Below are 288358 nucleotides of genomic sequence, written 5' to 3'. Positions count from 1 at the left end.
AGCAAATGCAAGTGCTAGGCATTCCTCTTCCACTCGGGGAATGACTGTGGAACGATTCCTTAGGAGGGATATTTTGAGCCCATCGGTGTTTTGGAGACAGACAGTCCTATTACCCTCATTTCCCTTTGTTCCTTTCTAAAACCTCTTTGTACTCATCGTCCTGTTCTTTTCTCCCGGGACCACTTCCTGCCAGAACTCCGCCGATGCTAACACGCTGTGATGTTAGTTTTTCTGAAAAGACCAGAGGGGGCAGAAATGAATATGTAGCCTTGAAAACCCATATTAATCATCACCTACTTTTTCTTTCTGGGGGCTTTGTGCCCTTGGGCTCCCCCCCTGCACCCGTAAATCAAGCAGGCAATAAATGCCACAACGTCCCACGGCTGTGTTTCTCTACTGTGCGGATTTTAAATTTGTGCAATATTTGGGTGGTGTGGCATGAAGTGTATATATCCGTGCTGCGAAAGGAACTAAAGTTAATTTTTTTTAAACGTTCACTGAGGTAGTCTGCTTGGTTCAATGCATAATAACAGGCTCGCCTACCACAAAAGTCCGAATCACCTTCGAACATGATTGGAATTATGCAAGTTGATTATAATCAGTCTCGTTATACAAGGGAGTCTAATTCTATTATAAGACACCACAGTTTACAGTCTTAATGCCATTCAGCCCTGAACAATAACAAAGGAAACAAATGTTCACCCCACCTCAGTTAAGGAAAATCAAAATGGTATTTGGATGTCGGGTGTATTTTAAATATTTCCGTCCCTTCTCCTACCTTCCCAAGAGACAGTCTTCTCCTAGCCATGGATTTCTTCGTTCATTCGTTCAATCATATTTATTGAGCACTGACTGTGTGCAGAACACTTTACTAAGCACTTGGAAAGTACAATTCAGCAATAAAAAGAGACAATGGGCTCACAGTCCGGGCTTACAGTCTAGAAGCAGCATGGTATTGTGGATAGAGCATGCGTCTGGGAGTCAGAAGGTCATGGGTTCTAATCTGGCTCTGCCACATCTGCCACATGACCTTGAACAAGTCACTTCACTTCTCTGTGCCTCAGTTACCTCATCTATAAAATGGGGGTTGAGACTGTGAGCCCCACATGGGACAGGGAATGTGTCCAACCCAATTTGCTTGTATCCACCCCAGTGTTTGTTCAGTGCCTGGCACATAGTAAGCACTTAACAAATACCATAATTCTTGAAACAATTTGGGTTTAGTTTGTCACTGTTTTTTCTTGAAGGAATGCTAGGAGTGGCAAAGCCTCTCCCACACTGGAGCTGGGTATTATGTTTATGAACAATAGAGTACTCTGAACATTCCATGTAAACCTCTGATTTTCACCAGTGACATTTATATGCCTCCGGACAGAATTACAGTGGGGGAAATGTGATTTTGCAAATTGCTAGGACTTGGTGGTTTGCATGGCTCCTGTGTCTAACAGCAGGTCAGGGGGACAATCAGATTTTTATTACTCACCTGTAAATACAAAGATGGCATTTTGTCCTTGCATGTTTAGGAAGCTATTTGAGCTGCTATCATTAAGTCCTGACCCATAAACTGCTATAGTAGAGTTTCAAATGACGGATCATTTCAGCTGGAAGCAAGCCGCTAAAAGCCCTCATATTTGCTAAAAGAAAACACCATGAAGACAACAGTGGCAAGGTGGTATAGGGGATAGAACTGGGGCCCGGAAGTCAAACGACCAGGGTTTCAATCCCCTCTCCACCCTTTGTGTGCTGTGTGACTTTGGGCACTTCACTTCTCTGAGCCTCAGCTACCTTAGCTGTAAAATGGGGATTAAGACCGTGAGCACTTTGCGGGACAGGGACTGTGTCCAACCTGACTATTTTGTATCTACTCCAGCCTTTAGTAAAGTACCTGGTACATAGCAAGTGCTTAACAAATACCATTAAAAAAACCCAAAAACACATTTTCTGGTAGAAACTGTTTCAGGAGAGGTGGGGTATGTTGCAATGGTCAGTTCCAATGGCACTAGTGCCAATCTGGCAAGCAGGAGTTAGTGACCAGATAATACCATCAATCAGTTCCCAAAATAACTGCCTGATTTTTGTGATGTGGACTGCATGGAGCCTTATGAGTAATAATAATGATATTTTTGTTTGGTATTTGTTAGGTGCTTACTATGTGCCAGGCACTGTACTGAATGCTGGAGTAGTACAACATAATCAGGTTGGACACAGTCCATGGCCCACCTGGGCCTCCCAGTCTTAATCCCCATTTTACAGGTGAGGTAATGGAGGCACAGAGAAGTGAAGTGACCTGCCCAAGTTCACACAGTAGGCAAATGTTGGAGGCAGGATTAGAACCCAGGTCCTCTGGGTCCTAGGCCCATGCTCTTTCCACTAGGCCATGTTGCTCCTTAGATGTATAAAATCACACAGTTCTATGGCAGAGCCATTCATTTGAATGACAGATTTGCCTTGCCCTGATTATAGTTATGTGGGGACTTTCTGAAAGATTGATTTATGAGTAGAAAAACAATTAACTTCCAAACCATGATCAAAATTGAGATTTAAAGAGGATAATGCGAGTCAAAAATGCTGAGTTCTAATCCCGGCCTTAATTTAACCACTTGCTGTGATCCCATGAAAATCGATTTGTTCAGGGTGTCTCAATTTTCCTAGCCGAGCATCTGAGATGTATAAATAAAACATACTTTATACACTAGTTAGGCGTCTGAGATATTTGCAAAAGCCTAGTCATTTTGATGTCTGCCCTTTTGCTGATCCGTTAACTGAAAGTGTTCTTTAAGGCGCTCTATATTTACATACATAAGTGCTTATGTGTATGATTTGTACACCACTTCAGAAGATAATGCAATAGAGGGAGCATGGTCTAATGGAAAGAACGCAGGACTGGAAGTCAAGGAAACTGGCTTCGAGTCCCAGGTCTGCCCCTGATTTACTGAGTGACCTTGGGCAAGTCATTTAACCCCCATGGGCCTTGGTTTCCTTACCTGTGGAATGGGCATGACGTAGATTGTGAGGCCCCTACCGGATAGGAATTGGGTGTCCAACCTCATAAACTTGCACCTAGCCAGTGCTTAGCCCAAAGTAGGAACTTAATAAATACCGTTATTGTTATTAACAATAATGATAATGAGAAATATCTATGCATGGAGTGTCTGAAAAAACAGATGTGAGCACATAATAATAATTATTATAATTATGGTACTTGTTAAGCACTTACTATGTGCCAGGCACTGTTCTAAGCACCAGGGTAAATACAAGGTAGTCAGGTTGTCCCACATGGGGCTCACAGTCTTAATCCCCATTTTACAGATGAAGTAGCTGAGGCCCAGAGCAGTCAAGTGTCTTGCCCAAGGTCATACAGCAGACAAGTGACAGAGCCAGGATTAGAACCCATGTTCTTCTGATTCCCAGGTCCTTGCTCTAACCACTACACCATACTGCTTCTCTGTATAATGCTAGATCTCTGCTGTGCTGATCAATCAATCTATCAAACTGTCAGTGGTATTTTTTTTTGGTATTTGTTAAGTACTTACTATGAGCCAGGCATTTTACTAAGCTCTGGGGTAGATATGAGATAATCAGGTTGAACACAGTCCAGTCCCACATGAGGCTCATATTCTCACTCTCCATTTTACAGATGAGGTAATTGAGGCTCAGAGAAGTTAAGTGACTTGCCCAAGGTCATACGGCAGAAAAATGGCAGAGTGGGGATCAGAACCAGCTCCTCCTGACTCCCAGGACCGTGCTCTATCCACTAGGCCAGGCTGCTTCTCAATTACCTTAGTTTTCTATATCACTTTTATTCCCAAAGTGCTCTCACAGTAATTAATTTCAGCCCTCACAACAACCCCGTGAGATAGGGAGAAAAGGCAGGTATTGTCATCCCCGTTTTACCCATGGGGAAGCTGAGGTACAGAGAAGTTAAGCGATTCACCCACTGTCACCCGGTTTCTTGCTAGAGTCGTTCTTTTCAGCATTTAAATGGACGTGTTTGCTTCTAGGACCAACTGGAGCCGATCGGTTGGTAGGAAATAATCCCTCCACGCTCTCTTCCTGCCTTCTACGGTTTGAAAGGAGACTCCTCCACCGATATTGCGGTTCCATGGCCCTAATCCACCTCTCCCAAGTCGGAGAATGTAGCTCACCATTTGTGAAGAAACTACCCCAGCCTCGCGGGGTGGCTTCAGGGCTGTTTGGGTACAGACAGAGGGGCTAGAGATCCACAGGGGCAGGGGGGAGAGGGGACAGATCAGTGGAAACACGACGCTGCTGAATTGAATAATTGTGGCCACAAGCTCTTTCCTAGTATGCCTCCAGAATGAGAATTCTCAAAGAGGCATCTTTGCTGAAGGGCAGTAGGGAGGGTCTCTTTTTATGTGAGGAAGAGGAAAAACACCAGTCTCTCCCTGTCTGGACAGAATGGTACTGTCCCGGACTGAATGGTCCCCACGGGCAGGCTCTTCATGGTGGAGGATCCCAAGATGTGAAAGGGAGAGGGAGGAAAACAAAGGAAAAGCTGTGGAGTCCGCATGGTGATTAGCATACATCAGATGGGCTTTCCTAAGCAACTCCTGCTCTGTGTAGAGGAATAACACATATTTATACTTTATATGGGTCCACCTCCTCATACATGTTTGTTAGAGAGGTGAGTAAAAAAAGAGGAACAGCAGCATGTATCCGAATCCCCTATAGAGTTTCAAGTAATCCGCAAAAGCAAGCAGCAAGGGTCAGACACAAAGTTCTCTTTAATTTCGAAAAAGTCTTTCTCATTTTGTCAACCCTCGCACCTAACAATTCAAGAACAGAACATGCAGAAGTGCCAAGTTCCAAAATCCCCACGGAAGAGACGATCTGGTTTCTGTCCTGTCGTTTCCTGCCGAGAAGATGCCTGGTTGTTGGCTTTCGAAATTGCTGCTTGCTAAACTCACAGAATATTTGGACCTCGATTACCAACAACTTGCTCAGCATTGATCCTCATTCTACAGACTGGTTGTGGCTTGCTTCATCGGACTAAGCTAAGGCTTTAGGGGTTTTCGGGCTTAGTCAGTTAGGAACAGTGTGGCCTAGTGGATAGAACCCAGGCCTGGGAGTCCGCAGGAGCTGGATTCTTATCCCAAATCTGCCACTCGTCTGCCATGTGACTTTGGGAAAGTCACTTAACTTCTCTGTTTCCTCACCTGTAAAATGGGGATTAAGACTGTGAGCCCCATGAGTGACAGGGACTGTGTCCGAAACGATATGCTTGTACCCACCTCAGTGCTTAGTGCAGTGCCTGGGACATAGTAAGGACTTAATGAGTACCACAGTCATTATTATTATTATCTTTTCCATGCTCACAGTCAGGAAGGGAATTTCACTCACAAGGGAAGTAGGAGAGTTTCCTCAGCACTGCTTGGGATGGACAGGGGACAGAGCCAGATGGAGAGAGTAGCCTTGAGCTTTCCAGAGGCAGCTGATTCATTCATTCCATCAATTGTATTTATTGAGCGCTTAGTATGTGCAAAGTACTGTACTAAGAGCTTGGGAGCGTATAATATAACAATAATGTGGTATGCTGTCTGCCTTCTCTCCCCACTTGACATCCCTGTAAAATCTGTGAGGGGGCAGAGGGGATGGGTGATGGTTCTGGAAGGTGGGGAAAGGGAGCCAGGTGAGCTACACTCTCACCATCCGACTGATTGGGGCTCACACCCCCACCATGATTTAGTGGATTTCTAGTGTACAGATTCCTGAGGACTTTTCCCTCCCCATACACCTGCCCTGATTTCCCTTAGGATCAGGGGACGGGAGCCAGTCTTTATTTTTATGGCTGATAATGTGGGATCGAAAAATATTCCAGGAAAAATAAAGCATCGGATGACAAATCTTTAGAGCGGAGAGAAAGCGGAAACAAAACAGTAAATATAGCAAACCTCCCTAAATAGTAGAGATACCTGTCCACACAAATCTTCAGAATGGGCCATTTTGGGGAAATTGGTTCGCCAAAATGCTGGCTTGGCGTGGACAGGCCTCCAGGGTTATAGGATCCTTAAAAATGGGCGTCTTTGAATTTTGATACAAAACTGTACAACATTTACATTTTAAAAGCTCTTACCCAGTTAAAGGAAATATCTCCTGTCAGGTTTCGATTATGGCTGAAACAGCAAATCAGTGTGGCCTAGTGAAATTAACTGTGGTATTCGTTAAACACTTACTCTGTGTCAGGTACTGCCCTAAACGCTGGGGTGGATACAACCAAATTGGATTGGACGCAGTCCTTATCCCACATGGGGCTCACAGTATTAAGCCCCATCTCACAGATGAGTTAACTGAGGCACAGAGAGGTGTAGTGATTTACCCAAGGTCCCACAGCAGACAAGTGGTGGAGCAGGGATTTCTGACACCCTGGCTCATTCTCTGTCCATTAGGCCAGGATGCTGGACTGACTTAGGACCACTTAAGCCTTCTGTGCCTCAGTTTCCACATTTATAAACTGGGATTCCAACACCTGTTATCCCTCCTCTTAGCTGTGAGCCCCATGTGAGACAGGGACTGTGTCCAACCTGAAGATTGTGAATCTATTCCAGGTCTTAGTACAGTCCTTGGCAAATAGTAAACTCTGGACAAATACTCCATAGATTATGAAACATCCACAATAAAAAATAATTTCCCGTGTAGTTAGACAAGGCAGCTTTAAGAGAAGTCTCCAGTTCCTGCTTCACAACATCCAGTGCTAATCCCCAAGCCAAATCACACCAAGCAGCAGTGTGGTCTAGTGGATAGAACATGTGCCTGGGAGCCAGAAGGACCAGGGTCTTTCTACCGGCTCTGCCACTTGTCTGCTGTGTGGCCTTGGACAATATTTTTTTTAATTTGGGTTTAGAAAATAATGAATATTGAATTTGTAAATGTTTTCAGGTTATTGGATATGTTACAAGACAATTAATAGGGTTTCATGATTGTATTTCTGATGAAGACACAAAGGCTACATTGTTCTTTTTCCCCTTACAAACATTCCAGGACTCTATCTTGTGCCGCCAACATCATTCAGATAACCAATTATTAAATATTAAATGTGGTTCTCTCATTTAAAGAGAACCCGAGGCCCCTTCCTCTCACCTGCCATTATTTCTTCTCCTAAGATCTCCCCCTCTGACTGCTATTTTTCTTTCCTAATTCAACTTCACAAATAGGACTTGGATTTGGAAAGCCATTTGGTGATTTCAGGTGAATTAAGAGGGGAATTTCTTTAGTGGGAAACTGCGTTTTTCTTTAAAGTTGGTAGGGAATCTGCATCCCATTAGCTAGGATAACACTGCCGACTGGGGCACAGGATGAAGGAAATCTTTAGAGATCTGGCTTCAATATATTTTCTCAGTGGGTTGCTCACCCTATTGTCACCCCATTCTGTTTCTTTTCTCCCAGAAAATGGTTTTGATGAGTTTCAATGAACGGTTGCCTAAAGCACACAGAGAGCTCTGCAGATTTAACTTTATCTTTGTTCCAGCCACAAAAGGGCCATTTGCTCACCTGAACTTAAAGACGGAGTGAGTATCATATGGATGCATCCCAGATCAAGGCTAAAGAAATCTACCTTTCTGGGGTTTTTTTTCCCCTCCCTTTTTTGTTTTCACAAAGGGGAGAATCAATAGGATGATTGGCAGGTAATCAGGTGTTACAATTCTTCAACCTCCCTCTCCCTCATGCTAGGTGTAATTCCATCTCTTTGCATCTGTTCTGAAATTTCCTCTTGTTAATAATGGCTTTCTTTTGCCGCCCAGTCCTAGCCCACCCAACCTTCACCCAGATCTTTGTAGTGGGATTGTTTCTTCAGTGAGTCAGATTACTAAATAGTGAAAACCAAATTGCCTGGTAATAATATTAATAAGAAGAATTATGGTAGTTGTGAAGAGCTTTGCTAAGAGGGGTTAAAGAGCTGAGAAGCAGCAGGGTCTAGCTGATAAAGTATGGGCCTGGGAATCAGGGGACCTGGGTTTTAATTCCTACTCTGCCATCTGTCTGTTAGAGAAGCAGTGTGGCTCAGTGGAAAAGAGCCCGGGCTTTGGAGTCAGAGGTCATGGGTTCAAATCCTGGCTCTGCCAATTGTCAGCTGTGTGACTTTGGGCAAGTCACTTCACTTCTCTGTGCCTCAGTTCCCTCATCTGTAAAACGGGGATTAAGACTGTGAGCCCCCCGTGGGACAACCTGATCATTTTGTAACCTCCCCAGCGCTTAGAACAGTGCTTTGCACATAGTAAGTGCTTAATAAATGCCATCATTATTATTGTTATTATTATTATCTGTCTGCTGTGTGACCTTGGCAAATGACTTCACTTCTCTGGGCCTCAGTGATCTCATCTGTAAAATGGGGATTAAGACTGTGAGCCCCCCGTGGGACGTGGACCGTATCCATCTTGATTAAATTGTATCTACCCCAGTGCTTAGTATAGTGCCTAGCGCCTAGTAAGCAATGAACAAATACCATTAAACAAAACCCAAAACAAAAGAACTGCAAGTCCCGTAAGGGGGCATGAACACAAATGCAGTTAGGTAAATGGAATGGAGCTCTTGATTGGGTAAAATAAATAGGCTGAAGCTGTTGATTGGGTTAGATAAATAGGATGAAGCTGTTGATTGGGTAAAATAAATACCCAAGCTATTGACTGGACAATTAAAGAAACAACCAACTATTAAGACCTAAATTAAGACTATTAAGACCTAAATCCTCAGAGCACTGTGTTTCTATGTCTCTGTTGGAACTCGAGCAAGAAGAAGCAGAGATATTTCATTCAATCAAGGTTATTGATTAAGAATCCCATTCTCTGCCGAAAGGGAGCTTACAGTCTAGAGGGGGAGACAGACGTTAGTATATATGGTAATATAAATGATAATCCCTGTGGGCAGGGATCACACCTACCAATTCTATCATATCATGCTCTCTTAGTATAGTGCTCTGCATACAGTAAGCACTCAGTAGAGTCCATTGATTGATTTAAGAAGGCGAAATGAAAGAAGCTGGGCCTTTGTGTTGGTCACTGGCTTCTTGTTTCTCCACTCGGAGGTAGTTGCTTCTGTGATAGTAGTGTTTCCTCAAGCTATAAAATATTCTAACCAAGCACAGCTAAAGTGGCCAGAAATGCAAACAACATCAGCAATGCCAGAAAGGCAGCTCTTCCTGACTGTAGTTTCTTTCCTGCTCAGCTGTCTTGGGTTCTAATCCCAGCTCCACCACTTGTCTCCTGTGTGGCCATGGGCAAGTCACTTCACTTCTCTGTGCCTCAGTCACCTATTCTGTAAACTGGAGATTGAGACTGAGCTCCACTTGGATAGGGACTGGGTCCAACCCGATTTGCTTGTCTACACCCCAGCGCTTAGTTCAGTGCCTGGACATAGTAAGTGCTTAGTAGTTACCACAATTATCATTATTAGCTGTGAGCCTGGGGTTTGCCCCTGCCTGGATAGGATCCCCAGGGCCAGAAAGAACAGACAGGTGGTTCAAGGTAAACACATTGTTTACAAGCAGTAGGCGGAAGTCGATGTCAGATGTCACCGTTGACTCTTGGGTTGCTGTTAAGTTCAAAGTCTATAGAGCTGAGAGCACTGCAAAGGCTGTTTGTGGAAAAACAGGAAGTCACGTGCTCGATATCAGCATTGACCACTGCGAGACAAGTCCCCCTGGATCAATATCCAACGGGTTAGAGTGGGACAAGTTCCAATCTTCACCGGAAAAAAAGCAACCCAATAACAGCAGGAGGATTTGAAATCGGATAGAAGCCCCAAAGAATCTTCCTCATTTTCCTGTGCTTGTGAGTGGAGGATAAAGGAGCTCAAGGGCCCACAAATGGCAAGTTGCTTTTGCTCTAAGCTGCTTGGATTATTTTGGCCTAAATAAATGGATGGTTTCCATGGAGATGGACAAATTCATTTGTTCATTCAATCGTTTATTGAGTGCTTCGTGTCTGCAGAGCACTGTACTAAGCACTTGGAAGACTACAATGCAATAAACAGACACTTCCTGTGGACAAATCAGCTAATGACTCCAATAAACTTTTTTTTACAGTATCTGTTAAGCACTTACTATGTGCCATATACTGTTCTAAGCACTGGGGTAGGTACAAATTGGTTAGGTCTTCCCAGACTGAGCCCCCTCCTTCCTCTCCCCCTCCTCCCCCTTCCCATCCCCCCCGCCTTACCTCCTTCCCTTCCCCACAGCACCTGTATATATGTATATATGTTTGTACGTATTTATTACTCTATTTTACTTGTACATATTTATTCTATTTATTTTATTTTGTTAATATGTTTTGTTCTGTTGTCTGTCTCCCCCTTCTAGACTGTGAGCCCGCTGTTGGGTAGGGACCGTCTCTATATGTTGCTAACTTGTACTTCCCAAGCGCTTAGTACAGTGCTCTGCACACAGTAAGCGCTCAGTAAATACAATTGAATGAATGAATGAATGGTCTGACACAGTCCCTGCTCCGCATGGGGCTCACAGTCTAAGTAGGAGGGAGAACAGGTATCCCCATTTTACAGTTGAGGAAACTGAGGCATAGAGAAGTTAAGTGACTTGCCCATGGTCACACAGCCAGCAATTGTCAGAGCTGGGATTGGAACCCAGGTCCCTCTGGGTCCCAGAACCATGCTGTTTACACTAGGCCATGCTGCCTTTTCCTGATCTTTGGACAATCTTAAAAGAAGAGACCTTTTTTTTCTTTTTAATTGTTTACTACCAAAGATTTCTGTCATCATTCTCCCCGTTGCTGTGATATCTCAAACACGCATGAACATTGCTTTCAAATAGAAATTCACTTTGACCTGTCGCTGCTACTCTCTTTCCTATCAACGTGACCCCTGATAATGAGACGCGTAGTAGTTTAGCTCTACCTTCCCTCTTCTATAAATCTCTAGCCATCCTGTGGGCTTGAAGACAACTCTACTGGCAGTGAGAATCAAACTTCTTGTGCAATCGGGGCTGACAAGACCAATGAGTAAGTGACACTCTGTCGCATTTTCACATTAAGATAGATCTTAGTTCTAGTTGTGAGTTTATGCCCAGACCCGTCTGTGTTTTCAAACCTGCTTCCTGGGATCCTCATCTTCACAAAGTCTTTGTTTTATGTTCCCCTCTTCCAATAGCTCTCCCCGAAGCTGGTCTGTCTTCTGCGAGGGTTTTCCCTACTGTTCTCCAGTATAGTCCTTCAAGGGCCCACATCAGAGATAGTGTGGCTAGTGGAAAGAGCAAGGGACTGACAGTTAGAAGATCTGGGTTAGAATCCAGGGTCCAGCAGTTGTCTACTGTGAGACCGTTGACAAGTCACTTAATCTCTCTGGGCCTCAGTGCACCCATCTGTCAAATGTGGATCAAATTTCCCATTCCCAGCTCCTTCTGGGACTGTGAGCCCCATGGGGGACAGGAACTGTGTCTGATTTGGTTATCTGAAATTTCCATCCCAGTGTTTGGTATATCGTAAGTGTTTAATAAAGACATTATTATTAATTATTATTATCATAAAGTGTGAAATCAGATCTAGAGACTTTATGTACACGGGGCCAAACTCAAATGAGTTTCCCCAAAGTTTGTATTCATTCATTCAATCGTATTTAGCGCTTATTGTGCACAGAGCACTGTACTAAGCACTTGGGAAAGGACAGTACAACAATAAAGACTGACAGTCCCTGCTCACAACAAGCTCACAGTCTAGGGGGTGGTGGGGGAGACAGACATCAATCCATCACACATCAATAGCAGCGTGGCTCAGTGGAAAGAGCCTGGGCTCTGGAGTCAGAGGTCATGGGCTCAAATCCCAGCTCCGCCAGTTGTCAGCTGTGTGACTTAGGGCAAGTCACTTAACTTCTCAGTTACCTCATCTGTAAAATGGGGATTAAGACTGTGAGCCCCCCGTGGGACAACCTGATCACCTTGTAACCTCCCCAGTGCTTTGCACATAGTAAGAGCTTAATCAATGCCATTATTATAATAGGAGCCATGGGCTTCTTCATGAAGCAAAGGGAGATAGAGGAGGGTATGTATGATGGATTTAGGATGGCTCTGGGCCATGGGATTTAAGATTTTGGAAGTGGGCTCTCCTACTTGCCTCTTGATCGGTCCCGCAGACCAACACTTAAATCCAGGGCCCCTGTTCATGGCACACCACAGCTGGCTCTATCTATTCAGCCCGACTCCATCACACACACAAAGGCCGGGCCAACCCAAGAGTTTGGGACCGGAGAGTTTGGCCTTCTGGAAAATGAATACTTCAACATGTGGTTCCTATGTGAAACAGGGACTGTAAACAATCTGATCAACTTGAATCTACCCCAGCGCTTAGAACAGTGCTTGATACGTAGGTAGAGGTGAACAAATGTCATTAAAAAATGATTTATTCAGGCAGTAATCAGGGACTGGGCTTTGTGGAAGGGAAGGTAGGAAGGAGTGGAGAGACTTGGACCTGGTCATTAGAAGGAAGAGCTTCCCCCAAGTGGCTGGAGGTGAACCACCATCACTGTCATCAAACTTTTCCGCTTTCCCTTTTCACTCACTCACCAATATTTATTAATAATAATAATAATGATGGCATTCATTAAGTGCTTACTATGTGCAAAGCACTGTTCAAAGCACTGGGGAGGTCACAAGGTGATCAGGTTGTCCCATGGGAGGCTCACAGTCAATCTCCATTTTACAGATGAGGGAACTGAGGCACAGAGAAGTTAAGTGACTTGCCCAAAGTCACACAGCTGACAATTGGCAGAGACGGGATTTGAACCCACCACTGACTCCAAAACCCAGGCTCTTTGGGTGTTTTCTGTATGCAGAGCTCTGTACTAAGCACTTGGAAGACTGCAGTATAATGAGCTTACAATCTAGTGAGGTAGCATGCAATTCTACTTTTTTATGGTATGAAGTGCTTACTATGTGCCAGGTATGCTACTAGGCATTGGTGTACATAACAAGCTAATTCATTCATTCAGTCATATTTATTGAGCGCTTACTGTGTGCAGAGCATTGTACTAAGCGCTTAATCAGCTTGGACACCGTCCATGTCCCACATGGGGCTCACAGTCTTAATCTCCGTTGTACAGATGTGGTAACTGAGGCCCAGAGAAGTTAAGTGATTTATCCAAGGTCACACAGCAGATAGGTGGAGCGGGGATTAGAATCCAGGTCCTTCTGATTCCTAGGCCTGGGCTCTATCCATTAGGCTATGCTGCCTCAAAGTCCCAGGTCTGTACTCTTGCTGCTAGTCTATGCTTGCCCCTGAGCTGTCCCTTTATACCCTGCTTATCAGTTTGTGTAATTCTGCGAGAATTATCAAAGAACAAACATTCCCACTTAGTTGACCCTATGCCTACCCACCCTGTAGGCCAGCTTGCTTGGTGGGGTCAAAATGTAGCCATGCCCAGACCCCTAACCTTAACCCCTTGATGCCTAGTCATTCCCTTGATAGCCAGTGTATGCTTAACAATAATTTTAGTATTTGTTAAGCGCTTACTATGTGCCAAGCACTGTTCTAAAGTTCAAAGTGCCTAGTAAAATGGCCTCAAGTCTGACCAACCTGATTGTATCATGGGTAGTGAAAAGAGCAAAGACCTATTTTGTGCTTAGTTCAGTGTTTGGCACGTAGTAAGTGCTTCACAAATACCACTATTATTATTTATTATTACCTGTTGGTCTTCTCAGACATACCCACGCATATTGATACAGCCTTCGATCACTAGTGTCATTTGAGAAAGCTGTTTGAGTGTCTTGAATCTGATGATCAGGAGTTTCTGCTTGATGTGGAGAATGGATTGGCAACCATCGGGGGCACCCGAGGATTGGGGAGATCTGGACAGAATGATTATTTTAGAGAAATGATCCGGGCAGCAGAGTGAAGTATGGACTGGAGGCAGGGGAGGTTAGTGATAGGGATGTCAGGCTGATGCATAATCCAGCCGGGCTACAACGAACGTTTGAACCAGCGTGGTGGCACTTGGGATTGAGAGGAAGAATCAAATTCAGGAGATGAGGCAGGGGTTGAGGGAGTTTGGCTTCAGGTCCTGAGGCTGACTCCTGGGCCCAGTGAACCTGAGAACTCTTATCTGAGTTCTCCACTTTGCTCAGTTCAGACGCCCACAACCTCAGAACAAAATCACCCAGATCCTTTCTATATTTGTATCACAGGGAGTAGATACTTGATAAACCTTCAGCAAGCCAATGGTTATGGAAAGACCTGTCAGTCTTCGTGTGTGCGTGCTAGTGTCCAAAGAAAGGAGCCCCCAGACCATAAAGTTTTCTAGACTGTGAGCCCACTGTTGGGTAGGGACCGTCTCTATATGTTGCCAACTTGTACTTCCCAAGCACTTAGTACAGTGCTCTGCACACAGTAAGCACTCAATAAATACGATTGATTGATTGATTTATAAACCTCCTCTCCTCTGACAAGGTGGTTGAGGCTCTCTTGTTCTCTGGACACTTCCTTCAGGGAGCTCCAGGCAGGCTGCAGTACTAACAAGCAGACGAAATAGAGAATTAGAAAGGTGTGACCAGGACCTATCTAGTAAATATTAGAAAGGCACAGCCAGACCTACCAGCCACCATAGTCAATGAGTTCCACTACCTCTCAGGAGGCCTTCCTGATTTTATATCTATTCCAGGACAAGTCTCTCCCTCTGCTCCCCCTGGCAGGGCAGACTAAGACCTCCAGGACCTCCGTCAGTCAAGTAGCCTGGCAGCTGGCACAGCCCAGTAGTGCAGAAAGAAAGAGTTCTTTGGGAGCAGAAACCTCAAAATGATCAGACAACAAAGAAGTAAAAGCCCAGACAGTTGCCAGGGACAGGAAACCATAGACTAAACTACACACAAAGGGGTAATCTTTGCCCTTGCCCATTATGGACGATTTCAGCCACATCCTTACCCAAAGGTGAATGTCATCCTCAGTGGCAACTTCTTTGAGCTCAAAGGGCAACTCTATATAGTATCTTTATATACTGCATAGTTTTGTATGTATATAATATGGTCTATATGGTATAAATACCTTTCAGGTGACTTATCCCATCAGTCTGAGAAGGCAGGAATATTGTCCATTCTGCAAAGTTCCACACTTTCTTATTTAAAAGTAGCTCTGGTTTTCAGTGCCAAAGTCTGGATCGCTTGTTCCCCTACCCACAATCCTCTCTACAGTCACAGACAGCATGAAGAGAAGCGCCCTGTAAACCAGACACAAATAATCCAACCGTCTTTTCTTGGAAACTCAAATAATCAACCAAATGAGGAATTCAGAACAGTTTCTTCATGGATCTTCAGTTTGTCATGGAGCTTTGCATACCGTTGCCAACAAACTCAGCCCGTCCATGCGGGCTTTTTTGATTTGTTTTATATTTCTCTGCGTTTCACCTCCTTGTGGGCAGCGAACATATCTACCAAACCTGTTATATTGTACTTTCCCAAGTGCATAGCACAGTGCTTGCGCACAGTAAGGGCTCAATATATATGACTGATTGATTTCAAACAGTAAAATCCCAGCTCCGCCAACTGTCAGCTGTGTGACTTTGGGCAAGTCACTTAACTTCTCTGTGCCTCAGTTATCTCATCTATAAAATGGGGATTAAGACTCCCCTCCATCCCTGAAGGATGGAAGTGCCATCAACAGTGATGGGAAAGTCAGGGAGAGGGAAGGGTTTGGGAGGGAAGATAAGGAGTTCAGTTGCTGTTCTCCTACAAAAACCCAGCCCACACGCTTCACTCCTCAAATGCCAATCTATTCACTGTTCCTCAAGCTCATCTATGTCACCACCAACCTCTCATCATGTCCTGCCTCTGGCCTGGAATGTCCTTCCTCTTCATAGCTGACAGACTCTCCCCGCCTTCAAAGCCTAATTGAAGGCACATTTCCTCCAAGAGGCCTTCCCTGACTAAGCCATCATTTCTTCTCCCACTCCCTTCTTCTTTGCCCTTGCTCTTAGATTTGCTCCCTTTATTCACCCCTCCCTCAGCCCCACAGTACTTATGTACATATCCGTGATTTATTTGTTGATATTCATATCTGTCTCTGCCTCTATCCTGTAACCCTCTTGTGGGCAGGAAACATATCTGTTATGCTGTGTAGTGCTAGATTGTTGTTCTGTACACAGTAAGTGCTCAATAAATATGATTGATTGATTAATTTTTTAGCAGAGTTATTAGACACATTCCCAGCCCACAATAATCTTAAAGTCTAGAGGGCAGGGATTGTGTCTACTAACTTTGTTTCTCCCAAGTACTTAGTACAGTGCTCTCCCACAGTAAGCACTGAATGAATACCATTCAGTCATTCAGTCAATCAATCAATGGTATTTATCAAGTGCTTATTGTGTGCAGAGGACCATACCAAGCACTTGGGAGGGCACAATATCATAAAGTTGGTAGACATGATCCCTTCCCACAAGGAGCTTACAGTCTGAAGGGGGAGACAGACATTAAAATAAATTACAAATAGGTAAAATGTGAGAGAAGAAGGATATGTGTATGCTGAGGGATTGATTAATGGATTAATTAATAATTGTGGCACTTGTTAAGTGCTTATTCTGTGCCAAGCACTATAGGAAGTGCTGAGATAGATAAAACAGACATAGTCCCTGTCCTACACAGGGCTTACAATCTAAGTGGGAGGAAGAAAAGCATTTTGCACATGAGGGAACTAAGGCACAGAGAAGTGAAGTGATTTGCCCAACGTCACACCTCAGGCAAGTGACAGAGATGGAATTAAATTGATTCATTCATTTTACTTCTGGGTATTTTCTAGATGAAAACTGTCTTGAGCCCATTTTGCTCTTTCTAGAAACCCAAATACACTGTAAACTCTGTGTGGGCAGGAAGTGTGTCTGTTATACTGAACTCTCCCAGGCTCTTAATACACAGTAAGTGCTCAACAAATAAGACTGACTTACTGACTAACCCTATCACCAACCATGAGCCCATCCAATGAAGGGTTGTCTAATATATTTCCACGTTCGCTTTAACCACACATGCAGTTCTAAAAGACAAAGATGATGAAGAATAAAGAACCTGGACAGAGAATATTCCACAATCCATGACAGAAAACCAGTCACCTGACTGGGTCACTTTAAAAATTCCTAGGAGAAAGTGGACTTCTGGTCCTTTAAATTTCAGTGAGTGGAATCACTCCAGTAAAACACTTAATCATGCTAAGTGGTTCCTCTGTAATTGCTTCCTTAAAGGCATCTGTTCGCACTCTGACCATATTGAAAATGAAATCCAGGAACTCCCAGCTCCCAGCTTCTGCAGAACAACAACCGGTGCCCAGACCTTGACTCTTGGCCTCCTCCGCCCTCCGCCCCCTCTCACCGCCACCAGTTTTCCGTTTCTCTCAGAGTCTAAAAGAGTCTACCCAAGGAAGGACCAGAGCCCGCTGCTGCTCCTCGCTGTCTGTTACATGGCTAGAAGCCAAACTTTTCTTCCAGGAATTGGGCCTTTTTCTTTGTTCCTGGCTCCATCTCCTTTCTCTGAATATCTCCCAAGCGAGGGAGGGGCGTTGGACTCAAATGGGTTCCAAGAAGGCAGTGGCATTATGCTTTCTCTAGGTCTAATTTTTAACGACAACCTGAAAGCATAAGCAAAGGCCAGCATCTCCAATCCCACCCGCGCCCCACCGCGATCTAGCCTGAGACTCCAACAGCCGCTCCTGTGACAGGAAGATTGAGACCATTTGATCGATCAAGCAATCCGCTGTATTTATTGAGCGCTTACTGTGTGCAGAACACTGTACTAAGTGCTTGGGAGATGCTTAAAACCCAGTTGACAATGCCACTCATAACTTTAAATAGTAGTAGCAGTAGAGAAGCAATATTGATAGTATTAGAGAAGCAGCATGGCCTAATAAGTAGAGCACAGACCTGGGAGACATGGACCTGAGTTCTAATCCAGGCTCTGCCACTTGTCAGCTCTGTGACCTTGAATAAGGTCTGTGCCCCACAGTTACCATGTAACAGAACTGTGCCTCAGTTACCTCATCTGTAAAATGGGGATTCAGACTGTGAGCCCCATTTGGGACAGGGACTGTGTCCATCCAGATTAGCATGTATCTAGTTCAGCGCTTACTACAGTAAGTACAGGTACCACAGTGATAATAAGTAGTATTAGTCATAGTAGTAGTGATGATTAGCAGTTTAATGGTACTTTTAAGTGCTTACTATGTGCCAGGCACTGTACTAAGCACTGGGGTAGATACAAGATCATCAGATTGGTCACTATCTTCATCCCACACATTCTAAATTGGAGAGAGGAGGCTTTAATCCCCATTTTACAGATGAGGCAGTTGAGGCACAGACAAATGAAATGATTTGCCCAAGGTCACAAAACAGATGAGAGGCAGAGCCGGGAGCAGAACCCAGGTCATCTAACTCCCAGGCCCGTACTCTTTCCACTAGGGCATGCTGATTCTCCAAGGGCCCTTATGAAATGCTAGGATGAAATAAAAGAAAATCAATTCACTTCTGGCTCGCATCCCACAAGGAGTTCAGGATATGATAGTCTAAATGAAGGAAGGAGGTTGGATAAATAGAACAGCAATATATCATGCCAACAGAAGGAAGAGAGGTCAAAATTCAACCCTGAAAGCATCACATGACAAAAACAAAACAGTATAATAGCGTTGTAATTTATTTTAATATCTCTCTCCCCCACTAGACTTTAAGAACCTAGAGGGCAGGGATGGTATCTATTTTATTGTATCTTCCCCAGGGCTTAGTACAGTGTTCTTCATGGAGTAAGTAATAACAACTGTGGTATTTGTGAAGTGCATACTATGTGACAAGCACTGGTCTAAATAGATCCAAGCTAATCGAGTTGGACATAGTCCCTGTCCCACAGGGGGCTCACAGTCTTAACCCCATTTTACAGATGAGTTAATTGAGGCCCAAAGATTGTGTTGAGATGGATTAGCTTGTATCTACCCCAGCACTTTGTGCAGTGCCTGTCCATCATAAACACATAACAGATACCATTAAAAAAAAAAGATCAGAAATAGTCCCTATCCCTTATGGAGTAGACAGAAGAACATATATGTGACCCTCCACCCATTTTACAGATGAGGAAACCAAGGCACAGAGACATCAAGTGACTTGCCCAAGGTCACCCAGTAGGCAAGTGATAGAGCTGGGATAAGAACCCAGGTCTCCCATCTCCCAGCCTAGTGCTCTTTACCTTAGGCCATGCTGCTTTAGAGATGGCAGCAAGAACAGTGAGGTCCATTGCACTGGAGCTATAAAAAAAAAAAATAGATTTAGAAATGAGGGGGGAACCAGGGAAATAGGGAGGTGAATTTTGGATGCAGGAACAGGAATGCCTAAAATCCCTAACCAGGGGAACCGTGTAGGGGATTACATAGGTGATTCATATATGGGGGTGTCCAGGGTAGTTTTAAAGTCTTTAGCAGGAAAAAGGCTGTGTACACATTTTTGAGGTAACATGGAGCCAAGCATATGACTTCAGAGCTTCCTGACCTTTGCCGTTCGTTTTGTAGACAGGCACATGTGTTTCACTGCTGTTGCTTTGACTATGCAGGTCTCAGGCAAGCCTTGGGGATCCATTCTTTCCCCAGCCCTTTTATATAAATGAATCCAGTGTCACAATAGAAAATTAATAAAACTCCTAATTTGACAAAACTGACACAGGCAGCCCCAGGTAGTCTTTTTAACATTCTGCCGGTTTAGGAAGTCCACTGTCACTGTCAGCTGGCTTTCGAATGGAGGCCAGAGTGCATGCTTGCCTGTGGCTACTGAGTCGGCAAAGTAGCAAGGGTTAGAATCTCTTGATACATGCTCCCTCTACATCAACAATTCCTCTTTTGCTTTTCTTTTTTCAAGCTTGAGATGTGTTTGGAGGTTTCCAGTAGTGGTTCTTCTTCTGAACAGATAGGCCAAAACAAACCACAAATTGTGTTTTACTAAGCTTGGATTCTGAGTTCTTGGTTCACTTTTTTCTTATGGTATTTGTTAAGTGCTTACTATGTGCCAGGCACTGTTCTAAACGCTGGGGTAGATACAAGCTAATCAGGTTGGACACAGTCCATATCTCATATGGGGCTCCCTGTCTTAAACCCCATTTTACAAGGTGAGGGAACTGAGGCTCGGAAAAGTGAAATGACTTGCCTAAGGTCACACAGCAGACAAGTGGCGGAGCAGGATTAGAACCCAGGTCTTTATGATGCCTGGGCCCGGGCTTCATCCGGTAGGCCACAATGACTGCAATTTATCATTAGTACCTTATGTCTGGTCTCCACATCCAAATCAATTTGGACAATTAACCAATCCCCTGGGAATTGGGAGTGGCATAAACATCCATTGTGCCATTTCAGACTTAAAAAATACACCAAAAAACAAAAACCTGAACAAGAAGTGGGTTTGTTTTCACCTGAATTATGTGAATAATTCCAACAGGATAGGAAATGCAGCAGTGTTTTCATTATCAACCAAACTGGCAGTAGTCTTAGAATCTAAAATGACGGACAGAATTAGGAGTCAAAAGGATATTTTAAAGTTGTGAATTGATAAAAAGTAAAGTTGTAATAAAGAGACTGGAAAAAATTGGATTTCTCTCTCTTTGGCAGTTTGGTGCCTTTTAGGTTATGTAGAGTAAATATTGCATATTTTCTCAGTTATCTATTATATATTGCTGTAGAAAGAGATGGAACTTCCTGACTTCCCTATAGATTAACAGTCTACCCAGTGCCAGTTAGTAAGTCATATTTCACAGGATTAATGTAATCAGAGGGTACAAAATTTAATCAGGGGCTACAATATTTCATGCCCATGAGGCCATTACTTTGAAATATTGTTATTTTAAGTACAGGAAAAGACCAAACTTTCACAGTATTTTAAACCAAGACCATTGAATTGTGCAGACTACAACTCAAGTCAATCAAGTCAACAGCTGGCTAAGATTTTTCAAAAATCGCAATACTAATTCCGATAAGGCTAATATCTATTTGGAAATCAGATCAGCAAGGGGACAAATTCATTTTATCTTTTGTTTCTTTGCTTCCACACCAGATAGGAGCCTCTTCCTGGCCTATATACACACATAAATGAATAAGAAGTGGAGTCATTTAGAGAAAGGTTAGTGGGTAGGATTTTCACTCTAAAATACTGTGTGTGAAATGACCTTTGAGGAATGTTAAATACATAATCAACCCAATTCCTCTCTTTTCCCCACTCCACACTCTGTAAAACACAATGAAACCAGGTTAATCCATTCCTGCGTGAGAATGGGAGGGGGGGGATGTGAACTCATGAAGATGAATCTGAGTTCTGATAAGACAACCATAAAAGCTGGTTGAACCTTATTTGTGCAGTAGGACATTTTAGGAGCAGACCATAAAGACCTGATTTATTGGATTACACTCTGGGGAAACCCCTTTATGAAAGGAGATAATTGGAGAAGAATGAGTGGGGGAAAGTAGCCCCAACTTGAACCAGCCAAGAATTACCTTTGGGACATTTTTAAAGTCCATGGAAAAATCACACACCAGTCACTTAAACTGCCTCAGACTTGAGTTCCACCTTTCTTTTTTTTCTTTCTTTTTTTACTGGTATTTGTTAAGTGCTTACTATGCACCACACCCTGTACTGAGCGCTAGGGTAAGTACAGGATTATCAGTTTGGACACAGTCCATGTCCCACATGGGGCTCACAATCTTCATCCCTATTTTATAGATGATGTAACTGAAGCCCAGAGAAGTGAAGTGACTTGCCCAAGGTCACAGAGCAGACAAGTAGAGGAGTCACGATTAGAAACCAGGTCCTTCTAACTCAGAGGCCCATGCTCTATCCATTAGGCCACACTGCTTCCTAAGAAACCTGCAATTTATTGGGCCAGTTCAGTTCTCCTAGGGCCAGGACCCAGTGCTTCTCTAAACCATCATCATCATTTGTGGAGTATCTATAGTATGTTAAACACATACTCAGCCGTTGGCAAAGTCAAACAGAAACAAAATATACGTCCCCTGCCTTTAAGGAGCCTATAACCTAATCAAGAAGACAGAGAAGCAAAAATTACTTATAATAGGAGAAGACAGATTGGCAAAGATATTAGCAACATGGCCTACTGGATAAAGCGCAGTCCTGGGAGTGAGAAAGACACAGGTTCTAATGCCGGCTCCGCCACATGTCTGCTGTGTGACCTTGGGTGAGTCACTTCACTTCTCTGGGCCTCAGTTACCTCATCTGTAAAATGGGGATTAAAAGCATGAGCCTCATGTGGGATAGGGACTCTCCAACCTGATAAACTTGTATCTATCCCAGAGCTCAGAATAGTGCTTGGCAAATAGTAAGTGCTTAACAAGTACCATTATTACTATTATTGTTATTATCATTGTTATTATTGTTATCATTAAACTGACACCTGAGGCCTTGATGTTGGAGGGATGGTTCTCTGGAGGTGTGTGCCTAACTAAATTGTGATAGTCCTTAGAGGTGGGAAGGAATGGCAGAACTTTGCATATATTGGATATTGGGAACGTGTCTCCCAACTTCATTATATACCATCCTCTCCCAAGCACTGAGCAGAATGTTCTGCACACAGTAAACACTCAATAAACACGATCGACTGATTGACTGATTTTCCCCTCTAATCATTGTTGGGAAGGCAGTAAAATAATAACTCTTATGCCTGTTCCCCCTAAAGATCTTGGCATGCCTTGAATGAGGTAACGTAAAATCAAGAAGTGGAGTTCTGTTGTGAACATCGGCCCTTATTTACATCCTGGGATTCTCCATAGTAGTAATAGTATTCATTTATTATTTACTAAGTGCAGAGAACTGTACTAAGCAGTGGGAAAGAATACACAGGGTATTTGGGTGGGAATTTAGTCCTGACTAAACGTCAAGGAGCTCACAGTTTATGAATATAAGTACTGTGTCTGTTGCTTTGCCAAATTCTTTCCTTGGGCAAATACATATCTGAGCACTCAGTTTAATAAGACAAGTTTTAGGTGGATGGATTCCAAGACTAATAATAAGAGTGGTACTTGCTAAGTGCTTAGTATGTGCCAAGCACAGTACTAAGTGTTGGAGTAGATACAGCCCCACCAAATCAGACATTGCCTCTGTTCTACATGGGGCTTACAGTCTAAAGGGGTGGCAGAACAGGCAATTAATCTTCACTTTACAGATGAAGAAACTGAATTATGGAAAAGTTAAGTGATTTTACCCAAGGTCACACAGCGGGCAAGGAGTGGAGATGGAAAGCGAAAAGTGGCAAGGCCTAAAGGAGAGAGGTTGGGCTTGAGAGTCAGAAGGACCTGGGTTCTAATCCTGGCTCCGCCACCTCTCTACCATGTGACCTTGGGTTGGTTACTTCACTTTTCTGTTCCTCAGTTCCCTCATCTGTAAAATGGGGAAGAAGACCTTTGCCCCATGTGGAACATTGACTGTGTCCAACCAGATTAGCTTGAATCTACTCCAGTGCTTAGAACAGAGCCTGGCATATAGTAAGCATTTAACAAATGCCATAAAAAACCCAGGTGTCCCGACTCCCAGGGCTATGCTTTATCCACTCCACACTATCCACTGTTTCTTTAAAAGAATTTAAACTTGATTTAAAGGCAAGATTGAAGAGGGACATACCTAAGATACGGTTTGTTCTGGCTAACTTAAATGGGCTTCCCTGTTCTTCCTCCCTCTTCTGTTCCTTCTCTGCTCTCCATCTCTTATCCTGGAGAAATAGATGTGTCTGACCTGTTGATTTGTATCAACCCCAGTGCTTAGAACAGTGCTTGACCCATAGTAAGTGCTTAACAAATGCTATTATTATTATTAGTAGTAGTCTTTATGGACCATTCCCATAACCTGAAAATGAGAAAATTGAATCAGAAATTGAACAGAAAACTGCACCTTCTTATAATCAAACATCCTCTTGAGGCTGTCTGAAAATGTATTCAAGTGTGAATTTTCTCTTCGTGCATAGAGCTGTCTTTAAGTGGCTGCTGGTCTTCATATCATTAATTTCCTGCTCTGAAAACCAAAATGTCCTTTAATTATCCAGCTGTACAAGCCCATATAATGGCACTAAATTTTGCTTAAGTATGGCCTGCTGCCAAAGCAGAAGCCAAAATATATAATTATGCAGGCATTAATGCTCTAAAGCGGGTGGAATCAGAGGTACACAGTGATTGGGACATTCTCCAAAGGGTAACCCTGCCTGGGTAATGTAGCAGAAATTCGTATCTAAAAGTGTGCCCTCCTGTGCCCTTTTGTCAGCATGCCAATCGTATTAGCCCTATTATCCATTTGCAAATAATGTAGTCTTCCACCTTGCAATCATTGCCAAAAGAGACAGCCTTCAGTGTTTCGGGAGCAAATGTCTCCCCACCAAAAGGAAACTGAAGAGGAATTAGATGACGGCAATCCCAGCTGACCCCCGTGCCAGAAAATATTCCATTTTGTTCATTTGCATTAATAAACGATGGGCTCTCCGTGACCAAAGTCTGCCTCGTGACAGACTCCAGCAGGGCTTTTCAGACAGGACAAGAAAAGCTCTTCGGGTGATTCAGTGACTTTACCCTTAAAGGAGCATGGCCTAGTGGATAGAGCACAGACTTGGGAGTCAGAAGGACCGGGCTTCTAATCCTGGCTCTGCCACTTGCCTGCTGTGTGACCTTGGGCTCAGCACTTCACTTCTCTGGGCCTCGGTTCCCTCATCTGTAAAATGAAGATGAAGACTCTGAGCTTCATGTGGGATATGGACTGTATCAATCAATCAATCATATTTATTGAGCGCTTACTGTGTGCAGAGCACTGTACTAAGTGCTTGGGAAGTACAAGTTGGAAACATATAGAGACAGTCCCTACCCAACAGTGGGCTCACAGTCTAGAAGGGGGAGACAGAGAACAAAACAAAACATATTAACAAAATAAAATAAATAGGATATGTACAAGTAAAATAAACTGATTAGCTCATGGCTACCCCAGAATTAAATACAGTGCCTGGTACGGTACACAGTAAGCATGTAACAAATACCATTGAAAAAATGAAAGGTGGGGATTTTTTTTCTTCTAAGCAGACTTATCCATCTTTTGTTTTAGCCCCTATCACCAAACAAGCTCTGTGACTCCCTTGTAGGGTGAAGTGATCAGGACTTTACTTAATGAATGCATTCTGCTCTCTAAAAGTGAGGCTACTTTTTGTGTGACAAGTAACGCTCTGTAGTCGTCCCCTCCTAGGAAACAGTACAATACTTTTGACAGCCCAAGAGGATCAAACCCTAATTACTATTAATGAGATTCATTATAATATAGGGTCTCGGCAGCGAATTTCTAATTTTCTTCTATCAGTATTCCTCTCAATGTTGGGCAGAAGGAGGCAGCTGTTCCTGAAAGTGCATGAATCTGCATTTATATTAGCTGATATAGGCAATGTATTTCTTAAGGGACTTATCCTTTAGGGGGAAAAAGAATCAATCTTGGACAGCAAGGGAGGAGATGGAGTGTTTGAAGTGTCATGCCTGTTTTTGCGTTCCACATGGAAATGATTTGAAGGCACTGTGTCAGAGACATTTTGTGAATTTTTTCGCAACTTTCCTTGTTTCTTGAGGTGGATTGGGAAAAAAAAAACAAAAATAAAGAAACGATTTTCATTTTAACTGCAGTTATGCTAGTTTCCTGGAGATCACTGCTTTGGTGTAGAAAGAACATGTCATTCTGGCTAAAGAAAGAAACTCCAAGAAAGATCCCAGAAATGGTGCCACGGAAGCAGCTGCAGTGACTGTGTAGCTATCAATAATAATAGCTGCGGTATTAGTTAAATGCTTACTGTGAATGTGCCATGCACTGTATTAAGTGCTGGGGTGAATACAAACAAATCAGGTTGGACACAGTCCCTGTCCCACATGGGGCTCAAAGACTTAATCCCCATTTTATAGATGAAGTAACTGAGGCCCAGAGAAGTGACTTGTCCAAGGTCACGCAGCAGACAAGTGGCAGGGCTGGAATTAGAACCCAGGTCCTTTTGACTCCTAGGCCTTTGTTCTCTCCAGTATGCCATGCTACTTCTCAATCAGTAGTGTTTTTTGAATGCCTACTGTGTGCAGAGTTTTGTATTAAACATTTGGGAGTGTGTAATAGGGTTAGTAAACCACATTCCCTGTGCCCATGATGCCAAAGAGGTGACAGAGAAGGAGGAGAAGGAGGTAGAAACAGAGGAGGAAGGTAAAGAAGCAGGAAGAGGGGATGAAGGAAGACAAAGGGGAGGAGAAAGAACAGGAGATAAGGAGGATGAGAAAACCAAGTGAAATAGAGAATAAGAGGAAGTGAAAGTGAAGGCAGAAGAAAACTAGAAGGAAGGAGAGTAGTAGGAATTAGAAGGGGGATCCATTAAGTTTCGAGTAAGAATATAAATGTGCTCAGTGTTCTCTTCAAAAAAGGCATCACTCTTAGATTTTTACTGCCTGATAGTCTCCCTGGAGATTCTTGGGACTTGTTCATTTGGACACAGTCTAAAACAGTCCTTCAGAGAACAGAGTTGACCTCATTTTATCATGTGTGGCTCATGCACTGTGACTGGGCTTCCCCTTATGGTATTGACAGGTAGGTTGGAATTATTTGAATCTGCTTAATGAAGCCATTGCATGTCATTTACTTTCACAAGCACGTAAGCATCTCATAGTGAAAATGTCCTCGATCCCCCAAGTGTCTCATTGCCTTGCTCTAGGAGAGATTTGAACAAATAGACCTGTTCAGATTTGGGCCTGTCTAGGGAGACATCATAATCATAACCCATGACAATCAGATTGATTCGGATGGAACGGTAAGAGAATCTTTCAGAGGCAGGCGAGGGCTGACCTTTGGAGAAGGTATTTTGAATGATTTTCCTCCTTCCTCTTTGGATGGTGGAATCAGGTCTGGAAATGGGAAAACCTGAGCAAATGAATAACATTCCCTTTCTGTAGTTTCCTCCCTCAATTGGGAAAGGGGCAATGTGGCGTGTTTGAAAAATCTTGGGAGCAAAAGGCTACTTTTTTTAGTGAATTGGATTCCCGGACTAGAAACCCACGGTTGGAACTGGAAATAAAATGCATTCTCTGTAATCGAGAGGATTATGACTTGGCTTGAGAGCAAAGCAAACTTAGCAGAGCCTTAAATTTCACAGGTGCATTAATGGTTCAAGCACGAGGATTTGTTCTTTGGGTGTTTGGTTACATTGTCTCACGTTCTCCAAACAAGAACTCAGCATCTTTATGCTTCCAGTGAGATGCTTAACTTTGGCCGTCACCCAGAAATCTCGCTCACCTCTTGGCTGTGTCTGGCCGAACATTTTAATTGGACAATAAACATGTTCAGACCAGTTGGAAGTGGCTAAGCCATGTAAATGTGGCCTCTCTCACTCCTAACTATAGTATTTGTTAAATGTTTACTATGTGCCAGGCATTGTCCTAAGCACTGGGGTAGATACAAGATAATCAGATTGGGTACTGTCCCTATTCCAGCTGGGTCTCACTTGCTCAACATCTATTATATTTATAAGCAATATTATTAGTTCCTTCCCCCAGATACTTGGTCTTGGGGCACTTTGATTAGATTGAGGCTCACCTGTTTTTTATGGTAGGAGATACCCTCATCATCAAGTTTCTAGGCTTTGGTTGGAGTCATAATATTACCACCTCAACAACCCCATATAAATATGACCCGTGGAACCCCTGCTCCAGTGAGGGCAAACTCCCTTTCACTTGCACCGAACCTAGTTTCTGCTCCTCCTCGCCATCACTGAGAAGCACCGTGGCCTAGTAGATAGAGCCTGAGAGTCAGTAGGACCTGATTCGAATGCCAGATCTGCCTCCACTGTGTGACCTTGGGCAGGTCACTTCACTTCTCTGGGCCTCAGTTCTCTCATCTGTAAAATGGGGATTAAGACTGTGAGCCCCATGAGGGACATGGACTGTGTCCAACCTGATTAGCTTAGTTTAATATAGGGCCTGGCACATAAGTAAACACTGTAAAAATGAAAGAAAATAAAGTCACCAAAACCTGGATTTCACCAACGGACACTGTCTCCCCCACCATTTTCTCCTGACAGGGCCTCCTCTTCTCCCGGTTTTCTAGGCACCCCCTTCCCATCCCCGAGGAGGCCGACTCCTCCAGCTCCACAGCTACTTTCATATCATCCCACGCTGTCCAACGCTCACCCCTTTGAACCCCACACTGTCACTTCTACCACCACCATGCCCCAAACCCCTCTCCAACCTTATGAGCAGTTTGGATGGCCTTCTTGTCTTCCTTCTCTCCTTTTTCCCTCCACTGATCGTCACGGGACTTCAACATCCATGAGGAAATTTCCAGTGATACTCCAGTCACCATCTTCCTCTCAACTGCCTCAGAGTACAGAGTACATAACTAATAGTTGTAGTAGTAGAGTCATAGTAGTAGCAGTAATAGTAGCAGTAGTAGTAGTTAATATTAATAGTAGAAATAGTAATAGTAGAAATAGTTGGGGTAATAGTAGTAGATTGTAATATTTATTGAGCACTCTCTTCAGAAGCACTGAGCAAGCAACATATTCTCTGCTCGCAAGGAGCTTATACTGTAATAGGGGAACCAACTAGAGAAATTTTTAGCAACAGAATAATCAGAAAAAATAAGTGTACTGTTGAGGAAACATATCGCTAAGTGCTGAGGTTAATTATAAGTAGGAGAAGAAGCTAGAGATGGCTGAGCGGTTTATATGACTTGGGAGGCCAGCTGTGAATCTGGGAAGACATGTTGGAGGAGGTGGGATTTCAGGGGGATTTTGGGTAGGGGGAGGGTGGTAGCCTAGTAGATTTTGATAGGTCGGATGGTCTTTATCACTTCACCTGCCAACAGTGAGATCAAGGCAGCAGCAATGAGCAATGAGTTCTAATGAGTTAAATCCTCATTAGAAACACATGAAACAGTAAACAAACCCCCCCCAGTTCTAGAGGTGGAAATGTATTCAAGCGCTATACCTGCCACCAGACTTGAGTTTTTGAATTTTGCCGCCTCAGGGAAAATAGAAAATCACTTTGCCTCCAGCCCAAAGACACATTTACCCGACAGAGTTACAGAACATTTTACTCTCCCATCTGTTCTCAGCCCAGATGGCTGTTGACTCCTGTCTTTAAGTCATTTCTCCTTTCACTGATAAGTCCATTCCATAGGTGAAAAGCCCTTGATCTCCAGATGAAAAAGAAAAGGAAAAGTAATAAAGAGCTTAAAAGTCCCTGTTTTATAATGAGAACAACTTCACCAAAAACAACTAAGATCACTGCCACAGGGCTTTGGAAGAACCAAACTTTGATTATCCAGATTCTATATTGTGTCCAACCTGATTACCTTGTATATACCCCAGCACCTAATACAGTTCCTAGGACAAAGTAAGCACTTAACAAATACCATAAAAAAAAGCTCTTAGCACAGTGCTCTTGTTGCAGTAAGCACTCAATAAATACACCTGATTGCAAGAGTAGCTCCTCCCACAAATGCTGCCCATCACACTGGTTTTGTCTGCTATCAATTGGCAGAGCAGGATTGAAACCCAGATCCTCTGACTGCCAGGCCAAGGCTCTTTCCACGCTGCTTCTCAGTGATTTGTCACTTAACTGATCAATCAGTCATTCAGTCATGTTTATTGAGCTCTTACTGTGTGCAGAACACTGGCCTAAGTGTTTGGGACAGTACAGTAGAACATATCCACATGTTCCCTGCCCCCAGGGAGCTTACAATCTAGAAGTTTGGTTGAGTTTGAAGGAGGGAAGTGTTCCCTTCTTATTATCAATGCTGTTCCCGAAGTTTCCTTCTTTTCTCCCCTCACGCCTCCGTGTGAGGCTTCTTGCCAGGAGCTTCGATCCAAATGTGTAGGCAGGCGGTTCCTCAATTTTCCTCTGTACATCTGATCCTTCCCTGGAAATCCCTAAACCTCTCCAGCTGGGATAGTTGGGTGAAATGACTGCATTTGCCACTTTCAAGTCTCCTTTATTATGGGGGGTAGGTTCTTGTTGCTATAGGAACTTCTGGCCTCTTTTATGATTGCTCGATTGATTGCCGAACCCGTGACAATGACACCAATATCAGGTTGCCAGTACAGGTATCACCAAAATCCTTCCTGAGTAATGGACACCCAGTTCTCCAGAACAGAGTGTGACTTGGATGACCCTTCTGGTGCAGGTGACTGTAGATGTTATAAAACAACGGGCTCTGTTTTCCTGGAAAGTTCCTGTTGGTTCCCTTTCCAGCCACAACTACTCTCCCATAGTCTGAGTGTTGGAAAAAGAAAATCCAGCCTGAAAATAGTGACGTTCAGGTCTCGCTATGTGCCAATCACTCCATCGGCTTTATAAGCACTCAATCACCATGCCCCCTCCTACCTCACTTCGCTACTCTCCTACAACCCAGCCCACAGACTTCACCCCTCTAATTCCAACCTTCTCACTGTGTCTCATCTGTCTCGCTGCTGACCTCACACCACGTCCTGCCACTCGTCTGGAATGCCCTCCCTCGTATCTGACAGACACTTACTCTCCCCATCTTCAAAACCTTAATGAAGGCACATCTCCTGCAAGAGGCCTTCCCTGACTAAGCTGTCCTTTTCTCCCACTCCCTTCTGTGTCATCCTGACTTGCTCGCTTTATTCATCCCTCCTCCCAGCCCCACAGCATTTATGTACATGTCTGTACTTTCATTTACTTATATTAATGTCAGTCTCCCACTCTAGACTGTAAGCTTGTTGTGGGTAGGGAATGTATATGTTACATTATACCCCCCAAGTGCTTAGCACAGTGCTCTGCACACAGTAATTGTCAATAGATACAACTGACTGACTGACTTACTGGATAGATATGAGATAATCAGATAACCAAAGGACTAACTTTTCAAGTAGGAGATAGGGCAGGTATCGAATCCCCATTTTGCAGATGAGGGAACTGAGGCACAGAGACTTTAAGTGACTTGTCCGAGGTCCCACGGCAGACAAGTGGCAGAGCCAGGATTAGAACCCAAGTGCTTTGGCTCCCAGGCCTGTGCTCTTTCCACTAGGCCACATGGCTTCTCTAAATGAACGCTGTGCTCTTGGATGGACAGAGTCATTGAGAAACCTCTTCTTCATTTTCCATCTGCTTCTTTGGGAAGGAGTCTTTAGTGTTTGCTGCTGCTTCTGCAAAGGGAAGCAGCATGGCCTAGTGGATAGAACACGGGCTGGGTGTCAGAAGGACCTGGGTTCTAATTTAATCCCCCATCTGCCACCTGTCTGCTCTGTGACCTTGGACAAGTCACTTCACTTCTCTGCACCTCAGGTACTTAATCTGTAAAATGGAGATTAAGACTGTCAGCCCTAAATGGGACAGGGGCTGTGTCCAACCTGATTAAACTGTATCTATCCCAGCACCTGGCACATGGTAAGCACTTAACAAATACCATTTAAAAAAGAAAAATGGGCCCCTCTCCTCACACCAGGTGGCTGAACTGACTCCACTCGGAAACGACAGGTGGGACCGGAGGGGAGGAGAGAGGTGGAGGTGGAGTTTGGGTGGATAATCCAGCTAATCTCCCAGCCGCCCAACTCCCTCCTCTCTTAGCTGGGTCAGATGAGACCCTATGTGGCCCCAAAACAAATGGCTTTTTGTTTTTCACCCTGCTGGGATCAGAATATGATGGCCAGGATCTCCCAGCAGACCGCCGCCCCTGCATTTTATACCTCAGAGGCTGGATCTAGTCTACCCTTGAAATCCAATATCCCCAACTAGTATCGATTTCCCAAATGCAACTTGGAAAACATCCTTCTTAATTAAACACAATCCCTCCCCAACCCCATCAAGATGCCAGTTCATCTGATTGTTTACATCGCTGGAGACCAGATGGAACGTTTAGTCGTTTTTAGGGGGGACCCTGAAAGAAGATAGATCATTTCGAAACCCAACAAATGTCACACACCCATTTGTATATCATATCAACCGGAGAGATTATGAGATGATCCAAGGTAGTGATTTCTCATTCTTCTAGATAATAAGACAGACTCTGAAAATGGGAAAGGAGCATCTCTAATGGGCTCCAGACATCCTGAACTACTTGCTTTCTGGGAATGTTTTTTAGAATGTGGATGAGACTTTTAATACAGATGCATCTAACAACATCCCCTATTTAAACGGCATTATTCTCCCTCCTATTTTAACTGTGAGCACCATGCGGGACCTGATTATATTGTATCTACTCCAGCACTTAGTTCAGTCAGACAATCCTATTTATTGAGCACTTACTGTGTGCGGAGCACTATACTAAGCCCTTGGGAGAGTAGGATATAACAACAGACATATTCCCTAGCAACAACAAGCTTACAGTCCAAAAGGGGAGACAGACATTAATATAAATAAATTACAGATTACAGTTCAGTAAGAACTTCACAAATACCACAATTATTATTACCTTGGAGCCCTGGTAAGCTGATCAAGGATGGAAGTTTACCATGGGTGAAGAGTGCAGTGGATTGAGGATTGCACTGGTTAGTGGCTAACATTTCTATAACCCAACCCACTAAATATGAAGCCTCTCAAAATCCTCCAGAATCTGTTAGCCTTTTTTTCCCCAGGAAATGTCCAGGATTTACTCTTCCATCTAGAGTTTCTGAGTAATTGTGGAACACTCCAGGGAAAAGCACTATGATTCTGAGCCATGAATGCAATAGTATGCATCAATCAATCTGTCAATTGATCAATCAAAGGAATTGATTGTTTGTTGTATAGAGTACTGAGAAGCAGCTTGGCGTAGTGGATAAAGCACGGGCCTAGGAGTTTGAAGGTCATGGGTTCTAAACCCGGCTCTGCTGCTCGTCTACCGTGTGGCCTTGAGCAAGTCACTTCACTTCTCTGTGCCTCAGTTGAGATTGAGATTGTGAGTCCCATGTGGGACAGGGACTATGTCTAACTGTATTTGCTTGTATCCACTTCAGCGCTTAGTACAGTGCCTGGAACCTAGAAAGCGCTTAACAAATGACATGATGATGATGATGATGATAATTATTAAACATTGGGAGAGAATACCCAATGGAAATTTGACATGATCTATTCTTATTATTAAGAGGTCTGGCAGATAGATTTAGAAGGTTTAACAATAATAAAGATCACTAGTATATTTATTAAGGACACGTTCTGGGCCCATCACTTTATTAAGTGCTGAGGTAGATACAAGATAATCAGGTCAGGCAAAGTACCTGTCTCACGTGGGGCTCACAGTCTTACAGGCAGGGAGGACAAGTATTTAACCTTATTTTACAAAAGAGGAAACTGAGGCCCAGATAAATTAAGCGCATCTCCTCCAAGAGGCCTTCCCTGACTAAGCCCTCATTTCCTCTTCTCTCACTCCCTTCTGGATCACCCTTGCTCTTGAATTTGCACCCTTTATTTTCACCTCCTTCAGCCCCACATTACTTGGGTACATATCCCTAATTTATTTATTTATATTAATGTCTGTTGGCCCCTTTAGACTTTAAGCCCTTTGTGGTCAGGGAATGCGTTTACCAACTCTTGTTATATTGTGCTCTCCTAAGCTTTTAGTGCAGTGTCCTGCACACAGTAAATACTCGACAGATACCATAGATTGGTTGATTTTCCCATGTTTTCCAGAGAGTACATTCTAGGCATTCCTGATGATAGTCCAAAAGAAACCTTCCCCTGGGAAGCATCTCTCCCTACCCAGGTTATATGGGCAGGGAACGTGTCTACCAACTCGAACGTCAGTACTGTCCCAAGTGCTTAGTGCAGTCCTCTGCCCACAGTAATCACTTAAAAATATGTTATTATTACTACTAAGGACAAGGGAAGGGACAAAGAAAAGAGAAGGGGAAAATAAAAACCAATGAAATACATTTTCACTGAGCTCCTTAAAAATAACACTCTAATTAATTAGCAGTTATGCAACCAATTACCATCGGTAATTTGTCTAATTCATTAGGAAAATAAACTTGAGCCTTGTGAGACTGGGAAGGCATTATTGTTTCTAAAGAAGGGAACAGTGCTAATCAAAGCTAATTTCTATCAACTGGGACTGAATTACAGAATAGATTTTTTCGAGGAGCTTCGGAGACCAAGAAAGGGATTAGCTCTCTCATGCTGGGTATTGGGAAGAAGTGGAAAGAACACGGGCTTTGGAGTCAGAGTTCATGGGTTTGATTCCCGGCTCCACCACTTGACAGCTGTGTGACTTTGGGCAAGTCACAACTTCTCTGTGCCTCAGTGACCTCATCTGTAAAATGGGGATTAAGATTATGAGGCCCCCCCCCGCCCCCCGTGGGACAACCCGATCACCTTGTAACCTCCCCAGTGCTTATAACAGTGCTTTGCACATAGTAAGCACTTAATAAATGCCATTATTATTACTATTATTAACTGTGCAGTGTGCTTGGTGGTGCAGAAGATAGAGCTTGGGCCTGAGAATCAGAAGATCATGGGTTCGATTCCCGGCTCTGCCACTTGTCAGCTTTGTGACCTTGGGCAAGCCACTTAACTTCTCTGTGCCTCAGTTACCTCATCTGGAAAATGGGGATGAAGACTGTGAGCCCCACGTGGGATAACCTGATTACCTTGTATCTAATCCCAGTGTTTAGAACAGTGCTTGGCACATAGTAAGCACTTAACAAGTACCATAATAATAATTCTGAATCCGATCTAGGCTTGTTCTAGAAAATATCTCTCCGATCTTCTTATGCTGGGTTCCCAATGCAACTCCTTCTTGAGTCTCTGTCTAAACAACAGAGTAGAGGGAATTCAGGCTAGTAATAATAATAATAGCATTTATTAAGCACTTACTATGTGCAAAGCACCGTTCTAAGTGCTGGAGAGGTTACAAGGTGATCAGGTTGTCCCACAGGGGGCTCACAGTCTTAATCCCCATTTTACAGATGAGGTAATTGAGGCCCAGAGAAGTTAAGTGACTTGCCCAAAGTCACATAGCTGACAATTGGTGGAGCTGGAATTTGAACCCACAACCTCTGACTCCAAAGGCTGGGCTCTTTCCACTTAGCCACGCTGCTTCTCTGTAGTAGCTAGAGACTCAGACCGAGGTGACAGTTGGAAGGTTAAAGATTCTCTTAACCCTCTTGAGTGAGTGAGCAGACTCAATATTTACCTCCCAGGGAAGTTGTGCTATTTGCTTTTTTCTTTCAGAGACATCTCCCACTGAGTAAAACTCACCATGGTTAAGATAAATGTTAGCACTTTAATAATCAACTGCTGGAGCTGGGATAAAATGAGAATCAACTATATTCTGGCCAATAAAACCTCATTTAACAAGGCATTTCAGGAATTGTCAGTGTTTAATGCCTAGCATTATGTATTTCTAAAATGTTTAAATAAAACTTGCCCATAATTAAGGTAGTCAGACCATAAAACCCCTTCTTTTTTTTTCCAATTGTATTTTTTTGGGTGCTTACTATGTGTCAGGGACTGTCAACTAAGCACTGGGGTAGGTACAGGCTAAGCAGGTCGGACACAGTCCATTTCCCACATGAGGTTTACCGTCCTAAGAACTATTTTACAGATAAGGGCAGAGAGCAGTTAAGTGACTAGCCCAAGGTCATACAGCAGACAAGTGGCAGAGCCGGAATTAGAACCCAGGTCCTTCTGATTCCCAGGCCTGTGCTCTATCCACTAAGCCATGCTCCTTCCGTGTTTCCACTATCCAGAACGAGTGAAATTTCTTTTATCAGTTTCTGAAGATAGAGCTGGCTTTTCAGAAGGAAGGCAAATACAATGCACACTGTAAGCGGTCAATAAATAATGACAAATTGGTTGACTGATGGTGTGATTTGGCTTACTGCAGGACAGATGAAGCCATCTTACAAAAGTCTTTGAAAGACTAATTGCAAAAGTCAATTTAAAATCAATAAACAAACATGGCCTGGGGGATAGAGCCCAGGACTGAAAGTCAAGAGACTTGGATTCTAATCTTGCCTCCGCCACTTGCCTGCTGTGTGACCTTGAGAAAGTCCTTTAACTTATCTGTGCCTCAGTTTCCATTGAAATGGGGATTTCAACCCCTGTTCTTCCTCCCCTAAGACTGTAAGCCCTGGGGAATGTGTCTGTTTACTGTTGGATTGTACTCTCCCAAGTGCTTAGTACAGTGCTTCACACGCAGTAAGCGCCCAATAAATGTGATTGAATGAATGAATGAAGAGGGACTGTACCCAACCTGATTATCCTGCTTCTCTGCCAGTGCTCAGCAAAGTCCTTGGTATATAGTAAACTCTTAACAAACACCACAGTTATCATGATTTTTGTAAACATTCTCTCAATGTAATGCTTGTTCTCTAAGCATTATTTATTTTTCATTTCCCCTCCTTGGTTCTGATTCCCTGGAAAAGAGGTAGGGGAAATACTACAGCCAGAAGGTGTTGAGTTCTCAGTGGAGAGCAAGGCACGGATCTGTGAAATAGCTTAGAAAGTGCTATTAAACCAAGATCAGGTTTGCGATGCTTGGAAAAATAAGGATGGATACATGTGATTGACTATCCTATTGTATGTTTCTCCAGAATCCAGACTGCATTTTGTCACCTCTGTTTCAGTTTGGCTACTACGCTCTATTGCCTTCGCTATTCCTCTGTGCTTGTAATATTAAACAACACACACTCTAAACATAACTAGAAATGTTATTAAAGTAATTTACTTTTAATAGCAAGTAAATGGATGCAATACTTGTAGTACTCTCATTTTGGAAAATATTATAAACACTTATTATGAGTCTAACAGACCATGCCTTAAATTTTGATTGGTGGAAAATCAGTCATTAACTCAGCAAAAATTACTAATTTTCCAGCACAGCTGCTCAGACCTACTGTGGTCACCAGCATTTGAAAAAAAAAAGATTATTGCCATTGTAAACCATTGATTATAGTTTATTCTAAAAATAATTACCTTTAATCAATTATCATACCTAGCAAGTGATTTCTTGGGAAAGATTATCTAATTACTATTAAATATGTGAGGACAGATGGCATATTGAATTCACTGTTTATTATGGCTTTTACAAGCGCAGATGTCTTTGTACAATCTGGAAAACTAATGGACAGGTGATCTTTTTTCATGGAATTGCACCCTGAATGTGTCAAATGATTCAGCTGGTTTTGCTAATGCCGTAACAGTTTTTATATGTAGAATACTAAGGACCAGGATTTTTCCACCTCAGTGGAGGAAAAATGGTAAGTGACTGTCTGCAAATAGAGCTTTACCACTGATAAAATGGTGCACATTTGAACTCTGTTTTGGAAACAGTGTTTGTCTGAGCAAAGTATTTCCTTCATTAGCAGACAAGACATGTTTCCTTCTGATGATGAGCTAGACAGGAAAGATACTGATGACAATTTGCAAATGTGTCCTTAATATCCCACAAGCCTCGAATTGCTATAGTACGATTCTTTAACAAATAGAAAGGGAGGAATATGCAGTCAGATAAGCAGGACACTGCTTAGTAGAACAACCCGCTTTAGACCATAAGCTCGTTACAGGCATGGAACATGTCTGCTACTTCTGTTGTACTCCCCCAAGCTCTTAATGCTCTGCTGTGTGACCTTGGGCATGTCACTTCACTTCAGTGCCTCAGTTTCCTTATTTGTAAAACGGAGATTAAGACTGTGAGCCCCCTGTGGGACAGGGACTGTGTCCAACTTGATTAGCTTGTCTCTACCCCAGCAGTTAGTATAGTGCCTGGCACATAATAAGTGCTTAACAAATACCATAAAAAAATTCACTACCGCGGGTGTCTTTGAATACTAAAGATAACTACCTAGAGATGCCTTCTGTTACTGACTTGAGAATACTTTTGAAAAAAGGCCTAATCTTTTGTAGGATTCTTATTTTTGTCCCCTAGAGTCCCATTTATCAGCATTTCATAAATAGGTTTCAGGGCATTTTGATGCAACATATTCTTTAAAAAAAAATTGAGTGAAATAAAATCTCACATACCACCAATTTTTAACATATGCAATAAAGGAATTTGGAGGTGAGGTGGACCCATTTGTCTTAGGGAACAGACGTACTTAATAATAATAATAATAATAATGGCATTTATTAAGCACTTACTATGTGCAAAGCACTGTTCTAAGCACTGGGGAGGTTACAAGGTGATCAGGTTGTCCCACGGGGGCTCACAGTCTTAATCCCCATTTTCCAGATGAGGTAACTGAGGCCCAGAGAAGTTAAGTGACTTGCCCAAAGTCACACAGCTGACAATTGGCAGAGCCGGTATTTGAACCCCTGACCTCTGACTCCAAAGCCCGTGCTCTTTCCACTGAGTGTGTTTAATTTCTCAAAAGTTGGTTGATAAAGAATTAGTTCCCGTCCTCCCAAGACCATAAGATCCTTGAGGACGGGAGCAGACCAACTCGATTAATAAACTGTGGTATTTGTTAAATACTTACTTTGCACCAAGCACTGTATTAAGTATTCAGTTGGATACAAGATAATCAGGTCCCACAAAAGCCTGGGTGGAAGGGAGAACATTTATTAAATCCCCATTTTGCAGATGAGGGAACCGAGGAAACAGAGAAGTTAACTGACTTGCCCAAGGTCACACTGCAAGGTAAGTGGTGGAGCCAGGATTAGAATTTAGGTTCTCCAACTCCCAGACCAATGCTGTATTGTTTTGTGCTCCTTCAGATGTTTAGACAGTGTGGCTCAGTGGAAAGAGCACGGACTTTGGAGTCGGAGGTCATGGGTTCAAATTCTCACTCCGCCACTTGTCAGCTGTGTGACTTTGGGCAAGTCACTTCACTTCCCTGGGCCTCAGTTCCCTCATCTGTAAAACGGGGTTGAAGACTGAGCCCCACGTGGGACAACCTGATTACCGTGTATCCCCCCCAGCGCTTAGAACAGTGCTTTGCACATAGTAAGCGCTTAATAAAATGCCATTATCATTATTATTAGACCAGTGCTCTGCACATGAGCGGCACTCAAAAAAATAAAAATGATTGGCTGACTGATTGATGCCTCAAGTGATACACCCTCTGTCTTCATATCCTACAGACAATTACCCTCTCCACTTTTAAAGCCTTATTGAAGGCACATCTCCTCCAGGAGGCCTTCCCTGACAGAGCCCTCACCTCCTCTTTTCCCTCTCCCCTCTGCATCACCCTGATTTGCTCCCTTTATTCATCCTTCCCTCAGCCCCACAGCATTTAGGTATATATCCATAATTTATGTATTTATATTAATGCCTGTGTCCCCCTCTAGACTGTGAGCTCGCTGTGGGCAGGGAATGTGTCTACTAAGCGCTTAGTACAGAGCTCTGCACACAGTAAGCACTCAATAACTATGATTGATTGATAAGCCTATAATGTATACAACTGAACAACTGAACATTACCTTTTCCATTGGATGTCGGACCAGGCCGTATTGCACACTGAATATTTCTCAGGGGCAGGCTATTAATTTAAATAATCCACATTTGGAACTCAGATTCCCCGGTACAACCCCTCATTTGCTTTCCCCAGGTGGACGGAATCCCTGGAGGACTGGCCGGAAAGTAGAAATACCTGTTTGGTCACTACCTTCCTTTCCCACCTCAGGTCTAATTCCATTCTCAAATGCAAGCACACAAACGCAATTCAGGCTTATCTCCGGTTGTAAGATGAATGCACATATGATTAGGTGGCATTCATTGCCACTGTTAGTAGTCTTGGGGCTTCAAACTCCACAGCATCTGAGTCACGAGGTTTGAGTGACATCATTTCAGCCGGCTAGGCTTTCGCAAGTTTGAAGGGTCAGTTTTAGCAACCAAGTTCTTGTATATTTCAGAGGCTGTACAGAATTCCTCAATCACCCCTACAGACCTTATGACTCTCACTTTCCAATGAGGAAGTCATTCTGTATTAATTTTTTAAAAATAATTAAGGTGTAATTAATTATGGCATCCATCAAGTGCTTACTATTTGCTAAGCATTGGAGAGGATAAAAGGTTATGTGATCAGACAGTCTCTCTCCCAGCTGAGGCTTGTGGCTTAGTGGATAGAGCACGGGCTTGGGAGTCTGAAGGACCTGTGTTCTAATTCTGGCTCCGCCACTTATCTGCTCTGTGACCTTGGGTAAACCACTTAACTTCTCTGTGCTTCAGTTCCCTCATCTGGAAAATGGGGATTGAGACTGTGAGCCCCACGTGGGACAGGGCTCACCCAATTCGCCTGTACCCACACCAGCATTTAGAACAGAGCTTGGCACATAGTAAGCACTTAACAAATACCACAACTATTATTATCCCCATTTTGCAGATGTTGAAACTGAGGTCCAGAGAGTTTAAATGCCTGCCCAATCTGGGATTAAGCAAAACAGGGGAAAGCAGGGGAATCAACATTTAAATATTCCTTTTTCAATGGTATTTGTTAAGCACTGACTATGTGTCTAGCACTTTTCTAAACTCTGGGGTAGATACAAGTTAATCAGGTAGGCCTTAGTCCTTGTCCCACGTGGGGCTCAGTCTAAGTAGGAGGGGGAACAGGGATTTTTGTTATGGAGTCACCTCCTACTGAGCTGAGGCCAGTGGTGGGGAATTGGGTAGGTAGAATGAAAAGACAATTTGGTTTCTGTAAGAGGAAATCATCCCTCATTAATCCAATGGAGGTCTTTGAAGTGGTCCATGAGGATTTGCATAGAGATTTAGGTTTTCAAAAGGTCTAATGCAAGGTTCCACTCCAGAGATTAAAAAAAAAACAACAAACGAAAAACTGAGTTTTCGTGGAATGGGGGGAATGCTAAATCATGGGTAGAGAGAACTGGCTGGAAGATAAGAAACAAATGGCCATCTTTACAGCCTCTGAGATCTATAAGAACTGGGTTGGTGAAATTGACAGTTACAATTTGCCAACACCTACCCAGCTGGCATTTACCAGCACTCCAGTGCTGGGGAGTTTGAATCCCCAAAGCTGGTAACAATGGAAATGAATGCCACCTCATATGTGCATTCATCTTATGACCGGCAATAAGCCGGAATTGCGTTTGCGTGCTTGCATCTGAGCTTGGAATTAGTCCTGAGATGGGAAAGAGGCACTTTCCTATGGAAAAGTGTATTTAGTATTATCCACTTGCCTCCTGTACGACCTCACGTCACTTCTCTGTTCCTTAACATCCTCATCTATAAAATGGAGATGGTATTTATTGAATACTTACTGTATGCAAAGCACTGTACTCAACGCCTGGGTGAGTACAGTAGAACAATAAACAGACACATTCCCTGCCTCAAACCTTACATCTCCTTCTTAGACTGTGAGCCCCACCTGGGACAGGGACTGTGTCTGACCTGACTATTTTGTATCTACCCCAGTGCTTAGTAGAGTTCTTGGAATACAGTAAGTGCTTAACAAATACCACAATTAATATTTTTATTATTACTATTATTTAGCCTCTTCATCGTGCGAATGTCACTGTTTATTGTGGTATTGTACTTTCCCAAGCACTTAGTACAGTACACACAGTAAGTGCTTAATAAATATGATTGAATGAATTAACGGTACACAGAAGGGAGTGTTCAGAAATCTCCAGGTTTAAGGGAGGCCTTCAGGCTTTCAGGTTGCAGTCTTGCAGATGGGAATGAACTTTGGGACCACCACACAAAAGCTTAGAAAGAACAGAGAGGGGTGGCTGAGAAACAGCAGATGACCTTTAATGCTGAAAGAGGAGGAGCACCATAGGGGCAGGGATCATGTCCACCTACTCTATTATGTTCTCCCGAGTGCTCGCTACAGTGCTCTGCACTTTGTAAGTGCTCAATAAATACCATTGATTGACCGAGTTAGGATTAGGTGAGGGTTAGAGAAGGAGAGAAGAAAGAAGGGAAGGAAAAGAGAGAAGCTCTCTCCACTAGGCCACACTGGGGAGGAGTGAGAGGTCACAGAGAGGGGGTGATGGAGGCTTCCATGCTTACAGGTCAAAAGGGTCAACTGAGGCATTGGGCTTTAGCCTTTTGGGAATGTGCTCATTGTTCTTCTCCTTTGTGAAATCAGGAAACTGCCTGATTTTCTCCAGGAGAGATATTTGCATCCCTATGTGTCACTGCATGACTCTCTCTCTCTCTCCTTATTGCTATCCCCTTTCCATACCCACTCAAAGAGAAGACACACTAGCTCATCCGATGGAGCTGGACAATGTGAATTCCCTAATTTCCATTTAACCCCTCCAACCTCTACTCTACCTCCCACTGTGCTGGCAGGTCTTTGTAGGCCTTGTGTCCCAAAATTCTAATGGTGGGAAGAGCCAAACATGAATATATTCTATCAGAGTCAGTCAACACACTGTCAGTGGTGTTCAGTGGACGGGCCAGCCAGGATCTCTCACATTATTTCCATCATTTTCCTCTTCTGAAGCCATACATTATTAATAATAATAGTGGTATTTGTTAAGTGCTTACTATGTCTCAAACTCTGGGGTGAATAAAAGATAGTCAGGTCAGGTTCAGTCCCTGTCCCACCTGGGATTCATAATCTAAGGGGGAGGGAGAAGAGGTATTTAATTTTTATTTTAGAAGGTGAGACGCCAAGAAGTTTCCCCAATGGTACATAGGAGGTATGTGGCCAAGCAGAGATTAAAATCCAGGTCTCCACACTCATTCATTCAGTCAGTCGTATTTATTGAGTGCTTACTGTGTGCAGAGCACTGTACTAAGCGCTTGGAAAGTACAATACGGCAACAGAGACAATCCCTACCCAACAACGGGCTCACAGTCTAGAAGAGGGGAGACAGACAACAAAACAAGTAGACAGACTTGGTACATAGTAAGCCCTTAACAGATACCATCATTATTATTTTCCCGAGGTCATGCTGCTTCTCAAGATGGGAGAGAAATAATGGAGATATTTTAGTACTTGAGAATTTTATAAAAATAATCCTCCATTTAAAAAGGGATTCTTTGGGGAGGATGAAAGGTTGAGTAACAGGTCAAAGCTCAAATCTGGAACATGGAAAGAGGAAGAAAAACTGTTTGACCATCATAGCTCCTTAAAGGATGTTTTTCCTCCTCTCCCAGCTTGAAATTACTTATACTTCTCCCTCAGTGTGCAGCTTCTGCTTACAATAGTAAGAGTAGGAGCAGTGTGGCCTAGTGGATGGAGCACGAGCTGGGAGTCTGAAGGACCTGGATTCTAATCCCAGCTCCACCACTTGTCTGTCTGCTATGTGACCTTGGACAAGTCACTTAACTTCTCTGAGCCTCAGTTCCCTCATATGTAAAATGGGGATTAAGCCTGTGAGCCCAATATGGGACCTGGACTGTGTCCAACCTGATTAACGTTTATCTACCCCGGTGCATGGAACAGTGCTTTGTCACATAGTAAGCACTTAAAAATACCATTTATAAAAAGATAGTATTTAATAATAGTAATAATAATTGTGATATTTCTTAAGTGCTCACTATGTGCCAAGCACTGTTCTAAGCACTGGGGTAGATAGAAGGGTAATGAGGTTGTCCCACATGGGGCTCACAACCTTAACCCCCGTTTTACAGATGAGGGAAATGAGGCACAGAGAAGTTAAGTGACTTACCCAAGGTCACACAGCAGACAAGTGGCAGAGCCCAGATTTAAGCTCCAAGCATTGTACTAAGCTCTGGGGTAGATACAAGACAATCAAGTCCCACAGGGAGCTCACAATCTAAACAGGAGGAAGAACAGGTATTGAATCCCCATTTTGCAGATGAGGGAAGGGAGGCCCAGAGATGTTAAGTGACTTGCCTAAGGTCACACAGCAGAGAAGTGGAGGAGCATGGATTAGAACCCAGGTCCTCTCACTCCCAGGGCCATGCTCTTTCCACTAGTCTGCACTGCTTCTCAATGGCTTCCTCTTCCAGGAATGTGACAGGCAACTGGGATTTGTGGGCAGGGAATGTGTTTGTTTATTGTTGTATTGTACTCCCCTAAGCGCTTAGTACAGTGCTCTTCACAGTGTAAGCACTCAATAAATACTGTTGAATGAATGGATGAATGAATAAATGAATTTGTTTTAGGCGGTGACTATCTTTTCAAAGAGGCCCGTCAGCCCACTTAAGGAAGTCAGATAGCAGCAGCAAATGCCAACAGATTCAAACCTGGAAATTTATAATAATAATAATTGCATTTGTTAAGCGCTTACTATGTGCGAAGCACCGTTGTAAGCGCTGGGGGGATACAAGGTGATCAGGTTGACCCACGTGGGGCTCACAGTCTTAATCCCCATTTTACAGATGAGGTAACTGAGGCACAGAGAAGTTAAGTGACTTGCCCAAAGTCACACAGCTGACAAGTGGCAGAGCCGGGATTAGAACCCATGACCTCTGACTCCCAAGCCTGGGCTCTTTCCACTGAGCCACGCTGCTTATCCCTGAAAGACTATCTGGAAATTAAGTGGGGGAATGTGGAGTCCCATCAAATGCTTGTACATATATATATACATCTATACATTATATATTATAAATCATTTATTTCTATTAATGTTCATCTCCCCCTCTAGACTGTGAGCTCATTGTGGGCAGGGAACGTGTCTACCAACTCTGTTGTACTCTCCCATGCGCTTAGTACAGCGCTCTGCACACTGTAAATGCTCAATAAATACTATTCATGGTGATGATCCTTGTGATTCCATCCTCCCCATCCAAACGATTCCATAAAGACTCCCAATCACTCCTTTTTATAATAGTGATTGTGGTACTTGTTAAGCACTTACTATGTGCCAAGCACTGAACTAAGCACTAGGATAGATACAATTTAACAAGGTCAGACACAGTCCCTTTCCCACATAGTGCTCACAGTTTAAAAGGAGGGAGAACAGGGATTGAATCCCTATTTTATAGATGAGAAAACTTTGTATTCCATTCTCTGCTTCTTGCTTTTCACTGAGTTAAGGTGAGAAGACTCCTGTTTAGAAGTTTCTGAGGGTTTTTTGTGGGTTTTTTTCCCCATCCTGAGGGTAACTTGTTTGTTCCTTTCGAGGAGGGAGACAGTCTGCAGTCTCTTCAGAAACTTTCCAAGCATCATATTCATTCATTCATTCAATCGTATTTATTGAGCGCTTACTGTGTGCAGAGCACTGTACTAAGCGCTTGGGAAGTACAAGTTGGCAACATATAGAGACGGTCCCTACCCAACAACAGGCTCACAGTCTAGAAGGGGGAGACAGACAACAAAACAAAACATGTGGACAGGTATCAAGTCATCAGAGTAAATAGAAGTAAAGCTAGATGCACATCATTAACAAAATAAATAGAATAGTAAATATGTGAAGTAAAATAAATAGAGTAAGAAATCTGTACAAACATATATACAGTTGCTGTGGGGAGGGGAAGGAGGTAGGGCGTGGGGGGGGGAGAAGGAGAGGAAAAAGGGGGCTCAGTCTGGGATATATTCATGTCTCCTGTCTTTGGCTTCTGCACTGGGGAGTTCTTTGTAACTCTGGAACGGCTTCCATAAAGGGATTATTGTAAAAATTCTAATTTGTGTTTTTCTCTTTTCTAGGAACTATTGTTTTTGGCAAAGAGAGGTGAGTTAAGATTTTGTTTTTCAAAATACCCTATTGTTGGTTCTCCAAACTGCCCTGTTCCATGTTTCTAAAACATTTTAATAGCCATGAGCACACCCTGTTGTGGCTTATTCCTTCAGGGCCAAATTCCTCCATTAGAATCAATGGGAGGCTATTCACCCCTCCTGAGGCAGAAAGTAGCCAATTCAACTGTTCCATTAACCCACTGGGGCCAGAAAGCTGTTTGGAAGAGAGTGTTAGCCCAACACAAAGGCTAGCTAAGTGATAATGACTTCTCAGTCAACTCACAAATGCCATTTTGTAAGCAATGAGGAATAGGGCCTGTTGAAATGAAGATGTAATGGTTCTTTGTACTTCCTTAATTGCCTTTCACCCAGTTCCTTATTACGGACCCCAATGAGTTGACTCATTAATTCCCAGAACTCACTGGGAAGCGGCTGGAGCCTTATTTGTCTCCATTTCACAGAGAAGGGTGCGGCGAAGGTCAAAGGGAATTGAGCAGCGGAGCCCATCCCCAATTCTGGGCTCAGTCAGACTGGGTAGACGGAACATGGGAAACCAAGATATTCGACTAAGCCAATGGATGAGCCCAGCAAATGAAGGTGCTTTCATTTGTCCTATAATAATAATAATGTCGGTATTTGTTAAGCGCTCACTATGTGCAAAGCACTGTTCTAAGCGCTGGGGAGGCTACAAGGTGATCAGGTTGTCCCACGGGGGCTCACAATTTTAATCCCCATTTTACAGATGAGGTAACTGAGACACAGAGAAGTTAAGTGACTTGCCCAAAGTCACACAGCTGACAGTTGGCAGAGCTGGGATTTGAACCCATGACCTCTGACTCCGAAGCCCAGGCTCTTTCCACTGAGCCACAGTAGGTTCTGTGTTGCACACTGATATATTTCTAACCGGGCACCACATCCTGAAGAAGACATTTAACGTCTCCACATGTCTCCAGGCCGAAGAGGGACAACGCTGATTATTTTCTATTAATCAATGTATTGATTGAGTGCTTACTATGTGTAGAGCACTGGATTAATTTGCCTGGGAGAGTACAGATACAACAGAGTTAGTAAATACTTTCCCTGCCCATAATGAGCTCACAGTCTAGAAGGGGCAACAGACATTAATATGAATTAATTATTCATAATATATAATTTAAAGATATGTGCTGTGGGGTTGGGGTTGGGGAGAAAATCAAATGTCCAAAGATCACAGATGGAGGTGTATAAATATGTTTGGTTATTTACGCATTGAAAATGTTTTGAGCTTTTCAGTCACCATAACCAGAAGCAGCGTGACCTAGTGAGAAGCACTGTGGCCTAGTGGATTGAGTCCAGGGCCTCTATCCAGACTATTCAGAAGGACCTGGGTTCTAATCTCACCAATACTCGTCTGCTGTGTGACCTTAGGCAAGTCACTTAACTGCTCTGGGCCTCAGTTACTTAAAATGGGGATTAAGACTGTGAGCCCTTTTGGGGACAGAGATTGGATCCAACCTGATTATCTTGAGTCTATCCCAGTGCTAATTACAGTGCCAGGCATGTAGTCACCACTTAACAAAACTCAACAAACCACTTAAATTCACAGTATTGATCAAATGAGATTGCTATTGGGACTGTATTAAGCCTGGTCATATTTTCCCCTCCATCCTCCCCCTAGTAAGAAATAGCCTAGGCTGTAAACTCGCTGTGGGCAGGGAACATGTCTACCAACTCTGTTCTACTGTACTCTCCTGAGCGTTTAGCACAGTTCTCTGCACAGAGTATGTGCTCAGTAAATATCATCGATCGATTGTAACTGAGGGACAACTGAGTGTCTGCCTTGTTTTTTGACCTCTACATTGGGAGGAGAGAGGGAGAAGAAGTTGGGCAGAGGTAGAGATGAGGCAAGCAGCAACAAGGTAATAGTAGTAATAATAATCATTCAGTGGTATTTAGTGAGAGTTTACTGTGGGCAGAGCACTGTATTTAGCGCTTGACAGAGAACAGTGTAACAGCTGGTAGACGTGTTCCCTGCCCATGAGAGCCTACAGTCTAGAGAATTGATGATTCACTCATGTGTGCCTCTGGCTGAACCGAATCTCAGAATTCAAAAAATGATCATTAAGAATACATACTATTTTCTAAATTTAACAATGGTGGCTCAGAATGTCATTTCTTTCAACAAAATTTCTAAAACACATGAAAGACATCGACTTCACTCACCGAAGAAGTGTATCTATTCTAATAAATGAATCTGTTGTACAAATGAACATAAAATGGAATGATGTCAGAATGTCATTTCTGTATAATTGCATTCATGGAGTGTTTGGTCACATGGACTCTCCTAGAATGAGTTTATACAAGATAATGGGTTTTTTCCAATGCATCACTTAGCCCCCTTCTCTTCCTCATAAAAAAACATTAACATATTAGCGGCTGACTATACCTAACCCTAGCCGAAGGGACTGAGTAATGACCTTGTTGTATAAACAAGTCTTTTATTTACTGGATGAACAAATGCTATGCTGCTTGTAGCATGCTTGCTGCTTGTACAAGCAGTCAGTCAGTCATTTATTGAGCGTCAACTTTGTGCTGAGCACTGTACATAGTGCTTGGAAGAGTACAATATAACAATATAACAGACACATTCCCTGCCCACAACGAGATAACCATCTGAAAGAGGAGGTTTAGTCTAGATTCAAGAGGTTTTTGTGTGCTTGTGGGCAGCCAATGTGTCTGTTACATTGTTATATTGTAGTCTCCCAAGTGCTTAGTTGCAGTGCTCAGCACACAGTTGACGCTCAGTAAATATCACTGATTGATTGGCGCTCTCTACCAAATGTAGACTGGTAGAATGTGACCTCTACCCAGTCAGCCCACTGCAGAACCATTCCTGCTTGCAAATGTGAATTTGGCCTCTGGCAAATAATTTTCATAATGCCTGCCAGCACCCCAAAATGATATCCTCAGAGATGGCCCCATTTCTCTGGGTGAATGAGAGGCGAGGGGAGAGACCTAATCCCCATGATTCGAGCCACAATTTCTAACTTTCTCCTTCAGTTTGGCCAGTATTTGGGTGCCGAAATAGTTCTTGCTTCTAGAGCTATTTGCAACTGAAAAGGTCAAAGGCTATTTATTCCGTGAGCACCTCTGAGAGCTAGCAGGATAATATCAACTTTTGGAGGTGGGAAAACAGCTCCGAAAGGCACCGAGCTCTCCCAGAGTCACCCAGCATGTCGGTGGCAGAGCTAGGATTAGGGAGCTTTCCTTGTTATAGGTGGAGATCAACTGGCCACTGTGCTCACGGAGTGAAAACCAAAGGTCCCCAATCACCTAGGGCCCTGGGGGTAACTGGTGAAGAAAGGAAGTATTATCAGACTTTCACAGTTCACCACTCCCTAAGCTTGTTGCAAATTTCTGCTGAGAAGCTTGGGGTAGCACATTTTCAGGGAAACCTTATAATAAATCCAGTATCACCTCAACTTCCTTAACACTGAGTCATCTTCAACAGTCAGCAAAACGGTAACAATCGTGGCATTTGTTATGCATTTAAGGAGCCTAGCACTGGAATAGATACAAGATAATTGGGTAAAACACAGCCTCTGGCCCACAGGGGGCTCTTAGGTTAAGTGCAGGTATTGAATTCCCATTTTACAGGTGAGGAAACTGAGGCACAGGGAAGTTAAGTGTCTTGCCTGAGATCGCACAGTAGACTGTGAGCCCGTTGTTGGGTAGGGACCGTCTCTCTCTCTCTATATATATACCAAGCGCTTAGTACAGTTCTCCGTACACGTTAAGCTTTCAATAAATACGATTGAAGGAATGAATGAATTGAACCTCCCTCCTTAGACTGAGGGTCCCATGTGAGACAGTCGTTCAGTCATATTTATTGAGTGCTTACTATGTGCTGAGCACTGTACTAAGTGCTTGGGAGAGGACAGTAGAACAATCAACAGACACATTCCCTGCCCACAATGAGTTTACTTCCCCCACTTTACATCTGACAGAACAACACTCTCCCCATCTTCAAATCCATACTAAAATCACATCTCCTCCAGGACGCCTTCCCTGACTAAGCTCTCACCCACCCCCACCCCCCAACCTATTTTCCCTCCTTACTGCCTCACCCGGGTACTTAGTCCCACCCTTAAGCACTTAGCTCTCCTCCCCCATCCCAACCCCACAGCAGTTCAATCAATCGTATTTATTGAGCGCTTACTGTGTGCAGAGCACTGTACATATCCTTACACCTGGCTGCTTCCCTTACCAGGAATTTATTTTACTGTCTCTCCTGATGGCTTGTAAGGTGCTTGAGAGCAGATATTATATCTACTTTTCTCCCAAGCACTCAGTACAGTGCTCTGCACACAGTAAGGCCTCAGAAAATGCCATCAATCGATTTTTTCTTCAGTTTTCTTTCTCCCTCTCCTCTGGCAAAAGCACGCAGGGGGAACTGAAGACGTTTTTGACTGTCAGGGGTTTTCGGATTTGTTCTGCTTATTTTGAATCCAAAGTTTCCAGGAAAACAGCAACTGTGTTCTCTTGCACTATGCTCATAATTAAAGGGATTCAATAATAATAATAATAATAATGGCATTTGTTAAGCACTTACTATATACAAAGCACTGTTCTAAGTGCTTGGGGGATACAAGGTGATCAGGTTGTCCCACGTGGGGCTCACAGTCTTAATCCCCATTTTACAGATGAGGGAACTGAGGCACAGAGAAGTCAAGTGATTTGCCCCAAATCACACAGCTGACAGTTGGCGGAGCCGGGATTAGAACCCATGACCTCTGACTCCCAAGCCCGGGCTCTTTCCACTGAGCCACGCTGCTTCTCTAATAATAATAATGGCATTTGTTAAGCACTTAATATGTGCCAAACACTGTTCTAAGCGCTGGGGAGATACAAGTTAATTAGGTTGTCCCACGTGGGGCTCACAGTCTTAATCCCCATTTTCTAGATGAGGTAACTGAGGCACGGAGAAGTTAAGTGATTTGCCCAAAGTCACACAGCTGACAAATGGCGGAGTGAGGATTAGAACTCATGACCTCTGACTCCCAAGTGTGTGCTCTTTCCATCACAGCCCCCACCTCCCCCAACCTCCTCCTTTCGATTGGAGGAACAAAGTGCGATGATGAAAATATTTCCCAACATTTACCCGGTGAAGCTATTTTTTTTTTCCTCTTTTTGTTTGTTTTCAAAATGGCGTTAAAACGGCCTAGTGCATTGTCCTGGAACATACAGTCCTTGACTGTACTGTACGAGTCTGCTTCCGAAACGGAAGTGGGGGTTTTTATCTGGGTCACATGTGGGAATGGAAATTTTGGGCTCGGCACGTGGCCGGCGGATGATATTTAGGTTCAGTCTTGTTAAGAAAAACATCCAGTCATTTATCTCATTCCCAGGAACAGAATATCCCCATGTACATGTGGTTCTGGATGCCTGCCAGGTTATTAATAGCCACGGTGACGAGGCTGTTCATGAAATTGCTTCCTAGTTGAAGGGAACCAATTGTTAGATGGTGCGGGTTGGGAGGTGAAGCCTACCTCAGTTACGAAGGGGCTTCAGCTTCATTTTGCCCTCAGCACTTTCTCTCCTTTTGTTTTGGCAGCAGTCATTCTGAAAAGAAGCAGCATGGCCTAGTGAAAGGAACACAGGCCTGAGAGTCAGAGGACCTGGATTCTAATCTCGGCTCTGTCACTTGTCTGCTGTGTGAACCTTGGGCCAGTTGCTTCACTTCTCTGGGCCTTAGTTTCCTCACCTGTAAAATGGGGATTAAATCCTACTCCCTCCTAATCAGACTGTGAGCCTCAAGTGAGATAGGGTCTTTGACTGTCCTGATTATCTTACATCCACCGCAGCAGCGTGGCTCAGTGGAAAGAGCCCGGGCTTGGGAGCCAGAGGGCGTGGGTTCTAATCCCAGATCCGCCACTTGTCTGCTGGGTGACTTTGGGCAAGTCACTTCGCTTCTCTGGGCCTCAGTTGCCTCAACTGTAAAATGGGGATTAAGACTGTGAGCCCCACGTGGGGCAACCTGATTACCTTGTATCTCCCCTAGTGCTTAGAACAGTGCTTGGCACATAGTAAGCACTTAACAAATGCCATCATTAGTATTAGAGTGTTTGGCACATAACACTGAACAAATACCATGATAATAATTGTGATGACTCTTAGGAGGAAGGGACAGAGGTGGAATGAACATTGATAAATGAGACGGGACCAGTGAAATAATGCAGGCTGAGATTTTGGAGCAAAGATAATCCACATCTATGGGGAGAAATACAACCACACTCGTTCAGTTTGAAGGCATACGACTTCAGCTGTACTAAGTGGTTTGATAGCATTTGCGCTTTCTGTTTTGTTCAGCGTGATTCCCAAGTATTTACAGCCAGTGCTCATTCTCTCCCCACAGATGTTTTCTCATTTCAATGGCTTGGCCAACCCCTGCTTCTAACATCGTTTCTACTGGGAATGGAGAATCTAACAATTATTCTCATTTTACTGTTGGAGAAGTGTCAGGTCTTTGAATAACGGTTTTAATGAAGATCGAACCTATTCAAAAACACGAGGGTTTGAAAATTTGTCTCCCTTTCAAACAAGGATTGGTTTTGGCATGTGCCGAGCCAGTCACTAATCAGGGTATTGCAGATCAGTGAGGAAAGGGTTCTTGTTCACCAGGTTGGAGGGGAAATGAAACAAAACTGTGTTTTGTCTTGCATTCGCATTGTATTTCCTTCAATTAACCCTGAAGGACCGAGTTCCATTAGAGATGAATTCAGTCTGGCCTTTTGTTTGGGCTGCTGAAAGGATCACATTGCAGATATTGTTCCTGGGTTTGAGAAAATATACCAAGTAGTTTTCTCCCCAATCATTGTATACCGATAAATAACCATTATCAGTTAGCTAGCTGGCACCTATAAAATATTTTCCCATTTCCCCCTTTTCCCACTTCTCCCAATTTTCCCCATATCTGTCCCCCCTTCCCATCTTCTCACTCCAGTCTGTAAATGCTTTAAAAGGGTGGGCAGAAACCTTGCCTATGCCTCTATTAAACTTACAGTATTTATCAGGCATTACCGTGTCCTTGGCTACGTACTAAGTTTTATGATATGGGGACAAGCAAAAGTTAATGAAAGGATTCATTCTCTGTCCTTAAGAAAAGTAAAACCCAAGACACATATCAAAGAAGAGAGGATAAACACCACTAAATAGCCTTATTAAATAGCCTTTAACAATGCCTAACCTTTTATCTACATGGTGGCTAATCAGGAGAACTGAAGTTAAGCATTAATCTACCTTATAAGACACCTTCAGGAATAAAGGTGAAAATTAATGCATATGTACCATGAGGGTGAGTGAACACCCAGATACTCAAGGTGATGGGGAAGTGCCTAAGTGGAACTTGTCGGGGAAACGGAGACTAGAGATCAGTCAGGGAAGGCCTTCTGGAAGTGGTGTGATTTCAGTAGAGCTTTGAAGATAGGAGAGCAGTAGTCTGGGAGGTATTCAACTACAGGAAATTCCAAGCAGTGGAGAGGGTAAGTGCCAGAGGTTGGCAGTGGGAGAGGCAAGACCAGGCCATAAATAAAAGGAAATGAAGTATAGTAGAAGAGGAGGTAGGCTAAATAGCGGGGAGAGATCTGACCGGGTGCTTTTAAGGCCTATGGTAAGGCGTTTCTGTTGATGCAGAATTGGATGGGCAACGCTTGGAGGTTTTTGAGGAGAGGAGAAATCTATTCAGAATGATGTTTTAGAAAAAAAACAATCTGGGCAGCAGAGTGGAGTGTGGACTGGAGGGGGTAAGGATTGGAGGCAGGAAGATTGGTGAGGAGGCTGAGGCGGTAATTACACAAATAATAATAATAATGATGGCATTTGTTTAAGTGCTTGCTATGTGCAAAGTACTGTTCTAAGCACTGGGGGGGATACAAGGTGATCAGGTTGTCCCACATGGGGCTCACAGTCTTAATCCCCATTTTACAGAAGAGGGAACTGAGGCACAGAGAAGTTAAGTGACTTGCCCGAAGTCACACAGCTGAGAAGTGGCAGAGCCGGGATTAGAACCCATGACCTCTGAGTCCCAAGCCCATGCTCTTTCCACTGAGCCACACTGCTTCCCTGTCAGAAGGCCCAAATCAGGGGGAATGGGACTGGTGGGATGATAAAATCATCCTCTGACATCATTACTGGTACGATATTGGGTTTTTTTTACTTCATGGAAAGAGTTTTAATGAAAAGACCTAGATCCTAAGTGGAATTTGATTTTATTTCATTCCTCTGACTACTTGGATACCCCTCCCCTACTCTGACCCAATTTTAAAATAATATCATCTGCCCCCACCTAGTAGATAGCGCACGGACCTTGGACTCAGAAGGACCTGGGTTCTAATCCTAGCTCCACCACATCTGCCATGGGACCTTGGGCAAGTCACTTAACTGCTCTGGGCCTCAGTCACCTCATCTGTAAAATGGGGATTAAGACTGTGAGCCCTATGGGGGACATGGACTGTGTCCAAACTGATAACCTGATAAACCGAGAAGCAGCTTGGCTCAGTGGAAAGAGCCCGGGCTTGGGAGTCAGAGGTCATGGGTTCAAATCCCGGCTCCACCAATTGTCAGCTGTGTGACTTTGGGCAAGTCACTTCACTTCTCTGGGCCTCAGTTCCCTCATCTGTAAAATGGGATGAAGAGTGTGAGCCCCAGGTGGGACAACCCGATCACCTTGTATCCTCCCCAGCACTTAGTAAGTGCTTAACAAACCACCATCATTATTTGTTATTTATTTGTAACCTTGTATCTACCCCAACGCTTAGAAAAATGCCTGGCACTTAATAATAATAATAATAATAATAATAATGGCATTTATTAAGCGCTTACTATGTGCAAAGCACTGTTCTAAGGGCTTAGTAAGCAGAGCGGTATAGTGGTTAGAGCACAGGCTTGGGAGTCAGAAGGACCTGGGTTTTAGTTCCAGCTCCACCACTTGTTTTCTGTGGACCTCATTCATTCAATCGTATTTATTGAGCGCTTACTGTGTGCGGAGCCCTGTACTAAGCGCTTATGTGTAAGTCAATCAATCAATCAATCGTATTTATTGAGCGCTTACTGTGTGCAGAGCACTGTGCTAAGCGCTTGGGAAGTACAAGTTGGCAACATATAGAGACAGTCCCTACCCAACAGTGGGCTCACAGTCTAGAAAGTCATTTCACTACTCTGTACCTCAGTTATCCCTCCTGTAAAATGAGGATTAAGACTGCAAGCCCCATATGGGACAAGGACTGTGTCCAACCTGACAATTTTGTATCTACCCCAGGGCTTAGTTCAGCACCTGGCACATTGTAAGTGCTTAACAAATACCATTAAAAAAATGGCAACTCAAAGACCCTCCTTTAAAACTGTTAACAATCCCTGTAACTTGAAGCAAAGTTAGAGGGAGCAGAGAGAATCATATACCCCGAGGTCACTGGAGGGTTTAAATGACATGAAACACAAAGTGAATCAATCAATCAATCCACGTATTCAATGAGCGCTTACTGTGAATGGTTTTTCACTTTAATATCCTGACCTAAATCATTTAAGGGATTTATTCCTTTCTCTCCAAAATAAAAAAAAAATCAGGGTTTGACCTCAGGAAGAGAGACGAAATATGTTTTCATGTCTCTGGGATCATCTAGTAAACTCAAACTGAGTGATCTCAGTTTGATGCAAGAAATGAGACCTAAATATATGAAAGTCAAAACGATCCAAGAATTCGGAGAAAATGGATAAGAAGATGCAGAGCTTGGTGGCCGGATCTAATGAGTTAGGCTTTGTAGATTCATCTTTAAAATTTCACAAAGCCTTTCGGATTCCTAGCCAGCCTTCCTGAAATCTGAACAATGGTAGCTTCCGGGGGTTTGCCATACTTATGCAGAAGGAAAACTTCAAAGGTCCCTCCTTCTATTTGATAAAGAGGACCTTGTCCACTCTTGGCTAGCTAATAGAAATCTCCATAATACAAATGAAAGTCCTGCAGTGGAAGGGACTCAGCCCAGGTGTTGGTTTTTTGGTTTGTTTTTTTTTTAATCTGAAAGCCATGAACCTTATGGGAAAAAAGGGAAAGCTGCTTTCTGGTAGTTGAGAGCAATTCAGTTAACAGGGACACCGCTCATCGCTTGGTGATAAATAGAATACTTAGCTGGCTTTTGAAAATGTATTTCCTGGGGTTTCCAAAGGCAGATATAAACTGGAACCACAAATTGCACTAAAGCAGCGTGGCTCAGTGGAAAGAGCCCGGGCTTGGGAGTCAGAGCTTAATCAATGCCATTATTATTATTGTTATTATTATTATTATTAATGCCATTGCCAGCAACCACGCAGATGCAATGGTTACTTGGAGATGTTTTTTTCCTCGAAAAATCTCAGTGAATAATTTTCTGAGTTTTCAAAAACTGTTTCCTGCTGTTGACTTGATGCCCATGTCACGAATTTTGGACCCGATGAAGAAATGAGCCATTTGCAAAATGCATTTTCCTCCCCTCCACCCTTTTTTTTTTTTTGGTTGTACATAAAACAGTTGAGGAAGAATAAGGACCGGATAAACTTGTGACTGAAAAGGTCACGTGAGCCATGAGAATGTCAGCAATAGGACTTTTCTTGGGGTTAACCTGACCCTTGAAAATGCTGAAGTCACAATAGCCGTTTTGTCCAAAGGGCTTTAGCGTCCAGGAATCAAGGTTTAAATGGCTGACGCTTTGCCCACCGAGAGGAGATTTATTTATAAGGCCTGAACGTAGCTCAACAGAACTCACGGTTCACAGTTTGGAATATGAACAACTGTGTACCACTGTATATTTTTCCAGCTTGCTAATCACATTTTCATTCCCTATAAAAATTTATTAGAGTCTTCAGGCCCTCCTGGAGATTTTTTTTTTTTAAAAGCAATATGACACGGCGGAACAGAATTATGGGGTAATCACTCATAACGACTGTGTTGTTAGGACTGGGACCAAAGTGCAAGATATTCTGGGTGAAATATTGCATCATAAGTCATGCTTGGAGCCTGAAAGCAATTAGAAGAGCATTTTAGAGCATTTCATAAACATTTGTGAAGGGGGAATTCAGCACAGGCTGTATTTGTTGTAAACACTGAGGAGAATCCATGTGGATAGGACGAGTGAGATTTCGCTTACTGGGATATAAATACACTCTCCCACCTTCAAAATTCTCGTAAAATCACATCTCCAAGAGACCTTCCCTAACTAAGCTGTTCTTACTTTTATTGGTAACTTGGCTGTGTACCATTTATGTACTTTGATGCTCACCCCAGTCCCAAAATATTTATGTATACATCCTATACTCTACTATTTCCCCTAACTGTAATTTATTTATTAATGGTATTTGTTAAATGCATACTATATGCCAGGCACTGTACTAAGCGCTGGGTTAGATACAAGCCAATCAGATTGGACACAGTCCATGTCCCACTTGGGCCTCTGAGTCTTAATCCCCATTTACAGATGAGGTCACTGAGGCACAGAGGAATTAAGCCACTGCCCCAAGGTCCCAAAGCAGATATGTGGCAGAGTCAGGATTAGAACCCAGGTCCTTCTGACTCCCAGGCACGTTCTCTATCTACTAGGCCACGCTGCTTCTCTGTCACCCCTTTAGACTGTAAAATTCTGTGCAGGGATTGTGTCTACCACTTCGATTGCATTGCACTTTCCCAAGCTCTTAGCACAGTGCTTTGCACACAGTAAGAACTCAGTAAATACAGTTGATTGATTGATTGAATGACTGATTGAACTACCCAAGGGCTGATAGCTCTAGAGAGGAAGAACCTAAATCTAAAGGGAAAATGGAACCTCATTTTGACTCCAAACACTTCCTGGCCATACTGACCTGTGCAGGGTAGCTTTTAGATTATTCCAGTTTGGACCCATGGATGTGGGGAAATTCATCATTATATCAATCAATCAATCAATCGTATTTATTGAGTGCTTACTGTGTGCAGAGCACTGTACTAAGTGCTTGGGAAGTACAAGCTGGCAACATATAGAAACAGTCCCTACCCAACAGTGGGCTCACAGTCTAGAAGGGGGAGACAGAGAACAAAACCAAACATACTAACAAAATAAATAGAATAGATAGGTACAAGTAAAATAAATAAATAAATAAATAGAGTAATAAATATGTACAAACATATATACATATATACAGGTGCTGTGGGGAAGGGAAGGAGGTAAGATGGGGGGGCTTCAATTTACCATCAACATCAGGCAGAAGAAGGAGTCTTGAATCCTGAATCATCATCAATTGTATTTATTGAGCGCTTACTATGTGCAGAGCACTATACTAAGCACTTCAAGACTGTACTAAGTCTTGAATCCTGAATCTAACCCAACTTTCCTCATGACAGCATTCCAAACTGACTGACAAGAGCCATTTCAATGTTTTCTAGCCCCCGGCCTCCCCTCAATCAGTCAGCCAGTCAGTGGTATGTACTGAGCGCTAAACTTGAGCAGTGTGTTAGAGAAGCAGTGTGGCTCAGTGGAAAGAGCCCGGGCTTGGGAGTCAGAGGTCATGGGTTCTAATCTTGGCTTCGCCGCTTGTCTGCTGTGTGACCTTGGGCAAGTCACTTAACTTCTCTGAGCCTCCGTTACCTCATCCGTAAAATGGGGATTAAGACTGTGAGCCCCACGTGGAACAACGTGATCACCTTATATCCCCCCAGCGCTTAGAACAGTGCTTTGCACATAGTAAGCACTCAACAAATGTCATTATTATTATTATTATTACTAAGCACTCGGGAAAGTACAATACAATAATCTGTGGGATTTACAGTCTCCACCACCAGTCTGGCTGGCAGCCGGGAACTAATAACAATAATAATAATTGCGATATTTGTTAAGCGCTTATTATGTGCCAAGCAAGATAATCAAAGCAGGGCACAGGGCCTGTCCCACGTGAGACTCACAGCCTAAGAGGGAAGGAGAACAGGTTTTTCATCCCCATTTTCCAGTCAAAGAGAGTCACAGAGAAGTTAAGTGACTTGACCACAGCATACAAGTGGCAGATCAGGATTAGAACTCAGAACCTCTGACTTTCTACCAGGCCATGCTGAAGGGGTATCACAGCTTTCCCAGCACCTGGGACAGCAACTCTGCCTGGGCTTTGGAGTCAGAGGTCATGGGTTCAAATCCCGGCTCCGCCACTTGTCAGCTGTGTGACTTTGGGCAAGTCACTTCACTTCTCTGGGCCTCTGTTACCTCATCTGGAAAATGGGGATTAAGACTGTGAGCCCCGCGTGGGACAACCTCATCACCTTGTATCCCCGCCCCCCCCCCAGCGCTTAGAACAGTACTTTGCACATAGTAAGCGCTTAACAAATACCATCATTATTATTATTATTACTCTCCCACCAACCCCTGGCTCTGTCCCCGCCCCCAAAAAAACCAAGATCCCAGTCACTTCGGGTGATTCATCTCACCCAGTTCTTTAAGACACTCCATGTTGCAATGAAAGAGATAGAATCAAGCTAATGTGTCAGATATGATTAGTTTGGTGAAGGTGCAGGAATATTCTGGGAAATTTTTCTAACCTGAATTTTGGCTTGTCTTGGGCAGCCGAGACTGAAATCCTCTCTTTCCATTTTAAAGGATTCATTTCCTCCTAAAAGATTAAAAGACATCAAAGAATGGGTGATTTTTTTTAAGTCAGTCAATAATATTTACTGAGCACTTACTGTGTGTAGAGCACTGTAGTGAGCGCTTGGGAGAGGACAACATAACAAAATAACAGGTACATTACCTGGACACAGCAGCTTACAGTCATCTTAGAATAAAAAAGAAGAAAAACACTTCAGAACAATTTTGGGGAAATAAAGCTTGATTTCTATCAATTCTTTGCCAGTGATCATAGAACCTAGGTGACCCTCTGCTTCACCTTTGGTCATTACAGATTTCAGGAGCGACCGGAGGCAAGAGACGTATTTGAACCGGAGCCGATTCATCTTTGCCACCCAGTCCATCGGCATGAACCAGAGGACGGGGCCAGATCCTGGATTTGGGCAATGTTAAGCGGGATGGATTTGGTCCACAGGCCCAAACTGGCTCACCCCAATAGGTTGGTCAAGTTTATGGAAGGATTAAAGAAGTTTCTAGAATGACTGGCTGTTTCACTATTCAGCTACGAATGTGCCCAGAGCCCTTGACTAAATCTGTTATTGGCTAAAAAGATCCATCACAGGCTATTTATTTTCAATCCCTGAAAAACTGCCATGCGCCATTCTGAGAAGAAATGAACTCTTATCCATGGAAGCACAACCAGCCAGGTACAGCTGAAGAATATATTTAATTTATATTTACGAGCCCTGGTCTAGCAGAGTTTTGATGACAATGATATTTGTTCAGTGCTTACTGTGTGCCAAGCACTGTACTAAGTGCTGGAGTAAATACAAGAACTATTGTAACTTATTCATTCATTCATTCAATTGTATTTATTGAATGCTTACTGTGTGCAGAGCACTGTACTAAGCGCTTGGGAAGTACAAGTCGGCAACATATAGAGACGATCCCTACTCGACAACGGGCTCACAGTCTAGAAGGGGGAGACAGACAACAAAACAAAACACGTGGACAGGTGTCAAGTTATCATAATGAAGAGAAATAAAGCTAGATGCACATCATTAACAAAATAAATAGAATAGTAAACATGTACAAATAAAATACAGTAATGACCCCATGAACTCTCCGTGACCCCATTTGTGTCCTCGGATGACTCCACTTTCAATTTTGAAATTGAGAAAATTTTCAAAAAGCAGTTTAATGTTTCATTTCACCTCAAATGACCCGATGAACTGTCCGTGACCCCACTCGTGTCCTCATATGACCCCATGAACTCCTGTGACCTTATTTGTGTCCTCAGATAACCCCACTTTCAATTTTGAAATTGAGAAAATTTTCAAAAAGCAGTTTAATGTCACATTTGACCTCAAATGACCCAATGAACTCTCTGTGACCCCGCTCGTGTCCTCAGATGACCCCATGAACTCTTCATGACCCCATTTGTGTCCTCAGATGACCCCCCACTTTCAATTTTGAAATTGAGAAAAATTTCAAAAAGCAGTTTAACGTCGCATTTGACCTCAAATGACCCAATGAACTCTCTGTGACCCCGCTCGTGTCCTCAGATGACCCCATGAACTCTCCATGACCCCATTTGTGTCCTCAGATGACCCCCACTTTCAATTTTGAAATTGAGAAAAATTTCAAAATTCAGTTTAACGTCGCATTTGACCTCAAATGACCCAATGAACTCTCCGTGACCCCACTCGTGTCCTCAGATGACCCCATGAACTCTTCATGACCCCATTTGTGTCCTCAGATGACCCCCACTTTCAATTTTGAAATTGAGAAAAATTTCAAAAAGCAGTTTAATGTCGCATTTGACCTCAAATGACCCAATGAACTCTCCGTGACCCCGCTCGTGTCCTCAGATGACCCCATGAACTCTCTGTGACCCCATTTGTGTCCTCAGATGACCCCTTTCAATTTTGAAATTGAGAAAAATTTCAAAAAGCAGTTTAATGTCACATTTGACCTCAAATGACCCAATGAACTCTCCGTGACCCCGCTCGTGTCCTCAGATGACCCCATGAACTCTCCGTGACCCCATTTGTGTCCTCAGATGACCCCACTTTCAATTTTGAAATTGAGAAAAATTTCAAAAAGCAGTTTAATGTCACATTTGACCTCAAATGACCCAATGAACTCTCCGTGACCCCGCTTGTGTCCTCAGATGACCCCCATGAACTCCCTGTGACCCCATTTGTGTCCTCAGATGACCCCACTTTCAATTTTGAAATTGAGAAAAATTTCAAAATTCAGTTTAATGTCGCATTTGACCTCAAATGACCCAATGAACTCTCCGTGACCCCGCTCGTGTCCTCAGATGACCCATGAACTCTCTGTGACCCCATTTGTGTCCTCAGATGACCCCACTTTCAATTTTGAAATTGAGAAAAATTTCAAAAAGCAGTTTAATGTCACATTTGACCTCAAATGACCCAATGAACTCTCCGTGACCCCGATCGTGTCCTCAGATGACCCCATGAACTCTCCGTGACCCCATTTGTGTCCTCAGATGACCCCACTTTCAATTTTGAAATTGAGAAAAATTTCAAAAAGCAGTTTAATGTCACATTTGACCTCAAATGACCCAATGAACTCTCCGTGACCCCGCTCGTGTCCTCAGATGACTCCATGAACTCTCCGTGACCCCATTTGTGTCCTCAGATGACCCCACTTTCAATTTTGAAATTGAGAAAAATTTCAAAAAGCAGTTTAATGTCACATTTGACCTCAAATGACCCAATGAACTCTCCGTGACCCCGCTCGTGTCCTCAGATGACCCCATGAACTCTCTGTGACCCCATTTGTGTCCTCAGATGACCCCACTTTCAATTTTGAAATTGAGAAAAATTTCAAAATTCAGTTTAATGTCGCATTTGACCTCAAATGACCCAATGAACTCTCCGTGACCCCACTCGTGTCCTCAGATGACCCCATGAACTCTCCATGACCCCATTTGTGTCCTCAGATGACCCCACTTTCACTTATGAATTCAGGAAAATTTTCAGAAAGCAGCTGCGCCCCTCCTCTTCCTCGGCCAGGGCCGGGTGCCCGCTCAGATGCCCGCTGGGAGGGACGGGCGGCCCCGACCCCCACCCCAAATGCCCATTCCCTACGTGCTGTAGGGCTTCAGGCCTCAGTTTCCCCACCTGGGCGTGGCGGGGGTCGCCCGGCTGAGCTCCCAGATGGGATCCCCCATCCCACAACCAGCTTCCTTGTAATTTCATTATTATTTATTTTACCAATGATTATAGTGTCTGCTCCCCCACTGGATTGTAAACTCCTTGAGGAAAGGCATCATGCCCACCTCTACTGAACTCTATTAGGAAAGTGCTCTGTGCACAGTAAATGATCAATAAATGTGATTGGTTAGTTGATCAAGCATTACTCTCACGTTGGGTTTTTTTTTTCAGTAATTATACATCTTTCCTCCATTTCACGCCGGATTGGAACTCCCCTCCGCAAATACGTACTTCTCCATTTTACAGATGAGGGAACTGAGGCACAGAGAAGTGACCGAACTTGCCCAAAGTCACACAGCTGACAACTGGCGGAGTTGGCATTTGAACCCATGACCCCTGACTCTTTCCACTGAGCCACACTGCTTCTCTACCAAATGCCCCAGTTATTATTATTACTATTATTAGGACTTATGTCAGGAAGTGGGGCTTAATCAGTGGCCCTTTCCGTGGACCCCACCTATCTTCCCCCTACATGGCTACCTTCACACCTGCCTCATGATTCAACGACACTGCAGAATCCACCCTTCCCTTTCTTCCACTTCTGCATCCATCCTGGGAAGAGAGATTAGTTGGGGAATAAATAACTGTCTGGGGAAAGATGGCAGGAGAGAGTAGGGGCAGAGGCAAAGAAAGAAACGCTGAGATTTCCCTTTCTAAGCCACCTCCACCCCATCTGGCCCACTGGAACTGTTCTTCCCCTCTAGACTGTAAGTTTGTTGTGGGTTGGGAATATGTCTATTATGATACTGTATTCTCCCAAATGCTTAGTACATTGCTGTGCACACAGTAAGAGCTCAATAAGTACAACTGAATGAATGAATGTTGTGCACTGTAAAAACCCGAGAGGCTGCCTGGCTGGGCCACGATTTCCCTCTGCTAGAAAGCAGCGTCTAACTGGGCCACGTCCCCTCTAGCTCTTGGAGTGAGAATAGTCAAGAGCGGTCGGATTAATCAGAACCGAAGAAAATAATAGCAAGAGAAGTGTCGTACCTTTTATTGGCACAGTAATATTTCCAAGGCTGGTGTAGCTAACAAGTTCCAAATAGGAAATTATCGTTCTCTGAATGCTGCTCTTCGGACCCTCACGGCAGCCAATCAGGACACGTTGATAGGTCAAGGCCATTTAATTCCAGGAGATCTGATGAGCTACAAGAAGTGAATTATGCCTCATCTCCTGCATCTGGGGACATAATCATCTTTGTGATCCACCCACCTTCGAGAAACCTTATTGCTCATACCAGTTTATCTCCATGGTACTTTTCGTATTTCTTACTATATGTACCCTTTCACTGCCATTGACCTTTTACATAACCGGCTAGGAAATTTAAGCCACATTTATCACCTAGTGGAGTGCATCCTTATCTCCGGGGAATCTACAAGGAAGTAAGACTTGAGATGATATTTAAAGGATTCACAGTCCACATATTCAGAAATATAGGATATAGAAAAGAAATGATGGCTCCTAATGGAAGAATAAATTATATAAGACGTCGGGCAACATCCAAAAGAGGCGGATGCTGACAAAGTGGCCCAAAATCAGGTTGAGAGCTCTGAAATTAAAACAACAACACAGTGTTGAGATAGATTGTTAGGTATCGTGAATCAAAGCCTGGAGCAGGGAGAGAGGGATACCAGAACAGAAAATCTTCTCGGTATTTGAAGAAAGAACAGCACCACTGATTGCATAAAGTTATAAAATCTAGTAATAAACATGTCAATAATGATCCAAGGAAACACAAGGCACCTACAGAGAAATAGAATAATGGATGGTATAAACGTATTATAATAAAACCATTCCAGAAAACAATAAACATATTGTGGAACTCTAGAAAACGACTGTACAGTGAGCTTGGGAAATCCATCCTGATTTCTCTACCCTGCCCTCGCTCCCACTTCCATTCACCCAATCGTATTTACTGAGCACTTACTGTGTGCAAAGCACTGTACTAAGGGCTTCCACCTCTCCCCTCAGCTTGTAATCAGGGTTTCCGGATCACTTCTCCCTGTGGATGCAGAGTGAAGAGCGACTTTGTCTGCCGGCCCCAGGGAAGTAATCTGGCAGGTTGCCAACTTGTACTTCCCAAGCGCTTAGTACAGTGCTCTGCACACAGTAAGCGCTCAATAAATACGATTGATGATGACGATGATGGTCATTGTTGAGCACTTACAATGTGTCTAGCACCATTCTAAGCGCTGGGTTGATACAAGCTAAGTAGGTCGGAGACGGTCCCGGTCCCCCATGGGGCTCACAGTCTTCATCCCCATTTTACAGATGAGAGAACTGAGGCTCAGAGAAGTGACTCACCCAAGGTCACAGAGCAGACAAGTGGCAGAGCCCAGATTAGAACCCAAACCCGCGCTCTACCCACTAGGCCAAGCTGCTTCTCAGCTGTGCGCTCTTGAAGAGCCTGACTAGAAAAGAGCAGAGAGGACGGGCACAAAAACAAAGTGATAGAACAAGCAACCACACACAAACTGAGTGACTCTACTGAACTCCATTTTTCTCCTGTGCTTTTGAGCGGGAAGGTTTGGGACGGAAATACCAGCAAGGTCCAGAGGGGCGACTTGGCCAGGTCTCCAGCTGGACACGGTCCCGGGACGCTAGGCTCTCTAGAGTCTGCGGACGGGGGTCTCCTCATATTGTCGTGTCCCATAACCCGGAAGGCATCCGGTGGCAGGAGGGGTCATCTTCTTTCTTCAGCAGCGCTGGTTTTTTGCACGGAGGAGGGGGCGGGGCGGGGCGGGGGAGGAGGTGCTGCCAATCCCTGCTTTCCTCACACAGTTTCCGCCTCCAATCTAGAAGTTCCTGCAAGGCGACACTCTCATTCTCTGAGAGCCTCAGCTGGTGGATGACCTGCAGGAGGAAAGGGAGAGGCCAAAGACGTGAACGGACAGGACGTTTGGTGGCCCCTGGTACCTGAGGGGCTTCGGTCAACCAGTTAATCCGTGGTATTTATTCCATAGTCCCCCCTTTGAAGTGTGGACGTGCCATTCGTTCAAGATGACGGAGTTGGATTTCATTTCACCACCAAGCCTGGTTTGCTTTTGTCTGTGTTTGGTTTCGTCTCCCCCTTTTAGACTGTGAGCCCACTGTTGGGTAGGGACTGTCTCTGTATGTTGCCAATTTGTACTTCCCAAGCGCTTAGTACAGTGCTCTGCACACAGCAAGCGCTCAATAAATACGACTGATGATGATGATAGTTTTCAAAAAATGAGCGCGGAACGGATTAGAGAACTTGCAAAACATTTCTGAAAATAGGGCGTTATTTTTCTGTTGGTACATCTAGATGAATATTCATTTCCTTTCTTATACATAATGTATGTTCTTTTGAAAGCACGTTTCGGTTTACAAATCCCATGAAAGATGATGATCCCTTCCTCAGAAAGGTACGCCGTCAAACTATTTAGAAGCAGAAATTAGCCTCAAGAAAATTCCATTCAACCATTGGGCCATATAACAGGATTAAGAGGTAGAAAAAGCACGTAAGAGGGAAATGAGGGAAAGAACCTTTGAGAACTATAGTCCTCTGAAGGAGGTAAAAATAGAAAACCTGGCAGGCAAGTTTGCACGTGTGTGAAGTTAGAGCAAAGAAGCTGAACTATACACTCTGTGAGAGGAGTAAATGAAAGAACACATTTGGCATCTGAATTTTATGGTATTTGTTAAGCACCTACTAGGCGTCAACCACTGGGGTAGATACAGGTTGATGAGGCTGGAAAAAGCCCTTGTTCCAAACGGGGCCTCCAGTCTACATAAGAGGAAGAACAGATATCAAATTCCCATTTTTCAGTTGAGGAAACTGAGGCGCAGAGACGATAAGTGACTTGCACACAGTAACACAGCAGGCAAGTGGTGGAGGTGGGATTAGAACCCAGATCTTCTGGCTCCAAGGCCACCCTGCTTCCCTATCTGCTGAATGGCTTTTTGCAGTTCAGTAAGTGGTAAGATTCAAAGATGTATGTGCAAGGACAACCGAATACAATTTGGTGACTGCAGGAACAGCTGACAAATGTGTCCTATTTATAGCTGTTACGGGAAGACCCCATTTTCTTACCGTGTCACAACTTGTGCGTGCTGTAGTTAAGATTGTTTGAGCATTTCCAACACCTCCCCTCACATTCAGTTTATAGCAGATATAAAGATTTAACCTAGGTGCCTTCTGCAGCACAATAATCTCCTTAAAGGCCTCCTCTTCCATAAAAACATTTGAGGTCATTTAAGTTTAATGAGCATATAAATACGACTAGCAAATCCCTGACCCCACAAATGTGTGTTCCATAAAGATTTTATACGCCATTACATACCATGCCATGGACATCCATATGCATCTGCACATACTCCCCAATAAGTATAAATGTATTCTTCGTTTTAGCCCAGCGCACTGCACACAGTAAGTGCTCAATAAATAACATTGATCGTTTTAAACAGGATAATCCTCTGAACTCAATCTGCGGTTCAAAATTTGCAGCCTTGGGGCCAGGGGATTCTTTGGTTCTTCTACCACCTTCACATCCGACAGACCACCACCCTCCTCATCTTCAAAGTCCTTCTGAAATTACGTCTCTTCCAGGAAGCCTTCCCCGACTAACCTTTCATCTACCCACCTTCTGAATCACCTATGCTTTTGAGGCTGAAGCCCCTTAAACACTCAGGTAAATCACCCCTAGCCCCAAGCTGGTAACACTTTAGTATATATCCTTATTCTTGGTTGCTTTGCCCAATTTTTTTTTAACGTCTGTCTCCCCCGCAACTAGTTTGTTGCCTGCTCAAGGGAAAGGATCACATCTTCTAACTCAATCGTACTCTCCCAAGTGGGTCTGAACAGAGCAGGTGCACAATACATACTATTGACTGATTCCAATATGCAAAGGCATGGCAGCTTGTCCCAACTGTTGAGAAATCCACTGCAAAAATCAGAGTCATCATAAATGATAAAGAGCCTGAACGTTGTTGCATGCTTGCTGAGACCTAAAAGCCTGGAGGGGAAACCCTACTTAAACATCTGCAAGAGCTCTTCCTCGATGGATGGAAAACTGGGAAAATGCCAAAGGATCGCAAAGACGCCTCCAATAGCCTCCATCTTCCGGAAGAAATGTTAAAAATCAGACTCAGGCAATAACTGAGGCATCTCATTTCTCTCCATTACTAGCAAGGTCCTAGCTCCTTCCTCAAATGTCGGTCAGTTAATCGTATTTACTGAGTGCTTCCAGTGTGCCGAGCACTGTACTAAGCACAGTGCAATAAAACAATAGACATATTCCCTGCCTACAATGAGCTTATGGTCTAGAGGGAGAGTTCCAGTGGTCTGATTCCATTTGTCAGGATTCCTTTTTAAAGCGGCTAGCCTGCGAAATACATTGAGCCCATCGTTATCGAAGACAAAAACACTACACCGGTCATGTTTTAGAAAAATCAGGATTGTGAAAAAGGTCAGTGAGGTTCATTGCTTCATTCATTGTATATGAATGTGCTAATTCACATGTCATTCAGATGGTTGCTGTTTCAACTTGACCAGGAGTTCAAAACTAAGGGAATCTCACCAATCTGTATTGTTTCCTAAAGAAAATTGCCTTTCCTGACCCATGGAAGTGTGACTAAGCTTGCCTTTGATGAACTGTTTCCCCTTCAGGTCATTCTCTCTTAGGATAAATATAATCTTAGCTAAATTATTCATATGTGAAATTGTGTTGTTGGTCATTTGTCATTATTGATTTTTCTATTGACCACTCACCCAAAGGTGAAAAGAGGCATTTAATGATGTTTGTGGAAATTAAAAGAAGCAAGCACTTCTGCTCTATTGAACAATACCATCTCAGGATCCAGATATGCAAATACCATCACTGGATGAAGGAAAGAAGATTCACTAATGAAAATCATGAAAATGAGCTATAGAAATCTGAAAACAAATCACACTTAGATGACCAATCCCTACTGCCCCATACAATGTCATCCAGTAGCTTGAGTTTCAAAAGGGACACTGAACTCACTTTATTGTAAGCAAATACAATTTCTCTTATCATCCCTCATGCTTCTTTTGGTATTTTGTGGGTAAACTGTTAAGGACTTTATGTGGTTGATTCTCCAGCAACATTTTATAGATTTAATAAAGCCAAAATTTTACAGGACATCTCGTGGGAGACAAACTCAGAGGTAGAAAATCCTCCACTTTTAGAGAATTCTACAACAAAGATATAAAGTATAATTAATCCAACCACCAGAAATAGAACAGGTCAATGATCTGAAAGGCATTAGAGAAATGTAAAAGAAATCTGGATGTGGAAAAGTAAGAATCTGAATCAAAACCAAAAACACCATTGACAAAATTGGTGGTGTGAGCTTCCATTTAGTTGCGTTCTTTTAATTTTTAAGGGAAGCAGACTGGCCTAGTGGAAAGAGCCCAGGCCTGGGAGTGAGAGGACCTGGGTCCTAAAGCAGGCTCCATCACTTATCTGATGTTTGATTTGGGGTAAGTCACTTCACTTGTCTGTACCTCAGTTCCTCATCTGGATATTCAATACCTGTTGTCCCTCCTAATTAGACTGTGAGCTCCATGTGGGACTTGATTATCTTATTACCCCAGCGCTTGACACACTGCTTGGCATGTACACCCTTAACATATATCACAATTATTATTATTACTTCCCTCTCAATCAAGGATACGGTCTACCTCTTTCTTCAAACACAAAATTCACTTGCAGGTCTCTCAATCCTCATCTCCCCACTGAATTCTCCCTTCTTTCTGTGTCATCTATTCACTCAAGACTGTACCCACCCAAGCATTTTGATAATTATCTTACCTCCATCCCCATAACATGTATGTACACATCCTTGGTCTCTGTTGCCCTTCTACCTGTAATTTATTTCAATGTTTTCCTCCCTGCTAGAATGCAATCTCTACAAGGGCAGGGAAAATGTCTCCCAGTGCTACTGTACTCTCCCAAATGTACAGTGCTTTGTGCACAGTAAGCGTTCAATAAATACTACTGATTGACTGATTGATTTCTTCCCCTAATAGACAAAGTTAACTACAAACACCTTAGAATGGAAACTGATTTCTTCCATGGTATCATTTAAACGTTTTTTTTTTTTCTCTTCCAGGTAAGTACAAATTTAAAATGGTTTAAACAAGTGGGGGAACGGGTGATGAGAATCAATTTAAACATTCCAAACGCACTGAATCAGTACAACATTGTATGTTTAATGAAGTAACTCTTACTGACCACTTAAAACCAGTCACGGGTCACAGCCAGAAGTAGAGATCAATTATGAAAAAATCATTTATGCTTCTAAATTATAATTAAAAACACTTTATCAGAAAATCTCTATTAGGTGCAAATCATCCCAAGGAATCCCAAGGAACTGGAGCTGGGATTAGAACCCAAGTCCTCTGCTCTCTCCACTAAGGGACACTGCTTTTCCAATTCCTGAGGCTCTGGACTGTAAACTCATTGAGGGCAGGGAATGTGTCTACCCATCTATGTTACAGTGTACTCTCCCAAGCACTTACTGAAGTACTCTGCACATAGTTAGCGCTCAATAAATATCATTCCTTGATTGATGAGTCACAGCGACTTTGTTCCCACAGTTTGGCCTCATTTCCTTCCCATGCAGGAAACCACTCCTGCTAACTGGTTTGTCAGATTTTGGAGGCAGTATGTTGAGCTTATCCAAATCCTTATAGAACAGAAATACAAGACACAGACACAGCTTACTGCTGATCTCGTTCAATACTTTCCATCAACACCTTGCTCAGGTTTAACAACATTTCAGGATGATTCAGATATTTATCCTCTCAGTTCAATACTCCTTTCTGCCTGGTTCTACTTTGACCTAAGCCTCCATCTTCAATGTTAGTGAAAAAATGCAGCCTAGCATCAGTGCCTAAATTCACCCAAACTGCCTTAAGATTTGGGGCTTTAATGTCTTTCTGCATTGAAAATACCACAGTGCATTTTATGATCTAATAATTGTGGTATTTGTTAAGAGATTACTATGTCCCAGGCGCTGTATTAATCACTGGGGTAGATACAAGATAATCGGGTTGGACACAATCTAGACTGTAAGCTCATGGTGGGCAGGGAACAGGTCTCCCAACTCTGTTGTATTCTTTCAAGCACCTAGTACAGTGCCCTGCACACACTAAGTGCTCAATAAATACAACTGATCCATTGACTGCTACCCTGGAAATAATACCCTGCATATTGTGCCCTGTAATTGTACAGAAAATAAGCAAAAGTATCAGGCTATTTGTGCAAGTAGAGATTCAGATTTGAGTTCACTGTTTATCAGCATATCACGTGAGCTTTCAATGCTATTTCTTCACACAGTGGTTTGAGTGTTTCCACTGGCTTGGATCTGTAGAACAGGATCAAAGGTAGGTGTCCCAGCCCCTGAAGTAGCCTTCATCTATAACTGTCACAAATATAGTTCTTCACGGCTCTGCGGCAAGATGCTTAATGCCAGCAACTGACTCTGAAATGCCTGGGGTAATTAAAAAGTAGGATTTCCACTCTACTTCCCAGCTTCTCAAAAGTGAGGAATGTGTCTCCTTGTGTGAACTTTCACACTTTTGCAGGGAGCAAAGTTAACAAGCATCTCCTTTCCCTGAGCAGGCTGGGCAAAGGATTTGGGATTACTGCTACAGGGAGACTTTTGGATGTGAAACCAAGCCCTTGCCGGATTAGGGCTCTGCTTCAATGCATCATCTCTCACGAAAATCCACCTACTCCCTCTCCCTTATGTATCGCCTATGCACTTGGATTTGTAATAATAATAATGATGGCATTTGTTAAGCACTTACTATGTGCAAAGCACTGTTCTAAGCACTGGGGAGGTTACAAGGTGATCAGGTTGTCCCACGGGGGGCTCACAGTTTTAATCCCCATTTTACAGATGAGGTAACTGAGGCACAGAGAAGTTAAGTGACTTGCCCAAGGTTGCACAGCTGACACTTAGTGGAGCTGGGATTTGAACTCATGACCTCTGACTCCAAAGCCCGTGCTCTTTCCACTGAGCCACACTGCTTCTCCTGTATCCTTGAAGCCTTAGACATTCACCCCACCCTCAGCCCCACAGTTTATCCATAATTTATTTTAATGTCTACGTCCCCTTCTAGACCGTAAACTCCTTGAGGGCGGGAATCTTCCCTAATGATTCTATTGTACTGTACTCTCCCCAGCTCTTGGTACAGTGCTCTGCACAAAGTAAAATACCACTGATCGACTGCTAGGTTGATTAGTTCATGTCCTTTGACACCCAGGCCTGTGGGCCAAGCAGCTTCTCAATTAGTTAGGTTCTGTTTCAGAACCAGCCCAGCATGGCAACTAAGCCCTGCATGTGAGTAGAAATTACACTATTGGTTACTCCTTGCTGCCCTGCTTCCTTTCCCTCCACTATCCTCAAGCCATTTCTTGAGTTCTCCGTGCACTTCAATAATAATGATGGCATTTATTAAGCGCTTACTATATGCCAAGCACTGTTCTAAGTGCTGGGGGGTTACAAGGTGATCAGGTTGTCCCACAGGGGGCTCACAGTATTAATCCCCATTTTACAGTTGAGGTAACTGAGGCACAGAGAAGTTAAGTGACTTGCCCAAAGTCACACAGCTGACAATTGGCAGACCTGGGATTTGAACCCATGACCTCTGACTCCAAAGCCCGGGCTCTTTCCACTGAGCCACACTGCTTCTCCCTCCACCCGTCACCAAGCCCTCTTCTGTCCCCATCCCATATTATTATTGTTTTGAGTACACAAAGGACTCCCACGGTCCCTGCTCAAGCTCAAGTCATATGTCATCAGCCACTGCCATTCCCTGACTGGAACCTTTCCTACTTTTTCCATCCCAGAAAAGCGGAGTTTAAAGTCACCCACTTGAAAGTGGTGGAAAGTTGTAGGCCTGGGTGCTTATTTTCTCTATTTTGGGTAAACTCAGAACAGAATCGGTGTGGGATAGAAGGGGTAGACTGAGTTAACTTAAGCTCTCTGCTTCTTCCAATCAGTCCCTCCTAAGGAAGTAAGGAATCCAGCCTGCCAGGCACTGATTACGAAGTGGTGCGGAGAGGTGGGGTGATGGGAGGGAAGGGTGGTGAGGGAATTGACTTTCCTGAAGCGATTGGTCAAAATATTGGGTAGGGATTAGGGATCCCGGGTACTGTCATCCATTAGTGCACTCTGCATCTCTGGATTTTATGCACTGTGGTCTTATAATATCGGGGAATTTCCTTTTCTCCAGAAATTAAACATTACTTTCCCGGGTTTTGTCATCAATTAGTGCACTATGCATCTCTGGATTTGATTCATTCATTTAGACTTATTTATTGAGCGCTTACTATGTGCAGAGCACTGTACTAAGCACTTGGGAAGTACAAGTTGGCAACATATAGAGACGGTCCCTACCCAACAACGAGCTCACAGTCTAGAAGGGGTTCACAGTCTTCTAGAAGGGTGTTTCCTTTTCTCCAGAAATTAAACACTACTTCCTTAAAAGACTATCATTTGTCCTATGATGAAATGAGGTCCTTTTTTCAGTTTAAAGCAGTAGCTCTCGTAGGCAAAACCAGTGAAAACTTTAACCAAACACCATATAAAGCAAAATAACCGATTCTATCTGTTTGCATCCTTCCAAGAAATTGTAGGATTTTGAATGAAGATGCCAGTTGATCAGGTTAATGTAGCAGCTAATGTGTTCTGTCACTCCAATCACCTGAATGACCTCTGTGTTTATTTTAATGCTTATGTCATAATATATCTTCCATGAATCCCAGATTGGGTGGGAGTCCATTGGGAAGAAAGTATCAACCCCTTTGCATAACGTTGCCTTAAAGATAATTTCATTGGCCAGTTATTTCAAGTGGGGCAAACTGTATTCTGCCATAAGCAAAATACCCTGTACATTGAGAGAATTCTGTCTGAAATTAGCAGAAATTTAGGGTCTTAGAAATCCGACAAAGCAAGAACCATCACGGGGTTCTGTACTGTTCCTGGATAGTGATTCTCATTGTTCCAGGATTAGCAGGTTTCATTTAGGAAGCTCTCAGAAATACAATTTCAATATCTGGTGGGAGATCATTTCATTTTCATGTTAGCAGTTCACAGCTGACCTTCTTTAAGATAATTACCTGGCTGGGGTGCTTCCCTGCGTGTCTCTGAATAGATGAACTTGCTATATTGCTCTTCGCCAATCTTGAATATGTATCTTCCTCTGGAACACCTAATGAGGACAATACCGTCAGTAATGGGGCAGTCTTCTCAAAGAAGGAAAACCTCTCATCACCCGTGCAGTTGGATATCATTTGTACGATCTGACAACTGTCAGTCTCAGCTCCGACTCTGACACCCTTTTATTGAGAGATCTCAGAGCTTTGTGAGCTCCCTATTTTCCCACTAAATTGTAAAGTCTGTAAAGGCACTTTGTAGACTGTCTTTGTAGACTGTGTCTGCCCATATTCATTACTTCTGCTCAGTCATAAATGAGTCAATAAAAACTCAGAATCCCATCCATTAAATGGGAAGACTGCATTCATTTTCATTATCAATGACGTTTTTTGAGCACCTGCTAGATTCAGGGTCCTTTACCGAACTGGGCAGTTGAGAACAAGTGATAGAAAAGAAAAGCCATGGTCCCAACCCTTGAGAAGCTTACAATCTAGTGGAAATTTACAATCCCACTTGTGGGCAGGGAATGTGTCTGCCAACTCTGTTGCACTGTACTCTCCCGAATACTTAGTACAGTGTTCACACACAGTCAGTGCTCAGTAAAAACCACTGACTGATCGATTGCCCTCTCCTACCTTACCTCACTGATCACCTACTGCAGCTCAGCTTACACACTTTACTCCTCTAACGCCAACATAATCACTGTACCTTGATCTCGTCTATCTTGCCGCTGACTCCTTTCCCACGTCCTTCCTCTGAAAGCCTTATTAAGGTCACATCTCTTCCAAGAGGCCTTCCCTGACTAAGCCCTCTATTCCCGCCTTCCTCCCCATTCCACAGGACCTTGCATTTATATCTGTATAGTACTCTCTCCCGAGAGCTTAATACAGTGCTCTGCACACTTTAAACACTCAATAAATATGATTGATTGATCAGTTGATAACCTTTTGGGCATTTGGTATTCATCCCACCCTCAGCCCCCCAGCACTTATGAACATATCCACAATTTGTTGGTTGATTTCCAATGAGAAAACAGGACAAAAGACACAGTGTTCTTTCCCAAGACTCTGATGTTATTTATGACACGATGAGGTTATTTAATTACTCTTCTATCACTTAGTGATGTTTGGAACACAAAGTAGAAATAAAAGTCTACATACGACCCTATGCCACGAATCTCTGTTTCAATGTCATAATTTTCCAGGACTAAGCTGCTCTTTCCTCCAAACGTGTCTTGTCTTGATATCTAGCTATTTGCCTCATCGATCATACAGACCTGCATGAAAGATCAAGTGTAGTCATCTCAGCTCTGAGAGTTTCCCTTCAGGGCTAAAAATCCATCAATCAATCAAGTGCTAGTTGCTTGGGAGAGTAACAATAATAATAATAATAATTATGCTATTTGTTACACGCTTACTGTGTGTCAAGCACTGTTCTAAGCACTGGGGTAGATACAAGGTAAGCAGGTTGTCCCAAGTGGGGCTCACAGTCTTAATCCCCATTTTACAGATGAGGGAACTGATGCCCAGAGAAGTTAAGTGACCTGCCTAAAGTCACACAGCAGACAAGTGGCAGAGCCGGGATTAGAAGCCATGACCTCTGACTCCCAAACCTGGGCTCTTTCCACTAAACCACGCTACAATATGCCAGAGTCAGTAGACACACTTCCCGTCCACAACGAGCTCACAGTTTCGACCCTAAATGGCAGGCTACTGGCTTATTAGCTGTGGGAACCTTGCCTTCTCTGGTTTCCCATCCTCTTGCTTCCTTCTCACCCCTGCACTCACACTGAAAGTTGACACCTCCATCGTGGAGAAGACCAAGGCGGCAGTTGGAAAGTCCTAAGCTTTGTGCTAGATATTCAGAGCGCATTACAGAGGGCAGAGCTTTATCTGTTTCCTTGTTCCTTATTTTGGGGGTTAAGGGCAATGGGGAATTTTGCAAGGACGTTTCCTGCAAAGGAATAAGGAAATATGCAAATATAAACACGTCTGGAATGTCCACTTAGGGAGAGAGTGTGAGTCACCCACAGCTGCCCTCGCTCACCTGGGTTTTGAGTATCGAGTTTTAAGATCCTTTTGATCATTCTGGTGACCAGTGTGTGCATTGGAATTGCCATGGTTTCCATGTCCAGGCAAGGTGCTACCTGCCATTTCAAACTGGCTGTGTGATCATTCAACTCTCCTCAGAACTCAGTTCACTGTTGGTGTATCAGTAGTTCATTAACATTACACTGGGAACTCAACTGTAATGTTTCAAGTTCGCTGTTCCAATTAGTTACCCCGTGTACTGTTAACGAGCGACTGATACAGTGATGGCAAAAAGCACCCACGCTCCGATTTTCTTTGTAACTTGCATAGTATTTGACCTAAATAACAGGTTCAGGATATATTCTTTTGGTTACAAACCTTGTGTTTCCCTTAGCGAGCTGGAAGCTGCCCAGATACTAATCCCACCTTTGTCCCATGATTCCTTGCTTTTTCCCACCATGGCAGTGCTAACTGTGGGACTTCCAAGAACCCAATCCCACAGCTTGGAAAGGAAATTGAACAGTATATCGAAATCCATACCAATGAATTGGAGAATAAACATAAAATGAAATCAGCAGATTCATGAGTTTTCCGTCTCCCTACTGCTCAAGCTTTTGACAAGAGAGTTTTTGTTTTATTCCATGGTTCTGTGAGGCAGGGAAAAGAAGCTGAGATGGTGGATAGGAAGCCAAATAGAATGAGGAAGGGGGGTAGAAAGGGAGAGAAGGAAGGAGGAAGGGAGGGAGGAAGGGAAGGAGGGAGAAGGGAAGGATCAAAAGGAAGGAGAGAAGAAAAAAGGGAGGATGGGAGGAAGAAAGTAGGGAGGGAGAAAATGAGGGTGGGAGGAAAGAAGAAAGGAAGGCAGGAAGGTAGGAAAGGCAGGAGGGAGAAAAGGAGCTTGGGAGGAAGGCCGTTAATAGTGAATCCAATTTCCAGACTATTTTAAAATGCCTGTGTTTCATATATGGGCTCACTGTGGGCAGGGAATGTGTCTTCCAACTCTGTTGTCTTGTACTATCCCAAGTGCTTAGTAGAGTGCTCTGCACCCAGGAAGCACTCAGGAAATATGCCTAATTGATTGATTTTATAGTCACAACAAGAAAAGCTAGTTTGCACAATGCAGAGTAGCTCACATCTTAATCAATCAAGACCCTGTGGAGTTTTGTTTTATGGCACATTTCAGGACTCGCTCGGTGTCTTTTTCCCAGCATCTTTCAGAAAGCGTCAAACTCAACTTCACCTTCCAGTGACTGTCGGTGACTCAGTGCTATGGCGGCTCCTAAAATGACAGTGGCCGGAAGCTCAAGGCCTCCTTCTAAGGGCCAGAAATGAAATTCCCAGGGGTTCCCTAAACTGTCATCATTATCTTCAGCATCAATTTCATCCATAAGGAGAAAATGTCTGCTTCTCTGCACTGAATCCATCTCACGCTGATAGTACAAATGCCCAGCCTCGTCCCTGAAGATCGTACCGCAAATGTCAATGGAGAGAAAATTTCCGTGAGAGATAGCATGACGGTGGCTGCTTTCTCTTTGCCACTTGACACGGAAAACTAATGAACTGCCCAGTTTTTAAGGAAGACTGGTGCCAAAGGCGATCGGAAATTAATTCTGCTAAAACCTTCAAGCCCAGCTGGCAAATGCTTAGTCGATTCTTCTTTCCAAAACATGTTAGGATTAAAAATTACTTACCATTTGAGATGGAATTTCCATTTTCTGCAGTGGCAGGACAGGACAGAGAATTAGAGAACTGAATTCCGTGGTTGTTTGCATTTTTATCTTGGATTTCTGACCCAATTTCCAAAGTACTGAGGTCATCCCTGCTACTAAAGTTCAGGTTGGTTTCAAAACCTGAAAAGAGGCAGAGCAGTTACCATTCTTTTAGCAAAAGTGTACTGGGTAAACTTCCAAGAATCTTATATTCTACTACCTACTAATTTCTTTCACAGAATCAAAATACCTTATATTCTTTTATTTACAGGATCAACTTTGATGTCATATAAAAGATGCTATAATTCTACTCCAGTACTCTCTGTAGAGTTGAAAGAGCTTCATAAAGAACTATGTCCTATTTCACTTTCTGTCACTTTTCTCTGTCATTTTCCCCATCCTAAGATAATTGATTTTTCAGGAAGATTGGATGGATAATTTACTTTTTAGTATTCCAAAGGTAATTCATGCGATTCAGACTGTGTTATAGCCAACAATGTGTGGGTTCTGCAGGGAATAGGAGATGAGAACAACAATCTTTAACTGTTAGTGTAGAATCTTTTTGGCTTGTAAACTCCCAGATCTGTCCGGCATGCAACCTCCAACTACTTACTGCTAGGCTACCAACTCTGTAGTCTCTCAAGCGCTTATTCTAAAGAAATGCTCTGGGCATGTCACTCCCCTCCTCAAAAATCTCCAGTGGTTGCCTGTCAAGTAATCAAGTAAAACTCACGCTCGGCTTCAAGGCTGTCCATCCCCTAGCCCCCTCCTACCTCACCTCCTTTCTCTCCTTCTCCAGCCCAGCCCGCACCCTCCGCTCCTCTGCCGCTCACCTCCTCACTGGACCTCGTTCTCGCCTGTCCCACCGTCGACCCCCGGCCCACGTCCTCCCCCGGCCTGAAATACCCTCCCTCCACACATCCGCCAAACTAGCTCTCTTCCTCCCTTCAAAGCCCTACTGAGAGCTCACCTCCTCCAGGAGGCCTTCCAAGACTGAGCCCCCCCTTTCCTCTCCTCCTCCTCTCCTCGCCCCACTCCCTCCCTCTGCCCTACCCCCACCCCCTCCCCACAGCACTTGTTTAGATTTGTACATATTTATTACTCTATTTTATTAATATTGTGTATGTAGCTTTAATTCTATTTATTCTGATGGTATTGTCACCTACTTGTTTTTGTTTTGTTGCCTGTCTCCCTCCTTCTAGACTGTGAGCCCGTTGTTGGGTAGGGATTGTCTCTATATGTTGCCGATATGTACTTCTCAAGCGCTAAGTACAGTGCTCTGCACATCATAAGTGCTCAATAAATATGACTGAATGAATGAATACAGTGCTCTGGACATAGTAAGCACTCAGTAAATCGGACTGATTTATAACCCTTGCTCATGTCAGATAATATCTTGGATTTTCTCTGTTTTGCTTGCATTTATCAGCTGGGATAACTGGACTATGGATATCTTGACTGTCTTCCCATACTCTTTAAATGGAGACTTGTGGTAACTGCTGTATTTGTACAAAAGGTCTATGCCTATATGCTAGAGTTTGATTAGCAAATCCTTAAATACATACTGATGTTTATTTCAATCACACTTGATTCAGAACGGGAGTCTTGAGAAATTTTTACATTTTAGTACCCATGCAGACCACCTGATACAGCCATAATATGTTCATCAAAAAATGTGGGATGAGATGAATGACTATATCGTGGGTAAATTTGAAAGCAAAAAACAGAGAAACAGTATGGCCTAGTGGCCTATGGCACTTGTTCACTTATCCTTACCCATTTCTGTTGTTCTCTTTGTCTAATTGAGATTCTATGCCTAGGAAGCCACAATCAATCAATAATCAATAATCATATTGCTACAAAGCAATAATTAACCAACCAATGGCTTCTATTGAGTGCTTACTGTGTGCAGACCACTGTACTAAGCACTTGGGTGAGTACAATATGACAAAATTGGTAGACACGTTCCCAATCCATTGGCTTGTTTCGTGTTTCCTCTTGGCAAAGCACGTATGCCCCAATTATTCCTCATGATGGAATAATACAGTAGTCCTGTTAACCATTTTGTCCAGTATCATCATCATCATCCTCAATCGTATTTACTGAGCACTTACTGTGTGCAGAGCACTGTACTAAGCGCTTGGGAAGTACAAGTTGGCAACATATAGAGACAGTCCCTACCCAATAGTGGGCTTACAGTCTAAAAGGGGGAGACTGTGCAGTATATTTGCACAGCTTCTAGAAGTCTTCTAGAAGTCTTGAGACAAAGGAGTGCAACATGTTATTGGCCCTTTAATTTGTTTGCATATTGTTAGCTATCACTTTTTCATCCTGGAAATGAGTTTCTCAAAAGCTAATCTCTTCGGGAAAAATGAAACCATTCAGTCACGCAATAAACATTACAGGCTAGTTCTAACATGCTCTAAGTCCCCATGGAAATAGAAATGCATCCTGATTAGCAGCTGGACTTCAGCACTGACTTTTCTAATGAGCCTCAGATTGAAAAGATATTTTTATGATCCAATATCCCCATACAGAAAATACCAGGCTCCTTTATGGTATCGCAGATCCCAGACACGCTGCATTGGAAATGACTTTGTCATGCTTTGCTTAGCCTCACTGCGGTAGTGCAATAATTACTGTGAACAGATAGCTCCGTTGTCGTGAACGACATATAAGTGACTAAATTTATTATGTCATTTACTATAATACTATGACTAAGAGATGAGGTAGAAGCAAGGTAATCAGATCAGAGCTGTATCAATCAATCAGTCATATTTACGGAACACCTACTGAGTGCAGAGCACAGTGATAAGCACTTGGGAGATTACAAGAGAATTAGTAGACAAACTCCCTTACCTACAGGAGTTAACAATCTAGCAGGGAAGGGGATAAGGTATTTCCTAGGAATAATGAGATACAGATAGCTGGGAAGATGTTTGTTAACTTCCCTAATAAGAAAAGGGTGAGTACCTGGAGGATCAATCAATCAATGGTATTTATTGAGCACTTATTCTGCGCACATCATTGCAAACTCTTAGGACAGTGCTCTGCACACAGTAAGCACTCAATAAATATGAATGAATGAATGATTGAATGAACTGCATTAAGCACAAGAGTACAAGAGGGTATATAGGCACGATTTCCGTCCTCCAATTGTTTGCCATCTAGCAAGAACTGGGTGGACTTGTGACACACTACAAGGAGTTCAAATTGCAACCTGGTGCAGTACTGTGTTAGTTACACAATGGCCAGTTTCAGTATTCTGTCGAGGAGAAAGGATGGGACCCAGTTTGAAGGACTATCTACTTCTGAAACCCAATAGTGATTCCAGAATATCTGGTAAGCACCATCTCCTTCAACCTTATTATTAAGCCTTCCCAGACTGAGCCCCCTCTTTCCTCTCCCACTCCCCATCCCCCTGCCCTACCACCTTCCCCTCCCCACAGCACCTGTATATATGTTTGTATGGATTTATTACTCTATTTATTTTACTTGTACATATTTACTATTCTATTTATTTTGTTAATGATGTGCATCTAGCTTTACTTCTATTTATTCTGATGGCTTGACACCTGTCCACATGTTTTGTTTTGTTGTCTGTCTCCCCCCCCGAGACTGTGAGCCCGTTGTTAGGTAGGGACAAAGCGCTTAGTACAGTGCTCTGCACACAGTAAGCGCTCAATAAATACGATCGAATGAATGAATGAATTACCAAATATGAGAGGTGAACCGTTTCCCCAGTCTGCTTACCTTCGGGCTCCCTGATTTTCCTTCCCGCAGCTGACTTTCGGAGGACACTTCTCCCTGAGTTGAACAGACTGGCCAATTCGTCAAGGGGGCTGGACAAAGGTCTCCCATTAGCAGGGCTGTAGGGCAGTGGCAGGGACGAATTGGAATTGGTCTTCCTGGAGTCAGCTCGGGCCGCCTTCCCAGGGGAATAAGGCGGCCTGAGGAGCGGGCCAGATGAGCCCGCCACTTGATTAGGATTGGGTCGCTGAAGTCCTTTAGCTTCACCTGAGTCCGTAGATGCTCTCCCCGCGTGCCCCGAAGATGGCACCGGGGCTTCCGGGGGAAAGGTAAAGTGGGTGGCAGGCCGGTAAGGAACCGGAAGCAGTGGGGGAGGAGGGGGTGTTGGAGGAGGAGACACTTTGCTCGAGACGCTGAAGACACTCAGACCTGGGGACCCCGGCCTGTCGCTGTCTCCTCGCTGGGTTTTGGAATACTGGGGAGACACGGGGCTCGAGCCTTTGGTCTGGACAGGGTATTTGAGGTTCGTCTCCAGGACGGGGAGTTTTTTGACCTCCAGTGGTGTGAGGGGCGACTCGTCCGACGCCGGAGAGCAGGTCACAGGTGTCGGGGGGAACACGAGCAGCGGTGGTCTGTGAGGGAGCAGATTTGGAAAAGGTGGGGGGATGACACAGGTGTCTTTATAGCTCCCGGTTTCTTGGCCTCCTGAGTCAAACCCCTCCAGGTTTATGGTTTTCCTGTTCTCCAGAAACAAAGGGGGAGACGCAGGGACAGTTGAAATCATTCCTAAGCTGCCTTCACCTTCCTCAGGCAGAAAGTATTTCATCTCTTCATAAACGGACTCAACCTGGTCCGGACAGTCTCCGTCGCCGGGCTCGTGCTTTGCTGCATTCCCCGCCATCTCGATGTAGACCGGCTCCGTGTCATCCTCTTCCTCCCGGGACACAGACAAGACAAGCATGGGCTGAGGGGGTCCGTCCGCAGACAGGGCCTTGTTCACCGCCCCGGGATCCCACTGACCCGCTTTCGGGTCGGCACTCGGCAGTTTCGCCTCTCCGGGCTTGGGGCCGGAAATCTCCTCCGAGGAGCCGCTGAGCTTTGTGTTGGGGCTCCTCTTCGGCTTTCGTGGGGGGATCTTTTTGATGGTGCTGTAGTCATCGCTGTGTGGCCTGGGTCGTGTCAAAACTGAAGCGGGGAGAGAAGAGGGAATCGGTGATGAGATACAGAAACCGACAAGCACTTTGTCCCCCTAATTTGGGGGGGGCAGGGGGAAGCAAGGTTTTCATGGCTCCTGTGATCTGATTTTTTTTCCTCATTCCCTAGGATAGCTTGGGCCCTTAGTCCTGAGATCAACTTGATCTCCACAGGTGCAGAGGAGGAAAGCCAGTGACTTGTCTCTTTATAAACACTATTTTCTGCTTCTGGATGAAAAGGTAACATATTTATCAGCTCCCAGAAGGCTAACCCTCAGCTGTCAGTCAATGGTATTTATTGAGGGCTTACTGTGTGCAGAGCACTTTATTAAATGCTTGGGAGAGTACAATAGAGTAAGTAGACAGGACCCCTGACCTCAGGGAGTGGGCAGTCCAGCAGGGGAAGACGGACACCTAAAATTACAGGTAGGGAAAACAACTGAATGTAAAAATCTGGACTTCAGTGCCGTCAGGGTGGGAAATGCAAAGCACATAGCTTAGTGCGTAGCGGACACTGAACTCAAATGCATCGGTGACTCAGAAGTGAGGGAAAATATGGTGGGGAAGAGGAAAGGCTGATCAGATATTGGAGGGAGCATAGTAATTTGTATTTGAGCATGAAAGAATGGTACATTTGCAACCAGTCAAGTTTATTAAAGGGTGGGACTAACTGAAGTCATGATTGTTTGAAATGGAAGAATAGCTGGAAGGAGGTAGAAATAAATATTCTTCAGAATGAAAACAAGCACTGGATGCAGTAGAAAATGAACCCGAGATTGAAAGTACCATATTGTGTGTTAGATGAATTTAGACACATAAAACAAACACACATAATTCACCAGTGAAAATGTGTGTTTAAAAACAAAATGAGCAGAGAGCAAGCATATAAAATATCACTCGACTACCAAAACAAATATAAGGGGTAAAAAAGAACCAAATAAAAATCAGACATAGCAAGGTGTGAAATCAATGAGCTGACTAAAAGAATAAATGGAAGATATCTGTAAAGACTTTAATAATTTGGTAAAAATAACATAGGTTCTTCCCATGAGCTATACTTTTATTCATCTCTAGTGGAGCTATAGCTAATTCTCCAAAAAGTCAAATGCAATAAATGGTATGTCAGTTCTGTGCATAATAGTCATTTTTTTTACAAAATAACATTTGAGCATGTTTTGCCATTACTCAAAATCCAGAATTTTTTCCAGGGCTTTTTGACTCATCTAAACCACTTCAGGTATTCAAATGCCCTTGGCCTTTAAGAGCATCAAATCTTGATGTTCACCTGAACCAATTAATCAAGGCAGGCCCATTTATCTACCATTTAAATCAGACACTAAAGTATTAAGAGCAGCCTAAATCACAAGATATGAATGGAAATGGGTGAACCTATTTTGGTAACTAATTGGCACTCTGGCAAGTTAATCTGAACACCACGAAATTTTTCTACATAAGCCAATATGAGCACATTATTTTCAGGGCAAATTCTGATACTTCTCAGTGCACCCACCTTGCCTGAAAATGCACACAAAGTAATGCCTAATAATAGCTGAGTGGTTCTTATTTTCCCAAGACATACTGAGTTCTCTCTTGGTAAGTTCATTCACAATGTCAGAAGCTGCAATTTAGAAATTACCTATGTCAGCTCTTTCAGTTGTAAAAATGTGAATTGAACTATCAGGCATCCCTGAAGACAAGGGGTACCCTGGGTACTGTGGTGTCATCCATTTTGCTCCCAGAGAGGAGCAAGGCAATTAGTATTACTGCTTCTATGCTTGTGAACTGCTTATTATCGATGCTCTGCCTTGTCATTTGATGTGAGATAAGTGCCACTGAGAGAACTGGATCTAGAAGTTGGATGTGAAGTTTGTGATTACCCCTAGAAGGTTGGACCCTAAAACTGCTTTATAGATCTCCAATATGTCCTGAATCTTGATGCTGCATTGACGATACACTGTTAATTTTCCAGGAGACACGATAGCCTACATGATTGTGTAGCTACGACTTTTCCTATCCTTGCTTCATTAGACAGTGTGTCAAGTAGCTGAATTCTGAGATGATATTCAACCTTCTGTCATTGATGGAGATCCATGACTGGGAATAAGATTGTCCAGGTGTAAACTCTATACCTTTGATCATCTTCAGGCTAAGTGTTTGAAGCACTTTACTGACCTTGATAAGCAATTTGAGATGACCTACGCATTTTCTTGGACAGGGAGTTCTGATGATGGAGTCTCCTGTCAATGATGGATAAAAATCAATCCCTTCACAAAGACTTCAGGGCCGAGAATTTTGCATGATATTAGTTGGCGATGGTCATTTGCCCACTGCCATCTTCATTCTCTCATCCCTCTTGGTCACGGAGAAGCTAGTCAGCAATGGAGAGTGGTGAGATTCCACAATCCTTTCCCTATTCAGCTCTCTCTCCCAATCTTCTTGAAGACAATGATTATGGTGAACTAGTTGAAGTTCCATGGTATTTCTTCAGGGTTTCGTAAGTGGAAAAAGAGCATCAGAGGCTACAGATCAGACTACCTCAATTGATGGTATTTATTGAGGTCTTCTGGTATGCAGAGCACTGGGCTAAGTGCTTGGGAGAGCACAGTGGAGTTGGTAGAAATGATCCCTGCCCACTGGCAGCTTGCAGTCTACTAGGAGGAGGAAGATATTAAAATAATTTACTAAGAGGCAAAGTGAGATGGCATACCTTAAGATCCAGGAGCTTTGGAAAAATAGCCATTTTTCATGGCTCTGGCAGCAGAGGTGATTTCAGGAAGTGTTGGCATGATAGGCATATTTTCTCACAGGTTGGCATGCAAATTATTCTTTAGCCAGCATCCACTGGGTGAAAGTCTGTTAAGGAGATTGTTGAAGTGTAATTGCCATCCCTATAAGAATCCTTTGTGATGAGTGGAGTCATCTTTATTTAGCTCAGTGGTGGTCTAGCAGACCCATAAATACTACTTAGGGAGTAACGATTTTTCATTTTGATTTCTGTTTGAGCTCCCTACCACAACGTAGATTTAGAGGTGTATCCTATTTGCTGAGGTCATAAGGAGCTTCAAGGTGTTGTCGATGGTCTGTTGTTTTGCCATAAGTAGTCCTCCTCTCTTGGGGCTATTCTCCTCACTCACACTGCTCCTGTCTGAAGTAGCAACCTTTGGAGAAGCAAAAAGACTTTCCGGATGTGATGGGGCTGCTTTGATGTGGCCATATGTCTTGCCCGCTAGAGTGTAAGCTCACTATGGACAGGGAACATTTCTACCAACTCTGTAATACTCTTCCAAGCACTTAGTACAGTACTCTGCACACAGTAAGTGCTCAATAAATATCACCGATTGGTTGCATGTGACTTCATTCTTTGGGGGTTTGCACATAGCAGGGAGACTTCCTTAAATTAAATACTGTATATACACATGATGTAAAAGTACTAATAATGATGCTAGTAAAAGGAAAGAGTTCTTGTCCCAGATGGGGTTGACAGTCTCATAGGGAGGGTAGACATCAAAATATGAGGGTAATTATATTTGATAAATACTTTTTACGATATTGTTTGTGCCAGTCACTGCACTAGGCTCTGGGGTAGGTACAAGCTGATCAGTTTGGACCCAGTCCATGTCCCAGTCTTAATCCTCATTTTACAGGTGAGATAACTGAGGCACAGAGAAGTTAAGTGATTAGTGCAAGGTAAGTGATGGAGTCAAGACAGAACCCAGGCCTTCAGGGCCAGAAAGCCCTGTGCTCTTTCCACTAGGTCTTAGCAGTTTGGATCTGTGCTGGCCAGAGGGCAAGGGTGAGGAGACAGTGGAGAGAGAAGGGCCTATGCCCGAATATACCACACATTAGCTCCACATGGGACAGGAACTGTATCCAGTCTCATAACATCGTATCTACCGCAGTGCTTGGCGCATTGTGAGCACCTAACAAATACCACTAATAGTCTTAGTAAGGGATCAGCTGGCATTTTCTGTATCAAATCATCCTCCTTGTTCAACCTACTCCTTAATTTACTTTTGAAAAACATTTCGCCTCCACAAGCAATTCTTTACTCACAATTTAACTGCTTAAAAAAAGAAGCTGTTGGTCTCCTCTACCTGCTCCTGCTTCCATTCCTAGCTAAGATGTTTTTAAAGGGAAAACAGAAACCATTAACCCTCAGCTCTCTGCAACCTTTAACTTTCATCTAACTTATCTGTGCCTCAGTTACCTCATCTGTAAAATGGGGATTAAGACTGTGAGCCCCCCATGGGAGACAAGCTGATCACCTTGTAACCTCCCCAGCGTTTAGAACAGTGCTTTGCACATAGTAAGCGCTTAGTAAATGCCATTACTACTATTATTATTATTATCTATTCTTCCAACTGAAACACTTTGAAACAGCTGAGAAGCAGCATGGCCTAGTAGATTGAGCATGGGCCTGAAGTCAGAGGGAAATGAGTTCTAATCTTAGCTCTACTACTTGTCTGCAGTGCTTGGCATTTAGTAAGCACTTAAGAAACACCACAATTAATATCCATCCTTTTTTTCCTCCCACACCTTTAAGAATAATTCTTCCCCTCTCCTTTATCCCCTTCTGTAGATTCCGCCCATTCAGACGGGGTGTTTAGTAAAATCTGTGGCTCATAGTATCAACTAATGAATTATGTTTAAAAAAAAACACCTGTTCCCCTTCCTCATATAGCTTGAGGGATCCAAGCAACTATCTCTAATCAAGTATCTATTAGATCAATCTTTATCTGGTGTATTTAGATGCCCCTAGTCCCTCATTCCACGTTCTCTGCATTCATGAGAACCAGTAACTTGGAAAAATGCCTCTAATTGTGCCCTCGCTACTACCAGGAGACAGTGTGGTCTAGTGGAAAGAGCGTAGGAGTCAGGAGACCTGGGTTCCAATCCCAGTTCTGCCACTAGCTTACTGTGACACTGGGCAAGTCCCTTACCCTCTGAGCCTGCTTCCTCCTCTGTAAAATGGGACTAATATTTGTTTCTCACTACTTCTGACTGTGGGACAGGGATTAACTTTGATCTGATAATCTTGTACCTCATTTAGTGATTGTCACGTGGTAAGCAACTCACAAATTAAATACAGTAACAACTATTACAAATCCATATTCAGCACACCTTCTTTTCATGACTCCATGGTGTTATTTCTTTCCTTTCATTCATTCATTCATTCAGTCATATTTATTGAGCACTTACTGTGTGCAGAGCACTGTACTAAGTGCTTGGGAAGTACAAGTTGGCTCCTTTACCCCTCTCTTTGAATCTCTCTTTTCTAAATCCAATTTGCGTTTGAGTTTTTTGGGGAAAACCAAGCCCTGAATTGTGCCTTGTTAAAAGATAAAGAAAAATGAACGAGAAAGCAGGGTGGAATTGGGTTATTTGGGCTTTTGTTGGAAAGCCACGAGGAAGGCTGCCACTCTCAAATCTTTCCAGAATGGAGACCCTGCCACATTTGAATGTGAAAGAGGACATGAGACAGCTTCAGAAATCCTACTCTGGAAGCTCCATGTTGGGTCTGGTACCTGAGGATTGGTTAAACTTGCTTGTCTTCCTCCCCATTAGACTGCAAACTCCTTAAGAGCAGGGAACAGGCATTTTTAGTACTGTTGAACTGTCTCAAGCGCTTTGTGTAGTTCCTAGCACTCAGTAGTCGCTCAATAAATGCCACCGAGTGACAGATGGATGTGAAGGGCAGTGAACTCTTTCAACTATTTCACATAGTAAGCTTACTTAGACCATGAGATCACTGAGTAAGGAACAGGTCTTCCTCTGAGGGATATCACAGACCTCCACGCTCAGTCAGTTACTTCCAGAACTTATGTTTCTTGCTCTTCAATGACTCCATTTGTTCTCCTCTTCAAGACTTGTCTTGGCTGTGATTTCAGACCAAAATTCCTTTTCTCTTTTCTGCTTCTGTCCTTATTGTGGAGACACTGACACACAGCCTGTCATTTTTTTTTCCTTGTCATTTCCATCTTCCTTTTGAGCACTCTTCCACACCGTTTGCTTGCACCTCAAATGACCAACAACTTATCCAACAAACTCTCTCTCTCTTCCTTCTTCAACATCTCTCTTGAGAACAATTTCTTCTGGGGAATCTATCCAGAAGCCCTACTCTAAGTAGCTGTAGTATATTTAGTACCCTGCTTGTGTTTCCTGAATATGTGTGTCAGCCCCTTCTTTTCCTGAAAGATGTTTGTGTACTATCCCTATATCATCCCCCCTTTTTAATTTCCACCACAAGCTCATTCAAGAGGAAGCAGCCTATATTCACCCCTCCCTCATCCCCACAGCACTTATGTATGAATCCATAATTTATTTTATTTTAATGTTTGCCTTCCCCTCTAGACTGTAAGCTCCTTGCCTACCAACCCTCTTCTGTTATACTCTCCCAAGTGCTTAGTACAGTGCTTGGCACACAGTAAGTGATCAATAAATGCAGTTGTTTGATTAAGCTCCTTGTGGGCAGCGGACATTTCTACCAACTCTGTTCTGCTGTACTCCCTCAAGGTCGTAGTACAGTGTTCTGCACTTACTGTGCAGAATAAATACAATTTATTGAAATATGATTGACTGAACTGTTTCTGATCTTAGGTGCTGTGAAGAACTTTAATCCTTTGTGATCACGCCAAATCAAATAATAACCATAAAGTCCGCAAGAAAGGAAACCTGGTGAGGTTGAACCATGTTTCATTAGATGAAACAAGGATGTTTCCAGAATTAAAATGTCACACTACTGCACTCTCCCAGTTGCTTAGTACAATGCTCTGCACATACAAAGTGCTCAATAAATACTACTGTTGGATTGATTGAATCTGACCCTTGACCCATAGTGCAGGGGTGTTTTTTAAGGTATTTAAGTGCTATGTGCGAGGCACTGTACTAAGCACTGAGGTAGATACAAGCTAATCAGGTTGGACACAGTCCAGTCTTACATGGGGCTCACAGTCTTAATCCCCTTACTGAGGTAACTGAGGCAGAGAGAAGCTAACTGACTTGCCCCAGGTCACACCCTCATCAAGTAGCAGAGCCGGGATTAGAACCCAGGCCCTTCTGGCTCTCAGGTCCATGTTCTATCTGCTAGGCCAAGTGGCTTTTCATGACACTTGTATCCCCACACACCTAAAGGTTTAAATGAGTTGCATTTTTATTCAGCAGTGATAAGAGGAAGCAAAGATCCTTCCAACTCACGAAACACCCTTCCACTTCTGATAGGGAAAAGTGGCTAATTCTTATGGTTTGAAGTTATCCATTTAGTGACAAAATAGTGGTTATGGGAGTGGGATTGAAAGGCATGAACAGAATTTGCCTGACAGGCTAAGAACATATGCCAAAATTATTTCATTGAATGCTTTGGAAGCCATGGCAAAACCACAATGGTCCTAGGTCCTCTAGACTATAAGCTCTCTGCAGGCAGCGAATGTGTCTATTATTGTATTGTACTCCCCCAAGTGCTTAGTACAGTGCTCTGCACACAATAAGTGCTCAATAAATTCAACTGACTGACTAGGTCTGCTGAGAACATATTGGGAAGACGAGGCTGCTCTGGGATACCTGAAGCTTGGAAATGGAAACACCGATTAACCGAGGCACGCCTACCCCCAGCGGAGCCTAACCTTCTCTTGCCGTTTCTTTAGCAGCTGCCGATAAGCAGGCACACACGGCCTCGTAGGAAGCGCTTAGGCGGGTGCTGGGGTCTCTCTTCGGTTTGGGAGGAGGCTGTTTCCGTGGCGATGGCAGGCCGTTGCTCTCGTCCATGCTGAACGTGGAGTGCAGGGAGGGAGACCTGCCGGAAGAGCCAGGTAGAGACTGGATGGGGCCGTCCACCGACATGGGGACTGGGACCGAACTGGAATAATAGTGCCTCGGGTCCTGAGAGCCCACGGTGTGATCTTCAGAGGCCTTGCCACCCTTGCCTTCCGCCCTTAAAAACAAGCACGTACACAGAAGGGAGATGCCCAGATTCATTATTCCGACGGTAACGGCGAACCAGTTCAGGCACATGTGATAACAGCTTTTTGGTAAACAATCTCACAACACACCTGCTCTCCCATGTGTTTCTGTGCATGTGTGTATGCAGTGATCTTCCGACAAATCTCGATAAAGCGACTCACATTCTTCCCTGCTTATTTTGGATAAATCAGAACACTGGGCCTTCTTTCACCAAAAGGCAGCTTTTCTGAAGTACTTTCATATTGTTGATCAGACAGTCCCTGAATGAACTATTCACACTCTGATTGGTAAGCACAATCAAAACCCGGGAATTCAATCTGAATGATAATTTCTGGGAAATCCATCTTAATGGAAAGTCACTGAGGCAGTAAATGCGGGGACTTCATCACCATTAATGAAAAGATGGGGGATACTTTCAGCATGTAAAATTCAAAGCATTAAATTAGGCTGTGACCTTCTAATTGATGGCCTTATCTCAGGGTGCCTTCTCAGCCTCTTCCTGATTGTGACTTGCCTTCTAAACACTATCTGCAATTGTTTATTGAAATGTAGCGTGATTATTTTGCCATCAAAATGATTTTGTTGGATTCTTTGAGTGTCTTGGCCTTGGTCAAGGGCACTATGTATGTCCAATAAATAACTACGCAAATCATTTAGTCCCGGGTTTTACATCAGGGTAATACACAAACTAATTGGAAATGATAGTTATTTTTCAGTTCCATCAGAGAACATAATAAATATTATTCCCTCACCCATAAAAAAATTAATAGCAATTTAGCACCAAGAAGGGTGGCGGGGGGTGGAGGGGAAGTCTCCTGGCTTTACCAGGCTGTGTAATCATGTACTAATAAGACGATGTCAGTGCCTTATTTTTACAAACAGGCTCTCAAGGATTTGTTTTGAGAATTATACTTCTGTGTGACGGCTAGCCAGTTGAGTCGGAATTAGACTTTAGTATTTAGTCAGAGGCCCGTGCGGCCAATGAAATAACTGAAGATGCAAGCTCAGCGTTGAGTAAATGATTTGTTTTTGCCGTGATGTTTAATTACAGTCTTTCCTACAAAGGGTTTCTTCAGTATTTAATCACTAGGATATTTGAAGCTAATTAACAAGTGACATTCTGTCACTTTGACTTTAATAAAAATCATCTGACACAGTGAAGGCAAGAGGGAGTTGTTTCTGATGAGATACAGCGAAGGCATTATGGAAAAATAAACAGCTTTGTGACAAGCGAACTATAGTCACAGAGAATGGGTTACTGTTGTTAGTGGCACTGTCACTATTAGGTACAGGTGCCTCTGTCTTCAGCAGGAGAAGAATGATGCTGGGATATGCCAGAACAGGTGGTCTTGAAATTGTCTAATTTGAGCTCAGCATTCAATGAGAAGTAGCAAATGCAATTCTTTTCTCACTGGCAAAGGAGATGTATCTTTTTGGACAGTAGAAACAATAGATACATTTCTCCTTTCGGAATTGACTTAATAATAACAGTGATAATAATAGTACTTGTTGAGCAATTACTGTGTGCGGAGCGCTGTACTACTCAGGTTGGACACAGTCCCCGTCCACACAGAATTCACACCTAAGTGGAGGGAGAAGGATATAGTCCCTATTTTACAGACGAGGAGACTGAAGTACAGAGATGTGAAGTGACTAGCCCAAGGTCACACGGCAGACAAGGGGCAGGGATTAGAACCCAAGTCCTCTGACACCGAGGCCCAGGCTCTTTCCATGAGGCCACGCTTCTTCCCTGACTAATTTTTATGTTTCCAAGTGGCTCCTTATTAATCATTCTGGCTGTTTCCCAAGGGTTCACTGACTCTCCATTATGACCAGTGGACTTGTAGGGAATTTTAAAAAGCCCTCTTCAATCTGTTTACTAATACTGAAATGTTATTTGTGTTAAAATCGGAGAGAGTTGGAGATACCGAAAAGATGCAACAACTACTGTATATCAACTGGTGACTTTTGACGCAAATGTTGTGGCTGTCATTTGGATCGTGTGCATTACGATGACATTTAATATGGTTGAATGAGTAGTAACTAATGCATTAATAAAATAGATTTAGTATCATCTCTGTTATTACATAATAGAGATATATTTGTGTGAGAGCTTTAAAGAGGATCTAATAAGATACTATACATACAAATACAGCTCTTTCCGAAGGAGGGGGAGAAGTAAAAAGTTACGTGTTAGAGGAAAAGACCAAGGAAGACTCATTCATATCATCTCAACAGTACTAATAATAAATATTAAGTGCCTAGTATGTACTAAGCACTGGGGTAGATAAAATATAATCAGGTCAGAGACAGTCCCTGTCCTATATAAGGGTCACAATCTCTGGGGGAAGGAGGACAGAATGTGACTCTCATGGGACAGGGACTGTGTTCAGCCTGATTAGCTTGCAACTTCCCCAGTGCTTAGTGTCTGGCACAAAGTAAGTACTTAACAAATGCCATAAAAAGGTATAAAATCCCCATTTACAAATGAGGAAACTGAGAGACACAGAGAAGTGAAGCGACTTGCCCAAGGTCACACCACAGGAAAGTGGCAGATTTGGGATTGGATCCCAAGTCCCCTGACTATGATGCCTGTGCTCCTTCTACTAGGCCCCAGTCCAGACAGTCCCCCCACCCAGCATTCTTAAGACATAACCCACACCCTCCCTTGAACGCGGGCATCCTTACCCAGCACCCGCTGAGACATCCTCGACGTGGAGCAGAAATGAATAGCTGTGGTGTCAGAATAAGGTTTTAAAAAAAAAAAGCAGGTGGGAGGCCTCTGGGGATTCCCATGTGGAAGCGGCACTTCAGGAGGCAGTATCTCTGGGACCCAACCACCCCCCAAATCAGTGCTCCCAGGTGACTGACACTTGGACTCCCTCTGAGGCAATCAGTGATCAGAGGCAATCACGCCTCTTAGATGGTGCCGGGGCCCATCACAGCTTTCAGAGATGGTGCTCTCTAAGGTGATGCTCAGAGCCAGTCGTAGCTGCGAGATGATGCCCAGAACCATTCACAGCTCTGAGGGGTGGCACTCAGAGCCAACCCCGTGGCATGCCCTCCTGATTTGTTTCTCTAGATGGGAGGCAAAATACTAGCGTTCTTTTCCTTTGATGCCCAGGCCATTATTATTGATGGCCTCAAACTGGGCAGGAGATTTTGCTGAGCACCTTCTAGGATCAATTGTTCAGACTCATTCAGTGGTATTTATCAAGCACTTACTGTGTGCAGGGCACTGTTCTAAGCACTTGGGAGAGTACAATAAGACAAACAGACCAAATCATTCTCCCGGCTGACCTTTTAGCATCTTCTTCCTGTCTGTGTCGGGCATCTAGCCTCTCCATGGGGTAGAAGGTCACGTCACCATGGAGCCGGTCACTGTCATGGGCGATGTACACATCTAAGGCTTTCCGGCCCGGACTCTCTGTGTGCTGGCTGACGAAACTGGCGATGGGATCTGCCTCCTGCTCACCGAAGCTCATCTTTCGGCGAAGATGCTGGCGGGCCAGATAGCCCCTTGCAACTGCCATTTACCAACCAAGGAAAAACAAGGAAAGGGCAATAATGATAATGACTGTGGTATAGGGTAAGAGCTTACTATGGGCTGTGTACTGAAATAATAATAATAACTGTGGTGCTAAGCACTTAGCATGTGCCAGGCAAACTAATAACAATAATTATGGTATTTATTGAGTTTTTATTCATTCAATTGCATTTATTGAGCACTTACTGTGTGCTGGGCACTTTTCTAAGTGCTTGGGAGAGTACACTATAACATAAATAGAAACATTCCCTGCCCACAATGATCTTACAGCTTACTAAGTGCCAGGCACTGCACTAAGAGCTGGGGTAGATACACGATAATCAGTTTGGACAAAGTCCCTGTCCCACATAAGGCTCATAGTAATAATCCCCGTTTTATAGATGAGGGAACTGAGGTCCAGAGAAGTGAAGTGACTTGCCCAAAGCCACACAGCAGATGAATGGAGGAGTGGGGATAAGAAACCAAGTCCTCTCCCAGGCCTGTGGTATTTCGACTAAGCCACACTGCATTAAGTGCTAGGATTAATTAAACCTGATTATCAGGTTGGGCACAATTCCTGCCCCAAACAGTGCTCACAATCTGAGTAGAATGGAGAAAAGGCTTCGAACCCCCATGTTACAGATGACAAAATTGAGGCACAGAGAAGTGAAGTGATTTGCCTGAGGTCACGCAGCAGGCAAGTGGCGGAGCCAGGATTAGAACCCAGGTCTCCTGACTCCCTATCCTGTGCTCTTTCTTCTACGTCACCCTGTTTCTCAAAGGCACCAGTCATTAGGAAGTGTTCCGCTTGCGGGAATTGGGACAAGGAAAGACTTTTTTCACCTTCCTTGTCCACAGCTACAGTACTCATTCATGGATCCACATTTTTCCTCATTAATGAACTATCTGAGGTCCACTTTCTGGACATAATTTGCTGGGGGAGTGGGCTTGGGTAGGAATTTGGGGGTGAACCATCGCACAAAGACTGAAGTTGAAAAAGCAAAACGCTAATGAATCATTTACAAAACGATAACCGCCAAAAGCATTCTCATTCCACAGGGCTGAAGGAAATGAAATCGGTGAACACAGCTCTCTCTCCTTGGTTTCCTTCCAGAGTCACCTTGTGAGGGGGGGCTGCCGTGAGGGTAGGGATGAGAGGTCCAAGAACAGGAAGTAAAAAAGGGAGACAAGGACATGAACCACAAGATAGACAACTTCTTCCCATACTCCCCATCCTCAACTCCCCATTTTCACCCGAGGGGCTCTTGCTCGCCTCATCGAAGGCACATCTCCTCCAAGAGGCCTTCCCAGATAAAGTCTTCATTTCCTCTTCTCCCACTCCCTTCTACACTGCCCCTGTACTTGGATTTACTCTTTTCATTCACCCCTCCCTCTGTCCCAGAGCACTTATGTCCATATTCATAATTTATTTATATTAACGTCTCTCTCCCCCTCTAAATTCTTAACTTGGTGTGGGCAGGGAACGTGTCTACGAACTGTTATATTGTACTCTCCCAAGCACTTAGTACTTTCCCAAGTAAGCGCTCAATAAATGTAAATGATAGATCACCTCAGTCTACAAGTGGTCCACAAGTCACGGGTTTCATAGGCCCAGACTATTAAGGAGGAAGAGGGTGTGTTTGTGTATGTGGCTGGAAAAAGAGGTATGACAGGAATTTTTTTTCTTAATGACTGGAAGAAAACCGACAAACCTGGTTACTTTTAGCGATAATCGGATCTGCCTACCAAAAGAGAAACACTGTTTGGGAACTGGGAAACAATTAAGCTCTTAACAAATTCCATTGCTCCCCAGAAAGGGCAAAAATGTGGTTTATCTCTAGTTTCCATTTTGATGCCTGCTTGATTGCACGAGGGGAAAAAGTGAACACAGCTTTCTACAATTATGGCTCTGGGGAAACTTTGCAGACAACTAAAATGCTTCAGTCTTTTTCAGACGGTAAAACGGAATGTTTAGTTACTTTGGAATGTGGCAGTATTAAGTTAAATGGCAAAACAGACATGCTGAACTAATCTAAAGGAAAAATGTAAACAGCTAAAAGGACAGTCAGTCTTCCATGAATATAAAATAGTGCAAGATGAAAACCAGAACGATTGAAGCTGGGAGGAACATAGCTTTGGAGAAAAACACAACTAAATCCCCCCATATTTCCACAAACACCTGACCCGACATTGTTTAATAATAGGAAAAGTGAAGGTGGAGGGAATTGCCTGCAGTCCAATCCATCAATCAGTGGTATTATAATGGTATTTATTGAGCACTTGGTGTGCAGAGCACTATACTAAGCAATACAGAGAATACAATACAACAGAGTTGGTAGCCGCATTCCCCGCCCACAACGACCTTACAGTCTAGACGGGAAGACAGTCATCGAAGAAAATTAAGGCTACAGACTTCTCTGGGCCACAATTACCTCATCTTTAAAATGGAGATTAAGACTGTGAGCTCCATGTAGGACAGGGACTATGTCCAATTTGATTAGCTTGTACATACCCCAGTGCTTACAACAGTGCCTGGCACATAGTGAGCGCTTAAATGCCATTTAAAAAAAAAAAAAGAGGAACGGGTCCACCAACAGGACCCTAGATTCATCCACTGAGTTTCAAAGCTGTGGGTCCCATCTTAATGGCCTTGTATTGAAGGTAGACCAGAAGACCACTCAGAAAGATTGGTTTATGATTGTTACCTTTTTGACAGGTTATAATTTTCCTCTGCAGCTGAAGGCCCACATCAACGAGATGGTCAACGTGCCGGTATTTGAGAAACACTTTGCGGATGCCTGTCTGAAACAGAAACAGCAGGGAGACCATTCAACCACAAGAAAGAGCCAGACCTGACGGAGGGTAAATAATCATGGGGCAGAGATTTTTCTCCTTGAGGGTTGGAAAGGAACCAATAAGATTGCTACCAATATCTGTCTCCCTTTCTCCTCTCTTCCCCAACACCAAACAAGCCATCAAATGAGGAATCTCTCAAGAGGCCTGGGAGTCGGCCAAGGGCCAGCTGGGTGGTGGGAGGAATAATAATAATTGTGATATTCGTTAAGGGCTATGTGCCGAGCACTGGGGTGGATACAAAGCAATCAGATGAGACATAATCCTGGTGATCACAATATAAGGGGGAGAGAGAATAGCTATTTTAATCCATCCATCAATCACATTTATTGAGTGCTTACTGGGTGCAGAGCACTGTACTGAGCACTTGGGAGAGTATAATATAGCAGAGATGGTAGACATGCTCCTTGCTCACAAGGAGCGTAGTCTAGTAGAGAAATCATACCAGGGCAGATTCATCCCAATGAGGAAACAGAAGCACAGATGAGTTAAGACTCACTCAAGGTCATGCCGGCAGGCAAGTGACAGGGCCAGGGTTCGAAGCAGCGTGGCTCAGTGGAAAGAGCCCGGGCTTTGGAGGCAGAGGTCATGGGTTCAAATCCCAGCTCTGCCAATTGTCAGCTGGGTGACTTTGGGCAAGTCACTTGACTTCTCTGGGCCTCAGTTACCTCATCTGTAAAGTGGGGGTTAAGATTGTGAGCCTCCTGTGGGACAACCTGATCACCTTGTAACCTCCCCAGTGCTTAGAACAGTGCTTTGCACATAGTAAGTGCTTAATAAATGCCATTATTATTATTATTATTGACTCTGTGTCTCAACACTGAGTGTTAAGCGCTTCGTCCAGTGGTCTGCACAGAGTAAGTGCTCAGTAAATACCATTGATTGACTGACTCCTGGTCCTCTGCACTTTCCGCTAAGCCACATCCTCTCATTCCCAATTCCCAGGCCACCGGAGGCCCCAGGACTGCCCCATGAGGATGCTTTAGGATTTTGGAACTGCCTCAGGAAAATTCCAGGCTTGTATCTTAAGCAGTGTGGCTTAGTGGATAGAGCAAGAGCCTGGGAGTCAGAAGAACCTGGGTTCTAATCCCACCTCTGCCACTTGTCTGCTATGTGACCTTGGGCAAGCCACTTCACTTATCTGGGCCTCAGGTACCTCATCTGTAAAATGGGGAGTAAGACTGTGAGCCCCATGTGAGACAACCTGATTACCTTGTATTTACCCCAGATCTTAGAACAGTGTTTGACACAAAGTAAGTGCTTAACAAATACCATTATTATTATTATTATTGAAATTATGCTGCATATCTCATGTCCTTTGGGACACTTTTTCTGGTGTCCATGAAGGAGGAGGGGGTCTCCCTACTGAGGACAATATTCTATCAAAAGCTACAAGAGACCACTAAATAAGTCAGAATTCAGAGAAGAATGATGTGCAGTGTAGAACAATGATGGGGTCATCTTTGACTTCTGTAATGATACCTGTGGCATTTGTTAAGCATTTACTATGTTCCAAACACTGTACTAAGCACTGGGTTAGATGCAAGAGAATCAGGTCCCATATGGGGCTCACAGTTTAAGTAGGAGGGAGAACAGGTGTTGAATCCCATTTTGCAGATCAATCAATCAATCAATCAATTGTATTTATTGAGCGCTTACTATGTGCAGAGCACTGTACTAAGCGCTTGGGAAGTACAAATTGGCATCACATAGAGACAGTCCCTACCCAACAGTGGGCTCACAGTCTAAAAGGGGGAGACAGAGAACAGAACCAAACATACCAACAAAATAAAATAAGTAGGATAGAAATGTACAAGTAAAATAAATAAATAAATAAATAAATAAATAGAGTAATAAATATGTACAACCATACATACATATATACAGGTGCTGTGGGGAAGGGAAGGAGGTAAGACGGGGGGATGGAGAGGGGGACGAGGGGGAGAGGAAGGAAGGGGCTCAGTCTGGGAAGGCCTCCTGGAGGAGGTGAGCTCTCAGCAGGGCCTTGAAGAGAGGAAGAGAGCTAGCTTGGCGGATGGGCAGAGGGAGGGCATTCCAAGCCCGGCGGATGAGGGAACTGAGGCACAGAGAAGTTGTCACACAACAGGTAAGCGGTGGAGCCAGATTATTTACTTCCCACATTTGGTCTGGCTATCACGCCAATATTTCCTCCACAGAATTATCCACATCTGCCCCTTCCGCTTCACCTTCAAGACCACCAAGCCCTTGTCCCTACCTAGTTAGTCTACTGCATGGACTCTCACAAGCACTTAATACAGTGCTGTGCACACAGTAAGTGCTCAAGAAATACCTTCAATCATCTTGAGTCAGTTTGTTCAAAATCTTAGCGCATAGCCCAAAGCACTTAGTACGTAGCCCATCCCCACAGCACATATGTATATATCTGTAGATATAGCTGTAATTCATTTAGTGATTTATTTATATTAATGTCTGACTCCCCCTCTAGACTGTGAGTTCATTGTGGGCAGGAATGTTTCTGCTGTTATAGTGTACTCTCCTAAGTGCTTAGTACAGTGCTTTGAACATAGCGCTCAATAAACACAATTGAATGAATGAAGGAATGAATCAGCCTCCTCTCACTGGTCTCCGTGACTCCAGCTTCCTCTGTCTTTCAGTCTACCCGAAATTTAGCTGACTGGATCCTCTTCCTAAAATACTGTTCACAACACACCACTCCCGTCTTCAAAAAAATCTCAAAATTGTCAAATAGAAACACCTGATCATTGAGTTCACGGCTCTCTACAATTGGTCTTCCTCTTTCCTTTCTACTCTTTCACACCACACCCCACTTCCCTTTTCACTCTTCTCAAACTAACACAACTGTCACATTCTTGTGTCCAATATACAGGGTCTGCTGTTTCTTCCCACTGTAAGTAAGCTTCTAGAGGGCAGGTAACACGTCTTCTACTCTCACTGCATGTTTCCAAACATTTAATTCAGTGTCCTGTGCATGCTGGGTGCTTAATAAATGCTGTTGTGGATGGTGATGATGATAATGTAATAATAAACACATCAGTGAGCCTAGTGCAAGTTTAGTAGATGCTTTGGCAAGCAACTGACACTTCTGCTTCTAAGCCTAAGGGTTGGTAAAAGAACTCCAGACATCTGAGGGCCTTACTCGGTACTTTCACCTGAAATCTACAAAACAGGATCTGCTGTCTGAGATTTAATGAGATGATAACAGGATCAAACTGATCTATTTATGCCACTTTTTCAGGGGGAGGGGTCTTTCACATGATCTGATGGTCCTAGTTGTGGATTAATTCTGATGTCACTGTCTGCCACCCTATGATGTTATTGACCCTATGGCCTTTTGGGTATGCAAAGTATAGTGCACAGCACTATGTGGTTGGAAATGTCCAATACATTACAGGTGTTAGATGGGATTTGGCCAACAAGCAGCTTACAGTCTTTAGGGGGTGTCATGGTTATTTATTTATATCAATGTCTGTCTCCCCGCTCTGGACTGTAAGCTTGTTATGAGCTGGGAATGTGTCTACCAACTCTACTGCATTGCACTCTCCCAAGAGCTTAGTTCAGTGCTCTGCACACTGTAAGCCCTCAATAAATAGCCTGATTGATGAGGATTGATGAGGATTGATGGGGCCCAGGTTTTAAGATTCTGGTTCTAATCCCAGCTCAGCCACTGCCCTCCTGGGTGTTCTCAGTCAACCATTTAAATTATCTGAGTCTACTTCCTCATCTGTAAAACAGGCATGAGATAGGCTGTGGGCCCCATTTGGGACAGGGACTGGGTTCAATCTCCTAGCCTTGTATTTTCCCTAGCACGTGAAGTGCTCAGTAAATGGCATAACAGTCATAATAGTTATTTGGGGACACCTTGGCCGTGCCATACCCCACAACCCTAGCATTCAAGGGCTGGCCTTTTCTTCACTTCCTCCCGCGACTGGATTCTGACCAGCAGGAGATTCCTAACTCCCTCCTATTTTGCTTTGGTTTTTATTTGGTCAGCTGAAACCAGTTACTTTCCAACCCAAATCATTTTTTTTTAATGGCTGAATCCATTTGGCTGTCAGCAGGATCCACAGGCGATTCTGTCTGCAATCACTGGTGTGACAGCTACTAGAAATATGGGACTTCCCACATCGCTGGTCCTTGTCAAGGCTAAGTCAAACCTGGAGGTGTGCCAGATCCTCCTAATCGAATGTAACTCAGTAACGCCAATAGCAAAGCCCCTGATGCTTGAATCCCTGGGGCACCTCCCCATTCCTGGGAAAAACTTTCCTAAGACAAGGGTAGACTAGCTGGAATGCCTATCCTTGGTGGATGACAAACCTATCGGTTCATATTAAAGTTTTATTGCTTCTCTTCCCAACAGGGTATGGGTATGTAGTCCGATTATCTATTTCCAGTGTTTCCATGTCACGAGCAAAATTCGCATCCCAAAGAAAGAGAGCGAGCCTACTGGACCATCGTTCCATGTCTTCAGCGTATGCGTCACCGCTACTGAAGCAACGCTTCCGCTGACATCCGACATTTACAGAGCTTCCTGGGGCCGTGAGAAACAAACAATGTTTGCTAATTTCATGGGGCCAGTTCCCCAAGCTGAGTTGGAAATGTATCACCCACCATGGAGAGTTGTACACTTCTCAGCACACAGAAGGAATCCACTTGTGGAAAGGAGAGGAAGAGCTGACGTGAGGTAGGCATCTGATTTTGGCTGGGTCCCTATTTCCTCATCTGTTTTATTAATGTCTGTTTTATTTATATTAATGTCTGTTTCCCCCTCTAGACTGTTTTATTCATATTAATATCTGCCCCACCCTCTAGACGGTAAGCTCATTATGGGCAGGGAACATGTCTGTTAATTATTTTATTGTACTCTCCCAAGGGCTTAGTACAGTATTCTGCCCACAGTAAATGCTCAATAAATACCACTGATTGATTTGGGAAACTCTTCCAGTTCCCTACGGTTGGAATCATGTTTCCCTACTTAGGAATCTATTTATCGGCCAGGGAAGAAGAAGAAGGGAGGGTGCATATGTTCTCCGACTTGGACACTCTATGCTTAGCCATGCCTGGGTGACAAAGTGTTCTTGAAATGTGAATGTCATTCGAAGCCTTGTAAAAGAAACCATCTGTGAATTACAGACACAGCTATTTTTATTAGGAAACCATTAGGGTTCTTAAATGTTATTCTATGAAGTGACAGATTTTAAAAGATGAAGTGGAGTTGTCATTGATGACTTCCAAGGCTTCAATTATTGCTGTTAGTGTTCAGGGATTTTTTTTTTCTTAAGGTGTAGGATGTGGAAGTACAGACTTTCCAAATGTCGGGAGGACTGATGAGATGGTGTGTAGGTGGCACGGAGGCTGTATTAGCTCATACTTAGTAGGTGTCAAGGGAATCTGTGAAGTCGTTCTTTGAGTTTTAAAAAAGGCAATTTGTGGGAGTGCTGTGTGTTTCTGGCAGTTCTTTCAAAATAGCCTCCCACAAAAGAAAAAAAATAAAGTTATAATCTAATGATATTTTACACAATGAAACACATTTTCAATGTGCATTAATGAAATTGAAAAAAGAAATATTGCAAAGATTGCTTTCTTTCATATTGATGTCTGCAGAAAAATTATGATCTCCAAAGTTACAGGGAGCAAGTCTTTTTCATTAGAATTCAGTATCTTTTTCAAAACTTGGCAAATGCTTTGTCAATTCCCAACCAGCATATACATTATTTATGTCCTTTATGCGATGAGCTTTATTTCCTTCAGCTTTCATCATTAGATAATAATAATGTAATTGCTTTCTAATGGTAATAAGTCGAAAGAAAAAGCTGGATCACAAGGGAGAAAATGATGTGCCAATTAAAATGACATGAAGCTTTTCAGTTGCTCAAGAGAATGGCAAAGGAGTTTTCTATGAAAGGAAAATGACTAACTTTATTTTAAAATTAAGGCAAAGGTCACCTGGAATCATAATCAGAGCACGTAGCAGATGAGCCAACGTGTATGACGGTTCCAGTATTCTGTGTGGTTGCATAAGTCTGTGGACATCTACGTGAAAATGTGCGTACTGTGTGTGTAGTACGCGTGTGGACTTCTAGGTGAATGTGTACCATGTACATCCTTGTATGAGTATGCACTGTAATAATGGAAAGAGCACAGGTTTGTGAGACAGAAAACCTGGGTTTGAATCCAGACTCCACCACTTGCGTGTTGTGTGATTTTAGGCAAGTCATTTAATTTTTCTGTGCTTCGATTTTCTTATCTGAAAATGGGGATTCTGTAACTGCCTTCCCTCCCACTTAGACTGCGAGCCCCAAGTTTAGTACAGTGCTGGGCAACACAGTGAGCACTTAACAAATACTACAAATGTATGGGAATATGTGAGTCCATAAGAAAGCGAATGCATCTTTGTGAATGCAGGTGTGCGAGTGTGGATGAGTGTGTGAATGTTTGTATATCTATTTACTTGTGGGCTTATGTGTACTGCGTTTGTGGCTTGGTTTGGTTCAGATAGATTATTAAAAAAAGCAACCAGTTTCAGAGAGAACAAGCAGAAATCTGGAAATGAAAGCAGGGATAAAAGACAGAGGGTAGGAAGATGTGCAAAGAGAGGAGAGGCGAAAGAGAAAGATTCATTTGCGAAGTCTGAGAAGAGGAATCAGTTACAGTAGGCTTTAATCTCGTCTCTCTGGCCACAGATAGTAAACAAGAAAGAGGGGTTCTGAAATGAAACGAAGTGCTTGAAGGATTCTTCAATCAATCAATCTATTGTATTTATTGAGTGCTTACTATCTGCAGAACACTATACTAAGCACTAGGGAGAGTACAATATAAGAGAATTAACAGATATGTTCCCTGCCCATAATGTGTTTACAGTCTATAAGGGGAGAGCGGTGCAGAAGGGAATGGGAGGAGGGGAGGGCTTAGTCAGGGAAGGCTTCTTGGAGGAGATGTGCCTTCAGTAAGGTTTTGAAGTGGGGGAGAGCAATTATCAGTCTGATTTGAGCAGGGACTATCCCAGTGTCTGGAACACAGCAAGCACTTAAATACCACATTTCATTAGCATTATTTTTAATTCCCTTGCCCCTTACCTATCGCTCTGTCCATCTTTTACCAGCTACACCCCTGCCCTTAACCACTTCCTGAGTTCAGATCCTTTTCTGCTCTCAAGCTGCAGAGCAGTTAGGGGAAATCTAGGCACCAGGCCAAGTCTGGCCACTTCAAACTCATTCTCGCTTGCTCTAATTCTGCCCTTCCATTGCAACATTATATCTATAAAGTATATCTTCCTCAAACCCAACACTCCTTGCTGCCACCAATTTATTCTAACTTTTAACACTTTCCTGAAGCCTGCATTATTCCCTTCTCCCCACTCTCTTGCCACCGATGGCTTACCAAACTATTTTACTGGCAAAGCTGAGAGCACTGGGCGCCAACTTCCTCCTTTCCCCAAACCCTGGTCTTTCCCAGTCAACTCCCAAGAGGAGATTTCCCACCTGCTTCCAGAATCCATCCCCTCAACTTGTTGCTTTGCCCTTTTACACAACTGTTTAGACTCCCCTTCCCTGACCATCTAAACTGCTTCCCATCCCACAAGCTTGAATCTCCCTGTTATGTCTGTGGCCTGGAATACACTCCCACCTACTTTTTTTTTAATATTATTTGTTAAGTCCTTACTAGATACCAGGCACTGTACTCAGGGTTGGGTAGATTCAAGCTTATCTGGGACACAGTTCTTGTCCTACACAGTCCTAATCCCCATTTTATAGATGAGGTAACTGAAGCTCAGATAATTTAGGTGACTTGCCCAAGGTCATACAGCAGACAAGAGACAGGCATTAATAGAGATAAATAAATTACAGATATGTACATACATCTTGTGGGGCTGAGAGGTAGGACAGTAAGAATCAACCTCACTGTGCAATGCACAACACTTTATCATCCATCCACTGTCCCACCCACTGTCCCCTTTCAAAACTCTGCTTTAAACTCCATCACATCCCTGCTGATTATCACCACCTTCCAAGAGAATATGTCCACTTTGGAAAGACAAAATGGGAAGTATGCAATAGTCTTTGAACTTTTGATAGTGGCTTTGGGAATCTAGTAGTAGTGGTTGTAAAAAGCAATTTGATGCAGAGCCCTGGACAAGGTGCTTGGGAAATAGAAAATAGCACAATGGCATTCTTCACCAGAAGCTTACTCTTTCCTACCAGAGGGAATCCACATCTGTATTTAAGAGCAATGCATCGGGGTAGTTTTTTTTTTCTCTCCACTATTTTTGTGGGGGATACAAACTGCTGGATGGCTAGGAGGAAGTTATCGGTTTCAAGGCTCCTTACAAAACCACACCTCTCTACAGCACAAATTCATTCTCCCTCCTACTTAAACAGTGAGCACCACGTGGGTTACAGACTGTGTTCAACCTAATTAACTTGTAATAATAGTAATAATGATGGTATTTGTTAAGCGCTTATTTTGTACCAAGCACCGATCTAAGCACTAGGAACTGTTCTACACTAGCACTTAGAACAGCATTTGAGACATAGTAAGTGCCTAACAAATACTATTAAAAACAAAAAAATCCGCAATATTAATGGCTCCAGATCACCAGGGAATGTAATGGACATTTTGTATAAGAAGAACAGTGCTTGAATGAGGCTGAGTCCAGGAGGCACACGTGGGTTTATAAAGCTGAAATATTTTCAGCATCAATAACTCCAGAGAAGGGAAGAATCCATGACAAGGATGAGTTTTATGGGCTATTTTCCAGTTTATACCTTGTACTGATTTATAGAAAAGGGTTGAAGTGCTACTTCAGTGATAAAACAAAGGCTATAAACCATTAATTTATTACACTAATAAGAGCTAACCATCCCAAATCATCATCATCTCTTGGGATGAATAAGAAAAGGGCTCAGAAAACTTTTTTTTATATTTCTACATTTTCATTTTATTGTTCTTTTTTCACTGCTCTGTTTAAGACCAGCATAATGATAAATCCTTCAACCTCCTTTTTTATTTGAAGGTCTAGTGAGCAGGACATTCTTTGAATTACAAGGGGTTTCCTAAATATGACTTCAGGAGGGTCACCACAGGAGATCTGGAATATTCTTTGAAAACTATCTGCAATAGTAGCAATTCGGATTTGTATTCAAAACCTCTGTATCATTTTTAAGTGTTTTTTAAGTATTTGTCAAGTGCCTACTATGTGCCAAGAACCGTACTAAGAGCTGAGGTAGAGACAAACTAATCAGGTTGGACATAGTCCCTGTCCCATATGGGGCTCACAGTCTTAAACCCCATTTTACAGATGAAGTTGCTGAGGCACAGAGAAATTAATTGACTTGCCCAAGATCACTCAGAAGACAACTGGTGGAGCTGGGATTAGAATCCAGATCCTTCTGACTCTCAGGCCTGGGCTCCAGCTGCTAGGCCACGCTACCTCTCTATTTTCTCTCCTTTTCTTTGGTTCATCACTATCAATGTTACTTACTGAGTGCTTACTGTGTGTCAGAGTACTGTACTAAATGCTTGGGTGAGTACAATACAATAGAATTGGCAGATACGTTCCCTGCCCACGACGAGTTTAAAGGAAAGAAATACAAAGCAACCAACAGTAATAATAATAATAATTACTGTGGAATTTGTTCAGTGCTTACTGTATGCCAAGCATTGTATTAAGCGCTGGGGTAGAAACAAGATAATCAGGTCCCACATGGGGGTCACGGTCCAAGTAGGAGAGAGAACAGGTATTGAATCCCCATTCTGTAGATGAGGAAACAGAGTCAGAGCAGTTAAGTGACTTGCTCAAGGTCCTACATGAGATAAGTGGCAGAGCTGGGATTATCACTCCACCTTCATTGGTTTTCTGTTTTGTTTTGGAGAGCAGTCAAAGGGCAGTCTTTGTGATTGAAAAAGTGTCAGCTGGTAACATCTAGTCAGTCAGCAGGTCAATCGTTTTTAACGAGTGCTTACTGTATGCAGAACACTGTATTAAGTGCTAGGGAATGTACAACCTAACAATATGACAGATAAATTCCCTGCCCACAGCGAGTTTACAGTCTAGAGGGGGAGACAGACATTAATACAAATAAAATTACAAATATGGATATAAGTGCTGTGGAGCTGAGAGGGGGGAGAGTCAGAACCATCCTCACTGTGCAATGCACAGACTGCATTCTTTTTAGAATTTTGCATCCTTCTTATTTTTGAAAGACCTGTGGCAGTATTCTTCACCCAAGAATATTGTGCTTTACACATTTCTCTTCGAATGCGCATTCCACTCTATGACTTTGATGGCCTTCTTAAAAGGGGGCCAGGGGGAGGGTGGTGAGGAAAGGGAAGCACAGTTATTCATATTAAAGACTGTCAACCACGAGCCCCAAATTTCTCCTGCACTGTGAACGTTTCCTTGGTTTACAGCAGGGCTTCAACACCCTGTAAACCGGCAGTTTGACAGCTTTGTTTCTGCATGAGTCATTCATCCAGATGGCTTTAAATGAATATAGCATTCAAATAACTACACTGGAGAAATTATTCTAAAACCGGTTGATTCATATAAAACGTGTGAAAATCGGACTGTGCCACATATATTTTTTTCTGCTAGGTATTAGCTTCAATGATTTTCATTTTACATAAATGACAAAGCTCACCAAAAATCATTTTCATGTCAGGTTAGATGTCTGTCAGAAAATCTGCACTTGGTGCATCATAAGGAAGGTACTGTATTTTCAGATAAAGTCCCCTTGCAAATACATACACACACATACACTCAGTTACACCTCCCCGACACACACATAAAAATGCATATGTATATTTTATGCACATGTCAACCAATGATATTTATTGAGCTCCTTCTCTGGGCAAAGCACTGTAATAAGCACCTGGGAGAGCGCAGTACAATGTAGAGAATTGTGAGAAGTGCATGTGAGTATATAAAAATCTATCCATTGTTTTCAAATAATAATAATAATGATGGCATTTGTTAAGCGCTTACTATGTGCCAAGCACTGTTCTAAGCATTGGGCGGGGGGTAATACAGTGATGCCACTGATAGTAAGACCCTATCCATTAGGGGCCTAGCTCTGTTTTCAAGACAGCCACTTTGTATCCTGATATTCATGAAACGTTTAGTCAGTAAGTGAAACCCCTTCCTAATTGGTAGTTTTAGGAGGAATCTATGTCCTGGGAGGTCTGCTGGTAACTCTCTCTCTCTCTCTATTTTTTTTAATGGCACTTGTATTAACAAATGCCCCAGACTTACTATGCCCCAGACACTCTATTAAGCCCTGGGGTAAACACAAGCAAATTGGGTTGGACACAGTCCTTGTCCCACATGGGGCTCACAGCCTCAATCCCCAATTTACAGATGAGGTAACAGATGCAGACAAGTAGTGGAGCTGGGATTAGAACCCACAACCTCTGTGTGCAGGACATTGTACTTAACTACGGGAGAGAATACGAAGGTGGGAATTAATCAGTGGTATTTGAGTGCTTACTGTGTATTCACAGCAGTCTATCACGTACTTGGGAGAGTACAGTACAAGAGAGTTGGTAGACACATCCCCTGCTCATAAGGAAGCTTACAGTTTAGAGAAGGTAAGACCCGGACACTGCCCTAGTTTGCTATCGATTTTACACAATCCTCAGGCAGTGCTGCCTCTAAAAATGGTTCAAAAAGGAAGCTCAGAAAGTACCATTTGTGTGATCACGCAGAAAAGATCACAACTTGGCCGAAAATCTCAACTGAGTTGTGCACTGAAAACCATTCTGTTGCTTCACCCAAACAGCTCCTTATTTCGCTGGGTACTGCATTGAACTGACTGGCTCCCTGTCCCTCTTCACATAAAGCAAAAACTGTTCTCAGTCAGCCTCAAGGCTCTCCACTATCTGGCCCCACCATATCTCTCTATTTCCTTCTCCCACCCAACTCACTGTCTTTGCACCTCCTAAGCCAAACTACCAGCTGTACCTCACTCTCCTCTCTCCCGCCTCCATCTCCGCCCTTACGCTGCTTTCCCGGCTTGGGACTCCCTCCCTCCCCACATCAGACAGACTGCAACTCTCCCCACATTCAAATCTCTCCTTAAATCCCCCCCACTCCTCCAACAATCTTTCCTTGAATAATTTCCCAGCACCCTGAGTCATCTCATCGCTTCCTCCAACTCTAACACTTATAAAACTTTTACATCCTGCTTAGCACTCACGTATCTCTGAGGGCCTTTTTAAAAAAAATCTCTCAGAAATATTTTTTTGTTTGTTTCTCCCCTTTTGGTGTAAGATCCTGGTGGGCAGGGAACATGTTACTTGGCTATTCTGTACTGACTAAGCACCTAATTGTTGTTACTCTATAGTGATAACTACTGTGGCGGTTACTGCTACTGTACTGTGGCAGTCACTACTACCGTTATTACTACAGCTACTAGGGTTACTAATACAACGGTTACGACTCCTACAGTTGCTACCATTACTGGTCAATCAATCATATTTATTGAGCGCTTATGGGGTGCAGAGAACTGTACTAAGCGCTTGGGAGAGTACAAAACAACAATAAGACAGACACAGTCCCTGACCACAATGAGCTTACAGTCTAGAGGGGGAGAAAGACATTAATATAAATAAATAAAATTACAGATAGGGACATAAGTGCTGTAGGCTTGGGACAGCAGAAGAATAAAGGGAGCAAGTCAGGGCAGTGCAACTGGGAGTGGAAGAAAAGGAAAAGAGGGCTTAGGGAAGGTTCTTGGAGGAGATGTGCCTTCAATAAGGTTTTGAAGGTTGGGGACAGTAATGTAGTACTACCACAGTTATTACTACTTTTACAGCTGCTACTACTATGACTACAGTTACTACTGCAACTACTATTATGGGTACTCCTCTTCAAGGCTTAGTTCTGTATCACAGATTACTGAGCTGGTATTGCTTTCATTTTCTCTAAATGGTTTTTCTACATTAAACTAATTCTTGGGCCTCAATCAGCAATTCCCCACCATCAGTTCACTTCATTTCATAAGCACTATCCTCTTTTTCTGCCTAATCAATTCCTTCTAATATGCTATTTCCATTCTCTCTGCTCCATCCCCAAAAGTCTGGGCCATATTCAGGCTGTGAGTCTCAATTTTTTACTTTCATTCTATTTTTCTTTGATGTCTGCTTTGGACTATGTCCGACTGCCAGGGGCTGCATCATTGTGATCTAATTTATGTCTGTGGCGGTCTGATCCTCAGTTATTATTATGGTATTTGTTAAGCACTTTACTATGTGTCGAGCACTGTTCTAAATGCTGGAGTTGATACAAGTTAGTCAGGTTGGACACAGTCCCTGTCCCATCTGGGTCTCATAGTCTAAATAAGTGGGAGAGCAAAATGCCTGGCACATACTAAGTGCTTAACAAACACCATTTAAAAAAAAACAAACAAAAAAACAGGCATGGAATCCCCATTTTACAGTTGAGGAAACTGAGGCACGGGGATGTTAGGTGACTTGCCCAGGATCACATGGCAAGCAATTGGCACAGCCAGGATTAGAACCCAGGCAGCCAATCAATCGCATTTATCGAGCACTTACTGTGTGCAGAGCACTGTACTAAGAGCTTGGGATAGTACAATATAACAATAAACAGACACATTCCCTGCCCACAACGAGCTTACAGTCTAGACATCCTGTAATACCCAGGCCCTTGCTCTTTCCACTAGGCCATGCTAAGCCCTTACTAAGTGCTGGGGTAGATATAAGATAATCAGGTCAGATACAGTCCTGTTTCACATGGGGCTCAGAATCTAATTAGGGAGGGAGAACAGTAAATTTCCATTTTATATTTCAGGAACATGAGGCACGGAGAAGGTAAGTAATTTGTCCAACATCACACAGCAGGCAAGTAATGATGATGATGGCACTTGTTAAGTGCTTACTATGTGCCAAGCACTGTTCTAAGCATTTGGGAAGATACAAGGTAATCAGGTTGTCCCACGTGGGGTTCAGTTTCAATCCTCATTTTACAGATGAGAGAACTGAGGCACAGAAAAGTTAAGTGTCTTGCCCTGGGTCACACAGCAGACAAGTGGCAGAGCCGGGATTAGAACCCACGACCTCTGACACTCAAGCCTGCGCTCTTTCCACTAAGCCACTCTGCTTCCTCCTCAGGATTCTCCAGTCACATTTTACAGCTACCATTTCCCTGCTCTGACATTCCTGACTCAAGGGTTTCCATATCAATTCCATCCATCACCCCCTAACCTTTCCCCCTTTTGGCGATTATTTTTCACCAACCGACCTTGGATTACCGGGCCCTAGTTTTGATATGTTTCCGCCTTACAAGTGCAGCTTTCCCCTCCTTTGGAGAACACATTGCACGTTCGATTCTCAGTCCTACCTGCACCGTGCATTTCCTCCCTGAGAAAAGCCCCCGGGGAAAGAATCAGAGCACATAATTAAACTTTTCCCTCCGTGCTGCTTTTGGCTCCACGTGAACTTCAAAGGTGAATGAAGCCCTGTCTCAGGTAGCTGAGAATCAATACAGTCAGAATCGGAACGCGCCATCGCTATAAAGTCAGCAGTAAGATCGTGGACTGAAAACCCAAAGAGCACTTGTGAGATTTAGGTTATAATGAAGGGGGGGGGGGGGGGAATCAAAGTGATTTTATATTTTCTTGGCTTCTAGACCTACTGCTACCTCTGCAATTCTTTGAAAAGCTTTTAGCGGAGAAGTACGGAAAGTTAATTGGGCTCTCCTCAGTCTGCCCACTCGGTCAGGTATGCCTCATGATCTGTTTTCCCAACTCAGCTGGCTCCTGTTAGTGGTTGCTGAATATGATTGATTGATTGATTGATTGATAGAGCACGGGCCTGGGAGACCCAAGGTTTGCTGCCATTTGTCTGCTGCATAGGGATCCGCCAAGCTAGCTCTCTTCCTCCCTTCAAGGCCCTACTGAGAGCTCACCTCCTCCAGGAGGCCTTCCCAGACTGAGCCCCTTCCTTGCTCTCCCCCTCGTCCCCCTCTCCATCTCCCCATCTTACCCCCTTCTCTTCCCCACAGCACCTGTATATATGTATATATGTTTGTACAAATTTATTACTCTATTTATTTATTTTATTTGTACATATCTATTGTATTTATTTTATTTTGTTAGCATGTTTGGTTTTGTTCTCTGTCTCCCCCTTTTAGACTGTGAGCCCGCTGTTGGGTAGGGACTGTCTCTATATGTTGCCGACTTGTACTTCCCAAGCACTTAGTACAGGGCTCTGCACACAGTAAGCGCTCAATAAATACAATTGATTGATTGATTGATTGATAGGGCATGGGCCTGGGAGTCACAAGGTTTCTGCCATTTGTCTGCTGCATAGAGTTAGGGCACGGGCCTAGGAGTCTCAAGCTTTGCTGCCATTTGTCTGCGGCATAGGGATCCGCCAAGCTAGCTCTCTTCCTCCCTTCAAGGCCCTACTGAGAGCTCACCTCCTCCAGGAGGCCTTCCCAGACTGAGCCCCTTCCTTCCTCTCCCCCTCGTCCCCCTCTCCATCCCCCCATCTTACCTCCTTCTCTTCCCCACAGCACCTGTATATATGCATATATGTTTCTACAAATTTATTACTCTATTTATTTTATTTGTACATATCTATTGTATTTATTTCATTTTGTTGGCATGTTTGGTTTTGTTCTCTGTCTCCCCCTTTTAGACTGTGAGCCCGCTATTGGGTAGGGACTGTCTCTATATGTTGCCGACTTGTACTTCCCAAGCGCTTAGTACAGTGCTCCGCACAAAGTAAGCGCTCAATAAATATGATTGATTGATTGATAGGGCACGGGCCTGGGAGTCACAAGGTTTGCTGCCATTTGTCTGCTGCATGGGGTTAGGGCACGGGCCTGGGAGTCACATGGTTTGCTGCCATTTGCCTGCTGCATAGGGATCCGCCAAGCTAGCTCTCTTCCTCCCTCAAGGCCCTACTGAGAGCTCACCTCCTCCAGGAGGCCTTCCCAGACTGAGCCCCTTCCTTCCTCTCCCCCTCGTCCCCCTCTCCATCCCCCCATCTTACCTCCTTCTCTTCCCCACAGCACCTGTATATATGCATATAAGTTTGTACCTATTTATTACTCTATTTATTTATTTATTTATTCATTTATTTTACTTGTACGTATCTATTCTATTTATTTTATTTTGTTAGTATGTTTGGTTTTGTTCTCTGTCTCCCCCTTTTAGACTGTGAGCCCGCTGTTGGGTAGGGACTGTCTCTATATGTTGCCAACTTGTACTTCCCAAGCGCTTAGTACAGTGCTCTGCACACAGTAAGCGCTCAATAAATACAATTGATTGATTGATTGATAGGGCACGGGCCTGGGAGTCACAAGGTTTCTGCCATTTGTCTGCTGCACAGGGTTAGGGCACGGGCCTGGGAGTCTCAAGCTTTGCTGCCATTTGTCTGCTGCATGGGGATCCGCCAAGCTAGCTCTCTTCCTCCCTTCAAGGCCCTACTGAGAGCTCACCTCCTCCAGGAGGCCTTCCCAGACTGAGCCCCTTCCTTCCTCTCCCCCTCGTCCCCCTCTCCATCCCCCCATCTTACCTCCTTCTCTTCCCCACAGCACCTGTATATATGCATATATGTTTGTACAAATTTATTACTCTATTTTATTTGTACATATCTATTGTATTTATTTCATTTTGTTGGCATGTTTGGTTTTGTTCTCTGTCTCCCCCTTTTAGACTGTGAGCCCGCTGTTGGGTAGGGACTGTCTCTATATGTTGCCAACTTGTACTTCCCAAGCGCTTAGTACAGTGCTCCGCACACAGTAAGTGCTCAATAAATACGATTGATTGATTGATTGATTGATAGGGCACGGGCCTGGGAGTCACAAGGTTTCTGCCATTTGTCTGCTGCATAGGGTTAGGGCACGGGCCTGGGAGTCTCAAGGTTTGCTGCCATTTGTCTGCTGCATAGGGATCCGCCAAGCTAGCTCTCTTCCTCCCTTCAAGGCCCTACTGAGAGCTCACCTCCTCCAGGAGGCCTTCCCAGACTGAGCCCCTTGCTTCCTCTCCCCCTCGTCCCCCTCTCCATCCCCTCAACTTACCTCCTTCTCTTCCCCACAGCACCTGTATATATGTATATATGTTTGTACAAATTTGTTACTCTATTTATTTTATTTGTCCATATCTATTCTATTTATTTTATTTTGTTAGTATGTTTGGTTTTGTTCTCTGTCTCTCCCTTTTAGACTGTGAGCCCACTGTTGGGTAGGGACTGTCTCTATATGTTGCCAATTTGTACTTCCCAAGCGCTTAGTACAGTGCTCCGCACACAGTAAGCGCTCAATAAATACGATTGATTGATTGATGGGGCACGGGCCTGGGAGTCACAAGGTTTGCTGCCATTTGTCTGCTGCATGGGGTTAGGGCACGGGCCTGGGAGTCACATGGTTTGCTGCCATTTGTCTGCTGCATAGGGATCTGCCAAGCTCGCTCTCTTCCTCCCTCAAGGCCCTACTGAGAGCTCACCTCCTCCAGGAGGCCTTCCCAGACTGAGCCCCTTCCTTCCTCTCCCCCTCGCCCCCCTCTCCATCCTCCCATCTTACCTGCTTCTCTTCCCCACAGCACCTGTATATATCTATATATGTTTGTACATATTCATTACTCTCTTTATTTATTTATTTTACTTGTACATATCTAGTCTATTTATTTTATTTGGTTAGTGTGTTTGGTTTTGTTCTCTGTCTCCCCCTTTTAGACTGTGAGCCCGCTGTTGGGTAGGGACTGTCACTATATGTTGCCAACTTGTACTTCCCAAGCGCTTAGTACAATGCTCTGCACACAGTAAGCGCTCAATAAATACAATTGATTGATTGTACATCAGTAAATCAGGCTGCCTGACTCATTTCCTGGGAATACAGTACAGTGGACACCTTGCCTATAATGAGCACCTCTGAAGAGTAGGAAGCAAGTGGCCTAGTGGAAAGAGCCACAGTCTGGGAGTCAGAGGACCTGGGTTCTAATCCCCCATCTGCCACTTGTCTGCTCTGTGACTTTGGGCACATCACAACTTCTCTGTGCCTCAGTTACCTCATCTGTAAATGGAAATTAAACTCTCCTCCCTCCAACTTAGACTGTGAGCCCCATGTGGGACAGGGACAGTGTCCAACCTGATTATCTTGTATCTACCCCGAGTACTGTTTGACACATGTAAGTGCTTAACAAGTACCATAAAAAAAATCTATTCATGCCAGTAAAGCTCTGGAGGATCACCATAAGAGAAGCGACTCAGCTCTCTATTGAAAACCCTAATATTAATAATAATAATAATTATGGCATTTAAGTGCTTGCTATATGTCAAACACTGTTCTAAACACTGGAGTGAATTCAAGATCCACAAGGGGCTCACAGTCTAAGCAGGAAGAAAAACTGGTATTGAACCTCAATTTATAGTTGAGGAAGCTAAACCCTAAATGTATATCTTTGTTGCTTGTTAGATCACCAACCTGCCAGCCTTGTAATTTACACTGCTGAAGAACCAGACGACATTTCTCCGCTGCTGACAGTTTCTTTTTCTCGCCCAGGAACACGTCCGTCAGGAGTTTGTACCTGGGAAGATCAGCAAAGAAATAATTGAATCATCAAGAAAGCAAGGAGAATATCTGTTTCCCCTTCCAGACTCCAAACTTCTTGAGCGCAGGAAATGTCTCTACCAACTCTGCTGTATTTTCCCAAGTGCTTAGTACAGTAAGTCCTCGATAAATACCATTGAGTGATTAACTGAATTTGGAGAGTAAAATTGTTTTGGGAAATTAGTAGTCAAAGGGGCTACTATTATTATTATGCACTGACTTTGTTTCATGCACTCTTCTAAGCACTGCAATAGATATAAGTTGATCAGGCTGGACTCAGACCCCATCTAAGTTGGAGGGAGAGCAGGTATTTGATCCCCATTTTAAAGTTGAGGAAACCAAAGCACATAAGTGCCTTACCCAAGGTCAAACAGCAAGCAATTGGTAGAACTGGGATTAGAACCCAGGTCCTCTGACTCTTAAAATTGTGTGTGCTCTTTCCACTAGGCGCTGTTTTTTTTTGGGGTGGGGGGGTGGTGGTTTGGTTGCCTTTCTTCCTGTTCCTGAATTCAAAGTCATGTTTCATTCATTCAATCATATTTATTGAACATTTACTGTTTGCAGAGCATTGTACTAAGCAATTGGGAAATCAATACAACAATAAATAGTGACATTCCCTGCCCACAATGAGCTTACAATTGGGGGTGGGGGGAAGAGAGTCCATTTTCCTCAGTGGTGTTACCTCTGCATTTACTAGAGAATTCTAAAGAATCTTGGAGCACAAAGCAGTTAAAAACAAGTGAATATTAAAGTTAGAGGAAAATTAGAAGGAGACATATCTCCTCCAGGAAGCCTGTCTGGACTAAGTTCTAATCCTCTCTCATCCTATTTTCCTTTCCTACCCGCCCTCCCAGACACTTAGTCCCACACCCACTAATATTTAGGTTCTCTTCAGCCCTCCAGCACTTATGTATGTACCTTACCCTATGTTGCTTCCCTTACCTGTAATTAATTTTAATATCTGTCTCCACATTTAGACTTGTAAAACCCTCTAGGGCAGGGATTATGTCTACCAACTGTACTGTACTCTCTAAAGAGCTTAATACAGTACGGTGCACAGTAAGTACTCAATACATATCATTGATTGCTGTGTTGCTTTTTTACTTTTAAGGTGTCTGTTAAGTGCTTACTATGTGTCAGGCACTGTATTAAGTGCTGGGGTAGATATAAGCTAATCAGGTTGGACATAGTCCATGTCCTACATGGGATTCACATTCTTAATCCCCAGAAAAATGAAATATCTTCCCCAAAGGCACACAGCGGACAAGTGATGGAGCTGGGATTAGAACCAGGTCCTTCTGACGCCCAGGCCTGTGGTCTATCCATTAGGCCACACTGCTTTTCAATAATAATGATGATGGCATTTGTTAAGCGCTTACTATGTGCCAAGCACTGTTCTAAGCACTGGGGGAGGTACAAGGTAGTCAGGTTGCCCCACGTGGGGCTAGCAGTTTAAATCCCCATTTTACAGATGAGGTAACTGAGGACCAGAGAAGTGAAGTGACTTGCCCAAAGTCACACAGCTGACAAGTGGCGGAGTCAGGATTAGAACCCATAACCCCTGACTCCTAAGCCTGGGCTCTTCTCACTGAGCCATGCTGCTTCTTAATATACCTACATAATATTAGGGTACCATCTAACCAAGGTACATAACCCATTTGCATCTTACTCCTGTGATGCTATTAAAAATGAAACCGAGTGACAGCCAGAACCTGAGCTAATCTTGCATAAATTAAGTCCCACATCCAATGTTAATACACAAGTCAGACCTGAGATTCTTCCAGCTGATATTTCAGTTTCTCATTTTTTTGCCATGTTCTTCTGACACTTGAAACTGATATTACTTCGATGTTTCAATTCACCAAAGGAAAGTGACATCTTAGATTACGTGACATATAACCACCAAGGGGAAATCCTTTCTTGGCTTGAATGTAATTATACTTCAAAGAGTGAACATCAGAAGAGCTTATACAGACACAATCACTCTGTGATATTTACGTGGTTAATCAGCATATTTTCACCCTTTTATCAGTGACAGGCTCTTATGCTAACCTTAGGTTGAGGGGGGTGGGGGGTGACAGAGGATTTGAAACCCTAAGGGGTAGGAACCAATCATTCTGGAATTTGCTCCAAGCTCTCCTCTAGCAAGAGCTTTCTGCAAAATGGAAATTCTAGACAAAGGATCCTGCCACCAACATGCAACATGGGAAGCACCATGGTCTAGAGGAAAGAGCTTGGGCTTGAAAGTCAGAGAACCTGGGTTCTAATTAGAACCTCCCTCCTATTTAGACTATAAGCCCCGTCATAGGACAGGAACTATGTCCAGTTTAAATATCTTGTATCTACCCCAGTGCTCAGTATAGTGCTTGGCATACAGAAAGAGTTTAACAAATACCAAAAAATAACACAAAAAAAACCAAACCCCAAAACAAAATCTTGGAAGACTATAACCTTCAGGGAAATAGATTGTAACCTACTTGAAGGCAGGGATCATGTCTACTAGCTCCACTGTCCCCCTCAAAGTGCTTAGTTCAGTTCTCTGCACCCAGTGGGCACTCAATAATATGGCCTAGTGAAAAGAGCACAGGTCTGAGAGTCAGAGGACCTGGGTTCTAATCCTTGGGAAAGTCACTTAACTTCTCCATGCCTCAGTCTCCTGTTCTCCCTCCTACTTATATTATGAGCCCTAGGTGGGACAGGGACTGTGTCCAACTTAATTCACTTGTATGCACCTCAACGCTTAGAACAGGGTTTGACACATAGAAAGCACTAAACAAATGCCATTAAAAAAAGACCCCCTCTGAAGTGTGGAGGTGGTAGTTTTGTCACAGAGGAACAGGGAACTGTGATTATCCTGTGGATTCAAAGAGGGCCTGGAGCAGGCTCAAGTTAAGCCTTCCCAGAAGGAGGGCTGGACTCTGGGTTGGGAAGATCCAGGGCATTACTGAGGGAATGTGGAGAGCCTCGCGTCACCCTCGAAGCTGAAAGGGGGTTGTGCCTCCCCTAATGCTTAATACAGTGCCTGGAACATGTAAGCACTAAACCAAATCCCTAATTACTATTATCATTATTATTATTATTATCTCTCTGGGCACTCCAGACATCTAGAATCTCAAGGGCGGGAAGGTGAACTGGAGGCAAATCCACTTACAAAGTCAGAGGCAGCATGGCCTAGTGGATAGACCACAGGCCTAGGAGTCACAAAGACCTGGGTTCTAATCCCAGCTCTGCCACTTGTTTGCTGTATGATCTTGGGCAAGTGACTTCACTTCTCTGCCTCGGCTACCTCATTTGTAAAACGGGGATTAAGACTGTAAGCCCTATGTAAAACATGGATTATTTCTAACCTGATTAAGCTTGTATCTACCCCAGCACTTAGTACAGTACCATTAAAAAACAAGTAAAAAAACAAGACAAATATCATTAAAAAACAACAACAAGCTAAGCTTATTGGGTACTGAACAACAATAATGAGGCCCGCAAAATAATACCTAGCCTGGATAGAAAGTGCTTATTTTTGCAAAGCATTTTCATATCAATATTTTCACCTTACCCTTCCAACAATCCTGTGAGGAAGGGCAATATCACCACCCCCTCTACACTCCCTTCTGCACTGAGGGGTAAACTTGTCCACGAACACACAGTAGGGCAGGGGACAAGACAGTAGTGTCACTCAATCAATCAACGGTATTTATCTTGAGCACTTACAATGTGCAGAGCACTGTACTAAGTGCTTGGGTGAGTACCATACGACTGTTGGTAGTCATGTTGCTAGAACCCAGGTCTCTGGATTCCAGATCTTGGCTCTTTCTGATCTGTCTGTCTCTCCCTCTAGGATGTGTGTGGCAAGGTATCAGCTCTCTTGTACTGGGCACTCCCCAAGTGCTTAGTACAGTGTTCACCACACAGTAAGTGCTCAATAAATTCCAATGATGATGATGAGGTTGCAGGTGGACCCTTCTTTCTGTGGTTGGAACCTGCATTACTTATCATCCCAAACAGGCTGGATTGATCAGCTCTGAGAATCATTTGGCTCGATTTCTTCAGCAGCAAGAACAGGCATTCATTTGGGGTTTGAGCCAATCCGCCAGGTCGCTTAAAGCTTTATGATTTAAGTAAAATTGTTCTATTCCTGTACCAATTTGCTCCTTAATCAGATATGCACCGAGGTCAGTTTGACCGTCTCTCTTTGAGCAGTGACATGAAACTAATGTACGGTAGATTTATTTGCGTGAGATGTTTATTCTTTTGAACCAAGCCTTATTTTTACTAATTGGAAAAGCTGGTTCTTTGGGCTGGAACGAGCTTAAAAGGATTTCGATTTATAAGGATTGAAGAGGAGAGGAGCGCTTGGTAATATTTTCTTTTAACATTTTAACAGGTTTATTTCTATGACAGGCATTTAACTTGGCTTCTCACTAACATATATAATTCTGTATGCATTATATCTGTCATTATGCACTGTCAGCGAATTATGAGGTACTTAAGAACGGAATGAATATTATCTTGGAAGGAACGGCCCAGCCGCGAAACCATATAATATTATTAGACTGCAACGATGATCCTTTGACCTGAGTAGGATTGAAGGCCCTTTGGCAAATGCCAGGGAATAGATCTAGTCACTCGGGCAAACAGAATGCCATTCTCAGTTCCCTTTCCGTTTCCTCAAATCTAGAAGGGAAGTAGCGTGACCTGAGTTCTGATCCTGGCGCTGTGACTTGCCCGCTGTGTGATCTTGGGTAAGTCACTTCACTTCTCTGGGCCTCAGTTTCCTCAACTGCAAAATGGGGATTCAGTATCTGTTCTCCCTTCTATTTAGACTGTGAGTCCATGTGAGGCAGGATTGTATCTGCCTGACTAACATGTATTTGCCACCAAGCTTAGAACAGTGCTTGAGACATAGTAAGCGCTTAACCAATATCAAAAGAGCCACCAGATGAAGCACAAATAGACTGGGAAAAGGGTTAAATAGCGTCCTGCGGTGCTCCATTTAAGCATCGGCTATCCTAAGACTTGGCTAACTCCTCGTGAGCATGGAACATGTCTACCAAATCTGTTATATGGTACTCTCCCAAACGCTTAGTCAAGTGCTCTGCACATAATTGGAGAGAAGCAGTACTGCCTAGTGGTTAAATCCCAAACCTGGTTTCTAATCCCAGCTCTGCCATTTGCCTTGTCTGTGACTTCGGTCAAGTCACTTAAACTCTCTGTGCCTCTGTTTCCTCAGGTTGTCCCACGTGGGACTCACACTTTTAATCCCCATTTTACAGACAAGGTAAATGAGGCCCAAAGAAGTTAAGTGACTTGCCCAAAGTCACACAGCTGACAAGCGGCAGAGCGGGGATTAGAACCCATGACCTCTGACTCCCAAGCCCGGGCTCTTCTCACTGAGCCATGCTGCTCTGATTAACTTATATCTACCCCAGCGCTTAGTACAGTGCCCGGCACATAGTAAGCACTTAAAAAGTATCATTAAATAACAATAATGATAATAAACCCCCTCGTGCTTTCCCCTGTTCTGAGCTAATAATTGGGGAAACAGACCTCAGGCAACATGAATCTCTCCAACCCTCTCACCCTCCGAGGAGCTGGGACAGAGTCTCTATCTGAGGCAGCCCATCTTGGGGTCCCCCTGTTCCTGCCACGGGGGTCTGCTCCAGGTTTGCCCACACACTCTCTGGCTGCAGGAAACTTCCCAAGATCACATCTTTTCCCAGAGGCCTTCCCTGAGTAAGCCCTCTTTTCTCCGGCTTTCTCTCCCTTCTGCGTCATCTATGCATTTGGATCTGTGGCCTTTGGATATTTGATATGCTCCCCACCCTTAACCCCACAGCACTTTCGTACATATCTTTAAATTATATATTATGAATTATTTATTTCTTTCAATGTCTGTCTCTCTCTCTAGACTGTAAACTTGTTATGGGCAGGGAGGACGCTCTCAACTCTTTCGTATCGGGCTCTCCCAAGCGCTTAGTACAGCACTCGGCACACAGTAAGCATTCTAATAAACACCATTAATTGATTGACTGAGGAGTTGAGAGGGCCCCGGCTACTGTGGTGCCCCCGCAAACACACTTTAGGTTCAGAAGATACCACTCGTACTCACAACCCCTGTCCACTTCCCATGCGTGAATCCCTTCCTCCCGCAAAGCTTCATGGAAAGCCCCACTTCCCTCTTCCCCGGCGCCTTCTCCTGCTTGGAAGATGGGGCGACCAAGAAATTCAAACCATGAGGCAATCAACCAGTCGCCATTATAAACCACCTGTTTATCGCATAATTTTGGAAGGATTTCCTCTGAAAACGTTTCTTAGAGCAGAGTGGGCCAACTGGACATGGTCCACCTTCAGGTCCTCTGACCCCCAGGCCTGGGCTTTTCCCACTAGGCCATGCTGCTTCCCTGATTCCAACATCTCTTTCCTGAGCCATGCCTGTAGACCAAAGTCATCATCATCGCTGTGACTTGGATTATTTTTCCCTGAGTGCATTACCGGAGGACTTGCACTGACGCTCACCTGCCATTTTCCTGCCCAATCAATCAGTTTTATGGGGCCTTCCTGGAACGTATCTCCATCTCCAGAGTTTATTGTGATCGGCAAACCTGGAGATTTCACTGTCCCTTCCCCTTGACACATCATTTCAGAAGCAGCTCAGAATAATTAATCCAAAAATTGATCCCTAAGCGGCTTTATTATTTACACTTCTCCACCCCAAAAAGATGAGAATAGTCTGGCCTAGCAGATAGAGCACGGGCCTGCAAGTCGAAGGATCTGCATTCTAATCCCGGCTCTGCCATATGTCTTCTGTGTGAACTTGGACAAGGCATTTACGTTCCCTCATCTGTAAAATAGGGATAAGTGTGTGAGCCCAATATGGGACAGGGACTGTGTCCAACCTGATTAATCTGTATCTACTTAGAACAGTGCTTAGCACATAGTAAGTGCTTAACAAGCACCACAGTAATATAATTATCATTATCATTATTATTATTATTGTTAATAAGAGTGAAAGACGTAGGAAGGTGGAAGGGAATAACTTTCTTTAAAAAGGCAGGTGGGACAGGCCAGAGATAAGTTGGAAGACAGCTGCAGTAAGTGGAGCCTGGAGACAGAGGGGCTCAGGGTGACGATTCAAAAAAATCTTACATCTCAAGCTGTAACAGGAGGTTTCTCTCAGAGGTGGGCTTGTCACCTAATGAATCTGGAGCTATGATCCTTAAGTATGCACACGCCTCAGAAAAGTTTAATTAGTAGCTCAACCAACTGTCTAGACAAACTTTGAGTCTGTTTGAGAGATGATTTCAATTCTGAACTGACTTGTGAATATCTATTTTAAGATCATTCCTTTTGGATGCTCCATTTTTTGAAAACTCGTTACAATTCCCACCTGAACACCCAAGCACCACCTGTCCCTGGAGAACATCAAAATCCTTCATTCCAATTAGTAAAAATTAGTATAAAGTCAGTAAGACTTCCCACTATCTCTAAATAAATGTGTGTCTGCACAAACGTGGATGAATATCTGTGTGGAAATTTACGTGGGATCATATATGTACCTATAAGCAGGGCCTTTTGACTCTCTGTTGATCTCGGTAATTGACACTCAATTTTGTCTGAATCTTTTTTAATAGTATTTATTAAGCACTTAATATGTGCCAGGCACTGTACTAAGTGCTGGGTTAGGTAGAAGTTAATTAGGTTGGACACAGTCCATGTCCCACATCAGGCTCACAGTCTTAATGCCCATTTTACTTGCCCAAAGTCACACAGCAGGGAAGTGGTGGTCCTTCTGACTCCCAGGGCTGTGCTCTATCCACTAGGCCACACTGCTTCTCAGTGAGGCATTTTCCACATGAGAACTTACCTTGCCCCAATACAATTTTAAAATTAAAATCGTCATGATGTTTTGGTCCCAAATAATAGTAATAATAATAATGATAGCTTTTGTTCAGCGCTTACTATGTGCCAAACACTGTTCTAAGCACTGGGGGGATACAAGGTAATCAGGTTGTCCCACATGGGGCTCACAGTCTTAATCCCCATTTTACAGATGAGGTAACTGAGGCCCAGGGAAGTTAAGTGACTTGCCCAAAGTCACACAGCAGACAAGCGGCAGAGCCGGAATTAGAACCCATGACCTCTGACTCCCAAGCCCATGCTGTTTCCACTGAGCCATGCTGCTTCTCTAATAATAATAATGATGGTATTTGTTAAGCGCTTACTCTGTGCAATGCACTGTTCTAAGCGCTGATCAGGTTGTCCCACGGCGGGCTCACAGTTTTAATCCCCATTTTACAGATGAGGCAACCGAGGCACAGAGAAGTTAAGTGACTTGCCCAAAGTCACACAGCTGACAGTTGGCGGAGCTGTAATTTGAACCCATGACCTCTGACTCCAAAGCCCATGCTCCTTCCACTGAGCCACGCTGCTTCTCATCTGACCTGATTCTTGAGATTTTTTTAATGGTATTTGTTAAGTGCTTATTATGTGGCAACTCTTCTAATTGCTAAGGCAGTTAAAATTAAAATCGTCATGATGTTTTGGTCCCAAATAATAATAATAATAATAACAATAATAATAATGATGGCTTTTGTTAAGCACTTACTATGTGCCAAGCATGTCAGTCAGATGGGACACAGTCCCTCTTCCTCATGGGGCTCACTGTCCAAGTCAATCATATTTATTGAGCACTTACTGTGTGCAGAACACTGTACTAAGTGCTTGGGAGAGTACAATACAACAGTATAACAGACACAGATGAGGCACTGAGAAGATCAGTGACTTACCCAAGGTCACACAGCAGGAAATTGGCAGAGTCAGAATTAGAACTCAGGTCCTTTGACTCCCAGGCCTTCGCTGTTTCCGCTAAGCCATGCTACTTCTCACTCCTTTTTTACTTAGAGATTTAGTTGATCTGAATTTTGAATACTTGAATACTCGAGCCGAATTTAAGAAAACGGGGTGAATACTTTCTTCCCCCACTTTATTTCTCAAAGGCTGTTTTTCTGAGAATTTCTCCCACTAAATTTTAAGTTCTTTGAGGGTGGAGATGTTTCTGACCCTACTGTACTCTCCCAAGCATTTAATACAGTGATCTGGGTACAGACAGTGCTTAATAATTACTCAGTTGATTAGAAAAAATTTAGACAACGATCCTTTTAATTTCAAAAATCTGTCCCCACTAGACTAGACTCTTTGTGGGCAGGGACTGTATCTACCAATTCTATTGGAATGTACTCTCCCAAAGGCTGAGTATAGTGTTCTTTCTGTATATAGTAAGAGCTCAATAAATACCACTGATAGATGTATGTGGTCTGTTTACCCAAACGTAAAACTGTTGCATTTTACTTCACACATGAGACATTTTGAACAACCAGGCATTTGCAAAGAAGCCCTATAGAAATCCAGAAAGATGTATCTAGGCACTCAACATGAATACTTGATGCGTTCTTTATGAACACCTGATGTGATCTTTTCAGTTGCTTCCACAAAAGCACGTGGAAGACTTACCGTAGTGTAAAGGGGCAGGAACAACTTTCTTTGCTTTCATTTTTCAAGCCAAATTGAAGCGGTAAAAGCTAACAAGAACAGGAGAGTTTTCATTCTTTAAACCTTCAGGACAGAGCAAAAAATGAGGGTGGAAGAGATTTTGAGATGGGGTGAATTACGGATTTGAAAGCTCAATACTCTGGGATTTCAATTTCCTGGAAAGCAGAGCTAGGAAAAAAAGCATTTAGGCCACTGTCTCTAATCATCTGTTATTTATCAAGATTACTGTAGCATCATTTCTACTAATGTCGTCTCCAACCTGGTCCTTCTCATGAGGACAAATTAAACAGAGGTCATTTTACAATTTTCCCTCTCATGCAAATTCTACTGTTTGGGACAGACTCAAAGAAACTCTTCCCCCTAACTGAATGTATTTCATTTATCCCTAGATGCAGACTGCTGATATCAGATTCCTTGAAGCCATAAATCTATCTTCCAACAAGGGTCTCCAAATGACAAGCAGATTTTTGCCTTCAGACCCTAACCCAAATCTGCTTAAGATCCTATCCTAGTCAAGGTCCTCTCATTTATATTAATAATAATAATAATGGTATTTGTTAAGTGCTTACTATGTGCAAAGCACTGTTCTAAGTGCTGGGCACTGTTGCCAGGAGGGTAGGTGAGTTCTCTGTCATAATCATAGGTCTGTGCTAAAATGAGGGACTCACATTCTGATTTTACATGTTAAAACTGTAATCCCATTTGCAATTCTTCAATTTGATTAGACTAAAAAAAACCTTAGCTTTTCCTTACAGTTTGCTAGAGGCAAGGGAGTACAGAGGTGAGAAAATGTAATAAGAGAATGCTGGAAGTCTCAAAGAGGTTGCAACGTCCATTGATTTTTCCCTAAACTATAAGAATTTAATTTCTGGATGTTGAAAGTTCTCAGAGTAAGAGGATAAGCTACTTTCTTGTCTGTGACAACATTTCACGGGATCAGGAGCAAGTTTTCAATTATGACTGAAGATATGTTAAATTTGCTAATTTCAGGTCCAGAATTTATCAGACACTGAGGCAACGATATGCACAAAAATATTAACAACTATGAAACCGGCATAGTCAACATCACGCAATGCGCTAAAACCAGTCAGAATCTTCCAGCTGGGGAAAAGCAACGTGGTTGTTTAAAGAATCTGAACTTAACAGACTACTGCTCAGGTATCCTTCGCTCATCCATCTCCTCACTTGCCCTGCTTGGGTATCCTGAAATCATCCATTCTCCTCACATGCCCGATTGAAGTCTCACTGCTGTCAGCATCCTCTCAATGCTGATAAGCGGATTTTGCTCCAGGGCCTCATCGCTGTCCTGCTCTTAAACAACAAATGCAAGCACTAATTTTTGTTTAAGTTTTAAATAATAGAGGCTGTTGCTTTATCTTGTGCCTCCGGTTTCGGATTTCGTCGATGAGCCGCTGACTGGCTCGCCTCCCACTATTGGTTAAGTGTGCCAACACTGCAGGAAGTTTCAGCAGAGCCACCGCAGTGCAGGACTTGGCAATCATCTTGGACTCAAAACTGATCGTTTGCCAACTCCATGCAGACTGTCTGTGTCTCCAGGATCCAATCGGTTTCTGATATCTTCAATTCAAATTTCTATTTGAGATTCGGTGACTGCTACTGCTGTCCCTCCCATCTAATGACCAGACTCACTAGACTGTAAACTCCTCGAAGGCAAGGATAGTGTCTAGGAACTATACTGTACTTCCCAAGTGCTTTGTACAGTGCTCTGCCCGCAGTAAAGACTCAATAAATACCATTGATTGATTGATGGTCGGTGAAACTGGGAAGCAGCATGGCCAGAAGGACCTGGGTTCTAATTCCAGTCCTCCACTTGTTTGCTGTGAGACCTTGGGAGAGTAATTTCATTTCTCTGTGCCTCAGTTACTTCATCTGTAAAATGGGGATTAAAAGACTGTGAGCCCCAAGTGGGACATGAACTGTGCCCAGCCTGATCACCTTGTACCTACCCCAGCTCTTAGTATAGTGACTGCGACATAGTAAGCACTTAACAAATGGCCATTTTTTTTAATGACACCATTTCTTCAAATCCCAATTTCTGTACTACCTTCACTAGGAGAAAACAGCTCTCTTCCAGTTGCTGTCAACCAGACTGAACTGTCCACTGTAGTGGTTTCCAAGTCTCCCATGCTTAGCACTTAGAACAGTGCTTGGCACATAGTAAGTACTTAACGAATACCATCATTATTATTATTATCCTCCTGGCTCTGTAGTCCACACAGTGTCTGCTTGGGGATCCTCCTATCATCGATTTTCCTCACACATCCTGTTCAGCAGAGTTGTGTTATAAGCAATGCTGGTGAACAAACTGTATGCTATCGCTCTGTTCTGGAATGTAGTTACTCTCCTAGCATCGCAGCTATTCTGGGTGGGACCCATGAGGAGAATGAATGACTGCAGGATTCCCAAACATATGCTGTATGGATAACTGAAACAGAGACCAAATACAAGGAGGGTAGAGGAAGAGTTTTAAGGACATGGTTTAAAAAAAAAATCCCTGAAACAATGCTGCAACCTGATTGCCTTGCATCTATCCCAGTGCTTAGTATAATACTTGGCACAAAGTAAGCCACTTAAATAGCAGTTAGTATCATTATTATTATCCCAGCTGAAAAACAAGAGACAATTACTGAGGATAGATCTGCCTGGGGTGTTGCCAACAAGAGAAGGGAGTAACTGTCTTCAAGCAACAGTTTCATATAGAAAAAAAGACAATAAACAAGCAGATCCTGGTGCTACAAACATAAAGTATGTACCACAACAAGGAAAAAAACAGTATGGCATGGTCTGTGGATTCCACATCTATCTTCTCAGCCTCACAGGCACTCATGGGTCATCTTCACCCTTTTTTTGTTTTGCTTTTCTCGTATTTGTTAAGCGCTTACTATGTGCCAGGCACTTTACTACACACTGAGGTAAATACAAGCTGATCCAGTTGGACACAATCCATGTACCACAAGAGGCTCACAATATTAATCCACATCTTACAGATGAGGTCACTGAGGTACAGAGCAATTAAGTGACTAGTCCATGACAAACAGTGTGGCCTAGATGATTGAATTCGGGCCTGCAAATCAGAAGGACCTGGGTTCTAGTTCTGACTCTGCCACTTGTCTGCTGTGTGACTTGGGAACATCACTTAACTTCTCTGTGCTTCAATTACCTTATCTGTAAAATGGGGATTAAGACTGTGAGCCCTATGTGGGACAGGATCTGTGTATGATTTAACTACCTTGCATCTACCCCAGCGTACAGCGCCTGAGTGCTTAACAAAAACCATTAGAAAAAGAAAACACGTCTCCACAGGCAAGCAGCAGAGCCTGGATTCAAACCCAGGTCCTTTTGACTCCCAAGCCTGTGCTCTATCCACTAGACCACACTGCTTCTCACCATCGTTAGTGGTGTCTTCTTCAAATACGAATGATGACTACACATGTTGCACATCTTACCTACGAAAAGAGTATAAGGGCATTTCTTGGGTATATGACACAACTAGTTCCCCGCGAACTGTGGCAAGTCAAATCGTTGTACGGAGAAATCTGTTTTCTCATAGGAAAAATGTTACAAATAGGTGGACTGCTTCCTCCTTAGTTCCTAATGTAGCCTTTAAAATGATTTCCCCATTTGGCACTAGCACCCTTTCATCCCTCCCTCTCCCACTGTGTGTTTCCAGAACTAGTGCTACAAAGGAGGATAAAATCTAAACTTTCTGGTGAAGTTGAAACAGGGTGTAAATTTAGAAATTCCATTCTCAGTAACTCAAATCACTTTTCATCCAGGGCTGCCTGCAGAGTTAATACTGCACTGATATTACACTTTTCCTGAATCTGTTGTGAGGCGTTTTAGACAGCTATCACATAGTGTACAGTGCCTGGTTCAAAAAGATTCTGCCCTGTGCCAAAGTAAGAGACCGTGAAGAAGCTATGGACCTGGTGAGTTACAATGTGCTACTAGCAGCAGTTACCTTTCATAACCGTAGTTGCTTTCCAGATTTGTTGGGGCAGGGAAATACAGGCCCTTGGCTTTTAGATTCAATACATTCCAATGCCTCCACTTCATTGGCTTTGAAATTTTGGAAAATGTCAACTGTGGAAAAGCTATCAAGATTAAAACTGCACTTAAGTTCCTAATTCCAACCAAAAAGACATGAGGCTTCTATGAGACAGATCCCAAATCTTTTGTTTTCATTTTGGGAAAAATCAAACAAAAATTGCTTAGAAGCTGACAAAGTTTGTGAAATGGCGAATGAGGGCCTGAGCACATAACTAGAAATAATGAAATGTCCTAATTCTAGGACTGACACTCATCTGGGGCTAAGGTAAGCTGATCATGACACTTTTGTTGAAAATTGGGACAGCGGGAAACTGCCTCTGGCTGGCTCACTTTCCATTTTTTTTTAAAATGGTACTTGTTAAGCACTTACTATATGCCAGGGACTATACTAACTAGGGTTAGGGCTAAGCGCTAGGGTGGATACAAGCTAATCAGATTGGACACAGTCCATTGTCCCAGATGAGGCTCACAGTCTTAACTCCCCATTTTGCAGATGAGGGAACTGAGGCATGATAAGGAAGTCACTTGCCCCACCATAGACAAATGGCAAAGCCGTGATTAGAACCCAGGCCCTCTGACTCTGAGGGCCTGTGATTTAACTACTAGGCCACAATGCTTCCTATTTATCTCTTGATGACAATTAGCCAAGCCACAGTGTTCCGGGAACCATTTCCCGACCCTTCCACCTGCTGCACCACAGCAGGCATGGGACAGGCTAACTGCAAACTGTCTCTTTATTGTCAAATTGTACTCTCCCAAGTGCTTAGTACTGTGCTTTCCATGCAGTAAGCACTCAATAAATATGATTAAATGGGAATGAATGAATGTCTGGGCTTATAATATTGATGGCATTTATTAAGCGCTTACTATATGCAAAGCACTGTTCTAAGCTCTGGGGAGGTTACAAGGTGATCAGGTTGTCCCATGTGGGGCTCACAGTCTTAATCCCCATTTTACAGATGAGGGAACTGAGGCCCAGAGAAGTTAAGTGATTTTCCCAAAGTCACACAGCTGACAAGTGGCAGAGGCGGAATTTGAACCCATGACCTCTGACTCCAAAGCCCATGCTCTTTCCACTGAGCCACGAAGTGGGTAATTAGCAATGCAACTGACAATGGGAGTGGGGACCGGGATGGGATTACAAACACAATCCACCAACTCTCTAGGTTGTTTACACTATAAATCCCAGAATGGAATGGGGCCTGAACTGGCTGCACACAGACCAAGCATTTACAGTGAGGAGAGGCAGAAGGCCTGTTTAGTCAAGATGATCCCAAACCCCAATTTGTCCATTTTCAAGAATTGCCAGGAATTCATCGACTGGAATATATGTCAATGCAGGCCTTGGGGAACAGTGGACAGGCAGACAGTTAGGGTGGCCACTGGAAGTACTCAAACAGCCATTTCCTACCCTCTCAAAGCCACTCTTCTTTTAGCTTTCTCATGATAACACTCTAATTTTTTTTTTAGTATTTGTTGAGCACTTACTATGTACCGGGCACCATATTAAGCGTTGGAGTAGATGCAAGTTAATCAGGTTGGACACAGTCCATGTCCCAGGGGGCTCACAATTTTAATCCTTATTTTACAGATGAGGGAAACAAGGCACAGAGAAGTGAAGTGAGTTGCCCAAGGCCACACAGCAGACAAGAACCCAGTTCTTTCTGACTCTCAGGCCTGGGGTCCATCCACACTGCTTCTCTATTTTATTTTAATTTAATTTCTGGTATTGCCTACAGCACTTTCTCACATTGAAGTTTACCCTGATTAAAGCCCTTCTCTTTCCCTTCATTTGATGCATTTTGATTGACTCAAATAAGAGTTATTAAAGTGCATTTCATCATCATCATCAACATCACCAATGGTGTTTACTGAGCACTTACTATGTGCATAATACTGTACTAAGTGCTTGGGAGAGTACGATGAAACAGAGTTGGCAGACACATTCCCTGCCCACCACGTGCTAACAGTCTAGAGGGGGAGACAGACATTAATATAAATAAATAATTTATAATTTCAATTTAGCATAAGACAGATGACAGGTCAATTGAGCCAGAAAATCGCAGGTGTCTGGTTTGACTGTGAGCTCTTTGTGGGCAGGGGACATGTCTGTCAACTTAACTGTATTGTTCTCTCCCAACTCCCTAGTAAAGTTCTTGGACACAGTAAGCACTCAGTAAATACCGTTGACTGATAGATATAGATAGATAGATAGATAGATAGATAGATAGATAGATAGATAGTTTGATAGATGACCATGATATAAAATAACATTTTGATATTAAAGTTCTCTATACATACACAAAAAATATCTAATCCCAAGTCATTCGTTACTGCTATACATTTACATTGCTCCTTGATGATGCAACTAAATGCATTATGTTTTATATATTTTGTTTTTCAATTATATTGTCTTGATTACACATCCTCTCCTATGGGAACTACACTTCACATAGCGCTTTTTCACAACTCTGATTTTAACTGGGATATAGCAGTATTTTGTTGGAAATCTGCATCATGCCAACTGGAATAAGTGTGAGGCTGTTCTCAACTTGGAATAAAGCAAAATTTCTACACATTAGAAACTGGCAGGGTAAAGAAGGGGAAGAAATTTCAGTTCCTATTTCCCCAGAAGGCAGAACCATGGGAGAGCGGGAAGAGAATATTTTCCTGTTAAGAAAGTATTGATGTAGAGAAGTGCCACTGGCAACAGGCAGCAATTTTGTGGGGTTTTTTTTCCCTTGTAATGTTATAAACTTGTTGATCAGAATGGTTATTATTTCAACCCACAGCCTGTTGAGTAAGTTGCTTCTTTTTCTTCTCCAAACACTTGCCAGCTTTATGCCCATTCTTTGATTCATTTTATTTATCCTCTTTCTCTTCTTCTTTCTGCTAGGTGGTCCTTAAAAACTAGGTGGATTTGGGTAGTCAAAAACATGTAATATGGGGATCATTATCAAGTTGAACTGATAGCTGATTTTTATCTCAAAAAATCTACTATAGTGCTATGATTTGCAAAAGATGAAATCTGTTAGGGCAGTGTATCTTTGTTAACATTTGGATTTATATATTCATATTAATGTCTGCCTCCTCTAGACTGTAAGGGAGGAGGGACACATTGTAAGGAACACATTTTGGGCATTTTGGGAACTCTGTTGTTCTCTTCCACACATTTAGTACAATGCTCTGTACAGAGTAAGCAATCAATAAATACCACTGTTGATGATGACAACAACTTTTTGGGTGGTTGCAAATGATGCAGATACTTCAATGAGCTTTCCCTCAGCAACTCTGCTGCCTTTTGGCACTCACAGCTATATTATAACAAGCCATGAGGACAGGGATCACTTTTTGTTTCTGCTATACTCTCCCCGAAGTGCATAATACAATACTATGCATCCAGTAGACGCTCAATGATTGCTATTACTACTACCACACTATCATTGATTGACTGACTGACATTGCTTTGGGTGAGCTCTATATTGGAATAAGAATGATATTTACCCCAAAACAAAAACTCTTCTCTGAGTGGAATGAGCAGAAATCTTCCAGACCCCAAAAAAAGGAAAATAAATATTTAACATGGATTAAAAAATGGCCAAACTTTCTCCTGTTTTTTATAGCACTGTTCTAAGCACTGGGGTCGATAACAAGGTAATCAGGTTGGACACAATCCAGGTCCCATATAGGGCTCTCAATCTTAATCCACAGTTTACAGATGAGGGAATTTAAGGACACAGAAGTTAAGTGACTTGTCCAAGGTCACACAACAGACAAGTGATGGAGCTGGGATAAGAACCCAGGTCCTTCTGACTCCCAGGACTAAGCTCTATCCACTAGGCCTCACTGCTTCTCCTGTTCCATCCTAAACTACAAAACGATGCCCTTTGAAGATAGTTCTGCCAAACTCTATTGTATCACATTCTCCCAAGTGCTAAAGACAGTCCTCTCCACACAGTGAGAACTCAATAAATAGCACTGATTGAATGAAATTATTGACAATTTGTCATACAAATGTGCTTAATCAACTGAAATATATCAGGGCAGATGTGTCCATTCACCTAAATTTATTTCTGCTGTGAAAACAATTTTAAAAGAAGCAACATTGTTTTTTTCAATTAAAAATCTGATGTATTGAGGATTTTAACTGATTTCAAGGTAGAATTAATTTGGGTAAAGCTATAGAAAAAACATCCCCTAAAAATGGCTCATGAAGTACCTTTCCAATAGATCAATTACCTCAAAAACCCTAGATGTGGGGAATTTATTATTTTTCCACTTAAAAACATTCAGCTTAAAAATGAAATAAACTGTAAAAAGGTATTCCCTTTTAGATATTCTTAAATATAAACAAGATTTGATAGCTCCAATAAATGAAATTAACTTCAATTTAATCAGGGTAACGTTAAAAAAAATCCTAAGTGGGAACCAGAATCTTAGAGAAAACATTAAGAAAAATTTAAGAAGCTCTGAGGGAAGGTTCAGAAAATTAAATGTGGTTCTAATTTTGATCTCATTTCAAATTAAATGGTCTCTCTAAAATGAGATCCGTCAAGCTGCACTGCATTAAATAAATTAGAAATATGTGCTAATTTTGCCTTACCCATCATGCTTTTTCTACATATCGTGTCATAACTTTATACTGGCCAAAGGATTCCAGAAGCATTACTGGAATGTGATCAGACATGATTCACGTTTAACCAAGACAGAATTAATGTAACTTCTCGGTGAAGTGCAATTGATTGAACGCCGCTCAGATGCTAGCACATATAGCAAGGTTATGGCACCTTAACTTGCAGATTCTAAATTCCTCGAGGACAGGAAATGTGGGTTTTGCTTCTGTTAAGTTTGTGTAATTCCTTTCAGATAAATTAATAACATCTTTAATTTTTAAAGTGCTTTAATTTCCCAAAGCACTCTCACTGTGCTTATCACATTTTTGGCCACATGATATTTCTGGGCAGTATGGAGGGGTAAGTAAAATTAACCACATTTTGCCTATGAGGATATGAGACCCAGAGCGGTTAGGTGACTTATCCAAGGTCACGCGATAGGCCATCGACTGAGCCGAGACCAGAACTTAGATCTCTCTTCCAACTGGGGGACCCATGCTTTTTCCACTAGAACATACTATTCTCTCTCCCTATTATTATTTTTAAAAATTATAGTATTTCTTAAGCACTTACTATGTATCAAGCCCTGTTCTAAGCATTGAGGTAGATCCAAGTATATCATTCAGTCATTCACTTGGTTGGATACAGTCTCTGCCCCACTTTGGACTCACAGTCTAAGTAGGAGGAAAAACATTTTACAGATGAGGAAACTAAGGCACAGAGAAGTTAAATGGCTTGCCCAAGGTCAGTCAGGAAGCAACTGGCTGAGTCCCTTGCCCAAGTGAACATATTACTATTTTCACATTATTTCTGTCATTGCGTGTTCTAAAATGAGATTTCTATGAACTGATGGTCTTTTATGGCTCCCTCCCTCCTTTACATTGCAACTTTCTTCCCCCAGCAATTCTCTTCTACACCAACCCCACCAATCTCCAAAAATCTAATACATTCTGTGATCCATCCCACCTCTTGAATTCATGCTTGCTGCAATGGAGTGGTCAAAACTGCAGATCCTTCCCTGACCTTTTAAGCCACACAGGCACTTCTAATTATAGCATATATTATATGTAGATCATAAATCATTCTTTACATTAATATCTGTCTCCCCCTTCAGACTATATGGTCCTTGTTGGCAGGGAACATATCTGCTAACTGCTCTTTTGTACTCTCCCAAGTACTTAGTGCAAAGCACACAGTAAGCACTCAATAAAAAAAGGATTGACTAACTGATTGGATGAATTTCACCATCAGTCACTCTACAATTTTTTAATGGTATTTATTAAATTCGTACTATGTGCCAGGCACTGTACTAAGACCGGGGTAGATACAAGTTGATCAGGTTGGACACAGTCCCTGCCCCATGTACAGCTCACAGTGTCAATCTCCATTTTACAGATGAGATAACTGAGGCACAGAGCAGTTAAATGACTTGCCCAAGGCAGGCGGTGGAGTCAGAATTAGAACCCACGTCTTCCGACTCATCTTTCCATTACTCTACGTTGCTTCTCATATACATACATACAAAAGATTTACTGATGGTGTGTGTAGGTATACTTATTTATATATATTTTTACAGGTATATTTGTGTTCCATATGTCTTTGTCCCTTCTTATTAGTTTGTAAGCTTTTGAGAGCAATGCCCTATTCTCTTGGTTCTCCAGGAACCAGTAAACAATGGCTAGCACACTCTGTAAACTCAACAAAAATGCCCTCTGACTACATGATTATAGATTATTTCCTTCCCACCTTCAAAAAGCTTTCTGCCAGCACACCAGGAAATTGATCAAGGCAATGCCCTCAATGCTTAAGTAATCTGAAACAAGTATTATATGAAAAACTTTACCAAACAACACGTCCAAGGAAACCTATTATTTGTAAATTTCCTGAGGTTTCCTTAAAGGATACTGTTCCTCCTTCATTGAGGGATTTTGCTTCTTAAAATATGTGTTCCTGTGCCAATTAAAGTAATTTTTCTCTAAAAACAATCTGAGAACTCATCAACACTGTACCACAAAAAGCACTTACACAACATGACAGAATGCATTGCACCGTAGGTAATAAAAGCTTTTACCAAGCTCCAAATAATTTACCTTGACAAGAAATCAGTGAAGGAGAGACGTACAGGGTATCCATACCGAATGATTTTCACCATCTCCAAGACCCCGATATACTGTAGCTGAGCAGACACGTAAAAATTATCAAAGGTATCTGGCAGCTTGGAGTTATTGGGTTTGATGCAATGAATAAAATGAGGACTGCAATTCTGGAGCTTCCCAATAATGTCTATTAGGGATTTCTGTGGAAAGAAAGGAAAACTCGGTTGATTTCCTAAGGAAAAGCATTAGCGGAACACAAAAATAGCTGTACTTTGGAAAAATGTATGGCCATCTTAGGTACTTTCATAAAAAACAAAAAAGAGCCTCGATTTCCAACTGGCTTATTAGAGCTCCAACGCACAGGCCAATATCCTAGCCAGTGTTCCTTTAATCAATCTCATCCTATTACTGTGACTTTTTTGTACAAGCATTAAAAATTCACTTACCCTGAACTGGGCTGCCACAGTGTTTGGTGTCTTGCGGTCTAATCTCTGAAGAAATGAGGAAGCTCCTTTCTTTTTCAACAACTGTAGGAAAGAAATAGAAGGGAAGATGATTTTCCAAGAAAAGCAGCTCCACTCCTACTTTCCTCCCCATTCCCACTTGGATTCCAAGGTAGACCTGAAGATATTCCTTTAAATCATAATCGGACCATCGTGATATGATAAGGTTGCAGGCCAATGCCTTCAATTTCCTCCAAATGTGTTTACACAAATATCAACTGGAGAAAATAGTAGGAGACCACCCCCTCTCCCATGGAATAGTATGAAAATATCTATGAGGGGTCGTTCACCTCAACAACTTAAAAAAAACTGATTCCTGGATAATTTGATTATAAGTCTAGTAAGCTCATGGTTATTGTGGATGTAATGTAATGATGAGTTTTTTTTTTTTTAACCAAGAAGAGTATATGTATTTACCATTGGTTTGAGCCTTTAAGGTCAGGCACGTGCAATGGCTATCATCATTCCCACTAGGCGGAATTTATTCCTGCCAGACACTCTTTACCTTTTTCACCAGACCCTTGGAAGCTTTAATAGATGCACTCGTTGTCTTCAGAATAACAACACACTGATTTCTCTTTGCCCTTTTATAATTAGTTACAGAGACTCAAAAACAGATGCTTCTACTCATTTATTTCCTTTTTATCCCTCCTTCCCTTAGCATCAAGCATTCTGTCCCCACCTTTCTAGACCCCAATCACTCTTGTATCACAATATATCCTGTCTTGACCACTATTTCTTTGATATTCTTTTCCAATCACCGACTGGAGCCATTACATGATCTCTTTCCTGCCTCCTTCCTATTTTCTTTGTCTTCTTGCTCTGACCTCCTTCAACAATGCACTCTAGGGCTCCACAATCTCTATACAGAGTCTTATTTCTCCATTTCAACATTGCCACTCCAGTGACACAACATTTGAAAGACGACCCACAAGGTGATGTCAGGAGGTTAATGATAGTTATGGAAAAATTGCAGGGCCAAGGCAGGGGGAGAAGGTTTGAAATAAGAACGGGGAAGGCAAGTAATTTAATTAAATCTCACCCCATGGTAAAAGGGTTCAGTCTGGTCTTATTTAATATGCCACGCCATAGAATCGCATCAATCTAACAGATTTAGACTGTCAAATTTATAGCCTTGAAAGCGAATTACAACAAAAACAAAAACCCAAACCCCAAAAAACAAATAAAAAAAAATGGGAGAAGGCAAAGCACTCTATTATTTACATTATGACAAAAACCTCTCCTAAACTTACCCCACAATTTTGTGCTCATTTCTATTTGACAGGAGTACATTTCCATTTCTGGATTAATGAATTAATTAATTCACTATAATATAACCATAGGGTCAGGAACAAAACAAAACACACACAAAAAGATTAGGGGAGGATGCACACCTAGAAAAAGAAAGCATTAGCCAATCAGATCAAATGGCAAGAATCTTGTCAGGATTATGAGGGTTTAAAGGACCACATACAGGCAGGGAGATGTAAGACTACCACAGATATGAAAGTAAGGGAAGCAATCATATAAATAAAATCCCATCTCCTCTCTTGTCTTTCCTTATGGGGGAGAATGCCCAAATTGATTTTTTCTTGGACTAAGCTCAACCCAGCCGTTAGTGTAGCATTCCTGAGAGAAGCAACACCTACTGGAAAGAGCACAGACCAATCAATTAATGGTATTTATTGAGTACTTACTGTACAGTTTTGCCTAATGGTTAGAACTCAGATCTGGGAGTTAGAATGACCTGGGTGCTAATCCCAGCTCCCCCAACTTGTCTGCTGTGTGACTTTGGCCAAGTCACTTCACTTTTCTGTGCTTCAGTTACCACATCAGTAAAATGGGGGTTAATACTGTGAGCCCCATGTGGGACAGGGACTGTGTCCAACCCAATTAGCTTGTATCTATCCCAGAGGTTAGTGAAGTACTTGGCACATAGTAAGAGATTAGCAAATACCATTTAAAAAATGCCAAATAAAACCAAAATATCATGAAACTTTCCCTCGTGGATGTTGAGATATAATGCAGAACTTTCATTCAATTGTAGGAGAGTCACTTCAAAGTAACTCCAATTCCCAGATCTCCCAACCGTACTAAAGTCTGAAGGGTCTTTCTGTTTTCCTGTATTTCCCATGGCACAAGAAAGAAGTAGCACTACTATGAACACTCATTTTAAGTAAGATTTTATTTTAATGGGAAGGGCACGCTACAGTCCAGAAAAGGCATAATTCTCTATTTATTCAACTGTCTCCCCACTTAGAGTGTAAGCTCGTTATGGTCAGGGAGCATATCCACTAATTCTGTTTTACTGTACCCTCCCAAGCACTTAGTACAGTTCTCTGCGTGTATTAAGTGCCCAATAATTACCATTGATTGATTGCCTGATTCACTGATCCCTCTGGATAGTGTCCCAACTATATTTCCAACTGCCTTTCAATAATTTTGGTGGAATCAGGCTATGTAGACAAAGATACATTCAGATCCTGAATCTAAAAGAAAGGGAGAATGCCTCTAAACACTTCCTCTAAGTTGTAGTCAGTTTTTAATACTGTTTCCGTGACTACGATATTCTCATAAATAGGCAATAGATAAAGGTATATAGATACATGTGGCAACTGTATAATGGAAATGGGGTTAAGGAAGAGTAAAACACATAATAAACCCAAGTATGTAAGGTTCTATTCTTTGAAAAAAATATAGATCTGGGCAAGACCTGAGACTTTCTGATTTGGAGACTGACAACCTCCAAAGTGATTAACATCAACAGTATGAAGGACTTGACTTTTTCCCTGTAGGCCTACTCTCTTTACAATGCCTTGTCATTCACCACAAAGAGAGCCGCATAAATGAAACATAAATAGGATGCTGCAGTGACAACAATCGAATTATTAATTTCTACTTGGTCTTGAATTTTCCATACATTATCCTAGGAAGAAGTGTTTTCTCCTTCACTGTAGATTCATGATGACAGGGAGGGCTCTTTGTTTAAGAAAGAAGGAGAGACTTAGGCCTTACCTTGCTAAACTCCAGGTATTTCTTGGTTTCTCCAATTGTCGAGGAAGCAGGCATTTCCTTAACAAGCAGGGTGGGCTTGGGACCTCGAACCTTAAAAGAAGGATAGTGAGGGACCAGGGTTCCGGTTTGGGTCAGTTTGGACTGGAACAACTGGTTGATCACGATGTTTTCACTAGCTAGAAACAGATGAACGGCACAGATGAATTATGGATGGAGGCAGGCCAGCCTGCCGACGCTACCCACTCCACTCCCTGGCCTAGCTGCAAGGTGCCCAACTGTACTACATTGCCTTGCCTTCCCGCCACCCCTCTGCACTGTAGAGGCCAACAGAGGAAAGACTAGAAAGAGGACTTGCCCTGTCCTGCTGTAATGAGGAAGAAAATGCCACGTGAAGGACAACTAGAAGGGTAGAGCGTTTAAAGTGGGGTAACAGCATGGCCTAGTGGAAAGAGTACAGGCCTGGGAGTTGGAGGACCTGGGTTCTAATCCCAGCTCTGCCACATACCTGCTGTGTGACCTTGGGACAGGCACTTTATTTCTCTGAGCTTCAGATACAAGCTAATTGGGTTGGACACAGTCCCTGTCCCACATGGGGCTCACAGTATTAACCTCCATTTTACTGATGTGGTAACTGAAGCGCAGAGAAGTGAAGTGACTTGGCCAAAGTCATACTGCAGACAAGTTGGGGGAGCTGGGATTAGCGCCCAGGTCATTCTAACTCCCAGGTCTGTGTTCTAACCATTAGGCAAAACTATACAGTAAATACTCAATAAATACCATTAATTGATTGACTGCAAAATGGGGATCAATATCTATTCTCCCTCCTACTTGAATTGTGAGCCACATTTGAGAACAGATTATCATGTATCTACCCCAGCACTTAATAGAGTGCCTCTGGGCTGGAACACCCTCCCTCTTCATAGCCAACAGACAATCACTTTCCAAGTCTTATTGAAGGCACACCTCCTCCAAGAACCCTTCCCTCATTTCCCCTTCTTCCACTTCCTTCTGCATCACCCTTGCACTTGGATTTGCTTCCTTTATTCACCCGTACCTTAACCCCTCAGCACTTATGTACTTAACTGTAATTTATTTGTTTATATTAACATCCATCTCCCCCTCTAGATGGTAAGGACCGGGGACCTGTCTACCAACTCGGTTGTACTTTGGTCTCCCGAGCACTTAGTACGGTGCTCTGAATGTAGTAATAGCTCAATAAATATGATCGATTGATTACAATACTTGGCTCATAGTAAGCACTTGACAAATACCACAGCTAGTATTAGTAGTATTCCTAAACATTAGCCCTGAAATGTTTAATTTTCTCCTGGCTTTGGAAAGGAATTAGAATGTGGGGTGGGGGAATAAAGCCAACTAGTTGGGGTTTTGTTTTCCCTCTTCTTTTTGCCATCATCAGCTTGAGCTTGTCCTTTCCTGATAATCATTAGCAGGATATCAGTTTTACCTAGAAGCAGTTTCATTGAGAAACAATATGACCTAGTGAAAAAAGCATGAGCCTGGAGCTTGAATCAGGTTTAGAACCTGGGTTCTAAACCACTTGCGTGGTGCGGGACTTGGGGCAAACCATTTAATTTCTCTCTGCCAAATACATTACAAAAGTTCAGTCACTGTGATTTTAACACGTGATTCTGCCTGTGGAGAAGAAAGTTGCAATTGTGAGGAAATTCCTCAAAGCTGCAACATAAAACACTAGACCAAGCCCCCTTTAATCAATCAATCAGTGGTATTTATTTGAACCCTTACAGTGTGTAGAACACTGTACTAAGCACTTGAAAGAAAGCACCAGAGTGGGTAGACATGATCCCTAATTATTTTCCTCCACAATCTCTCCAAAGTACACCAACCTTTATGGCAAATGGCTGTTTAGAATGACTGCAGCACATTGATTCCATGGGGCTTTTTATGAATTTATACAAGAAATGTAATAAGAAAGGAATACTGCTGCTCTATCCTCAAAAACATTTAACATGTATTTTACACATTAGCTCTTCATAAAAGGTAATGGCCAGTAGGGACAGGATATTACAAGAACATTCAAATGCATGAGAACTAGAAGAACTCTAAAATGATAATCAATAGGAATATATTCAGGATCAATTCTTTCATTTATTTTGTGGTACCCTTTGTTATCACAGTTCACATTTTTATCAATACTGACCACTTCTAAAATGCAGCAATTACTTTATTCTGTTGTAACAAATATCACAGTGAGACTGCTATAAACCACTGGATTGTTACTTCAGCATTGAGTCTAAGGGCAAATGTGATTGCTATTTCTGTAGCACGATATTGATTGTATGGGATTTTTTGCTTGGAGAAAGATGGCCCTAGAAGAAGTCTTTACCATTATAACCCTCACAGCAAGGAAACCTGCTCTGTATTCTTTAGAGAATTTTTAAATACAACTTGGTGATTAAAATAACAAGAATAGTTTATTTCAACTAACTGAAAATCATTATCGTGAAAGCACAAATCGACAAATAATTATATTCGAAAACAATGACTTATTCCAATGAATGAAGCAAATGTATATCAGCATATAGTTTTTTCACTTATTAATTGAAAATCACAGGAAAATAAAATAATCGATCTTTTGGAAGTATGAGATGAAATGCACCCTGTTGTGTAAATAACTTGGAAATCAAATTTGCCTTCACTAGTTTCTACGGAAAAGTTATTTAGATTCAGACCACCATTTCTATGTAAAGGTGTTTTAAATTTCTCTCTTCTAAAAGCCTATCAATCAATAGTTTCTAAAGAGTGCTTACTATGAGCAGAGCACTCTTAAATGGTTGGGAGAGTATAATAGTTGGGTTGGTAAACTCAATCCCTGCCCACAAGGACCTTACAGAATACAGGGGGAGAGAGACACTAAAATAAATTACAGATAGGGGAAATGGCAGTGTTAAATGATGGTTTCTCTAAGGCTTTAAATTCAAGTCAACACACATATTGAAGTATAGGAATGTAAAATCTATAACTATGTTATTCAAGACATTAAGATGCAAAATACATTTTTCCTTGCTGGTGGCATCTTTTATAAAACCTTTCACAATTCAAAAAATAAGCCATTACGGAACAATTAAAATAGTGTTAAAAAACTTACTTTTCATTACAAAGAGGAGATTTTGTGAAAGGCAATCTTTATTTTTTTCAATTGCTCCAACAGTTTCATAAGTCACCTGCAATTCAATGAAATAGCATAATTAGTACTGATTTCACATGACCAAGGATTTCTTTTTATAGAAAAAATTGGCATATTTAAGATTCTAAATTATTCATTAAAAGCATAGCAATTTTAGTTCTGAAGTTCATATTACATAAAATACCCAAGTTTCCTCATCTTTATGATCTCATTTTTCTCATTTGAACAAGAGACACATTTAGCATTCAGATTTAAAAACCCTATTCGGATTTTTGAATGATAGCCCTAATACAAGGGGTTCACATTTTGGAAGCAATTTGGATTTGTGGATTTAAGATACAAGTTAATCGGGACGGACACAGTCTCTGTCCCACATGGGACTCAAAGTCTTCATCACCATTTCACAGGTGAGAGAACTGAGGCACAGAGAAGTTAAATGGCTTGCCCAAGGTCACCCAGCAGACAAGCGGCAGAGCCGGAATTAGAACCCAAGTCCCTCCGACTCCCAGACTCTTGCTGTATCCCCTAGGCCACGCAGAGCGGTTAATTCACTTTTCCTGAATCTAACAGTAATGAGAAACTTAAACAAAAAGGTCCAGGTGTTGGAAAAAAACAACTATTTCTAGTAAAGATGGTGATTCTTTCTAAAAATAACAATAAATGTCCCATTAGCTTTCCAAAGAGCATCACATATTGGTTTTATTCTTGTTTGACAGCAAATGAAACTGATGCAGAGATTTTTCAAATGACTTTCCCCAGGGCAAACTGCAAATTGGAAGTGAAGCTCAGGACCTTGGCTTACTTGGTCTCTTAGAAAGAGGTCTGACTCAAATGCAGGATGGAATTTAAGAATTACTAATTACACCAGAGCTAACTGGGCCAAGGATGCTGTGAATTTGCTGTGACTTACGATGTTTAGCCTCCCCAGACCTTTTTTATGGTATCTCATAGGCGCTTATTATGTGCTGGGCACTATTCTAAGCACTGGGGTGGATACAAGCAAATTGGGTTGGATGCAGTCCCTGTCCCACATGGGGCTCACATTTTAGGTTGGAGAGAGTAGAGTTTAATCCTCATTTTATAGATGAGCAAACTGAGGTGCAGAATAGCTAAATGATGTGCCCAAAGTCACACAGCAGACAAGTGGAGTAGTGGGATTAGAACCCAGGCCTTCTGATGCCTAGGGTTGTGCTCTGTCCAGTAGGCTACTGGTGGTTCCCTACTGGAGGAGCTACTGGTGAGTCAAATGGCCATTGTCATTTGTCTCTCCTGAGGCAAATGCTTCAAACTCACACAATCCAAGCCCCATGTTTTACTGAGTGACATCCTCCTCCTACACCTGACACCACTGGATTATTTTTCAGTGGTACTTGTCAAGCGCTCACTATGTACCAGGCACTGTATAAAGCGCTGGGGTAGACATAACCTAATGAGGTTGGACACAGTCCATACTACCCCAGCGCTTAATGTAGTGCTTGATGCATTGTAAGTGCTTAAATATTCCATTTATCATTATCATTATTATCCAGGACCCTGAATGTTCAATATCAAAATGATGGGCTTCCCTTACCAGACTTTGTATGGATGCAGAATCAGCCTTTCTCTCTTCCCTCCCTCCTTATCTTCAGTCTGCTCTGTCCTCCCCTCTTCGCCCTTCCTCTCTTATCCTTTTCTCTCTCTCTCCTCCCCTCATCTCCTTCCTTATCTTTGTTCCTCGCTCTCTTCTCCCCTCCTCTCCTTCCTTCCTATCTTCCTTTCCCTCTCTCCCCCATCTTCATTCCTCTCTCCTTCCCTTTTTTCCTCCCTCCCCTCTTCTGCTCCTTCCCTTCTTATCTTTGTTCCTCCCTCCGTCTTCATTCCACTCTATTCCCCTCTTCTCTTCCCTCCTTCCTCCCTTATCTTCATTTCTCTCTCCCTCATTATCTTTGATTTCCACCCCACTCCTTCCCCCTTCTCTTCCTTTCCTTCCTATCGCTATATAGCACTGAAACTTCTGTGGAAAAAACCCCACCGGGGCCAGCTTCAGATATTTATCTATCAAACCTGGAACATTTCTCTGTTCAACTCTTCAGATATTTATCTATCAAACCTGGAACATTTCTCTGTTCAACTCTCCTTCACTCCCTCCCCCTCCATATAAGCCAGACCACCACTCTTCCCACCTTGAAAGGTCACATTATTAAGGTCTCATCTCCTCCAAGAGGCCTTCCCCCATTAAGCCTTCTCTTCCCTGCTTCCCTTTTCCTTTCTGTGCCGTCCATGCCCTTGGATCTGTGACTTTTGGGTACTTGATATCTGTCCCACCCTCAACCCCACAGCACTTATGTACATATCTCTAACTTATACATTATAAATTACTCATTTATATCAATGTCTGTTTCCCCCTCTAGACTGTAAGCTCATTGTAGACAGGGTACACATCTGCTAACTGTGCTGTATTGTCCTCTCCCAAGTGCTAGTATGGTGTTCTGCACATAGTAAGCACTCAATAAGTACCATTGATTGATTGATTTCTTTGGGGGATGGGGAGAACCCCACTTTCCCTGGCCGCCGTGGCCCAGATCCATTGCATTCTTCTACTAATAGTTGTAACATTATTTACTACTAAGGGCTGAAAAAGAATATTATGGTGGGAATGTGACAAGTCCCTACCCCTCACGCCCTTGTTCCTAAAGGTGCTGCTTGTGACTGATGAGAATTTTCAAAATTTTATCTATCAGCACCCTGCTACTCCCTAATTATTGTGCCCTCCATCCCCACAGCCAGAGGTCCCTGAAGCAACTGCCTCACTTAATAATAGTAATAATAATAATATTAGGCATTTGTTAATCCCTTACTATGTGCCAGGCATGATACTAAGCACTGGGGCAGACACAAGGTAATCAGGTTGGACACAGTCCCTGTCCCACATGGGGCTCACAGTCTTAATCCTCATTTTACAGATGAGGTGACTGAGGCACAGAGAAGTGACTTGCCCAAGGTTATACCACAGACAAATGGCAGAGTCAGGATTAGAACCCAGGTCCTTCTAACCCCCACGCCGATGCTCTAGCCATTAGGTCGTGCTGCTTACTGTCTGAAGCCGGATTTGCCTCTATCACTGCCCAACTAACGCTGGACAAACACTCTGAGGAGTTTTCAGTCATTACCTCCTCAAAAGCTGATATTTTCAAGGAAGAGACGAGATCAATTAGTTGTTGAAGACCGAGAGATCTTATGAATAATATACAAGGACTCGGGTACCTACAAACCCCCAGTGGGATCAGAGCGGTGTCAGGAACAAACTCTAGCAACTGATCTGCAAGATATTTATGGATCATTACAGTTGTGGACAAAGCTACTGGAATATATTTTCAGTAAAAATTTCATCTCAGGATAAATTGATGTTCCCAATGATAAAAATGATTTACTTGCTAGAATTCAGAACCCTAGAAACAAACATCACAGAATGACCTGAACCGAACACTCGACGCATAATTTTCATTGTTGCCATCTCATCATAATTAATTGAATAATGTGATTTGTCTGTAAATATACAATTAAAGAGCAGCATTAATGAGCTGAAATTTAATTATGCACGTTACCTCTTGGAAATCGTACTGAACCACATATTTCATTAAAGAGACATTTTGAGTAGGTGTCATAATTTTCATTTAGTTGTATGAAACTGCTTTAGTTTAGCATCTCATGCCGTGAGATAATACAAATCTTTATTTCGTGCCATGCATCACATCTAGTCGCCTCCAAGACATATATTTCATTTAATGTAAGATTTCTAAATTCCTTCCACTCTGCAAAGTATAAGACTATTCTCATAAATTTCCATAAAATATACTACACAGAACAACATTCATAAAATCCATGTTACTGATTTATAATCATCGCTGGTTCTTCAACCCCAGCATCCTCATAAAAACCTGCAAACTCGATGTCCTCCTCACTCCTCACTTCCTTTACGCTCCTCTTCTAGACTGTAAACTCCTGTAGGCGGAGAATGTGTCTGCCAATTCTACTGTATTGTAATAATAATAATAATAATAATAATAATAATGGCATTTATTAAGCACTTACTATGTGCAAAGCACTGTTCTAAGCGCTGGGGAGGTTACAAGGTGATCAGGTTGTCCCAAGGGGGGATCACAGTCTTAATCCCCATTTTACAGATGAGGTAACTGAGGCCCAGAGAAGTTAAGTGACTTGCCCAAAGTCACACAGCTGACAATTGGTGGAGCTGGGATTTGAACCCATGACCTCTGACTCCAAAGCCCGGGCTCTTTCCACAGAGCCACGCTGCTACTGTGCTCTTCCAAGTGCTTAGCTCGGTGCTCTGCACACAGTAAGTGCTCGAAATATACCATTGATTGACTGAGTTCAACTCTCGCCCTCAGTCTGTCATTAAATTCTGCTGTTTTTTCCCCCTACAAAACTCTCCAGATCCACTCCTTCCTCTCCATTACTCCTTACTCACTACATTTCAGCGCACATGCTTTTGTTCATCCCAAGCAAACCTGATCACTCTCCCCAACTTCGAAGCCCTACTGAAAGCATATCTCCTCCAAAAGATCTTCCCTAACTAAGCTCTCATTTTTCTTTTCACCTGCTCCCTTCTACATCACCCCTACATTTGGATCTGCACCCTTGATACACCCCTCCCTCAACCCCACAGCACTTATGTATACAACCATAATTTATATATTTATATCAATGCCTGTCTCCTCCTCTGGGCTGTAAGACTCTTGTGGGCAGGGAATGAGTCTACCAACTTGGTTATAGTGCAATAATAATAATAATGGTGGCATTTGTTAAGCACTTACTATGTGCAAAGCACTGTTCCAAACACTGGGGGAGATACAAGGTGATCAGATTGTCCCACGTGGGGCTCACAGTCTTAATCCTCATTTTACAGATGAGGGAACTGAGGCCCAGAGAAGTGAAGTGACTTGCCCAAAGTCACACAGCGGAGAATTGGCGAAGCCAGGATTTGAACCCATGACCTCTGACTCCAAAGCCCGGGCTCTTTCCACTGAGCCACGCTGCTTCTCACTTTATAATTGAGAACTTACTCATATTGAGCTCAATATTGAGCTCAATTATTGAGCACTTACTGTGCGTACAGCACCGTACCAAGCGCTTGGGAGAGTCCAATACAACAGAGTCCAATACTCTAAACCCACAGTGATCTTGCAGTAAGGAAGAAAGACGTAATTCCCTGGCTGCCTTTCTCCCCTCTGACTGTCACCTGCTAATCCAGCCTGAACAAAGCTCTCCCCCTGCGTCGCTAAGAACCCAGGTACACCTAATCTCTAGCACAAACTGGGCCTATCAGTGGAAGTGGAGGGGGGCTGCCTCTCTCTTTCTCTACCGGCCCCCTGGGTGTCCCATACAGTCTCCATCTCTGGGCTACACAGGCCCTAGTCATGGCGAATTGGCATTTCCGCGCTGCTGGCTGAGGTAAAGGTCTCAGCCTGGCGATGGCCTAGAGAAGCAGCATGGCTGAGTGGCTAGAGCATGGGCCTTGGTGTTCAAGAGGTTGTGGGTTCTAATCCTGGCTCTGCCAGTTGTCTGCTGTGTGACCCGGGGCAAGTGACTTCAAATCTCTGGACCTCACTCACTTCATCTGTAACAAGGGGATTGAGATTGTGAGCCCCACATGGGACAGGGACTGTGTCCAACCCAATCTGCACGCATTCACTGCAGCGCTTAGTATTTATTCCATCGTATTTATTGAGCACTTACTGTGTGAAGAGCACTGTACTAAGCACTTAGTATGGTGACTGGCACATACTAAGTGCTTAACAAAAACCCCGGTTATTTTTATTATTGTGGCCTGAACATTCATGTCCATGGAGTTATAATATCTGCCCTGCCACCTTTTGAGAGGAGCATTCGCCCTCCTCAGCAATCTGAAAAATAATATAAACTAGCTAGCTGGCTTAGGACTTCAAATGCTGAAAAATGGGTGGGTCAAATGTCTTTGGAGGGACCGTGCATTTTTCCATGAGCCCGGATTCCAATGCCACCACTCAAGTTACCGAGAGATTCTGGCTTCTGTTTTAGTGTCGGAAAAGCTGGGTAAATATCAGCACCCTCTATTGAACCACCGCTGCCAGGGAGGAAATAAATGATTATAAAAGCCCCTGATGGCAGCAGAGTGCATCGCTAAAGTGCAAGGCTGCGTCCCCATCATCTTTAGCATAATAATGTTTCTTAGAAGTCCGGGAATAACAGACTAGAGCTCAATCTAAAATTGAAGCCCTTGAAATCGATGAATGCACTAGACTGATAAAGGGCACACCCCATTGGAGAAATTTCATGGTAAAATATACGGAATCGGCTTAGTGGTGTTCGGAGCTATCGATACACTGCAACTTTATGGGTCTTTATTTATTACTTTGGTGCCACCACATAAAGGTGGAGATAACAGAAGCTATTAAGTCTTTGATGAAACAGTTAGATCACTTAAAAGCCCTCTTGTGTTTTCTTTGAAGAACAAAATCTTGGTAAGTGAACATTCATCATATAACCTGGGACAATTTATGCCAACATTCAGTTAAATGGAACAGAACTGGAGCAGTCAGAGCTGTTAGCTGCCTGACTCTTTGCTTTTCCAGGAAGAAGGTGAACAAAAGCGGATTTGTGTAAAAAACAAGTACGTTTCTGCATGAGCAAAAAATGTCTTGTCAAATAACCTTTAATAGCCTCGATACAGCTTAGGCCAGACAGATGTGATTGTTATGTCTGGGGACTCAGCCTGCCCTGAGTTAAGGGGGAAAAAAAAGGGAAAGAAAATGAAAGCTTCCCTATTGATTAATCCATCTCCTTTGTGTTTTGATTTAAAGGGTCAGTTTCACAGTCTGCCTGAGATGCAAGGTCCACTGGGGTGGTGAGGGTGAGTCGACAGTTTAGAAAGGTATTTTGGACAGGCATTGATCTGCATTTAAAGGACATTATGCAAACAGGTCTAAGGGCAGAAAAGGTGACCTTTAATTTGCTCAGTCCACCTACAGAAATAATTATCGTGGGGTTTGTTAAGCGCTTATTGCGTGCCAAGAGCTGGGACAGGTGTAACAACAATCAGAGCAGACCGGGTCCTGGTTCCACATGGGGCTCACGGGATAGGAAGAAGGGAGAGCAGGTTTTTAGTCTCCATTTAACAGATAAAAAATCCAAAGCACCAGAGGAGTTAAGTGACTTTGTCAAGGTCGCACAGTAGGCAACTGGCAGAGCAGGGATTAGAACCCAAATCTCCAGACTCCCAATGTTCTTTCTACTTGAACCCACTGCGTCTCTGAAGTGGTCTGTTTTTGGATAATCACCCGAAAGGAGATTTCTTTCTTTCCAAGGCTTCTGCTGCCACAGCCACAGAAGACAGCTGCCCGTAGTTTCTGAGACATGCTAAACCAGAAGCCCTGGTGTGAAATAATTAAAGAACGCAGGTTGCTCTCATGTCAGTAGCAGCACACTAGGTGAAAGAGAACTGGGAGGCAGGAAGATAAATGGGCAGTTCTCACTTGAGAAATATTGAACAGTACTCTCAGGTGTATCATTAATCAAAGCCCTGGGTGCATACTAGCCAGAATTTAATGCTCCCATGTGAAATGGGAACGAGAGCGGAAATTGCAGCATGAAAGATGTAGTTATACTTAAGGAAAATTTTCCGGAGAGTGAAGACTGTTTTCCCCTGGAAGAGAAGTTCCCCTGGAAGACTGTGGGATCACCCTGCCTGGATGTCTGTTAAAAAGCAGGTTCAGTTCTCATCTGATTGGATTAGTTCGGATAAGGCTCCGCTTGGAATTGGGGGGAGAGGCCAATCGATATTTCTGGCAATCTAACCTCGCTTCCGAGATGTTTAGAACTGCCCGGTGCATCTCAGAAGAGAGGTGAGACTGTAAGCTCCTTGAAAACTTTACTTTATACCTCCACTGTACTTTCCCAAGTCCTCACTCAGTAAGTGCTCAGCACGCAGAAAGTGTTTCAAGAGTACTATTGATTTTTGCAGTGGTCCCCATATCACAAAGGGTTTGACCTCCCAAATAGGGTTATGAATGACATTAAATCAAGACCTTAATTCAGTGTCCCACACACAGTAAATGCTTAATATCATTGCTTGATAAATCAGAGTTATAGATTAAAATGGTCAAGTTGCACAGAACATTGACTACGTCTAAGAGGTTCCTCATGTTTAAATCAATTGATGGTCTTTATTGAGTGCTTACTCTGTACTAAGTACTTGAGAGAGTACAACAGAGGAGGTAGAAATCCCCTGCCCACAGAGAGCTTAAAGGGGTGCAGATATTGTCATCAGATGACATTATTTGGCTTTTAGCTGAGGTCTCTTTAAAAATACATTTGTGCCTCTCTCTTTCAATTTCTAATGAACGTAGAAAAATTGTACGGGAAATATTAATTCAGCAGAATTAATGAATTCAGAATCTGCACTGAATGGCTGAGCAAATTGAAGAATTTGGGGAAATTTATGGATCTGTCATTTTCCTAGAGAGCCTTTAAACCATGTGTCTGTCCTAATGTCTGTCTGTCCGTCTGTCCATCTGTCTGTCCTAATGTCTGTCTGTCAGTCCGTCCATCTGTCCTAATGGCCATCTCTACGTCCATCTGTCCTAATGTCCATCTGTCTGTCCATTCTGTCTGTCTGTCCGTCCATCTGACCATCTGTCCTAATGCCCGTCTGTCTGTCCATCCGTCTGTCCTAATGTCCGTCCACCCGTCTGTCTGGGAAAAGCAAAGGGATGCTGTGTGATCTTGGGCAGATCAGTGCACTTCTCTGTGCCTCAGTTGCTTCATCTCTGGAGTGGAGGTTGAGACTGTGAGCCCCACATGGGACAGGGACTTTGTCCGACTCGATTTTCTTGTATCTACCCTAGTACTTAGGACAGTGCCTAGTACATAGTAAGCACTTAACAAATACCATCATTATCATTATTATTATAAATAAAATTACAGATACGTACACAGTAATCATAATAACAATGATTATAATCACAACATCATCAGTAATAATCACAAGAACACTTCAAGTGATAACCACTGCCACCTCACCTCGCCCTCTCCTCCCTCATCTCCCTTCTCTCCTTCTCCAGCCCAGCCCGCACCCTCCGCTCCTCTGCCACCGCTAACCTCTTCACTGGGCCTCGTTGTCGCCTGTCCCGCCGTTAACCCCTGGCCCATGTCTTTCCTCTGCCCTGGCATGCCCTCCCTCCACACATCCACCAAACTAGCTCTCTTCCCCCCTCCAAAGCCATACTGAGAGCTCACCTCCTCCAGGAGGCCTTCCCTGACTGAGCCCCCCCTTCCTCTGCTACTCCTCCCCTCCCCATCGCCCCCACTCCCTCTTTCTGCCCCACCCCCCCTCCCTGTCCCACAGCACTAGGGTACATATGTATATATCTATAATTCTATTGACTTGAATTAATACCTGTTTTACTTGTTCTGATAAGAATATATATCTCTAATTATATCTAGGTATATTAATGCTAATGATGCCTGCTTACTTGTTTTGATGTCTGTCTCCCCCCTTCTAAACTGTGACTCCACTTTGGGCAGGGATTGTCTCTCTCTGTTGCTGAATTGTACTTTCCAGGCGCTTAGTACAGTGCTCTGCACACAGTAAGAGCTCAATAAATATGATAGAATGAATGTATGAATAAAGGAGGTGGAGACATCAATACAAATAAATAAAACCCTTGTTGGGTAGGGATTGTCTCTGTCTGTCGCCAAATTGTACTTTCCAAGCTCTTAGTACAGTGCTCTGCACACAGTAAACGCTCAATAAATGTAGGAGATTTATTTCATGTGCAAATTTATTTGCAACTAAAAATATGAAATGCAAAGACTAGCAAAATAATGGCTATTATTATACCTTCTTTTCAGCTAGGTTCATCTGAACTAAATGAAGTGTAAAGCAATATTTAACTGTGACTCTGCTACCTTAGAAGTTTTCTGAATCTGGTTTCGGGAATGGGCATTTGGGGGAAAATAAGTTTCCTTATATAAAAATTTGGAAGAGGGTTTTTTTTTTTTAAATTGGAATTTGTTAAGTGCTATGTGCCAGGCACTGTACTAAGCACTAGGGTAGCTACAAGCTAATCAGGTTGAACACAGTCCCTGTTCTACATAGGGCTCATGGTCTTAATCCCCATCTTACAGATGAGGAAACTGAGGCCTGGAGAAGTGAAGTGGCTTGCCCTAGGAGACATGTGGCGGACCTGGGATTGGAACCCAGGTCCTTTTGAGTCCCAGGCCTGGGCTCTCCTTCACTTGGCCACGGTGGCTTCCACCTTCTGTGTGTGCTGTCACTGAACTAGAATTTGTAAACTGACCTTGGTCTTTGGTAGCACAGGGTTCCTGTCTACTCAATCAATCAATCAATCAATCGTATTTATTGAGCGCTTACTGTGTGCAGAGCACTGTACTAAGCGCTTGGGAAGTACAAGTTGGCAACACATAGAGACGGTCCCTACCCAACAGTGGGCTCACAGTCTAGAAGGGAGGGACAGAGAACAAAACAAAACATATTAACAAAATAAAATAAATAGAATAGATATGTACAAGTAAAATAAATAGAGTAATAAATACGTACAAACATATATACATATATACAGGAGCAATACCTCCCCTCAGCTGCCTTTCTGGCACTCTGCCTAGAAAAGACCCAGTGTGCTGTGGAATAAAGGACTCCAACAAAATGGCGACCAGAATTTTACCATCTAATTTGGTGGGATCCTGAATTATTGGACTATCTGCTAAAATACATTTACTACCACCGGTATTGATGACTGAAGCCGAAGTCATTGTTAATAATAATAATTGATAATTATGGTATTTGTTAAGTGCTTACTATGTGCCAGGCACTGTACTGAGCACTGGGGCAGAAACAAACTAATCAGTATGGACACAGTCCCTGTCCCACGTGGGGCTCACAGTCTTAATCCCCACTTTACAGATGAGGTAACTGAGGTGTAGAGAAGTGAAGTGACTTGCCCAAGGTTACCCAGCACGTAAGTGGCAGAGCCAGGATTAGAACCCATGACCTTCTGACTCCCAAGCCCATGCTCTAGCCATTATGCCATGCTGCTTCTTGTTCTTTACGCTTGATTTACTGTTGTCAGTATTTTGGCTTAAATTGATTCCTTCTACAACATTTTTGTCATAAACAGGAAGACAAACTGTCTTACCCGTGTGACAACTGGATTACAGAGAATTTCCAAAAAGGACTGGCTATTCACGAAACAATTTCTTGACCATTTATCAAGGAGATGATCTGGGAGAAAGGCTTGGCCCCAAATGCCACTTACCCTTCCTGCGTAGTGCAAAATTGTGAAGGTAAAGCCCTGCTCCTTTAGAGCAATATTTCCATTCCCATCTCTTCTGGCAGGATACACAACATTGCTGTTGCAGGTTTCCACCAGGGACTGGAGACGTTTTGGAAGGTTGGATTCCGCAGACCAAATCATTTGGCTTTCTTCATCCAAAACAGAGAGAAAACCCGATGGTTTCTGAAATGTGAAAGAGAAAAGAGTCAGAAGGACCTGGGTTGTAATCCTGGCTCCACCTCTTGCCTGCTGTGTGACCTTGGGCAAGTCATTTCACTTCTCTGGGCCTCAGTTACCTCATCTGGAAAATGGGGATTAAGACTGGGAGTCCCATATGGGACAGGAACTGTGTCCAACCTGATTAGCTTGTATCTTCTCCAGTGCTTAGAACAGTGCCTGGCACATAGTAAGCCCTTAACAAATACCTTAAAAAAAAAGAAAAAAAGTTATGAACCTATAATTCCTCTTCTCTGCTTCATACAGCCCACTGGTCTTCTTTTTCTTTATCTGCATCATCATCATTGTCATTATAAGCAATCACTTTAAAGGGTGATTTGGGTGAAAAGCCACCGTATTAAGGAATTGGGGAGGTTGTGGTCCAAGTGGTAAAGGAGAAAGAGTTTACAAACTGGGGCAGAAGGAGATCAAATACCAAGGAAAAAAATTACTCCAAAGACTACGTCAATAACTTATGATGAAATGTCCAAAGAGTAAAAAACAAAAAGCAACAACCTTCCCTGCCTGAGAATTGGGCTTGAGTTTTAGTAGTATCATCATCATCATCAATCGTATTTATTGAGCGCTTACTATGTGCAAAGCACTGTACTAAGCGCTTGGGAAGTACAAATTGGAAACATATAGAGACAGTCCCTACCCAACAGTGGGCTCACAGTCTAAAAGGGGGAGACAGAGAACAAAACCAAACATACTAACAAAATAAAATAAATAGAATAGATATGTACAAGTAAAATAAATAAATACATAAATAGAGTAATAAATATGTACAAACATATATACAGGTGCTGTGGGGAAGGGAAGGAGGTAAGATGGGGGGGATGGAGAGGGGGGCGAGGGGGAGAGGAAGGAAGGGGCTCAGTGTGGGAAGGCCTCCTGGAGGAGGTGAGCTCTCAGCAGGGCCTTGAAGGGAGGAAGAGAGCTAGCTTGGTGGATGGGCAGAGGGAGGGCATTCCAGGCCCGGGGGATGACGTGGGCTGGGGGTCGATGGCGGAACAGGCGAGAGCGAGGTACGGTGAGGAGATTAGTATAAGTAGCACCAGTAGTAGTAGAGTAATAATAGCTACACGGTCAATCAATCATATTTATCAAGGGCTTACTGTGTGCGGAGCACGGTACTAAACACTTAGGAGAGTACAATATAACAATCTAACAAAGACATTCCCGGCCTACAACAAGCACTGTATGCTAAGGGTGTGAAAATACACTTATTAGTGCTTGATTTGTAGTTGCTCAGTATACAACAGGCACTTGGAAGAGTGCTCATATGTTGCCGGATTTGTACTTCCCAAGCACTTAGTACAGTGCTCTGCACACAGTAAGCGCTCAATAATACAACTGAATGAATAAATGCTCAACCCATAGGAAGCTGAGAAACAATGTTGCCTAGTGGACAGAGTATGTCCCCAGTCCTCACGGAACTAAAACTCTAACAAAAACAGATGTAGAAATATTCACCATCAGTGGAATCAAAATAAATACAAGTGAATGCTCAATTGGATAATAAAAATAATAACAAAATGATATTTGTTCATTCATTCATTCAATCAATCATATTTATTGAGCGCTTACTGTGTGCAGAGCACTGTACTAAGCGCTTGGGAAGTACAAACTGGCAACATATAGAGACTGTCCCTACCCAACAGTGGGCTCACAGTCTAGAAGGGGGAGACAGTTAAGCGCTTACTATTTGTCAGGCACTGTTCTAAGCACTGGGGTAGATAAAAGCTAATCACGTTTGACACAATCCCTGTCCCAAGTGGGGCTCACAGTCTTAATCCCCATTTTACAGACGAGGGAACTGAGGCCCAGAGAAGTGAAGTGACTGGCCTAAGATCACACAGCAGGCAAATAGAGTCAGGATTAGAACCCAGGTCCTTCTGACTCCCAGGCATGTGCTCCATCCACTAGGCCATGCTCTTTCCTCCACATACATTTATACACTTCCCAAGTGCTTAGTACAGCACTCTGCACACAGTAAGTGCCCAATATATACATTTGAATGAATATACATGTATACACAAGGGCTGAGCTCTGCACACAGTAAGCACTGAAGAAACACTATTGAATGACTGATTGATTGAATCTGGGAAGAAATAAATAATACATAAGTGTGAGAGGTGGCCGAAGGGTTGATAAAATTCCAGGCGGGGATGATTCTTCGGAGAAGGGAAGGATTGAAAAAATTCCAGGCGGGGATGATTCTTCGGAGAAGGCTTTGTTGGAGGAGGAGGTGTGATTTGAAGAGGACTTTAGGGATGGGGAGGGTTGAAACCTGATGGATTTGAGGGGAGGCTCTGGGGACAAGGTGAGCAAGGGTTTGCAGGAGGATGTGCTGGGAAGTGAAGACTGCACACAGGGGGGTGGCCGATAAGAAGAAGCGGCATGGCCTAGCCCAGAGCATGGGCTTGGGAGCCAGAAGGGCCTGGGTTCTAGTCCCGGTTCTGCCGCTTGTCTGCTGGGTGACCTGGGCCAGTCCTTCACTTCAGTGGGCCTCAGTTACCTCATCTATAAAATGGGGATTAAGGCTAAGATTAAAAAGTAAAGTCCGGAAAGGGGAGACCTGTGCTGGGGAAGGTTTGGGGCAGATGAGCTGGACAGCCATGTGGATTGAAGTGAAAAGGCCCCAGTGGAGAAGTCAGTCAGTCAATCATATTTACTGAGTGTGCAGAGGACTGTAGTAAGCACTTGGGAGAGTACCACATAACAATATAATAGATGCAGTGTGGCCTAGAGGAATGAATATGGGCTGGGAGTCAAAGGACCTGGGTTCTAATCCCAGCTCTGCCTCTTACCTGCTGAGTGATCTTGGGCGAGTCACCTAACTTCTCAGAGCCTCAGTTTCCTGGCTAGTACAACGGGGTAAGAGATTTGTGTTCCTCCCTCTCACACTGTGAGCCCCATATGGTACAAGGACTATGCCTTGCTGCTTAAAAGACCTGTCTATTTCAGTTTTTTATTCTCAGGTGTTAGCCTGCTCTTCACCATGTTCCATGACTTCATGTCTCATCTCATGTTTAAACTGGAGTGAAATTAATTTTGCCAAGTTGCTTCTTTGTGAGCATCAGCTTCTCTTTCAAATGGCTGTACTTTTATGATTAAGACAAAGGCAAAGATACAGTACAGCTGAGCTAACTTTGGCTTCTATCTGATCCTCACCACTTTTTAGAACACTTTCCGGTTGTAAAGGTTTCAGATCTTGCCCTGGATTTATAAATGTGCCGTCTCTTAGAGTTTGGAGGAAATTCAAAATAATTTATCAAGTCCAAAAAAGTTCACAGATTGAAAGTTACGGCTTCCAAGCAAAAAAAATAAAAAATCCAGAACAGTATTTCCAAAAATAGAATGAGGGCTTCTATTAAATGAAACATCAAATGAATGCTATAGGTGATAGACAGTGGAATTTCTGGAAATGTAAAAGGAAGGACTAAAATACATCAAATAAGGCCAACAGCCCCTCCACTAGACTATAAACTCCTTGAGGGCAGGGATCATGTCTACAACTCTGTTATACTGTGCTCTCCCAAGTATATTCATATCTGTCTCCCCATCTAGGCTGTGAGCTCATTGTGGGCAGGGAATGTATCTGTTTGTTGTTGTATTGTACTCCCCGAAGCGCTTAGTACAGTGCTTTGCACACAGTATGTGGTCAATATATCAGACTGAATGAATGAACGCTTGGTTCAGTGCTCTGCACACAGTAGGCACTCAATAAATAGCATTCACCATGTCTTCTAGACTATGAGCCCACTGTTGGGTAGGGACCGTCTCTATATGTTGCACCGTCTCTATATGTTGCCAACTTGTACTTCCCAAGAGCTTAGTACGGTGCTCTGCACATAGTAAGCGCTCAATAAATACGATTGAATGAATGAATGAATTCACCACCACCACTCCTATCATCCTCACCCTTTTCACTAATCATCATCATCATCATCACTCATAATGTTTGAGAACTTAATATGCACAGAACACTGTCCTAGGGGCCTGAGAGCATATAATAAAAATAGAAAAACGAGCTCTGTGTGGCAGGGAGAATTCCTTCTAACACGTATGTTCTTCACCATGGGAATTGAGTTCAGTGTATGAAATTTTAGTCTCACCTAAAATGAACCTTCATAAATACACTTGAAGAGAAACCCACCATAATTTAAAATAGAAACAGAACCTCGGCTGTAAGAAAATGCAATAAAATCCCACTCAACAGAATTTAAAAAGCAGCGCTAGAGAAGTCCAAAATTTGAGGGCCAGAAAAAGCAGCCACAAAACCGTGAAAATGTATCTCGAGTTAAAAAATTCAAAATTGGTGACAGTGGAACAAGGTAATTAAAGCAAATTAGTCACACTTCAATCCAACAGAAACGGAACCTAATTAAGATTCTGTAAAACGACTGAAGTAAAAACCGGTATCCAATAGATAAGGGCCTTCCAGGACACACAGCTTTTATCTGTCAATCAATCAATGGTATTTACTGGGTGCACAGCATCTTGTGAGAATGCAATACAATAGAGCTGGTAGACACAAGTAGGTTGGGGAAACAACATGGTCTAGTGGCTGGGAGTCCAAGGACCTGAGTTCAAGGCTCGGCTCTGTCATTTGCCTACTTATTACCTTGGACAAGTCACTTAACTTCTTTGGGCTTCAACTGCCCCAGATGGAAAATGGGGATTAAATTTGGCAAACCCCTTGGGTTCCATGAACAGGGAATAATAATGATGATGATGACTGACAATAAAAATATTTTTAATTGTTGTCTTGGTTAAGCGCTTGCCTTGCGAATCACTGGACTAGACATGAGATCATTTAGGTCGGACAGGGATGTGGTTATTTTGGAAGTGTTTATCAACACTTCTCAAATAAGGAAACTGAGAGGCAAAACATTCATTCAACTGTATGTATTGACTGCTTACTGTGTGTACAGCACCGTACTAAGCACCTGGGAGAGTACAAGCAGACACATTTCCTGCCCAAAATGAGCTTACAGTCTAGAAGCATCTAAGTGGTTTTCCTAATGCCACATTATGATCGCTGGCACTCACTCTGTTTTCTGTTCATCGTGTTCAAGGAGCTTTGCTTTCAATCAATTCTTCTGACCTTCAACCACAAACACAAAGGCATCTGTAATAACGCCCTTTTCTTCCCATGGATTCTTTTTGACCCCTAAGCTTTGGACCTAAAGAGTTAGGATTTAGGTCAAAAGACATCATTCAACTTGCAGCTGAAGCTGTACATCTTTCTGAGATGAACTCATATTTCTTTGTGCTCATTCAGTTAACTGGCATTAGCCCAACCTCTTTGGGGGAAAACCATCTTGCCCAGCAACAGATTTTGAAATATAATGAAGGCAGTATTTTAGAGTTTTCAAAAAGCTACCTGAAATACCTAACTAGTGTTAAAGAAAGCATTTGGTCTTCAATATTTTTAATGGTATTTGTTAGGCTAATTCTATGTGCCTGGCATTATACTAAGCTCTGGGGTAGACACAAGTTGATCAGGTTGAACATAGTCCACATCCCACATGGCGCTCAGAGCCTTAATCCCCATTTTTTTACATATGAGGAAACTGAGGCATAGAGAGGTTGAGTGACTTACCCAAGGTCACACAGAGGACAAGTTGGTAGAACAGAGATTAGAAGCCAGATCCTTCTGACTCCTAGGCCTGGGTTCTACCCATTAGACCACATGACTTCTCTTCCTGTTTTGAAATAAACAAGGCACGAAACATATACATTGGTGTGACATGGATCGGAAGAATACCTGGAAGAAAAAATCCAAAGCCGCTGTCTGGTTACTAGGAGAATATGCTGTTTCCATGGAAACCCCCTCTTGTACACATTCTGTTTGTTCTTGTAGAAAAAGCACTTCATTGATATACTGGTGTATCTTCTCATTGGTCATGTTAACACAGAGCTGTGTAAAAGAAAAAAACAGTCACACAGTAATTAGATGGCCCAGGACTCATTTCTAACAACGCACAGAAAAGAACTTGATACAGTCTAGCTCTAAAATGACTCTTGCATACAACTCAGACTCAGCACTGGAAAATCAAAATAATGCTTCTAGCTAAGTTGAATAGTTTCTTTTTATTCCATTTTGAAGATTTTAGCGTTATTCATTAGGATACAATATAAATCCAGTTGCATTTTGAAATATAGAATTAGCATGATCATTGGAACGACTAGATTCTAAAGATGTTCCTTTTTTTCAATCAATGGTATTTATTGAGCACTTACTGCATGCAGAACACTGCACCAACTCTACAACAGAGTTGGTAGATAGGACCCCTACCAACAGAGAGCTCACAATACCTAGAGGAGGAGACAGACATTGAAATAGATGACTGTGTGTAAGGATACGCATGTAAGTGCTGTGGGGCTGAAAGTGGAGTGAATATCCATTTGCCTAAACAGTACAGATCCAAGTGCACAGGACACACAGAAGGGAGACGGAGAAATGAAAACTTAGACAGGAAGGTCTCTTTTAATAAGTCTTGGAAAGTGATTTAAAAAAACAGGATAGGAAGAACATCGATTCTTTTGAAATGTGGTGTTGGAGAAGGCTTTTGCCAATACCATGGACTGCCTGAAAAACAAACAAATGGATTTTGGAGCAAATTCAGCCCAAGTGGTCTTTGGAAGGCCATGACTCGACTTAGATTATCGTATTTTGGACACATCATCAGGAAGACTAATTCTCTGGAGAAGACACTAAGGCTAGAAAATGTCCAGGTAAAATGTGGAAGAGGCTGACCAGAGGCTAGATGGATAGAAACCATAACAATGATAATGGAAGAATCATTAGCAAGGTTACAGATTATGGCAGAAGACAGGCCGTTCTGGAGAAAATATATCCGTAGACCCGCTATTGGAAACGACGTGCGGCGTTTTATAAAAGTGATGATAGTTGAAAGTGGGGAGTGTGGTGGTCTGTTGTATTTGAAGGGGGAAGGAGTTCCACGCCAGAGGCAAGGGGTCAATGGTGATGAGATTGAGAGTTGTAAACAACAGGTAAATTGAATAAAGACTGCCAGCAGTCTTAATGGAGGGGCTGTGCAACTTTGGCATTTTTAGAACAATCCACCCATATCAATCAATCGTATTTATTGAGCGCTTACTGTGTGCACAGCACTGTACTAAGCACTTGGGAAGTACAAGTTGGCAACATATAGAGACAGTCCCTACCCAACAGTGGGCTCACAGTCTAGAAGGGGGAGACAGACAACAAAACCAACCATCTTAACAAAATAAAATCAATGGAATAGATACCCATATCATTCTGTGGACCTTTGGAATTTCTAGAAGGCATTTGCCAGTTTATAAAAAACAAATCTACTGCAAATGGAGGGCAGTGATGTGGCTTGGGGGAAAGAGCATAGGAATGAGGAGAATGTGCTCCAACCCAGCTCTGACCTTGGGTAAATCACTTAGTTTCTCTGTGCCTCAGTTTCGTCATCTGTGAAATGGGGATTAAATACTTTCTCCCTCCCCTTTAGACTGTGAGCCCCATGTGGAACAGGGGCTGTGTCTGATCTGACTGTACCATACCACCAGTAAATGATTAATAAATCTTCTAGACTGTAAAATCCTTGTGGGAACAGAACATGTCTACCAACTCTGTTCTATTTTATTCTCCCAAATGCTTACTACAGTGTTCAATAAATTTATTAGATTGATCAAAGCACCACACATTATTAGGAGGCAAGCGGTATGGATTCAGAAGGGGCTGGGTTCTAATCCCAACTCCACCACTCGTCTGCTGTGTGACCTTGGGCAAGTCACTCACTTCTCTGGGCCTCAGCTACCTCATCTGCAAAATGGGGATTAAGACCCTGTACCCCATGTGGGACACGGACCATGTCCAACTGGTTAGCTTGTAATAATAATAATAATAATAGCATTTATTAAGTGCTTACTATGTGCAAAGCACTGGGGAGGTTACAAGGTGATCAGGTTGTCCCACAGGGGGCTCACAATCTTAATCCCCATTTTACAGGTGAGGTAACTGAGGCCCAGAAGTTAAGCGACTTGCCCAAAGTCACACAGCTGCCAATTGGCGGAGCCGGGATTTGAACCCATGACCTCTGACTCCAAAGCCCATGCTCTTTCCACTGAACCACGCTGCTTCTCTACCCCAGTGCTTAGTACACTGACTGGCCCATAGTAAGTGCTTAACAACTACCATAAAAAAGTCCTCCCCAAAATTGGCTACAAATCTTGAACATTATTAATTGGTAGCCTGTTGATTTTAAGGGCATTTATTGAATAACTGGAATAACAATAATTGATGGTGTTTATTAAGCACTTCCTATTTCCTAGCACTGGGCTTAATACAAGATCAACAAATCATACATAATCCCTGTCTCACTCAGGGCTGCCAGAAAAGTCAATACTTTCAATTGCTAATTAATGTATAATACAATTATTCTCTTTTATGTTTAAGTCACGCTCAAACTTGTTGAACATTCCTGCCTGCTCCTTAGAAAAGCCAAACATCCTTTGGAATGATAAATATTAGACCTTAGTCCCATTTCTATTGTGAAGGGGAATTTTAAACAAACATAGTCTAGTTTAATTTCATAGGGTGTGAAATTGAAAGTTCTTAAACATCTTGGATGATGCATAAGAAGGAAAATGAATACATGTCTCTAGCAGTATTTCTTTCATTTCAGCATTTTCAGCACATATTTTAATTCAGCCAAAGAGAATGATTTGAAACTAAACATTTCAGTCAGGATATCAACTAAACCCCTTTCACATTTCTGTATTTCCCTGCCTAGGCCTTGGATGAAAAAAGTAATCAGAAATTTAAGTACCAAATACCCTTAAAAAGTAACACTGTGGAATTTCAAAAGTGGCCAATACTCATCTTGCTTTCCATAGTTTTCCAAAGTGTTTTCCAGAATGTGCTAATTATATTAATTCCCATTTTTCTGTGGTACTACAAAAACACTGCATACCATTTTGCTTTCAGACACCTATATCCTGAGGACTATAGGAATTTTCCTCAGTGTTTACAGCCCAGAAAAGGAAACATCACCTTACAGCTTTATCATGCAATCATTTAGCTAGAATTTGCATTCTTTTATAATATTTATTTGTAAATTCCCCATGAGAACCATAACAGCAGTTGCCCACACCTTACTTCAGTTCCCTTGATTGAAATGGGAAAAATCCTAGACTCATAGAACTGATAGGAGGTTCCATCACATAGTCCAGCCAGCTCTAGAAACTCTTTGCATTTGCAAGCATTGTTATTGTTGTTGTTTTTTTAAAGGTATTTGTTAAGCACTTACTATGTGGCAATACTAAACACCGGAGTAGATAAATGTATCCATGTTGGCCACGGTCCCTGTCCCACCTGGGGCTCACAATCTAAGTACGAGGGAGAAAGATTGAATCCCCATTTTACAGATGAGGTAGCTGGGGCACAGAATGACTTTCACAAAGTCACACAGCAGGCAAGTGGCCGAGTCAGGATTAAAACTCAGGTCCTCTGACTACCACTAAGCCACTCTGCTTTCTGTTATTACTGGTTTTCTGTTGCCATTCCTTGTGACGGCTTCCTCAGCCTTGCATCTCTCTTTTATAATAATAATAATAATGGCATTTACTAAGCGCTTACTATGTGCAAATCACTGTTCTAAGCGCTGGGGGAGGTTACAAGGTGAACAGGTTGTCCCACGTGGGGCTCACAGTCTTAATCCCCATTTGACAGATGAAATAACTGAGGCCCAGAGAAGCTGACTGTTTGTTTGTGACTTGCCCAAAGTCACCCAGCAGACAAGTGGTGGAGCCAACATTAGAACCCATGTCCTTCTGACTCCCAGGCCTGTGTTCTATAATAATAATAATAATAATAATAATAATAGTAATGGCATTTGTTAAGCTCTTACTACGTGCAAAGCACCGTTCTAAGAGCTGGGGAGGATACAAGGTGATCAGTTTGTCCCACTTGGGGCTCACAGTCTTCATCCTCATTTTACAGATGAGGTAACTGAGGCACAGAGAAGTGAAGTGACTTGCCCAAAGTCACACAGCTGACAATTGGCGGAGCTGGGATTTGAACCCATGACCTCTGACTCCCACCCTGTGCTCGTTCCACTGAGCCACGCTGTTTCTCTATCCACAAGGCCATGCTGCTTATCTTGCCCTGGATACCACAGGCAACGAATGGATGGTTTTTTAAATAGTTTGAAAATCCACACTCCTATAGGGTGCTGCAAGAGTTAATAACTTTTCTAATTGTGCCCTTATTAGAGGCAGCAAGAATTACAGTCAGAGTAAAACTGCTTTGAAACTGTTACGCCCTAATGATCAAAAAGATATGGGGCTGGATTTTTGTGTGTGTGAGACTCGGAAAGAACATATTCAGAATATCTGAACTTCTGATTGAACATTGTGTTCTTTCTCTTTCTACAAAATGCCCTGAGAATAATGTATTAAAATCCTTTAGGGAAAACTCAGGGTTGATATGAAAGCCAATTATGGAGACAGATTTCATCTTGTGGCCCTCATTTTAAAGGGTAGTCGTTTCTATCGATTGCTAATGTTTATAGAACTCTTACTTCGGGGAGAGCTGTAGTAAGTGCTTGGGAGAGTACAAGTTAATAGACAAGTTAATGGGAGAGTTAATAGATGCTATACATGCCTTCAAGGAGCTTACACTCTAGTGGCAAAGAGACACCAAAATGAATTGCAGATAGGGTAGACAACTGAGTTTTAGGATATGACAAGAGGGGCTATGGTGGGTGGGAACTGGAGGGAAAGGGGCTAAGTGCTCAAGTACTTAGACAGCAGTGGGAGAAATAATGTGGGGAGATGACAAGTTAATCAGTAGATTAATTATATATTAATCAGATCAATTAGTAGTAATAACTGTATTTATTGAAGAGTTTAATGGTATTTGTTAAGCCCTTACTATATGCCAATCAATCACATTCATTGAATGCTTTCTGTGTGCAGGGTACTGATGCTTAGAAGAGCACAGTATAACAGAGCTGGTAAACATGTTCCTTGCCCACAGTGAGCTTAGAGTCTAGAAGGGGAGATGGACATTAATAGAAATAAATAAAATATGGGTATGTACATAAGTGCTGTGGCACGGAGGGAGTGGTGAATAAAGGGAGCAAATCCAAGTGGCAAGGGTGACACAGAAGGGAGGGGGAGAAAAGGAAATGAGGGCTTAATCAGAGAAGCCTTCAGAGATGTACCTTCAATAAGGCTTTGAAGGAGGGGAGAGTAATTGTCTGTTGGAAATGAATAAGGAGGGCATTCCAGGTCAGAGACAGGACATAGCTGAGAGGTCAGCGGTGAGATAGATGAAGTGCTGGGGTAGATACATTGGGTACAGTATACTCTATTGAGCACTTGGGAAGTTCAAAAAGAATTATTATTATTATTATTACTTACATGTCCTGCCTAGGAGAATGGCACATTATCTGCCTACAAGGAACTTAAGCTCTAACTGGGACATGGAAACACAAAAGCATTTAGAATTAGAATAAGTAAAACAAATAATCCTTGGAACTCAGATGCACTGAAGCAGCTGAGAAGAGCAGATGCAGAGAAGCAGCGTGGCTCAGTGGAAAGAGCCTGGGCTTTGGAGTCAGAGGTCATGGGTTCAAATCCCAGATCCGCCAATTGTCAGCTGTGTGACTTTGGGCAAGTCACTTAACTTCTCTGTGCCTCAGTTACCTCATCTGTAAAATGGGGATGAAGACTGTGAGCCCCCCCATGGGACAACCTGATCACCTTGTAACCTCTCCAGTGCTTAGAACAGTGCTTTGTACATAGTAAGCACTTAATAAATGCATCATTATTATTATTATTATTATTACTTACATGTCCTGCCTAGGAGAATGAAAAGGGGGTACATTTCAAAGATAGGGACACAATACAGATGGCAGAGCACTATGTGTTCAGTCTTTTGGGGGAGTATACTAGTGTAAGTAGCTGGGAGTTATTAGGGGGAAGAGCAAACTGCAAAGGGAAACTATTATTATTGAATAACATAATTTTTAGAAATTCACCCCTCTGAACATTCACCAGGGGTTCAGTCAGGAAGGCTTCAGTGTTTTTAAAGAGTCAGTATTCATGGTTGTGGCTGAATACAGATTCAGTGTTTAAATTAATATGCCCTCCCTTGAATAATTAAAATACACATTTTGCACATTTGGGCTGCTCAGGAACTGTAATAATGAAAATATTCGCTTTCCAAGAAATCAAGTGTCAGGGTCACGATGTGGCTTACAGAAATGATCAAACCATCATTTCAAAAATATAATTTGATTATTAATTGAATCGTGGACATAGATAACTTCTAAAATAGTTGTTTAATATTGGAATGATTAAGGTTATGAAACCAAAAAGGAAAGAAGTACGGGGAAAAAAAAAATCAGTGCACTGGAACCCGGAATGGAGGTGAAATAGTTGAGGATACTAGAGAAAAGTTGTGTTGTCATAGGTATAAACAGAATGCAAAACAAAGACTCAACATCATTTTTACTGCGATAGGAAATGAGAACAGGGAGAGTTAAATTCTGGCATTGTATTTACACACGAAGCACTAATAATCACTATATCATTATCGGATTATGCCACTTAGGGCAGTTTAGTTAGCTCATAAGATATTTTTGGACCAACGGATTCATTCCATTTTACGTTCCTAGGAAGCAGCTAAATGCTTCAACGAGATTTCTGAGATTGAGTGGGAGGGTCAGCCTTTAGCAGAGACATTGGCTATGTTTTAACTAAATCCTATAGCCTAAAATGGAAACATCAGCAGTGGGGAATTGAAACTGCAGTAGGACAGACATTTTGAAATGGTCGTATCGAGCTCATTTTAAACAAACTGCAGTTTTTAGTTTAAAGGGAAAATCTTCCCTTGGGCTAAAAATAGACGATATAGTCAGCGTAAAAGCTTTTAGTCCCAGGTATCAGGAATAAAATCTCACTGCCCAACACAATTTCGATCTAGGAAGAAATGGGTTTATTTGTGTGTTGCTTGAAATAAACCTCCTCCCAGGTCAATATATATTATCAATCATCTACTTGGAGCATAGATACTAATATGCTAATGAAGTTCTAAAAGGGATTGCTTAATGTATTGTTTTCATTGAGGCAATTTACAGTGATTTTTATGTTGAATAAATTGAAGTTTATTGGTGCTGATGAACTGATTCCAAGTGCAAACACACAGTATACTTAAAACTGATCTTTACAGTCAGTGCTTTGTATCTCAATACCCATTTATGTATTTTTTTAAAGCCATAGTACTAGGAGTCACATTCTACAAGGATTCTGTGTCCATGAGTTTGAATGTTTAATCCCCTGGAGTACAAGGCCTGATGAAAAAAAATGGGCCTGGGGGTGACAGAATGTAGGTTCTATTTCTAATTCTGTCACTTTAATTAATCAATCAATCAATCAATCAATCAGTGGCATTTATTGAGCACTTACTATGTGCAGAGCATTCTACTGAGCCTTTTGGAGAGTTTGACAGAGTAGGTAGACAATATCCCTGCCCTCAAAGAGCTTACAATACACAGATATGTTGTGTGACCAAGGGCAAGTCACCTAGCTTGTCTGTGCTTATTTGCTCACCTATAAAATACAGATTAAATGCCTGTTTTCCCTTTTATCTAGGCACTGAGCACCAGGTAGGACAGAAACAGTACTCGACCTCATTATAATAATACTAATGATTGTATCTGTAAAGTGCTTACTATGTGACAAGCATTGTTCTAAGCACTGGACAGGTTAATCAAGTTGTACACAGTTCTTGTCCCTATGAGGTTCACAATCTTAATCCCCATTTTACAGATGAGGTAACTGAGACACAGAGAAGCGAAGTGACTTGCCCAAGGTTACCCAGCAGACAAACGGAGAGCCCGGGTCCTCCTGAGTCCCAGGATTGTGCTCTATCAATCAATCAATCAATCGTATTTATTGAGCGCTTACCACTAAACTATGCTTCACCTCCAGCATTTAGTACAGTGCTTGGTACATAGTAAGCACTTAAATACCAGTTTTGAAAAGGCCATAATACACACATGGCAAAGACTTCAGGAATTTCTGGGGCAGAAATGTCCACACTCTAAGGTGGCATTGAATGGAGGGCACAGAAGGTAACATTGCTGCAGGAAACTGCTCAGAGACCGGACTTCCTTCCCCTAGTGCCACCTGCCTGATCCGTCCACTGCTCCCCTCATTCCCGACCTTCGGGATCCAGCTGCCCGAGAAGGATGCCGCCCCTCCGCCATGTCCCAGGGACTCTCATCAACCCCTGCTCAAACCCAAGGACTCGACAAACAGCCACGTGAGACGTCAACCCATAGAAGGCAGGGAAGTCACCGCTGTGGCTGCAGCTGTGAACTCTGGGATGACTGCTCGGGGCCTGAAATCCTGCTGCTGCTTTCGTGTTTGTCATCTTTCCTGTCTTTCTAAGTTTTGTGAGCTTTTCCTTCTACGCTTGGTGCTATCTTTTGAATTTGTGAGCCTCTCGGGGGCAGGGACTATATCCTTAACTTCCCGGGACTTAGTACTGTGCTTTGCCCCTAGTAAGCATTTAATAAATACTACTGCTACTACTGCTTCTGTCCGACAGCCACAGAATGCTTCCTTAATCAATAAATCAGTCTATAGTATGGACTGAACACTTACTGTGTGCAGAGCACCATATTAGGTACTTGTGAGAGTACAAGGCAATAGAATTGACAGAGATCCCTGCCCACAACGAGCTTACAGTATAGAGAAATACCTGTTCTCCCTCTTTCTTAGACTGTGAGCCCCATGTGGAGCAGGGACTGTATCTGCTTATGTTATATCTACCCTAGTGTTTAGTACATTGCTTACCACGTATTAAACGCTTAACGAAAGGCACAATTACTAGTATCATCATTTTTATCTGTGCATTGCTGGAAGAACGTTCCCTAATTCTCTAACAGTTTTCTATCCAAAATTTGTAATAAAAACCCACATTTCAGAAGAACTGACTGAATAAAAAACATTTTTTAAAACTTGCAAAAGTAGATGTATACTGTAGTGAGAAAGAAGTATCTTGAATAGCATTTCCAGTTAAAGACACTTTGAAACGTAGTTAGTGAAGAAGAGAATATGGAAGATGAATTCAAGGACTAAGGGGACTGTTTGGTTAAACAGTACTTGATGAATAAATATTTATTTTAAATATGTCCCTGCTATCCATTTCACAAGCACCCCAGCAGAAATGACTATCAAAAAAAGCAGAAATTACTGCAGAAAATGGTTAAACTTTATGGCTAGGAAACGAAGAGACTAATAAGGAGGAAATTCCCTTGGATTACATTGACTGATTATTCTTCTATTTCTTAAAACTTTTCTGGAAAAAAAAATCTCCCAATTTCCAAATATGACCCTGTCAAATAATGAACATCACATTAAAATGGTTTATAAATGGAAATGGTGGAGAACCTCTCTTTAATACTAGCATCGCAGTAATCTAGAAATAGGGTGAGCTGATTAATAAAACCACATTTTCGGAGCCTCACACAAATTTAGAGATTTGTGAAATCTAACCTGGTATTTGGCTAATGCTCAAAGAAAGGGATGTGATTCTTCTAATAAATACCAGATGCCATTGTTTTCCACAACAAAGCAACTGTGTTAGGAGAAAAATATTATTCATAAAAGGACTTCCTTTTCTTTTTGTAATTTACATACAATCAGGATTGCTGCCTAAGAACTGGTATCCCACCTTGAGTCCAAATGAATTAATTCTTTCGATTTTCAAAGTGGTCCTTTGTTAAAAAAAAAATACCTCTGACAGTGACTATAAATGAACACAGTTGCTTAAAATGTTTAAAGAATCGTCAGCATTAATCGATGTGGATAAAGATTGCACCACCACCGCCCTGTTCTAGCAACTACTCAAATAAATCAACCAATTGTATTTATTAAGCACTTATTTTGTGGAAGAGTGCTTAATAAATTCAATTGGTATTTATTACAGTACAGAATTTAGTACAGAGCTAAGGAGAATACTTGTGAGTACAACAGAATTAGCAGACATGATCCCTGCCTCTAAGGAGCTTACAGTCTAGGCAGGGAGACAAATGGGGGAAACTAAGAGAGTAACATGCAACAAACTGACCCATTTCTCAGAGATCAGTAAATTGGAGCTCTGCTGACATCTGGTAATTTTTGTTAAAAACTGCCTGGTTCATCTCGGCTATCCTAAAATCTCCCAGGACTGGAGAGACTATTGTTAAAATAGAGAATGCTCAATTAATCAAGGGCATTTATTAAGCACCGTTTGCAGAGTACAAGAGCATAGGAAGACACTATCCCTGCCCTCAAGGAAGAATGTTCTTGAGAGAAATCAATCAATAGTATTTATTGAGCACTCACTAAGTGCAGAGCACTGTACTAAGCGCTTGGGAGAGTATGAGCAGCATGGCTCAGTGGAAGGAGCACGGGCTTTGGAGTCAGAGATCACAGGTTCAAATCCCCGCTCCGCCAATTGTCAGCTGTGTGACTTTGGGAAAGTCACTTAACTTCTCTGTGCCTCAGTTCCCTCATCTGTAAAATGGGGGTTAAGACTGTGAACCCCCCCCCGTGGGACAACCTGATCACCTTGTAACCTCCCCATGCTTAGAACAGTGCTTTGCACATAGTATGCACTTAATAAATGCCATTATTATTATTACTATTATTACGAGAAAAGAATTAGCAGACGCTTTCCATGCCCATGATGAATTTACAGTCTAGAACTGTAATGAACGCCTTACAGGCCCGATGCGAATATCAAACAATCATTGCTTTAGACCTACAGCTAGATTTAAGAACAATCAGCATTTCAATCATCAATTAATGGTATTTATTGTGCACCTAATATTTGCAGAGCACTGTACTATGTGCTTGGAAGAGTACAATACAACAGAATTTGTGTTTAATAGGGTATTAACTGATTTCTCCACAAAGCCAAAAATCTCACATTGCAATGCCAGTTGGAGGTGAATATCATTAAAGTAGCAGTTGCATAATGTAGTATTTTATTCTCTTTTTGTATGCAAGAATTCTGAATGCTTTTGATCTTTGTGTCTAAGGTGACTACCCCCTAATAGACCTTGCTGCAGTATCTATTTCATAAGCACACACCCTTAAGATCTTTCAGAGCAGATAGAGCTATTCAAACTTTCTAAACCAGTGTTCACTTGATTGGTTCAAAACAATGAATCACTAGGCAAAATAAGGATTCTAATCCTAAACCGTTGTGGCAGAAAGTGCAAAATCATCTTTCAATCATCTTTGTCTCTAATAATTATAGGGACTTGATTACTTGAGCATAAATGGTGAAACATTTCTTGGAATTCATCGGTAGCCAAACAAGTTACTCACTTGCTCAAACGTATTCCTCTGAAATTCTTCGAAGCCAAAGATGTCCAAAATTCCGATCTCCAGTGTTTGCTCACTGAAACAATAAAATGGAATTGGTAGGCATTACTTTCTAGTCCTCTTCCATTCTCTCTCACCATGTTGGAAATCACTTAGGATGTATTTTCCTTTTCTCTATAATTCCTAAACGCTTTATGCCTAGGGAAAAGAGCAAGGATCTGGGAATCAGAAGGACCCAGGTTCTAATCATAGCCCCTCCACTTGTCTGTTGTGTGCCCCTGGGCAAGTCACTTAACTTTTTTGTGCCACAGTTACCTCACCTGTAAACTGGGGATTAAATCCTACACCCTCTGTTTTACACTATGAGCCCCATTTGGGCCAGGGACTGTGTCCAATCTGATTCTCTTGTAACCAATTTGATTATTCATTCATTCTTTCATTCATATTTATTGAGCGTTTACTGTGTGCAGAGCAGTGTACTAAGCGCTTGGGAAGTACAAATTGGCAACATATAGAGACGGTCCCTACCCAACAGCGGGCTCACGGCCTAAAAGGGGGAGTCAGACAACAAAACAAAACATATTAACAAAATAAAATAAATTGAATAAAAATGTACAAGTAAAATAAATAGAGTAATAAATATGTACAAACATATATACATATATACAGGTGCTGTGGGGAGGGGAAGGAGGTAAGGCAGATCAACCCCAGTGCTTAGTATAGTGCCTGGCACATAGTAAATGCATAATAAATACCAAAAAAAAGAGGAACAATATGAAGAAATGGAGGAGCAGGAAAGAAATATAGGATAGAGAAGTCAGCTTACTCCCTTGCCTTGCTAGGCTGATTGAAAACATTCTACATGACCACTACCTTCCTTACCCTTTCCAATAAACCCAGCCCAAGAAAGGAAACAGGGTGAAGAAAACATTAAGTTCTTTGACTACAGCCAGCCTGGGAGGAGGGAAAAGAGGTGATTCTACAGTTGAATGATTTATTGTAATACATGACTTAGATGCTTCTGCTATTTCCTTTAGATCGTAGAGTACAATACAACAGAGTTGGTAGATCACTTCCTGCCCACAATGAGTTTGCAATCTAGAGACATATATGCTGTATGCCACATATCTGTGTGATTCAAGAACTCAATATACCCTATGATGAGTTATCCCTCAGATTTTTTCTCTTTGTGCCGGTCTCTCTCTCAATACATCTACATGTTCACATCAATCTTCGTTGAAGATTCGCTTTATGTGCAGGTGTTTCCAAAAAGAGTAAAACACGGTTCTTCTACTGTGCCCGTTTACACGTCAATCTTTAATGCCAAGTGGCAACTGCCACTTGAAATCAAATCACTGTTACTAACACGGTCGCCTAGGTTCATCATCCAAATCCTCTGCTCAACAATGTCAACCTTGCCAGGTCCATGCCTGGATAACCCCCAATCCTAAGGGGGTCTCCCTGAGGCTAGACCACCCCCGATCCCATCGAAGAGAAGTCGCACTGATTTAAAACAATTTTATGCCTTCGTTTGTGTGTCTTTCTCTGAACTAGTCGATAGCAGATGAAACTATATATGGATGCAGAATACAAACATTTAAATGCAAGTCACGCCAGCAATTACAAGAAAGATCCCACTTCGAGGATGGTGGGTAGGGAAACAGCTGGGTCAGGAGAAAAAATTAACTCTAAATGTAAAGAATTTCAAGATTAGCTTTACTTCGACCGGAGATATAATTTATTCATTTTCCTCCATCTAGTTCATCATTTATGATTGAATGATCTATGTGCCGTGTGACTGCAGCTGCAGTTTTGGCAGGCTGGTCCTAGAAGCCTTTAGCCTGTGAGTGCCCAAACTGTGTAACTGTCAGCATTCCTGTCAGGACTTTTATTGATAGTTAGACTCCCTTCATGCAGGGATTTAACTTAACATCCAATTTCTGGCAAGGAATTTCAGAGTTTTAGTCATTTAGATTTCCAACCTATAGGCGAAAATTAACTTTATTAATGAGATAGTCTGATCGTCAGAATTCTCCTTTCACGATCCTCCAGAGATCATCAGAGAGCTAACGAGAGCTTCTTGTTGGCTGGGGATTACTGAAAATACAAGTCGGATTTTTCTACCAGTGTCCCGAGCACACCATATGTCCAGGAGAAAATTCCCCAGCAAAGAGAGCTTCTGTCTGGCCAAAGATAATTCTGGTCAGTTGTGGGATGCAAGAAGGGACAAGGTGGAACTTAGAGCAATTTTAGAGGTGAGGTAGGGGTGGCTTGGATCTAAGGGTTGAACCTTTAAAAAATGTGATATTCATCACCTCCAGGCCCAAAGCACTTTCGTATATATTCATCATTTATTTTAATATCAGTCTCCCCCTCTAGACTGTAAGCTCATAGGGACAGGGAACGTGTCTACCAAGTTTGCTGTATTGTACTCTCCCAATCGCTTACTACAGTGCTCTGCACAGAGTAAGCGCTCAATAAATATGATTATCTCATTCTTTCACAATTTATTCTCTCTCTCCTTTCTTGAGAAACAGCATGGCCTGGTGGAAAGAGTGTAGTTCAGAAGCCACTTGTGCGCTTATTTCTGTACCCTCTAAAGAACTCGATATTCACCTCACTTTCAGGTCCACAACACTTATGTACATATCAATCATTTATTTTAATGTCTGTTTCCCCTTCTAGACTGTAAGCTTTTTTGTTAACAGGGAACATGGTTACCAACTTTATCATACTGCACTCTCCCAATCACTTAGTACAGTGATCTGCACACAGTAAGCACTCAATAGACAACACTGAATGATGGAGGCTTGGATTCTAATCCCAACTGACCAAGTAGACTTCTCAGTGCCTCATTTCCTCAATCAATTCATCAATCAATCAATTGTATTTATTAAGTCCTAACTGCACGTACAGCACAACCTTGGGAGAATGCAATAGACCCAACTTGGTAGAGACATTCCCTGCCCACAACAAGCTTACAGTCTTAAGGGAGAGACAGACATTAATAAAAATAAATAAATTTTGGCTATGTACTTAAGAGCCATGGGGCTGAGGGAATGGTGAATAAAGGGTACAAATCCAAGTGCAAGTTGGATTTCCAAATTTCCTCATCTGTACAATTTCTCTCCTTTAGAGTTTCCATGGGAAGACAAGAATGCCTTCAGGTTGCTTATACTGCATCTACCCCAGTGCTTAGTACAGTGCTTGGCAACACAAATATCATCTTTATTCTTTCTCTCTCTTTCTGTAGATATATATGCATCAAAAAGTGGTCTCCTAATCCCCAAACAGCTAAATGTCAGCCTCTGAAAAAACAAAGGAACTCTGCAGGAGGATTGCAGGAGGTCTGTTACAACAGGAAACTCGGCCAGCCGAAATCCTTGATATAAACAATGAACAGGCATTTCTCTGTAATACTACCTACCTGGCAGATGTCAAGCCACTGCGCATGATCAAGCAAAATCTCCCAAATTGGTTTGATGCAAATGACTAAGATAAAGAGTCCACTTGTATCAAAAAAGAAAAAAAAATTACTGGCCGCTTGGATTAGTGGAAAGAGCACGGAACTGGGAGTCAGAAGACCGGAGGAATCTAATTTTGTTTTTTGACACTGGCCTGCTGGGTGACCTTGGGCAAGTCACTTAATCTCTTTGTGTGTTAGGTTTCTCATCTGTAACTAACATCTTTCCCTTCTTCTTAGATTGTGAACCCCATGGGAAACACGAACCGTCTGGTCTAATTATCTTTATCTATGACAGAGCTTCAGTTGATCCTCGTATGGTCTCAGGCAAGTCACTTCATTTCTCTATGCCTCAGTTATCTCACCTGTAAAATGGAGATTGAGACTCTGAGCCCCAAATGGCCGAGATTTGTGTTCAACCCGATTTGCTTGTATCCACCCCAGCGCTTAGTATACTGTACAGTTAAGAACACAACGAAAGCCACACATTATTATTATTAAATACTGAAATTATTACTATTATTACCACCTTCCCAACTACCATGCTGACACACTACCCACAATGTACCTGGCTTATTTTTCTTGACTACAAGCCCTAAGTGGGGCAGGGACTGGATCGGATCGGATCTGATCATCCCAGACTGTGGTACTGTGCTTGGCACATAGTAAGTGCTTAACAAAAACTATAATCAACTACGAAAATGAACATCCCATCTATCTGTATAAAAAGGCGACCTCTTTCTGAACCATTAGGGGGATATTTAGTGCTCTATAATCCACTCTCTCATCCAGGCTTTCCTGAAGTAAAATCGCAAACGGGATCAGAAGACACTGAATGAACTCTCCACAATGCTCACAATAACCATCTATTTTTTAACCATCCACAAGTCCTATATATCCAGCAGGGAGAGGGTGCTAACAAAAAACACTGCCTGATTAAAAAAACCAAAAACTACAAGAGTAATCTCCCTACAACAAACTTGCGTAGACTGAGTGTTGAGCAAAAGTAAAGCCAAGCTAATAAAAACAAAAGGCAAATTTCCAAGGATCGCATTGACTGCCTCTGCAGTCTGACCGACTGCTTCAATTCCTTGACACCTAGTCACAGAAGATCAATCTTCTGGGCTCTGCTTCAAAACAGACATCACTGGAAGCTTCCAACTTGTGAGTAATAAAGTGCCTCTTGCATCAACCCATCAAACAATTTTTGACCATTTATTATGTGCAGAGCGCTTTACTGAGCACTTGGGAGAGTACAATATAACGGATTTGGCAGACAAGTTCCCTGACCACAGCGAGCTTATAGTCTAGAGTGGGCAACAGACATTAATATAAATGAATAATTTATCATCTGCACAGGTCCTCACGGTTGCAGTTATTTTGCTTACTAGAAGATCTGCGGACTCTCTAATTAAAAAAAACCAAACATGAAATTCACCAAATAAAGAAGTCCGATTTTGCTGAAGATAAAAAATATCTTTCTCATTACATTCTCATTAGTGTTGCTTCAGCCTATTGATTGTGATGTCATTGTTCCTTAATGGGTTTGTTGGACACGTTGATGTTACTATTTGCTCTACCCTTGATAGTTAAATCCTTCAAAACACAAACACACACACACACGCCCTTCTGATTCCAAGACAGTGCTACTAAAAATAATAGTAACAATTGTGGTATTTTTTCAGTGCTTACTATGTCCCAGGCACTGTATTAAGCACTGGGGAAGACACAAGTTAATCAGGTCGGACACAGTCCCCGTACTACGTGGGGCTCACCGTCTTCATTCCCATTTTACAGATGAGGAAACTGAGGCACAGAGAAGTGAAGTGACTTGCCCAAGGTCACACAGCAGACAAGTGGTGGCACCTGGATTAGAACCCAGGTCCTTCTGATTTCTAACCACTTGATGACTCTGCTTCTCTGCTCCTGATGGTGAAATTCCATCCACACATTTGGGCATGGATGAAAAGCGTAAGTATAACTTAAATGTCATTCCAGACGCCCTGGGTTTGAATTTGTCAATATGCGTACGCATTTATATGCCCTTCCTTTTCCAAATGACACTACCGATGGTGTGCGTGAGTGTGGTTAACAGGGCCAATGTGCGACTGTCACACCCCTTGCTACAATATTTGCACTTCAGAATAAATATTGGAGAAGCAGGATGACCTGGTGGAAGGAGGACAGGAACTCAGAGTCGGAAGACCTAGGTTTTCACCCCGACTCCACCATTTCCCAGCTGTGTGGACTTGGCTTAACTTCTAGATGTCTTGGTTTCCTCCCCTGTAAAAGGGGAATTAAATTCTCATTCTCCCTACCCTTTAAACGGCAAGCCCTGTGTAGGCCAGGAACTGGTTTTTTGATGTTATTGTTTGTTTTTAATGGCACTGGTTAAGCACTTACTATGTCCAGGCACTGTACTAGGTGCTGGGGTAGATATAAGATAATCGGATTGGACACAGTCCCACAGAAGGCTCACAGTCTTAATCCCCATTTTGTGGATGAGGTAACTGAGGCCCAGAGAAGTAAAGTGACTTGCCCAAGGCCATACAGCAGACAAGTGGCAGAGCCGGGATTAGAACCCAGGTCCTTTAGACTCCCAAACCCATGATCTACTCACTAGGCCATTCTGCTTTTCGATCTGATTTTTTTGTATCTACCCCAATGCTTAGTACAGTATGTGACCTTGGGCAAATCACTTAAATTCTCTAAGTCTCAGTTTCCTAATCCATAAAATGAGGATTCAATACCTCCTCTCCCTCGTATTTGGACTGTGAACCCCATGTGACCTGCTTAACTTTTATCTACACCTTGCTTAGTAGAGTGCTTGGCAAGTAATAAACGCTTAAATTCTGCAATTGTATATTTTTATGTCAACCCTTTAAATCCTTCCAAATGTGGAGCAGCCCAAAATAAGGTCTAATCCTTTCAATCAAACAATCAATCAACAGTAATTCGTGTGCGCTTACTGTGTGCAGAACACTGTAGTAAACCCTAGGGGAGAGTACGATACAACAGACTTGGCAGACATTACTGCAAAATGAAAAGTTAAATCTGGAAGTTTTCTCCTCACAAAGCAAATGTCTGTCAGTTCTACGGTAGCCAAGTTAGTCTTCAGTATTTAAAGTACCACTCACTGCTTCAGTGACAATAAGCTCTTAAAACATGGGGCTGCTTTATCTTAGGTCATCCAAAATAATCTAGATTGAACCCTATTCAGCGATCACATCCCCCCCTTTAATTTCCCAATGGAATTCCAAAGGTCTAATTACAACTCTACCGTAGGCACTATCCATTTCTGACCAAAAGACTTACAGTTGAAACCACACAGGTTATCTGGGTAGTAATTTAGGATTGTAAAGGAATTTTGAGAAAAAGGAAGCACCATATAAACACTAAGTAGTGGTGTTATTATCTTTCGTGCACTGCAGGTCTTTGTATTACTGTTACTGTCTTGCTGCTGTTTGTGAATGAAAGTAAATAGCCATTATTAGCCAATAAAATAAAAAGTAAAGTCCCTAAATTAGACAGACCTTCGGTGCAGTCTGGAATCAATAAATTATGCAAACGGAGAATTGCTCTTTAGAAATGAGAGAAGTCTTGCCTATTTCAATTACCATAGCTGTCAACTTGGAATTTGGCATTTAAAAGATTGTTAGTATCTGCCAGCTGACAGTACTACTGCTAGTTAATTAGAGATGGTGTTTTTGCTCCAACAGTATGAGACCAAGGACCCTGGCTTCCTTTAATCAATCAATCGGTTGTGTTTATTGAGCACTTACTATGTACAGAGCACTTTACTAAGCGCTTGGGAGAGTACAACAGAATTAGCAGTCATGCTTCCTGCCCGTAACAAGCTTACAGTCTGGAGGGGGAGACAGACATTAGTAGTAGTGGTAGCAGTCATAGCAGTAGTAATACTAGTAGTAGCATTTATTAAGTGCCCACTTAAGAATAATTGCATTTGTTTATCACTTAATATGTGCTAAGCACTGGGGTTGATATGAAGAAATTGGGCACAATCCCTCTCCCAAATGGGGATCACAGTTGAAGGGGGAGGGAGAACACGTATTTTCTCCCCATTTTAAAGATGAGGTAACAGAGGTAGAAAAGACGAATGACTTGTCCAAGGCAGGTAAGCGGTGGTGAAGAAGGATTAGAACCTAGGTCCTTGGCCCAAGCTCTTTCCACTTGACCATGCCGCTTCTTAGTGCTCTGTACTAGGTGCTTGGGAAGTACAGAAGCACAAAGGGACACATTCCCGCTCAGAGGAAGTTTCCACTCTTGTTGGAGCAAAGGATTCCAGAGGGAGAGGAGGTTAGCCATTTGGCAGCAAAGATTGGGACAAAGACAGGGACTTGGAGACTTGGGGCCTCCCCCAGGAAAAAGTAAAAACTTCCCGGCTCACCTCCTGGGACACGACCGAGGATGAAACACTCTACCCTGTCCCCTGATGAGCACAGGAGGCTTCCAGGAGTTAGGCCGTGAAAGCAAATATTTTTGCTGCCCACCTTACTTGATGAAGACAGGTTCTCTGAGAGCCATGTGACAGTTTGGAAGAAGGTTACAATCGATCCACCAATGGTATTTACTGAGCGCTTACTGTGTGTAGAGCACTGTAGTAAGTGCTTGGAAGAGTGCAATGCAAACAGTGCTCACAGACATGTTCCTTGTTTGGATTAGAAGAGTGGGATTCAGTGAAGGCATTCCAAAAAGGAGATCCCTAAACCTAGGCTTCGCACCCAGTAAGTGCTCAGTAAATACGATTAAATGAGGGACGGAGACATTTTCTGATCTGATTGTATTTGATTTATCCCAGCACTTAATGCTGGGCTTGGCACATTGTAAATGCTTAACAAAAATAATAATGTGTTAGGACCATAGTAAGCCCTTAAAATGCCATGGTTATTATTAATAGTTATTAATAGCCTTCTCTTTTATTATCTTGGCATTTGAGGTTGGAGTTTATACCTTACCATATATATTGTTGGTTATCTTCCACAGCGCTCAGCATAATTTGGTGCTCAATAAATAGCACTGAAAGAATGGTTTAGCAAGAACTAGTGCTCATGAAAAAGGTCAAACTAAGAGAATTCTACTTCTACAGTGAATTCTTAAGAGTGCAACGCAAAGACTCAGCATAACTTGGAGTAGTGGGCTAGGCCAACATTTATTTCATCCAATTAGTTTTTTCACCCATCTATTTAGTATTCAATAAAAAAAATCAGAGTCTGTGTAACATCTTCCATATTATCACAGCTAAAACATTTTAAATGGAGTGCAGGACAGCTTGAGAGCATTTTGACTGCTATTATTTAAGAGCACTTGCTGAAACTTTGAAATATAAAAATATATTTTAATACATTCTATTATCTTGAGTATTTCCTAGATTTCAACCCCAAAATGCCAATTTTGAAGACATTCGTTCTCTCACTCGTTACTTTATCAAGGCTGCCGAAATGTACATAAAAGTGCCACTACAAATGCAAGGCAAAAGTAGCTACCGTTCTAAAACAAGTAATTTTCCATTCAAATGTAAAATCTGTAAGTAACAATCCTGATACAATAATTGAGCCAGTAAAGCTCAATGATTGAACTATTCAAAATGCCCGAAATTGAAGTAGCTCTACTTAAAACTTCATCTCCCCAAAATCTCTATATTAAACATGCTGCTGATGCTCAAAGTATATAAATCAGTATTGACAGATATCAGATGGACACTTGCATATTTAAGTAACTTTTTCTTTGCATGTGACTTCTGCTGAGAATTTTGTATTTTAGAACCATTTCACAGAAATCTGCTAGTTAGCATTTTTGTTTTTCAAGAAACACAAGACAGCACTTTCCAAGAGTTCAGAGATGACCATATACGGAAAACAGAAATTCTCTAAAGGCTCTATTCCAAGACGACCAAAGTTTAAACATGAATCTGGACTGAGGCTTCTGAATACATTTTATGTTCAATGGCCGCTGCAAAGGTCATAATTAGTGAGAAGAATATTAATTAAGTTCTACATTGACTAAATGCCATCGAGACCTATAATTTTTACATCATCAAATGACCCTGCAAAGCTACTACTTAAAGATGGTTAAGCCTACAAACCAATATGAATACTATAGAGACCCTCTGTCAAGCAGCCGTGAATTATGGGGAGGAAACGAAAGATGACCTATTACCAAACTAATGTCAGCCAGGGCTGAAAGAGAATCATAGCCCTCGCCTGAAACTTGAGCACTCCTGTAGTTCTTGATTTAAATGAGTCTATCCAGACTCATGAAATTTTGATATTGATTGGCATGTAAATGGTCCTATATCTCTCAGCCCAGAGAAAATGCATTTGCATATCCGCCACATAGGTATCCTGCCATTTCCTCCAGCACGGGGCGGGAACCTCTGGTGCCCGATCAATAAGACCCCCTTAAATGAAACCAACATGTGAGGATGAAATGTTTCGGGGATGGCGACGCTGCAGTCGGAATCATTTTTCTTAAGAGGAGTTTGTAATGCATTATTAATTGGAAGGCCAAGAGAACCAAGTTGCTCTGGAGTTCCTACCTGCTCTGCTCGTCTGAACTGTGGAGATAGTAGTTCATGGTGTTCACCAGAAAGCTAAACAAGCGACTGTACAGTGTCTTGGTCAAAAGATCTCGGTAAAATTCAGCCATCTCTATGGTGTAACGCCTCATGATGGTATCTCCTGGAAATGAAGAGCGGGCATTCACATCATCATTTCATTTTGAAATCAAAGGAAACCATACCAACTCCCATATGCCACCTTCCTTGTGAGTGGGGAGCACGTCTTCTGAGTCTGTTATTGTACTCTCTCAAGAGCTTAGTACAGTGCTCTACACACAGAAAGCGCTCAATAAATACAATTGCTAGATTGATCACAAACATTCTGAATGTATTTTTTTTAAAGATGATCCCCTAAATTGTAAGTTCCTTGAGGGTAGGGACCATGCCTCTTTATTGTATTCTTTCAAGTGCTTAGTTTGCCTATGGCAAACACTCAATACATACCACAAAACGATTGATAATGAGGTGAATTATGTGGCATTTTGGGTTAGACGTATTCCAATTTGAGAATCATGACCGACAAGGTGGCAGAACCCAGCTTTGGAATCATCAATATGATCTCTCTATAATCAACCAACAAACTGATTTCAATTCCCTACTTGCACATAATGAAAAAGGTTCTTTCAGGTACTCTTTGAATACATTTATCCACAAACGGGCAATAGCCCTAGCCTCGTCATGTGAGTAAAAGACCTACTTGTGAACAACTGCTTTCTGAGTGTGTAAATCAAAGCTGCCTGTCAAAACTGCAAGAAACTGATGGGCAGGGAAACAGCATGGGCCTGGGAATAGGAAGGCCTGAGTTCTAATCCGGGCTCTGCCACTCACCTGCTGTGTAACTTGGGGCAAGTCATTGAGCATCTCTGTACCTCAGTTTCCTCCTCTGAAAAATGAGGACTCAATACTCATTCCTTTTCCTACTTAGTCTGTGAGCCCCATATGGGACAGGACTTTGTCCAACCTGATTTGCTTATATCTACCCCAGACTTAGAACAGTGCTTGACACATAGTAAATGCTTTATCAAATACTACCATTATTATGATTATTATTAAGTGCTCAACAAATACAACAATGAGATGAGAAAATTGTGTGTGGTAACATGCTAACCACCGATGATACAATCAATTCCACCATGCCGGTCCTGAAATTGTATTTATAATTGGAGATTTCATTAACTAGGTCCTAGCAGTCTTTTGACACTGTGCTTAAAGATTAGGTAGTCTAACAAGAACAGGTATGCTAACGAAAGCACAATGGTAACAGAAGTCTAAAGGCCCCTAAAGCCCACAGGATTGAATGAGAAAGTAAACGGTACCTTTGAAATACTGGATATCAGTGGTTAGGGCCGACATCAATTCATCCGGTGATACCTGCAGCAATTCGGCTACTAAAACGGGAACAGTCATTTGGGTAGATGATTTAGTAGAGCTCAGATTCTGCGTTAACATAAATAGACATTGCATTTTGACCAAGAGGTGGAATTTGCAGGTCTATTACAAACGACCCAACTGTCATCCACATGATCAAAATTAATGATGAGGCACACACCGGATGATGATAATCGGGATCTCATTGAGTTCATAGAGATCTGTAGATACCTCTGGTATCCTACAGATTAAATCAGAGTACTCCCTGAAGGAGCCTATATCTCTTTAGTAGTAGAAGGCGCATTGCTTTTTGGCATTCTTCATCAGTCATTTGAAGAGGTTTTTCAAGTGACCAACAGGGTCCTTTCAAAGCAAAGGAAGGATTTTGGCAAGGTTTCTTTTTTTTTTTTTTTTAGAGGTAAGAGGTTTTCCTCAGCACAGACTGCTTCGCTGTTGAAATGCCACCAAAAAGATTATAATATATAATAATCATATAATTATATAACAATATGTTATATTACATAATGATTCTAGTATTAATTATATTTATATCAATTATATATTAATGATTAGATATTAACACTTATATATAAATATATCACGAATATATGTAACTTTTATTTTTATATTTACATATTATATTTGTGATATATGTCTATATAATTAATATATTGATGTTATATCGCTCGTCATATATTTATATAATTATTGATACAATCATCGATATATTGTTATAATATAAATATATAATGAATGTATTTTTATGATATATTGATATAATTGTATTTATGTTATGTATTTATATAGTATATACATTTTATATGTATATACATACTACAAGCTGGCAAGCAAGCTGAAGTCAGGTATTTCTTTTGATAAGCTGGCACCATCAACCTGGGCCCCCATCCGTTGGGAAAAGCTGCGGGGTATTTCCAGGGAACTCTTTCTAAAGCCTGGTGGAGTGGTTTGAAGTCATAATTCCGGAACATGCCTCCATCTACTGGTCAGCCGCCAAGAACCACGGTGCAATGGGGAGGAATCAAACCATGTCAGAGGGTCCGAAACCACTGACCTTGCTCCAGCAGCTGGAGGTCAGACACATACGCCGTGTCAGCGTCCGTCAGGGCGATAAACCGAATGTCTCCGATGTGCAGAATCGCCGAGAGAATCACGAACAGGTTCTCCACGTCCTGCACAGATTAGAGAGAATGAGTGGCTTTCTCCAGGCTTCGGATGAGAAGAGAAGGCCTCCCGAATGAAAACGGGAGGCGAGATTATCGCACAATGGCGACGGTGGTCACCCTGGGGTACTCCCTAGGCGGCCCTAAAAATGGCAGTGGATAACTCTAAGGTACATAATATTGAGAAGCAGCACGGGCCTGGGAGTTGGAAGGACCAGGGTTCTAATCCCGGCTCCACCACTTGCTATCTGCGTACCCGTGGGCCAGTCACTTCACTTCTCTGTGCCTCAGTTCCCTCATCCGTAAAATAGGGATTAAGACAGGGACTGTGTCCAACCTGACTAACATGAATCTACCCCAGTGCTTAGTAAAGGGCCTGGCCTATAGTAAGCGCTTAAGCAATACCATAAAAAAATAAAATGCTCTTTAAAGATCCACCTTTAACAAATGGTAGTGAGAAAGCAGTAGTTGGATAAGAAAGTCATTTTTGATAGGTGTGATAGTAAAGACAATAATAATGATCCCAGTTTATCGTGCCTGGAAGCAGCGTGGCTTAGTGGAAAGAGCAAGGGCTTGGGAGTCAATCAGAGCCAGTCGTGTCTGTTTTTCCTCCACGAACATTTCTAAGACCCTTCCTTTCCTCTCCAACCAAAGGGCTACCATACTGGTCTAGGCAGGCCTCAAAGCGCAGTTTAAACTAAAGAACTGGCATCCTTAAATCCCTCCCTGCTTCCTTTCTCTCCCCTCCCCGGTCCATACTTCACTCTGCTGCTTGGATCAGCATACGTTTTCCCACTCCTCAAAAACCTCTAGTGGTTGTCCATTCTAGAGAAGCAGCATGGCTCAGTGGAAATAGCAGGGGCTTTGGAGTCAGAGGTCATGGGTTCGAATCTCAGCTCTGCCAATTGTCAGCTGTGTGACTTTGGGCAAGTCACTTAACTTCTCTAGGCCTCAGTTACCTCATCTGTAAAATGGGGATTAAGACTGTGAGGCCCCCTGTGGGACAACCTGATCACTTTGTAACCTTCCCAGCGCTTAGAACAGTGCTTTGCACATAGTAAGTGCTTAATAAATGTCATTACTATTATTATTATTATTATTATTCCCCACATCAAGCAAAAAAAAAAAATTCCTGAACCTTGACTTTGGGCACTGAATCGACTCTGTCCCACCTCACCCCAGCTCACGCTCTTCCTTCCTCACAAACTAACCTACTCATTGTATCTCCTTTTCTTCTCTCCCTCTTCCACACCAACAAATCACAGCTCCCACTATTTTCAAAGCCCTTCTGAAATCACATGCTCTGCAGTACACCTCCCCAAATTAATCTCTAATCTCCCAATGTTACATTTGCAAATTGTGTCTTCAGCACTTCTCTACCACCAATACTCTCCCCTTTCCCTTCGTCTCTAAATTATTTCAGCGTATCTCCAGATTGATTGTAAGGTCCTTGAGGGAAGAGCTCTTGCCTATTTGCTCGATTATTCTCTCCCAAGTGTATTGTACTCTCGCAAGTGCTTAGGACCATGCCCTGCACATGGTATGCGCTTAATACATACCACTGATGATTGATGAAGCACTCAGTACAGTGGTCTGAACATGGTAAGTGCTTAATACCATCAAAATGATTGACAAAGAGCTAAGTACAGTGCTCTACACATAGTAGGGGCTCAAAAAATATAACTGATTGATTGATTTCCTAGTCTTTATTATTCATACTTTGAAAGAAAGTCAACTGATACTCTTACAGGGAAATACAGCCTCCTAAGATTCATGAGGTTTCCATTTCATAGGATTGGATTGTTTCTTGCTATCTATGCCTCTGATGCTCCAATTTCTCAACAATACCAGTCCAGATTTATTCTTATTTCTGAAAGGCCATTTCCGATAACCTCAATTCAACTGAGTAGAGGAGTAGGTTTTTCAATACAACTTGCGTAACTCACCAAATCACTGAATCCAACTGCAGTCAGGGCTAGTTTTAGGGAAGATAATTTATCTCTGTTTGAAGTGTTCACGATTAATGACTGGTCCTCCAGTATGTTCTGGTTCAGATACCTAAGAGGGCGAAAAAACAAAAAAACACAGCGTAACATTATGACTTGGCATGTGATTAAGCTTTTGTGGTTAGAAGCCGGTTCAGCCATCTTTGCGTAAATGGTGAAAAAAATCACCTGAACATCATGTACTTTGGTGTTTACAACACACGGTTTCTCTTTGCCCTTAGGGGAAAGGGCAAGGATGCCACCAGAATGAATTCATGTTCTGACTTTCCTTGGATCTTTCCCGAAATACTCGTTATTGACTGCAGTGCCTTCCTTCTCGCTCTCAGGCGTACTTTAGAAGGATGCTGTTTTAGGCATTTTTTCCCCCATTTATGAAGACACCGATGAAATTGATTTTGTTTAGCATTCCCTCCTGCTCAAAATCTCACAAGCTACATGGACTGCCACATGATTGACAAGTCATCCCCTTTCCCCTTTTGGCAACCCCAAAGGTGGATTTTGCTTCTTTTTATGGTGAGGTAAATTGAGCTCAGAATGAAGATTGAATGGAGGAGATGAAGTTAGCTACCTTTCAATTGAAAGTAAAAGCGAATCATCCACATTGAGCTGTGAAGTTTAAAGCACAATTGAAATTCAGGATATCAATTTTAACTATCTCCTGGGAGAGTACAAAAAATATTAAAATGCTACCTTTAACAAATGATGGAAAGGGAATTAATTGCCGATTAAGCTGCAGTGATGAAACACTGTGTTTCCCTGGATGTTTTACCAGAAAAGGTGCAGTGTTGCAAATAGATTTCCACTAACTTGTTATACCACAAGTAAGAATGAGATTGCCCACTCTACCAATCTTTTAAAAGCACCGTTTTTCCTTACACCATTTGACCTTTCGGTGACCTTGAAAAATACGGGCTGGTTACTGATGAGGAAAATCTATGAAACCTGTAAATTGCTCACGAATAACTCGCAGTGCAAGTTACCATGCCGCTGCCTGATATTATCTTTACTTCTCTGGTTAATTGCTGGGCTCCATATGTTCCTGCTCCATTAAGGAAAGATTTTCATCCTTCCAACAAAGTTCAATAGTTAACCCTTTTACTGCTGCTATAGCATGAATATGTATTGGGCCGTCTCCTTTCATATTTCAAGTCTCTTGTAAGCATAACAAACCCTTTTTCTTAAAACCGTTTTGCTCCCTCCCCTTTCCTGAGAAAACAATAGAAACCATTTTTGAATTTGTACCTCTAGCTCATCTTGGAGTGGGAGCAATAGTAGTAAGAAGAATAATGATGGTAATTGTTAAGCGCTTACTATATGTCAAGCGTTGTTCTAAGTGCTGGGGTAGATACAAGGTAATCAAGTTGGACACAGTCCCTGTCCCACATAGGGTTTACAGTCTTAATCCCCATTTTACAGGTAACAGGCACAGAGAACTTAAGTCACTAGCCCGAGGTCACCCAGCAGACAAGTGGCGGAGCCGGGATTAAAACCCAGGTCCTTTTAACTCTCAGGCCCATGCTCTATCCACTAGGCCACACTGATTCTCAGTCTCTGTCTCACGTGGGGCTCACGAAATAGGAAGGAGAATAGGTATTTCGCTCTCATTTTGCAGATGAGGAAACTGAGGCAAATTTGAAAAAAATCCAAGCAACCATGACAATATAATAACAAAGCTTGGTCTGGCCTGCCATTTGTGTAAAATCCTAAAGCATCCAAGGAGAGAGAATGAGCTTCAGGAGAGAGGGTATACTGGTCTTGTTCCATTTATCCAAATCAGACTTGCCTACTGTGTGACCTTGGACAAGTCACTTAACTACTCTGTGCCTCAGTTTCCTCATCTGTAAAATGGGGATTACATACCAGTTCACCCTCCCATTTAGACTGTGAGCCCCTTGCGGGACAGAGACTGTCTCTAATCTGTGAATAATGTATCTACCCCAAGGTGTAGTACAGCCTGGCACATAGTAAGTGCCAAACAAATACCACAGTTATTATTATTACTATTATCATTGTTGGTATTATATACCTGTCCTCCCTCACAATTAAACTGTGAGCCCCATTTGGGAGGCAGGGTGACACAATCCTTGCCCATATGGAATTTACAGTCTACAGGGGGAAGAAGAATCTTTTCCTCTTTTTTTTCCATTGTCTCTGAAAGCCTTGGTAATCAGAGCGACTATACCTTCCTCCCTCTAGACTGTAAGCTCATTGTGGGATCCACAATGTGGGACCCAGTCTACCAACTATGTTGCACTGTACTCTTCCCAGCGCTTAGTATAGTGCCTTGCACACAGTAAGCGCTCAAGAAATACCACTGATTGACTGATTGGACTGAAGAAGACAAGTGGAGAAGATAAACCTCTTGGGGCTGGTGAAAATTTATTCCCATCTCCAGATATTTTTAATCTCTCCTTAAACCTGTATTACTTCCCAATTTAGTTCCTCTATTTCAACTTTTACCTTAAAATTACTTAAATTTTCTTTTAGGCCTCTGGCATTTGCAGAGGGAAGAAAAAACAGATTGACATTACATTGTTTGAATTCTAAAGGACCCAGACGACTATATGGATAAGGCTGTCATGGAGATATCTCCTAAATTAGAACAGAAGGGTGATGTCTGCTCCACATAATCCAAAGAGTTAATTCTTGCTCATGTCTAATTCATACCTGTGTATCCTTTCCCAGTACTTAGTACAGTCCTCTGCAGACAGTAAGGACTTAATAGATACTATTATCAATCCACTGTATTTATCATGGGCTTGCCAAGTGCAGAGAGCACAGTACTAACCTCTTGGAAGAGTAAAACACAACAGGGTTGGTAGACACATTTGCTGCCCATAAGGAGCTTACAGTCAAATTAGAGACAGTATGAACTACTTACTACCTGCCCTGACGTATTCCTCGAGATGGGGACGAAATGATTCTAAAAAGAAACTTTCAGATACCTACCTCTATCTAATCCCCATCATTTGGGATGACTTTTTACAAATATAATTTTCAGTAGCTAGCAACAGAATGACATATTACACTGGGAAGACCTATAACTCCAGATAGCATTAATTTGATAATATCTGAGAAAAAGGAAAATATCAATTTTCCTTCTGATTAATCTAGCCCATCTGTTCAGACATTAGAAATACATACCAGCGTGTATCTACAGCTGATAAACACACCTGGTGTGCTGTTCATCAGAGAAGCTGTTAAGCATGCTTACTTTCCCATTATCAGTTATCAATACAAATAGCATCTATTGTCTTCTCTTGAAAGACCGTTTTTGATCCATGTTGGAAAATTCAGCTCACACACGTGTTCCAGTATGTGAAGGTAGGGGTCAATTAGGGAAAAGAAATTACCGGGCATTTTGATAAGTTGTGGCAAATGGTATTAATTGTGGATAATTGATCTCTTCGTTAAGAAACAGATGTTTCCAAGAGCGAACCTGAACCTCAATCCACTGCCTGTTTATCAGAATTGAAAGAAAGGAGGGCCCTCTTCGTCTCTACCTTGCACGTGAAGACGAGGTTGGGGGGGGGGGGAATCCGATTTCTATTATTTACAAGGCAGTATTTAGCAGAATTTTGAAATTCCATGAACTCCGAGGAAAGCCTCAACAGAAATAACTGCTAGTATTTCAAATTATTCCAAAGGGGAAAGTTAATACTAGTCGCATGGAAGGAAACGCTGATTTTAAGATGTAAACACATTTAGGAGGTGGGATTTTAGCTTTTCTGAACAGACTACTGAGAGCAAAGACCATCTGCCTCTCTGTAAATTCCGAGCAGCCACGAAGGGAACTGAGGCAGCCCTATTACCCAGTCAATCATTCATTCAATTGTATTTATTGAGCGCTTACCGTCTGCAGAGCACCAATCAATCCATTAATTGTATTTATCGAGTGCTTACTGTGTGCAGGGCACTGTACCAAGCGCTTGGGAGTGTATAACACAACAATAGACTCATTCCCTGCCCACAGTGAATTTACAGTCTAGAATTTACAGTTCCCTAGACTGTGAGCTCCTTGTGGATAGGACTTGTGTTAACAACTCTGTTGCATTGTACTCTCCCACGTGCTTAAAACAGTGCTGTGCACATAGGAAGTGCTGAATCCATACCATTAACTGATCCATTATTAAAAATTGAACAATGGCAAGAACCATTAGATTGCAAGCATCTCAAGGGTGGGGACAATATATTCTGTTTTCATTATGCGTCCCTGAGTAATGGAGCTGGAATTAGAATCCAAATTTCCTGACTCACAGGCTTGTACTCTTTTCAGTAAACCAGTTATCCTGGAAAAGCCATATCTCCTCCTCCTCCTCCTCCTCCCCCTCCCAAGAAGCGATTACCACTTTAGACAGTTATCATAACTGTTATAATTACTCATTTTGCAGGCTATAAACAAAGGGCTGCCCTGCAGTTTTAATGACAAAATATACCAGTCAGGAGAGACAAAGACTGATGACCTTAGAAGCCATGCGATGGTAGCCAAAGGGCATACATGGGATTCTTTAATTTAGACACACAAAGATGGTCACTTCTCCTTTTGTAAAAACTGATGTTCTCCAAATGCATTTAAACCTGGTTACCCCAGAATTTTCCAAAGGCAGGTCAATTTACCCATTGTTTTTATTTATGGAAGAGGAAAACAATAATAACAATAATAATGGCACTTATTAAGCACTTACTATGTACAAAGCACTGTTCTAAATGCTGGGGAGGTTACAAGGTTATCAGGTTGTCCCACAGGGGGCTCACAGTCTTCATCCCCATTTTACAGATGAGAGAACTGAGGCCCAGAGAAATGAAGTGACTTGCCCAAAGTCACACAGCTGACAAGTGGCGGAGCTGGGATTTGAACCCATGACCTCTGACTCCAAAGCCCGGGCTCTTTCCACTAAGCACCGCTGCTTCTCTAAGGATAAGTAAGCACTGCCAGAAAACAATCCTTCATGCACAGTGTACTCATTCATTCATTCACTCATTCATTCCTGTGCTTACTGAGCACTTAGTAGGGACTGGGAAATACACAAAAAAAATGACTACAGATCTTGCCCACAAGGATTTTACAATCAGGAATAGGGACAGGAAGACACATACACAAAAGCAAAATCTAAAGGAATTATGCCCCTTTTATAAAAATCATCATCATCAATCGTATTTATTGAGCGCTTACTATGTGCAGAGCATTGTACTAAGTGCTTGGGAAGTACAAATTGGCAACATATAGAGCCAGTCCCTACCCAAGAGTGGGCTCACAGTCTAAAAGGGGGAGACCGAGAACAAAACCAAACATACTAACAAAATAAAATAAATAGAATAGATATGTACAAGCAAAATAAATAAATAAATAAATAGAGTAATAAATATGTACAAACATATATACATATATACAGGTGCTGTGGGGAAGGGAAGGAGGTAAGAAGGGGGTAAAATGGTAAAATGGTTTTTGTAAAGCATTTACTATGTGCCAGGCACTGTACTAAACCCTGGGTTAGATACAAGGTAATCCGATAGGATACAGTCCCTTACCAACATGGAGCGCACTGTCTTAATCCCAGTTTTACAGATGAGGTAACTGAGGTCCAAAGAAGTGATGTGACTCACCCCAGGTCGCACAGCAGAAAAGTGGCAGAGCCGGGTTTAGAACCCAGGTCCTTCTGACTCCCGGGCCCATGCTCTAACCACTGGGCCACGCTGCTTCCCATTTCCCTCTGTTGTGCTCCCAAAAGAGTTCAATACAGTGCTGAGCACATAATAGTTGCCCGCGCGTCACCCCAGCCTACTCCAGCAGGGAGGAGGGTCCATTGGCAGAACTTGGGAATAGCTGAAATTGAGACCCATGTGATGTCACGTGTGGCTAAGTGGAAAGAGCCCGGGCTTGGGAGTCAGAGGTCATGGGTTCGAATCCCGGCTCCGCCACTTGTGAGCTGTGTGAACTTGGGCAAGCCACTTAACTTCTCTGGGCCTCAGTTCCCTCATCTGTAAAATGGGGATTAAGACTGTGAGCCCCACGTGGGACAACCTGATTCCTTTGTATCCCTCAAGCGCTTAGAACAGTGCTTTGCACATAGTAAGTGCTTAACAAATACCATCATTATCATAATTATTTTGCTGGACACAAAAGGCAACATGATAATGTCACATGTGCCATTTGGCAGAGAACAGACTCCCCCACAGCTGACCCGCTGCTAATTTACACCTGAGCTGTCACCTTCCCCTCCCAGTTCTGTGGGATCAGAGGTGTCACATCCCAGCTACACGGGGACCCCGAGAGCTTAAAATGAGACTCCAGAGCTTCATCTCATCTTAAACAGATCAACTGAAAAAAATCAGACAATTGGGAAGTGATCTGGCCTACTGGAAAGAACACGGGCCTGAGAATCACCAGACCTGGGTTCTAATCCTGAATCTATCACCGGTCTGCTGGTGACCTCGGATAAGTCACTTCATTTCTCTGGGCCTCAGCTTCCTCATATGTAAACTGGGAGCCCCATGTAGGCCAGGGCCTATGTCCCGAACGATGATTTGAAGCTTGTTGAGGACAGGAAATGTGTCTGTTTACTGCCGTACTGAATTCTCCCAAGTGTTTATTAGCACAGTGCTCCGCACCTAGTAAGTGCACAATAAATACGATTGACTGCCTGATTGACTAATACAGTGTTTGGCACATAGCAAACCTCTTTTTTAAAATGATATTTGGAGACGTGTCGTGGCCTAGTGTTTTCAGCACGGGCCTAGGAGTCAGAAGGACCTGAGTTCTAATCCCGGCTCTGCCAGTCGACAGCTGTGTGACCTCGGCTGAGTCACTTCACTACACCTCACTTGTGGGACAGGGACTGTGTCCAACCTGGACTAGTTTGTATGTACCCAAGTGCTTAGTACAGTGCCTGACATAGTAAGGGCTTAACAAATACGACACCCACACATGCCCAAGACAGCCACAAAGAGTGTTTTTCCTCTCAAAGACCCTGAAATAATGTGCTTATTCACTGGTGATGAAAGGAAGAGTTCACCCATGGCAAGTGTGGTTTCAATGAACACTCCATAAAGCTGGTACAAACAGATGGGAAAGGGAACAGGTCGACCAACTCTATCCTACTGTACTTTCCCAAGTGTTAAGTACAGTGCTCTGCACACAGCAAGCGCTCAATAAATACCACTGGCTGATTGAAAGGCTTCTCTATCAGTAGTTCAGTGTAGGGCTGATTTGATTTCAATTTCAAACAGCCGCTCCAGGGATCTTCTGCAGAGGTGGAGGGATGAAGCACTGGTGGACATTCTTCCTGATTTCACCTACTGCGCTTTGCAGACACTGTATTGTTCCTCACAGCTGGGGACCCAACTCCTTGTGCATAAAATGATTCTTTTGTGAGCCCACATGGGGTTGAAAACGCCTTGGAAACTAAAGATGAAATTTAAACGTAAAATATTCCTGGTTGAAAACAAGCCCCACTCCCGGGCCATTTCCAGAGAAAAGCGTTAGGACCTGCAAACACCCAGTTACTGTATTGTGTTTAGACTTTAATCTGCCCTGTGAATTCAAAGGAACAATGTGTCTTGCTTTGAGCTCTATTTTATGTGTCACCAGAAACTAGATAAGGCAAAACAGAACAGTCCACATCAACAAAGTCAACAACAGTTTCTGAGGCGGATAGTGGCCTACTTTTCTCCCTACCCTCTTTTATTAAAAAAAAAACAAACCACATTTTGTCCTCCTGTTTTTCAAACTCCCATATCACTATCTAAAATTAAATGTTCATGACCAAAGTGCTGCCTTGCGTGAATCTGCATTAGTAAGAAAACTTGTATACTGTATCAATCAATCAATGGTATTTACTGAGCAGTTACTGTATACAGACCACTGTAGTAAGCGCTTGGGAGAGTACCACACCACAGAGTTGGTAGACATGTTTAGGCAGTTGCTCTGTGCCAAGCACTGTACTAGATATAACACAATCAGATCAGAAAAAATACCTGTTCCACATGGGGCTCGCTCCCTCCCTCTTCATATCCCACAATTACTCTCCCCACTTTCAAAGCCTTAATGAAGGTACATTTCCTCCAAGAGGCCTTTCCTGCCCAATCCCTAATTTCCTCTTCTCCCATTCCCTTCTGGGAAGCTCTGATTTGCTTCCCTTATTCACCACTCCTGACTCCGAGGTCCTTGCTGCTTAGCATGCTCCTGTCACGAAAGATACTGCCTTATTTCTGAGCGCACTTTAACGGAAGTACTCTAGCATTATGAAATTATGCAAATATCCACCCATCTACAAACACAATGACCCTAACTACCTACGGTTGCAAATGCAATTTTTAAAAACATTTTCCACCCACAGCATTTTCTCCCAGAGCTATCGCTTAGTATTGCTACCTCCTTCAAAATATATATATATATTGTTTTTTTCCTAAGGGCTTAGGATGTACCAGCCACTGTACCAAGCACTGGGGCATATGCCAGATCATCAGGTTGGACATGGTTCATGTATCACCTGGGCTGCACTGTTTTAAGCCCCATTTTACAGATAAGGTAACTGAGGCACAGATAAGTTAAATGACTTGTCCAAGGTCACACAGCAGAAGAGTGGTGGAGGCAAAATTAGAATCCAGGTCCCTCTAGCTCCTAGGCCTGTGCTCTTAGGAAAAAGCCTTAAGGCCCTAAAGAAGGTTGGCACTGCCTGAGAGCAAGCCCCTTCTCTTAAGTGGCTTGCTGTTCTCAACATTATCTCCACACAATTTATATCTGTCAGCTTCCCCCACTGGATTATAAACTCCTCAACAGGAGGGAATGTGTCTAGTACCATGACTGTACGCTCTTAAGGGCCTGGTTTAGTGTCTGCAGACAGTGATGCTTGAAAAATACCATCAGATGGATAGATGGACATCCTAATATATCTCCAGAGGGGCTGACTAGTATTTGTGTAAATTATTGGGTTGCATAAGACTCCACACTGAAAGCTCATTGTGGGCAGGGTCATGTCTACCAACTCTGTTGTACTGTCCCAAGCGCTTAGTACAGTTCTGGGCTCACAGTAAGTGTTAGATAAATACCCTGGATGATGATGAGGCTGCCTTGTATTTCAATCAATCAATTGTATTTCTTTTTAAAGTGGAAATACATTCTCTTTTCAACTAAAATGCAAATGCAGCAATGTGGTTGATTTCTCCACCTTTCAACACCTTCTTCCATTGGATAAATGAGATTCAAATAATCTGATTAAGGTTTGAAAGAACTTCCTGACTGGGCATTGTAGGGAGGTGAGAGATGATTTTAATTGCTAGGATAGTGACTTCAGAAAAGTGGGAGAAAGAGGTAAAAAGGAAATCCCAAGGACGACCAAGATCCAAATCACTGACTCGTTTCCTCCTGAATATTAGCAGAACTAAAACAAGGAGTTGGGAGAAAAGCATGTTTGGGGTTAAAATCCAATATGCTTTCCAGATAAAACAATGAAACTAAGTGAACTGTTACCGCCAACTGCATTTTCCTCCCCTGATTTAAACCAAGCTTCCTAATTCTCTGCCAACTTCTGGAGGAGAGGAAAGTGAGTTTGCTTCCTCCCTGATTCTTTCATCTTCCCCCATAGGAGTTGTTTCTGGAATGATGCTAGGGTAAGGAGAGCAGGAGGAAGTCCGATAGATAGGCATAAAGAGATCAAAAGAGCTATTGGGGCATGCGTATAGGGAGCAATGCCACATCAAGGCACATGGGATTCAAAGAAGGAAAAATAAAACATCTGCCACACAAGTATTAAAATATGATTTCTGTTTTCTAATCAGCCCTGGGAGCAATGATCTGCCTACTGAATGACAATATAGCTATCTCCCTGAACTATATCCTCTGAAGAGAAGACAGATAATATAAGTTCCTCAACACGGCCTAGCCGAGAGTGCCCAAGCCTGGGAGTCGGAAGGACCTGGGTTCTAATCCCACTCCGCCACTTATCTGCTGTGTGACTTTGGGCAAGTCACTTCACTTCTCTGGGCCTCAGTTACCTCAACTGTAAAATGGGGATAAAGACTGTGAGCTCCATGCGGGACAGAGGCTGCATCCTATCAGATTAGCTTGTAACTACCTCAGTGTCTGGTACACAGTATATGCCTAACAAATACCGTTAAAAAAAAAAGTTACAAGAGCCAGGAGAGATAGGAGAGAGAGGTCTGTTGTAGTTCCAGCTTCCAGCTACTTGGCAGGTGAGGGGTTTGGCAGCAGCAGGAGGAGGGGAGGGGAGCATCAAACTGAATATTGCCATGATTTCCTAAGGATGTTCCTTTTGATGGAGAGAGAGATTCAAACAAGGACGCTCCTTCAGCAAATGAGACACCCATTAGCAACTTAATTCTGTATTCAGTCTAATCACAATCATGTCTCACCCTACCAAAGGTATCAGCTAAAATATCTGGCAGGAACGGCACAGATGCCAAGTAAATTCCCCAACTTGTTATCTGATTTTGATGTCACAATCATTATTCTTGTGTTTATTTGGCTCCTGACGCCTAGTAAAAGGGAGAAGGCAGAAATGGAGGTAATTAACATCAATCAGGATGGCAAAGGTCTCTCTCTGCTGCACTGTTTGTTCCTCAGCCCAAGTTGATGCTCTATGCTTGTCTTACAAAAAGTCAATACTGCCTAGGAAAAAAGAAGTCTGCTTTGAGCAGCCAATGGAGTTAGAAACCACCAGACAAAGGATTCCATTATGACTACATACTAATTAAATTTTTAATTTCAATTAGGTGTCCGCTGATACCCTGATTTAATAATTAATGTTGAACGCAACAGACGCTCAATGTGGGAGAAAAGAGAAAAATCTAACAGCCATGATGGAAGAATCAATCAATCAATCGTATTGATTGAGCGCTTACTGTGTGCAGAGCACTGTACTAAGCGCTTGGGAAGTACAAGTTGGCAACTTATAGAGACGGTCCCTACCCAACAGTGGGCTCACAGTCTAAAAGGGGGAGTAAGAAAGGATTGAAACATCCAGCTTAGGTGAGCTCCCTAACAGTGTATCGGTGTTCATAAGAGATGGCCAAAAGCAAGCTAAAAAGGATAATAATAATAGTAATAATAATAATTGTGGCATTGTTGAGTGCCATGTGCCAAGCATTGTACTAAACACTGGGGTAGTTACAAGATAATCAGGTTAGACATAGTCCCTGTTCCACAGAGGGTTCACAGTCTCAATCCCCATTTTAACAAACGAGATAACTAAGGCACAGAGAAGTGAAGTGATTTGTCCAAGGTCACACAGCAGACAAGTTTCAGAGCCAGAATCAGAATCCAGATCCTTCTAACTCCCAGGCCTGGGCTCTATCCACAAGGCCTTGCTGCTTTTCAGGAAGGAGAAGGAAGCTGTCTTTCTGAGTCAGCCAGGACTGCCTAGTGGAAAGAGCACAGGATGTAAGTCAGGATATTAATCCGGGTTTGGCCACTTGCCCGTTGTGTCTGACTTTGGGCTAGTGTCACCCAGCTTCTCTGGGCCCCAGCTTCCTCTTCTGTAAAATGGGGCTTAAAATTAGCTGTTCTCTTCCTGCTTAGACTGTAAGCCCCTGTAGGACTGTGTCCATCTGGATTATCTTGTCTCTACTCCTGTGCTTAGCACAATGCTTGGCAGGTAGTAAGCGCTCAATTATTATTATCCATCTATCAATCAATGATATTTACGGAGTGCTTACTGTGTGCACAGCAGTGTACTAAGTGCTTGGGAGAGTTCTTGTTCCCTACCCACTAGTCTACAGTCTAGCGGACAAGATTTAGTTTATTACTGTGAATATAATGCACTGAAAAAACATACAATGCATTGAAAAAAGGAGCGACTATATTTTCTACATTTGATTTTAGTGATAAAATAGAAACCGGATTAGTTTTCATCTTAATCTTAAATTTTAATCTCCATTTTACGGATGAGGCAACTGAGGCCCAGAGAAATGAAGTGACCTGCACAAGGGTACACAGCAAACAAGTGGTACAGCCGGGATTAGAACCCAGGTCCTTCTGACTCCAAGGCCCTGGCTCTATCCACTAGACCACACTTCTTAATAGTTGCCCAAACTGTTAAAAAACTTTCAACGATATATGATGCTAGACTGTCTCTGATCAGAAGCAGTGTGGCCTAGGGGGAAGAGTGCACGCCTGTTCGTTAGAGGAACTGGGTTCTAATCCCAGCTCTGCCAGTTGCCCCCTGTGCGACCTCAGGAAAGTAACTTAATTGCTTGGTGGCTCAGTTTCCCCATCTGTGAAATGGGGATTAAATATATGGCAGAGCTGGAATTAGAACCTGGGTCCTTCTGATTCCCAGGCCCGTATTCTTTCTATTAGGCCACGCTGCTTCCTCGCTTCAATTAATCAGTGATATTTCTTGAGTGCTTACTTGAGAGCACTGTACTAAGCACTAAGTGCACTTGATGCCTCGCACTCTACTGGGTGCTTGGAAAGTACAGAATAACCAAGTGCCATGTTTCCTGCCTCAAAGGAGCTTGCGCTCGAACTAATGGAGGAAACGAACATAAAAATACTTACAGCACTATCCAAATAAACAACTTGCATGGCCATAGACAGATGGGTGCTAAGGAGAGGATAAATAAATTTGTAAATGCTAGAATTGGCTGAAGGGATGATATGACTCAGGGGGACCGGGAAATTAATCTGGAGAAGTGTTTTCCTGTTTCTCCACAGGTCAGGTTGCCTCTCAGGAGAGGTATCAGAGCCTTTCACTTCCAGAACAACTGCTACGCAAGCAGTCAAACGCCCAGCCCAGCGGGAGATAGAATACCACTGCCAACCTCGGCTATGAACTTGGATCTGTGACCTCTGGGCATTGGATACTCGCCTCCCCCTCAACCCCATGTTCACGGCATTTGCGTTCATATCTTTACATTATCTATTATCAATTATAATGCAGTCAGAAGGATCTGGGTTCTAATCCTGGCTCTGCCATGTGTCTGCTGTGTGACCTTGGGCAAATCACTTTACTTCCTCTGTGCCTCAGTTACCTCATCTGTAAAATGGGGATTAAGATTGTGAGCCACATGTGGGATAGGGACTGTGTCCAACCCGATTTGCTTGTATCCACCCCATGCTTAGAACAGAGTTTGGAACATAGAAAGTGCTTAACAAATACCACAATTATTATTACTGGTATTAATAATAATTACTAATTAATTCATATTATTGTCTCTCCCCCCTAGACTGCAAGCTCATCATGGGCAGAGAATATATCTACAAACCCCGTCTGTTTTCCCCCAAGCACTTAGTATAGTGTTCTGCACATAGTATATGATCAATAAATGCCATTGATCGATTCATTTGATTCTCACCTGACCCTCAATCCCACGGCACTTATAAACATATCTTTAAATGACAGTATAAATTATTAATTTTATTAATGTCTCTCTCACCCTGCAGACTGTAAACTCATTGTGGGCAGGGAATATATCTCCCCCTTCTAGACCGTGAGCCCGTTATTGGGTAGAGACCATTTCTATATGTTGCCAACTTGTACTTCCCAGTTTAGTACAGTGCTCTGCATACAGTAAGCACTCAATAATTACAATTGAATGAATGACTATATCTACCAACTCTGTTGCAATGCAGGCACTCAGTATAGTGCTCTGCCCACCGTAAGCATCTGATAAATACCACTGACTGATTATAGAGTGAGTTGCATCCACCCTATGGATTTTTAAAAACAGATTCATTTTTCCACTTGCTTATTTGAGTTTCACTACTTTCCCAAAGCACTGGACAGGGATCCTTGCCTTTGATTTGACTGAACTGCATTCCCATAATAAACAATGGTCTTTCTGAAAAAAAAAAAAAAAGCAGTATTTAGAAGTTCATCATCACTGAGAAGATAATTAAAGGGCTAAATTCCTTCCCTGAAGGGACTCTGTCAGGCCCACCGTCAAACCACTTGCTTCGAATTTGTAGAGAATTAACTACAGGCCGGTATTAGTCTCACTCTGGAAAAAGAACGGTGGTTGAAAACTCTGGAAGGGAATCATGAAATGGGACCTCCTGATACTAAGATTTAATTTTTTTTAACTTTACATAATTGTGTTCTATGACACTCCCTCCCCATTAAGTTTAACCTTTAGTAAAGAACACTTTCTCAAACTGTGTCAGATACCCTCACTAGCAGCTATCATGAGGGTAAGAACATGGTGAGTCACAGACCCCTTCCACACAGAAGACAAAAGTTAACACAAAGGTCACACGTAGATAGATCCAGCCAAACTAGAGCTGGCCTTCGGATCACTTTTCAAAACGGAATCTTTTCCGATAAATTTAAATGATCCAACCTGAATACCTGACGCCAAAATAAAAGACTGGCATGGGACGGTAAAAGGGGATCTCTTTAAAACTCCAAATTGTCCTGTGACCAAATTCGTAAGTACCTGGGAAGTTTTTACAAAAAAAAGGCAGAGTCCTGAAAGTAGAGATTTAACTGGGGTTAATCAAGATTTATGCAAACCAAATATCAACGAATGAAGAGAACTTTTAATTTCTCATATAACAAGAGTACATGGAGGTCAAATTCAACCTCCCGGACAAAGGGATAAAGTCATTCATTCAATCGTATTTCTTGAGCACTTACTGTGTGCAGAGCGCAGAGAAAATATGAGAAAGAGAGAGAGGTCACTGCAAAAATGAGTAACTTCAATTGATGGGGGTGGGGACAGTCCTGGGTTCTAATCTTGGCCTCTGTCACTTGCCTGCTGAGTGACTTTGGGCAAGTCACTTAATCGATCGATCAGTGGTATGTATTGAGCACTTTCTTTGTGCAGAGCACTGTACCGGGTGCTTGGGAAAGTACAACAGAATTGGTAGACACATTCCCTGCCCACAACGAGCTAAATGGGTGTCTTTTGTAAACAGAGAAATGCACTAGGTGCCAACTTTGTGCTGAGCACCCACAGTAGGCAAAGAAATGCTGTGGGTATCAACTGTGTGTAGAGCACTGTACTGGTGATTACACTAGAAAGAGCACTGTACAGTGCGCCCACCATTTGCACAGCACTGTATTAAGCACTGTGGTGGATACAAGCTAATCAGATTAGACACAGTCCCTGTCCCACATGGGGCTCACAGTCTTAATCCTCATTTTACAGATGAGGTAACTGAGGCCCAGAGAGGTGAAGTGACTTGCCCAAGGTAACACAGCAGACAAGTGAGGAGCAGGAATTAGAACTCAGTCCTTTTGACTCTCAGGCCCATGCTCTAACCATTGGGACACACAGCTTCTTCCACTCTCAATGAGAAGCCAACGCAAGCGGACGCAAACTGCCAAACTTACAACAGGTTTCAGAGTCAGAGTAGGAGCAGGATTCAGAGTAGGAGCAGAGAGGCGAATGATATAAGCAAAAATAAGAAATTAAATAAATAGGCCATCACGCAGATCCATATTAAGGGGAGTGATGGGGAAACATGACCGGAAATTTGATATCCATGTATGGAAAGCATGGTGTCCTCTGGGATTGGAGCTACTCCATTTCATTCTGTCAGGGTAGAAGCTGGCTCAGATTTTCCATGAAATGAATTTCTATTTCTTTGGGAAACAGTGTGGCCAAGTGGAAAAAGCATAGGCCTCGGAGTCAGAGGACCTGGGTTCTAATCCTAGCTCTGCCACTAGACTGCTGTGTGATCTGGGTCAAGTCACTTCACTTCTCTGAGCCTCAGTTCCCTCCTCTGGGATTCAATACATGTTCTCTCCCACAATCTAAAGCCTATGTCAGACCTGATTATCTTGGATCTACCCCAGTGCTTAGTACAGTGCTTGGCATATAAGTGTGCTTAACAAATACCACAATTATTATTATTAGCAATCTTCCTGTATTTCATAGCCCTCTTACATCATCACATTGTTCTCTTGCCCATCTATTCTAAAGTGCTCAAGGAAAGGCTGGGAGTCAATAAAAGCTAACGAAGCTTACGCTTTGATTATCGTAGACGGAGCCATGTTATTGCCCCCCTGCCACCCAAGACTCAGGACTAATGGATTTTGGAGGGGGGTGCCTCCATTGAACACATGAAGTAGACTGTAAGCTCAATGTGGGCAAGGGATCATGTCTACCAACTCTGTTGCACTATATTTTCCCAAGAGCTTAGTACATTGCTCTGCCCACAGGAAACCCTCAGTAAATAAGACCGACTGATTGATATGTCAGGTGGCAAATGCCTCTCCGGCCATTGTCCGGATGGAAAATTAGGATGGACCCCAATCCAAACGATGATTGAGCAAAATTATTCTCCTCCTTCTCTTGTGTAGAACCAGGTTCAGAGACCTTATCTTGCTACTCACAAGAAGCGGGTCAGGTCCCCCATTGGGAACGGAAAGTGTAGCGTTGGACAAAAACAAGGTTATCCATATTTAAACACGGCTCTGCTTGTGTGATATACGGCAACTGCTCAAGGGCTTTAAGAAATCATTACGGAGGGCCTCCGGCCAGAAGAAAATTAAACAGCCTAGATCGGTCAAATCTTTCCTCACATTCGTTTGTACTTTCACCTGAGCATTGTATTAAGACTGAAGAAATATTATTGCAGGATGGTCATTTGCTATGTGAATATTATGTCAAATCGTTTCCAATTCATAGGCTGCTTTTTAACAATTTATGGAAAATTGCTTCCAAAATCACACCCCTATTAAGTGCATTCATTAATAATGAACTAGAGGGATTATATGAATTATTAAGAGTCATATCCTGTTGCAATGGATACACTGAATAATGTAACATGGTAACAATACAAAAAGTATAGGGTTTTTCTGTTGTTGTTGTTGCTGTTGTTGATGTTCTTGTTTGTTTTAAGAAACGAGGCAATATCTGTGAATTTCCATCAGATACTATTATCACAAGAAATCTAGGACAATCCTAAAATTGCTTCCACAAGCAAAAACATCTAGCACAAACAATGTTCACTGTCCGTAATTCCTACAACATTCTAGAATGCATGCTAAACCAAACTACTATTTTTATGGTATTTGTTAAGCATTTACTAAGCATTAAGCTTAGTACTGTACTATGCACTGGGGGAGGATGAGATAACCGAGTCCCAGAGAAGTTAGGTGACTTCCCAAGGTCACCCAGCAGACAAGTGGCAGAGCTGGAATTAGAACCCATTACTTTTAGACTCCCAGGCTCTTGCTCTATTCACTAAGCCATGCTGCTTCTTGATAAGCTCCCTACCTTCTCACTTCCACTCCCATTTCCATAACCAGAGGACAACAGAGCCAGATTTAGGATAAATACCCTAAATACCCATATTGGAGTATCAGACTGTGCCGTTTGGGATTATCTTGTATCTACAGTGCTTGTAGTGTGATGCTACGATCGAGCTGACAGTCTAGAGGCTTACAGATTAGACTGGAGCTCACGGTCTATAGATGAGCTTGCAATTTAGATGTGAATTTACAGTCTGGAGTAGAGTTGACAGTCTAGAGAAATAGGAATGACAGGAAGAGACCGACTCCCTTAGAACAGAGGCTTGATAATAAGAGAGGCAGAACTGAAAACAGTGACGGATAGTTCAACAGCAAATGCAATAGCAGGGCAAAGGGCAAATTATACTAGGACAACCACCTTGGAGAGGTTAATTTTCACAGAGTTGCCTTAACATCCGTATAGGTCACTTGGATAAATCTCTTTCAGTGGTGTCCACTCCAAACCTGAAGCAGAGTCCTCTCTCGAAAAATAGGTTTCAAAAGATGGAGGTAGGAAAACTAATATGGATTTTCATTCACTAATTTAATAGCCGAGGATTTTTCAAAACATTCAAAGAATCAGGGTATGGAGATAAATGAATCTAGTTTCTTATACTGAACCGAACGAGTATGTGGCAAAATCCATTTTCAAAAAGGAATCTCCTCGATTTTGCATTATAGCACCATTAGGAAAATAAGCCAGAGTAAATTAAATCAGTTTTATCTGACTAGAAGAATAGCATCAAAACTACCCCAGTCTATAAAAGAAAAGCAAATATCCTGTTTTAAGGAAACTGTGATACCTGGTCCTGGGTATAGAGAGCTGTGGCAAAAGTTTGCTGATAAAGGGTTTCATTGTCCAAACGTTCCAACACAAATGACTTCTGAAGGCGATGTGACAGCACCCCGAAACCCGTTGAGGAATATGAGTCTGTCTTTTTTGGCTGTTATGAGATTCTTTATGAGATAATGGCTTTGTTCGTGTGAATTGAATTATTCAAGGTTTTCTGAGCCCTTTCCTGTTGCGACTCCAGACAGAGCACATCCCATTGTTCCTCGCTGCAAAAGCACTTAGGGATTCCAAATGATTTCTTCCACAAAGGAAATAAGTGGAATGCCACAAGAGCTAAATAAAACAATCCATGTAGCAGCCATAAAGGAAACAAAAACAAAATCCTTGTGACCGTAACAAATATAAGACAAGGTTCATATCTTTCTTAGGAAGCTATTTATATGCCAGATCATATTAATGATAATACTAATCATGATAATTGTGCTATTTGGTCAGCTCTAAGGGCCAGCACTGTACTGAGCACTGGGGTAGATAATAATGATAATAATGGTATTTGTTAAGTGCTTACTATGTGCCAAGCACTGTTTTAAGCACTGGGATTGGTACAAGGTAATCAGGTTGGACACAGTCCCCGTCTCACATGGGGCTCACAGTCTTAATCTCCATTTTACAGATGAGGTAACTGAGGCACAGAGAAGTTGAGTGAATTGCCCAAGGTCACACAGCCGACAAGTGGCAGAGCTAGGATTAGAACCCATGACCTCCTGACTCCCAGCCTACGCTCTATCAACTATACCATGCTAATAAAATGCAATCACATCAGACCCAAAACCTGCAAGATATCAGGCTCCGGCTTAGGTAGGAGGGACCTACAAGTATTGAATCCCAATTTTACAGATGAAGAAACTGAGGCACAGAGATGTGAAGTGTCTTGCCCAAGGCTACGCAGCAGGCAGTGGCAAAGCCAGGATTAGAACTCAGGTCCTATATCAATAGATGGGTATTTATTTGTATGCATACGAGTACACATATATCTTTGATGTATTGAAAGAAAATGTACTGTCTACCAGCCTCTTCATATTTACCATGCCAGGCATGGAAAGCTGAGGATGGAGACACAGTGACATAGCTTTGCTTCTTCTTCTTACAAAGCAGAAATGAGCAATGAACATTAGAAGCAACCGCAAGCAGTGTGGCCTAATGGGAGTAAGAAGGGCCTTGGTTCTAATCTCGACTCTGCCACTTGTCTGCTGTGTGACCTTGTGTGAGTCACTTCACTCTCTGGACCTCAGTTCCCTCATATGTAAAATAGGGATTAAGACCTTGAGCCCCATGTGGGACATGGGCTGTGTCCAACCTGATTAGCTTGTATCTACTCCAGCTCTTAATACAGTGTCTAGCACATACTAAGCGCCTAACAAATGCCATAAAAAATTTTTAAAAAAGCAAAATGACTTCTGCGCTTATATAGCTTTCTCCTTTTCTGGGGACAGCCACTTCCTTTGTTAAAAATGGATGATAATGACAATGTCCACTAGACTCTAAGCTCCTTGTGAGCAGCGATCAATCTACTGACTCATTTGTATTGTGTTCTTCCAGGAGCTTAGTACTGAGTTCTGCACACATTAAGCACTCAAACAATACCATTGATTGGTTATTTATTGAGTCAACACTTTCCTGATTCAACTCCTTATTGTTCTATACCGCATAAAATCCTCAACTGTATATGTTCTCCCAATTTCACACATCCCTCCACAGGTATTGATAAACAGGACTATTGAGATAAAGAAATCATGTGATTTTTTTTCCCAATGTTGTCAAGTTATTTAAATTCAACTCATTGGTGGTAAGTGATGGAACACCTAGAAAGAGGGGGAAAAGTAACGTACAGACAATACAGTTCAAAGAAACATCCAATAAGCAGATCCTCAGATGCTTAAATGAAACCTGTTTCTCATTACCTCCATTTTCACTATATAACATTTACACCTTTTCAAATTCCGAAAAAAAGGCCAAACTGATAAGCATATCCCAATCTTAAACAAAAGGTGTAAAGACATTCTGACAATTGTTTCAAAATTGTGCAGAACATATGGAAACGCCTACCTGTGTGAAGATAAATTATTAAGGTGGAGGATGTATTTTTCTTCAGCGGACAGTCCATCCATCAACAAGTAGAAAACAAGAAAATTGCTCTGGCTTGGAGGTTGTGAAATCAGCCTGGACTTCTCCAGCATATAGATATAAATTCTGGCTGATTAAAAGGAATAAAATAAATAGGATTCATTTGTTTGTAATTTCTGCTTCACAATTTTCAATCATCACTTATTGCAGACGTTGCTAATGGGGCTATATTTCTACATCGAATTGCTTTGATAAATCTGAAATGAAAATCATTTTAAAGCACGATGACCAGAAGCGGAAAAACGTTAAGATTTATTTAGTTTATATCTGAATATTCTTCCCAGTGAAGGTCTGGGTCACAGATTCCAGCTTCCAAGATGAAAGCGAGTTAGAACAAATAGTAGTCATTCTTGAAGAAAAATTCCCCTACAAATGATTTAGACAGAATACAAATAATTTGTAGGATACACTCTCTTTTGTTATAGTATTCCAAAGTCAATCCTTTGACTCCTGGGAGTCAGAAGACCCTGGGTTCTAATCCCAGCTCTGCCACTTGTCTGCTGTGTGACCCTGGGCAAATGACTTCACTTCTCTGGGCTTCAGTTCCCTCATCTGTCAAGTGGGGATGAAGACTGTGAGCCTATGTGAGATATGATATATATGTTGCCAACTTGTACTTCCCAAGTGCTTAGTACAGTGCTCTGCACACAGTAAGCACTCAATAAATACGATTGAATGAATGAATGAATGAATATGGTTGGTAACCAACTTGATTCGGTTGTATCTACCCCAGCGCTTAGTACTGTGCCTGGCACATAGGAAGTACATAGCAAATGCCATTAAAAAAAGAATGAATGGAACACCAGAACTGAAAATATTATCAGACACATAGGAAGTACATAGCAAATGCCATTAAAAAAAGAATGAATGGAACACCAAACCGAAAATATTATCAGACACAGACAGACAATACAAAAAATCTTGGTAACAGTAAAGATTTCAATTTTATCCTTTCCTTCCAGCAATTGTCTTCCATTTTGCCTAAGACTTTGGTCCAGTACGAACCCATTGTTTTCTGGGCAGTTTGCTTTGTCCAAAGTGTGGTGCTGCTAATTAAATAAAACAACAGCTCTTCAAACTACATCTCTCTCTTTTTTTATGGCATTTGTTAAGCACATACTATGTGCCAGGCACTGTATAGAGCGCTGAGGTAAATACAGACTAATCGGGTTGGATACAGTCCATGTCCCACATGGGGCTTCCCAATCTTAATCCCCATTTTATAGATGAGGTAACGGAGGCACAGAGAAGTGAAGTGACTGGCCCAAGGTCACCCAGCAGGCACGTGGCAGGGCAGGAATTAGAACTCGAGTCCTCTGGCTCCTATGCCTGGGTTTCATCCATTAGGCCACACTGCTTCCCCAATAAAAACAGGCAGAGTTGGACACAACATTCATTCATTCATTCAATTGTATTTATTGAGTGCTTACTGTGTGCAGAGCACTGTATTAAGTGCTTGGGAAGTACAAGTTGGCAACATATAGAGACGGTCCCTACCCAACAGTGGGCTCACAGTCTATGTCAGACGCCACGTGCCTACACTTGCGAATGCTTTCCCTCCATGCCATATCCCCTCTATCCAGACAGGGTTGTTGCTATCTGCCATCCTGTTGTGTCCAAATTGCCCAGTGAAGACTGGCAGGCTGGCAGAACTAAGTGTATCGGAGAGGAAGAAACAACGTGATTTAGAGACAGACTGAATGTGGGAGGTAAATGACAGCGAGGAGTCAAGGAGATACCACTTTTGTAAGTTTGTGGGACAGGAAGAATGAGGCTTAGTGACAGTCAGGGTTTAGGAAGGGCAAGGATGAGTGGTTTGGTACATATGAATTAACCTGCCAGTAGGCTTTTCCAGACGGAGAAGTCCTGAAGGAAGGAGGAAGACGCACAGGAAGAGGTGAATCCAATTTTATTTTTCCTGGCATTTAAAGCTTTTGTCATTCAGGAATGGAAGGTGCTTTTTCGATTAAACACAGTAGGCAGAAGGGGCGGGGGGGGGGGTGCATTTAATGGGAATCATGTTCTTAAATTTTCTTTTTCATTTTTGATTGGTATTTTATCAGCGGAATACAAAACTGGAACCTATGCCCCTGAGTCTCTTTTTCCCTTTTGATTTTTAAATAAATTTGATAGGAATCTTTTTTTTTTTCATCATCTCTGGTTTTCATTGTTTTAATCTCTCTTCTCAAGCTAATTCAGTGCAAAGGGATATACCACTGTCTCCTACTGAATTTACATACATAGGCAATGAGAATTTCTAATGGTTCTGGTGGGTTTTTTTCCTGCTATCAAATAAAGGAACAGAAGGTGTGTGTGTAGGGAGGGTGGGGGGAAAGCTAAATGGAGTAACCCTCAGGATTATCAGGTTTTGCACTCAGAAATGCAAATAGCACATGCTCACTGCTCCGATCAAGTGGTTAACCTTACTGCAATCTGCATCCACAGCTAATCACGCTCCACCCTATAGAGCAACTTCAAAATCCTCCATCCGAATAAGAAAAAAATATATATAATTAGTAATCACCCTAGTTAGTTCAGATCCTGCAGAGAGTAAAATTGCCAAGGACTATCGCACTTCTGATCAGTAGTGTTTCAAAAATATCCTCTTAATGGACCTTTTAAATTCAGAAGCAAAACTGCGAAGAGGGTTGAATCACTCTTTTAGAAGAAGAGAGAGCGTCTGTACTTTATTCTACAGAATGTCGGAAGTCAAAACTGAAACAATGGTGGTGGGGTGGGGGGAAGTAATTGGATTTCAAACTACACATGGATGAGACTTGCTCATTCCTAATTGGGTCCATGGATAAAGTGGTGGGTTTTATTTCCTTTTACTAATAACTTGATCTGCTGTGCAGTTGGAATACGAAAAGAACAGGGAGATTTTCCACACTTACAAGAACATATCCTTCTCCTAGACTTGACCTTGACTGTATACAAGGAGAAAGCTGTATTTCACTCACACACACACACACACACACACACACACACACGTATTCTCTCTCGGGTGAACATTTCAGCAGATGTCTTTGAATGTGAAAGACAAGTTATTTACGTATTTACCAAGGTATATCTACTGTGAACACACTGTGAGCAGGGAACGAGTCTACCACTCAATCACCCTCCTACCTCATCTCGCTACTCTCCTACGACCTAGCTCGCACACTCCGCTCCTCTAATACCAACTTTCTCACTGTACCTCAATCTTGTCTACCTCGCCACCGACCTCTCGCTCACATCCTGCCTCTGTCCCGGAACAGCCTCCGTCCTCATATCCGACAGACAATCACTCTTCCCACTTTCAAAGCCTATTGAAGGCCCACCCCTCCAAAAGGCCTTCCCTGACTAAGCCCTCCTTTCCTCTTCTCCCACTCCCTTCTGTATCATCCTGACTTGCTCCCTTTATTCATCTCCCCTCCCAGCCCCACAGCCCTTATATACATCTCTTTAATTTATTTGCTTATATTAATGTCTGTCTCCCCTTATAGACTGTAAGCTCGTTTTGGGCAGAGAATGTGTCTGATTATTGTTCTACTGTACTCTCCCAAATGCTTAGTACAGTGCTCTGCACACAGTAAGCACTCAGTAAATATGGCTGACTTCATCCCCCCCGCCTTACCTCCTTCCCTTCCCCGCAGCACCTGTATATATGTATATGTTTGTATGTATTTATTACTCTATTTATTTTACTTGTACATATCTATTCTATTTATTTTATTTTGTTAATATGTTTTGTTTTGTTCTCTATCTCCCCCTTCTAGACTGTGAGCCCACTGTTGGGTAGGGACAGTCTCTATATGTTGCCAACTTGTACTTCCCAAGCGCTTAGTACAGTGCTCTGCACACAGTAAGAGCTAAATAAATACGATTGATTGATTGATTGATTGTTCCACACTGTAATCTCCCAAGAGCTTAATACAGTGCTGCACACATAATAAGGACTCAATGAATACTGTTGATTGACTTTATCAGAAATTTTGATTTGAAAAATCTCCCTGTTTTTATACCATGGTAATGGGTCCCTTTTTTTCAAAGGGAAAATCTTCTCTCAACCACTGGGGTGCTTATCATGTGTCGAACACTGTACTGGGAGACTACTTCGTATGCTAAGAGCCTATTTTGTGCCAGGCACTGCATTGAGGGCTTTGGCACATAGAACAGAAGTAGAGGACATGGCCCCTGCCCTTGAGGAGTTTATAATCTAATGGAATAAAGTGAAGTCTTTTCATCTGGAGGGCTCTCAAAGTGTCACTGGGGGACCTGAAGTCCAAAAAATAATAATAATAAAAATCAATCAATCAATCAATCGTATTTATTGAGCGCTTACTGTGTGCAGAGCACTGTACTAAGCGCTTGGGAAGTACAAGTTGGCAACATAATGGTATTTGTTGGTAGATACAAGGTAATCAGGTTGTCCCACATGGGGCTCACAGGCTTCATCCCCATTTTACAGATGAGGCAACTGAGGAAGAGAGAAGTTAAGTGACTTGCACAGCTGACAAGTGGCAGAGGTGGGATTAGAACCCACGACCTCTGACTCCCAAGCCCGTGCTCTTTCCACTAAGCCCCACTGCTTCTCAAGTAGGTGACCCTGCCCTTTCGCAAGGTCTCTGAAGAAAGAAGTTCTTCAGGCATATTTGGAAAATATTCTAATACCATGCAATCTGATTACAAGTGAGAACTTTCTTTAAAATGGCAGCGGTTTAGAAATACCCTAAAGGGATATACACAATACTTTCAGCATCTCATGGTATTACTGGGATGAAAAACCCCTTCGATTCATGGCCTTTGTAACAAATGAGGGTCAGCATCAACCTTATTACATGATAAAAGGGAATGAAATATAGACTTACTGAAAAGATGAGGAAACCTAATCGGAATATCTGTTGATGTGTTTGTATTTCATCAGAATTTCTCACATTTCCTTGGGTTTCACCGCCCTCTGATGGTCTAATGAGAGACGGCTCTTCCCCTTAAGACTTACCTCCTGTTAAATACCTTTTCTTCTCACAGAACTGCAGTTCCAAGTATTTTATAAAACAGCTAGCTTGTTCGTTAAGCGTAGTCTTAGCATGCCCAAATGCTTCCAAGATACAGTTGACCTGCAATAAAACGAAACAATTGAACTAATAAAACGAAACAAGTTCCTGGGTCCACGCTCTTTCCATTACACGACACGTCTTGAAGTGTCTCGATTAGATTTGATTCTTGATTCAATATTAGGGTTATCATTAGTAATAATCATAGTAGTCTTAGCATGCCCAAACGCTTCCAAGATACAGCTGACCGGCAATAAAACGAAACAATTGAACTAATTAAACAAAACAACTGAACTAACTAAAATGTGGAAGTGGAAAATAAGCTGAGAGAGAAAGCTGGAATAGTAATAATAATAATGATGGCATTTATTCAATCAATCAATCGTATTTATTGAGCGCTTACTGTGTGCAGAGCACTGTACTAAGAGCTTGGAAAGTACAAGTCAGCAATATATAGAGATGGTCACCACCACGATGGAAGGTTTAAGGGACTGAGAGAAATCAGAACTCTTGGTCACTGAAGAGATCTCAGCTCCAAGAATTAAACTCTATAACAATAATAATAATAATAATAATAATAGCATTATTAAGCTGCTCACTATGTGCAAAGCACTGTTCCAAGTGCTGGGGAGGTTACAAGGTGATCAGGTTGTCCCATGGGGGGCTCACAGTCTTAATCCCCATTTTACAGATGAGGGAACTGAGGCCCAGGGAAGGGAAGTGACTTGCCCAAAGTCACACAGCTGACAATTGTCGGAGCCAGGATTTGAACCCATGAACTCTGACTCCAAAGCCCGGCTCTTTCCACTGAGCCATGCTGCTTCTCTGGAACATTCCTACTTTTCATGGTCTCGGGCAATCAATCAATCATATTTATGGAATATTTACTGTGTGTGGAGCATTTTGATAATAGCAATATTAGCACTATTAGTAATAATGGTTTTTGTTAAGTGCTTACTATGTGCCAGGCACTGTTCAAAGCACTGGGGCAGATACTAGTCCCTGTCCCATGTGGGGCTCACAATCTTAATCCACATTTTACAGATGAGGTATCAGAGGCACAGAGAAGTAAAGTGACTAAGCCCCTGGGAGAGTTAGAATAATAATAACAATTAATAATAATAATAATAATAATAATAATAATGGTATTTGTTATGCATTTACTATGTGAAAAGCACTGTTCTATGCGCTGAGGAGGTTACAAGGTGATCAGGTTGGCCCGGGGAGGTCGGGGGTGGGGGGGCACTCACAGTCTTAATCCCCATTTTATAGATGAGGTAACTGAGGCACAGAGAAGTTAAGTGACTTGCCCAAAGTCACACAGCTGACATTTGGCAGAGCCAGGATTTCAACTCATGACCTCTGACTCCAGATCAATATAACAGAGTTGGTAGACACATTCCCTGCGTACAATGAGCCTAGTTATGCAGGTGTGAGTTCGGATAGATGGCAAAGTGAGGGGCAAAGAAACAGACGAGAAGTTTGAAGTGATCGGTTGGTGATGCGTGAATTTATCGGCCGTTCGAAATCCTGGTAAACTGAGCCAAGATTGAAGCCGCCAACTGAATTTGGGGGGGCTTTTCATAAGGGGCTATTCTCACCAGGTTCCCCTTGATTGACTGATTAGATTGATTGATTATTTCAGCCCCCCCCCACTAGTCTGCATGTTCCATGTAGTGGTTATTGTGATTATTACTAATGATAACCCTAATATTGAATCAAGAATCAAATCTAATCGAGACATCTCAAGATGTGTGGTCTAATGGAAAGAGCGTGGACCCAGGAGTCAGAGGACTTGGATTCTAATCCCAGCGCCGCCACTTGCCTGCTCTGTGACGTTGGGCAAGTCACTTAATGTCTCTGTGCCCCAGTGACCTCATCTGTAAAACAGGTATTCGATACCCATTCTCCTTCCTATTTAGATTGCGAATCCCATGTGGGACGGGGACGGGGACTGTGTCTGACCTAAGCAGTGTGGCTCAATGGAAAGAGCACCAGCTTGGGAGTCACAGGTCGTGAGTTCTAATCCCGGCTCCGCCAATTGTCAGCTGTGTGATTTGGGGCAAGTCATTTAACTTCTCTGTGCCTAAGTTACCTCATCTGTAAAATGGGGATTAAGAATGTGACCCCCATGTGGGCCAACCTGATTACCTTGTATCTCCCCTAGTGATGATGATGATGGATGGGTCAAACAAGCTTTTGTTACACAACAAATAAGTTATAGTCCTGGCATAGATGTTGGGTTGGTGTTGTAATTTTCCCAGAACCTAAAATAAATTAATTTTGGTTCTCAGAAATCTGGGGGATAGAACCACGAATGAGGATTTCAGAAATGCCAATCCCAGTTCTCTATGGATTTAAACATGAAATTCTTACCAAAGAGTCATAAAGATAGAATTTTTGTTCCCTGATGAAAGAAAATGTGCCTGGTAACTGCGCCTAATCACATGGCCCTTTTCTCTGGAAGAGTTCAGCACCTTCCCACATAATCAATCAATCAATCAATCAGTGGAACGTATTGAGCACTTAATCTGTGCAAAGGCCTGTGCTAAGTGTTTGGATGAGGACAATCAATAACCTTGGAAAAGACTACTGTGTGTGCATTTTTATGTGTGTGTGTGTGTATATATACACACATACATACACGTGTATATATATACACACACATACATATACATATATAATACACACACATATTAATAGTACTTGTTCAGCACTTACTATCCAGGGCTTAGTACAGTGCCTGGGACACAGTAAGCATTTAAATACCATAGATATTGTTATTATTATTATTATTATTATTATTATTATTATTATGTGCCAAGCACTGTTCTAAGCACAGGGGTAGATACAAGTCAATCAGGTTGAATACAGTCCCTGTCCCACATGGGACTCACACTCTTAATCCCCATTTTACAAATGAGGTAACTGAGGCACAAAGAAGTGAACTGACTTGACCAAGGTCACACAGCAGACACAAGTGGCAGAGCCAGATTAGAACCCAGGTCCTTCTGATTCCCAGGCCTGGGAGTTGGGGGGAAGTGTGTGGGAAGGAAACTGAAGAAAGACCCTTTTTGTCTAAATCGTGTGGGGATTTATACAGAGCACAGAAAACTATGAACAATAAAGTTGGGTTAAGAAGTAGCTTGGCCTAATGGAGAGAACATGAGCCTTGGAGTCAGGAGACCTGAGTTCGAATCCTAGCTCTGCCACTTACCAGGTGTGTGTCCTTAGGCAAGTCGCAACTTCTCTGTGTCTCAGTTTCCTTATCTATTAAAGGAGGATTTTTTTTCTTGTCCGTCTCCCTTTTGGACTGTGAACCCCCATGTGAGACAGGTACTATGTCTAACCTGCTTACCTTGTAGCTATTCCAGCATTAGTTCAGTGCTTGGCACTTGGCAAAGTGTTTACAAACATAATCGCATTTGTACATTATACTGTATCATATAGATTATGTGTATATAATGATAATAACAATAATAAATCACTTTGCTTACTGAATTTTCTATTTGTCCGTTAGATGGCAGCAGAAGAACAGGGGAAAAATTCAATTACAAACTTCCTCTTTCCCTTTTCTCTGGAAAAGTAGATATAGCTTCTGTGGCTATTGACTTAAAACCTGAAGGTAATCGCTTTATTTGACAAATTTAAATGCTTCCACTTACCCTCATGAAAATCAGTCAATCAGTGATATTTACTGGGCACTTAATGTAGGCAGAACACTGTCCTAAGCACTTAGGAAATTACAACACAAAATCAACTGGCTCCAGTTTCCTAAGATTCAAATCTGTGATTGTTAACTATCTTAATCCCAATTTTACAGATGAGGTAACTGAGGCACAGAGAAGTGAAATGACTTGCCCAGGGCCACACAGCAGATAAGTGAAGGATCTGGGATTGGAAGCCATGGTAAACTCCTTCAAGACAGGGATTGTGTCTACAAACTCCACTGTATTGGACTCTCCCAAGCACTTAGTGCAGTGCTCTGCACACAGTAAGTGCTCAATAAATGCCATTGATTTGCTAAAGTACCGCAGGCTGGCATTTGGCTTTTGAGTGCAAATCATGGCGTGAAATCTATCAATCTACAATCTGGATTTTTATTTTGCCGCAGATATTTCTCCCACGTCCCATCCTGCTGGCTTAGATCAGCTGGCGTGCTGTTGTGTGTGTGTTATATTGATTCAGCAGCCAAGGTAAAAGCAGTGTATTTTACCAATAATCTGAAAGCCACAAAATGAAAACGGAAATTCTCCACAGCAAACGGAAAGACCACAGAATGAGGAGTCTAGAGACCCAGATTCTAATCCCTGCTCTGCCACTTACCTACTGTGGGACCTTGGGCAACTCAAAGGAATTATCTGGGCCTCAGTCCCCTCATCTGTACAATGGGGTTTAAGACTGTGAGCCTCATTTGGGACACGGACTGCACCCAACTTGATGACCTTGTATCTACTCCAGCACTTAGTACAGTGCCTGGCACATCGGAAGTGTTTAACAAATGACATTAAAAAAATAGGCATAGTAGACACTTACATTTTTTATTTTGGATTCAAAAGTGCACCGGCTGGAACTGGATCTGCTTGTCAGGTGCCTCACGATTTGTTTGCTAGCTTCTGACTTCCCAGAACCGCTTTCTCCACTAAGAAAAGAAGAATGACAAGATCCAAAGTTATGTTTCCTCCAGGCAGGGTTAGAGATTACACAGAAATGTCTAGCAGGGGCTGTATTTCCCTGTTTCTGGGAATCATCAATCAATCAATCAATCAGAGTTATTTGTTGTGCGCTTGCTGTGTGCCGATCACTGTACTAAGTGCTTGGGAGAGTACAATACAACAGAGTTAGTCATATACCTGATAGCTTTCTCCTACGACAAAACTGGGATGAGCAATGTTTATATTAATGTCTGTCTCTCCCTCTAGACTGTAAACTGTTTGTGGGCAAGGGGCAGGCCTAACAACTCGGTTATATTGTACTCTCCCAAGAGCTTAGTACATTGCTCTGCAGAGAGTAAGCACTCAATAAATACCATTGATGGATTGAGAAGCAGATTGTCAGGTTTTCATCTTCTCAGAGAATTTAGGATTTGTTTCAACAGAAATGTACAATCATTTTCATTGAAGCATGAGTTTTATTGTTAGGCAGCCATGTGGTCTAGTGGAAAAAGCAGGATCCTAGGAGTCAAGAGGGTCTAATCCCAGCTCCACCACTTGCCCAACTGACACTGACATTGGGCAAGTCAGTTAACTTCTCTGTGCCTGTAAAATGTGGATTAGAGGAGTGAAGTGTGCGGACTGAGTTGTAGTACGAAATCAGCGAGGTAAGATAGGAGGGGACAAGGTGATTGAGTGCTTTAAAGCCAGTGGTAGGGAGATAGCATTTGGGAGAGTTGAAGATAATTGATAGACTTGATCCCAGATCTTAAAAAGATTTAAAAACAACGTGGGGACACAGTCACTAAATAACATTTAAGATTGGAGGAAGCAGTAGAGTAGGAGGTCAGGTGTTTCTGCTGAGGCAGAGAGGAATGGGTAAAGACTTGGAGGGGAAAAGTGTTTTAGAAAGATAATCCGGGCAGCGGAGTTAAGGATGAACTGGAGAGGAGGGTAACTTGAGGCAAAAAGGTCAATGAGTAGCCTGGCACAGTTGCCAGGTCAGGGTGAGACAGTTCAAATTACTATAAAGGCGGCTAAGGGAGTTCCTTTGCACTTATATTTGCACCCTTTACTCACCCCTCCCACAGCTTCTCAGCACTTATGTCCATATCTGGAATTTATTATTTATATTAATGTCTGTCTCCCCCTCTAGACTATAAGATTGTGGTGGGCAGGGAATGAGTCTACCAATTCTGTCTACTGTACTCACCCAAGCACTTAGCACAGTGCTCGCCACAAAATAAGAGTTCAACAAATACCACTGATTGGTTAACAAGAAAACCATCAGTGAGTATAAGGAAATCGGTACTGCCCAATTTTAGGATTACCACTTATCCATCCATGACTCATTAAAAGGGGGATACCTGAGGATAAAGGATTGAGGTCGCTGTTCCTGGAAAAGCCTGTGATACGCCTTCTCAGCACAGGAGAAAATATGTGGTGGCAAGGATGGACAAAATTTTCCTGTGCTGTTCGTGTAGAGCTGTGAGACCTGAAAGAGATTTCCGACTTCAGTATTAGCAGATACAATCAATCACTCCATTAATGGCACTCAATGAGTGCTTGCTCTGCGCAGACCACTGTACTTGGGAGACTATGATAAAGTAAACATAATTCTGCCCTCAAGGAACTGACAATTTAGTGGGGGAGACAGGTGTTAAAATAATTACATGTAGGGAAAGCACCTGAGTAGAAGATTGCGGACCTAAATTCTAGGGGGTGAAAAGTCGAGATGCTGAGTCTCCAAACTATGTGGTACTGTTCTCTCCTAAGTGCTTAGAACAGTGCTCTGCATACAGTAAGCACTCAATCAATCAATCAATCAATCATATTTATAAATAAATAAAGACCACTAGTTGTTGTAGAGGGAAATGGTAAGGCTGGCCTGCCCTACCCAACACATTGGATGTGCAGGATGGCTTTTGTTCAGACAAGTACCCAGCATGGTCTAGTGGAAAGAGCACCCGACTGGGAGCCCATGTTCTTGGTTTCTAATTCCCTCTCTGTCCCTGGCCCGCTGTGTGGCCTTGGATAAATCACTTACCTTCCCTGTGCCTCAGTTCCCTCATCTGCATAATGGGGATTCAATACCTATTTTCCCTCCCCTATCGAGGACAGGGCCTGTGTCCCATCTGATTATCGTGAATCTACCCCCACTCTAAGTGCAGTGCTTAACAAACACTATTAGAGATACCAGAGAAGCAGCGTGGCTCAGTGGAAAGAGCCTGGGGAGTCAGAGGTCATGGGTTCAAATCCCGGCTCCGCCAATTATCAGCTGTGTGACTTTGGGCAAGTCACTTAACTTCTTTGTGCCTCAGTTCCCTCATCTGTAAAATGGGGATTAAGACCGTGAGCCCCATGTGGGACAACGTGATCACCTTGTACGACCCCAGCGCTTAGAACAGTGCTTTGCACATAGTAAGCGCTTAACAAATACCATCATTATTATTATCATCAAACTTTTGTTTCAAATCACAAAACATTCTCACTTTTCTACTTTATTATTTAAACCACATGGAACAATGGGGTAAGAAGCCAAGTCTTGGAAGTTAAAATTCAATTTATCTATTGTCTAATGATAAATGGACTATGTCCTCAACTGCAATTTTAAATAATTCTGGAACCGTCCCAGGAACAGGATATTTGGTAGCTAATACAAGGTATACCAGATCAAGAAGCAGCATGGCTTAGTGGACAGCGAATGGGCCTGGAAGTTGGAAGGACTTGGGTTCTAATCCCGCTCCCCCACCTGTCTGCTGTGTGACCTTGGGCAACTCACTTCACTTCTCTGTGCCTCAGTTACCTCATCTGTAAAATGGGGATTAAGACTGTGAGCCCTACATGGGACAAGGACTGTGTCCACCCTGATTAACTTGCATCTACCATTCTTATTCATTTTTAGACTGTGAGCCCACTGTTGGGTAGGGACTGTCTCTATATGTTGCCAATTTGTACTTCCCAAGAGCTTAGTACACTGCTCTGCACATAGTAAGCGCTCAATAAATACGATTGATGATGATGATGATCCCACCCTCAGCCCCACAGCACTTATGTACATTTCAATCAATGGTATTTATTGAGCGCTTTCTATGCACAGAGCATTGAACTAAGTGCAGAATTACAACAGAATTAGCAGGTACGTTCCCTGCCCAAAGTGATCTTACAGTTTAGAGGGGGAGCTTACAGTCTACATATCCTTATTCTCTCATACCCCCATCTGCAATTTATTTTAATCAATCAATCAATCAACCGTATTTATTGAGCGCTTACTGTGTGCAGAGCACTGTACTAAGTGCTTCGGAAGTACAAGTTGGCAACATATAGAGACAGTCCCTACCCAACAGTGGGCTCACAGTCTAGAAGGGGGAGACAGAGAACAAAACCAAACATATTAACAAAATAAAATAAATAGAATAGATATGTACAAGTAAAATAAATAAATAAATTTGTTGCTTTTATTTTATTTTACTTTATTTATTTATTTATTTATTTTAATGTCTTTCTCCCTCTTTAGACTGTAAATTCCTTGTGAGCGGGGATTGTATCTGCAACTTTATTGTACTGTACTCTCCCAAATGCTTAGGATAGTGCTTTTCACACTGTAGGTACCCAATAAACATCATTGACTGATGGATTGAACCTTTCCAGAATGATTTTCCAAGAGAGTCTTTGAGTCCCAGCAATATGGCCAAGGCACTAAACTCCAGGATGCTGGAGGGCTAAAACTGTCACTGTTCTTCCAGGAGGTTATTGGATGGCCTCGGGAAAGTTAACCATGACTTGCTAAGCCTCAGATATCATTTTACAGATTGGCGAGTGATAATCACACGCTCAAACAGTTGCTATCCCATGTGCAATATGGGAAGGCAGAATTAGTCAGTGTCTCTCTAGCTCTCTCTCTTCCCCCGCTTTCATATAACTAGTACCTAGAGCCTGAATTCACAATAGAAGCCTCAAGTATTAGAGGCATCTGAAATTACAGCTATGGGTGACTTTGCCCAAACAAAGCTAGAGCTGTGGAAACCAGATAATTCCAGAGAAACCCTCTGAGAACTGTGAAATTAAGTATTCTTTCCGTTGGATACAGATCTTCTGATGCAAGCACGGTATGAACTGTATAAGCAGATGTACGGCAACAATCTTATGTGAAAACTTACCATAGCAGAATAAATTGGAAGCTCTTTAAATGGATTAACAAGCAACAATATATCCCCGATGTAAGTCTGTAATAGATTGTAAATAATTAAGGGAATAATAAATGTCATCTTTCAAAAGGTTAATTATTTTACGGCAGATAACACTATGGTCAATTAATGGAGCAAATTAAAAAGCCATGATTTCTCAATTTGCGCATTTGATGCTAATCACAAAAAGGTGAGATTCAAATTTAATCAGTTAAAATTAATTTTCATTTCTTCACACACGAAAGTCATATCTTATACAGGACATAGTTGGAGTTCAGAGTGGAAAGGTACAACTTCTAAAGGTAGAATAATTGGCAGACAGAAGTTGGAGGGAGGGGGCAGGAGAGAGGATAGGGATAATCTCAGAAGTCAAAGGTCTACAGAAAAAATTCGATATGGGACAAAATTGGAAATCATTAAAGATCTACTGAAGATAACCCTTACCAATGGGAATTGGGAAAAATACATGTGGGTTGGAAAAGCTGAAGACAGGAGAAGCCTTACTGGCTTTCAAATTTAATGTTTAAAAGAAAGAATTCAAATAGAAAAATGAAAGTGGAAATGTGCTGGGACTGATAATGAGGATGATAGGAAAGGAACATCCACCTCTGGCTTCTTGTAAAGATTTTAAGAGCTTTTCCCCACTGTTTTACCTAATAAAAATGCTCGGTGAAAAGAAGCTAGGATGTTCACTGGAAAGTTCAAGGTGACAAATGACTAATTTCCCAAGCCACTCACGTATATCTGATTGTTGCCAAAACGCTTCTGGATTTCATATAGCAGGCTGCCATCATTTAACTCATTCAGTGTTGCCAGGTCATCATTAGGAGCTGGAGGTGTCAACTTGACCTGAAATACACCATATCCCTGACTCTCATTTCATTACATTTCAGGTGTTTCACAACATGGTGATCTGGTTTCCAAAATAAATTAAAAGCACATCCTCTGGACTGTAGGTTCGTTGTGGGCAGGGAATGTGCCCATTTATTGTTATATTATACTCTCCCAAGTGCTTAGTACAGTGCTTTGTACACAGTAAGTACTCAATGAATACAACTGTCTAAATGGACAGAGCATTTAATTATTTACTGTAATTCCATTGTTTGTAGATATTTTTATGTTTGCCCTTTCCCATTAGATTGTAATCTCCTTGTGGGCAGAAAACCTGGGGAAAGCAAAAAAAACCACATATCTATATCCCAAAGAGGACTCTGGACTAGAACTTAAACATAATTCCAGTTGTGAAGGAAGTCATTCTACGCCAAGCATTTTACTTTCAAAAATAATAAACTCCCCCCTGAAAGGGCACAGGTTGATGGGCACATTTAGAGCAAGCATGAATGGTTCCAACATTACTGTCACATTTGTTCTGTCAAGTATGGAAGTGTTACCACAGACATCTTATTGGTATTCTTAGGGATTCTTGTCTGTAGTACAGCTGTACACTCCTTAGAGAAAGTATTTTCCTTAAAAAAAATACAGTGACACTCATTTTGTGGTAGAGATCTCTTAAACTGAGAATCTGGAGAGTTGAAAGGAAGTTATTTTATAACAAGCATTAATGCTGATTAGGGAAGGAGGCTTGGAAGTAGCTAAACTTGATTTCATCAATCTTAATTAGGAGAATAAATTAACTCACTGTTAACCCTAACTTGAATACATTTTCAGGCAATAAATAGAAAAATTAAAATGCTGACTGACACACAACCTGACAAGGTCAAAAAGAAGGTCTCGGATAAGGTTATAAAGGTTCTACTACGGTGAACCCTCGTTACGAATAAAATTCCTGCAAAAATGATTAAATTCCAACCCCGGATACACAGCTCTCTCTCTCTCTCTCTGTATATATATATATATATATATATATATATATATGTCAACAGAGCTGTTCTTCTTTTCACAGAGGTAGTTGAGAAACAACTCAGTGGAAAGGAAGCCCAATTTTACATAGAAAAAGGACAGTTTAGTTCTAGACCACATTGATCAATGCATTCAGAGTGGCGGTGTCAAAATTAGGATCTAGGTGTTTGCAAAAAAAACAAACATAATTTAATCAATCAACGGTATTTATTGAGCGCTTACTCTACATAGAACCCTGTACTAAGCACTAAGTCAGAGGTCATGGGTTCAAATCCCAGCTCCACCAATTGTCAGCTGAGTGACTCTGGGCAAGTCACTTAACTTCTCTGTGCCTCAATTACCTCATCTGTAAAATGGGGATTAAGATTGTGAGCCCCCCGTGGGACAACATGATCACCTTGTAACCTCCCCAGCACATAGAACAGTGCTTTGCACATAGTAAGTGCTTAATAAATGCCATTATTATTATTATTAGTAGTAGTAGTAGTACTTAAGAGCTGGGAAGTAAAGACAACGCTTTACTCCTTCAAATACTTCTTCCCTTCTCTCACTCAAGGATTTGTACACAGCTAAATTTCAAAAATGCTTTTGAACTCATGGCTCAAAGACCTGCATCTGAACCTGGCATTACATTAGGGTGAATTCTGAAAAAGGGAAAAACCCAATTACAAAAACTTCAAGGAAATATAGCTAAAATAGACGTGGGAAAAGAAGTGGTGGTGGTAGTAGTAGTAATAGTAGTAGCAGCAGTCAATCAAAATCAATCAATCACCGGTATTATTTGAGGGCTTACCGTGTGCACAGCAAAGTGCTTGGGAGAGTAATCAATCAATAAATGGTATTTACTGAGTCTCCAAGAGGCCTTCCCTGACTAAAACCTCTTTTCCTCTTCTCCCACTCCCTTCTGCTTTGCCCAGACTTGCTTCCTTTATTCATCCCCCTCCCAGCCCCACAGTACTATCTATCATTTATTTATTTATCATCGATCATATCAATCATTTATTTATTTGTATTAATATCTGTCTCCCCCTCTGGGCTGTAAACTTGTTGTGGGCAGGGAATGCGTCCATTTATTGTTATAGGTGTACTCTCCCAAGTGCTTAGTACAGTGCTCTGCACAAAGTAAGCACTCAGTAAGTACGACTGACCGACTAGTGTGCTGATGTAGCTTTATACGCTTTATAAATTAAACATCAATCCTCAGAGTTTCTAAGAGAAAAATAGTGTGTGGTTACTGGGACTTTTAATTTTAAAACCAAGGATGTATCTAAGTCTAAACAATACCATTTTCCAAAACCCACATGAAAACAGCCCATTTTATCACCTTCTTATTAAAAATGTATGCTTCCAATCCTACACTTCCCTAGAGAAAGTTTCATCTTCATGCTATATTGCCTATGAATGAATGATATCCATGACACATTATGTGAAGTATTGTGCTAATCTGAATTAATAATAGATGAATATGAAGCCTGAATAATGGCGTTTCATACCTTAATAAAACATTAAACAGAACATAATTGTTTCCCGCAGAGTGTGGAACACCACCTAGGAGCATTTATAAAATAAAAATCATGCTAAAAGTTATTTACATGTAATTGTCTTATGTTCACAGCTTCCTTTTCTCTTAGTGAAAAATCACTTTATCCATTTTAAAAACATCTACAAACCCAACATATTATAGACTCATCCAAGGTGAGTTTCAGCACTTTGATGCTGTGGGAAAAAAACAACAACAAACCAAAAACTTAATTGGGAACAATTAACCTGGAAAAAACTGCTTGTAATTAGAATTTTCCAATCAAATATACATAAATGGCCTTTCCAGCTGTTTATGGATTCAATCACGGAAATATTACTGAGGGCAAATTTTCAGCAATGTACGATAAACGGCAATAATTTCAAAACAGTAACAACAGGAAAAAAATCAACTGTAATTCACAGATGTACAGATATTGTGCCTTGAACCATTTCATAGTTCTTAATATTGAATAGGAGTAAGGAAAATGAAGCTTAATGTACTCATTCATTGTTTCAAGTAGCTTAGCAGCCTAGTGAGCTAAAGGACCAAGATAATAGGAGAGGCAAGTGCCAGTATAATGGGGAGAAAATGATTTAAAGGGATCTTCTCTTTATCACACCAAATTAGCCTACTGAGAAAGGAGAAGACTTGCATGTCTGCATTTGACTTCATCTGGGGTGAAAATGGGTTTTTTTTGCTTTGTTTTTGTTTTGCTTTCTATGGTACCTGTTAAGCCCTTACTACGTGCCAGGCACTGTTCTAAATTCTGGGGTAGATACAAGATAAGCATGTTGTCCATATTCCACATGGGGCTCACAGTCTAAATCCCCATTTTACAGATGGGGTAACTGAGGCACCGAGAAGTTAAGTGACTTGCTCAAGGTCACACAGCAGACATGTAGTGGAGCCGGAATTAGAACGCACATCTTCTGACATCCTGTCCGGTGGTCTTTCCACGACCACGCTGCTTCTCTAGCCTTGTGCTTCACTGTTTCGGTTAAAAGCTTCCTACAGTTGCTGCTCAAAGGGCACAACACATACTTTTGAAAAGGAATTGACCTTTTTAAACGATGACATACCCTCAGGTTTATTTGATTAAAATCTTTCCTTAAAGCTTGCAAAGTCCTGATGTTTTCAAAACAAGAGGTGAACTACTTTGTTAAGGCAATGGCATGAACAAGTATGCACTGAACACAGTCGAGCATAGTTTTCCATCAATGGAAAGGAGTTAGGCCGAAGGTTAGGTCTGGGATAGGACATTTCTCAAGAGGGTAATAACTAATCGCAACCATGTTAATGAATAAGACACTTCTTTTGTGAGGTTGGGGGTGTGTGTTATAATCAAGGGATAATGGAAAAATGCATCTTGCCATGATGCAAGGAGAGAAGAACTAAAGAGTCATGTCTGGATCCTTCTCAAATAAAATCCATCCAATTATGTGATGTTGGCAATTCAGCCTGCTAAATTCAACTCGCCATTAGAGAAATAGGGAAGAATAAACTCTTTCAAATGCCTAAATGGTGAAAGGTGCTTCTAAAGAAACCCTGCTCAAGCCATTCAACTGAAAGTTGCCTTCATTTGACATGAATATGTGCTTTTTCCCATCATCTAAAATGTCTAGCCCAACAACCCAACCAATCTTATTACCTGTTCAGTGTTGCTTGTGTCATTGGTGATGTCATGCTTGAAGGGGCTGTCTTGAGATTGTTGCTTGCACAAGCCTTTTGCTGAATCTTTGAACATGGTGTCTTTCTCCAGCAAACTATCTTTCTTGGCAATTGGTAAGGCCATGAGACTGCTACAACAGGAGAAAAATCAATAACCTGATTAGCTATCCTTTAGTAATGGCCAGGAATCTAAATTCTTATTTTTTAATGGATTTGTGAAGCACTTGAGAGTCTGTCCACCAACTCTGTTATACTGTACTCTCCGAAGCGCTTAGTACAGTTCTCGGCATACAGTAAGCGCTTGATAAATACCATTAATTGATGGTTTGATTGAAGCAATGTTGTAGAATGCAAACCTTATTTGGCTACGATACCGTTCTTCTAAATATAGGAGAAAATCTAAGAGGGGGAACTAATAATGACTTCTTTATCATGGTCACTACTAGTTACGCGGGGTTCTTGGTAAAGTACAGGAATTGAAAATTCGATTTTATTACTTTTTGAAAAATCGTGGGAGCTTGTACGGAATAGTTAATAATAATAATAATGATGATGGCATTTATTAAGGGCTTACTGTGTGCAAAGCACTGTTCTAAGTGCTGGGGAGGTTACTAGGTGATCAGATTGTCCCACGGGGGGCTCACAGTCTAAATCCCCATTTTACAGATGAGGTAACTGAGGGACAGAGAAGTTAAGTGACTTGCCCGAAGTCACACAGCTGACAAGTGATGGAGCCGGGATTTGAACCCATGACCTCTGGACCGTGCTCTTTCCACTGAACCACACTCCTTCTCGTTCTGCTTCTTGTTCACTACTTCTTGTTTATATTTGAGTGTGATCGGTATGCAAGTCACTATACAACTTAAAAGGTGAAATTACCATGCATAATGAATCTGAGCAGTACTTTCAAGGGTGATCATAAATTAAAATTCAATGAAAGCAAAATTATTCAATTCCATTAAAAGGTACTCTTGGTGGGTTATCAAATATACATACCACATTTAAGTTTCTGTTAAGATGTAGTAGACAACAAGAAGCAATATCATAAAAAATGATATGGATTTGAGTTATCTATTGCTTAAGAAAGGATAGATTGAATTATTTACACCCAGCTCAACTCGAGACAGAAATGTATTCAATTTCTTGGTCTTTTAAATAGGCTTTGTGCCAGAAAGCATTATCCTTCAGAAAAATCTAGTTTGCCAAAGGAGAACAAAAATAATAAAACTATTTAACGTACTACTAAAGCACTTTATTAGAACAATCCACTAGGAATGTTGTTTCTGTAAGTATTATATTGACATGCACCAGTGGAGACGCATCTACATTCAACTGAGTGAAATAGATACACATGGTTGTTTTCACAGCCCACTAGTTTAACTGGAGTGATTGAATACCCAAATATATTTTTGCGCCACATATTACTCGGAAAGTAAGAAATACCCTTGAATATAAATATGATATTTATACATCGATAATATGGCAGTAAAAATCAGTAAGGCAATTCTCAGAATTTAGAGATACGAAATGTCAATCCATAACTTCTCTGGTGATGGCTATACCTCCTTTTCCAGATCACATCTAAAATAAAACCCTCGGCTTTTTATTTTCGAAAGATGGAACTTTTAGATGCACAATGGACAGGATGTGAACTAAGTAGCATGCATGGTACATTTACTTAGCAGTACTACACAATTTACTTGGCAATACTCTAACCATTTTACTCTGCTATTGCAATTACTTTACCCTTGCATGCTGAAATTGTGAATGATAGGCAGGCTAGCTCCTGGAAGTGATTGCAAACAGGCCAACCGTTATAGCCAAGAAAATCCAAATTCTGATACCTTTGCTCCTTTCACTACAATTTCCTAACAACTGACAAAAATTCAGACTTGTTCCAGCTGGACTGGAAAGCGTGGTGAGTCAACTAAGTCACAAGGCTTCAAAATTGTGTTATGGGGTGTAGGTTAGAACAGATGTCTAAGACAATGCCTGCCTCATCAAACTCAAAACGAAGTTCTTGTGATGGGATTGGTTGCTTTCAAAGGGTGTAGATAAGACTCGATCATCAGGAACGTTAGTTTTGAATATGACGAAGAGCTAAACAGATGTGTACATAAGTTTCATATATACATATGTATAGGATTCTCTCTATAAATGCATGTTTATGAGTGTGTGTATATACACACAGATACTAAATGCTCTTAAATTACTTAGTGATATTCTAAGATTAGATTCTAAAATCCACAAGTTTTTACTTCTGTTGGATGATTCTGGAAGTTCTTTACTGATGCATACATTTAAACAAATAATGTATACACATAGAAGTAGCAGGACAAGTAACAAAACAGATCCCATTCAAAAGGATGTGGTCAATAAATCCTAATAATTTCTCAATTGCACACTTTCTACTCAGCAACCCAACAAAACAACGTCAGGTAAGCCCGTTCTTCAATTATGCAGAACACAAAGAAGATCAAATTATCTGTTTCCATTGTATTGATGGGAGATCAATTCCGGCACTGAAATAATGCCTAGGGGGCATTAAATTGGGCTGCTGAAGTCACAATCACGTACAGCAATGGCCTGGGGGTCAGAAGTGTGTGATTTCTAATCCCAGCTCCGCCACTTGTCAGCTGTGTGACCTTGGGCATGTCAGTTCGCTTCTCTGTGCCTCAGTTCCCTCATCTGTAAAATGGGGACTGAGACAGAGTCCCACGTGGGACAGAGACTGTCCAACCTGATTTGCTTGCATCCGCCCCAGTTCTTAGTACAGTGCCTGGCACATAGTAGCACTTAAATATCAAAATTATTATTATTATTATTACTACAGTATGTGATCTTTCACCAAAACAAAATCTTAAACTGGACTGAAAAGAAAAAAAGAGATTCCCAACGTAGGGGATTTTTCAGTCCTTTTGGCTTCCTTTTCTCCCTTATGAACTCTGCTGGAAAGGCGTTCTCCTTTATTATGTTGGGAACATGATTTTCCTATTGATTTTCCTTGAAAATTGCTGAAGCTGTAATTATTCTTTTTGTTCCCCTCTGTCCATTCACCATTTTCATTACTGATGTCCAGACAAAGATAGGGCAGCTTCAGCTGTTATTCTGTATCAGTGACAAATGAATGCTCTTTGCTTTCTAAAGAAGGCTTAGTTGCTTCATACTAAATTTGAATTTTTTCTAACTAAAAAAACCCAGCAGATATTTGTTTTCCCATAGAGCTCCCTAAAGAATGTTCCGTGAGAAAACTTATTCCAAAACATGTACCAAAACTATTGTATAGAAAAACTGAAGAAAGTCCAATCATATGCAAAATATTAATTTATTAATGCTTCAAATACTTATTAGAAACCTAATTCATTTAGATTTGGTCAATTCAATATAAGAAAGTCAATGTTGACTTTAAACCTTTTAAAACCACATTTAATGGGAAAAGCTATTAAAGACTAATTTCAAAATGTCCCAAATAGTGTTGGCCATTAAAGAGACAATTACATTAATGTTTCAAACAAAAAGGAATCCTTCTGAATTATTATTATGATACTTCTTAAGTGCTTATTTAGTGAAAGCAGCGTGGCTCAGTGGAAAGAGCCAGGGCTTTGGAGTCAGAGGTCATGGGTTCAAATCCCAGCTCTTCCACTTGTCAGCTGTGTGACTCTGCGCAAGTCACTCCACTTCTCTATGCCTCAGTTCCCTCATCTGTAAAATGGGGATGAAGACTGTGAGCCCCCAGTGGGACAACCTGATCACCTTGTAACCTCCCCAGCACTTAGAACAGTGCTTGGCACATAGTAAGCGCTTAATAAATGTCATCATTATTATTATTATTATTATTATTATTTATTTTGTGCCAAGCACTGTTCTAAATGCTGGGGTAGCATGCTGCTGCTTCTGAAATCCTAGGCATACAGATTTTCCCTTCTGAGAAATGGCCTGCAATTGTGTCATTTCTTGGGAGAATATAACAGAGTAAGTAGACACGCTCCCTGTGTTCAAGGAGCTTACAATCTAATGGAGTAAAAGAGGGAATAGGGTAAGTCCTCATTTCTTCTTCTATTCTCCCCTCTGCGTCAACTATGCTCTTGAATGTGTACCCCTTAAGCACTTATATGTCCTTATATTCTACTATTTCCCCTATCTGTAATGTGTTTTAATGTCTGTTTTCCCCTCTAGACCATAAATTCCTTCTGGGCAGGGATCACACCTACTAACTCGGGTGTATTTTCCCCAAACACTTTGTACAGTGCTCTACTTCCCAGTGAGCACTAAATAAGTACAGTCCTCCACACCCAGTAAGCACTCAAAAAATCCCATTGATCAATGGATTAAAATTGAAAGGGAGCACTGACTTCATTCATAACCTCGAGGATGAACATACTTACAGTTTATTGGCCGGTGCATGGTGTTCATGTAGTATCTCTTCGTACGGCTCTTCTTGAACTAAAGCGGAAATGGATAAAGGTTCCTTTCTCCTTTCCTCCCACACTATTTCACCTTTCAGGAGGATTTCCTCGATATAGTCTGATGCTGCGATATCTGCATTTTGCCACACACAAAAGCGTTCAGAAAACAGGGAATGAAGAAGCCATTAAAACCAAACGTCTCATTGCACATTGGATCAAGAAGAAAAATAGTTTGGTAAAACCGGAAGTAAAATTCCTGACACGATAGAAGGCAGCAACATTCTAAACATGTGTTGTCTGTGTAAATTTACACCACTGGTGACTTAAAAACCAGCCTGTCCTCCAAGGAACCAAACTGTGATATGTTTAATTGCAAGTGAAAGGCCAAAAGATAAGAAAATAATGTTTAATGGGGGAGAGATAAATCAAATAAAAATATTTTGAATGGAAAACAAGGTTTGAAAGAGAGTAGTACTCTTTTATTATCCTTGTAATGTGAATTATACATTAATTAATGCAACTGGAAATGAATGCAACTGAGCTTGCAGAAAAAAAATCAGTGAATTTAAATGTGTAGTGTGCACTGCATTAGTACAATGCTGGCACATAGTAAGCACTTAACTACCACAATTATTATTATTATTACAGTGAGCAGAAAACACAGTGCTCTGCATACAGAAAGTGCTCAATAAACACCACTGATTGATTGCGATCTAATTTGTGGATATTCCCAGCTGTGGTAGTTAAGGATAAAACTAGAACATGGGACTTGTGTTCACTTGGTCCACATGCTCTGTATCACCCTCTCTCTCTCTCTCTCTCTGGGAAAGGCATTTACGCACGATTGCAATTTGAAAGAGATTTGAGAAAATAAAAGCTTCATGCCTGGACTGCAAAGGAAACATTTCAGTGCACATTGCAAAACGATATCCTCTCTGGCTGGCTAGAAAGCAGGATGGCAAATTGCCACGATGAGGAGAAGTACTCTGTAAATAAAACTGTTCTCTTGGGTCCTCTTAGTACAGTGGATCTTAAAAAAAAAACGGGGCCTTTTTCTTTTCGATATTTGAGAAAATCACAGAGGCCTTCATAATAATAATAACTGTAGTATTTGTTAAGCACTTACTGTGTGCCAGGAGCTGTACTAAACACTGGGGTGGATGCAAGCAAATCGGATTGGACACAGTCCCTGTCCCACATGGGATTCACAGTCTTAATCCCCATTTTACAGATGAGGTAACAGAGGCCCAGAGAAGTGAAGTGGCTTGCCCACGGATACACAGCAGACAAGTGGTGGAGCCGGGATCAGAACCCAGGGCCTTCTCATGTCAAGGCCCAGGCTCGATTCGCTAGGCCACGCGGCTTCTTCACCCAACAGGCTAGTGCATGTATGTGTGGCTGTTACAGGGTTGTTGTTCTGATGGTTCCAGTGCCACCACAATGCAGGAACACCTGAATTTTCCAACTGATGTTGCCTGGGTGCCATTGTGGGGAACTCACCTGAAGGCTTTTCTTCATTACAGTTGAGAAGATTTGGGTTTGCCTGATGCATCAGGAGGAGTTTCACAAGGTGCGTCTAGAATATTAAAAAAGGATCATTGATTTAGGAAACCTTGACATACCACAAGAAGTACACCTAACGTGGTGTTTTACTATGCTCTTTCAAGGACGAGTGATTATTCCGACTTGTACTTCCCAAGCGCTTAGTACAGTGCTCTGCACGCAGTAAGCGCTCAACAAATACGACTGAATGAATGAATTCTAGGCTTCTTCCTCTGGAAACAGTTCTCCTCCCATCAATGCCTGGAAGAAATCTATTCTTTAATTCTCATTTCTGCAGTTTTAAGCCAAAAAATTCCGAACGAATATTTACGACAGTAAGGATCACAAAAGGCTCCATTCTGGCATAGTAAGGGGGAAAATAGAGGTGAAACAACTTGAAGAAGAGTTTAACAATTCCAAGTGAGTAAATAATGATGATAATAATAATAATAATGGTGTTTGCTAAGTGCTGATCATAATAATTGTATTAGTTAAGTGCTTACTATGTGCCAAGGACTGTTCTAAGCACTGGGGTTGATACACAACAGTCAGATTGGACACAGTCTTAGATCCACACAAGGTTCACAGTCTGAGATTTCCTAAGGGAAAATAGGAATGTAATCTCCATTTCACAGATGAGGAAACCATGGCACAGAGAAACTAAATGACGTTTCTAAGGTCACACAGCCAGCAAATGGTGGAGCTGAGAATAGAAGCCCGGTCTTCTGACTTCCAGGCCGAGGCAGTTTCCATTAGGCCACAATATTATATTGTTATAATAGGCAATTAGAGAAGCAGCATGGCCTAGTGGATAGAGCATGGGCTGAGGAGTCTGCGGACCTGGGTTCTAATCCTTGCTCTGCCCCTTGTCTGCTGTGTGACCTTGGGCAAGTCACTTCACTTCCCTGGGCCTCAGTTGTCTCATCTGTAAAATGTGAATTAAGGCTGTGAGACATGGACTGTATCCAACCTGACTGTCTTGTATGTATCCTTGGGCTTAGTGCCTGGCAAACAAGTAAACACTTAACAAATACCACTAAAAAGCCAGTGATGATCACAGGATGTACCGTAATCGTCCCTTCTCCCCTCTGGCTGCAGTGAGATTTCTTACTATCATTCAAACTTGTTGCGCTGGAATTTCAACCCTGCTTTACCTTATTAACAAACAACCCAACCAGACTTTTTCCAATAGTGGCAAATCAAAATTGGACTGAAAATTACTATTTTTCTATGGTATTTGTTAAGCGCTTCCTATGTGCCTTGCACTGCACTAAGTGACGGTGATGATAAGATGATCAGGTTGGACACGGTCCATGTCCACATGGAGTTCATGATCTTAATCCCATTTTACAGATGAGGTAAACTGAGGGCCAGAGAAGGGAAGTGACTTGCCCAAGGTCACACAGCAGATAAATGGCAGAGCTGGAATTAGAACCCAAGTCCTCTGATTCCCAGGCCCAAGGGCTAAGCCATGCTGCTTCCCATTTTGAAAAATAAACTATTATTATTGGGATGGTTTGGGAAATAGTATGAATTTTGAATTTTAGTTCCAAGAGATTTTTTTTTCCAGTTCCATAACGTCATTATTTCCACTGCAGTTTCTGTCAGAAATCCTTGATGCACATCACCAAGACAAGATATTCAGGTCAGAGTTAATTTAAATAACTGTGCATCTTCTGTTCCTAAACAGGAGCTGCTTGGCTGGTTTAGTTTAAACTCATTTTTGTTTCATGCTTTTGAAGCAGGAGGTTAAAATCCCTGCTGTCAAAAGCATAAAACAAAAATGAGTTTCAACTCAACCCGATTAAATTCACCTTCAGCAAAAAGGAAATGTTATAACAAATTTCATTTCTAGGAGCCGGAATTAACCACACCATAGAAAATATATCCTGGTTTTACAGGTATTCTGATTCTGTAGAAGAAATACTACAATACTACCAAGGAAATAAATTGCACTGAACAAAAAATTCACTTCAAGCTTTGTTGATCACCCACCCACTAAGACTTTTGGGTACTTCAATCAAATCCTAAAGCACTAGCATTCAGTAAGCTACTTCATTTACATTCATTAAAATGTCTTATTTATATAGGTGAAGAGAAACGGACTTCATTGTCAGATTCGACCAACTGGTACAGTGATAGAAATTATTCAGTTAAAAGGGGAAAGTGTTCTTTTTAAAGTCTGGCTACCACTCTGACCCTTGATATCCCATTCTAGTTATATATACTTTCACTCCTAGGCTGCGTCTCTTGTGCCCAAATCCGCAGCTGGAGACAAAAAAGGACTTTCAAGATTTGGGTCTGGAGACTATTTCCCTTCCAGAGGAGAGGGGATGGGGACAATGTAGCCTGATGAAAAGGACACAGGCCTGGAAATCAGAGGACATGGGTTCTAATCCTGACTTTGCCAACTGCCTGCTGTGTTACCTTGGGCAAGGCACTCGGCTTCTCTATGCCTCAGATTCCTCATCTGTAAAATGGGGATTAAATACCCGTTCTTCCTTCAAGTTAGACTGTGAGGCCAATGTAAGTTAGCTACATGCACGTAGACTCTAGTTATTTTATGACTCCCAGTATACTTCCTTTTCTATGTTGCCAGTGGCAATAAACATCTTAGAGGTTTTTGTTATTTACAGTTCATAAAAGAGAAGTAAACCACAATGTATTTATTGTTAATGTCACTTAATTCAACTTGCACTTGTATACCACAGGCACAAGGGACTGACTCAAATTTTAGAAAGCAGGGTGTTTAGGAACCTTTTTAAAATTTATACACCTCCTCCCGCAAACACTGATAATAAATCCTTCTATACATGACAAACTATTTTATTTACAACATCATTTATATTTGGGGGCTAGTCATCTTTAACCATGTCTCTCTTGAAAGTCCCTAACAAGCTGTATTTTCTTCCTAAAATATTAGCGCTCATAAAGCAGCGTTTTCAAAAAAAAGGAACACATTTGCTCAAATAAATTGCTCAGATGTAGCTCTAAATCTCACGTGCCTGTAAATTGATAATCCAAGTAAAGGTTTTTTTTGCAAAATACTACAAAATAGAAGTTTGAAAGCTGCCCTGTTGGTTAAGTGCTTGGCAAAATCTTTCTTGCCACCTAATAAGATTTTCTAGACAATATAATTGAGGCATGATTTACAATCTTTCATTAATACCACTCTCAGAGTTACCAAATTCACTTTGTGTTTAAGAAGTAGATTATTCCTGTGTTAATGAGGCGGGCAAAGAGATTACAGGGGGACCTATGCATTATTTCTCCCTGTCTTTTTATTCCCTAAACTCAAGTGCTCAGTACAATGCTACGCACACAGTAAGCACTAAATATCATTGATTGACATATCAAAGGGGAAAGGGGATTAAAGAAAAGTGAGGGAGAAAAGCAGTAATAGGAAGATTATTCTGAGATATATTAACACATCTGAGGCATTTTGAAATTAGAAGCCAATGAGATGTAGACTTGAAATATATTGAATTCCAGGGGATTCGCATTGTTGAAGAGACCAGGAAAGAGCCATCATGGCAAAATGAAGTACCTTCATTGCTAAATCTCTGGGGATCAATTATTAGAATATATTTATTCATTTGTTCAATTGTATTTATTGAGCATTAAATTGGGCACTAAGCACTTGAGAGAGTACGATACAACAATAAACTGACGCATTCCCTGCCCGGGACGAATATATACACAGGTGCCCTTCATATTTAATGTAGACACAATTAATGGTGAAGTTCGCCCAAGAGTACGTTTATGGTTGACACAAACAGTGGAGGGCTCACAATTCTGGCCACGATGTTCTCAACAAGAAGTTGTCCCTTGTTGTGTTGCCACAATTAAGGTCCGCAGTGCCTGGTTCTGTTTTCCCTTTTGCCTCCTTGGCCCTCTCTCCTTTACTAAGCTTTAGCTCAAAGACATGGACTCAGCTATGTGAGAAGGAAGAGACTGTTGGCTCTTTCCCTGAATAAGTAATTTGGACATGCCTCCTGATTACCCAGAGCATGACGACCGCATCATAAATCACTAACATTTTCAAGCACCGTTTTACAATGTTTAGAAAGCACACTTAATGGATAACCTCAGAGGCGGGTTTTTTTTTTCCTCTCGAGGAACTAATTTAAATAGAACATATGGAAATATGCATGGAAATAGTATTTCCTAAGTAGTCTTCAAAGTGTGGCTTCTATTGCTTTTGTGCTGAAGGAACTAGGGTAGATGAATGGTAGGGCCTGGTCATTTCATTTTCACAGGCATCGGGATGAAGTGATTTCAAAACAGTCTGGATTTGCAAACAATGTGTCAGAGTAGAAAAGTCGCTTACCTGGCCGTATTTAGAAGCCACGTGGAGTGGGGTCCAGTACTGACTGTCCATCGCATTGAGATCTGCTCCGTTCTCCAGAATCAAAGTGGCTACTTCCTTGTATCCACTTGCACAGGCCATGTGTAACTGTGTTAAGAGACACCCTCATTAAGGGACATATTTTAAGTTAATGCAAAGAATAAACATTTAGCAGGACACAAAGATTTCCTGCACACATTTCTAACGGTTGTTCTTAGGTCTGTTACTTCAGTTGGTCAATCAATCAATCATATTTATTTTTTATGGTATTGGTTAGGTGCTTACTATGCATCAGACACTGTACTAAGCACTGGGGTAGATACAGATTAATTAGGTTGGAGCCCGTTTCTATTACCCCTTCTAGACTGTAAGCATTTTGTGGGCAGGGAATGTGTCCGTTTATTGGTATTTTGTACTCTTCCAAGTGCTCAGTACAGTGCTCTGCACATGGTAAGTGCTCAATATATATGACTGATTGAATGAATGAAAGGAAATGGCTTTTCAGAATTCCCAACTCTGGACTCTGGGAACAAAATGATCAAAGAATTCTTCCCCCCAATTTTCCACCTTTCTTGCTTATATCACTGATAGTTTGGGATGATAAAAGTAAGAAGAAATGTAGTTCTAAAGTCATTTCTGAACTCGGCAAATCACATGCCTCAAAATAACAATGGCCCATCTAGACAAAAGTGGCCATCTCTCAGGTTTGGCTGTGGGACACAGTACCCAGCCGAATACGGTAAGCCGCGTTTTTAGAGTGTTGACCCATTTTCATTCTACAAATGGACTCTATCGATTTAACATAAGCGTCCCAAACTTACAAGGGTAACGCCCTCATTGTTTTTCTCATTCACACTTCCTCCAGATGTTAAGAGCTGCCTGACATCTGTTAACATGGTTATTGATCTCTGGAGCTTCATCTGACGCAGTGCAGTTAAGTCCACTCCTGTAAGAAACCACAAGACTAGTTTTAATCAGCAGTAAAAACCATCGGCTCAGCCCTCGGACTCTGAACCCTAGTGAATCACTTCTGCAGTGATCACGGACTATCGATCAATCAATTGATCGTATTTGTGGAGCGCTTACTAGGTGCAGAGCAGTGTACTAAGCGCTTGGGAGAGTACAATATACTAGAGTTGGTAGATCCTTTCCCTGCCCAGCCAATTCGACAGCAGGAGCTGATCTGCCACATGAGTTCCAGCCAAAAGTACTTCCACTTCCAAGAAGGAGGGACTTGAGTGATTCTCTACGTATACAAAGCACCATAACCAAGGAGTATTTCAAAGAACAGATGCTCCTAACAGAAATCAAATTGAGTTCTTAATTGGATTCTAAGCTTAGCGTCTGTGAAGTGGAAATAGGTTCTCACGTTGGTAAAACACAGTTGTCCATCCTACAGTTTGGCTGCACAGTTTTAGCTCCGACAGATTTTCCATTTTCTCTACTCCACTCCACTACAGCTCAACCCTTTCTGTTTTTCTTCCATTGCAAAAGAAAGTTAACCATTATCTCTGAAGGACTCCAAGAACTTTCACTTACCATGCTGTACAAAATTTAAAATTGAGGTTAACGCATGAAGGTACTGGGTAGCACAGAGTAAACAACCTTCAAGATCACTGGAGAAATTTTGTTTTAAACATTTGAAGAGAAAAGCTAAAGCAGACTATGGAATTATTTGCAGAAACACATAATAATATGCTCGGACAAAGCAGAAAATAGAGGAGAGAGAAAATATAATTTTAGTTAGAAGGCTAGGCTGGTCTAAAATATGGCTTACTTGTAAAAACCTAAATTATTATTTTAGTTATGGACTGGAGAGACAGTGAATAAATTGACTGCATTATATTTTTTAGTAGGAGCAATGTTCAAAAATGAAATTCTTGTCCTCTGCTCAAAGTAGCACTTTCTCCCCAGTATAAAGCAAAGCAAGCTGGTTCTTGTTTTCTGGTGTTTAGGTTTTTTTTCCTTTTTCTTTCTTTCTCTTTCTCTCATTCTGTCTTTCTCAAGCTGTCTTTTTGATCTCTAAAAAAGTAAATGTAAAGAGTCTCTCGGCTTCTCAATTAGCAGAATGGGGCTGCTTCTTGAGGCTAGAAATTAGGAAACATTAGACCTTTGTGACATATGCAACATTCATATCGTTACAATGCTACTGTACCTTCTGCCTTTCTCACTTTATAAAAGCAGGTATAAAATTGGTTCAGAAAAATGTGTACCCATAAAATAACTCCTGTTACTTTGAGAAGCAGCGTGAACCTTCAGGGTTCACAGGGACCTAAAAGGAAAAATCTGAGGCTCGGTAGCATGTAGGAGAAATACTCCAGGATCATGGGAAATCCACGGTCTTCTAATACTAATGATAATAACTATGATGGTACTTGTTAAGCGCTTATTATGTGCCAAAGCACTGTTTAAGCACTGGCGTAGATATCAGTTAATCAGGTTGGACACAGTCCCTGTCCCACATGGGGCTCACACTCTTATCACCATTTTACAGACACGGTAACTGAAGCACACAGAAGTGTGATTTGCTCAAGGTCACATATCAGGAGTGTGGGGAATCAGGATTAGCACCCAGATCCTTCTGATTCTCAGGCCTGTGCTCTATCCACTAAGCCACGCTGCTTCTTCTGGAAAATGGTGCCCCATATCATGTTAGGCTACACGCCCGGTATAACATATGTATCACCCCATGCCTTCTCCTTGCCCTCATAGCCCTCCATCAGGCCTTAGAGCCAATGTGGAGCTGAGCCAATTCTCCAGCAGGAATTTGCCATGATTTTACAAGGAACTGATGATTTAAGATTACCAGCGACAAAGAGACCATTCTAAATAAAGTCCTGGTAAATAAGGAGTGCATCTATTCAAACATAAAGCTTCAGCCAAGGAAACAGCAACGTTAGCAAATGCTTTTCAAGGATCATTATTGGCACTGTTTTTTTACAAGGTCGGAAGAGGAGGGTTGGGGAAAAAACGTGAAATTTGTAGAGCAAAATTCTAAATGACAAAACCTATTTCATGGAAATATTGCCAGCCACCAGATTTTGATAGGCTTCCTAAAAGTGAAAATTTTTGCCTGGGGACATACCATTTCATTCCTATTAGCATGGCCTAGAGAAAAGGAAGCAGCGTGGCTCAGTGGAAAGAACCCAGGCTTTGGAGTCAGAGGTCATGGGTTCAAATCCCGGCTCCGCCACTTGTCAGCTGCGACTTTGGGCAAGTCACTTCACTTCTCTGTGCCTCAATTACGTCATCTGGAAAAATGGGGATTAAGACTGTGAGCCCCCCGTGGGACAACCTCATCACCTTGTATCCCCCCAGCGCTTAGAACAGTGCTTTGCACATAGTAAGCTCTTAACAAATACATTATTATTATTATTATTATTGTTACTCTCCCGCCAACCCCTGGCTCTGCCCCCGCCCCCAAAAAAATCAAGATCCCAGTCACTTCGGGTGACTGGGAAGAGGAAGGAGACATGTGCCTAATAACACATCTGAGAAACCATGTGGCCTGGTGGAAAGACCACAGGCCTGGATAGTAATCCTGACTCTGCCACTTCCCTGCTGTGTGACCTTAGACAAGTCACTTAATTTCTCTGTGACTTGACTTTCTCATCTGCAAAATGGGGATTCAATACTTGGTCTCCCTCTTACTGAGATGGTGAGCCCCATGTGGGACCTGACTGTCTTGTATCTACCCCAGTGCATAGTGCAGTGCTTGGCAGATAAGAAGTGCTTAAATACTACAACTTTTATTATTACTACCTGAGGCTGTTCCAGCCAGGTGAATTGGGTATTGGATAGAAGGATAAGGAGTAAAAGAATGCCTAAAAATCTAAAACTCTCCTACAAAGGACTTTGGTTAGCACACCGGAAAACATTTCTTTTCCTTCCAGTTGTAGGAGATTTGATATAACCTTAGGGACTCTTGGATTCTAATGACTCCCGTCTCCCAAAATCCTGATTCCATTCAGAATTGTCTATATTGTTTCCCTTCCAGTGAAGATCACTTTTGGTGCCTGCTAAATTGGAAGGTTCAGAATCGATCACGACTCGGGAAGTAATTGACACATCTCCTGATTTCCTCCGAGCCGCCTTCCTTTTTCTGAGTCTTCCAATTCTGGGGCGTAAGGGTAGATAAATTCAGATTGCCTTTGGATCCTTTGTAAAGTCAACGGGGATGGTTTTTAACAAGGCTGCAGGGTGCCCAGGAAATGGAGGTGTTCCTCGCATTAGTTCAACATGGAATTCTCTTACTAAACGTCTTATTCTTTCCCATCGGGGAGGAGTTACAAACACAAACCCAGACCGCCAATTACTGCTCTAAAAGACCTGTTAAATATCTGCCTATTGTTCTCCCAGGGGTTGCTGCGGCCTTATCAAATTGTCTTTGAGATCAGGCATGAGGACCGATGAGCTGTAGTGAGAACACATCCTTAGCCAAGAACATCATGCAATAATAATTATAATGATGTGGTACGGTAGGTACAAGATAATAACGTCAGACACAGTTCCTACCCCATAGTGAGGCTCACAGGGAGGGAGGACACGTACCGAATCCCCATTTTACAGCTGAGCAAACTAAGGCACAGAGGAGGAAAGCGATTTGTCCGAGGTCATGCAGCAGGCAAGGGGCCGGCCCGGGATTAGAATCCAATTTCTCCAACTCCCAGGGCTGAGATTTTAGGCCGCCCTGCTTCCCTGAATTCCACAAGAGCCACTGAGGTCGCTTGGTCCCGGAAAAAAGAGTCTGACGGGGCAAAGCTGGGGAGAATGCGGATGAGCTTCAGTTCTAGATCTGCAAGACCGAGAACCTGCCCAAGGGACCTGGCTGAAACAGTCCGTTAGCCCATCAATCAATCACAATTTAAAGATCCACTGACTCCCTTTCTCAAAGGAAAGGATGAACAACTGAAAATTAGCCCTCAAATGTACAGTCACTGTGACGAGAACAAGAATTAATGCTGAGGCCAAAGCTGGAACACCCCAAACAAGTCCAAAACCTGCAGCCAGAAATACGGTGAGTTGCATTCTGGACCACAAATAAAAGCTGGGTGTCATAAACTCGTTGTGGGCAGGGAACGTGTCTGCTAACTCTTGCATTGTCCTCTCCCAAGTGCTCAGTACAGTGCTCTGCGCATAGTCAACAGTCAATAAAAACCATTGCCTGATTGATCCGCAGGAGGGAAATGAATGTAGGCCCGGAATGTTCCCAAAGACTTACCGTTGTCATCCAGGTAGGCTAAGAGGATATAGCTGGATTCCGTCCCCTCCATGGCATAATCTAATGGGATATTTCCGTTAATGTCCTGCAGTAGGACGTTGGCTCCAGACTGGATTTGAGAATGAAAAAAGGAAAAAGTCATATGCCATTTTCAAAAGCCATCCAATACAGCAAATGTATGAGGTAATCCTCTGGGGCCCGGGAAGGGCAATAAATTCAGTGAGATACAATCCTCTAGACTAAAAGCTCGCTGTGGGTGGGGAATGTATCCGTTACATTGTACTCTCCTTAATGCTTAGTACAGTGCTCTGCACACAGTATGTGCTCAAGAAATATGATTATGATTGCTCCTTAGTGGTTACAGAGGTTTTAAGGGGTGTAGTGAGTGGGGGATATAATCAGGTTTAGATGAGGAGCATATTTTACCAATCAATCAATCAAGAGTACTGTACTAAGTGTTTGGGAGAGTACAAAAGAGTTAGCAGACATGATGGCTGCCCTCAAGGAGCTTACAGCCTTGCAAAAGAAACAGACAATAAAATCAACCAATTGATTGAATGATTAATGGTATTTATTGAGTGCTTACTGTATTCATCAACGGTATTCACTGAGTGCTTCTGGTGTGCAAAGCACTGTACTAAGCACTTGGGAGAGTGTAATACAAACACAATACAAAGGTTCAGTGTCAGGGCAAGGATTATCAATCCATTAATCAAGTGCATTTATTGAGTGCTTGCTGCGTAAAGTACACCATGCTAAGCACCTGGGAGAGTGCACTACAACAGAGTTGGTAGACATGTTACCTGCCCGCAACGAGTTTACTACTATGTGCTGAGCACTGCACTAAGTGTTCGGGAGAGCAGAATCAATCAATCAATCGTATTTATTGAGCGCTTACTGTGTGCAGAGCACTGTACTAAGCGCTTGGGAAGTACAAGTTGGCAACATATAGAGACAGTCCCTACGCAACAGTGGGCTCACAGTCTAAAAGGCAACAGAGTTGCTAGATATGTTTCCTGCTCTCATAAATTACAGATAGGGGCAGCAACCTAGAATAAGGGTATATGCATGACTTCTGGGGGCAAGGAGGAGTGTGTTACGTGCCTAGGAGGATTCCTAAATATAATCTAGACTGTAAGGTCATTGTGGGTAAGAAACGTGGCTACCAACTCTGTTAAACTGTCCTCTCCCAAGCGCTTAGCAGCGCTCTGCACACAGTCAGCACTCAATAAACACGCTTGATTGATAATCCTTGCCCCTACACTGAACCTTTGTGTTGAACAAAAGCACATCCTCTTTTTCTATTACTACCTTGTCAGGCTTATATTGCTCTCCCCCAAGGCCAAGCTTTAGCAGAATCTAGCATAAAGCCAAGCCCATATGCGAGACAGTTATGGCACAGCTGGCTCCTCCCTGAGAGCTTTCCAACTGGGCCTGTTCGAGATTTAGTTTCTAGACTGGCCAAAGCCAGTTTGAACCACCTCCAACAGCTCTCGGAATAATCCAGGCTGCCGCAGCACAGCTGCACAGCCCTCAGATCTGTGACCTTTGGGCATTTGATTTTCACTCCACTCTCACCCCACGGCACTTCTGTACATATCTTTAAATCCTGTATTATCAATCAGTTATTTATATAAATGTCTGTCTCCCCCTCTAGACTGTAAACTCATTGTGTGCAGTCAGGCAGTCAGTGGTATTTATTGAGCACTTACCATGTGCAGAGCATTCTTTTAATCAATCAATCGTATTTATTAAGTGGCTACTGTGTGCAGAGCACTGTACTAAGTGCTTGGGAAGTACAAGTTGGCAACATATAGAGACAGTCCCTACCCAACAGTGGGCTCACAGTCTAAAAGGGGGAGACAGAGAACAAAACCAAACATACTAACAAAATAAAATAAATAGAATAGATATGTACAAGTAAAATAAATAGAGTAATAAATATGTACAAACATATATACATATATACAGGTGCTGTGGGGAAGGGAAGGAGGTAAGATGAGGGGGATGGAGAGGGGGGCGAGGGGAGAGTAAGCACTTTTAAGCACTTGGGAGAGTAAAAAGAGCAATAAACAGACACACTCCCTGCCCACAGTGAACTAACAGTCTAGAGGGTGTGTGTGTTGTCTTGTCTTATGCCGCAGAGTCGTTTCCAACCCATAGCGACTCCGCTATTTACTAGTTAAATCATTTCAAACTTCATTTCCAGAGAGTGAATGTGAACAGGTCGAGATTTTGTTTTTTGCACCACTTTGTTGTATGAATGATCGATCGAATTTATGTATTTTAATGTCTGTCTCCCCCTCTAGACTGTAAGCTTGTTGTGAGCAGGGAATGTGTCTGCCAAATCTGTTAACACCGTACTTTCCCAGGTGCTTAGTTTAGTGCTCTGCATGCTGAAAGTGCTCAGTAATTATGATTGATTGATTGATTGATTGATCAATCAGCAATATTTGAGGGCCTCCTCTGGGCAGACCACTGCACTCAGGAGAGTAGAAGAGAGTTAGTAGACATGATCTCCACCCTCTAGAGGTGTACAGTCCACTGTGTGCAAAGCACCGTACTAAACACTTGGAAAAGTACAATAGATACGACCCCTGCTCTCTAGGAGCTTATAATTTCGCATGGAAGACAGACACTAAAATAAATTACAGAAAGGGGACACAAAGGGAATGCTCCAATCCTGAGTGAAATATGGAAAACTATCACAACGGGAATAACTTTCTCTGCTTCTTGCAAGGCAAAGGATTGGCATAGCTCTAAAATGAGTGGAAACTCAAAATAATCGCATGAAAAAGAAGCTGTTTAATCTGGGCAGACAGGGTGCAGTGAAGCCTCAGAGCAGGAGGATAGTACTGGGGGCCAGTAGACCTGGGCACTAATCCCAGGTCTGGCCAGCTGTGTGTCCTTGGGCAAACTACTGAACCTCACTGTGCATGCAGCATATCTTAGTGGATACAGCATAGACCTGGGCGCCAGAAAGACCTGGGTTCTAATCCCAGCTCTGCCACTGGTCTGCTGTGTGACCTAAGGCAAGTCACTTCACTTCTCTGGGCTTCCGTTACCTCATCTGTAAAATGGGGATTAAGACGGTGAGTTCCATGTGGGACAGGGACTGTGTCCAACTGAATTACCTTGTATCTACCCCGGCTCTAGGAACACTGCCTGGCACATTGTAAGCATTTAACAAATACCATTATTATTGTTATTGTTACAAATGGGGATGAAATGAATATCAGCTTTCTCAACCTCTTAGACTGTAAACCCGCTATAGGACAGGGATTATGACCAATCTGATTCACTTGAATTCATTCATTCATTCAATCGTATTTATTGAGTGCTTACTGTGTGCAGAGCACTGTACTAAGCGCTTGGGAAGTACAAGTTTGCAACATATAGAGACGGTCCCTACCCAACAGCGGGCTCACAGTCTAGAAGGGGGACCAGACAACAAAGCAAAACATATAAACTAAATAAAATAAATAGAATAAATATGTACATGTAAAATAAATAGAGTAATAAATATGTACAAACATATATACATATATATAGGTGCTGTGGGGAGGGGAAGGAGGTAAGGCGGGAGGGATCGGGGGGGAATCTACTCTACTCTTGAATCTACTCTAGTGTCTAGCCCAGGGCCTGGCAGCAGCATGGCCCAGTGGAAAGAGCACAGGTCTAGGAGTCAGAGGATCTGGGTTCAAATCCTGACTCCTCCACTTGCCTGCTGGGTGACCTTGGGCACGTCACTTCACTTCTCTGTGCTTCAGTTCCCTCATCTGTAAAATGGGGATTAAGACTGTGGGCCCCATGTGGGACATCGAGTCCAACCTGATTAGCTTGTATCGAACCCAGCTCTCAGTACAATGCCTGACACATAGTAAGCGCGTAACAAATACCATTTTTAAAAATCAACCATAAATAATAAGATATTAATTGAAGTCACTTTTTCTGTGAAGACAGCCTCTAGCTACTTTTATTGGTCCTGGTCTCTTATGATTCACGGACTTTTGTGGTGATATTAGTAGCAAAACCAAAATGTCAGTGGATGAATACGCACCAGCTTAATTAAAGGTGAAAACACAAACCTTCTAATCCTCAGTTGTGTGTTCTTTACTGTTTATTTCCAGTACTACCGTGATGGAAAATAGTTACTAAAATTTTAAAGTTTGTGTTTTCAACTTTAGCAAAGCTGGTGTGTACTCATCCACCAACATTTTGGTTCAGAACACACAACTGAAGATTCAGTGTTCGCTGACTGCAGCTAATGACCCTCACAGGATGACTTTTCTGGAAATGTCAGTCATGAGCTCTTCCATTTTCCGAACTGTCTATTCTGAAGAATATGGAAGGAAAGATAACCTAGGGAATTGTTATATGCTAGCACGTTATGGAACTTTAATGCATTAGTTCTCCCATTTAAAAGTCAATGTGGTGACCCGGTAACAAACAGAAGGTCACTTTGGTCAAGCCTGGAAGTTGAGAGATTAGGGACCATTCAAGATCTGAGTAATAATTTACTCTGTGCATTTACAATTGCACAAATGGGAATGTCCTAGCTAGACTTTAAGAGGATCATTTTGATTCTTTCAAATGAGTCCTAACCCATTGACAATTCCTTCTATTAGCTATTTCAGAGCTTCCGATGTAATCGGCATTTTACAGGATTTAAGCCTAAAATTTTTTTTTAAAAAAAGACAAAAAATTGATGGTATTAATAATGGTTTCCTTAGTTACAGACATCACTTTGCTTACGGAAAAAAAAATCTCTAAGAAGCCAGACAACCAAAGTTTCATTCAAAATTGAGTTTTTCTGTAAATAGGATTTTAAGATAATGCTCTCAAATTGTGATAGCTTAAATTTCCTTATGTTACTTATAAGAGGGCCCCAACAATTACTGTTAATACTCTACATTTTTGAGCAAAATGTTATTCCAAGGATAATGACTTCATGAAAATAACTAAATATGTAATTATTATAAATATATAACTAATTATATATAACTATATAGTATATGGTATATACACAACTAATTATATACTAAAATATATAACTAATTATATAATGATTTTGAATCATCACTAATTCCCAATTGAGACCACCTAACAATAATAATTGTGATATTTCTCAAGTGCTTACTATGTTATTTTAGACTGTAAGATCGCTGCGGGCAGGGAACATGTCAACTCCACTGTATTACACTCTCCCAAGCACTTAGTACAGTGCTCTGCACACAGTAAGTGCTCAATAGATACCACTGATTGATTGCTGAATCAATGTGTCAAGCACTGTATTAGATCAGGCATGGGTTCAAAATCTTAGGGAAATAATAATAATAATAATAATAATAATGATGGCATTTATTAAGCGCTTACTATGTGCAGGGCACTACTAATAATGATGGTATTTGTTAAGTACTTACTATGTGTCAAGCACCATTCTAAGTGCTGGGTAAATACAAAGGTCCTCTTCAACTACAAGCCACAGCCCTGATTCACGTATCCATTCCAAACTTATACTATGATATAAGTTTGTTCTCCCTTCTCCAAATTCTCTCCTCTTCAACAGCATAAGAGTGTTAAAACTCTCTCCTCTTTGGTCTGGACTCCCCTCTGCCATGAGCAAATAATTGCTCACACTTATTTGCTACTGTTTTCCAAGATAATAAGAACATAAGAAGTCCATTCACTACTTCAGCTCAATGATAGATCACCCAGCCCATAGTCCTGATTCCGACAGTAGCAAAGGATTCTTGGGGAAAAAAATGGGATGGTTTCCTTTGGGATATTGTGGCCCCAATTAAGGATGGATGGACAAGGCTCCCCCTGCAACTCTGACAACATGGAAAGAAAGAGGAAACTAGAGATGGTATGTAGAAAAAGGACCAAATCCACGCTGCACTCTCCCAAGCACTTAGTACAGTGCTCTGCACAGAGTAAGCACTCAATAAATACCATTGCTGCTGATGAAAAAATCCCATTCTGCTCATGTTGCGGTGAAAGAATTGATGAAAATCCTATCCTGTGTCAGACCAGGGAGAGGCCTTAATTTATAGAAATTCATGATGGCCAGAGCCGATCTCTGTTTTGATTAGCACGGAAGGGATCAGAGCAAATTTTAGACTATGGAAACAAGGCCGTGGATGACACCATGTTTGTGGAGGAGAATTCAACAGCTGTGAGAGAGAAATCTCGAAGGAGATAGTAAGGATTTTCTCCCCATGGCATGAGCCAGAGGTCTGAGGCTTGGCTGGTCTCCAGGGGTCTTCTACCAGGGAGGAGATTTGAACTCTAGAATCTGTGTGGTCTGTTGCTTCCTAGTGCGGTGCGATGCCTGTGATGATTAACCCAAAAGATTTGTAGTGTATATTACTGCCTAATACTTATTTGAACAGAAGCAGGATGGCCTGCTGATAAGAGCACTGGCCTGGGAAGCAGCGGACATGGGATCTAATTCTAGCTCTGCCACTTGCCTGCGAGTCATTTTACTTTTCCATGCTTCCATTCTGATATCTGTAAAACCAATGCCTCCCCTTCCTCCCCGTTAGACTCTGAGCCCCACGTTGTACTGGGACACTGTCTGACTTGACTATCTTATATCTACCCCTGAGCTTGGGACTTAGCAAAGGTTTTACAAATATCACAGTTTGAGTTTGAAGTATCTGACACTGTTCTATCCCTGTCATGGGGAATCTGGGAGACTTTTCTTAGTCTTCTGGAATTATAAAACTGTAAACTCATTTTGGGCAGGGAACGTGGCCACCAACTCCATTATACTGTACTCTCCCAATTGATGATGATGATAATACCACAATAATAATAATAATAATTTGGGAGAGTCCAATATAACACAGTGCTCTGCACACAGTAAGTGCACAGTAAATACCATTGATTGATTATGGCCCATGGTTATACTTATTTAAAATTTCATCCTTAGGAATTACTACACACCCTGTCTTCTGAGATGTCTCTCTTTGGCTGCATGTGAATTCCAGGGTCAAGCATAGCACAACCAAGTCAGCAGTCAGCAGCTTTGGCATTTTAGTGCCAAAACTCCAGAGGAATTGGCTTTCAACCCTTCCAAAACATTATTGATAATTTCAAGTTTCAGAGAAATCAGTATCTCTCAGCCAACATCTTGGAGTCCAACTGCAGGCTCTTTATTTATTTTATTGTAATAATAATAATAATAATAGCATTTATGAAGCACTTACTATGTACAAAGCACTGTTCAAATGTTCAAAGCGCTGGGCATTTGTTAAGCGCTTACAATGTGCAAGGCTGCAGCAGACACAAGATAATCAGTTTGGACAAAGTCCATGTCCCACATGGTGCTTACAGTAGTAACCCCTGTTTTACAGATGAGGGAACTGAGGCACAGAGAAGTTCAGTGACTTACCCAGGCTCACACAGCAGAGTTCACGGGGGAGCCAGGATTAGAATACAGGTCCACTCCCAGGACTGTGCTCTATTCTCTAGGCCAGGCTGTTTCTACTGCTCTTTTAAATGTAAAGAACAATCATTGAAGATGATTAGCTTTGAGAACTGCTGTAGAAGCAGTGTGGCTTAATGGATAGACCACAGGCCTGGGAATCAGAAGGACCTGGGTTCTAATCCTGGCTCTGCCACATGTCTGCTGTGTGACCTTGAGCAAGGCACTGGACTTCTCTGAGCCTCAGTTACCTCATCTGCAAAATGGGGATTAAGAGTGTGAGTCTCATGTGGGACAGGAACTGTGCCCAACCTGATTAACTTGTATCTACCCCAGCACTTAGAACAGTGTTTGGCACATAGTAAGTGCTTAACAAGTACCACAATGATTATTATTATTAGTCCCACCCACATAGATCTGAACACAGAGTCAATGCAGGGTGGATTTCAAAAGCTAGATTCCTATGGACTCAACTGCGTCTCAGTCCAATAAATCTTCCATTCTTTTGTCACCTGATATTCTTAGTAGTTTGCTTTACTGAGTAGATAATTCTCTCCATGAGGATATACAGGAAAATCAAGGTCTATAATCACAGGCTTAAATTTTAATGTCTATTTCACTGCCTAGAACAGTCATGAAAAGATGATGTGCTTTTGCCATGTTATCTTGGGCGTTCAGTCAAGGAAATGCTTGTTTTTTTGCAAACCCATGCTGACAGTGAAGGGAGGGAGGGAGACAGAGGGAGGATGTCCCACGGATACGAGCAGATGGAGAAATGTTGGATTTGAAGTTTCAGTCGCCAGTACTAATTCTTTTATCTTCTGACACCATTCCTGGAATAGATTCTGCCTGCCAGGCTAGCTGTTAGGTGTGGATGCCAGCCTAGTTTTTATTCAGCTCAGAATCCACCCTGCAGAGAAGAGGGGCTCATAATAAATGGAGTTTCACATTAATAGAAATGTCTTTTCCCATACATCAAAGGGCTGGGCTGGACATTTCCTAGAGCTCAGTACAGTGCTCTGCACCTAGTAAGCGCTTAAGAAGTATTATTAGTACTATCCGAAAAATCACAATGGTGAAAAACACTTTATTAGAGAGGAAATTATAAAGGAAAGTCACTTGCATAACTCTCGGTCTTTGGATCAGTGGAGGGAGATGTTATTTATGTTTATATAGTCCTTATATGTATGCATGCGTATTCATATATCAATTTTTCAAAGTATTTAGTATGTATTTTGCAGATGCCAAGCATTGTGGATAGATACAAACATCTACAAAAGTGTGTGTGTGTGTGTGTGTGTGAGAGAGAAAGAGAAAAAGAGAGAGAGAGAGAGAGAGAGAGAGAGAGAGAGAGAGAGAGTATGTATGTGTGTGCCGTTAACCTTTGGTGATATTTGTTAAGCATTCACTATATGCCAAGCACTGTAGTAAGCGCTGGGGTAGAGTCCAGATTAACCAGGTTGAACACAGTCCCTGTCCCGTGTGGGTCTCACAGTCTCAACTGGAGGGAGGAGGAAGCTCAATGTGAGAAGGGAATGGGTCTTTTATATTGTTGTGTGTTGTACTTTCCCCAGCGCTTAGTTCAGTGCTCTCCACACAGTAAGCACTCAAATAGGATTGATTTTACAGATGAGGTAACTGAGGCCCAGAGAAGCTAAGTGACTTGCCCAAGGTCACACAGTAGGTGAGTAACTTGTATTTTATGAGAAGCAGCGTGGCTCAGTGGAAAGAGCACGGGCTTTGGAGTCAAAGGTCATGGGTTCAAATCCCAGCTCCGCCAATTGTCAGCTGTGTGACTGGGCCTCAGTTACCTCAACTGGAAAATGGGGATTAAGACTGTGAGCCCCACGTGGGACAACCTGATCACCTTGTAACCTCCCCAGTGCTTAGAACAGTGCTTTGCACATAGTAAGTGCTTAATAAATGCCATTATTATTATTATTATTGTTATTATTACCCCAGTGCTTAGTATAGTGCTTGGCACATAGTAAGTACTTAATAAGCACCTTTTAAAAAAAACAAAAACAAAAAACTAGAACCCAGCTTCCTCAGTCCCAGAGCACTGTTCTAGCTATTGGACCGACAGCAGGACTCAAGAAAGAGAAACACAACACCTGAACTTTTCAGTCTTCATTCATTCCTTCATTCAATCGTATTTATGGAGCGCTTCCTGTGTGCAAAGCACTGTATTACGGGCTCGGGAGAGTACAGTAATCAATCAATCGTATTTATTGAGCGCTTACTGTGTGCAGAGCACTGTACTAAGTGCTTGGGAAGTCCAAGTTGGCAACACATAGAGACAGTCCCTACCCAACAGTGGGCTCACAGTCTAAAAGGGGGAGACAGAGAACAAAACCAAACATACTAACAAAAAAAAATAAATAGACTAGATATGTACAAGTAAAATAAATAAATAAATAAATAGAGTAATAAACAGACAGATTCCTGGTCTGCAGCAAACTTACATTCTGGAGGGGGGTTTAGATGGGGAGCATACTGACTGCCCAAGTCCATCTCAGGGAGGCTCAACTCTAAATAGCCTGCTCTTTTCATGCACTTCCATTTGCTTAGAGAAGCAGCATGGCCTAGCAGAATGATCCCAAGCCTGGGAGTTTGAGGATCTGGCTTCCTCTCCCGGCTCTGCCACCTGCCTGCTGTGCCATCTTGGGCTGATCACTTGATTTCTCTGTGGCTCTGTTTCCTCATTTGTGAAATGATGATTCAATACTTCTTATCCTTTCTAATTAGACTGCGAGCCTCATGTGGGTCAGGAACTGTACCTGATCAGATTTTCAGATCAGATAGTGAACGCTTAGCAAATACCATTATTATTTTCTTTCAACTTCCCCGATTCTTGACATATAGTAAGCACTGAACTATCATTATTATTAATAGTATTGATGTCTGTATCCTCTCTAGACTATAAACTCATTATGGACAGGGAATGTACCAACTCTGATACTGTTCTCTCCCAAGTGCTTAGTACAGTGCTCCGCACATAGTAAGCACTCAATATTGCTGACATTGGTTTATTACTATTACTATTATTATTACTTTACAAACGGAAGTTGCAAATGTCCCGGGGGCTTCATAAACTAAAGGTCCCTTGTCTTGGGGGCTTGCGTCCACGTAACCAAACAGAGATGGACAACTGCTGCCCACCAGGACTAGGCACATTCCCACGATGCCATTCCACTGGGGAGTGATTGTAGGATCAGGCCTTCATGGAATGGACTGACATTCCCTGCCCCAAATACTGCGGCCTGAGAGGAAGGCTTACGGTGAGTTGGGGGAGGACTCAATGAAAGCCAGACACTGCCTTTCATCCTTTTCCTTTCTTGGAAGCAATAATAATAATTGTGCTACTTGTTAAGTACTTTCTATGTGCTATGCACTGTACTATACACTGAGGAAGATACAAGCTAACCAGGCCGAACACAGCCCCTGCCCCACATGGGTACACAGTCTTAATCCCCATTTAACAGATGAGGTGACCATGGCACAGAGAAGTGAAGTGACTAAGCCCAAGGCCACAGGGCAAGCAATTGGAAGAGCCAAGATTAGAACCCAGATCCTCTGACTCTCAGGCCGATGCTCTTTCCAGTAGGCCACCACCACTAGCCCACACAAGGCTCACAGCTTAAGTAGAAGGGAGCAGGATTTAATCACCATTTTACAGATGAGGAAACAACTACAGAAGTGAAGTGATTTGCCCGTGGTCACCCAGCAGAAAAATGGCAGAGCAGGGATGAGAAGCCAGGTCTCTAGACTGTAAGCTTGTTGAGGTGGGAAATGTGTCTATGGTTGTATTGTCCTCTCCCAGGTGCTTAGTACAGGGCTCTGCACACAGTAAGCACTCAATAAATACCACTGACTGACTCACTGGGGTCCTCTTACTTCCAGGCCAGAGCCCTTTTGACTAGACCACGCTATTTCCCAGCACCGTCTAGATTTCCCCAGAAACCAATCAGTCACTAAGCAACTTGTGAGAATGCCATCTTGGAGACGATGAACTTGGAGTCAAGAGTTGGACTCTCTCTTGACTCTGAGCCATTCCCATGCCTTTCTCCCAGTTGAGAATGCCTTCCCTGTCTTCAAATCTCTGTTCATGACTCAGTCTTGGTTAGCCCCATCTGACTCAGGAACACCATCTTTGACAGGAGGCTTTGACCTCTGTCCTTCCTATTTCTCTGAATTCCGAGCATACGGATGGAAAAAAATCACTCTCTCATCACACGTTTCTGTCACATGTTTAGAAGGGTTTGTGTTTCGCATGCTTTCCCAGACAGACTGTAAATTCATGAGGGTCAGGAGCCATGTCAGAGCCTTTGTTTGTCGCTACTGATAGTGGTGACAAGAATGTCTCACCCAAAGGGCTCTTGAGAAATGTGCCTGACTGACTCCCAACCCAGCAGGAAGTACACCTCCTCCCACTTCAAAAGTTCACTTTGATTGGCTGCCTTCAGAAATTCAAATATTTGCTTTTTCCCCTCCCTGAAACTATAATAAATCCCTCGCTAATCCAAGGTAATTCTAATTTTTCAACCCATTGATTGCTATTTTTACCTGATGATGAGTAAATCATAGAATCAACGCGAGACAGGAGAAAGAAATCCAGGAATTTTTGCTTTTCCTTTCCCAAGGATCTAATTCTGTAAGTAATTCATTCTGAAACTGGAATGATAACTTCCCTCCTTAAGAAGAAAAAATATTTGGAACCATAGTTATTTGATACTCTACATCCCGTTCCTTGGAAAAGAACAGCTGCAAAATTCCTGTTACGAACAGCCTAACAAATTCCAACTTCCCTTTCTGCTGGTTCACTGTGTTAGCAATCTGCATGAGTCCAACATCTACTGTTGGGCTCTAGAAGAAAGAGCCACAGTTTCTTGTTCTTAAAATGATGCCACCTGAGGGAAAATGCTAAAAAAAAAAAAAAGAACCACTTGATTTTAGTTTGGCTCTGGGTACGATGTGCTAACTATATGGGTTCCCAGAATTAATTGAAAATTGGGATGACAACCTTAAAAAAGTAACCATACCTGAGGCTCCTAACAATGATTGTGGTATTTTTTTAAGTGCGTACTAAGTGCCAGGCAATCAATCGTATTTATTGAGCGTTTACTGTGTGCAGAGCACTGTACTAAGTGCTTGGGAAGTACAAGTTGGCAACATATAGAGACATTCCCTACCCAACAGTGGGCTCACTGTACTAAGTGGTGGCAGGGGGGGAACAGAAGCAAATTGGGTTGGACGCAGGCCCTGTTCCACAAGGGGCTCACAGTCTCAATCCCCAATTTACAGAAGAGGTAACTGAGGCCCAGAGAAGTGAAGTGACTTGCCCAAGGTCATACAGCAGACCAGTGACAGAGCCAGGATTAGAACCCATGACCTTCTGACTCCAGCCTGTGTTCTTTCCACTACGCCCTGCTGCTTCTCTAACTGCTGAGACTGTGCTAACACAGTCTTTTAGACTGTGAGCCCACTGTTGGGTAGGGACTGTCTCTATCTGTTGCCAATTTGTACTTCCCAAGCGCTTAGTACAGTGCTCTGCACATAGTAAGCGCTCAATAAATACGATTGATTGATTGATTGATTGATTGATTGTGGGACTCACAGCTCATGGGTTCTTATCCTGAGTCCGCCAATTGTCTGCTGTGTGACCTTGGGCCAGTCACTTCACTTCTCTGTACCTCAGTTACCTCATCTGCAAAATGGGGGTGGAGACTGTGAACCCCACATGGGAGAGGAACCCAATTTGCCTGTATCCACCCCAGTGTTTTGTTTTGTTCTCTGTCTTCCCCTTCTAGACTGTGAGCCCGCTGTTGGGTAGGGACCGTCTCTATATGTTGCCAAGTTGGACTTCCCAAGCGCTTAGTACAGTGCTCTGCACATAGTAAGCGCTCAATAAATACGATTGAATGAATGCTTAGTACAGTGCCTGGTACATAGTAAGCAGTTAAACACCATAATTATTATTTTTATTATTAAAGGGTTTGTCCCACATTAGAACACAATCTGTTTTTGACCCTTCATCCTGACACCTCAATCCTTTTTTTTTTTAATGGGATGTCAGGGACTGGATCTTCACTGCAAATATCCCCAGTCCCCAGAGTAATAATTATAGTAGTGATAATAATAATTACAATAGTGCTTGTTAAGCACTTACTATGTACCAAGCTCTGTAGTAAGCACTCAGATATGGTAGGGTTTGTGCTTTGTCCCGCAACAAAATAGATCTTATTGATGATGCTATGCTTGAAGTAACAGCAAGGCAGACAAGGAGTTTCCAGAAGGAGTAGCAGAGAGGGTGAGTAGTTAAGGCTGGAAATGTATATGTGGAAGACAACTATAGTCCCCTTACAGGAAACCTCTGGCAGTGTGGCTCAATGGAAAGAGCCCGGGCTTTGGAGTCAGAGGTCATGGGTTCAAATCCCAGCTCTGCCAACTGTCAGCTGTGTGACTTTGGGGAAAGTCACTTCACTTCTCTGTGCCTTAGTTCCCTCATCTGTAAAATGGGAATTAAGACTGTGGGCCCCCGGTGGGACAACCTGATCACCTTGTATCTCCGCAGCGCTTAGAACAGTGCTTTGCACATAGTAAGCGCTTAACAAATACCATTATTAGTATTATTATTACGTCTGTGTGGGAGAGACCCCGCTCCACTCAGCATGTCCTGGGATTCCCATCATCCTGTGTTCCAGCCTTGGAAGGCATAGCACAGGAGAAGCAGCAGCATGTGGCCTTCTTAACTTATAAGGCGTTGGGAAGGTCACTGCTGTGGCCACAGTTGTGACTTCTGGGATATAGTTGGTCTGAGCCACGACGAGCCTGAAATTCTGCTGCTCCTTTTGTGTTTGTTGTCCTCCTTGTCTCTAACAATTTTGTTCGGCTTTCCTTACATGTGTCACCAACCCCCTCCCCACTATTCTTAGATGGTGACTATGTCTCTCTCATCCATCAATCAATCAGCTGTGTTGAGCACTTAATGCGTGAAGAGCACTCTACTAAATGCTTGGGCAAGTATAATATAACAGGGTTGGTAGACACGTTCCCTGCCCACAGTGAGCTTACAATCTAGAGGGGAAATCTAGAGAGGGAAAGAAATACATGCCCTTAGGATATATTAAGTGCTCAATAAATATTATTACTACTACTACAACTACTACCACCATTACTACTGCTAGCACTGGCAGAGACACGGTAGTAAGTGAGTTCTCTTAGGAGGTTAAATGTAAAGGAAGAACATTTAAATGACCCAGAACTGAATGCCTTGAGAAAAACCTGCAGCCAAGAGAAAAAAAAGAAAGGAGATCTGGCACAGAATTTCATCTTCAATCGAAAAGAACTGAACCGTGCGTACTGTATAAAAATATATGGGGGGGGGGGGGTGTTGTATGGGGGAAGGAGGGAGTGTGTGGGGTGTCTGTGTGTATGCATGGGTTTATACACAAAATATCCAGCCCCAAGTATGGGAAGCCTGAGAACTGACTTTCTAATACCAATAGAGACAAAATAAGGAGCATGTAAGAGAGTATCTGTGAACTATATTTACTGATTTAACTATGGTGGAACTTGTGGCAAACCAGAAATGGCTTGAGGCACCAATGAACATTATCTAATCCCAAACTTCCCATTAGATTTAGCTCATGAACACTCCAAACTCTTCCTGACATCAGATGGTTTAACACAGAGGGTTTTAGGACTGAGGAAAACACTTCACTCCAATTGCCATCCATCATTCCACAGTTTCTAAAGCAACACCCCGGTAAAGTCACTTGGAATTTTGCACTTTAGGAACAACCAGCCGTTTCCTAGGCACTTTAATGCCGACTCCACATTAACTATTTGCCTTCACAACAAGAATTTCCCCCGACCACAAAAAAGTTTTATTAAAATCCCTATTTCATTTTAGATTAAGTATTATATGATGTTTTTCCTTCCAGTTGTGGGAAAGCATGAGTCTTCAAACTCGGAAGAATGCTTCATTAATTTCAATAATAAACATTAAAATAAATATCAAGTAGTTCATTCCATATAAAATATTTAATAATAAATATCGATAATAATGGTACCTGCTCAGTGCTTATTATGTGCCCAAGCAATGTATTAAGCTCTGGGGCAGATAAGAGATAATCAGGTCAGACACAGTCCATGTCTCACAGTTTAAGTCAGAGAGAATAGGATTTAATCCACATTTCACAGATGAGGAAACTGAGGCAGAGAAGTTAAGTGACTTTGCCCAAGGTCACACAGCAGGTGGGTTTAGAACTTCCAGGCCCTTGCTTTTTCCTCTAGGCTATACTGCTGTCTGCGCGCTGTGCCTCAGTTCCCTTATCTGTAAAATGGGGATTCAATACCCATTCTCTCTTCTTCTATCTGTAATGTAAGCCCTAAAGGAAACAGGAACTGTGTCTGACCAGATTGCCTTGTATCTACCGCAGGGTTTAGTTTTGTGCTTGGCACGAAGTAAGGGCTTAACAAATACAATTATTATTATTATCACTATTATCTCAATCAGGAGTGGGTCAGGCTGGGAGGGAGGAAGCAGAGCCAACACGGAATTCACCTGCTTCCAGCGTAGAATAAGGGAGTTCAGCGATACATTTTCACAGTCCAGTAAGCAAATCGTACTGGCTATTTTTGCCTTCCAATAACTGGCCAGGATTTTGATGAAGCAGGTTGTATTTGGAATTTTTTCCATCTATTTAAGGCACTGCACACTGGGAAGATATGCTAGTAAGAAACCCGTGTTAAAAAAAGCCCTATTAACATTAAACCAAAGCCAAGAACTAGTTTAAAACACACTCCGCAATCTGGCCTGATTTTTACAAATCCCAGCCATCGCGATTTTCATTTTGGTGGTCATGGAGCTCAAGAAGAGGTCCATCCCCCAGAATTTTGTAGAATGTTTGGCTAAAGTACTGACAATGTTTACTGTAGCTAACTCTTCCTCCTCCTCCAGGACATCTGACAGCTGTGATTTGAGAAAAGCAACAAAGGGAGAATAAAACGGCACAAAAAAAATCTAAATTGGAAGGGTGAAGCAGAGTAAAATTTGGGAGTTGTAGAATTTTATTCTTCAGATAAAAGGAAGTTCTTATCCTTAATAATGATAATTGTGGTAATTGTTAAGCACTACGTGCAAAGCACTGTGATAAACACTGGGGGAGTTACACGATAATCAGGTCAGACACAGTCCCTGTCTCTTGAAATTCACCAGAGAGGACTGCACATTCCAGGAAACGTATTTTGCCTGCACAGCTTAATGGAAGGTGCACAGAACTGGGAGCCAGAAGACATGGGTTCTAATCCCAGATCCGTTGCTTGCATACTGTGTGATAATGGCTAAGTCACTTAGCAGCTTTATGCCTCAGTTTCCCCATCTGTAAAATGGGGATCACATTCTTGTTTTGCCTTCCCCTTGGACTGGAGGACAGGGACCTTGTCTGATCTGACTGTATTGCACCTAAATAATAATAATAATGGAATTTGTTATGTTTTTACCATGTGCCAAGCACTGCATTAAGTGCTGAGGTAGATACCAGATAATTAGGTCAGACTCAATCCCTGCCCCACATGAGGCTCACAGTCTAAGTATAAGGGAGAACAGGTACTTAATCTCCATTTTACGGATGAGTAAGCGGAGGCACAGACAAGTTACCTGACTTGCCCAAGGTCACACAACAGGGAAGTGGCAGAGTCAAGATCTGAACTCAGGTTCTGCTGATTCCCAGGCCTGTGCCTTTTACCATCAGGCCACACTGCTTCTTAGTGTTTGGCACATAGGAAGTGCTTGACAACTACCACTGTTGTGGAAAGGGAGTTGGGAAGGGACAGAAGAGATCTGGTCTATTACGGTCTCTCTGGTCCACCTTCTGTCCACCCCTTTTCTCCCTTCCTCCCCTATATCTTGAATCTGGTGACCTCATGGTGTTCAGTTATGGAGTGAGAAGGTCAGCACTAAGAATCGATAACGGTTCGGTCAGACAGGAGAAAGGACAGAAAGCCATGTGATGCTACTTGGGCAACCCCAAAAGGCACCAGGACATCCAGAGTTTCTCCTGGAGAGACACATGTGTCCAGCTAAAATTCTCAGCCTCAACAGGCATAGATAAAAGCCACCAGCTACAAAATGGGGATTGAGACTGTGAGACCCAGGTGGGACAGGGACTGTGTCCACCCCAATTTGCTTGTATCCACCCCAGCGCTTAGTACAGTAAGTATAGTGCAGATAGTAAGCACTTAAAGACCACAATTATCATTATTAATAATAATAACAATAGATATTGCTAGGAAAGAAGTGGAGGAAATAAGCACTTTAGAGGAGAGATGAGAATTCTGTAACCGGTGGCTATTTTAAAAATCAATTCATCATGCAGCAGTGCTAGAAAAGTGATTGAAAAGTATTTGAAAACGACTAGCTTAGCTAGAAAGCAATTGCAATTCATATCCATTTTTTTCAAGACTCGTGTAATCACAAACAGATTTCTCCAAATGAAATATTATCCTTGCAATGCCTTTAAAGCTTCTCTCTGATCATTATTTTTCATTTACTTCCCACTTTCTCAAAAGTGTCAAGGCCCCTGGTGCGCAACGTAATCAATGAACCAATTTATAGTGCGCTTACCATGTGCAAAGCACTGTAGTAAGGGCTTGGGAGAGTACAATACAATAGAGTTGATAGGGATGATCCCTGTCCACAAGAAGCTTACACTCTAGAGGGGAAGACACACAAATTATAGATGGGGAAATGGTCAAGTATAAGAATGTGAAGTACTGTGGGGCTGGGGTATCAAAGAGTTTAATTATTTATACTGCTGTCAGTCTCCCCATCTAGAATGCAAGCTCGTTGTGGGCAGGGAATGTGGACATTATAGTGTTATGCTGTATTCCCCTAAATGCTTAATTAGTACAGTGGTCTGCACTTAGTAAGCACTCAATAAATATGATTGATGAGCTACAGACACAAGTGCAAAGGCAATGTGAAAGAGAGAGCCAATAGGAGAAATGAAAGCTTACTCAGGGATGGGATGATATTGAAATATATAGAGCAAGTACATATATGAGGAATCATAGGAATGTAGGGGTTTGTAGAAAAGCACCTAATCCATTTTATCTGCATTCCAGGGGTCCTCATGTAAATCATCACAGAACTCCAGTGGAAGGGGAAATAGAGATAATTCTTAAATAGCTGAGTAAATAATGTTCAGGATGCTGTACCAGGAACTGGAATACTTGCACATAAATCAATTAAGGCCTTGACCACGGGGGTTTGGCTATCTAAGCATATCCAGTCTACAGCCTCCGATCTCTAATTATTTTTGGTTCCACGGAGAGCCAAGGAGAACAAGACAAGTAAGCCACACAACCGTGTTCATTATACTGAAGCGATTTAACTGTTTCAACATCCCCGGGAAGAATGCAAGCGTATGAACACAAATCATTGTCAAATCAACAATGGATTAAATTGATTTACTCACTAATAGCAGCAGGAGAACGATGTCGGGATTATCACAAGCACAGGCAATGTGAATAGGAGTCCAAAAATCCTCGTCTTGATGATTTACGTTTACTCCTTTGTCAATTAGAATTTCTGCGGTGAAGACGTTATCGTAGCGGGCACACTGGAGAAAAGAAGACCATGATGAAGGGAGATAAATGATGGAGATGTGTTTTCCCACCAACAGCATGTGCTGGGGCAAATGTCACTTTAATCTCTGCTATCATCACCCTGCTGCTAATTGAGTTAAGCTGTTGGGAGTGACAAGCAGATTTGTGATGCAGGATTTGTGGAAGATTTTCCTCACTGACCCCAGACCCGGGAGTCAGAGGACCTGGGTTCTGATCCTAGCTCCACCACGTTCCTGCTGTGAGTCCTTGGGCAAGTAACTTCCCTCCTTGGCACTTCAGCTTCCTCATCTGCAAAACGGAGGTACAGTACCTGTTCTCCCTTCTACGTAGACTGTGAGCCCCGTGTGGGACCTGATTATCTTGTATTTACCCCAGTGCTTGGAACACAGAAAGCGCTTAACAAATACCATGATTATTATTATTATTGCTTATAAAGGTAAATGCTTAGCAAATACCATTACTATTATAATCTATTAATTATTATATTAATTGTGTAGTTATTATAAGTGCTAAAGTACCCCAAAAATTATCTTTATCATAATGTACTTAAATACTAAGGGAGAATGCGGTGAAGACCACAGGGCACAGGTGATGCAGTAAGTGGGGAAATGGTGGGAGGAGATGAGAGATATTTCAAAGTAGGTCTTCTGGAGGAGATGTGATTTTTAAAGGACTTGAAAGATGGAGAGAGTCGTGGTCTGCTGCGGATACAAAATTAATAGTATCTGAATTGAATTCATAGAGTTCCAGGTTTATTCCAGCAATTTTGCCAGATCTCTTTGGATGTATTTGCTTCTATCCCTCCTACCCAAATGCACGGAATCTTTTTCTCGCAGCCATTTCGCCTAAGAATACGTAATTGCGGCTTCATGGTTAATTATACCCTAGATTTTATATTGTAAGGGTCCAAAACGAAAGCCAAAAGAAAGAGGAGACAGGCGATCTGGGGAAACCTGACACTTCAGACTGCCAAATTACTACTCTCTAGTACCTGAGGTGTTTTGAAACACTGAAATTGAATCTTTGCGATTTTTCATTTGGTTCTTAGCTGTCACATTGGCACACAAATACAATAATTATGACCTCACCCTGAGACCATGCTCAACACCCAAGCGCTCAGCTTGACCCTTGCCCAAGAAGCCGTGTGGCCTAATGGAAAGAGCCTGGGCCCGGGATTCAGAGGATTTGGGTTCTAATCTGGGATCTGCCACTTGTCTGCTGGGCGACCTTGGACAAGTCACTTCACTTCTCTGTGCCTCAGTTATCTCCGCTGTAAAATGGGGATTAAGACCGTGAGCGCTATGTGGGACAGGGACTGCATCCAACCTGATTTTCTTGTATCTACCTCAGTGCTTAATACAGTGCTTGACACATAAGCGCTTAGCAGATACTGTAAAAAAAAAAGTCTTCCCCCAGTTTGCCTCATCTCACGAGCTTTTTGGAATAAAATTTCTCTTCCCTCTCCTCCCTTCCTGCTTTCCAAAGACATTCAAAGGTTCCTCATCTCCAGGGATGCTTTCGTTGACTAAGAGAAGTCAAACGGCTATTTTCCTTCACCACTATTTCAATAAACCTGTTCTTCCAACTTGTTTGCTTATCCCTACCTTTCCTCCACCACTATTTCAATGAACCTGTTCTTCCAACTTGTTTGCTTATCCCTACCACACTGCCATGATATATTTAATAAGAGTCATTTTAGGATATGATGGAGATAAGGGTAAATAATTGATGGTGTTTATCGAGCTTTTACCCTGCACAGAGCAGGGTAAAGGACATGGCATGGCTTAATGGAAAGAGCATGGGCATGAAGAGTCAGAGGACCTGAATTCTAATAAAGGGTTCTGCCACTTGACAGCTGTGTGACCTTGGGCAGGTTATTTAACTTCTCTGTGCCTGTTATTTCATCTGTAAAATAGGGATTTAATACCTGTTTTCCTTCTTATTTAGACTGTGAGCCCCAAGTGGGACAAGAGCTGGGACTGACCTGATTTTCTTGTATCTTCCCTATTTTACATATTATAGGGAAGATACAAGAGAATATAATAATGTATTATATATATATGTATTTCTCCCTTCTGCTTCATCTACACAATTACTTCTGTATAGAGACACAAAATGCCCTCTAGAATCCCATAGCATTTAGGGGTTATTATTTCAGTTCTTACCAGATGGAGTAAGGATCCTCCTGAAGAAATAGGGGTAGAAGGGTCAGCACCATTCTTCAATAGCTGGAGCACTGAAACAGGATGAATGAGAAGGGTGTCAATGGCAAGACGCATCCCATTCCTCAAAGAGCTCCCTCCTTCATCCTCTTTAATACATCAGCAAAATATAATCCATGAATGAAAAGCACCAGGAGGAATTGGAACTATGCGGGGTCAGTGTTTCCCTTATCAACCTCAGTGCCCCAGTCCATTAGTAAATGGCTTTTCATAACTACATTCATTGTAAGTACCATTGAGGAACTTCTCAGCTGCACACTTTATGAGGCCTGAAGCTTTTGGACCAGGTTTCTGTAAGAGCTGGACCAAAGATGCCTTTTAAAACTCTGTGCCTTAAGATCCCATGAGACTCAATGGATTTTTTTCACCCGGGATACGAGGATAGCATGTTCAGAATTTATAGCCTATAAAATTCACCTTTCCATCAAAGATGAGAGAATCACCCTGCTAAAGAACTGATAGAGACAACAGTGCCACAAAGAGTCCAACCTGTGAAGACAATTTGGGCCAAAAGGGAACAGGATACAGGCTCTCTGTACCTCTTAGACTACAGACAAGAAGCAGACAAGAAGCAGAATGGCCCAGTGGTTAAAGCACAGGGCTGGGGGTCAAAAGACCTGTGTTCTAATTCTGGCTTTGCCACTTATCTGCTGTGTGACTTCAGGCAAGTCACTTAACTTCTCTGTTCCTCAGTTACCGTATTTGTAAAGTGAGGATTGACACTGTGAGCCCCATGTGGGACATGGACTGTGTCCAAACTGATTATCTTTTATCTAACCCAGTGCCTGACACATAGTACGTGCTCAACAAATACCACTGGAAAAAAAAAACCAATAGAAATTTAGTGACATCCCCAATGAAGACCTTTCTCAGGGTGTACAGTTTCCTTGAAGCAAGTAGTTGTGTGAATCTAGCTCTACACTTCTGTGTGTAAATGTGAGTGTGTGCACATGTGTGTACCAGGGTATAATCCAAGCTTGATAACGATGAAACAGCAACTTTCAAATGTGATGGGATGTAAGACTAGAATTAGAGGAAAGAGACCCATTAAGGAGTGGAGAAATGAAGTGAACAGTTATTACAGCAGCACCCAAGAATCAAGAGAACCTCAAAATGCAAGACACTAATTATAGCATTAGCTCACTGTGGGCAGGGAATGTGTCTGTTATATGGTTGTGTTGTAATAATAATAATTTTGGTATTTGTTAAGTGCTTAGTATGTGCCAGAACTCTTCTAAGAGCTGGGATAGACACAAGATATTCAGGTTGGACACAGTCCATGTCCCACATCGGGCCCATGGGCTAAGTCCCCATTTTACAGATGAGGAAACTGAGGTGCAGAGAAGGTAAGTGATTTACCCAGGGTCATGCAGCAGAGTTTGTGGCAGAGCCGGATTAGATCCCAGGTTCTTCTGACTCCCACATGCCCATCCACTAGGCCACACTGCTTCAACTCTTCCAAGCGCTTAGTACAGTGGCCTGCACACAGTAAGTACTCAACAAATATGATTGATTGATTTGACCATGAAATCTAAAGATAAGAGGATGTCAGGAATAGCATAAGTGAAATGCCACAGACAAAATGCAGACTGATTTTTTGCACTATGCTGGGAAAAAACAAAAAAAAATTCCCTCAAGCTTAAATCTGGGAATCAAAAGAATTCCTATTCTTACTGTGGGCCTCTTCATGTCTCACCTTTGCCCCCCACCATTTAGGCCTTCAGTCACCCTCTCCTCCCAATTATGCTGCTTATTCAGATTGATCTCAACCCACGGAAGAAATAAGCTAGAGATAGGAGGGAAGAGTGATCGAATTACTTCTTCTACTGACTCAAAAATTTCTCTAGATCAGGCATTCCTGATTTAAGTTTGAGCTAAAGAAAGACTTAGCTCAGCTAGAGGTGAGGAAGCAAAATAGGATGTATCCTTTTTGGAAAAATTGAGGAAGGTAAGTTCTAGAGTGGCACTGATAGAGTTAAAGTAGACAACTAGGGATCAATGGATTAGAGAGTCAACTGAAAGGAAACATATACCAACAGAATTAAAGGATTAAGATTTGAGGCAGAGGCGAGGCATCAAGATTTTCTTAAAGTGAAAAGATTTTTTCTCGCCTCTGGTAGACCAAGTGACCACCAAAATGACAAGTGCAAAGATTTCCAGAGATGACAGAGCCAGGAAGCTAGAGTGCTTCCACTGGAAAAATCAAAAGAGCAAGGAGATCTTGCCAATCAGCACCAATGGAAGAGACCATGTGAATCTCAAACTCACTGAGATTCTTTTCATCATTTGAAGAGCAGGGAGATCTTGCCAATCAGCACCAATGGAAAAGTATGTGAATCTCAAACACACTGAGATTCTTCTCATCATTTTATTCGTGTGTGTGTACGTGTGTGTGCTATTTGATTCAGCTGGCCTCACAAAAAAAGAAATGATCCAATTTTAAAGATCACTGGGATTTCCCAAAGTCTCCTTCCTGCCTGATGGAAATTCTACATGTCTGATGTCTACCCTCAGGGTAAAAAAATACCTGTGGAAAGCTACTTCAAAGCAGTCAACCAACACTACTTCTTTTCAGCAACGGTATCAGAATGGAAACTTGTCGCTCTTCTGAGGAAGAAGTTCTTTCAAATCCAAGTTTCCACTCTAAATGCCTGACTGCCTAAATTACCTCTCTACAGGAGCAGGGAATATGTCTATCCACTCTCTTGTACTCTTCCAAATGCTCAGTATAGTGCTCTGCAAACAGTAAATACCACTGACTGATTGACTGATCTAGAATTGCAGTGGAAGCCACAGGAAAACCAAATCAACCCTTACTAAACATCTCTCCACAATTATCAATGATATTTACTAAGGGCTTACTACGTGTAAAGCACCATACTAAGAACTTGGGAGAGCACAATACAACAGAGTGGATAGGCACATTTCCTGCCCACAATGAGCTTACAGACTAGAGGGGGGTGATAGTCTAAATACATTAGTCGAGAAGCACCTTGGTCTAGTGGAAAGAGCACAGGCCTTGGACTCAGAAGGATCTGGGCTCTAATCCCGGCTCCTCCATGTGTCTGCTGTGTGACCTTGAGAAAGGCACTTCACTTCTCTGAGGCACTAAATCCCAGCCTCGAGACCCACCATACCCTCTCTTCATATTTCAGCAAAGCCCTAACAGAAATTTCTAGTCCCGTTTGCTCCTGAAAATTGTTTTCTCAAAAAAAAAATTGCGTAAAGTAGGAGTGAGACTCTGCTGATAGAAGACCCTACAGGAGTATCCCAAGAAGAGTGCTTTTCAGAAAAGATTTCCAACTGGGTAAAGAAGGTATCATCAGCTAACTTAATAGGGTAGCTGACTGTCATAGCGGCGAACAGCCCCGGATAATAATAATAATGATGATGATGGCGTTTATTGAGCACTTACTATGTGCAAAGCACTGTTCTAAGCACTGGGGAGGATACAAGGTGATCAGGTTGTCCCACGGCGGGGGCTCACAGTCTTCATCCCCATTTCACAGATGAGGTAACTGAGGCACAGAGAAGTTAAGTGACTTGCCCAAAGTCACACTGCTGACAATTGGCAGAGCCGGGGTTTGAACCCATGACCTCTGACTCCAAAGCCCGTGCTCTTTCCATTGAGCCACACTGCTTCTCTAAGATATGCTTGAGACTGTTACTTCAGAGGGAAAGTATGTGAAACAAACCATCCCAACGGGGCGGGACAACAAGGGAAGCAGCGTGGCCAAATGGAAAGACCACAGGCCTGGGAGTCAAAAGGACCCGGGTTCTAATCCCGGCTTCGCCACTTGTCCGCTGTGTGACCTCGGACAAGTCACTTCACTTCTCCAGGCCTCAGTTCCCTCATCTGTAAAATAGGGATTAAGACTGTGAGCCTCATGTGGAACAGGGACTGTGTCCAACCTGATTAGCTAGAATCTACCTCAGTGCTTAGAACAGTGCCGGGCACATAAGAAGCGCCTAACAAATACCATCAAAAAAGAAGCCTACTCATTCCTCTTAGCCTATTCCAAAGGAGCCGTGATTAAAGTTCCGTCTGTCCAGCTTTCCAGGGTTTAAATTGAATAGAGAATCGGGATTTGTGCTCCTCAGTCTATTAGTACAAGAATGTAACCTGGTTTCTCTGCGAAATCACTTTCAATTTAAGACCAAAATACACGGGCAGCTGCCAGCTCTACAGTGCCTGGGGCACTGGGGAAATGATTGCTCGTGAACAACGGGCACAGCTCAGTCTGCAGGCTGTGGCTCATTTTTTCAGAGACTGCGTGCTTGTTTGCAGGAGCTTCCCTGGAGAGAGTGATCAAAAGAGCACAGAGAGATGGATTTGGGGTGGCTTTATTTTTTGCCTCTCACTGAATTGCTGATTCAACCAATAGCTTCACACTTAGAATACAGGGAATAGGGACATGATGTGGGAAGAAAAGTGGTCCTTTTCTATCCAAAACCCTCAGTGAAAATAACCGTTTGGGCAGAACAGTGTCAATAAATCTCTCCCTTGTATTCAAAGACTGCAAGCTCCTTTTGGGCAGGGAATGCATCTACCAACTCTGTTTTATTGCACTCTCCAAAGCACTTGGTACAGTGCTCTGCACACAGTAAGCACCCAATAAACACGATAGATTGAAAAATGGGTGCAAAGATGATTTTGCTACAGTGAGATTCTGTCAGTATTAACTGCAGTTTATTCTAAAAATATTGCATTTTTTCTAAGAATAAATCCAGCTAATACTGTGATGTTCTGGTAATTTGTGGCCTTTTATTAAAAGTAACCTGTCATTTTAAGGGAGAGTGCCATTCTAAAATGTATTTTCCCTGCACATTATTTCCTGATGAAGTGTTCTACATTGTTCCCTGGCTGATTTTATTTTGTGCATTGTGTATTTGTCCTAGTCTCTTATGCTGTTTTAATGACTCTTTCCATTGCTCCCACTGTCTCCATCATAAGTCTTTCCCCCATTATTATTCATAGATTGTAATGCCCTCAGGGATGGGGACCAGGTCCAATTCCCACCTGTGTATTCTCTCCCAGTGCTTACTACAGTGCTCTGCACAGTTGGTGCTTAATAAATACTACTGTTTATTACCTGCCTACCTCAATTTCCCTGCCCTTCAAACTGTGGGAGAACTGATCTCACAGTCCGGACCCTGTGGTCTCAGGATGGAGGTCTCCGATCTAGACAAGCAGTGTGGCTTAGTGGATAGAGCTCGGGCCTGGGAATCAGGAGGACCAGAGTTCTAATCCTGGCTCCGCCACATGTCTGCTGTGTTATCTTGGGCAAGTCACTTAACTTCTCTGGGCCTCCATTACCTCACCTGTAAAAATGGGGATTAAGAGTGTGAGCTCCCTGTGGGACAGGGACTGTGTCCAACCTGGTTGACTTGTATCCATTCCAGTGCTTAGAACAGTATATGACACATAGTAAGTGCTGTAACAAATACCATTATAATAATGGCAGAGGAAAACCCACCTGGTCCACTTGTATCTACCCCAGTGCTCAATACAGTGCCTGTCATACAGTAAGCGCTTAATGAATGCCAAAAAAACCCCGCCAAAACACTCCCAAAAGCAAACCAAATGATGATGGCTTAACATACCTTCCTTGTCGTTGTGATGGATGATTGCATCCTGAATCATATCTGAGAGCATAAAGTGAACTCTGTGCTTCTTGGCCCGTTTCAGCCTCTTCAGGCCTCCCTCTTGTTTCCGAAAAGCCTTTTCCCGTTCGTAGTAGGCTTTGATCTGGTCACAGCGAATTCTCTTCACCAACCGCTGACGCTGGCCCAAGGGCAGGGACTCCAGGAGATACTGATCGATTTCCATGTCATGAGATCGGAAAACATTACAGAGCTGGAAGCAGCCTGAGACAAAATAAGAGACTGTCACAAACGTCTCTGGACCACAGTGCCTTTTCCCGTAACAACAACCACCCCACCACCAGCCTGTCCCCCAAAATATATGAATGCCAAGCCGATCAACACCTTTCATCTTTGATTTTAAAGGAGGATAAACAGCCCCATTCCGTAAGTGGGAGACAAACTAAGAGATTGAGTGACTTTTTTACAGTATTTGTTAAGCGTTACTATTTACTGGCATAGATATAAGCTATCAGGTTGGACACAGTCCCCATCCCACATGGGGCTCAAAGACCTAATCCCCATTTTACCATTGAGGGAACTGAGGCCCAGAGACATGAAGTGACTTGCCTAAGGTCACACAGCAGAAAAGAGGCGGAGCCGGGATGAGAACCCACATCCTTCTGAGTCCCCAGCCCATGCTCTATCTAGTAGGCCATGCTGCTTTGGCAGCACAACAGTGCAGATGACCATTTCACTCACTGGTATCTACTGAACGCTCTGTGCAAGCAACTGTATTAAGCACTTGAGAGACTGCCATAAAATTACGAGGAACTTACAGTCCAATCTGGGAATCAATCCACCATTACTGCGTGCTGGGCACTGTACTAACAGCTTGGGAGAGTCCATTTCATTCCAACCTAAAAGTTATTTAGAATAAAACTTAGGGTGAAACTGTACCCCACTCAGGAACAACTCCTGAGACACTTCTTAAAGAAATCTTAAACTGCCAACTTGTCAACATATTGTTTTGGTTTTTTTAAAAAAGACTTTTACCAGGCTCTCATTTTATAAGCACACAAATAGCCTAAAGGAATGAATAGGCTGAGTAAGGTTGAGAAATTGGGAATGGGAGTCTAGGCCGAAGGGCTGAGCTCACTGCTATTCAAATCTGAATTAGATCGACAAACTGCAGGGAAGGTTCGGTTTGTGTTTTCTTGAACTGGGTGATCGGGACTGTGAGGGAGTTTACAAATTCAAGTGTAAATATACTATTTGACAGATATCCAAGTCCAAGAAGACTGAATTTCAAGATTGCATCATGATTTGATAAAGACAAAATAGTCACCTTACTGGCATAACTCATTAGATTTTATTTCCTACCTGCTTGGCATACCATTGGTGGCAACAAGAAACTTGGCTACCTTTTATTCAGAATGGAAAATTCCTGACAACTAACCCCATATTAAAACAGATAGGGGAGACCATTGAAAGGCGCTTTCAATCATCTGCAGGAAAAGTCTATAAAGAGAGCAGTTTCTTTGGAGAATCGTATTGCCCTTCTCCCAACCGCTTAGCACGCAGCACTCTGCCCACAGTCAGAGTTCAATAGATACAACTGATGTATTGACAATCATTTGAGCTACAATGCCATTCTGATTCCCCAGAGGACTAAGCAAACAATTCCAAAAATTCCCCATTCTTGGAACTACCCTCAACCTTGCCCTCGTCTCTAAGACCTGGGAAATAACGTTGATTTGTCAACAAGAGGGGAGGTGGCCTGGCAGAGAAGATGGATCATCCAGAGATCAGGCAACATCTCTTCCCTGTTCTTGATCATCAAAATGTCTTAGCATAATGGCTGAGAGGTCAAACTCTGATTGTCTGCAGTGCCACGGAGGTCAACAGAATATTGGATTTCTTTATCTCTACATTTCTATATTGTTATCTCTGTTTCCATCTCTCCGCATCGATATCACAAATCAGAGACTTCAAGTAATGGGTTGTTCCACTGCCAGTAGGATCTGCTCAGGAAATCTGTCCCTCCTGGTGTTATTAAGGAGGTAGCCAGCTCCCAACTCTTTTACTATCACAGACGCCAAGCTCTCGTTGCTCTGAACCCATTCTTTTACTGTTACCCCTTAGCCTTAAAACTCCCTGAGAGTTTGACAGCCCCCAATGATAGAAACGGTCCCCCAGAGGAGACAGAATAAAACTTAGAAAGTTTCACTTAAAATATCAGGGGTGAGGGGTTGGGGGAGAGAGGGGGTTCATATCTTTCCAGCTGGAGAGGGTGTCTCAGCAAAGAACCATACATGCTTTCACCATTTCATGACAGTTGCTTCACTAGAATACTGTACTTAATGCGAATAACTGAATATTTCCCAAAGGCAACTGAAAAGGCAAGCCAGTCCCCCCCTCCGGAAAAAAAAAAAATCAGCCCACCTCTCCCAATCCCCAAATAAAATACCAGGCATAACTGACGCTGCCTAGAATTTGTGGAGGTTTAATAGTAAAATCAGATTTTTTCCTCACAAATAGCAGGTTCTGAAACCTCGTGCTTCTCCTTGTTAGTCACAATGTTTTTCAAAAACACCGAAGATAAATGTGAAGAAAAACTGTGGGTCAAGCAATAGATGATGCCATAAATATTGATGTGCAAAACCTGGAGAATTAGATGACAAATTCAGACCGCTTGAATTATTGGTTTTCCTCTTCAGCAATACACACTACTGTTATGCATGGCTACCTTATACCATCCATTTGCTGCGGTAAATTTCTTGCTCCCTAAAAGAGCGTATTAAAAAATAATTTATCATTATTTCTGCAGATGACTACAAGTTACCTGTGGCACAAGAAGCCTTCAACATGCAATAGCTCAAATGATGTTACTCTATGTTATGAAAAACACAGGACTACAGGCCTTTCCTGATGACAATAGCAAATATTATATTCATTACCTACAGGCCCAGTTCCTTTTGAAATAGATTATTTTCATCAACAGAGAAGTAACAGCACTGTTCAAATTCCTGAATTTGAAAGCTTTATATGTAATCTTGTAAACAAAAAAATCTGTTGTAATTATAATTACATTATTTGTTAAGTGCTTATGTGCCAAGCACAGTTCTAAGCGCTGAGAGGAATCAGACATCAACACTACAGTGCTTTGTACATCAGCAACTTTACTACTGATCTTATGGATTTGCCAACTTTCAAAGCTGTAAAACAGAGATTTCAAGTTTAAAATAATTTACCTTTGTGGAATGAAACCTATGAATAAATTAATAGTGCAGAATCCTCCCCCAAAAGAAAAAAGATCTCTAAGCAAAAAGCAGAGTTCCTAAACTCAACTCCATTCAAGGGAACCCCAAGTAACAAAATGAAAAGATGGTTACGTGGCAAAATTTCTTTAAAATACATTCTTCCCTTCTAGAGGGACAGGAATTTCTGAAGGGATTCAATTGGTTATCCTGCAATAAACTGTATTCCTGGATATTATTCTTCAAAAGCCCTAAGATGGTTATGTGGCAAAATTTCTTCAAAATACATTCTTCCCTTCTAGAGGGACAGGAATTTCTGAAGGGATTCAATTGGTTATTCTGCAATAAACTGTATTCCTGGATCTTATTCTTCGAAAACCCTGTGATGTGACTGGACTGGTAAGCAGAAACTGCTATCAATTTCCAGTTGGGTACCTGGGAAAATAGTTACTTTGTGGACACTATTAATCAACCCTACAGGCTTTCTAACAGACTGCTTTAACTATCTGCCGATTTACTGAAGCTACTGCCCTGTCTTCAATTTAAACCCAACTCCATATTGAAAATGTGTGCTGTAGCAGAGAGAATTCCAGATAATACCATTAAAATCTCTCTCACTATCAATGACATTTATCGAGCGCTTACTACGTGCAGGGCACTGTACTAAGCACTCGGGAGAGGACAACACAACAGCATTAGCAGACACATTCCCTGGCCATAAGGAGCTTACAGTTTTGAGGGAAAGACAGACATTAATATGGCTTTCAAAGCCCTAGAAAGCATTCTCCCAAAGAGGTGGATAATCTATTTTCAGAGGGGTATCAAGCAGTGTGGCCTGGTGGATAGAGAATGGAACGAGGAGTCAGAAGGACCTGGGTTCTAATTCCGGCTGTGCCACCTGCCCGCTGGGTGACCTTGGGCAAGGCGCTTCACTTCTCTGTGCCTCAGTTACTTCATCTGTGAAATGGGGATTAAGACTGTGAGTCCGATGTGGGACAGCGACTCACATGTGTCTAACCTGATTACCTTTCACCTACCCCAATGCTTAGAACAGCGCCTGACATAATAAGTGCTTAACAAATAACGTTGAAAAAAGTGACTTGTCCAAGATCACACAGAAGGCAAGTGAGGGAAGTCAGGATTAGAACCCTCACCTTCTGAGTCCCGGGCCCTTGTTCTTTCCACTATGCCACGCTGCTTCTCAACAAATTTACAATTGACTGGGAAAAACAGGCAGATACACATTGTTCACCTATCTTAGGAACAGGAGAAAAGACTGGTATCAGCAAAAAGTGAGATGAGGAAAAAACAAAAGAAAGAAAAGAACTAAGTTGATAAACAGTAAGTGTTTCTTAACAGTCACCCATCAGAAACAATATCCAACCTCCCCACAAGGCAGAAAACAGTTTAAAACCTCATTTCTGCAGTCAGTGAAAAACAAAACCTTTCCTATTTGGCTTTTCCTTCTGGTGTCACTCTTGGCTGTTGATAAGCTATTCAAAATGACAAGTCTGTCGAACTCTGAAACTCTCTATAGAACAACGGTCTTGTCAGATGCCAAAACGCTGACTACGCATGGGAAAAGAATAGTCAGGAGCTAAGAGGAGACCATTCTAAACCACTCAACCTGTAGATTCAGGCATATGGAGTGGTGTGAAGTGGAGATGTGAAACTCGAATGGAGTAGCAATTTGTGTGCACATTTAATGTCGTTCTAAGCAACTGCACAAAGCTGCAATAATAATGACTGTGGTATTTGTTAAGCACTTACTACATGCCAGGCATTGTACTAAGCGCGGGATTGGATACAAGCAAATTGGGTTGGACACAGATCCTGTCCCACAAGGGACTCAGTCACAATAATGCTATTATTATTATTATTATTATTATTATTATTATTATTATTATTATTATTATTATTACTACAGGGCCACAGGCACCTGGTGCGGCAGTAGAAGCACAATGCCAGAGGAGTCCAGAGTAGCAGGGCAGTGCCCTCAGGATCAGATTGGAGCCCAGAAAAACAAATGTGTGCTGTAGAACCCAGGTCCTTCTGACTCCTAGTTCCATGCTCTATCCACTAGGCCACACTGCTTGATACCCCTCTGAAAATAGATTATTCACCTCTTTGGGAAAATGCTTTCTAGAGCTTTGAAAGCCATACTACTGTCTGTCTTTCCCTTGAAACTGTAAACTCTTTATGGCCAGGGAATGTGTCTGCTAATGCTGTTGTATTGTCCTCTCCCGAGTGCTTTGTACAGTGCCCTGCACGTAGTAAGCACTCGATAAATATCACTGATAGTGAGAGAGAGAGAGATTTTAATGGTATTATCTGGAATTCTCTCTGCTACAGCACACATTTTCAATGTGGAGTTGGGTTTAAATTGAAGACAGGGCAGTAGCTTCAGTAAATCGGCAGATAGTTAAAGCAGTCTATTAGAAAGCCTGTAGGGTTGATTAATAGTGTCCACAAAGTAACTATTTTCCCAGGTACCCAAGTGGAAATTGATAGCAGTTTCTGCTTACCAGTCCAGTCTGGACTCCAGAACCCTCAGCATTCAAATCAACAGGCAGAGCGATTCAGAATTATATTAGCATTTACTATGCGCCAAGCACTGTACCAAGAGCTGGAAGAGATATCTGATACAAGGACCAAGGTGGGTCCCACATGAGGCTCACAGTCTATAGGGATGGACGACAAGTATCTCATCGCCGCTTTATAGATGAGGAAACAGGCTCAGAGAAATCAAGTGACTTTTCCAAGGTCATACAGCCAGGCAGGAGGTAAAACAACTATTAGAACCCAAGTCCCCTGACACCCAGGCCTGCGGCCTTTCCAATAGGCCAGGCAGCTTCTCAATAAGCATCATCAATCAATGAATGGTGATTGCTGCACACTGGTTCTGTGCAGGGCACTGTACTAAGCACTTGAGAGATTACAATACAGTAGAATTAGCAGACACGTTCCCTACCCATTCATTAACTTAATCTATCAAGTCACATTGTCTCTGGAGGACAAACCATTCAGGTCTCATTAGATCCCTCCTCATACATGGACTCTGAAGGGATTATTTTTTTTAGCTATCGAGAAGCAGCGTGGCTCAGTGGAAAGAGCCCGGGCTTTGGAGTCAGAGGTCATGGGTTCGAATCCCGGCTCCACCACAAGTCTGCTGTGTGACCTTGGGCAAGTCACTTAACTTCTCCGAGCCTCGGTTACCTCATCTGTAAAAATGGGGATTAAGACTGTGAGCCCCACGTGGGACAACTTGATCACACTGTATCCCCCCCCCAGCGCTTAGAACAGTGCTTTGCACATAGTAAGCACTTAACAAATGCCATAATAATAATTATTATTATTATTATTCCTCCTTTTTACAATGGTAACTTTGGAGTTGAGGTGAAGGGATAGAATACTTAGAATTCACCTTGATTAATACAAGGCCATTACCTTTTCGTTGATATCATGCAATTACTTTTCAATGCAAGCTAGCATCCAATTAGACATTTTACGGGCAGTTTCATATTCATTCATTCCATTGTACTCTCCTAAGCACTTAGTAAAGTGCTCTGCACACAGTACACACTTAATACATGTTATTCATTCATTCAGTAGTATTTACTGCGCCCCTACTTCGCATAAGGCAATGAAAAGACAGTGCCAAGCACTGTGGTAGACAGAATTTAATCAGGTTGGATACAATCCCTGTCCCACGTGGGGTTCACACTTTTAATCCCCATTTTCCAGATGAGGTAACTGAGGCCCAAAGAAGTGAAATGACTCGCCCAATTTCACACAGCAATCAAATCCATCAACTGAATGGATTGAGCGCTTACTATGTGCAGAGCACTGTACTAAGCGCTTGACAGCAGACATGTGGTGGAGCCCGGAGTAGAACGCAGGTCCTTCTGACTCCAAGGCCTGTGTTCTATCCACTAAGCCACTCTGTTGTATTGAGTTGTTGGAGAGTAATAATAATAATGATGGCATTTGTTAAGCGCTTACTATGTGCAAAGCACTGTTCTAAGCACTGGGGGGATACAAGGTGATCAGGTTGTCCCACGTGGGGCTCACAATCTTCATCCCCATTTTACAGATGAGGTAACTGAGGCTGAGAGGTGAAGTGACTTGCCCAAGGTCACACAGCAGATGTGGGAGAGCTGGGATTTGAACTCATGACCTTTGACTCCAAAGCCCGGGCTCTTTCCCCTGAGCCACGCTGCTTCTCAACATTACAATACCATAGAGTCAGGACACAATCCCTACCTTCAGTAATAATTACACTTGTGGTACTTGTGAAGAGCTTACTATGTGCCAAGAACAGGAGCCTATACAAGATAGTCAGGTTAGACCTAGGCCCTGTCTTAAATAGGGCTCACAGAGGGAAGGAAGACAAGTATTGAATTCCCATATCACAGATGAGGAAACTGAGGCCCAGAGAAGCCAAGTGACTTGCCCAAGTTCAAGCAACAGGCAGGTGGCAGAGCCGGGTTTAGAACCCAAGCCCACCGACATCCAGGTTTGTTCTCTTTCCACTAGGCCACTGCTTCTCTAGGACTTTTTGATGCAATTTACAATTTAGCATAGCCTGGGTGGAGGTTCCTCTATTTAATAATAATAATAATAACAATAATAATAATAATAATAATAGCATTTATTAAGTCCTTGCCAAGCACTGTTCTAATAATAATAATAATGGCATTTATTAAGCGCTTACTATGTGCAAAGCACTGTTCTGAGGTTACATGGTGATCAGGTTGTCCCACGTGGGGCTCACAGTCTTAACCCCCATTTTACAGATGAGGTAACTGAGGCCCAGAGAAGTGAAGTGACTTGCCCAAAGTCACACAGCTGACAGTTGGCGGAGCTGGGATTTGAACCCATGAACTCTTGACTCCAAAGCCCGGGCTCTTTCCAGTGAGCCACGCTGCTTCCCTAAGCGCTGGGAGAGATACAAGGTAGTCAGGTTGTCCCACGTGGAGCTCAGAGTCTTAATCCCCATTTTACAGATGAGGTAACTGAGGCACAGAGAAGTTAAGTGATTTCCCCAAGGTCACACAGCAGACAAATGGCGGAGGCCGGATTAGAACCCATATCCTCTGACTCCCGAGCCCATGCTCTTTCCACTAAGCCATGCTGCTTCGCTAATTTGTGGAATTTCTATTGTGGAACGGGCCTAGAACGTAGAACCACAGATTCCTTCAGCACTGCTCTTTTCACTGGACCAATGGCAGGGCAAAACTCTGTTTTCTTCCTTGTACTTCTAAAGGTGAAAAGAGTTTTGGCACTCCCGGGTTTTCAAAGTGTTCCCATATGTTGTCAAATCCCAGTGTTCGGTGATTAAGGCCTCATGCCCAAACTTCCGGGGAAATTTTTGGCAGTCATTTTGTGGTATTTGTTAAGCACTTACTACGTGCCAGGAACGGTACTAAGCAACGGGGGCGAACCAAGCCAATCAATCGTATTTATTGAGCGCTTACTGTGTGCAGAGCACTGTACTAAGCGCTTGGGAAGTACAAGTTGGCAACATATAGAGACAGTCCCTACCCAACAGTGGGCTCACAGTCTAGAAGACTGTGGTTAGACCCTGTCCCTGCCCCACATGGGGTTCTCTTTTTCTCAATCTCCATTTTCTGATGAGGAAACTCAGCCACAGAGAAGTGAAGTGGCAGAGACAGGATTAGAACTCAGGTCATTCTGTCCTCTAATGAAGGCATTTATTAAGCGCTTACTATGTGCAAAGCACTGTTCTAAGCGCTGGGGAGGTTACAAGGTGACCAGGTTGTCCCACGTGGAGCTCACGGTCTTAATCCTCATTTTACAGATGAGGTAACTGAGGCCCAGAGAAGTGACTTGCCCAAAGTCACACAGCTGCCAAGTGGCGGAGCTGGGATTTGAACCCATGACCTCTGACTCCAAAGCCCATGCTCTTTTCCACTGAGCCACGCTGCTTCGCTGCTTCTCTGGACCCATGCTCTATCCACGCTGATTCTCCGCAGGTAGAAGCACGGAAAAATGTCCTGGAAAATCTGGTTTCTGATGGCTGAAGCCAGACCTAAGCAATATTGGAGGGTTCAATCGATCAATCAATGGTATATCATGAGTCCTTACTGGGTGCAGAGTAACATTTTAAAGCCCCCACTGCAGTCACAAAACACAAACATCCTTCCACTTTCCGCATCATCAACCAGACTTAGTCCAGAAATATATATATATTGTTTTAAAAGAGACACATCAATATTATGTAGAATATATATTCTACATAATATTGATGTGTCTCTTTTAAAACATTTCTTTTTAATAGCGTTTGGCACACTCATCTCAAGTCACGGTAATTCAGCAGAAAATCTCATTCAGCAACATGGCATCTGTTCCTTTAAGACCTTGACATGAATGTTAAAGGGTAGAAGTTCTAAAACTGCCTCAGCATCAAAACCTACATCTAATGTACTATTTCGGGGAACAAAGGAAAACGAGGAAAAGCAAGTCATGCGATGTCTCCCACCCCCCCAGCATGGCTAGACTTTTATGGCAAAAAAATGCGGTGACTACTTAGCTCGTAGACATTCATTAGTCAACTTTGAAACTGAAAATACATTCGATGAACAATCGGATAATTCTCTCATCTCCAAAACTGTGACCAACGCCACAGGAATCGACTCACAGAAATTAACGCCCAAGAATTAGCACGCAGATGCCACATTCGGTCCTTTAAGCGGCAAGGTGACTGTTTCAAGGTGAAAAGTTTACTATCAGGGAAAACCCGAAGAAAAATCAAACTTGGGTGATAACTGTTCTAATGTATCCTACTCACAAGACACCAAACTATTTCACAACAGAGGCTGAAAGGCATTTGGAGAAATACAGGATCCTGCTCCTATAGGTTATAACCACATTCTAGCTTCTGCACCTAAAATGATAGGCAGCTGTCCTTGCACAACCTCCCAAGGACTTTTCTAAGACAAGCGAGGAATTTTGCTGTTGTAGTTTTAAGTCCTGGCACTGCCTTTAAAGGTGGGACAATTCAAAACACGCTCCAGTCATTCAGATCCTGAAGAAAAGAAATCCATCTGCCTCCGTACCCCGGATAAGCCCCTCTGAATCTGCACTATCCATCCCTTTCCAAAATGGGAAACCAATGAAGAACGGTAACAGCGTGACTGAGAAATTAGGGTTACTTACAGCATTTAATAAAATGATAGTGAGACATTTTTCCATCTCCGGCAACAGGCTCGCCACAGGTTTGAGCATTCTCTCCTGCTCTGAAAGTCAGCCCCGGAAAATGTATTATTTAGTGCTCCTGCTCAGGTATCCGGTTTACCTCAGGCTGCATTATTTAATTCATCTTCCAGTCCTGGGATCTTGCCGGAGCTAAGGACGCACTGCCATTCAGCCACCGGCGTGGAGAGGGATGCTCCCGGCACCGCGACTGCTGCACGTGCTATCGTGGCTTCCCGATTCCCTCGAGTCCGGGAAAAGGAAGGTTTAATCGGCGTGCACTTGGGATCACGTTTTTCCAGGGCTGAGGTGTACAGCTAAGCTGCAGTGCGGCGTTCAGAGTCTTGCCGGTTAATGGCTTTTCAATAGCTTTCAAATGGGCAGTAAACTCAGCCTGATGAGGAGGGTGGACTGGAGGGACAGAACGAGGGACCTGAAATCCTATTCGCCTGTGCTTGCCCGTCGGCCAAATGGAACCGGATTCTTACCCGATACGTTTTTAGTCACCACCAGTTGCTGTGTGAATGGGAAATTGATAGCAGCGGCTCAAAATAACTCTTTCCGCATCTCTGCTTTTTTTGCGAGGCGGAGATTAAGCTCTCTCTCTCTCTCTCTCGTTCTAACAGGCTCCTGAATTGAGGGAGACTTACATGGGGAAAATGAATAGCCTCTTTAGATTGCTGAAAGAGCGTGAGGGTGGGTTTTTATCAGGAGAAACAATGCATCAAACGGTATTTCTGAAAGAAACCTGGGTGTCAGGGGACCTGGGTTCTGATCTCGGCTCTGCCAATCACCTGCTGTGTGACCTTGGGCATGTCACTCAGCTTCATTTTATAGTTTCCTGAACTATAAAATGGGGATTGGACACCCTTTCTCCCTTCTACATAGATTGTGAGTTCCTTGCACAATCCCTTGCAGGGCAGGGACTGTGCCTTGTATCTACTGCATCTTGCATCTTAAAGCAACGTAGCCTCGTGGAAAGAGAATGGGCCTAGGAGTCAGGTCATGGGTTCGAATTCCAGTTCCCCCACTTGTCTGCTTTGTGACCCTGGGCAAGTCACTTCCCTTTGTGCCTCAGTTACTTCATCTGTAAAATGGGGATTGAGACTGTGAGCCCCACGTGGGACAAGGAGTGTGTCCAACTTGATTTGCTTGTATCCACCACAGCACTTACTACAGGGCCTGGCACATAGTAAGCGCCTAAAAAACCCCATCATTATTATTGTTATTATTACCCCAGTGCTTAGAACAGTGCTTGATACATAGTAAGCACTTAGTAAATCCCATAATAATAACAACCAAAATAATCATTAGATGAGAATTCAGGAAAAAGAACTGGAAGGATTATGTGATTTCCATTCCCCCCTCTGGACTGTGAGCCTGTTGTGGGCAGGCACTCTCTCCATTTCTGAATTGTACTTCCCAAGCACTTAGTACAGTGCTCTGCACACAGTAAGCGCTCAATAACTACGACTGAATGAACAAGAAATGCTATTTAAAATCATCAATCGTATTCATTGAGCGCTTACTGTGTGCACAGCACTGTACTAAGCGCTTGGGAAGTACAAGTTGGCAACATATAAAGACAGTCCCTACCCAACAGTGGGCTCAAAGTCTAAAAGGGGGGGATGGAAATCACATAATCCTTCCATTTCTTTTTCCTGAATTCTCATGACATATGCTTATCAACATCTACGGATAAATCAGGATCAAGTGACTACCAGCTGGTACCTAGAGAGTTAGACCCTCGGGCCATTAAATAGTGAGTTGAAATTTCACAGCATTCAGGTCACAGAATAGTTGAAGGACATTCCATAGGCAGACCTGCAGTGGCTTTGAAAACTCACACTCCACCATTATTGAAACATAGGTCTTGCTGTCTTTCCAAGGCAAAACGAGATGACAAATAACATTAGAAAAAAGATTGCTTAGTACCTTGCTTTGCACATAGTGCGCAGTGAACATATCAGTGATCGATTGAGGTTCTCCAAGGAGCTAATGCAGATTCCCCGGTACACATCTCTACCTGGATTCCAATCCTGTCTCGACACCTTGTCTGGTGTGCAAATTTGAGAAAGTCGCTGAATTTCTCTGAGTCTCAGTTTCTTCATCTGCAGAATGGGCATTACATACCCTGGGCTCCCTCCCCCACAGAACACGAGCCCCACATGGGGCACGGACTGCGTCCGACCAGATTATCTCATATCTACCCCAGGGTTCTGTAAAGCGTTCAGCACATAGTCAGTGCTTAACAAATGCCACAATTACTCTTATTACTGGTGGACATCTTTACCAGTACAAAGCTTCACTGGAGAAGCAGCTTAGTCTAGTGTACAGAGCACAGGCCTGGGAATCAGAAGAATCTGGTTTCTAATCCCCGTTCCGCTGCTTATCTGCTGCTGTATTGCCTTGGGCAAGTCACTTCACTTCTCCATGCCTCAGTTACCTCATCTGTAAAAAGAGGATTAAGACTGTGAGCCCCATGTGGAAGAGGGACTGTGTCCAACCTGATTTGCCTGGATCCAACCCAGCGCTTAGTACAGTGCTTGGCACATAATAAGCACTTAATGCACAATTACTATCTTCACTGGCCCATGCAACACACTTCTATGCCTGTGAGGGTTTCATCTTCAGTAAAGTCACTAGAGGTAGAGCTTAATCTGTAGTATGGGCTCCGAGTTCCTCATGTTGGAATATAATAACCACTGAAATAAGGCATCAGATCAAAGATGATTCACTCGGGCAATAAAATGATTTTCCACCTGAAACACGCACAAAAATGAGTTTCCTGGAGAGTGGGGCTGATCACAGTAACACAAACCCACCCGGAAACCTAAATGGGGAAGACTTTTTAACATCTCCATGGAACTTCACAGAGTGGAATCACTTCTTTCTGCTGTGCACTAGGGCCATCTCGGAGAGGAGACCAAGAGAAGAACTAAGGAGAGGTAGAAATGGGTTCACCTAGGAAGAATGAATCAGGTTCACGCAATCAATTATCAAATCCCTCTGGTGAATTCTTCCTGCTTCTTGTTACTGTGCATTTATTTTACATCTGTTATTAGGTATGTGAGGCATGACAACCACTTTCCTTAGGGCACGGTAGACTGGCCTGCATCCTTAGCCATCCAGAGAAAAGCCATCTGTCAAGGGTTCTAAACCACCAAAGGTAGGCGAGGGCAGTGAACCAAGCAGGCTGCAATTCTTGGAGAAGACAAACAGAGGTCATTTTCTCCCACTGCTTTTTTTGGGCAAGTGGGAAGTGAAGATGACCCAAGGTCCTATCTGGCAAAGACAGAAAAGGAAGGATGGCAGGTTGACAAGAGACGCCAAGTTGGCTTTTCAAGTCACTCGGCTTGCATGGGTTTCTACAAAGCAGCATTGCTAACTTCACTTTGACTTTAAGAGTTTAGTGTTTTGCACACAGTAAGTGCTCAATAAATATGATTGAATGAATAAATGGATGAATAATTGGAAATTCCCTGTGGGACACAGATAGGGGACCACCACAAACTTCCCACCAAATAAAGATGAGTAACAAAAATGAAAACTATACCACTGCTAATCAGTTACTGATTGCGGTGTCGGTTAAGGGCTTACCTTAACCTTGACAAACTTGACAGTCTTAACCTTACCTGGACAAGCACTGCACTAAGCAGGGGAGTAGATACGAGAGCAGTCGAGCTGAGAGGAACAAGCAGCGGGAGAGAAACTTTTGATAAAGATTGTGAAACAAAGTCTCGTAAATGCGAATAGTTATGACTGACCATCCTGAAATGCAGCAGTATGAACTGGGATGGCTAGAACTTGGGGGAAACTTTGAAATCAAGGAACAAAATAGGAGTCGTTACTGTCGGAAACGAAAGGACAGTCTTTGCTTTGCACAGTATAAAAGAACTTTCAGTTGGATCTTGTCAATCGCAAACACCTGGGTAAAATCTCCACTAGCGGTATCCTCTTCTATTCAAAAGACTGCATATGTGGGTGAGACAGAGAAGCAGCATGGCCAAGTGGAAATACCATGGACCTGGGTTCTAATCCCAGCTTCATTTGCCTCGTGTGTGACCAAGGGCAAGTAATTTGGGTTCTCTGTGCCTCTGTCTACCTATCTGTAAAACGAGGATTAAATCCCTGCTTAAAATCTTATGTGAACTGAGTCCTATGTTGGTCACGGACTGTGTCCAATCTGATAAACTTGTATTTACCCCAGCGCTTAGAACAGTGCTTGATAGTAAGCCTTAAATACTATTAAAAAACAAAAAAAAGAGCACAGGTCTGAGAGGCAGGAGACCTCCACTATTTGCCTGCTGTGTGACTTTGGGCAAGTCACTTAACTTATCTGTGCCTCAGTTTCCTATAAAATGGGGATCAATTGCCTGGTCTCCCTCCCTTTTAGATTCTGACCCCATGTGGGACAGAGACTGTGTCTGACCTGATTATCTTACATCTATTCCTGTGCTTAGTATAGTGCTTGTCACATAATAAGCGCTTAACACCACAATTAGTAGCTGATTAGCAATGGTATTGTTTTCATTTTGGCTACTCATCTTTGTCAGCTCAATCCATATATTTTTCACTTTCCACTTTCACATGACTACTCTTTGCTTGTCTTAGCTGATCTTTCTAAAGGTTTTGCAAACATCTGGTTAGTTAAAAATTCACTTGAAATTACCTTTCAACATTCTCTATTTTTACATTTGCCGAAAGGGGTCATTAGGAGCGTGGCTCAGTGGAAAGAGCCTGGGCTTTGAAGCCAGAGATCGTGGGTTCTAATCCCGGCTCCGCCACTTGTCAGCTGGGTGACTCTGGGCAAGTCACTTCACTTCTCTGGGCCTCAGTTTCCTCTTCTGTAAAATGGGGATTAAGATTGTGAGCCCCCCATGGGACAACCTGACCACCTTGTAACCTCCCCAGCGCTTAGAACAGTGCTTTGCACATAGTAAGCGCTTAATAAATGCCATCATTAAATTAGGAGCTTTAAGAAAGAAAAAAATGAGACATTTGGGTCAAATTAGTCTCAACCTTTTGATTAAACCCAATTCAGAAAAAAATGGATTATATATTCAAGAACAAACCGGGTAAAATATATATTCAGGTCCTTCTTTCCTGACAGTTTCTCCAATCTCTCTCCCTCTGGTGCCATCATACAGTATTGCATTTCCTCACATCCTACCTTCTCTCTGTCATGAAAATAAAATCTCTCGTCCAAGTGGTAGACCATAAGATAATGTTTTCTAATCATTTATAAATTACACAACATAGCTGGCCTTTACATTATGTAAGGATCCGTATTCAACTTTAATATGTTTTGCCAACCATCCAGAAATATTGAGATAAGTTAAACCAGAATTCGCTTTCAAAGAACACATCAGTAATGCTACTTTTCAGCTGCTTCTGCTGTACAAAAAAAAAGAATATAATGGAGTTTTCATTTCTCTCGCGCTCGTGCTCTCTCTCAAGCAATCCATCAATCGTGTTTATTGAGCGCTTACTGTGTGCAGAGCACTGTACTAAGTGCTTGGGAAGTACAAGTTGGCAACATATGGAGACGGTCCCTACCCAACAGTGAGCTTACAGTCTAGAAGAGTGGGCTCACAGTCTCCTTTTCTTCCAGTCTAATTTTCATTTCAGTATCCCAAATGGACCAGCTCTCCTGTAACCTTACATTGACTGAGAATTTCTACCTCATTCCCTGTCCTTTCCAAATATCAATCAATCTATCAGTGGTATTTATTGAGCAGTTCCTGTTTCTAGAGCCCTGTACTAATCGTTTAAGAGAGCACAAAATAACAGCATTGGTAGACATGTTCCCTGCCCACAGTGACCTTACAGTCAATCAATCGTATTTTTTGAAAACTTATTGGGTGAAGAGCACTGTACAAAGCACTTGGGAGAGGACAACACAACAGTAAAAAAGACACATCCGTGCCTCTGATGACCATACGGTCTAAAGGGACTGCAATACCAAAAATAATAATTATAACAATAATAAAAATATTGAGTACTTAAAGGCTATCGAGTGCATAAATATGGGCCCCAATCAGGGCTTGCCCATTTTATTTCTATGTCACAGCAAAGTGAAGATAATATTCCTGTCATTGTGTGATCACTGTATCTAAGCCAAGAAAACCTTGATACGGTGAACAAACAAGACTGCTAAGAACTGTATTTTAATCCTCTTTTCCTGCTCTTCCTAAAGAATACACTTCCTCTTCCAGTGTCCCAATCTTCAGTGACATTTTGTCACCACAGCTGTTACCTCTCAGCCCCACAGTTATTAATGCCAAGAGTAGCCTGGGAATTGCCTGGGAATAAATAGAAAGAACTACTGAAGTCCCTTGTTAGATACCCACCTAATGAGGCTATAAAAAAGGAGAGACAAAACATTTGACACTTTGGGGATGGCTCAGAATTTATATTTTATTCTTCATGGTGAGGTCTGGGAGCCACTAAAGTACAGAAACTAATTTATTTTTTAACTAATGCTTCCCTCCTACCCCACCTCTCCAGCACCTAATCTTTGTAACTACATTTCAATTAGGGGTGAAGGATGGTTTAATTTTGGTCCAGCCCTCTATGGTCATGATTTTCCAAGTCATCATATTGTGGCTCAGTGGAAAGAGCCCGGGCTTTGGAGTCAGAGGTCATGGGTTCAAATCCAGGCTCCGCCACTTGTCTGCTGTGTGACTTTGGGTAAATCACTTCACTTCTCTGGGCCTCAGTTCCCTCATCTGTAAAATGGGGATTAAGACTGTGAGCCCCCCGTGGGACAGCCTCATCACCTTGTAACCGCCCCAGCGGTTAGAACAGTGCTTTGCACATAGTAAGCACTTAATAAATGCTATATTTATTACTATTATTAATCCAAAGATTACTGCTAAGACGTATGTGCACCTTTTAAAGAACTGTGCTCAGAGTTACCCTACAAAGGGCCAGGAATCCAAGTGTATTTCTATTAATGGAAACATCTCCTCCAGACTGTAAGCTCTTGGTGGTCAGGGAATGTGTCTGTTATATTATTATAATGTACTCTCCCCAGCCCTCAGTACAGTGGTCTGCACACTGTCAGTCAATCCAGATTCTTAAGTCAGTCATTTGAAAACACCTCTCTCCACTTCCCTTCCCCTAGTCTTGACACTTGCTCTTGTTTTATTCAAATTAAATACCTGCCGCACATCTTTTAATTGGCAAGGTGCCAATTTATTCTTGCCGCACGGCAGAGCATACTAAATGGTATTTGTAAACCTCTTTTTTAAGACTAGGGTGTGAGACAGTAGGAGCAGCGCAGAGAAAGCTGACCTGCTTTAGCAAAAGGCAAGGAGAGCTCGCAAATGTCAAAAGAATCGCATATACCAAAAAATGGCACTGAAAGCCAGAGTTTAAAATGTCGCCCTGTCAGATACCACTCAGCTCCTTAGTACCCTGGTGTCCTAGAATAAGCCTCTCAAACCCTAACCCTAATTAGTTTTTTAAGCTTAGAGAGGCCGCCTAGAGTGCTGAGAAGTGTCCCTTTGATTTCCTGCTGCCCAAGTTCAGCTCGCCATTCTCTATGCTTTGTCCATTCTCCTCGCATGTTTCCCTTAGTGAAACTGTTGAATCAAATCGATCAATCAATGGCATTTATTGAGCACTTTCTATGTGCAGAGCACTGTATTAAGCACTTGGGAGAGTGCAATACAACATAATTTCATAATTTGCCTGCCACATGGTTAGCCCTTAACAAATCCCATTTAAAAAAATACCTGTTCTCCCCCCTACTTAGTCAATCGTACTTTTTGACTGCTTACTGTGTGCAGAGCACTGTATTAAGCGCTTGGGAGAATACACTATAATATTAACAGACACTTAGCTGTGAGCCCTATGTGGGACAGGGATTGTGTCCCATCTGATTGATTTTTTTTAAATGGTATTGTATTTCTTAAGCACTCTTCCCCGTCTAGACTGTGAGCTCGTTGTAGGCAGGGAACATGTCTGTTTATTATTATACTGTACTCTCCCAAATGCTTAGTACAGTGCTATTCTGTGAGCTTATTATGGGCAGGAAATGTCACTGTTTATTGTTGTACTGTACTTTCCCAAGCGCTTAGTACAGTGTACTGCACACAGTAAGCACTCAATAAATACAATTGAATCAGTCAATCAATCAATCGTATTGAAAGAATGAATAAACAGTAAGAGGTCAATAAATACGACTGAATGACTGCCTTCCCCCTCTAGATTACTAGTACTGCAGGGAACATTTCTATCAACTCTGTAATATTGCACTCTCCCGAGCAGTGCTCTGCACACAAGTGCTCAATCAGTGGTACTGTACTAAGTGCTTGGGAAAGTACAATACAGCAGAATTATCAGACATGCTCAATTAAATGATAATACTAATATTTGCTAAGCACCTACGATGTTCCAAACACAAGTTAATCAGTTAAATATGATCGATGGATTGAATCCCTGGGACTTTCCATTGTCTGCAGGGACAAAGAGACTTGCAGTCAAAAGACCGCAGCTCCTCATTTCCCCTGGTCTTCCCACAGCCAGAAACTGGTTACAGCCCTGGCCTCTGGCCCTATTGCAGCATGGCCCCTAGGCCCAGGCTGGGGAAAGAAAGTTGGAGAGGGTGAAAGAGAAAGTTCCTATAGAAAAAAAAACACTCTTTCCACCCCCAGGAAAAATAACTAGTTTTCCATGCTGCTACTATTGCGACCCAAATCAGATTTGGAACCCGTGGAGTGTTTAAGAAAATCCAACAATATGGAGGAGAGAAAAGCTGGAGCTCTTATTCACCTCTGACAAAAAAAAACCTATGACATTGCTTTGGGGAGCCAGGTGCGAGGATTCATCCTCCTGCTGGAGGGAGAACTTTGATGGAAGGGGACTGAAGAATGATTAGGACTGCTATGATGGCAACCTTCCCTCTGTTTCAGGGCATTTAACAGAATCCTCTAGGAGAAGGTGAGCCTAGTGGATCAGGAAGAACTTTGTAGTCCAAGGGAAAAATTCAGACACACTCTTTGCCTCTCTCACCCTTCCCTAAATCCTCTGTCCTCATTTCTTCCTCTCCCTTTTGTCCTCCTCGCTCTCCCTTCATGCTATTCCTGGCCTGCTGATGACTTCAAGAATGGTAGGATTTCCTGAAACACACAGTGACACCCATCATTTCTGAAAATTTTGCATGCGCAGTCAGTCACTTTTAGCAAATTGCAAATTCCTGGTGACTATATCACAACTGAAGCTAGCAAAGAGTTAGAATGGCTTCTTAGCACACAGAAATAATTATTCATAATGCTCTTAAGAACCAAGAGCATTTGAGAGAATAAGATTAGAAGGGAATGTGATTAAACCTTCAACAGTAGTTTGGTCACTTAATAATTTGCATTTTACGGAAAGAATACAGCTCATCAATCATTGATAATTTAATTTACCATTTTGCTGCCAGAGGTAAAATCTTAATGAACAGAATTCAACAGTCCAAAATGTTAAGCATCAATACATGTTTAGATGATTTTTCCATTGTCAGATGACTGAGAGAACTAGGAGGTAAATCACTCAACTGGCATTGATAATCTTGTTGCCTAGCTACCGCTGCATGTGAAAAGGAAACCGAGAAACCAAATTATTCTGGGACTTTCCATATTAAGGTCACACCAGAGAATTCCCAGCTAAAACAATCAAGTTTTTCTAAGTCTGCGGAAGAAATCGGTTGGAAATCCCTTAGTTTTTAAATAATCATAATTGTGGTGCTTGTTAGTTAAGTGCCAGGCACTTTACTAAGTGCTGGGGTGGATACAAGCAAATTGGGTTGGACACAGTCCCTGTCCCACATTGGGTTCAAAGTCTCAATCTCCATTTTAAGATGAGGTAATTGAGGCCAAAGAAGCAAAGTGACATTCCCCAGGTCACACAGCAGACGAGTGGCAGAGTCTGGATTAGAACCCATGACCTTCTGACTCCAGGCTCATGATCTACGCCATTTTAATTCCATGGCACTTAGTATATGCTCTGAGTTTTCAGTTGCCTATGGCTTAATAATAAATTATAGTAGTATTTGTTAGGTGCTTACTACGTTCCAAGGATATTGCAAGGCACTGGGGTAAATATGCTGTATGCAGAGCGAACACAATCCCAGGCCCACATGGGGCTCACAGTCTAAGAGGTCTAAGAGAGAATAACCAGGAATCGAATTTGACCGCAAGTCTCCGTGAACCTGATTACTGAGACGAGAGGATATAGAGATTTGATGAGAACCCAGATGTGCCAATAAAGAGTGATAAATCACCAACGGTGGCTTCCGACTGTTGCATTGTGGAGTAACCTAGCCAGAAAAGTTAATGTGCTTAGGAAACATGCCATTAGTATCTTCCTGCTCCCAGAATATAAAACACATCTATCGACTGATCAATAAGTGGTATTTCTCGGGCGCTTACTAAGTGCAGAGTACATACGTGCTACATACAACATGCTTGGGAGAGTACATCAGAATTAGCAGACGTGTTCCATGCAACAAAAGGACCCCAGAGAATCAGTGTATTTGTTTCATTCCATGCCTTTGGTAATGGGGGGGTGCTGGGGAACGGGCAGTGATTTCACCCTACTGGATTTGGAGAGAGCAAAGGTGTCATAAATAAGATACTTTTAGACTTATTATGCCTGCACTGAGCCTATAAAGCCTGTGATCTCCCCTTTAGACTGCGAGCTTGTTGTGGGCACGAATGTCCGTTTGTTGTTATATTGTCTTCCCCCAAGAGCTTAATACAGTGCTTTGCACACAGAGCTCAATAAACATGACTGAATGAATGAATGAAGAGGGAAAAACTTTCTGGGAGGCAGTGTAACC

The 288358-nt window shown here is 42.3% G+C and overlaps 1 protein-coding gene across 2 annotated transcripts; it reads right to left on the bottom strand.

The window, feature by feature from the left end:
* Positions 1-64598: 64598 nt before the first annotated feature.
* Positions 64599-277521, bottom strand: MYO16 (myosin XVI). 2 transcript variants are annotated; one of them, XM_038762138.1, is made up of 35 exons: positions 277492-277521; positions 267074-267337; positions 261413-261483; positions 259097-259240; positions 240182-240290; positions 235782-235906; positions 234943-235068; positions 230571-230646; positions 229050-229203; positions 224645-224795; positions 220353-220463; positions 219588-219653; positions 216795-216922; positions 215312-215417; positions 210721-210838; positions 205662-205809; positions 185505-185616; positions 183450-183567; positions 182326-182397; positions 180989-181130; positions 170973-171045; positions 159355-159507; positions 153345-153545; positions 141994-142069; positions 138867-139042; positions 135795-135875; positions 135343-135548; positions 114897-114999; positions 96301-96397; positions 93370-93595; positions 89733-90040; positions 80924-82105; positions 77153-77311; positions 73395-73486; positions 64599-65130 (listed from the first exon to the last, which is right to left on the bottom strand). In XM_038762138.1, the coding sequence occupies exons 1-35, from the start codon at positions 277517-277519 to the stop codon at positions 64912-64914; spliced, it is 5721 nt and encodes a 1906-aa protein (XP_038618066.1). In that variant the 5' UTR covers positions 277520-277521; the 3' UTR covers positions 64599-64911. The 2 variants fall into 2 exon arrangements, with proteins under 2 accessions (XP_038618066.1, XP_038618067.1); XM_038762139.1 differs by having other exon boundaries at positions 89733-89902.
* Between the last annotated feature and the right edge of the window lie 10837 nt (positions 277522-288358).

Source organism: Tachyglossus aculeatus, chromosome 20, assembly GCF_015852505.1.
Source record: "Tachyglossus aculeatus isolate mTacAcu1 chromosome 20, mTacAcu1.pri, whole genome shotgun sequence".
Taxonomy (NCBI): Eukaryota; Metazoa; Chordata; class Mammalia; order Monotremata; family Tachyglossidae; genus Tachyglossus; species Tachyglossus aculeatus.
The sequence above is the reverse complement of the archived record's forward strand: the minus strand, read 5'-3'. Positions and strand labels throughout refer to the sequence as shown.

Excerpts from the sequence above, each read along its gene's own strand:
- MYO16 (XM_038762138.1), bottom strand. The coding sequence starts at position 277,519 with ATGTCTCACTATCATTTTATTAAATGCT. Across the intron at positions 224,796-229,049 it reads CATGCACCGGCCAATAAACT|CAGTCTCATGGCCTTACCAA; the intron begins GTAAGTATGTTC and ends CTCCTGTTGTAG. Across the intron at positions 135,549-135,794 it reads CTGTGGCAGCCCAGTTCAGG|AAATCCCTAATAGACATTAT; the intron begins GTAAGTGAATTT and ends TTCTTTCCACAG.